Raw genomic sequence first — 243,793 nt, 5'->3', positions numbered from 1 at the left:
TGCTCCAGCCCTGGGGAACAGCACAGCAAGGACATGGAGCTGCTGGAGAGAGTCCAGAGCAGGAACCAAGAGGATCCCAGGGCTGGAGCAGCTCTGCTGGGAGGAAAGGCTGGGAGAGCTGGGATTGTTCAGCCTGGAGAGGAGAAGGCTCTGGGAAGACCTCAGAGCCCCTTCCAGTACCTAAAGGGAGCTACAAGAGAGCTGGAGAGGGACTTTGGACAAGGGAAAAGTAGTGACAGGACAAGGAGGAATGGCCTTAAGGTGAAGGAAGGCAAGGTTAGATTGGATATTGGGAATAAATTCTTGGCTGTGAGGGTGGTGAGGCCCTGGCCCAGGTTGCCCAGAGAAGCTGTGGCTGCCCCTGGATCCCTGAAGTGTCCAAGGCCAGGTTGGACGGGGCTTGGAGCAACGTGGGCTAGTGGAAGGTGTCCCTGCCCCTGGCAGGGGGTTGAACTGCATGAGCTTTAAGGTCCCTTCCAACCCAAACCATTCCGCCATTCCCTGAGGCGCCGGATCGCGGCGCTCGGGGCGAGAGTCCATCACTTGCTCCTCCCTCCTCCTCTTCCTCCTCCAGAGCACGGGGACAACTATCCCGGTGCAAACACAACGCCCCAAGCCACGTATAATGATTTTTGACGGCTTTTATTAATTTTACACGTCCTTCCACCACACAACCGCGCGCCGACGAGAAACGCTCCGAGGCGAAGTGCGGCACCGCCGCCTCACGACTGAGCGCCGGCGAGGGGGCGGGGCCACGGCACGAAAGGGGCGGGGCGCCCCGCGCGCCAGGCGCCGGCAGCCAATCAGAGCTCCGGCCCGAGCCCGCCCGGCTGACGCCCCGCTCTGCGATTGGCCGCGGCGCGGGGCGGGGCGGGGCGGGGGGGGGGCGCGCGCCCGCCATGCTGATCACGCTGTGCTACCTGTACCTGTGGGCGCGCCGGGGGCCGCGCGCGGCCGCGCTCGTCCGCGGCACCGTGCGGAGCCTGCACCGCTCCCGCTGCTCCTTCACCTTCTGCGCCCGGCAGCCGCACCCCGAGGAGCGCGTCTGCCTCAGGGTCGGCGGGAAGGTGTTCTTCACCGGCGAGGCGCAGGTAGAGCCGCGGGGAGGCGCGCCGAGGCGGGCGGGGGGTTGGGGGTGTGTGTCCGCCGTTACCGCGGTGACGGGGATGCGGCGTGTCCCCGCGTTGCCACGGCAACGGGGATGCGCATCCGCGCCCCCCGGGGAGCAGCGGGTGCGACGGCGGTGCCGTGGTTTTATCTTTAGGGGTTTGGGATTGCGGGGAATAACGCCCGGAGCGTCTCCCGTGCTGTCGCAGCCAAGGGGGTGGATGAAGGGAGAGCCAGGCGGTGCCGCCGCAGGGAGTGTTAGTGCAGGTGTAGTTACCTCTGCTCGCTGCTTGTTGAGCTGGGGCGTGGGCTGAGGGGTGCTGTATGTGCTGCACATGTATGTGTATATATATGTGTATATACATATAAAATATATACCATATATAAAAATGTGTATATATATATAATATGTATATGTGTGTATATATAAATATATGTATATATGTGTGTATATATATATGTGTGTATGTATATATGTCTATATATATATGTATATATATAAAAAAATATGTGTGTGTATGTATATATATATATGTATATGTGTCTATATATATGTATATATGTCTATATATATGTGTGTGTGTGTATTAGATGCAGCTTTGTAAGGACAGCTGTGGTTATAGAAGAGCTTGGCTGGCAGAGCTTGGTGGTATTTTAAAGAGTCACAGAATGGTTTGGGTTGGAAGGGACCTTAAATATCATCCCATTCCACCCTTGCCATGGGCAGGGACACCTTCCACCAGCCCAGGTTGCTCCAAGCCCTGTCCAGCCTGGCCTTGGACACTTCCAGGGATCTAGGGGCAGCCACAGCTTCTCTGGGAATTCTATCCCAGCCCCTCCCCACCCTCACAGGGAAAGATTGCTTCCTAATATCTAATCCAACCCCACTCTCTTTCACTTTAAGGCCATTTCTCCTTGTCCTGTCACTCCAGGCCCTTGTGAAAAGCCTCCTTCTGTATCACCAGTACGATTTGAGCACATACAAGGCTTTAGTCTAAAAATATAAACTGTGTTTGTGGTTCAAGATTTGTGTCAGAGGTTTAAAACGTCGCTGGATCTGTCGTGGCATCTGAACTGAGCCTTTGGTTACAGAGAACTTGCAGCTTCTCCCCAGACAAAACGTTGTTTCAAGTGAGGAAAATGAGATGAAAAATGAAAATCTTGTTTTCTGCAAATGGGCAGTGGGAGAGGAGGGTGGGGGGGGAGGCTGTGGCAGCCCAGGACAGTGGAAAAATCCAGTGCCTGAACTAGTTCCACTTGGAATTGCAGGAAGCAAAACTGAAACTAAGTTTGCTTGACTTTCAGGCTTAGAAGTGGAACTCCCCTGGCACTGCCCAGAATAGTCTGAATTATTTAAATGAACGTTGGATTTGTCTGCATTTGTCACTAAATACCAGAATTGTTGATCTCTGCTCTTTGCTGGTGTTTATGTGTGTGTTGGTGGGAATTATTTCACTTGGTACAGGCATTACTGAGAAGGATTTATGAACCGTGTCACTGGCTGAGTGTGGTTCTTTAAGAAGCAGAGAAGCTTTCCACAAGTTCAGTGGGTAAAGAGAATTTTTTCAGCGAGGGAAAACAAGATCAGAGATGCTGATGGAGCTTGTTCCATTTAAAACCAACCTGTCTGCTATTTAATGAGCAGATTGTTCCATCCTTAAAAGCGATGCTGGCAATCTCAGGATCCCTCACAGCAAAGTTAAATACCTAATTCGTATTTCAATAGAAACAAAACAAAACAAAGTTGACTATGTGTTTTGCCTCGCTTGCCCTGGATTATTATTGTTTTGTAGAAGGTATTTCAACTGATTTCTGCTGTTCTTTGCTCCACTTCTGCTCGTTTCTGAAGCAGCTTCTCCTCAGTCCTTGCACAGTAAGCACATTTTTTTCTGTGTGCAATGTTGTTCATGCAGACTGATTTTATAAGCTGCTCGGTTTATTGGGAGCTGAGAAGCCCTCTGGGGAGCTGTAGCTTGGCATGAAGTTTGGCATAAAGTCAGGGCTGTTATTCAATATGTTTTTGTCTCTTAAAAATAAATTCTTGGCAGTTCCCGCTCTGAGAATCCCTGGGGCAGGTGTGTGAGGGCTCTGACCTTGAGTTAAAGGCAGAGGCAGCATCACTGTGCAGCTCTTTGCATCATCTGTGAACAGATAGAAGGTTAACTTGGATGTTTTTTTTGGCTTCTGGGCAGCCAGCAAAGCTCCTTTGAGTAGATAGAACTGACTCTGGACTGTGAGCAGTGATTTGCTTGAGATACCAGCAAGTCATAAATCATAACCTGTAAAGGTTTTTTTTTGTTTGATCTTCAGCCAGATGGGGTGTTTAAGGTACTATAAAGCTTCCTGACTTCAGTTCCCTTTCCCTGGAAGATAATAGTGTTTGCCCTTGCAGCTTCTGTGCTCACTAAAGTCTGGTTGGAGCAGTGAACTCAACCAACAGACTTAATATTCTGGGGTTTCATCCGAGGAGTGGAGGATGAACGTGTTTTCAGTGTGCTGTGGGGAAATTCTCTTCTCTTTCTACATAAAATGACTGAAGGTGTGCCTTTCCAGCACGGTAGTAGAGCAAAATACATGTATTTCTAATGTTGGCCATTTTTAAAATATGTCAGAAAATTAAGCCCAGTGCAACATCTGCTTAGAAATCGATGTAATATTTTAAAAGAACAGATTACTGTGAAACTTTGAGATTTTTTTTTCCACTGTCATGAGCCACCCCCACCCTCCTTTTCCACTGCCCATTTGCAAAAAAACGTGGTTTTCATTTTTCATCTCGTTTTCCTCGCTTGAAACAACATTTGGTGTGGGGAGAACTCAAACCTGTTCGCTGGTCTACTGGTTCCAGCTTTTTTGAGCTTTATTTGCTCCTCGGTGAGGGACAAGAGAGAGAACCATTTTTAAAATACAATGAAGAAAATATTAGTCCAGTGGCCTGATAAGTGGATAGAATAACTCATGGACAAATTGGTTTTGAATGAGTTATTTATTTATATTTTATGAGTTACGTGGTGAAGGAGGGATTTTGATGCAAATGCAGGAGGATTTAATATGCAGTGGGAATGGGAGAGCAGGATCAGGTTGGATGAGGAATGTTGCCAGTGGCAAATGGCCCACAGGGGTCCCAGTGCCAAGGGCACAGTGGTTTTTGTGGCCCACCCTTTTCCACTCTTCCTGTAAAGCTGAAAGCTGGAGTGGGAATTGGCTTAAAAAACGTGGGTTGTCACTTTTAGTTTCATTTTTGATGTCTTCCTGGGTAATGGTTCAGTACTCCACCCCTTTTTTTTTCCCTCATGGGGAATGTGAAGTAGCCATGACCCTTCATGCAAGGCTGAAGGCTCACATTTGAATTTAGGCTGGGCTTAACTTAAAAATGAATTCTTAAATCAGCTGCTCTCTAAACAGACTTACTTTTCTGCTTCTTTCAGTTCCTGGATGACTTAAACAGGTGGAGTTTCCTCCTGATTTCTCCATTTATTTATCCTGAGAAGTTACTTAATGCAGAACATATAGCTTTTGTGACAGAAAGCATTTCTGCTCAGACAGAGAACTTGCAGGGAGCACCTGACTCTTCAAAAGAGGTGAGTGGTTCTTGCTGTTTCTTGCACAGAAAGCAGAACAGGTGGGTTGTGATGTTATTAGGAATAAAAAGGTAATCTCTTTGTTAAGATTTATCACTGTTAATGATTTAGTTCTATTTTAGGCTTCAAATAGACCCGCAGATATCTTGATAAGATTTTTTAGGAGCATGTTTCTCTGGCTGTGGGTGGGAACTGCACCTCTGCTCTGGAGCCAGGCTGGGAGAGCTGGGATTGTTCACTCTGGAGAAGAGAAGGCTCCAGGGAGACCTTTCCAGTGCCTAAAAGGGCTCCAAGAAAGCTGGAGAGGGACTTGGGACAAGGGATGGAGTGACAGGACAAGGGGGAATGGCTTCAAACTGCCAGAGGGCAGGGTTAGATGGGATTTTAGGAAGAAATTCTTGGCTGTGAGGGTGGGGATGCCCTGGCCCAGGTTGCCCAGAGAAGCTGTGGCTGCCCCTGGATCCCTGGAAGTGTCCAAGGCCAGGTTGGATGGGGCTTGGAGCAACCTGGGCTGGTGGAAGGTGTCCCTGTCCATGGCAGGGGGTGGAACTGGGTGATCTTTAAGGTCCCTTCCAACCTAAATCACCCTCTGATTCTATGAAATAAAAGTCTGTCTTGGAATCTTCCTTTCATTGTGATTTTATAAGTACCAGTTAAAGTTTTATGCGTTTGGATTATTTTGTCAGTCTGCAGAAGTGAAACCAAAATCCAGCTTTTAATCTCTTTGCTTTTCTCTGGAATGCAGCAGGAAAATGCTACTTGGTTGGAATTTTAAAAAGTTGTAGTTGCCTTTTAGTGCAAATGTAATTTATAAATGCAATACTTATAAGGTGTTTTGAGGCATCCAGAGATATAAATTCAGCTAGTACTAAAATATTTATGGCAAACATACTTACTAAATGTTCAAGTTCTAGATCCTTAGAAATCTGAGCAGTGCCTTCTCCACTACTATACTGAAAATTCAAGATGTGGATTTAGAAGATGGTGTTCTAACACTTGAATTACTGAATATATAATTGAATTGGCATCTGCATGTGGCCCTTGGGGACATGAATTAGGGGTGATTGTGGTGCTGCTGGGTGAGGGTGGGACTGGATGATCTTGAGGGTCTCTTCCAGCCTTGATGATTTTGGTGATATAGTATCTCTTAATTCAGTTTAGATGCAGGTCTGAAGGGGGAGAAAGGTTGTGACCCAGAGCAAAAAATAAACTTAACATGCAGGAAAAATCTTCCAAGCAGTCCAGGTTCTTCTTGTTCCTTCTCAAGGCTCTCCCGTGCTGTGTGTGCTCTGTGCTTTCCTTAGTGAAGAGAGTCACAGAATCACAGGATGGTTTGGGTTGGAAGGGACCTTAAAGATCATCTCATTCCAACTCCCTGCCATGGGCAGGGACACCTTCCACTGGCCCAGGTTGCTCCAAGCCCCATCCAGCGTGGCCTTGGACACTTCCAGGGATCCAGGGGCAGCCACAGCTTCTCTGGGCAACCTGTGCCAGGGCCTCCCCACCCTCACAGGGAAGAATTTCTTCCCAATATCCCATCTAACCCTGCCCTCTTTTAGCTTAAGGCCATTCCTCTTTTTCCTGTCACTCCAGGCCCTTGTGGAAAGTCCCTCTCCTGCTTCTTTTAAGTCCCCTTTAGGTGCTGGAGAGAACAGAATGGACCTCATTGCCTCCAGGAAAGAGCAGGAATGGGAAGATGTGCAAGCTGAGATATCTCTGGGTAGGCAGCAGTAAAACATCTGCTCTGTTTGCTGGGGTTCCAGAGCTCTTCCATGGAACAGGCTCTGCCACAAGCTGGGATCACCACCCAGGGCCATGGATCAGGTGTTGCCCCGAACTGCTCAGCACCCTGAAGGGCCCATCTGTCACCCTTGTTTCCTGGCATCAGGTTTCAGGCTCCTGCTTGGAGTTACAACCACACACACAGGTGCCTGTGGCCTGTCTGCTTCCCTGAGTGAGGATCACATGTTTTCCGGGTCACTTATTCCAGGAGATATTCCAGCAATCCTCTACTGGGGTGAACACTGAGAGCAGAGGGGTTGGTAAATAGACTTCTCTAACCTGAGGGCAGGAATAGGAGGGCAGGTTGGGAACAGTGCTGGGCCAATTCAGACACAATTTTTAAATTTTTTTGGGGTACTTTTTTATAGCAGAAAGATCCACAAAAACATCTGCATCGAAGCTCTAATTATTTCTTCTTTGGGGCTTTATTGTTCAGCAGAGTTTTTTTTTTAATCTTCTTGCTTTCGTTTGCGTTTTCTTTAGGGTGGAAAATTTTTGCATTCTTATGTGGCCATTAATAATTCATTTGATTTAGAAAGCTAAAAAGGGATAGTCCAGGCACAAGACCAAAACTGAAGAGGAAAAGGACTGCTGTTGTATTTTGTTTATTATTCTTCTGTGTCCATGTCACTTGTGGTGAAGTGCTCTTAATTCTGGTACCTCTGGCAGCCAGATGTCACCAGAGCCAGGGAATGCTGCTCCTGTGGCCTGGGAGAATTTTTAGCCAGAAAAGCCATTCCTTGTAGGGCTATCAGGGATCTGTGACTGGTTTTTATTGAAAATGAGGTGGAAGCAGAAAACATAAAAAGAAAAAAATAATTAAAAAAATATTCCCTGAGGATTTTTGTTCTGCTGTGAAGAAAATGGATCGTTGCCTTATCAAGGATTACAAGTCATATGTTTTGGTGTGCCGGGTCCTCACCACCCTCACAGTAAAGAATTTCTTCCTAATATCCCTTTAAGAAGGCTTTGCTTTGTGAGGCACTTTTGTGTGTTCACTTTATTTGCACCACACAGCAATAACTACATTTTAGATCTGATATTTCACTTGGTGCCACGAAAAAAAACCCAACAGCATCAATATATTTTCCTTATACTTTCCAGGTGACCTGTGGGTGTCACCTACTTGTGCCTGTTCTCTGGGTAAGAAAGGATATCTAAATATTATCTGAGTTTCTTACCCTCCACCACAGTAGCCCAGAGTCACATCCTGAGGAAAATGGAGAAGGAGGTTGGTGTCCTGCATCATAAATGTTTGTCACTTGTCATTGTGAATTCCCACATTAGCAGCAGGCCCTCAGAGTTTTCCACCTTGGGATTACAACTGGAGACTTCCTATCCCAGCTGTGGGTGTTGTACCAATAAATTAACCCCAGCTGGGAATCCTTTCCCTCTGGGAAGTGTTGTCCAGGTCATTACTCCAGGCAGTTGGTTGGGGCAGTTCTGGCTGACTTAGAATCATAGAATCACAGAATCAGCTGGGTTGGAAGGGACCTCTGAGATCATCAAGTCCAACCCTTGATCCAACCCCACTGTGGTTCCCAGCCCATGGCACTGAGGCCACATCCAGTCTCTTTTTAAAAATCTCCAGGGATGGAGAATCCACCACTTCCCTGGGCAGCCCATTCCAATGGCTGAGCACCCTCTCTGCAAAGAAATTCTTTCTAATATCCAACCTAAACCTCCCCTGGCACAGCTGAACACCCAGCCCTCTTGTCTTGCTGATGGTTGCCTGGGATCAGAGACCAACCCCCCCTGGCTCCCCCCTCCTGTCAGGGAGTTGCAGAGAGTGAGGAGGTCTCCCCTGAGCCTCCTCTTCTCCAGGCTGAACAGCCCCAGCTCCCTCAGCCTCTCCTCACAGCACTTGTGCTCCAGTCCCTTCCCCAGCCTCGTTGCTCTCCTCTGGACCTGCTCCAGCCCCTCCATGTCCTTCCTGAGCTGAGGGCCCAGAACTGGACACAGCACTCCAGGGGTGGCCTCACCAGGGCTGAGTCCAGGGCAAGAATCACTTCCTTGGACCTGTTGGCCACACTGTTCCTGATCCAGGCCAGGATCCATTGGCCTTCTTGGCCACCTGGGCACACTCTGGCTCCTGTTCAGCTCCCTGTCCATCCCCACTCCCAGCTCCCTTCCTGCCTGGCTGCTCTCCAGCCCCTCTGGCCCAGCCTGGAGCTGCCGGGGGTTGTTGTGGCCAAAGTACAGGACCCGGCCCTTGGCCTGGTTGAACCTCATCCATTGGAATCAGCCCATGGATCTGTTGCCCGTAACAAAAACACAAACCAACAGAGTGCCGGTTTATGGGTGCTTTATTTTAGGGCCCGGGAACCTGAGGACTAGCGTCCCAAGTCAGGATTCCGAAGACCCTCATTTTCAGTTCAGTTTTTATACCTTTACACAAACATGTCTACGTGCAGTTCTTACTTGTAAGCAGTTACACTTAGTTACAAGCACAAACTCATATTTCATACTGATAACAATTGGTAATCATCTACTTTTAATCATAAATCTGTTTAAGTTGTCCTACTCCATAGAAACCCCATAGAAACTGTTCAGCAGACCCTTACTGTATCTAAGGTAACAAATCGTTATATACATGCTTGGCTAAATCTTTTGATTATTGTTCCTACCTCTTCAGTACATTCCATTCTCACGAACAAGGCTGCTAACCTACTACTTTGGAGTGCTGCTCTCTAGGCCTACTCTCCTACTAAGCCTTAGCCATTCTACTACTAAATTTGAATCATTCTGCAACATGTGATCCAACCTGTCCAGGTCCCTCTGCAGAGCCCTCCTGCCTTCCAGCTGATCCACACTCCCCCCAGCTTGGTGTCATCTGCAAATTTGCTGATGATGGACTCAATCCCCTCATCTAAATCATCAATAAAGATATTAAACAGATTTGGTCACACACATCCCCAGTGACAGTGGGGTGAGGTCTGACTGGCCCTGACTCCAGGGATTCCAATGGATTGTGGTCTGGTGTAGCTGCTTTCCAGGAGGATGTTTTGTTCCAAAATATACCCTGTAACTCCAGGGCTGGCACTGCTTTGTGGTACAGTTGTGCTGATGAGCTTTCAGAAAGTCCTAAAGGTGGAAGCTCACTGTTGGAGTGAAGTGGGTGGTTGTTATTCCCAGGAGTTCAGGACCCATCTGCCATGGATTTGAGGGCTGGTTCTCACCAACTGTGTGTTCTGGCTTGAACTTGTGACTTGCTCTTGTGTCAAAGAGCTGAAGTTTGACCCAGAACTTAAAAACATGCAGGCTGGGCTTGTGATAAACACCCCCACACTGCTCTCCTTTTCCTTTTGAAAATGGGATTTTTTCACTAAGGGTCAGGATAAGTAATGTACCAGATGGTACCCAGCCAGTTTTCTTGTTAGATATCCAAAGGCCACCAATATGAGTATGGATTGAGATCCCCACCTACTGCCTCCAGCCCTGGGGAACAGCACAGCAAGGACATGGAGCTGCTGGAGAGAGGCCAGAGCAGGAACCAAGAGGATCCCAGGGCTGGAGCAGCTCTGCTGGGAGGAAAGGCTGGGAGAGCTGGGATTGTTCAGCTGGAGAAGAGAAGCTTTGGGGTGACCTGATTGTGGCCTTGCAGGGCCTGAAGGAGCTCCAGGAAAGATGGAGAGAGACTATTTCCAAGGGCTGGAGGGACAGGACAAGGGGAAATGGCTTCAAGCTGCCAGAGGGTAGGGTTAGATGGGATATTGGGAAGGAATTCCTGGCTGTGAAGGTGGTGAGGCCCTGGCCCAGGTTGCCCAGAGAAGCTGTGGCTGCCCCTGGATCCCTGAAAGTGTCCAAGGCCAGGTTGGACGGGACGTGGAGCAACCTGGAATAGTGGAAGGTGTCCCTGCCCATGGCAGTGGGTGGGACTGGATGATCTTCAAGGTCCCTTCCCACCTGAACCATTCCATGATTCCATCCACACTGAATGGTCTCACCTGGGTTATGCCAGTCAGAGACTGGCTTTGAGAATGACTTGGAAAGGAGACACAGCCATTTAGATTGGGTGAACTCTCTGTTCCTTCTTTCTTCTTGTTCCCTTGGAAATACTCCAAAGGCAAAAGTTGGAACTGGATTCTTTTGGATATTGTACAAACCACTTCACTGCAGTTGGTGAAAAGGTAAATTTAGCTGATAATCCCATATTGACAGGTAAAATACCCAAGAGCTCACCCTCATTTTGTGCATTCAAATTAAGTGTTTTTCCTCACCATCTTTAATCAGTGTATTACATCTTCTGTGTGGTGATAAAAAGGTGAACTTCATGGAAGTGGTTTGGAGTTGGCAGTGTCAAAGTTCTGGAGTTGCACTTTTGTCTCCCAGTAATTGGAATATATTATGTGGCAAAGGCTAATTTTTTTTAGGTCATGAAAACAGGTGGTGCTTCATTGTCTCTAAAAATACAGAACAACTGGTTTGTGTATCTGAGTGTGTATCCCAGTTGCATAATGTTTATTTCCTGGAGAAAGGGATTTTTGCTGTAGATAAGTGGCTTGAACCCTCAGGGTTTAGTTAATACTTCTAATAATCACTGTATTCTTTGATTAAACCCTCGCAGTTCACTTTTGTTCTTTTAATCAGCATTCTCCTTTAGAATTTGTGCTGAAGGAAAGAAATACAAATAGAATTTTTTTTTCATAGAATGTGATTAATGCTCTGCTGGAACTTTCTGTGTTACTCGAAACTTTCATAGCCTTGGGCTTGGGGAATGATTTATTTGTACTCCCAATTTGCTGTGAATACTTGGTGTGGATGCTGCTGTTGTTTTCTCCTGTCAGGGCTGCATCTTGTAGCAGGTTTTCCTGCATAAACGACCCTTCCTCAGCAGGTTCTTTGGGTTGTATTCGAATCTCGTGCAGTTCACCTTGAAAACTCATAATATTGCTGATATTTGGATGTTTTTCTGTAACCTTTTCAAACTGAAAAAGGTTCATGTGCTTTGTTCTAGGTCGTGAAGTGGTCAGACTATTGTTCACCGTTGGCCTATAAACCTGGTGAACCTTTTAAGTTAATTGCTGAAGCAAGTGTAGATAATTTCAGTAGCCTTGGAATAGCATTCTTGGAAGACAGGCTTCAAATGGATAATGGAATGGTGCCACACAAGATTGTTTGTAAGTATTTCATGATGGTTTTTAAAAGAACAGGTTTGTTTCGTGGTTGTTTTAGGATTTTGCATATAGTCTTTATACCTACTTATAAAAACTTGCATTTTATTTTGGCTCAGTGTTTTCTTGAGGCAGTTGATGACTCTGTAGCTCGACTGTGTTTTCACAGGATGGTTTGGGTTGGAAGGGACCTTAAAGATCATCTCATTCCAACCCCCTACCATGGGCAGGGACACCTTCCACCAGCCCAGGTTGCTCCAAGCCCCATCCAACCTGGCCTTGGACACTTCCAGGGATCCAGGGACAGCCACAGCTTCTCTGGGCAACCTGTACCAGGGCCTCACCACCCTCACAGGGAAGAATTGCCACCATTTTATACTGAATATTGTCAAATATAGAGATCCTTGTAAAACTGAACACCTTCCCTCTATACAGAATGTCTTACAAAAGCAATAACAGAAATAACAGGAAAGTGGATCTGAAGATTTTTGGAATAACCCCCTTTTTTATTATTTAAAGCCTCATAAGCTACTACCAATAATTAACCTCAGTATGATGAGATCTCCAAGTAGCCAAGGTGGTGTTTAACCGTTTGCAAATGCGTGATTGTGTGACTGTCACAAAGGAGAAGTTAAAAAATATTGTTTCTGTAAATCTTGGCTGTTACATTAACAAATGTGTTTGAAAAAAAAAAAAAAAACCACCCAAAAAACAAACCCAGAAGTTTTGAGACAAATGTTCTCTTCTTTTTCATATTTGAAATAGAAGTGTATTAAAAGCTAAACGTGGGTTGAGAGCAATTTGGTGTATTTTTTTTTTGCTTGCTTTTCTATTTTTTTTTGTTTTGGGTTTTTTTTGTTTGTTTGGGTTTTTGGGGGGGATTTTATTGTGGGTTTTTTTTTTTGTTTGGTTTGGTTTTGTTTTTTTTTTTTTTAAATGTAGATCCAGGAGAATGGGGCTGGTGGGGGCTGGTGATGGAATAACATGGGAGCTGGGAAATTCTCTTGGGATATCAAACAACCTTGCTTCAAGCTTCTGCTCCAAAGGGGGGATGTAGTTTCAAGGGAATGCAAGTGTTGTTAAGTGAAGAAAGGGATTGAACTTGCATCTGGTGTATTGTAACAAAACTTTGTCAAGTGAATTTCTCATCAAATTAAAAGCACAGTAAGTTTATTTGGTCTTGTATGAGTGGAAGAGGATTCAGTAAATCTTTTCAGACTAAAACTTGAAATATTTTCATGGCTCAGCAGCTGAAAAAAACCTCCCTTATGAAGAATATTTTTCTCTCCTCTTTCGTAATTAGTTTGCTCTGCAAGTTTCATGCTGACAATAATCACCTTTGCTCCTTTTTTCTTACTTGTGTTTGCTATAAATTGTTTATCTTTGCCATTCTGTTGTTTTCAGGGGGAGAAAAGGGAAGGTTTAACAATTCTTCGTATTTGCTTCTTATTTCCTTGGATTCTTAGCTCCCAGATCTTGCTGGTGGTTGGTTCTCTCCCCCTTTCTGCAGCCTGAAAGCAGTTCAGTTCTTTTTTCACTCCCTTTGCTTGTGCCAAACCTTTATCTGCAGCCTTCAGCAATGTTCAATATCTCAGTCTTGCCCAACATCATCACTTTATTAGCTTATTTCAAAATAGTTTATTTCAAAACAGTTTGTTTCAAAAGAGCAGCAAGTGATTTTCCACCCTGCTCTCCTTAAAAGATCAGTACTTTTCTCAAGGTGTTTCATTTGCTTCATTTTGTCCTTTGAAGCAAAGAGCCATTAGACTTGTGTTGTAAGTCAAAATTTATTTTCTTCTTGGGGGGGACATAGGATTTGGTGTCAAACAAGTGAAATTTATGGTGATTTGTGCTGAAATTCAATGAAGTCCTGCTCTGTTAGTAATATTTATAACAGCTCTTTTAATACCATTTTTCTAACCCCTGTTTTTGTCTCCTTTACCTTTCCCAGCTGTCCATTTACAGGAATCTGCTCTGAAGGAGTTGGCACAGGAGGCACCACCCGTGAAAGAGCAAAGCACACAAATGGATGAAGTAACTCCTGCTGGGACTGCTGTTAAATCAGGATTGGGAGGACAAAGTGAAGAGGAGAAATCCAAGCCAGAGGAGGAAGGTGATCACGAGGATGAGCCCAGCAATCTGTCTGGAGAACATCACCACTTGCATCTTTCCAGCTGCCACGAGTGCCTGCAACTGGAAAACAGCACCATTGAATCAGTTAAATTTGCCTCTGCAGAAAACATTCCAGAGCTTCCTGATGATTCCAGCAGCAAGCTGGAAGAGGAGAAGGATGACTGTCTAGAAAAAGGGATGAAGAGGCTGAACCTCGCCGGGAAGCCCCCGAATGTGTTGATTTACCTTGGCTCTGAAAGGGCCAAAGGGAAATTTGAGCAGGTCAGATCAATCCTCCGGGAATGCGTCGGTGCCGAGAGCTACACCATCTACCAGCTGCACCAGGAGCAAGTGCTGAGAGATCCCTGGATTGACAACTCCCTGCTGCTGGTCATTGCCACAGAGGAGCCTATTTCAGAGGGGAACCACAAGCAGTTCATGAAATTTTTATCTAAAGGCGGGAAGGTTCTCGGGCTTTCTTCGGCCTTCGCTTTCGGCGGCGTTCGGATAAAGCGGAAGAACAAGCTGAGGAGGACTGTCCACGAGCTGGTGGTCTCTAAAAAGGACAGCCCTGACATGAAGCTGGATCTCATGGTCAGTGGCTGTGTTTTTGAGGAAGGAAGGAAGGAAGACGCTGGCAAAGTGAAGACGTTGTGTCGGTTAAATAATGCTGAGAGAGACCCGGTTGTTGTTCATCTGACTCATGGAGACAGTGGAGGAGAAGCCATTCTTTGCCAGGTACTGTGCATGTGGAAGGATTAGTTTGCACATTGCTACATGGGAAAAGTTCACTTTTTCCCATTGCATGATCTTGAGGATTCCTGTCAAGGAGTGTGAAATGGTTTGGGTTGGGAGGGACTTTAAAGATCATCCAGTTCCAGCCCAAGCCATAGGAAGGGACACCTTCCACTAGACCAGGTTGCTCCAAGACACATCCAGCTTGGTGTTGGACACTTCCAGGGATCCAGGGGCAGCCACAGCTTCTCTGGGCAACCTGGGCCAGGGCCTCCCCACCCCCTGAGGTGCAGATGGATGTGTTGGTGGAGGTACAAGGACTCTGAATGCAGAATGGTTTTCTTTTGATCTTAAAGAATGCCACTGCTGTTCCACTTCCCTGTTTTCACCACAGAGCCAGGCAGGTGGACATCAGGAAAGATCAGAGGGTGGTGGAAGAAAGAGCAGGTTTGCATAGTGAGCAAGAGTCTTATCAATCCATGCAAATATCTCCAGGGTGCCAAGAAGATGGTGCCAGACTTTTTCCAGTGGTCAGAACAAGGAGCACTAAAACACAACAAGTTCCACCTCAGCATGAGGAAGAACTGCTTTCCTTGGGAGGTGGCAGAGCACTGGAACAGCTGCCCAAGGAGGGTGTGGAGTCTCTCTCCCTGGAGACATCCCAAACCCCCTGGATGTGTTCCTGTGTCACCTGCTCCAGGTGCCAATGCCTTGGCAGAGAGTTGGGCTGGGTGATCTCCAGAGGTCCTTTCCCACTCCAGCTATTCTGGGATCCTGTGATCCTCAAGAGCAGAGCTTTCCTTTTCTGCCTGCTGGAGGTTGTGCAGTGACAGAGCTGGGAATTCTGCAGATTTTGGGAGGCAGGAACAGGAAGAGTGAAATTGTAACAGACTTGGGGTGAAAGCTTATACTGGCAAAATAAAAAAGAGTCATTCTTACTAAAACATGAACTGTGATGAAGCAGAGAGTGTAAAATAAACCCTACTGGAAACTTGCTTTTATATTTCCCAAGTCTGTCTTCAGGCTTTAAAGTTTTGAATGTTTAACATTCTATTACTTATCAAATAGCTCAGAGCACCTGGGGGAGTGAATGAGCCAAAATCTTACTCATTTCACTTAGAAACAATATCCCAGCAAAGAGGTGCCTCTCCAGTGTTAGGGTGTTGTGATCTCTGGTAAAAAAGAAAACCCAACAACCAAACAAAACCCTCAAAAAATTAAACAACAGAGAAGTTCAAGTGTTCATAATGTTTTTTGTTAATGTTACTCTCTGTGGATAACGGGTGTGTTAAAGGTAAATGTTGGTCACTGATTATTTAAATATTCACAGCTTTAAGTTTTGAGTGATGGAAAGGCTGATAAGAAGTTACCACCAAGTTTAGAAAATAAGTGTGTGCCCTGGAAGTATGAATCTACCAAGCACATTGAGAAAAGCAGAGCAAGATTTATTTACCAGTGTTTAAGTAAATTAAATTAAGGAATATAATAGAGACACAGCTTTATGAAAGGTTATGTTTTTACCAATATTTTAAGTAGAGAACTTTCTCAGGAGCCCAGAGCACTCAAATTTCACTGCTCATGGATCAGGTATCAATACTTTTTTAGCAATTATGTAGTTCAGAAACATTCCTGGGCTTTCTTAGAAGTGTTTCCATCTCTTATCAGTTTATCAGGTTAAATCTGCTCGTTTTTTGGAAACTGTTAGACATAGTAGCATGTTTTTTTGGGAGGCAACTTTGCCACCCCTGTGCTGGATACTTGGACTAGAAAATCGATTAAAACTGTTTCTGCAAGCTCCAGGGTAAAACCTGCTCTGCTGCAGCCTTTGAACTGACCCTTCTGCTGTAGTAAAACTTAATACTGCAGAGGTTTCCCCCCCACAGAAACAGGGCATTACAGCACAGCTTCAAAAATCAGATTAAGAGGATTAGTGTGTCATTTTATAATCCTAAATGACTTCCAGTGTGGATTTGAAAAGCCTTATTGTTTTCTCTTCAGGGGAGAGGCAGTGACATCAGCCAGGAAATATTCTGTCACAGAAATGTTCCCCTTGGTTTTATACTCTTCTGGGGTGTGTGTCCTGCCCCCATTTCCATTTTTTTTATAGTCATGGAATGGTTTGGGTGGGAAGGGACCTTTAATATCACCCAGTGCCACCCCCCTGCCATGGGCAGGGACACCTTCCACCAGCCCAGGTTGCCCCAAGCCCTGTCCAACCTGGCCTTGGACACTTCCAGGGATCCAGGGGCATCCACTGTCATTCATTTCCCTGAATTTCGATAGAGCAGATCATATAGGAAACATGAAGAACATCATTAAACCGTGCAAAATTGAAGAAGTGAACACAGAATAGCTTGTGATTTTCATTAAATGAATCTGCATGTAGGAGAGTACAAGGTCTTCTAAATGTCTCGGGACAATTATTTAAAAAAAACAACCAACCAACCAATAAAAACCATCAAACACTAAAAGATAACCAGAAAAAAGGAGGTCTATAAAGGATTTCTTTTTTCTGTTTTATTTAATTTCTACTTTTAAGCATCTGCTGAAGCCCTGAGGAGTGATTCTCTACCAGGTGAGAAAGTCATTTTTTTAGACAGAAGCATTTCTTGATCTGCACTGATTTCAGCTTAATTCATGTGACACAGTAAGGACTTCTCTGAGTTCTTCAGATCTTCTACAACCTCTGGTAAAGCTCTTTCAATTTTAATGTTATTCTTCTCTGGTACAAGCCACAATATGACCCATCTTGCTGTTGGTTCTGGCAGACATGAAAAGCAGAAGGATAAACTTCATGAGTAAATACAGGTTTGAGCATCTCCTGCAGGAAAACCCCAGTTTATTAAGAAGAGATATTTTGGATAGATTTCACAGAAAATTGTAGTGGGCTGGCAGCTGTGATCCCTGAACTGCAAACTGATTTTTTTTTTTTAATTCCCTTTGCCCATATCCTGCCAGGCCCACTTGGAGCTGGACAGCAATTCCATGGATGTCCAGACTGAAGAGGATTTTAATTTGCTGAAGATGAGCAACACCAAGAGATACGAAGTTCTCAAGGAGATCCTGGTGTCACTTGGCCTGAGCTGTGAATTGAGTGAACTTCCCACCTTGACACCTCTTTACCTTCTCTCTCCTGATGAGGTGAGTTCTGCTTAGTTCAGTTGTCTGAGATTTACCCTACAAGACAAATTCAGTGTTCTCCTAAATCCACCTCGTGGTATTTTTGTTTGGAGAGGTTTGTGCAGGTGTTACAGGTAAGCAAAAAGTTTAATTTCTGCTTTATTTCATTACCTTTTGGTTGTAGTTCTGAATTTCACCGTGGGGGAATTAATTTTTCAGCTATATTTGCTATATTTCTATCTATTGCTGTATTTTTATTTGTTATATTTCAGTTAAGAACTTTTTAGTGCTTTTGCAATATAAAAACACAAGGCTTTTTTCTGAACTACTGAAAGAACTGATTTAAAAGGCAGAATTTGGTTTTCTTTTAAAACCAGGCAGAAACTTCTGTGTGGTCTGGCGACAAAAATCAAATGCAAGAGGTGGAGAAAAGTCTGGAGTGAATAAAGGTGTGTGATTACACAGCCAAGAGCTTTATTCCTGAGGAAAATTGGAATATTTCCTGGAAATGGGAGTAGCTTCCTATAATTCAGGTAGTCAGCTGAGCCCTCTGGGCTCCTCAGTTGGAGACACTGCTTGGAAGAATATGTAAAGCAGTGATTTTAACTTGTTTTCCTTTAAAACATGACTTTAAAGACGTTCATCTGAAGCACTCTGAGCAGGCCCTTTGTCCTTTGAATCCTGAAAACCTCCCAGGCTGGATGTTAATCCCGGTGTTTTTCCCTGCCTGTGAGCAGTAAATTCCCAAGGATTGATCATCTGTTTGTGTGGCAGATGTGGCAACAAAACTAAAACCCATCTAACCTTTTTTGACTAATATTAAATGTGCCCGAGGTTTGTAGTTTATTGAGCTCTTCCGTTTTTTATTCTCCTCTTCTCTTTCCTGATCGTTTCTTTCCTATGCCCTTGGAATTTTCAACCATGCCACGAGTTAAAATTTGGCTAAACTTTTATCCAAACTTGCCATCTAGTGGCACATCCCAGGGTTGCAGGCCATCTAATAAAGATGTTTTAACTGTATAGTTCAAGTTGATACCAAAATAAGGTTTTTTAAAATTTTGTTCACATTTTTCGATGTGAGAATGTGATTTTTATTGTGGATTTTTCTTCACATTTTTGATGGTAACTTTGATTAAAATAAATAAGGGATGTGTAATAGTGTAGCTTTCTCACAAATTATATATTTTTCTTCACACATCATGTTCTCCATTGATCTCCTTGCTTTCCTAGAGAGACAGGAGATACCAGAAAGGTACCTGAGAGGAGAATAATTTGTGGAAATACTTAATTTTTTTAAGAACAGAGACAGTCAGCAGTATTGGAAATACTATTTGTATGGAAAGCTTGTCCAGTACAGCTCACTGGTTTGGATATTATATAAATTATACCATATATTATATTGTATTGTATTGTCTCTAAGACTTGGCAGTTCATTAATAATTCCTCACCCCCAAACTGGAGTTTCCACCTGCACTATTATGTTTAAAAACTGCTGTTAGACCTCACCTTGTCAGATTTTTCTAATTGATTTTACACACTACAAGCCTTTTTTTTGCATATTGTAAGAAATAAAAATGGATTTTGCTCTGATTTTTTTTTATTCCATTAAGAAAAAATACTAATTATTGAGGAGGGGGTTTTTGTAATTTTTAAATTCTTTGAACTTAAGGTGCTTAGTTTGGTGAGTTTTTTCTTTTTTTGACTTTAAACTTCATTTTGCAGCAGAGCTCTGTGTGATTTCCTTGGTGGTTCTTTCCCTTCCCTGCCCTGTTTCCTCTTTTATCACTTCAGAATTTCCATCAGATCTACGTTGTGAACATCAAATACAACTTTCTCAACTGGATTTTATGGACAAAAAGCTTCTCCTGTCTTTTCCTCTGCCTAAAATTCCTGGAAAATCTGTGTCTTTTTGCATCATTGTGATGCTGTTATTGATCCCATCCAATCTTTGGATGCTGATTGATAAAAATCTGATTATTAAGAGTTTCAGATCTTCCTGTCTTGATGTCTTGGGTGGTGCCTTTTACAATATAATTTTTAGCTGCTTCTGAGGGGTGAATTGGAATTTTTTTTTTTCTCTTTTTCTCCTTAGGATGCACATTTTGAAGTTTTAATTTCCAGTTTCTAGGGTTATTTTGCTAGATATAGCAAAACCAATTATTAATTTCCAGGTTATATATGGTTTCACTCCCAGTTCATAGGTTAAAATCCCAATCCTGCTACGTGGATTAAAAAAACCCAACCAAATATGGGCAGAATTTGTATTATTATTATTATTATTATTATTATTATTATTATTATTATTATTATTATTATTATTATTGTTATTCTAGCTTTGAAGTCAAATAAAATTCTCTGAGTAAGGGATGGTCATGTCCATCTTTAGGAGGTTTATATCTTACCATTATGACACAACAACAAAGGGAGTGTTTGAATCAATATAAAGCAATATATAATTATATTTATATTATATAAGAAAGGCAGATACATAATATATATCTTATACATTTGGATATATATATAATTTTATATATATAAAGCAATATATATCAATATAAAGCAATATATAATATATAATTATATATTATATAAGAAAGGCAGTATATATAATATATATCTTATGTATTTGAATATATGTATATATGATTTAATATATATAAAGCAATATAAATCAATATAAAGCAATATATAGTATATAATTAGACATGTTATATAAGAAAGACAGTATATATAATATAAATCTTATGTATTTTGATATATATATAAAATGTAATATATATAATATATAATTTATCTCCAAATATATAATTATATATTATATAATTTTTATATATATATATATGTGTGTGTGTGTATATATATATATATATATATACATATATATATATAATATAAGAAAAGCAGGTCTCCAGGTGGTGGAAAGTTGAGTTAAATCTGCACAACTTGATGTTAAATGTAATTTTAGAGGCAAGTGTTGATATGGAAACACAGGTCCTTTTCTTCTTTCCTTGCTCTGGTGTAAAGCAGTTGAGCAATTATTAATTTCCAGTTTATAGGGTTTCATTTCCAGTTTGTGGGTTAAAAATCCCAGTCCTGCTGCGTGGATTTAAAAAAGCCAACCAAATATGGGCATAATAATAAAAATAAATTATTATTATTATTATTATTATTATTATTATTATTATTATTATTATTATTATTATTATTATTATTATTATTATTATTATTTGAATTCAAATAAAGTTATTTGAATAAGGGATGGTCATGTCCATCTCTGAGAGATTTAGATATTACTATACACCACAACAGAGGCAGTGTTTGAATCAATGTAAAGCAAAAAAAAAATATATATAAAAAAATATAGTTATATATATAAAATATAAGAAAGGTAGGTGTATATAATATGTATCATATATTTGTATATATATAATTATATATATCATATATATCATATATTATAATAAAATATATATAATGAAATATATTATATATATAATTATATATATACAAATATAGAATTACACATTATGTAATTATGTATATATTATGTAAGAAAGGCAGGTTACTTGCTGGTTAAAATTTTAATTAAATCCACACCACTTGATGTTAAATGTAATTTTAGAGGTGAGTACTGATGTGGAAACACAGCTCCTTTTTCTTTTCTTCTTCCCTTGCTCTGGTGTAAAGCAGTTGAGCAGATTTTGGACTTGCCCAGTGCTGTGGAAAGGAAATTCTGTGTCACTGTGGTGGAGGCTGAACCCGAGTGTTGAAACCAAAAGGGGATCACAAATCCTGTTGTCTGGCATCCACATGTTCTGTGGCAGCTTCAACCATAGAGATCTGATTTTTAATGCAGCTTTGCCTTTTAAACACTCAAATATTTGCTTCTCTCGGCCACCTTAAAGGATAATTTTTCAGACATAAACGCCAGGATTGGGTTTTATGGCCCTGAGTTTCAGCAGAACATCTTCTAGGTTTCAAAACCAGGATTTTGACTCCCTGAAGAACGAGAGGGGTTTGGCACAATTGTGATTATTTCCACACATTTTGCTCGTCTGAAGCATCTTAAAACTTGACTGTGAACTCCTGAGGCTCCAAATTCACTGGGGTTTTTTTGAGTATCTCAGTAGCTGCAGCCCAATCAGAGTTCAGTGGGAGCAGATTTACTTGTCTTGAGCTGCAGTTTGCTTCTGTTCTTAAATTCCAAGTCCATTGTGTCAGCCAAGAGAGTCCAAAGTTACTTTATCCTGAATAAATCTTCCTTTGAGGATGGGAAATCTGAACTCTCAGCCAGCACTGCAATGGGACCCACATCTCAGGGTGCATTTGGAGCCAATTGTTTCTGAAATATCTCCATGCATGTGTATTGTATTGGAATATATGATATTCCAATGTACAATAATACAATATACAATATTCCAATATATATAAATACTGTATTGGAATATTTCTATTCATGTGTATTGTAGAACTTGAGATTCAACTTGGGAAACTTTAAATTTTTTTTTAAAAAATTCCCCAATTAAGGGATAATTACATCAAAACTCCAAAGTCTTCTTTTTATTGCTAAGTTTTTTTTGTTTACAAGTGAACCAAAAATGTATAATCTAAAAAAAAAAATAGGAGATTTGCTTGTTTTCTCTTATACCATCCTCAAAGCACAAGCATCATCCCTGCTTTTTTTAGCCAGTAGGACAAAAAACAAGAGCCCTTTGGAATATTTGCCCCAGAAAGGAGATTTGCTCTTTGCTCTGGCTCAGAAGTAACTTAAGAGCTGAGAAAAACCTTGAATGAAAAAGAAATAGTTTGTGTCTTAAATTTTTTATTTTTTTTACTTTTGTTAATGTGTTCTGTTTGTTATTTGAAATGAACAGTGTCAGAAATCTTTATCTGTGCTTGAAAGCCTTTTTCCAGTTTGTCTCTTAGCTAGGAATGCAAATTATGTCAAAGTTGCTTCACAGGGGGAAAAAAAAAGTAGATACAGCAATGAAGGTGCAACTGTACCAGTAAAAATGGGTATTTGCTGAAGCACCTTGTCGTTTTTGGGAAGTGGATTTAATGTGTGACACGTGAAGAGCTCTTTTTTGGGTTAAAAGCTGTGTTTCTACCAAGCTGGTTGGGGATTTGGGAAGCCACTGTCACAGGTAGGATGATGCTTCTCTTAAGTGGCTTTCTGTAGAATTTACCTTTAACTGAAGCCAAGGATTGATAACAGTGCTATCAATTTAAAATATATGTGATTTAACTCCAGGGATTTAGGGGTTTTTCCTTGATAAATCTGGAGTTATTTGTTGGCTTGCAAGGCTTTGAGCTGCCTGTGTGTGAGCAGCGAGGGTGGGTTTGCATTGGCTTGTTTTGTGTTCCTCTCCCTCCCCTCCTCAACTTGACTTTTGTTTCTTTATAACAAAAATTTGCAAGCCCAGAAGAGTCACAGAAATCAGAAATTAAACTGATTTAAGTGTTACCATTCATGGAAAAGCTCTTTGTATCGAGGTCTGGATTCTAATAATTCTAATTATTCTAATAATAGACCCTACTGTTTGCTGGTGTTCTTTGTGATTCTGAAAGGAATTGTTGTCTGAGGGGATGGTTTTTGACAGTCTGTAGCCCCTAAAATAATGAAATTATGTAGGGATTGTCTCCTAATTGTAACAGTTCAGAACTCTCTTGACCTGGTTCTTGTATCTCAGTGATATTTCTTCTTGTACCTCAGTGAACAATTTTGTGACACTTGTCATACGGTCACATGTTGGTGAGATAAGTGCTGAATATTTTAGCTCATCTTCCTTTCTCCCCAGTCCTCTGTTACTCTGCACACCTTTGTTAGTGTTTTTTCCTGATAGAACTGCTGGTTCTTCAGTAGAATTTGTAAACTTTGGGGTTCCAACAACTTCGTAGAGGTAAAAGCTTAAAAGAAGCTGAGTTTGTACAGCAAATTTTGTGACACAGAGTCCAGAGCAGGATGATTTTCACAGATAGTTCTGTGCCAAGGCAGCCTGTCAGTATTCCCTGGCAATAAAGAATCAGAATCACAGGATCATGGAATCATCGGGGTTGGAAGAGACCTTCAAGATGATCCAGTCCCACCCCAGCACCACCACAATCACCCCTAATCCTTGTCCCCAAGGGTCACATCCAGACACCTCTGGAACACTCCCAGACACAGGGACTCCACCACCCCCCTGGGACACTTATTCCAAGGCCTGAACAGTCTGGCAGGGAAAAATTGTTTCTCATCTCTGATCTGAACTTCCCCTGGTGCAGTTTGAGGCCATTTCCTCTCGTCCTTTCCCTCGGGACATGGCAGCAGAGCCCGACCCCCCCTCCCTGCCCCCTCCTGTCAGGGAGTTGGGGAGAGCAATGAGGTCCCCCCTGAGCCTCCTCTTCTCCAGATAAACCCCCCCAGCTCCCTCAGCTGCTCCTCACAGGACATGTTCTCCAGACCCTTCCCCAGCTCTATTGTCCTTCTCTGGACGTGCTCCAGCACCACAAAGTCCTTCTTTAAATTATCCTTTTCTTGACTCTCTTCAGATACCAGGAGCTTGCTTGGATCAGTGAGGGTCATTAAATGGACACCTTGCCTTGACAAATTGGTTTGATTCTGAAAAAAAAAACTTCTAGCTGTGCTGCTGAGAAGCATTTAACTGGTCCAGTTGAGAAAGGAGAGAGAGAGAGAAGAGAAGATGTGGGAGATCACAGAATCACAGAATGGTTTGGGTTGGAAGGGACCTTAAAGATCATCCAGTTCCACCCCCTGCCATGGGCAGGGACATCTTCCTCTATCCCAGGTTGCTCCAAGCCCTGTCCAGTGTGGCCTTGGACACTTCCAGGGATCCAGGGGCAGCCACAGCTTCTCGGGCAACCTTTGTGGCATTATATTAAAATCGCTGGGAATCTCTGTTGCTCCCAAAATCTGGATGCAGCCGTGGCTTTTCCTGCAGCTCCTTTAGTGAGTGGAAGGTGTTTACCACCAGGGGACACTTCTGAGCTGGATTTCGAGAGAAAAACTGAGGAAGGGATGGAAAACATTTTATGCATAGTGTGTTGTATATAGATTTGCATTAAAATATCTTTGCATGTTTGCAGCAACTGCCCTGTCTAATATTTCCCTCAATTTTAAAATGGCCTTTGAAATTCCACAGGAATCGATGGCATGTAGTGTCAGGATACAGTAAAACATTTCCAGTTAAGAAATCTTGATCAGAGATGAAGGGACCTCCAAATGTGGAGCCAAGTAATTCCAGGTGGTTGCTAAAGATACCTTTTGCTTTTTTTGTTGTTTACATTCAGGGAATATTAACCATTTATTTGGGGGAGAGGGAAAGAGAAGTCTGGCAAATATTCCCTTTATTTTACACTTCTCTGCTTAAAACTGTGTTTTCCTTCTTTCATAATAGCAGCAAATGTGCTGTTTCTGTTAAACAACCATAAAGCACATTTGTAGGCACATAATAATGAATAGCATTCTTAGATTGCATTATGGTTTGTAAACAACTTTTTGGCTGTGTCTTGATTCAATAAATGTTTCTGAGGATCATTTGGAAAAAGCAGGAAGCTTTGAGGGCTGAAAGAAAATATCTTGTTTATAGCAATCTCCATAAAAAGGGTCTTTATGCTGCTGTGAGAACTCAAAGTTAATGCCTTTTGCACCGAGTAGCATTTAATCTTGGTGCAGAGCTGCCTCTGATATGAAATTATTATGTGCTGGCCTCTGCCCAAAGTGCCACTCATGGAATTGGATTCTCTCATGTTTCAAGGCTGGCTTCGAGTCAGCGTGCATGATACTTCACAACCACTTTCTTCACCAGGCATGTTCCTTCTGTGCTGTAGAGAATGGAAAATTTTATTATCCATCCAGAATGGCTTATGTAATATATATTTAAAACGTTTGTGATCTCGGCGTTCGCGTCTTCTGCTGACTTCTCACTCTCGAAATGACAGAAGAACAAGCATCGGGGCTGAGTATTTCTGGAGTGTAGGTTACTCAGCACAGCGTTGCTGGCCAGAGTGTGAGGCTGAGTTTTCTTAGTTTCAGTTTATCTTGGAGTTTGCAGTCGGGATCTCAATTTTAGAAAGTCAAACCCGCCGTGGCGGAGTAACCCCAAACTGCCGCTGGCTCCGTGTCACGCTCTGCCCCTGTGGGAAGGCCGTGATCGAGGTGGGTTTTGTTTCGGGGCTCCAGAGTTGTGACTCCTGAACCCTTTGGGCTCTGGGCTCCGTGGAGCAGATGGGTGATTTTAGGGAAGCAGGAATCCCTGAGCTGTGACAGGCGCTCCGGAGATCCCGCGGCCGTTTGGCTCCGGCCCCTTGGCGATGACCTCACCGGCAAAGATCTGACAAAAGTGGAGGATTTCCAAGCAGAAAAAAAAAAAACAAAACCCTCGAGGTTCCCTGACTGTCGGTGGGGCCTGCAGCTAATTTATGGAAGTGAGACTGGGAGAATGAGAGCAGGCTTGGCATCAGCTGGAGCCCTGCGAGATGCTATCGGGTTACCATTGCTCAGAAATGACGAGACGTTTCCACAATGGGAAATTGTTATGATGGTTTGTCTAACAATTTCATTAGGGCTTCTTTTTGTAGCCTTGCTTTTAGGCAAATGGTGGCCAGATGACTTGATTACATACTTTAATTAAAGGGAGAAGTTGAATAAAAGTATGTAACCAAAGAGGAAATAGAAGCGTCTTCTTATATTGCTCTTCAAAAACGATAAAACCGCCAACTTTAGCTGCTTTTGAAAAGTGCATTTGCAACACTGAGGGCTTCTAAATATGTATTTTTTAACTTTTGACAATTCAAGTATGCAATTCTGTTATCAGAAAAAGCAACACAAAGCTCATTATTTAAGTTTATCAAGCTGCATTTATTCTGGAAAATTAAGACGGGAGTTTTTATTGATTTGAAAGACATAATGGGGTTCTCAGAGTTTGTCACTGAAGAAGATAAAGATTTAAAAAAACAATTGTCAGGTGTGATTTGTATCAGCAGTTGATGGGGAAGGGACTGACTGAGAGATTCTGGTGTGTTTATCATTTGACAGTTCATTTTAAGAAATGATTTCTGACAAGTTGAGGAAATCAGGAAGTTCCAGGTGCAGTGGGAATGGAATCTGGCATGTGACTATCTGGCTGACATTATGCAGTTCTTGTAGTGAAAAGCTGATTAAAGAACAGCTGTTAGCTTAAATCAGAAAGTTTGCTGCAGTTTCTACTGAAACGTTTCTGTGAGAGCCCTTTTTCTTTGGGTGGCAGTCGGTGTTCACAACAAGCAGAGCATGTTCCAGTTTAATAAATCACTGAGCTCACTTGGCACTTGTGCTGGTGACATTAATGACAAAGGATTTACATGAATATCCAGGCAAGGTTTTCTCAGAGTCAAAAAAAAAAAAAAATCAGAATACATCTTGTTCTGTCTGTTTTCATGATATGTGTGTTTTTCTCCTGCCAGTAAAAGTATCCTCTGTAAAACTCCATCAGGGCAACCTGTGTTCTTAGTTAGATTGTACTGAGCTGTTCTTCACAGGATGACATGATTTAATTTTAAGAATTTCAGCTGATTTTCTCTCTGCCAGCATTTCCTACTGCAGACACTAGAGGATCCACAGCAGTGATGAAGTTTGGTACTACATCTCTATACTTACATAATTCTAGACACACATTTGTGTAAGTCTGTGTATATGTGTGTTAATATGTGTAATTTTTAAAATCTATATATCATTTTACTGTATTAGCCACACTGGCAACCTCAAGTTTCAGAAATCATCTTCTTTCTTTACCCCTTTCTTAACAAATGCACAAGGCAATAGAAATTATGCAAGTGCCCCAGGCCTGGAGGACACGACTGGCCCTGGAGAAGAACCCCCAGCCCTGAGAAAAGTTGGGATGAGAGTTTATCCATGGAGTGTGTAAATCAGAGCATGCTCCTTGACTGATGGGGATAAGAACTTTTTTTATTTTTTGGGGGGGGGGGGAGAGGAAAAATGCAGGAGGAAGAGCTGGTGGATCTGGTCTGATACCAGATGAAAAAGCAGACAAGAGACTGTGTGGGAGGAGGAGAGAGGGGAGTGGGGCAACAGCTGAAGAGGCAGAGGTAAGGAGCAAGGCTTGAACATGGAGAAAACAACTTTATTTTACTGCATTCTCTAGCATTCCCTGCAGCTTCTGGTTGTTGTAATACGTATCTAGTAATTTTAGCTGTAAAATCTGTGCTGCTTTGGGCTGCCTGTTTCACTGGGATGTAAGATATGAGGCAACACTGGATTTTTACAGCTTGTTTTATTGAGAATCATTTTCCTTATCTAGTGTGTATTGTTTCTCAAGTATGTCCTAAGTTGGGCTGTTGAACTTATTTAAGAAATATTTTAAGAACTACTTCAGAGAACATTTCAGAATATACTTTTTAATCTGTAAAAACAAATCAATATATAATTAAAACAATTGTTAAAGCCAAGCTTTAGCAGGCTCGGTATTAAGGAGATTAGTACAGTCTGTCCCTACTTGATTTAACATGGGTAAGAATCTCTACTGCAGTTTAAGAGCAGAATTATAATAAATTCATTATTTTTTGCACATGTTGAGAACGAGACTTTCAAGTTTAGATCATATAATAAATAACCAGAGTCTTTAGAAGTGGGTCCCTGCACTGAGTCTCAAAATATTCATTCAACAAACAACCCACATGTACATTTTTAACCTGCTTCTTACCCTTCAATGTAGACTTACTATAAAGTGAATTCCATGTCTGAACAGCTTCAGAGAGAGAATCTAAATAAAGATAAGGCCATTTTCATTTGCTAAGGGAAGGGAGACTATGGATATAAAGTGTATTACTGAACAGTTTACTTATGGCTCCTTTTTTTTTTTGTCGTAGAGTTTTTTGATGTTACACTTGCAACAAAGGAATTACTCATGATTTCTTTGTAACTTACTATTCAACTGATGAAGGCAGGTCATAAGTGGACAAATTTATATTATTCTCATAAAAATTATTTGAAAGGAAGAGCAACATTCAGAACTGGAGAAAGTGCATCACCGTGTGCTTTAAAGAACTGTGCCTGGATTCTTTCTGCCCGTTTTATAAACCCAAGTTTTAGGAGCTGAAGGATCCTCAGAGTTATATAAGCTGGAGAGAACTGTTTTGTGGGAACACGTCTCGGCATTTCCATGGAGCCAAAATGGATGCAAATGAATTCCAGGAGGTTTTTCCTGAGATTCTTTTGCGAGATAAGGAAAAAAATAATTGTGTTTCGATGCACGATTGTCAAGATTTGAATAAGAAATCACATATGGCATGTTTTGACTTTAGAACTCCTTACATGAAGCAGGCAATTACCCATGCATTTTTCTGGGCTGGAAGACATGCTTTGCTTCTTTCCAATATGGAATTGTTGGTGTTACAACCAGTGCATGTACCACAGCTACTTGACAGGAGCAGCAGCTGCAGAGAGAACTTTTATCTAGTTAGATTTCCATTTTTTTTTTGACTGTGTTTTACGTGTTGGTATCTTAGTACAATATATCAGGTGGTGGAAAAGAAAATACAGTAACTGAAAGCAAGTTCTTACTCTTATTTTTGTGCTCCCTACAGAGAGAGGAGCACTTTCCCAAAGTTACCATGAGCAGTATGAGCTGGAAATTATTATGAATATTTGAGTTGCTTATTTGAATTCTCGAGGTTTTGTTGCAAATCCCTGAAAACGTTTAAAGCCGAACTTTTTGTTTTTAGAATCCTTCTGTCGTTATTTTAAACGAGCCATTGTGAGTTGGTAGCGGGGACATTTTGCAACCATGGGAAGCTTTTCCTTCTGCCTCTTTCAGCCACAGACAACATCTGGGAAGGAAAAAAAGGTTGGATTTGGTGTTTCAGTCCAATGGTGTGTATGAATAGACAGAAAGGATAAGGATGTGCTTTTGTTATCTCTGCAGCAGTTTTCTTTTGCAGGTAGAAGGGAGCTTCTACTGTAAATATTTCCAAGCTTTTCCCTGTCCTACATGATCCACTTTTTCTAATTAGCAGTCCAGGAATAGCAGATTAGACATTTTTGAACTGCAGTAAACCTTAATATAATTATTACCACCCTTATTGCTCCACACAAAGCAATTTCTCCATCAGTTCAAGATGTTTCTTCCTCTTAGAAGCATTTGATAATTTGCTGGTAAAATGTTACTGTTGAATTCCTGATTTTTTTTTCACTAGTTTGACAAAGGGAAAGCACATATCAGACTTTAAATTCAAAATTAATTAATTAAATCAAAATTGATTACTTTGCTCTCAATTTTCTATTTCCCCAGCTATTATTTTCAAGAAACAGACCCAAATTGTTCTTATTTAACCAAGGATAAATTAATCACTAGATGTCACAGATTGATACAGATTTTATCTGTTTTGTAGTTTGTGTGGAACTATTCTCGAAATGCATTTTAAACTCTTTTTTTTTGCATTTTAGTACCGATTGAAATAATCCCTGACACTTTTTCCCTCAAGATAATTTGTTTTTAAAAGTTAACCCTTCAGTTTGGGGCTTAATTAAGGACCTTCAGCAAAGGTGTTTTATATCTAATCAGTTAAAAATTCATCTTTGGAGTGGCTGGGTGGTAGAACTGAAAATTTTGAACCCTGTTGTAACACTAAAAAGAAAAATAGCCAAGGTCTGGTCAACAGAATCTTAAAAAAATGAGGGCTGAATGACAACTATTCAGACTAGACTTCTTAAGAACCTGGCCAGAATGAAGCTTTGAAAGCTTTTGTTTCCTTGCCTGGATTAATACTAAATTTTGGTGGGAAAAGTCACCTTTTTCAAGTGTTCTATTCAGTTGGGTCTTTAAAAAAAAATGCAAAACCCAAGTTTCTGGGCATTGTGGTTAGATTTTGTTAAACGAGTGTTGTCTTGTTCTCCGTGAAGCGTCGCCATTTGTACGAACTTGCTGTTTGAAAGCAGGAGAGCACAAACGTCTCTGAGGACAGAAACAGGTGGTTGTCCTCAGGAACGAGTCAGGAGAATCCAAAGGCCTTGGGAATGAAGAACGTGCCATTGTCAGAAATGCCCCTGTTTGAGCCTGGTGACCAGTTCTCAGGCGCTGCCTCGGCCTCGGGTCGCGTTCGTTTGCATTTTCGAGCGCCTCGTTTCCCAAAATCCCCAAATTTTAGTCCTGAGCTTTGACTTCTGCCGTGCTTTCTGCAGCACTGTGAGCCCTGGGTGCCCAAACGTGGTCTTGTGGAGCAGAAACTCATAGTGGTTGTGACTTGAGTAAAGCCCCGGCGTCAAACCCCGGCGAGGGTTCGTCCCGATAAAGTTCCGCCTTATTCCTGTGAGGGTGAAACATGTTCTATATCCGCCTTGAAAGGTTGTAAATTAAATTAATTAATAATTTCTTCACGAACATAAATTAATAAATTAAATTCGGGGCATTTTTTTCCCCCCTCCTTTCTCCCTGACAATTGGACAAATGCTTTTGGGAGCTCCTTCTTGGAGCTGCCTGTGCCTCAGGACCCTTAGAACTACCCAAGGTGTGGTGTAACATTGCCTCATTATCCTCTTGGGTTTTTTTCCCCCCAGAGGAAAAATTTTTTCCTCTTTTGCTCTGAACGATTTTTTTCCATCCCAGCAGAAAAAAAATAAGTGTTAAATCTGAGAAGGCTGAAAAAGGGAGAGAAGACTTGCAACGGGTTAAAAACCACGCGGCTGGGATAACTGTAGGTGTAGTTTGTATCACCCCCGTGGGCTTTAATACTTTTCCCTATGTTTTGTAAGAAATATTTATAAATTTTCTGGTAAACTGAGTATTATTGAAGCTTCTTTCAGAGTTCTCTGTGTGATACCTAAGTTTTACTCTGCTGTGTGTGAAGTATTTTTGAAGCACGAAGCTTGACTTTTCTGATACTCTGCTAAATAAAAAGCAGTGGTTTGCTATTTTTTTTTTACTTTTTTTTTAAACAATCCCATGCTGTCAGGTTAATTTTTTTTTAGGATCTTTGATTAGCAAGGAGGTCTTGAGTGAAAGTTAGTAGGTGTTTAGCTTAATACTGGTTTTTGTCTTCAGAGTGGCTGTACTATAAATAACACACTAAGTATGTTCTTGCCATTGTAGCGTATAAATGAGTGTTCTCAAGAAATCCTGCCTTTCTAAGATGTTCCTTTCGGCATCTTTTTGTAATTTATAAACTATTATGTCAACCTGAGTGTGTTTCAGTAAAGGATTATAGAATTTATGGTACATGTTGAACATCAGCTGTGCAGCTTTGGGGACAGGGCTGTGTTGTAATCCCCGAGTCGTGGGACACGTGAAAACGTGTTGTGGTTTCACCTTAATATTTCACAGACGTTTCTTTAGCTCAGAAAACCCCTCCAGTTGTGACAGAGTTGGGAGTTCTTTCTCAGAAGAGGCAAAAAAACGAGGTACAGCTGAAAGCTTGGAGTTTAAAGCATGTTTTTTAGTGCTGAGAGGAGAATCTTTGGCTCCTGTTCTGCTGTTTCATATTCATGAACACTAAATTCATTCACATTTGATGTGTATGACCCTGTTGAGAGGCAAAACAAACCTGATGGAAAGCCTTCAGCTAAGAATTGTGTATTATCAGTGCTAAGAAAAAATATTTTTCTTAGGTTTTATTTACTTAACTCATTCTACTACTAATTCCAAGATTTTCAACGAACAATTTTATTCTCAGTTTAAGGGGGGAAAAAAAAAAGTTTGGTACCAAATAAAAATACTATTATGTGATAGCTGTTATACAGAGCCAGCTTTACCAACTGAATATATTGCATCTAATTTATTGCCCTATTAGCTGAGAACAAAATTCTTCTGTATTTTTTTCCTAGTCAATACAGAATACTTTTGAGAGTAATTTAATATATGTGTGTACAGCATTTAGGGTTAGATTTATATCTTAATTTATTCTTTCAAACATGACTTTGATTATATAATTTAAAAAAAAACAAAACACTTTAATATGCATAATGCCCAGATTTTAGTGCAGAAGTGGAATGTCTTTTCCTTTCTGCCTGGTTTCTCTAAGGCTTATTTTTAGCCCAGTTGCACAATTTGCTGTGCACTTTCCTTCAAAAAAATAACAACAGTTTTGTTACAAAGTAGGTGTCACGAAGAATTAAAGGCTTGAACTGTAATTTATCACACCTTTTTCTGGTAGGATAAATCAACACCTCCCAGCCCCTCTGATTTATCAGCCTTTTGGAGAAGTGTTACGTCGTGATGTTATGTCAAAGGTGGACCTTGTTCTTCTTGATCCTTTACCCTCCAAGTCAGATTTATAGTCCGGGGCAGCAAACGTGCCCCAATTACCGGGCTGGTGTGGGACCAGTTCACCTCTCCTAGGTGCTCATGTGCTGTTTAATTCCTGAGATTGAAGGCTACAGACTGTGGTAAATGAGATTTCGTCCTGTGATTTTTAGTGTCCTTTACTTCAACCGAAAAACTTTATTAGGGATTTGCTGATTCTCAGCCTAAACCTGCTTTTTCGACTCGTGTGACACGTCGAGGGTGCATTTGTAATGTGGGCGAATATGGATCTAACTTAGAGTTAATAAAATATTTAAGAACATTTTAATATAACTCTTCGGAGGTTTTGGGGTTTTTTTTAAACCATAAAACACGAGCTGAATTTTAAAGAACTTTCTGTTTTCCTTAGAAACCTCGAGCAGGTCTCAAAACTCAGCGCGAGCCACGAGGAATTAGTGCAACGTTATAAAATGCTGCTTCATCAAATTAGGGAGTTTTTGTTTAAGTAGAACTCCTGGCCTTTTGGGATGGAACATGGTTCCCTTTCCTATGCCATGGGGGTTTTTTTCCACAGCTATGGACGGCCCCGGGTTTTTTTCACAGATACGCTTTCAGCTCTGGATGACGTTTAGCCTTTGACCCAGGCACTTTCTTACAATAAACAGTTTGTTGATGAGAGCAGCTGCTGGGAAGATTGCTTCCAGACTGTTCTGCTGCAGCTGAGGAAGGGAAGGGAAGGAAAATTCGGGATGCACCTTACGGCGTCCTCCTCGTTCCTCCGCTCAGCTCCGCTTCACGTTGAGCGCCGAGCACAGGGGCCGTCAGCACCTATTCCTGCCCTCCTTGTGCCTCCTGGAAACCCAGTTCCCAAGTGGAACACTCTGCTAGAGCCAAGAGAGATATAGATATAAAAAAAATTACCATAGTTGATTTCTTTCTCTATTATTTTTAACCTGTTGACAGCATTATTTTCTCTACAGAAAGCAACGTCTTGACTTGTTTTTCGTCACTCGGTGGATTCCGACCTGGGCCCTGCAGCCTGTTCCTAGAATGGGCTGCTGCACGTTGGAGAAATTAATTTTCTGCCTCCCTACAGTGCTTTTTTAAAGCTAAATTTGATTTTGGATTCAGGTTTAGGCGTGGATTTGTGAGCGGTTGCTGGACGTGTAGTTTGGGAGTGGGTTGAAATCTAAGACGCTTCATGTCGAAAGAAATGTAACTGCAATGAAAAGGATAAGGACACTTTGCAGCACTTTGTTAAAGATATTTCCCTTTTTTTTAGATGAATTATTCCATGTGTCTGTTGGGAAAATGGATCCACTTCTGTCTGGGGCTGTTTCTACTCCCTGTAGTGCTGAGATGATGCGCTGTGTTTATGTAATGCAATACTTGTTTTTAAAAACACACTGAGGTGTGGAGACAAAAATAAGGCTCTTGAATAAGCCTCTGGAATGATCTTTCAGCTGTGATGAGCTTTTTCTGCCTCTCTTTAGAAAGTACCTCACAGACTAAAGTAACCACAGGGGACTCCTAAAAATCTGGTTGGTCTTGAATATAAAAAAAGTTACCAAACCCTCCCCTTCCGTGTTTTGCACTGTATCTCAGTGTAGGAAACATAAAAATATTATTAATAAACTGAAACAGATTTCCAAGCTGTGCAGTATCCTGAGAATGCACAGCAAGTATCAGCCAAGTAACTGCAGTTCCTGAGAACGTGAAATGGGAACGTGCCTCGGTTGTACGACAGAAAAATCTTTATGAAGTTCTTTGGGCGATGGGGAAAGGAGGGAGTGGAGAACTGGGGGTTTCTCTGCTTCCCAAGATTTTTTATACTGGGAACTAAAAACACCAGTCGTGAAAATAATGGCCCTCTGAACGGAGTAAGAGACTCACAGCTTCTCCCCCTGAGCTGCTTCTCAGCTAAAACGTCTTCCTTGTAACAAAATATGCAAACCAAGTGAAAATATTATAAATACTCTGAAGATGGATTAAAGTCAGCCAGTGGGACTGTGGAGGGAAACTCAGTTTTTATCCACTTCCTTGAACAAGGACTGAACTTTGAAGTTAATTGTAGGCAGTTAATATCAAAAGAGGTTTTTATATGTTTTCTGAGAATAAATTCGAGTCCTTCATGTGTTTCAAAGCAGATTTTGAGTGTGCTGTAAGTCAGTTTTCTGTTCAGAAGATCTGTTTATTCTAGTTGTTTCAGTTATTACAAAATCCATCTTCAAGCTTACACTTAAGTCTAGAAGAGGAATTATTCAGGGCTCAGGGTGTGAATGTGTAATTTGGGAATGTTATTACATATTAATGGCATCTGAACAGCATTGAAACGATTATGATATCAATAAAATCTGTAATTTTGTGATATTAGATCTCTAATAATATCTAGTAACTGTTCTTCATCCTCTTCCAGTTCCTCTGAGATGATTTTCTTTCCTCCTCTGATCTATCCAGTTTTTGTGGTTTTTTTCCTCATTCCTATAGTCTTTTCCTGAAGAGAAAGACACTGTACTGGGTCTCCCTTGCGTTTAAAACAAAATAATGCCTTTCAATGAATGATTGTAGTAAATTTAACACTTACAGAATGTTTTACAAAGCCTCAGTAAAGAGTAATATAGACATGTAGGGTTTGAAATTAATAAGGATTGTATAGAACATCACATTTTTCCTGCATGTCCTGTACATTTACAGGAAGGTTTTTTTGGTGATGTGAAATGTTTATTTACCTTTAGTGTTTTTCCATATTTCAATGTGGATTTAATTTTCCATGTGATTTAATCAGTCCATCAACTGATGGTATATGAACCAGTGCATCACCTGCAAACTTTTCTCAAGTACAGTGAAGCAAAACTGGAGGTAATTAATTGGAAATTATTACATTTTATGCAAAGGAAGGAGAAAAATTGTTCAGTTGTGTTCTAGATATGTACCTAGCAAGTGCATAGTTGGCCTCACTTACTCAACAAGCACAACTAAAGTGAAGTATTACCTTATAATCACAATATGGAGTCTTCAAGTAAAGCATGAGTAGTTAAAACTGTCTCCTTTTCCCTCCCAAGAAAGGGGAGAGCTGATGTCTAATGTTTGTTTTATGGCACTATATTTTTAGCTTTCATTTAGTTTTGCCTCCACGTTTTTAATGGAAACCAAATGAATTTAGGCTGTGCCTGAATTTTGTCTTAACAAAGAATTCCATTGATACAGAGTTTAAGACCCATCAGAGTTTGGTAGGAAAGAGCAGCTCCCAAACATGCCCAGTGAGAGAGATCTTTGCATTTATCTTTATGTGGATCTGAACATACAGATAAAAATAAGAAAATACGTCAAAATCCTATATATACAAGCAGATTGTAAGAATAAAGTCTTGGATCTGGGCTTATTTTCCACCATTATAACTGGAATTTTGTGTGCTTGGTGCATAAGTCTCATTGTTTGATAGAGCCCAGGTGCAAATAAAATCTTCTCCATGAGGAACTGTAATTTGGTGTTATTTTATACTACAACAGAGAAAGGTTCACAGGCAGCTGGGTTTTGTCTCCCACGTCTCCCTCTTTTCTCCTCCTTGTTCAATCTCAACCCTGAGTGAGGGAAAAGCGAAACTAATGATTATGAAATTAAAAAGAATTTTAAACGGCAAAAGAAAACTTCTGCTGCTCTGGAGCAGTTTCTTCACACACCTGACCAAGCTCTTAAAATCACAGCAAGCAGATGTTAAAATCATAAACAAAATACAGCTTTTACTCTTCCTTCTTTATGTTACAAGCACCACACTGACCAATGTGTGCTGGAGGAGCTGAGGGTGGGTAGTGGCTTAATTTTCTGTGTCTGTGAAGCTATTGAAACTGTATTGTGCTTGTATTGTTTAAAATAGGGGTAGAAACATTTTCTCATTGTAAATATTAAACTTCTGGTTGAATATTTTTTGCTGTGAAAAGCTGATCAACTCTCCTGTATCCAAGTTGTTTGGTTGACACGTCAAATTTCATTCTTGCTTTGAGGAAGAAGGGGAAAGTCTTTGCCTTTGGGAATGTACATGAAAAAAGTGTGGTTTGAAAAAAAACCCACAACTACAGTTTTATAGGAAATAATGGTCTTAACCTGAAGGAGGGCAGGGTAAATGGGATTTTGGGGAGAAATTCTTCCCTGTGAGGGTGGGGAGGCCCTGGCACAGGTTGCCCAGAGAAGCTGTGGCTGCCCCTGGATCCCTGGAAGTGTCCAAGGCCAGGTTGGATGGGGCTTGGAGCAACCTGGGCTGGTGGAAGGTGTCCCTGCCCATGGCAGGGGGTGGAATGGGATCATCTTTAATGCCCCTTCCAACCCAAACCATTCCATGATTCTGTTATTCTATGAAATTAAATTTGGCCTGACTTTAGTTCTCCCACCCCAAACTGATGAATAACAATTTCAGAAGGTATTTGTGCCACCCTAAAACAGGTGTAGTTATTATATTTACAAAGGGTGAAAGTGCTGGGATGGGTTACACAGGTTTTATAGGATTGTGTGTGTGAGTGGCTGCACTCACTGTCAGTATTTGAACACAAAAGAGCTGCAGCTTCTTGGATTCCAGAATCGTAAAGCTTGTACCTGCATCTTTCAGGGTTTAGATAATTCTGGATTTTCAGGGAAAGCAGTGGACAGGAATTTGGGTGTTTTCTTGCCTCAGGTTGGCTGCCTGGACACACCTGGGCTGGTCCCAGAAGGTTCCTGACCCAACACTTCTCGTTGGAGTGGCCACCAGAGGTTGCTGCAGAACGGCAGATGCCATTTGGAATAGGAGAGGTTTTGGAATTCCAGCTGAATCCTCAGTTTAACAAATCACACAGTTCAGGTTCTGACACGATTTTATTCCTTTGCAGTGGAGTTGAAGCAGAGGTTAACCCTGTTTCTTATATAAATTGATTTCATTGAGTAATAATGTACTTTTCTATGTGCCGCTATAATTGTGGGGACCACAACACATCCATGTGTGAAGGAAATTCTTCCAGTAAAAATTAATTTTTCTAGTGTGTATTTGGCCAGCACTTGAAACTTTGCTCTGTTGGAAATGTAAACTCCCTATTTTCTTAAGAATTTTTAAAAATCCCTGTCCTTGATTACGAATTCCTCGTGTTTGTATTTTTGCTCAGCTCAGAAAGCGCGTGGATGTTGTGGGGAAAAAATTAGCTTGATAGTTATACACATATAGCAATTCTTAAATGGTTCAGTATGTGTTAGAAGCAAGAAAATTAAATCAAGGAGTAAGCCTAAAAACTTTGAGGAAAAAATCACTTGAAAGTGATCACTTGAAAGAATTTAGTCAAGTATATATATATATATTAGTACAAATATACCACACAATTTCAACTACTTATGACTGCATATATTATATATGACCACTTATGACTGCATATATGTATATAATATATATACTAATGTAACATCACACATAAATAGATGCTCTTTTGTTCTTTTAAGAAATTATTTTGTGGCAAAAGAGCATCAGAATTTTTTTCCACCCAGCCTCAAGCACTTTGATTGTTTAGAATGTAGTCATACTTAGCACCTTTGTTTTGTAACTTTAATTTCTATATGACTGTAAACACCTCGTTGTATGAGTGAAAATTCTGGTTTTGTGTCTAGGACTTGCACACTCAATTCTGCTGAGAGAACTTCTGCATTTGAAAAACAGGCATTTTCTGATGAAGTAGTTTTTCCCTGACAAAAATGAAAGCTGTAATTTTTCTAAATATTGAATATTACAGCCAGTAAGTTACTGTGTGAAACAAGTAGGATAATGTGTGAAGAATTTGTCAGCAGTCTGTCAAAGCTCTGGTGTTCCACTGAGAGAAGGTACAAGTGCTTCAGGCAAATCAAGTCAAAGAAATCCTCACAAAACCTTTATTTATTATCACATCATCATTTATGATGTATATGCAAAAAATGGGGGGGGGGAGAAAATATTTAAAGCTTATTTTATTTAAAAAGTTAGAGTTCAGAGGGAGCTTTAGAAAACCAAGAAGTGAGAAGTAGTTTCTCTGTAATTACAATTCAGTTACTGAGTCACTCTGAGGTTGTCCTGGGGCTTAGAAGTGACGGGATTTGGGAAGAGAACCTTCCTTTCTTTGTGTCCTTCTCTGCTACTTGTGCTGCAAAGCAGCCCCTCTGCTGACACTCAGCACACAAAGAACGTCCCACAAGCAACAGTGTCCCTGTGAAATTTGAGAATATGCAGCTCCTGAGGGTGGAAAATCCGTAGAAAGGTGTTAAGAGCAGGACCACTTCTCTCATTCCTTCCTCAGGTGTAACAGTGGGATGTGGAAAATCGGAGTCATGCCTTGGATAGATAACTGTTTGTAGGAAGTTTGCTCTTAGTTTGTGGCTTGTGGGTTTGAAAGAGTTGGGCTGGAGCTCTGAGACATCTCGTTCAGGGGCAGGAGAGCTCAGTTCTGTCCTCAGCACTCACGGAGGGAACGCTCATATTCCAGTTCCCAGATACGACCCTAAATGGGAAGGAGGGGCATGTGTTTGCTTAGAACTTTTTTATTTAAAAATCACAAGTCTTTCCCCTTAAAAATTTTGAGGGCAGGAATCACTAGTGCATTATTTTCAGTGGAATTGAAACCATGGGGTTTTTTTTATGGTTTCATTTATCACCATAAAAGACGACTTTGACCCTCCGAAATTTAAGCTACGAGAAGTCCCAGCGTCTGTGTCTGTGGGCTCTTAAATTTACAGTTTCCAAAGGCAGGGTAAACATTTCACATCAGATTTATCAAAGTAGAACTATTTATCTCCAGGAAGAGTTCTGTGAATGTGTGACAGTTGTTTCTGGGGTGCCACTACACAGGTAATAATTGTAGTAAATCATCCATTAGCTGACGGTGTGAGCCATTTGAGCAGATGTTCTGCTGAGGAGCCAGTAAATGCTTTTCTTACCTGCTGCTTTATCCTTCAAATCCAGCATTGGTGGTGGATTGAGGGGCTTCTTCCAGCAAAGAATCTCATCATGTTGAAAAACCTGCATGATACAGATGAATGTGTGCACTCCAGGCTCCAGGAAAACCACTACGAACGCTCTTATAGGGAAAAATTAAGCTTAATTAACCTGCAAACGAACATGATCTCAAGCCTAGGAGGACAACACCAAGTAGTCAGGCCAGGCTGGACTAGAACAAGCAGCAGGACTTGATCTTTGAAGCTGAAATGGGGTTAATTTTCCTGTTTTGGAAGTAGGAAACGATTACTTGAATAAAAACGTTCTCGGAAAAACGTTTCTACGTCTCCACGTGGGGGGAATTCATATTTCTCACTTTATTTCCCTCCCCTGCAGGAAATCCACCTTGCTTTTCTGAAGTGGCTGGAGGGAAATGTAGATGCTGAAGGATTAAGGGCATCCAGCAAGGTGTCCCTTAAATTCATGTCATCCTGTGACTCCGAAGCGGAGGTGACTCCGTCTCTCATGCCGGTGGTCACGGAGATGGGAAGTTTCTCCTCGGAACATTTCAGCCTGAAGACGTATCAGCAGAACCTTCAAACCAAGAAGATGGGCAAGATTCTGCTTTTCACTGAGGTTACCACCAGCACAATGAACCTTCTGGACGGGTAAGAGAGAGATCTAGACCATCCCAAATGAGCTTTGCGATCAGGGATTCCCGGTTATGGAAACACACGACGTTCAGAAAGAAACTGGACGCAAAATGAAACCTTTGTGTTCACAGAATATTGATTTGTGATGTATAAAGTACTGAGCCATAAAGGGTGAGAAAATCCGAGCGTGACAACTTCATGTTTGGGAGTGGAGTTTAATCTTTACTCCTCTTGCAAAGCATGAACATCACTGGGAAAGTTCGAGGTGATAAATGTGCACGTTTGGAAGTTTAAATGCATTTCCCGGTACGAGTTATTTTTCTGGTACGAGTTATTTTCTGGTCCAAGTTATTGTCTAAGCTAACTATTTGGCAAAAGTAGTACCAGGGAGATTTTTGTCCTTAATTTTAACATCACTGTTTCCTCTCTTTTCTTTTGCTGAAAATGTCACTAAAACGCCCTTCAGTGGTTCGTCTGGGTTTTGAAAACGTGGATTAGGGGATATGGAAGAAGTCCTTTCGTCATCACACAGATGACCCTTGTGAACGAGTTGTGGGATACCTTTGAGAAGGTTGTTCTTTAGAGTTTAAATGGGATTAAGTGATATGAAAATCACAGCTACTAAATCTCAGGCTGGAGTCTGTGTACAAAGGCTGCACTGTTGTGTTTCATGGAAGTCTGATGGAAAAACCTGTCTTTGGGAAGTTGTTGCTCTTCAGGACAGATTATCCCATGAGTGTTTCTACCTGTAACTTCTCCTGGCAGTTGCTTTTGAGTATCAATACATTGGCAGAAATTGCAGATGAATTTTACTGGTGAAAAATAATAACCCCAGGGATTTTGGTTTGGATTTTTTTTTTTCTTTAATAGCATCATTGGTTAAATCACCTTGATTGTTATTTTAACTGATGAGTTAACCAGCAATAATGGCTTTAGTTCTCAGGCTGAGAACCTGAACTGTGAGGCTGATATAAGTTACAGAATATACCTTCTTGCAGGTAATAAAGGTGTTTTGTAATAGAGGCACACAACATCTGTGAAAGAGGATGTGTTATAAGAGTATTTAATTAAATTAATTTGTAGTCTTGCAGTTGATAGAAATTACAAATGATTATTTGTGCCAAAATACTGCAATTTAGAGGCACACATTAAATATTGTTGCTGTTAAATTTTGCCAGTCCCCTTCCCCTCATCTACATCCTCATCCTGCAGCTGGTTTTGGAGAGATACAGGCAGGGCAGTTTTAAATATCAGCAGCTAAATAGGGCCAGGTCTGACCAATTTATGTGCAATTAATTACCAAGGAAAGCAAGAGAAGTGGTCTTGGTTTTTCAGTGACTGCAGAACCTTTACTCTCACGTATTTAAAGGTTGCTTTTTCACATTAAGTTTTCCAAATATAACGAAGTGCTTACAGATGTAGGTCTTCAAGATTTTCCCCATCGTGGTGAGGCTTGAATAGTTGGTTTTCAGGTAAGTTGGAAACCAGAAGTCCTGGCTCTAAGGAGCTTATGCTGGGAGGATGATCCCAGGCAGATTATAATTGGAATTAGAATCATTAATTTATTAATAGTTTAAATTAAATTTATCTTACAGAAAGACCTTTGTTTTAATAAGTTAAGGTATTTGTCAAGTATTATGGTCGATGTTATTGTAAATACTTGGTTGTCATGAATAATAGACTAATGGGATCCATGTGATTTGCAGGTCAGTGAAGACCCTTGAGTCTTAGATGATAATATTTCATAAATATTTCATAAATATGAATATCTAAGATGATAACATTTCACTAGAAATCGATGCAGAGACCTATTGGATAATTTTTATTCAGAAAAAAAAGTTGTCAGGTTTTTAAGGTTCTTCGAGATAATTTTCATTAAAGCAAAAAGTTGTCAGGTTTTTAAGGTACTTCCAGATAATTTTTATTAAAGCAAAAAGTTGTCAGGTTTTTAAGGTACTTCCAGATAATTTTCATTAAAGCAAAAAGTGGTCAGGTTTTTGAGGTGCTTCCAAATGAACCCCTCTGAATTTGTTAGGATGTGTGCATGACACTTGTGTCTAATTGGCAGTTCTGAGCGAAAGGAAAACGTATCTCAGGGAAAAAAAGATGTTGTTTGCTTGAATAAAAACTAGTTACCCATCGATCCTTTGCAATTCCCCCCAAAAAATTGCAGCACTAATCATATGTTGCATGAGAGACTCTCAAATTTTGCCAAGTTTTGAGGGTTAAAAATATGATACAGAGGCACCTCAAGAACTTAATGAACGTGATTTGTCATAAATCTAGTTAGCAGATTGTTTAGTAGACGATAAAAAAATTCGGCATTAAACATGATAAAAAAAAATTCGGTGGATTTTCCTTCCACCCACCGGGTGCCAAACTTCTGCCTCCCACCAAAAACCTTCGTGCCCACCCCCCCCCCCCAAAAAAAAAAAAAAATAAAAATGAAGAGATGGAAGGAGAAAAGGGGGCTGGAACTAATTTTATGGCTGAGCAACCTCACAGTAGAGAAACAGCCGGAGCCTAATAGGGGTCTTTGTCTGCGTTTCCACCCTGGCTGGTAACGTGCCAGTCAAAAGTCAAGCAGGAGAAACAGGTGGGAACTATTAGACCTGTCATAAAGTTTGAAAAATTGATTCTGGAGGCCCGGGGAATAGATTGGACTTGACAGTGTTGTCCTAAAGATTCTAAGGGGAAAAAAATTCTGTCGTTTAATTTGGGAGCCCTTGATTGTTCATTAGCTCTCCAGATGGCAGGGTCGGGGTGGTTTGGAGTATTTAACTGTACTATCCCTGGCCTGGATTTGGGTGTCCTGAGGTAACAACAGGCTGGGAATTCACCTGGAGGTACCCCAAAAATTCGATGGCATCCATCCGCTTCGTTGGCAATTAAAAATTTGTTTAAATGTCATCTGGTTTTAAAGGCTCGATGTGGTGGTTTGAGACCCTCAGAAATCTAATTTCCAAGTTCAAGCCCCCTCTTCCCACAATTTTCCCCAGTGTGAGGAGGGTTTTCAGACAAAACACAACTACTCAGCATTGGGGGAAAGGGAAAATACAGGGTTTATTTACATGCATGTACATATAGGTAACAACTTAGCTATCACTTCTACAGTGAAATAATATATTTACATTTGATTAAATTTCTCTTTTTCCTTCAACAAGAGTCCAAGAAGAAAAAGAGAAAAGTCCTCTTGCCACTACATTAGATAAGTCTCTCCTTTTCTTCCACAAAGAGTCCAGGAGAAAAAGGAGAGGAAGCCTTTTTTCACTTTCAAGCTACAGTTCTTCTAAATTAAAAAAGATTAGAACCTTGGCTTTTTTTTTTTTTTTTTTCCTTTGCAAGGAAATTCTTTCTGCAAGTTTCAGAGCCCTTTTCTTCCCAGGTGTTTATCCTAATGCCACCTGAGCAGGTTGATCTTGCCTCTCTCTCTGTCTCCTCTCCTCAGGGCACCCCTGGGATTGGAGGTTTTGGGATGAAACCCTTGTTTTCGAGGCCGTGTCTGGTAAAGTGATACAAGAGTTCCATTGCACAGACATTCCACTCACAAGGCTGGAGATTAATAGAGAAACATTTCTATTTCCAATCTTTCTGCCCGCTCTAATTGGCTGGAATGGTTTCACAAGCATTTCATTAAAAAATAAATTCATTAGATATAAATTTCAGTTTTGTTCTGTCTCTTCTGTCCCCTTTCAATATTTTAGTTGGCAGAAAATTTGATTTATACATGATTAAGCCAGCATGTGATATATTCTCTATGAAATGCCATTGTGGATCCCTTTTCCCCAATATTTAAGAAGGACAAAGTGCTTGTTGTTAGGAAGAGTTTGACACAAAACCGGTGAATTTTAGTGGAAGTGAAATGTGGAATGAGGTTGCTTTCATAATTGCTGAATAGGATATTTAAATAAAATGTCAGCTTAGAATAAACAATTTCCAAACAGTTAAAATCTCTGAAAAAAAAAGAAAATCCTTTACATCATCAGTGCCCTTTTACTTTTCTGGCTTCATATTGTTGGACTTTGAAAAATTAAACTACGGCTCTAATTTTGGCAGGTGGGCATTAGGACACATTTTATTTTAAAACTCTTGTTTTATTGAAATACAGGTGGTGCTAATGCAGGTCTGGGTTAAGTAAAAATAGGGTTTAATTGAAGGAGATTGGAATGGCACTCCAGAGGCAGAAGCAAACAAGCTGAGATTGACAAACTCTGTTATGTGCTGGGTGATTTTTAATTTGTTTTTCAAATCCTTGTGATGTTTTATTCTGGGTAAACACTGGGCCCTGTGCTCAGTCATTCCGGGCACCTCGGTGATCTCCCTTATTTTCTGTTTAAACCCTATTTTTTAAAGAACAAATTAAAATCATTCCTGGCTCTGAGGGTGGGGAGGAATTGGCACAGGTTGCCCAGAGAAGTTTTGGATGCCCCTGGAAGTGTCCAAGGCCAGGTTGGAGCAAGCTGGGCTAGTGGAAGGTGTCCCTGCCCATGACAAGGGGTGGAAAATGACCTTTAATGTCCCTTCCAACCCGAACCATTCCATGATTCTCTGATAATATTTGTATTTTAGCATGGTCAGACCATCCAAGTACATTAATAGTCTGCTAAAATGAGTGTTTTAACTTTAACAGGTTGTATAAATTAACCCCTTACACCCTTCACCCTCAAGAATTCTGGTCAGGGAGCTGGACAATTCCAGGGTGTGCAGGAAGGATTCTTCCTTGATGGAAAGGTCCCTTTCTCTCAGGAAATAGGCACTGGATATTTAAAAAACAGGTGCTGACCAGTGGGTCAGTTGCATTTAAACACTCTACATATTTTATACTTAATCTCTTCTACAGCCACATAACCCAAAATATTTTGTCTGTTTGGATAAAGAGTGCGGAGAGCCCTCGAAATATTTATATTGCCTTTAAAAGTTTAGATCCCTTGATTTTGTTTGTATGTTAACCTTTGGGGTGGGAAGGAATGCTTTGCATGATGAATGTCTAACCAAAACCCCAAAGTTAGATACTGATGGCAGTAGACCTGCTCTTTAATCTTATTTTCCTTGATCTAAGATCATCTTCCTTCATTCTTTACATCATTTTTACTTTACATAATTTTAAACTTTCTATTTTTTTTTTAATTTATAGGCTTTTTATCCTCAAAAGAAGAAAGTTAGTGCATTACACACCTACTTAGGTGCTTTTTTTCCTTAAGGTTTTTTTTGTATATTTGATATTTTGGCCCTTCCTTGAGTGCTAAAAATCAGCTCAAGTAACAGAATGAATTTATTTCCCTTAAATCAAACCAAATTAATTTCAGCAGTGGCTTTTGCTACTTTAGTTTTAAATGTACAATATTTCACACTTCCCTCCTCCATTCACTTCTTGGTAGTGATTTGCATCCTCCAAGCCTTGGAGAAAGCCGATAACCAAAAGATCCCGCGGGAATTCTGAGAGTCTGTTCCCTTCCCCGCCCGTAGAAAGGGAGGAATCCGGGAAGTTTTTTGGCACTGCTTTGGTCCTGTGCCATTCCCAGCCCCTCCTCTGCCATCCCATTTTTCGTGACATTGCTCCCTGAAGGATTTCTCCGTTGGGATTTGTCGTCCCCTTTTGAGTCGATTTTCCGGGCCTTTCTTTCCACCTGTCGCCGGCGGTTCCTGAGGGCTCCGAACAATCCCGTCCCTATTTTCCTGTCACGCACCTTGTGTGTCGGATTTTCCATGGGATTGAAGGCAAAATGTGCCCCTCTTTCTCTTCTTGTTCTGTAAAAATCAGTGGATTTTCTTCCTCTCCATGAAAGTGGGCCCCCCACTTGCAGGGTTTCTGTCGGTGCAAGAGGGAGGTTTGGCATTCCCAGAGGGAATTGAGTCATAAAAAAAAAAAGAGATACTCGTTTTGCAGAGCAATTAACCCATGCTGAACTCGTAGTATATTGTATTTCCCTGCTGCTGGAAGTTCCTGAATCCATGTCATCCTAGGAAAACACACACACACAGCCTTGGAACTCTCCTCCTTGGTTAAATATGAGAGGAAACCCTGGAAGGCTGCACAGGGAAAACGAGAGTTGAAGGATGGAAGTGGCAGAGATTGGTTTGTTTTACACGGTGCTGTTTTCATGCCCATGTTTTAAAACAGATTTTTTTTGTATTAAAGTGAAAAAATTCAGCGCTGAAGTTACAAATCGTGGTTTTTTTCAACAAGAGGATTAACTTGGAGTATGGAATATATGTAATAGAATACAATATACCATAATGGATATAATATCTTATTATATGTAATATATTGCAGCATATATATATATATATATAATATATATATATGCAGCATTAATATATAAAATATTAATTGCAGCATATTATGTCTGTATTATTGCTGTTGGTTTGCTGACTCCATGGCTGTCAATTCTGCTTTTGAATTTTAATTTTATTTAGTAAAAAGAAGTGTTACCTTAAGCTTAAACGGCCCAGAAGGACTTAGGGATTAATATTTGCACCTCGTTGAGAAAGATATCCTTGTGTCCATCAAATAATCACCTTATTGTCCCCAACATGAGTTCAGATCACAAAATAGCCTTAAATAAAGTCATGTGCTTATAGTAATAAATTAAAAGCCTCAAAGATAGGCATAAATCAGTGTAGGACATGAGCCATGCCTTAAAAATGGGAGGGTACAACACAGAAAAACGAGTTTTGTTAATATTCATAGAATGGTTTGGGTTGGAAAGGACCTTAAAGATCATCCAGTCCCCCCTCCTGCCATGGGCAGGGACACCTTCCACTGGCCTAGGTTGCTCCAAGCCCTGTCCAACCTGGCCTTGGACACTTCCAGGGATCCAGGGGCAGCCACAGCTTCTCTGGGCAACCTGGGCCAGGGCCTCAGCACTGATAATGTGGTCAGATAAAACAACCTCCCCCCTCCACCCTGTCCCTAATTAACTTTATTGAGCGACTCAGGGCTTGGACAAGTCCTGGATCTGCATTTCTCCCCCAGCACCCTTGTGTTGTAATTGTTATAATCATCAGATTGGTAAAGGAATAAATTGAAGGTGTTGCATTCAGATAAAACAGAATAATAGTTTGGTATCCAAGTGGAGTCACTGTCACTGGAAGTTTCAGAGGTGTCTGGTTGTGGCCCTTGGGGACATGGATTAGGGGTGATTATGGTGCTGGGTGAAGGTGGGACTGGATGATCCTGAAGGGCTCTCCCAGCCTTGATGATCCTGGCCTGGAGTGACAGGACAAGGGGGAATGACCTTAAACTGAAGGAGGGCAGGGTTAGATGGGATATTGGGAAGAAGTTCTTCCTTGTGAGGGTGGTGAGGCCCTGGCCCAGGTTGCCCAGAGAAGCTGTGGCTGCCCCTGGATCCCTGGAAGTGTCCAAGGCCAGGTTGGACGGGGCTTGGAGTAACTTGGGCTAGTGGAAGGTGTCCCTGCCCATGGCAGGGGGTGGAATGGGATCATCTTTAATGTCCCTTCCAACCCAAACCATTCTGTGAAAGATCTGAACACTGAACCACAACTAAATGCAGTCACACAAAGTGTGAATGATTCCCTGGAGGTTTCAGTGTCTCGTTGTGACTAGGCAGGGAGAAGAGCATAATCAGATTTGTCAGAAGCTCAAAGTTTGCTTCCAGTTTCCATTTTGCACATCTCCATCTCTTTACCCTTGTTAGAAGAAAAAAAAAAAAAAAAGGAGGAGGTTGGATTTCCAAGAGTATGGAAGCCAAGTAGGAATTAGGAAACTTAAAGCATGGCTGCTTTGGGGAGTTTAGACAGCACCTGTTCTTGTGTTCTTAAGAATAAATACACTGATTTTTGCTTGTTTTTATGCTGCCAGTCAGAAGATAGTGGTTTAATTTCAGAATGATTCCCTGTGATTGTTTCCAGAGCCAAAAACTTTGCAGGCTTATGTCTTTTCTAACTCTAAGCAGTAAACCAAGAAAATCCCACCGAATCTGAATTCTTGACCTAAATCCCACCGGCCTAATTTATTTTCACTTATAGTCCCAGTTAAAATATTTTAAGAATCTGTTTGTATTCAAACTAGGGCTTGCATTTATCACACCTCGTATCATTTAGCCTCAAATGTCATGGCCTGGAGAATGGTGTGTATTAAAAAAAAAAAGTGAGGTTCCCCCACTGCAGGTTTGTGATCCCCAGGATTGCCATAAAATCCTGTACCTCCTGTTGCTCTCCAAAGAATTTGCTGGCATTGTTCTTGTTGCTTAACTGTTAAAAGTGGATGGACTTCCAAAGGTGTTTTTTTTTTTTTTGTAAACTTGAACTGACACTATTTTTACTGATGGTATGATCTTATATATATATAAAAAAAACCCCAAAACCCAGAAGTGTTTTAAAGGATTCTTTGCAAACACAAAGCTTTTATGGATGTTGCATTAAGGACTTGTGGGATCCAGCTATAAACTGTCCCCTGGATGTTTTTAGTTTGGTTTGTGTTCAAATGGATCATCAGGCTGTCCATCCACAGAGGAAGATGAAGAGGGATAATGAAGAGAAATCTGGAGGAGGAAAAAAAAGAGTAGGAAGGAGGAGGTGAGGAAAGAGGAAATAAAAACATGGCATTCGAGGGAAACAAATCTTTATTTAGCAAATACTCCAAGATTAAAGTAAATTAAGTGAGATGTAAGGAGATGGCAGTATTAATTGGGGAAAAATCTACACATTGTCAGAGTTCTGATCAAACCAATTAATGATCAGAAGCCCAAAACACCCTTGTTCAAATGGAAGATTGTCTATGAAAAATAATTTCTTTAGTGTTTGGGTTTGATTTTTCTGAAGTTATAAAGGCTGGTAAGGATTCCCCTTAAGCACATGGTGATTCCAGCTCTAATTTTTCTGTTTTGGTTGAAAATTAGGGAGTATGAGGAAAGGGGAGCACTTTATTTTGCTGACACTAAATAATAACTTTGCTTGTGGTCGCAGCTGAATTTGCAGCCGATGTATTCCCTCTCTGCTTGTTTATTTTTAGTCATCCTCTTTATATTTCCTACAGTCCTAATAATTTTTTGAACCCTTCATCTGAATCCCACGAGTTGCTTGTATTTCATGCTTTTTAAAAACGCAGTACATTGTACTTTTTGGATAATTCACTAAATTAAGTGACAATGGGAAAGCCTCAGAGTTCAGATGATCTTTAAGGTCCCTTCCAACCCAAACCATTCCACAAATCTCTGGTGGATTTTGCTAAATTTGTTAGCAAAAGATAACGTGTATATTTTATATGGATTATGGTACCAGATGTCAGAGATAAAAGAAATTGCTGGTGGCCACCTGCTTCAGTGCACATTTCAGATCTTGTGTGGTAGTTGATGTCATGTAGAATTCACGTGATGGGGAGTAATTTAAAGTTAGCAGACCATGGCAGGTTAGGACTCGTGGAATGTTTAATATTTTCCATCACAGTTTATCCATCTGTTTGAAAAAGGGAGAAGTGAAATAAATCACCTTTTTGCCGAGGTTTTTGAAAAGCAGCTGGGATTTTTGCTCAGGGGATATATTGTTGTAGGTATTTCACTGCATCTTGTGGTCCTGAGTTTTTTGGAAACCTCCTGATGAAGCAAGATGAGGAATTATTTTAAAAAAGCAAATGTGGCCTTCACAGCACCATAAATGATATTATAAAAAAGGCCTTAATTTGATCTGGTAATTTATCTAAGTACTTAAAGCTTTGGGTACATAAAACACCTTAAAATCTTCCAGGCAAATTTATTCTTTTCTTAATCTCTGTTATAGACGAGTTTTGCCAATTAATATTTATCTTTTGGGGACAATAAAAAGAAGATTTCTGCTTATATCATGTTAATTTCTCTTACCAGTATTTCCCCACACACATTCCCAGTGTTTTGCTGCTATTAGTAATTTTTATTTCCTTTTTTGTTTGGTTGTTTTCATGGTTGAGATGGATCAAGTGTAACTTAGTGTTGTTGCAGTTTAATTAATTAGTACCAATTATTAACACTAGAAATTGCAGAACTTATGTCTTTCTTTAAAAAAAATATAATTTCTTGTTAAAATAATTCTGATGGTTGCTGACTTATAAGAAAAAATTAGGAGAAATCGATCCTGTTTCATTTAGAAACTCAGATCTTGACCTGCTATATACTAGAAAAAACCCCTTTTTTTCAGCTGTGGGTTCCAGAAATATCAATTTATGGGGAGGTTTTTTTCCTAGTCTTTTATGCAGAAATAGGAGGAGATGAGAAGAGATGGACATAAATGTCTTTTTGGGACATCTGCAAGAATAGCTGTAACTATAGAATAGCTGTATACTTAATGTTAATTAAATCCCCAGAAAACTCAACCCGGAATTCTGTGGAAACCAGAGAGTAAAGGGAACAGAGAAACCTTTCACTGTGAAGATTTTTAGTGCAAGACAGACAGATTTTTGGGAGAAGGGTGGAAAGAAAAGGGAAATACATATAAACTGGGAGTAAAATTGGAGTTTCCTTCTTTGTGAAGGTCAATCCATAAGCAGGTGCTGTTCCATATTGGATGTGTTATCCAATAATTCAGTCTGGGAGAATGTCTGCAGGTCAGCAGTGGCTCCTTGCTGAAGGTGAGTTGCTGTTCCAGGCTTCTCTGGTTTTTATTCCAACGTGGTCTGGGCACAGAATGTGTGGTTGGAGCTTTTGGAAGTGATAATTGGAATATTGGGATCCTACCAGATATAACCTGGTTTTTATCTGATGTGCTCTTTGGAGGTTCCAGCACTCAGTGCTCATCAAAACAGATCAAATTCTTCCTTGATGGATTATTTTTCACCACTAATTGAGGAACAACTGGATAGAAACTGTAGCCCTTTACCTATGAGGAAAGAGGGAATATTCTCCAGTTGGCTGGAGCTGTAACACAGGGTGTTGATGACAACAGAATTATATTGGTTTAGGGGGAAAATGGTAATTTGCTGCGAGGCCTTGGCTTAACAAGCTGCTGTGCCAACAGGAGGGGTTAAGGAGGGTGAAAATGGTCTTATTTTGATGTTTTGCCAAGCTAAGCAGTGAAACACTGCGAGCATGAACCAAGTGCAATGGAATGCTTTCCACTTGGAGCTGAAACCCCCAATCCCAGGGAGTGAGTGACAATTCCTAAGTGGTGGAGCAGAGCAGGAGATAAGTACCTTCCTTCCTTCCTTCCCTACTTCCCCTCCCAGTGAGGAACAAAAAAAAAAACCACCAACCTGCTGAGCAAAAAGCTCCCAAGTGCTGAGGTGTTTATTTTAACACTGGGAAACGCTTCTGGCTTCCAATATTTGCCTGCTTATAGATCATATCTGTTATACCAGATGTGCCACATACAAATTAGACATGGCTCATAAAGTGTGGTAACCCTAGATTTTTCAGGAGTTTTGGATGTAAATTTTCCTTTTATTTAGCTGTTCTCTCGCTCACGTCGGGGAGGTTTTTTTCTAGCAGTGGAGCTTTTGAATTAAAACCCTCTGCAGAATTTTTCCCCCTGTATTTTAAACACACTTTATTCAGTTCTTTACAAAAATACCTCTAGGTGGTTTTAAAAAAAAAAAAAAGAAACGTAGAAATGGAAGTTGGATTTACTGGATCCAGAACCAGGTTCTCTTAATTTCTTGGCTGTATTTGCAGCTGCATTTATCTGATATCTACCAAAAGCTTTTTGGAAATAAGAAAATTTTGTTTGTTTTTTTTTTTTAACACTGATGGTAACTATACAAGGAAAGCCTAAGCTAAATTTAAATCACAAAGTATTAGCTCAGAGATGACTAAAATATATAAAAAAACAACACCATGAGTCCGACTGTGCTCTTAATTTCATCTTCATTTTCCCTTGTACCGTGAGATGATTCAGATGAGTTTTTTATGTGTGTTTTTATCTGTTCTCTGTATCTGGTGGATGCTGGCATGGGAGACTTCACGTATTCAGCTGGGTAATGAGAAAATTGGGAGGTTTTTTTTTACAGCAGTGCTCCAGGCACCCTGCTGTGGACTTCCCAGAGGAGGTGGCAGGCAGCTTTGTGGGCCATCCTGCTGGGAATGCTCGGCCATCCTGCTGGGAATGCTCGGCCATCCTGCTGGGAATGCTCAGCCATCCTGCTGGGAATGCTCGGCCATCCTGGCTGGATGTAGAGCCAGGGGGATGTCACAGCCAGCACCAGTGCTGGGTGACACAAATGAGCTGCTCCTCAGCAAACCAGGGTGGTTTATCCCTGTATTTAACCCAACCATTAAACACCAAATTCCAAAACCATCAAGTTGTGAATGTCTGTGCAACCACCAACCACGTAATTATTAAAAAAACTTGATTAAGGTTGCGTATCATGAACTGTCCTTTAAATTTTTCATTAAAAATCACCGACTAATGGTTTTGTTTTCAGTTTATCCTGTTGCTCCAGTGTTTCTGAAGGTCTTTTTTTATCCTGTGATATTAATGTCACCAAGGGAACACGCTGCAAGCCACAACTCTTTGCCTACTCTGTGTTTTCAGTTTTATGTGTGCTGGTAAATCTGAGGTGCTTCGTTCTGCTTTTCAGGTTTCAAACTGCATTAACCATCTCTCCATCCCAGGCAGTGGCTCACACCCACCTCGTTACAAGAAGGGCAGGAATCTGATCCCTAGATGTGGTTTTCCCTAAGTAGGTGATTATTGGTGTGTGTGCCATTTGTGCCTGGATTTCTGCACCATATTTCAGGAGGTATTTAGGTCTTCCTTGCATTACTTACATTTACATGTAGGGTTTTGTTGTTTGGTTTTTTTTCTTCCTGTGTGAAAAAAAAACATTCTGGAGGGTGGTTTTGATACACTGATATTCGTGTTACTGGCATGTTGTGGTGTCTGCATTATTTGCCAGTGACCTGAGCTGGGTTTGCTTTCAGAAAATGTGAGGTGGTTTTCTGTCCTCCCTGGTTTTACCTGTGGCTGTTTTCAAGCCCCAGCTGCGTGGCAGATGCTCACACCGAGGTTTTGTGTTTCAAGCAGAATCCAGAAATTCTCAGGGTACCTCCTTTGCTTCTGCTACAGATTTTTCTCCTCCAGATTCAGCCAATCCATAACTGTTGCAGTCTTTGGTCAAAATTCTCCTGACTAGAACCTGTTTCCCTCCTTAAATTAACCCTCTTCTCTGTACTGCTGCTCTTCTGCCAGACCACAGTTGGTGAGTACAGTGGGAAAGGAATTCTCTTCTGCTTCTTCATCTCTATCAGCTCCAAATTCTACCACTACCTGCAAGAAATTCTGGTGTGTTCGTGTTTTGTTTTGCTCTTCACTGTGTTTATTATTGTTATTATTATTACAATCCTTTATTATTCTGATTATTCAGCAGTCCAGGCTATGGTTTTTTGGTCTTCTAAAGCTTGTGTAAATAAATGGCACAAGTGATCTGGTCCTCTAAAAACAGCAGCCCTTGTCCTGTCCTTCTTGGCTTTGAATTTTTTTTGGTTTACTTCTGAAATTAGACCCTCCTTGCCTTACCCTCCCCTCTTCTTCCCCCCCCATCTCTCTGCATATCATAATTTAAAACCTTCTTTTTAAGGTGGTACCACATTTCTGCATGGAAATGGGCTCATAAATTAAGGCCAGAAATAGCACTGGCCATAAAGTCCTTGGTATAATATTTTCCCTGCAATATTCCTGCTGCTGCTTCAGGACTGATTTGCTGGTGTTTTCACTCGAATATTGAACCCCATAACTTTTTGTGGAGTCTCTGTGTGGTTTTAAGGATTCTTACAAAGTAGAACTGGGTGCAGGAGGGGGGGCTTTAAATTTACCTGTCATATTTATGCCATTTCCCAACTTTATTTCCTTCAGTGTGCAATTGTTTTCAGCAGGCTTTAAGTACACAAGTCAAAACTACAGGCTTTAACTGAAAGTATAATTTGACCTTCCCTAATGTGGGAATTTAACAATCCTGCTTGGGTTTTTCTGGAGCAATTTCATATTTTTTTTTGTCCACGTCATAATTTCACTTCCAGACTAAAAACCAACAGCCCTTTGAATGTATTTATTTTCATTTTCTAGATGTTGTATTTTTAACAGATACAACTGGCAGAAGAATTTTGGTTTAGGATATGCTCAGGTGCACTTGGATATGTGAAATGTATTTGTAGTTGAGAGATTTAAAAACTTAAGCATGTGAAGAGTTCTGAAAGGAAGCATCTACCTCTAGTCTTTTATAGGATAAAATTTAATCTTTGAGGTAGTTTTGTAATATTTTAAGGCATCTCTTTCACACATTTATAGGACTAAGTTGATAAAAAAGTTTGCAATCTGATTTCTTTAGTTTGAGATTTGAGATTTGAGCAGCTTTAGCCCTTTTCTTGGAAATGATCTCAAATACTTTTTAAAGGTCACCCTCAGCCCTTTTTAACATTCAACTATTATGCTGTGTGTTTTCAAGGACAAATTACAACTTTCCAGTAAAATTGCATTCTAACATATCTAAGAATAATCAAATGTACTTTGTTCCTCATCCTTTAGTTCCCATGACTCTGTGCATCACTGATTCATCCAGGGAGGCAAAAATTGAAATTTTGTTGTGGGAGCCCTCTCTTGTTGTATTGACAGAACATAATTCAAAGAATTACAAAATAACATTTTATTTCAACACTTAGGAGGACTTGAATTGTTAGGGGTTTGTTTCCAAAATTAGTTAAAATAGAACTAAAATGAATTTTGCTTCTTCTGTCAGATGAGCTGCCTTCTCTATGGGAAATTTTATGTTATATGTTATAGGGTGTTTAATGAAAGTTGCAAAATAAGCCCCAGCATAAATGTCTGTGGTTAAAAAAACATAATTTCTTGAATGGTCTCATGTCACAGAGAGAGGATGGAGGTGGAAAGGCAGAGGTACATCCTTTTACATTTGAATGCAGTGGTCAGGAAGCATCTTTAAGTTGTATTTATGTTGTGATGCTGCACATGTAGAAGAGGAATTCTGTGAGTAACAGACACGGTCCCTGTGGAAACAAGAAGTTTATGTGAATGTGAAGGGAATAACTCTACAGAAGATGGTGAAAATTGGGTTATATTGAGTTTTTCTTAGTAGGACACGGTGTGATCTGTACTTTGTAGACCTACAGTACTGTGGATTCAGGATTTAAAGCAGGTAATTTTTGATTTGTAATGTAGGAATTTTGATTAGTTGCCTTAAGTGGCTGCCAAAAGATCATGGCACTGTTGACAGAAATGGAATATTTGTGTTGAAAACCTTGAAAGCTCAGCCAGGAATACAAATCACACCCTTTGACCCACTCCCCTCCTAATTGAAGTGGGTTTTCTGGTAACAGTTTCTAATTTAATTCCACACCGTGTCACACAAAACTGCTGCTGCTGGGGCTGTTCCTGCAGTCCCTCTGCCTGCTTATGCATGCAGCAATAAAGCTTTCCTAAGGTATCCTGTATGTGTCTTTGGCCATTCCATGTATCTTTTTGAAATGTAGGACATGGGTGGGTCTGGTTTCATCAGCTTTAAAATTCTGGTCAGAAATTGTCCCCTAAATCCCTCATGAGTCAAGTCAGGCAAGACAACACCATGGACATTCTGGTGAGGGGAAGGGTGACAGGTCTTCCATTGTGAAATGGTGCCTGAAATGTTTCTGCTTTATTATAACACCCCCTGAAATGTGCCCAAATAGCAGCATTGCCTAGAATTAGGAATACAGTCAGCAGCTACTGTGCTTTCAGCTTTCAACTCCGCTTGGACACATCCCTGCACGTTGGAAAACCGCTGCGTGAAAGGGACGTCTCTGGAGGCCCGAATTTCGGAGCCCACAGTTTGGGAAGGGTTGCCATTCCTTGTGTTTGTGTTACAGCTTCTACCAAGTCCTCCTGACGGAATTGTGGAAGTATGAAGTGCTTAAACAGAGACCCTGGGAGGGAATTCCTCCGAGGAAGCAACGTTTCCTTGCTGTGGTTTGGTGACCGCTCGCGCCGCGGCTCACGTGGGTGGCTCGACGGTTTGTTTTGGTGGGGTTGCAATGTTTCCTTTTCAGGCAGTGCCACTCCTGATGGACAGTCTAAAAGTTGATGTGTGAGACTGTTTAAAGGTTGATGTGTGAGACAGTTTAAAGGTTGATGTGTGACAGCTCCTGCTTGTTTGCTGTGACGTGAACAGCACGCGTCCCTTTTTAGGAGGGAACGTCACAGGTGAGGGCCACCACTTTGAAGCACTTCCCAGTGGAAAAAATCCATGGATTGCCAAGGAAACCACCTGTCTGGTTCTCTGGGAAAACTCAGCTAACCAAACAGAAAACTCTTTTAAGTGTCAGACACAGCCAGTGTGCCTTTTTTGTGGGTGCATACGTAGAACTGACACTTCTGAAATGATGTCTGAGAGGAGCTAATCCTGAGAAATTCAGCTGCCCTGGGATAGGAGAAGGTCAGACATTTCTAGAGGCAAAATGAACAGCTGGTGTAAGGAGTTAAAACTCTGGTTTCGTGGTCTTAAATGAGATGTGCTTCTCAGGAGAAGCTGATTTCTGTTGGGGGAGATGTTGTGGCCACTTGCTGACCTTTCCCCCGTGGAGATTCGTGGGCTGTAATTTCAGTTCAGTTGTTTGAACAGCTCACCTTGATTGGCAAAGCTTGGATTCGGTGATCCTGGAGGTCTTTTCCAACCTTCATGGCTCTGTGGTTCTGTCTTTGCCTGAGCTTCTGAACACATCAGGATACCTGGCTGGGAGTCCAGCTGATCAGCTATGGGGACTTTCACCCCTTGGTTTCAGACTCAGCAGGAGTAACATTTTCAGCTGATGGGAAGGAACTTGATTGTCTTGTTCTCAGATGAGTTTGTCCAGGGAAATTTGAACCAGAACTTGAACAGACATTGAGTTAATGTGAGAGTGAAGGACTCTGTGTTCTGTAGGCTCAGGAGAATGAGGGACTGTATGTGTATGTTGTGTATTGTGGGGCAAAGCCTGATGATATTTCCCTTTTCTCCAGCAACCACAAATGTCTGTGGTTCTTCAAGCACCACAGTTTTAGCTGCCCTTTGCATCTCCCATGTTTGTGAGTTGGTGCAAAGGTTTGTATATTGGAGAAGAAAAGGTGGTGTGGACACCTCACAGCACCTTCCAGTACCTGCAGGGGCTGCAAGGGATCCAGAGAGGAACTTTCCGTCAGGAACTGTAGTGACAGGACAAGGGGGAATGGGTTCAAACTGAGAGTAGGGTTAGATTGGATATTAGGATGAAATTCTCCTCTATGAGGGTGGGGAGGCCCTGGCACAGGTTGCCCAGAGAAGCTGTGGCTGCCCCTGGATCCCTGGAAGTGTCCAAGGCCAGGTTGGACGGAGCTTGGAGCAACCTAGGCTAGTGGAAGATGTCTCTGCCCATGGCAGGGGGTGGGACTGGATGATCTTTAAGATCCCTTCCAACCCAAACCATTCTGTCACTCTATATGACAGTAGAAATTTGCCTTACATTAGTTCCAGATAACTCATGTTGTAAAGTTTTATTCAAGAAGCTGCCACTCTTGTAACCGTGTAATTATCAGAGGACCAGAGCTGTCGAGATGATTTCTTTTCCTTGGATTAGAGCCACGTTGTTTTAAAAATGGTAAAAAGAATATATGAGTCAATACCATTTTCATCACATATCTCAACAAACTGCATAAAACCTGGTAACTGTGAGGGTGACAGTACTGGAGAACTCAACAATTTAAAAATTCAGTCGTTTTATTTCAAAAATTTGAAACAGAGCAAACCTTTATTATGCCTTTATTGAGAACCCTCTATTTTAAAATCTGTCCATTTAGTTCATATTGAATGTGTGCTGATGCAAATGATGCCTTGCTGAGAGGAGAGAAGGGGGAAAAAACCCAAAAGAACTGGACATTTCAAACGTGTATAACAGCAAGAGAAGAGAAAATAAAAAGATGCCCACTCAAAAATGCCAACACGAGGAAATGCTTTATCTGCCTGGTCAGTTATGCCAAGGATATATTTTTTTAAATTATGAACAGATGCCTTTCTTTCTGTCTCATCTTGAAGCATAGTTTTCCTAAAGTGGAACCTCGCAGAACATCAATTATAACTATATAAATATAAATTTATAACTATGTAAATATAAATTTATAACTATATCAGTATAAATGTCCAAGTCAGCCTTTCTCATAACTGGGGGGTGAACGTGTGGGCTCCTGCAAAAATCTTCTTTCTGGTTGGATGTTCAGAGGAGAAGATGATCCCCCAGATTTCACTGGGGTTAGATTCTGTTTGAACTTTGCAAATCCCACTCAGGAATGCAGTTTCAGAACTGCAGGAGATAATGGTGGGATGGCCAAATCCAAAAGATGGAAGGTTTTAACTTCAGCAAGCAGTTGTGTGTCTGCAGGGCTGTATATACAACACTTGTGAAAACAAGAGGTTACGTAAATATTTGAGTTTTTAAAGATCTGTCGCGGTCCTTTTTTTAGAACCTCATGTTTTATTATCCAAATTTGTGTACAGTATCTCGTTTCAGGAGTGCTATTTTGTGTGTAAATGGCAGAACTGTGGGTTTGACACATAAGTAGTCATGGTTCTCTCTTATTTCTTCCTCGGTGAGTCCCAGCCCTGCCAGGGGACGAGGCCAGATTATTTCTGGGCTGTAGAGCTCGTTCCAAAACAAACCCTCTCTGTAGTTACATTATCCTTCAATGTAAGGAGCATGTTTGGCTTCCCCATTGCTGACATCTGCCAAATATTCCTTAACCAAGTGTTTAGTGTAATTTGCAGTGAGCTGGTGAACACTTAATGGGCTTTGTAGAACTTCATCTTTTATGTCCTCCCCAGCTAAAGCAAATCCTTTCATCGTCCCCATTACCTTTGTGCTGGTTTTTTGCTCGTTAGATCCTTGCATTTCCCACACCCAGTTTCTTTGGGATTTCTGGGATTTGATTTGGGAGGATATGCCTTTTTTTTTTTTTTTTTCAATTAAGTGGTACTGAGTAATATCCAGTGAATTTAAGTGGAATAATGAAGGGACACGTTTTTCATTTAGCTCCTAATAAAATGTAAGGACTTTACCTTCTCTGATTGAAGTTGCATAAGGGAAGTTGGATCAGTATGGAAATGGGAAATTTTAAAAGTGGGTGGAAGTGGTAATGATAGTTTTACTTCTAAGTCTTCATGTGTAGGTGCTCCTAGTTCTGTTTTCCTTATGAAATATTATTCCTTTCCCTCTCTTGTCTCTCACTTCCTCAGGCAAGAAAAATACCCCACTCAGTTCAGTAAAAGCAGGTTAGACCAATAAAATCAGTTTTGTGCCGTGAATGCAAACTTATTTTTTAAATGGTTTGAATTCAGAGGGGGAGGTTGGAGATGGGGTGATTTTTGTCACCAATCTGTCCCCTTTCTGTTGTGAAATGGAGCCTCTGGAATTGCCACGATGGAGTTGTAGGTTTTTAAAAACGAAGAATAATGTTCATTCTACTGCTTTACTCAGTGTCAAGTATATAATTAATGTATATAATTCTGCTCAGCTGAGTTTAACGTGAAGATAAAACCCCCAGGAATCAAAAAGCTGAGTTTGCAGATTACCCAGGGTGATCTCAGACTCCTCAGCCCTGCAAAATTAAGTTACCAGCTTCCTTTACGAGAAATAAAGAATTCCACAGTCCATTTAGACTCTTTTAATTGCCGGCTGAAGGAAAAAATCTCATAAGACATTGAAAATATCCTTTCTAGTAAGCCCCAGAGAAGATGGATTGGGTGATAAGTTTTTAAAGCAGGCAATATTGGGCCAAGCTGAGTAAAGACAAGTCTTTATTGATGGGAATGTTTTCTGAAAGCTCTGATGTTTGCCTTCAGATTTAGCTGTTGTTTGGACAAGGAGGACTCATATGACTTTTTCAGATCTATATGAACACAGATTCAAGGTTGCAGATATAAAGAACTTTTTTACAGATTTTACACTTTCATCTATATTATAACTTATTTTTAGTCATTTCAGCTGTGTACTACTAGTGATAGTAAAAGGTGCTGTTTAGTGTTTATTTCCCAATAATTTTGCTTTCAAATGTGCAGCAAACTGCTTACAGTAGAATCTTCTTCACATTTGGTGCAAGCCACAACATTCAGAAGCTTTTAGATGCTGTAAAATTGTCAGTTTTCCTGTAGTGAACTCTAACAGGTAGTGATAGAATTGTCTTTTTAAATTGCTTATAATTTATTTTGCAAAGTAATTCTGATTCTTAACAGATCAGCATTTGCCATCAAATGGATGAACTTCATTGTGAGGATGAAGAGTGTGATTTTAATACTGGGATTTTCCCTACATCACAGCATTTCTCCTTCTCTTTTCCATGAATGTCTTCCATGTGATAAAACCTTTAAGGCTTGTGTATTACGAAGAGCTTTTCCCATGTATAACCAGTGGAGTTCCAGGTGGAAAACAGGTTGTTGGGAATGGAACTGAATTGGTTCAGGAAGCCTCGGAGCTGCACGTTGTTACTCACGACTGGGCCCTTTGCTCTGTGTCCAACTCCTACAGATGTGGTTTGATGCAAAGTCACAGAATCATGGAATGGTTTGGGTTGGAAGATTATCCAGTTCCAAGCTCCTGCTTTGGGCAGGGAACTTTCCACTAGACCAGGTTGCTCAGATCCCTGGAAGTTTCCACAAGGCCAGGTTGGACTGGGCTTGGAGCAACCTGGGCCAGTGGAAGGTGCCCCTGCCCATGGCAGGAGCTTGGAACTGGATGATCTTTAAGGTCCCTTCCAACCCAAACTATTCCATGATTTCCAATGTTTTAGTCCCTCTGAACATCTGTGTTCTTGTTCTGACACTTAAAAGAACAATTTTGGTATCGTAGCCGTGCGCTGGAATCAAAACTCATTTGTCTTGGGTTCAACAACTGAAGATTTCCTAACAAGATTCATAATTGGTGTTTAAAAGTAAAATCAATCATTTCTCGATAATTGCCCAATTTACAGCCTTTCCTTTACCTTGTGCCTCCCCTCCTGGAACTGTGGCACTGTGCTGTAGGTAGGGTGGAAAAAGAGGAAGGAAAATGGGTTATTTGGTGAAGCACAGGGCAGGCGATTGTTGTTTGTTGTTGTATGAAATCACAATCAAAATTGACACAAGTTGCTATTAAACTCTATTTCCTGTGTTAAAAAAAGTCAGTATTAGCTAAAAAAGAAACCTGCAGCAGTAGATTTGCACATAGACCTTAATGAGCCCAATTGACCTTCTGTGCTGTATTTACAATTGCCTTAAAATTGTAAGCAGATGTTTGAAAAAACTTTTGTTAATAGGTCCCTAACATCTGTTTCACCAGTGATATTGCCCACCAAAGCAGCTGTAATTAGTGGAGCACCCAGTGCCTGCATCTTTTTCTTATTGGTGCAGATGATCGTGTTTCTCCCCCAGGTATTAAAGCAAAAAAAATCTTATTGGCACTTTTGTTTTCACAAATTCTACAACCTCTCTTTTGTGAGGAGGCGAGTTTTTTCCACCCGGTGCGGAGTAATGGAAGAGGTGTTGTTTTTTTTTTTCCCCCCTGTGAAGTCTTTAAAAAAAAAAAAAATGCCTTGCAGTGCCTGTACATCCAGTCACACCAGAGCAAATACAGCAGATGGGGGGGGGGAAAAAACAACCTACATGAAATACACTGCGTGCAGCTGAAACTTTTGGTGGGGTTCGTCCGTCGGTGCCGCTCGGATGCATGGCAGAATGTGTGTTTGGAGTGGGAAAAAAAAAAAGGGGGAAAATGAAAGGAAGAAAACCTTAAACTGCTGAATAAAAAAAAAAAGAAAAACCCAACCCAAAACCCGGTGTCGTTTGCCCGTTAAAGTCCTTTTATATGACATAGTTTCCATTTGTGTGAGAACACAAAAACCTGTCTGCTTGTTCAGTTTATATCAGGCTCCTTTCCGAGGAATTGTTGTGACAGTGGGCGAGGGGGAAAGGTTCAGCTTTAACCTCGTGGTGGTTGCCAGCCTTCAGGGTTGTTGGGGTTTTTTTTGTTGTTTTTTTTTTTGTTTAAATCAACTGCAATTTGAAGGTTATTCTTTAAGAAACTCCTACTTTGTAAAATGTAATGTGGAAAATGCAGCCGGGGGAGGGCCGTGCAAAGCTGCCAATAAAGTTTCCACTTGGGTCCTTTCCAGGCGGATTTCGCTGGGAGATAAAGTCACTGACGGAGGAATTGCCCCTTTCCCAAAGGGAAGGATCTTACTGGGAACGTTCTGTTTGCTCCCAGAAGAGCTGCTGGGCTTTACAAATCATCCCCCCGTGTCTTTTCAGACCTGGGAAGCGAAGACTGCGTTGTGTGAAATGCAACTTGAGGTGCAGGGACCTTGTTGGAGACGTGTCCCAGTGTCTTTTGCTTCCTTAAATATTGAATTAATGCTTAGATTGGCTTTATCAAACTCAGCAGGGCACTTGTCTGACTCATATGGCAGCTCTAGGACTAAAATGTAGGGTTTCAACCATGATTTTCTACAGTTATAAGGAGGAACAAGATGAATAGGAGAGATTTTTTTAGACAGATACAGGTAGGAAAAGGTTTGGGGCTCACAGTCCCACAGTCCATGGAGGGTTTCCAGAATGGTTTGGGTTGGAAGGGACCTTAAAGATCACCCAGTTCCAACCTCCTGCCATGGGCAGGGACGCCTTCCACTGTCCCAGGTTGCTCCAACCTGGCCTTGGACACTTCCAGGGATGGGGCAACTCCTTTGGGCAATATCCAGATGTAGGAGTCTGGGATCTGTTGCCTTTTCCATCCAAGGGATATCCAGGGCTGCCATAAATGATAACCCTTTACTGTTCCTGGATTGAAAAAAAAAGACTTAAAGGAACTTTTTACATCTTCCCTTCCCCGAAATCTTTGTCCACGTAACAAATGAGACGAGAGTCCAAGTCCCTGTTCCTCGTTTTCTGCTCCCAGCACCATTCCCAGGAATGTCCTGGAGTGTTGTTTTTCCCAAAAACTGATTTTCCACGAGCAGGTTTTCTGTGTTCAGTTGCTGTAATGACTGTGGAGAGGTACCATTGCTGTTTAATGCTACATTAAACCTGAATAATCAATCTCTCAGGTCCCGTTTTCCTTCCAAGGGCAAAATATAAACCAGCTTATTTCCTACTCTTTTTTTTGGTGGACCTGCAGCCATGTGGATGGTAATGAAACAGGTTTTCTCTCAAGAAGCCAAAAAGAAATATATTTGATTTATTGCAGGAGAGACATTTGTTCATTACTTATATAGACAAATGTAAAAATAGAGAACATTGTTATGAAAACCAGCTGATAGACAGAGGCACTTTTTTTACTACTGTATTTTCAGTGTCTCTCATTCTTAATTAAAATACCTCTTCAAAGTAAGCAGTTGAGTTACTATTCTCGAGGTGAAAAATGGGCAGTTCAGCTTTCCAAACAAATTTTTTTCATCATCTCATTGGAAAAAAAACCCTCACTTTTTCCTTGCTTGGTTTTGTCAGCCTTCTCTTTTCGACTGTGCTGATCTAAATCTAATCAAAATTGTCATGTGAAAACAGGCTCCTGCCTAAAATAAGACCAGAGATATTCCTATTGTGAAAACCACAAAGATTTTGGGGTTTTTTTTGGGCCAAATTTGAATTCAATGTGGTTTTTATACAGTGCTTTTAGATGGAGCCTTTGATGGGGGAGGACGTGCCCAGGGGATGTAGGAGGATAAATCCTCTATAAATTCAGACTCAAATCACAGGAATTCTTGGGGAAACTGTTTTGCAGTTGATATTTTGCATTTGTTTGAGTGCATTTGGCAGCTGTGACTTCACCATGAAAGTCATTCTAAATGTCAGTTTTCTGTAAAGATCATCAGGTTTTAAGACAGGGAACAACACACGGAAATATTCTTTAGAGTTCCACGAAGATTTATCAAATGTTTCCTTGCTTAGTTTGCACAAATGCCATTAATAAATGGAAACTTGTGCTGTGCTAATACCAAAGGAATTAATTCATGGAGTAAATTCCTCTCTTCTTTTATTTTTTTTTTTATTCTTTTTATTTTTCTTTTTATTCTTTTTATTTTCCTTTTTAAGGTAATATAATATCTCTGAGTGTTAAACTGATTTGATAAACACTGTCCATAAGTGATCACAGTCCATGTATTTACCAAATTTTAATTTCAAAAATTGCATTTTTTCTCTCGATGTGAACAAATACATAAAATGTATAATCTAAATAGAAAAGATATAAAAAATAAAAATATAAAATACATAATAAATATATCCTTTAGATCAGATATTCACCCATTCAACCCGTTTCTTCCATTTAACCTGAAGGAAAATCAGATTTTTTTTATATTTAAGCTTTATTTTTGTTAGATTGCTGATCAGCCATCTGAAATTATTGATGTTCTCAAACAGCTCTTTCTAGAACCTGAAAAAACAGTGAGAAATGGTGAGAACATCACTGTGAGCATTGTGTAGGATGCTAAAGATTCTACCAGGGTAATAGTGTATTTATTTTTTTTTATACATTTAGTAAGTAGATACATATATACTTATAAATTTTGTATATTTTTACTTATTTATATATACATATCTTTATATATTTTATATATTTTTATATAAAATATATTTATATATACTTTTTTTTCTTCACCTCTAATGAAGAGGAATTTACCATGTTCCTTATTTTTAAGGAAAAAACTATTAGATGCAGGTTCTAAAATGATTCAAAAATTACTCAAAATAATTATTAAAATCACTCAAAAATATTTTGAGTTAAGAAGTGTCAAATTATTTAAACATTCAAAAATTGAGTAATTACCAGAAAAATAACAAAGAGGAACCTGTTAAATTTGCAATAATATATGACACTGATAATTTTTGTTTTAGATAACACTTTTTATAGGTTTCCTTTATAGTAAGAGTGTTATTGATAATATTTATTTCCAGTACCAAATCATAACATTCAGCTCCCTTTGGGATAGAAAATTCCCTACATGGCCAATCTTGAATGATGCAAATCCAATTTGTGAATTCACTTGGGAATTTTGGTTATAAGGAGGAGCCAAAAAAACCCCCAACCCAACTGAACCAAACCAAACTAAATCAACCAAACCTCCAGAAAAAGGTTAGGCCAGATTTAAAGCTCTTCCTGGTTTTAGTTGTCTGATAAGTAAAATCTGGAGCTCTGGACACTTAGTTTTATTCTGAGATATTGAAGTCCCATCAGCTCACCTTTATAAATTTAAAATACATCAAATCAGGTGGCACCAACTAATAACCTGAACTTTCCCTCCAAAATCAAACATGAGGGAAAATACTGTTTTAAACAGTTGGGAGATGGTTAAATACATCAATAAACAACATATAGTTGAAAATACCTTTTAGTTTTTAAGGGATAATTTTTTTTTTTTTCTAATTTCTATGCTGCTTTTCTTAAAAAAAATATTAAAAAAAAAAAAAAAGAGGAAATGCTGTGAAAAGGGAATAACCAGCAATTTTGAGTGTACAGGGTAGAAAGTCTCAGTGACTATATAGAATTTCATGGGGGCTCTGTGGAAAACAGTAGCATTCATTATGCACCTCCACAAAATGTCTGTGATTGCAGTTGACTCACAAATTTCTCTAAAATTACACTTCTGTGAGAAAACAGCTCTTGCAACGTGTAAAAAAAAATTACCATTCATTGCTTTAGTTCTGACCTCTGTCCAGCTCAGTAACTCTTAGTTATTCTCACATGTTCTGGTTTTGCTGGGAGGAAAAAAAATGGGACTTAAAACCCAGTTTATTCGCTGCCAGAGATTTTGAGGGGGGATTGTCGAGGTAAAATTCAGTTCCAGTTTCTTGCACAAATCCTTGGGAAAGCTCTAAAACTCCATTCCTTGAACTGCATTTAAAGCTGGATATGCCAACCGTGAGCATATTTAAAAATTCACCCTGAATTTTGGGTTAAACTGTGTGAAAAATTTGGAGTTATTCACGTCAGAGGTTCTTTTCTCTGGGGCTGGACTAGAATAAAACTTCCCCACCTCTGACAGGGACTTCCCTTGCTACAGGTGGTGCTGGAAAATGCCTGATTTTTGGAGATTTCTTTTAGGGAGCCTTTAAACTGAGGGAAAGCTTATACAATAAATAAATAAATAAATATTTATTAATAAATAAATAAATAAATATTTATTAATAAATAAATAAATAAATATTTATCAGCCTGAATACTGTATTTATTTATGTCAGTTCTTGGTAAGTTTTGCTATCCTAACTGGTTTCTTTCCACGAAGCCAACGACAAAGGATCTTTTTTCCATGTATTCCCCATTTTTCACCGTGTGTGAGGATCTCAGATGTCACGACAAGGTGGTTTTTTGCTGGATTTTTGTGGTGTAGGATCTGTTGCATCTCAAAGCCTGTCAGTTCCATTATTTGGGGGTTTGCAGAAATGAAAAATCACTAGAGAAAAATCATTTATAGGGAAATCGAGTGTTTTCTCCCAGCTGGGGTTCAGAGAACAAAAGAATTGGAGTGATTTCTGTGCAAAGTACATTGAGTTATTCTAAATTTCCTTACATTAGTGGCATTCTCTGAGCTGCCTTCATTAAGGTTATTTTATTCCCTAAGTTTTGAAGTAGAACCATTTCAACTTTCGTCACAAAACTTAGAATTGCAGGTAAAAATGGAAGTTTGCATCCCTTTAACTTAGTGAAACCTTGTTCCCTACAGCTACAAAAAAAAAGGTCATTTTATTCTTAATTAAATCTCCTTTTTTTTTTGTTAAAATACCATATTTTCTAACTACCATTTAAATGCCATTTTTTTAAAATTTAATACCATCCTTCTCTCCCTGTCATTTCCATGCTTCAATTATTGTCAATTAGCAGCACTTACCAACACAGTTTCAGGTCTCACATTCAATGCTAAGGTTTGATCTAAACAGTGTTACACTATTTAAACCTGTCACTCAGGGGGATGGTTTATTTTTATTTTTTTTTTTAACCAGTGTAGATGTATTGATACAAATCCTAGAATAAATAGAGTTAAATAGGTCTGAGGATATATTTCCCCCAATTTTTCTTGTTTCCCTTTCCTGTCTGGCAGTACAACTTTGGCTATGGACAACATCTTAGGGAGGAAAAAAAAAACCCAAAATGCAAACCCAGAAGAGGTTATTGCCCTTTCCTGTATTTTTTATGTGTGTCAGTCCCATTTCTGGGGTATCAAAAGGGCATTTCTTGATTTGTTTATGAAAATCCTGTTTTTCCATTCCTGTCTAAACACTGATATGATAGTTTTGAACTTTTTTTTTTTTTTTAATTAAGAGCAGGGTTTTCATCTTCTTGTATTTGTAAATTATGCTTATGGAATACTTTAGTAAACAGGATTTACTCAATTAATCAAATTTACAGATTAGCTTATTGATCACAACTATTTCATGCTGGAGATCGATGCTAACGTGCTTCAAATCTTTAATTGTTAATCCATTTCTGAATTAACATTGATGCTTGTTGGTATAATCCCTGCTCATTTGATTTTTCTTCTTTTTTTTTTTTTTCTGGAGTGCTGAAAAATACTTTTTTATCCATTAAGGAAGAAAAGGACAAAACCAAACTGTTAATTTTCTGTATGTAATTGAAGACGCTCCCAGCTAAGGAATGTTTGACATCATAGTTGGAGTTATATTAGGATCTCAGGTATTATATTTTATACAGAGATATAATAGATATGGGAAAGGTAATACAATATTTAATGTTTAGGACTGAATTTATTCTTATTTTAATCAGGGAGATCACTGTAAGCCATTGCTGCAGTTCTATAATGTTCTGATGGGAATTACTCCCTCTGTCTGGATGTATTATATGGACTGCAGGGCAAAATTAATTATTATGGCAAAACTTATGGAAGAAACACAGAAGAGGAGAGGGTGAGTCAGAAAACTCACATAAACTAGAAATAGGTTGTGCAGGAGCTTTTAGCATGTTCTTTATCTGACAATTCATCTGCTGACACTATCTCATACTCCCAGTAATTTTTCTGAGGGTGGGAAAATGAATTTTGAGGGGATTCAGCCTTAGGCCAGCATCACCACTAAAGCTGCAGCAGGCTGTTAGGTCCACAATCTGTTCTAATTTCTTTTTTTTTTTTAATATATAAATAAACTTTCTTAGCAATCATTTACATATAAACTTTTAAATCTTCAGCTCTAAAAGGGGATTATTTAGACGGTGGAGTCAAGCCCTTGGGTTAATAGATCCCACATATGCCATTTATTGCATACTTGTGTTTATTGCTTAAGGCACTAATTCCCTTAAGCGAAACACAGTATTTTTTTAGAATTAAATAAAATAAATTATTTCTTTGCCCACTTTTAATGTGTTAAACAGAAAATCTCTCTAGCAGATGAACGCTCGAGACGCAGCAAAAGCTCCACTGTAGTCGGGGGTATTGTTATTGCTAAAAAACTCTGCCATGATTTAGCAAACAGGGAGCAAAACATCTCTCTAAGTCGTGCCAAGGCAGGTTCAGATGAGATATTAGAAACAATTTTTCCCTGCAAAAATGGTCAGGATTTGGAATAAGTGTCCCGGGGAGGTGGTGGAGACACTGTCTCTGGGATTGTTCCAGAGGTGTCTGGATGTGGCCCTTGGGGACATGGATTAGGGGTGATTGTGGTGATGATGGGTGAGGGTGGCACTGGAAGAGCTTGAAGGTCTCTGCCAGCCTTGGTGATTCTGGGATTTTAGTTGTTGTTGGCCTGTTGGGATGAATCCAGAGGAGGAGGCCACTAAGTGACTTCAGCCCCTCTGCTCTGGAGCCAGGCTGGGAGAGCTGGGGGTGTTGAGCCTGGAGAAGGGAAGGGTCTGGGGACACCTTAAAGCCCCTTCCAGTGCCTAAAGGGGCTCCAGGAGAGCTGGAGAGGGACTTTTCTCAAGGGCATGGAGTGACAAGATGAGGGGGAATGGCCTGAAGCTGGAGGAGGCAGGGCCAGATTAGATATTAGTTAGAAACCATCCCCTGTGAGGGTGGTGATGCCCTGGCCCAGGTTGCCCAGAGAAGCTGTGGCTGCCCCTGGATCCCTGGAAGTGTCCAAGGCCAGGTTGGACAGGGCTTGGAGCACCCCGGGCTAGTGGAAGGTGTCCCTGCCCACGCTGGGGGGTTGGAACTGGATGATCTTTAAGTTCCCTTCCAACCCAAACCATTCTGTAACACAGCAAAGGTGTGTTAGAATGCACAGAAGTGAATTCCTGCACCTCAGTGAATGAATTTTACAAGATTCCATCACCTGAGCCACTCACACCCTAAAAAGATGCACACACTCGAGTATTTCAATGTACAGGAACACTTGCAACATGATTTTATTATTATATAGCCAAGTGAATCTCATAATTCATTCTTTTTCGTCTTCTTCAGGTCAAATCTAATACCAAAATGCTAAATGTCTAAATGCTTATTTCAAAATCTGCAGCAAACACAACATGGGAGGACCTGTTTAGACTTTTATTCCAAGTCATTTCAAGACAGACAGATGTTCAACAAGATCCAGAAAATGCTGCTTGATGGCTTGAAAAGCATTTCTCTAAGTGGATTAAAAGACTACAAGAGTCAAGATGTTTCTATTTGTGCTTCACACAATTATTCTCTTTAGAGGGACTGTGTTAAAACTGTTACCATGGTGTCTATATTCTAAGGTTACATGTTGACAAGTATGTCATTAAAAACCAGCAGACACTTCAGGGAGAATCTGCTCCTGATCACCAGAGTTAAGCTGTTCTGGAGGGATTGTTCTGACCATGTGTTTGGCACATTCAATTCTTATCTACTTTAAACAACACTCATAAAAGGCTTTTTTCATCCAGTAACATAAACCATATCAAAATGGTATCACATTTTTATTACTTGGCCATGTTGCTTTTTAATAACTGAGCACCAACCAGCTGCTTTATCTGGCAGCATTTATCCAATTCATCAGGAGTCTGACACTTCCACTGAATTAAATCCATCCTCCAACTCCAGCTCTTACAAGGGAGCAAAAACCTGCTTGATTTAGCACCCAATCCTTCAAGATAGCAAATATTTACAAGGGGATGAAAATGAGTTTGTATATAAAGGTGTTGAATACCTGTCTGGGCAGATTTGGGGCAGCGAAGGAGCGGGATCTTTGTGGCACAGTGTGAAGGCACATGTGGCTGTGGGCTGGCACAGCTCAGGATTGGGGGATGTTTTGCACAGATCCTGCCTTTCTGTTCGGTGTCAGAGTCCCATGGCCACGTGGGGATCCTTGGGAATATGCAATCCATTGGCCTGAACTGCTTGTCAGGCTTATAGGGGAACAGGCTCTTGTCTGCAGCTCGGAAATGCAACAGAGATTTGAGAAGAGGCCCAGGAGAACCTCAGGAAGTTCAACCACTCCCAGAGCTGGGGCTGCCCCTGGGTCGGGGCAATCCCAGCCCTGAGCATGGACTGGGAGAGGAATTCCCTGAGAGCAACCCTGGGGAGAAGGACTTGGGGATTCTTGTGTATGAAAAGCTGGACATGAGCCAGAAGTGTGTGTTGGCAGCTCTGAAATCCAACAGCATCCTGGGCTGCGTCCAGAGAGGAGTGGGCAGCAGGTCTGGAGAGGGGATTGTGCCCCTCTGCCCCCTCGGGTGAGAACCCCCTGCAGAGCTGCTCCAGCCCTGGGGAACAGCACAGCAAGGACATGGAGCTGCTGGAGAGAGTCCAGAGGAGGAACCAAGAGGATCCCAGGGCTGGAGCAGCTCTGCTGGGAGGAAAGGCTGGGAGAGCTGGGATTGTTCAGCCTGCAGAAGAGAAGCTTTGGGGTGACCTTAGAGCCACTTCCAGGTCCTAAAGGGGCTTATAAAAAGGAGAGAGAGGGACTTTTTATACAGGCAGAGAGTGACAGAACAAAGGGCAATAGTTTTAAACTGCCAGAGGGCAGATTCACATTAGATATTGGGAAAAAGTTGTTCCCTGTGAGGGTGGGGAGGCCCTGGCCCAGGTTGCCCAGAGAAGCTGTGGCTGCCCCTGGATCCCTGAAAGTGTCCAAGGCCAGGTTGGACGGGGCTTGGAGCAACCTGGGCTGGTGGAAGGTGTCCCTGCCCATGGCAGGAGGTTGGAAAAAGATGATCTTTAAGGTCCCTTCCAACCCAGTCATTCCACGATTGTGTGAAATCAGGAGCATTTTTGCTGGGCATGGCATCAACAAAGTGCCTTGATTCACTCATCTGAAACCTCCTGTAATTGGGAGCAGCTTTTACCAAATGCAGCTCAATAAGTTACCCTTTGTGGGATGTGCTGACCCTCTTCTCCCTGGTGAAAGGAGCAGTTTATTTCCTGTAACTGGCTTATCTTCATAACCTGATAATAATTGATATTCTGGCATGGGAAAGTTAAGTGCAAAATGGCAGGCAATGCCAAAAGATGAGTCTGGAAAATGATGATATCATTATCATCTACAGACTTTTTAAAGGAGAGACTTACATTTCCCTGAAATAGTAGAAAGGTGAAAAAAATGAAATTATGTTGCTTTTCTACATCTATGTATATATATCTTTTTGACAATAAGATTGCCTGAAAAGCATTTTCCATTAAATATCAGAGTCATTCTGTATATCCATGACTTTTTCCTATGGTGGATTATTCTTGGCAGTATCTTCTAGACAAACTCTATATTGTTGGTCAGTGTAGTTTTTACTTACCAAGTAGCAGCAGAACCTTTTCATTCCTGGTTCCATTCAGTCCCAACAGTTAGGACATTAAAATGCATTGTTAGTTTAGCAACTGGAAGCACTCTCAGCTTCCCAGCAGCGGGAAAATTCCCTTAAAAATCTGATTTTCAGTCCACTGATTTTTCTGCACGACAACCTTATTTTATAACTTAATAATATATTTTATAAGTGCAGGAATATTTTCACCTTTTGTGCGTGGCTTTTAGGCTGTGAGGAAACAAGGCATCTCCCACGAGCTCCCTTTCCAAGGACATGGTGTAGTTTTGGTGGAAGATCAGGCTTATCTCAAGTGCACAGTGTAATTCCCACCTTATTTAAATGTCTGATTCAAAATGCTGCTCCCCTTCCTACTTCTGTGCCTCTCACTTAAAAAATCAAGTTCAGAAAAAACAGCATTTTTCAAAAAGCACGTTTTCTGCTCCTTTTTCTTCCTCTTTCCTTCAAACTTTAGACTGAAAGGCTCCTCATTTTCAATTATTATCTTCTCACCGAAGCTTTGTTTCGTTTTGGGAGTTTTCCATCTTTTCTTCTGGCCGATTTTTTCGGGTTTTCTCACTTTCACAATTACATCCCATAGAAGCCTTAGTTTCCAGCTCGGGTGTCTTTTATGGAAAGAAATTGATATAAAAGATTTTGCGGAGCCAAATTCTTACCAGCTTCCTTTTTTTAGGAGTATTTTAAGTAAAAGCAGTTCATGTTTGCTCCACTGTCCAAATTTATTGGTTCCATTTGCTTTTGGTCAGTAATATCTTTTTTTTTTTTTTTAATTCTTCTGACCAAGTGTTGAGGATGGAATCTGGAAATTCTGGAAGACTGAGACACATAAATATGTGGATAAATATGAATAGATCTATATGAATATAAATACTACCACAAAACCACCTACAGCACAAGGAGTGGTGAGTTGGGCTTGCAGTATTATTTTTATTGCCTTCACTAAATTGTCTTTAGGATTCTGGAATAAATTGTTAAAAATGCCCAGAATTCTGTCACTTTTACAGCTTTTTAAAGTTCTGCTGCTCTGAATAATATGGAAAAGCCTTTGCCTTGTTTTCTGGGTGGAAGGGTGTGTTAAGAGCTATTCAGCCACAGGATTTTCAGTGGAAAGCTGTAGGATTTTCAGTGCAAAACCAGTCCTTACTTTTTAATTGCAACACTGAATCCTAAATTAACTTTTCATTTAATTTGCACTTTTTGCTTAGTTGTTCTTAAGGGCCTTTTTTTTGTAGCTGTTCCTCCTGATTCAGTTATTTCTGGGAGCACAGGCTTTATCCCATTAAACTCAGGTGAACTTAGGCCAGTCCATTGCCTTGTGGAAATTCTGAGTTTGGTTCATTTCCTGTGATTTTAGAGCATGAGACATTTTAATGTCAACATTGCAATCTCTCTCTAGCCCTCCAGTTCCCTTTTTGAAAGGACTGAATGGCCATCACTTTTGTTGAAGGGGGGAAAAAATGCATTAAAACCCTTTCTTTTTTTTTTTTTTTCATCTTTTAAGTAGGTCGGTTTGCGGTAGCGAGAAAACAGCGGAAAATATCAGTTTGGATTTTCCATCTTCTCTTAAAGTGTCTCCAGGATGGTGCTTGTGTGCTGATTGCAGGATTATATCACAAAAGCAGACCCAGTTGTGTGAGGGCTTAGCAAAATGTGGTGGCACAAATCCCTTCTCCCGCCTCGGGCGGGAATCGCTCGCGGGTCGCGTTCGGAGTTTGTTGACACGGAGACGCCGACGAGGCTTTTCGGTGGATAATGTTGACTGAAAACCAGCTCCGTCGAGTATGATCTCAGCCCTAAAGTTCTTTTTGCCAGAGTCTTTTTGGCCTAAAAACGTGAATTCCATTCCTTTGCTGAGTCCAGGGCGGTGGAACTCCAGCAAAATCGGAATCGCGGATGCGTCCAATGAGGGATCCCGGGCCGGTTTGTGGGAAGGACACTCAGCTCCACTGGTTTTTCTTCATTTATCCCCTGTCAGGTTTTAGCAGGTTGTAAATGAAACAGGACCTTTCACACCATAGGATTCAACCTGGGGTCTGATAATCAAGAAATGTAATTCACTTTTAGCAGTAGATTTTATGACGTGGGTCCTTTACTCCAGAGTGAGGGGCATGAATTTCGCTTCCCAAGCTTTGAGGAGCAGAAAACCAATAGAAAAATGTATGTTTTTGACACATTTCTTTAAAAATTTCCGTGCACAGCGTGATTTCCTCAAGGTTCCTGCTTAATCCTTAAATTTTGGTGCACACTTTAACCTGCTTTTATTATATTTTACAAGCTGAAAAACACCAAAAGGTTCTGGAATCGAAACCAGGCAAAGGGTTTGGTTTTTGGTTCTCCCCAGTCTCACTTCCACCTCCTGGCAGCAGACAAGTCTGTGTTGCCTTTTCATGTCCCCTTCATCTTGAAATGGATAGTTTTGTTTCATAAAAATTAATATCATCTATATTCTGATAATTTTGCCTCGTGGTGTGAACTATATCTCTTTTCTCTTGCTCCCCATTTTCTTTTATTCTCTGTCTTTACTGCTGAATAAGGATTCTGATTTTGACCTTTGAGATTCTAATGTTGCTGCCTGCAGAGCAGAAGGTACCCAGATGATATTTAACCTGTTCAGAGGCTTCCTTGCTTTAGTTCTTAAAATTTATTTCTTAAATTGCCGACTTACATACAGGATTCAGTTAAAAAATCTGAAAATTTAATATCTGTGTCATGACACACAGACTGAATGTGGATTTGACAACGTAATTAAAATTTTTAAAACTCGACATTGGTGTATTAGAAGTGCCACATTCTGAGGTAATAACCCGAGGCTTTATTTATAATATTTTAGAAAAGAAAAAAAACCACAAACTTTTATTTCTTTTTTATTTAAGATGATTTTAGAAAATGTTATATATTTCTCTATATAATACATACATATATTCATATATATTGTATAAAGTATAAATATGCACTATATACTTATATATAATATATTATAGGTATATTTATATAATATATATTATATAGTTACATATTATATATAATTATATATAATACATAATTATATATATATTTATATGTATATAGTATATATCATATATAATTACATTTTATATATATTTATATTATGTATATAATTATATCATATATACACAATTATAAACATTTATCTATTATACACCCACATATTTATATATAATATAGATGATTATATATTTATATAGTGTATATTATATATTTATATTATGTATAACATAAAATATAAAATTATAATAGAAATTATTTATAATCATTTATTTTAATAAAATTATTTCTTTTTGCTGTACAAGCAAACACACTTAAAAATATTTGCATCTCTCGTGTCACTGTAACAGGTACCAAGTAAGTCTTGCATGTAAATATTTGCTTCAGGGAGGCTCAACATCCTCTTTTATAGTGGATTTGCAATGTCATGGGCACTGTGACAGTTTCTGTTTACAGTGGCAGCGTTACTATAAGTTTATTTTTATTTATTTGGGGTTTTTTTGCCGTTTTTAGGAGGTGGTGCCATTCGCAGGTGCACCAGAAAAGGGGCCATCGGGCGTTTTTCCCCCCCAACAAAAGTCGGGTGCTTTGAGACCTTGCAGTTCTAATGAACCACCTCATTGTGAGCCCCCAGAATGTCCCCTTTCGGTGCCTTTTGGTGACGTGGCCGAGAATTTTAATGCGTTTTCGTCCTCCTCCTCCTCCTCCTCCTCCGGCGCGGCCTCCGCGCTCCTCGCGGGAGGGCCTTTGGAAATGGGATTAACTTCCAGAGGAATGCATTAGCCATGCCACAGGGGCAGGGAAAGCTCTAACCAGCCTGATAGATTGCTCCACGCTCCAAATCCTCCTAACCACCCCCCCCCCCCTCTTTTTATTGACAGCTCCCCATTGAAGCTTTAGCGTGTTTAGGAGGTGGGTGTTTTGTAGGATCCCAGGGCCCGAGCTCATATTCGCTTTTCTGAAATTAATGCGACGCTGCTTTACATGTTAATCCGCCCGGGATTGATTCGGGGAAGGTCAGAGCGGTGCAGCCTCAGAAAAATGGAAGAAAAGCTCCACTTAAAACGGCTCATTTCGGTTCCCAGCAACGAGCAGAGCTGCCTTTTCTTTGTGGCACTCGGCCAGCTGGAGGGGGCTCGGCAGAATGCATCAAATGGGGGGCGTTTGATGGGATCTGCAAGGAAGTGGAGCTAATTAAATTTAGCTTCGTTAACCAATTGCAGCTTGCAGTTGCAGCATAACCAAAAAAAAAAAAAAAATTCCAGGATCGCAGAATTTTTATTTCTTTTTTCTCTCTTTTTTTTTTTTTTTACGTGTTTTTAGAATTTTCGGCGTTGCTAAACCAAAATAAATACACATGGAGTAACCCCTCCGGTGTGGGATGTGCTGATCTGGGACCTTTATGGATAAATAATATTTTATTGTCACTTTCTTATTTATTTATAGTAAATTTATTTATTATTCATTTATTCTATTATTTTTATTATTATTTTGTTATATTATTTTGTTATTTTCACTTTGGATCTCCGAAAAAGAGCAAGGGGGCTTAAACAGTAAAATATTGTAACAAGAGCAGGATAGGGACATTTAGTAAAGGAAAATATTACAAGTATTGAGAAAGAGTGAGTCTGGCAGCTGCAAGTTGCTGAAATGATTCTTTTAATTTGAAAACAAATGGCTCTGATAGTTTGGTAATAGCTTTTGGAATTTAACAACGTACTGTGGAAGATTTCGGAGTCAAAGCACAAAAATGGATTGTACTTTACTGTGTGGATTAGATTAAAATATATACTCTCTATATTAAAATATAGAGGAGTTTTAATTGTAGTCCAGTTTTGACTTGCAGATTCATTAAACCATCCCAATTAAAACCACCAGGAAATTAAATATTTTACAGTTTTTCACAATTTAACCAACTTTCATGAGTGCAGTATCCACATAACGACTTCACAAGAATAAAAAATTTGGATTCATGTTTGAGTTGCAAGAGTTCAAACTGTTTCAGGTAAAATTTGTCCCCCAAAGCCTATAAATATCTTAAATTTGAGTGCATTGCTCCCTGAAAGAGTAGGGAAGTCTTTTATGGAGTTCAGATGTGCTCCAATTTTGGAGGTTTTCCTTTCTGAAAACTTGCCTGGTGTGCATAGAACCTTGTGATTCCAACTATATACATGTATAATTTGAATATATGGTTTGAATGTAGGTGTTTGAGCTGCCAGGACAAGAGGAAGTGCCCTCCAGCTGTGCCAGGGGAGGCTCAGGTTGGACAGGAGGAGGAATTTCCTGCTGGAAAGGGTGTTCAGGCCTTGGCAGGGGCTGCCCAGGGAGGTTTGGAGTGCCCAGCCCTGGAGGTGTCCCAGGAAGGCCTGGCCGTGGCACTCAGTGCTCTGGGCTGGGGGACAAGGTGGGGATGGGGCACAGGTTGGACTCCATGGGCTGGGAGGGCTTTTCCAGCCTCAGTAATTCTGGGATTCTGTGATGTAGCCTGATGAAAACCAAGGTGTTTTGAAGATAACTTTAGTATAGAAAAATAATGTGTAATAGTGTTCCAGTACTGAGCTGTGGTGGCCACATACTTTAGTTAGGCATGAAAAGAAAGGTAGAATCTCATGTTAGACCATCTATTCTTGAACTTCTTCCTGCATCCATCCCTTTTCCTGGGGGATGGCCACCAGCACTCTGCAATTTTAGGGTAGGAACTGTCTGTTGTTTTGGCTGTTGGGCAGCTTTTTCTCAGCTCTTGATTCATTGTCTTTATCTCTCTTTTTCTTTTGCAACTTAAAGTCTCTTTGAAAAAACATAATTGAATAAAACAATTCGACTATTTATAATAATGGCAAATTATCATAAGGCCCTGGCCCAGGTTACCCAGAGAAGCTGTGGCTGCCCCTGGATCCCTGGAAGTGTCCAAGGCCAGGTTGGACACGTGGAGCAACCTGGGCTAGTGGAAGGTGTCCCTGCCCATGGCAGGGGGGGTTGAAACAAGATGATCTTTAATGTCCTTTCCAACCCAAACCATTCTGTGACTCTGTGACTGTTGGTGTGTGAAAGAAACCAGCTTCAAACAAGAAATGGAAGATTTGTAATGAGCATTGTGTGAATATAAAATATACCTTTTCCAGCGACAGAGCGCGTAAAGATGTAAAAGTCACTCCTTAAATGCAATAAAATCGCTGCACAGATGAGTTCACTGGAAAGAAATCCATCAAGGGTTGTTATATGGAAAGACACTGCCTTTGATGTAGGAATTAAAATGTCTCCCTTTCCCCAGTCAGGACAGAGCCTGGTCCTTTAACTACCTTGTTACCGCCGGGCAACAAGATTCTGTAGGAAAATTTCCCCTCGGGGTTTCTTTTATTTTTATTTTTCTTTTTTCACAATGAATTATTGAAGAAAAAGAAAAGTCTCTCTGAATTTTGGAGAGATACTTCTGGAAGTTCATTTGCAGGTATCCACGCTGGCTTTGCCCACTGGCAGTTAAGAGCTGTTGGTTTTGCCTTGGTTTTGTCAGACAGCCCTCCTGGTAGAAAATTCACTGATGAACTGTAGCTGAAATTATTATTTAACGTGGCATTTTGACTCTGGAAGGTGTCTGCCAAGTACAGGATGATGCTCCAACAGGTGGCATGAGTTGGAGTGCCATAGTTTCATCTGGAATGCTCTTTGGAATCAGAGGCATTTTTCAATCTCCTCTTTGAACCCTGAGCCGTCCTTGCAGTGTCTGCCACTCCAGCCAGAGCCTGAATTTTTCCTTCCACCATTCCCTTCCTTTTATGTTTGTTCAGAAATCCTGCTTGAAGTCTGTTCTGTCTTTTTAACACTTCCAGGTTGTGGGATGTACCTTCTTTTAGCCTGGATCCAGCTGTTTCCCATCCCAAAAAGAATTACTGGCTGTATGGGGAGACTTGATTTGCCCTCTTGCCCAAACAGCAGGTGGCTTGAAGATACCTTTAATTGAGGTTTTGAGCACTTCCCAATTAGTGATTTTGGAAAAAGGGCGTGTCTGAGGAGATCTGAAACCCACTACAACACATAATTATCCTCCAGATGACCTGAGATTCAAGGGGCAGCTTTTTACCCTCATCCAGAAAAGGTGGAGAGATCATTCAACAGAACGGGAGTCCTGAGGAATAGGAACCGTTTCCTAAAGCTGAGTTGGGAAGTGGAAAGGGTATGAATGGAAGTTACTTGTTAAAAGGTGATTTATGTGCAACCTTAAACTACAGTTACTCAGAACTTCAGTAGTGATCATGGCATCCCATAAGCTGAAGAGGTTTATGGGGAAACTGAGGTAAAAATATTCCATGTTGGGAGTTGGGATATAAATGTGATAGAGAGCAGCTACTTAATCCAGTGGAAAACCTTGTACTGAAAGATGAATATTGTGATTTATCTGGATACTCTCAGTATGCTGAACACAGAGGGAGATATCCTTAATCTTAATTTAGGTTGAATATTTTAGTTACTTTTCTGAAGTAGAAATCATCTTGGAAGGAAAAAAAATCAAATAATAATGAAGTGAGGATGTATATTATGAACTTTTCAGTCCCATAAAACATGTGCAGCTTACATTTCATGTGCCCAAGTATTTGTTTCTGGTGGTATTTGTCATGCCAGTGAACCATGTGTAAAGATGTCTTTCCTCAAGCACTTTATGAAAACATTTCCTTACTGTTCTTACGATATTCTCACCTCTTTTTAAAGTAAACAAATATGTTTTTGCCCTCTCTCAGATTTTTCTAACGCAGCTACCTCGAAATTAAGGCTTCATCCAAGATGTAACCAATGGTGGGGGTGGAGGGGAAGAGAAATACAAGGACTGAATTGTCTGAAAATGCATTTTTTAACCGAGGGAAATGATTGTTTCCATTCATCACAGGTTTTTCACATTCTTTTGTCATATCTGATTGATAGTGTCTGGCACCAGAGGGTGCAGTCAAGCACTTTGCATAGGTAATTGTTTCTGTGTGTAATTATTTCCAATTGCTGCTTAATTGGAAATTAAGGAATAAGGAAGTGATTGGCAGGACGAGGGAAGTGGTTGTTCCTCTGTGCTCAGCACCTTGAGTGATGTGTCCAGTTTTGGGACTCCAGCAAGGACATGGAGGGGCTGGAGCGTGTGCAGGGAAGGGAACGGAGCTGGGAAGGGGCTGGAGCAGCAGGAGGGGCTGAGGGAGCTGGGGGGGCTCAGCCTGGAGAAAAGGAGGCTCAGGGGGGACCTTCTGGCTCTGCAACCCCCTGACAGGAGGGGGGAGCCGGGGGGGGATCGGGCTCTGCTGCCAGGGAACAAGGGACAGGAGGAGAGGGAACGGCCTCCAGCTGTGCCAGGGGAGGCTCAGGTTGGACAGGAGGAGGAATTTCTCCCTGGAAAGGGTGGTGAGGCCTTGGCAGGGGCTGCCCAGGGAGGTTTGGAGTGCCCATCCCTGGAGGTGCCCAAGGAAGGCCTGGCTGTGGCACTCAGTGCTCTGGGCTGGGGGACAAGGTGGGCATCAGGCACAGCGGGGACTCGATGACCTTGGAGCTCTTTTCCAACTTAATTCTGTGATTCTATAACAGGCCATACTGATGTGGATATTTTAAAACATTAGTAATTATTCTGTGATTCTCCATATGCTTCAGTTCTTAACATCCAGGTTAAGGCTGACAGATGCTGCCGTTGCTCCTCTGATGGGCTTCATACCAGGTCTTCAGGGAGCACCTCTTCAGGTGGGCAAAGTCATGGTCACCTGCAGAAATGGCAGCAGAGGTGTCAGGAATTTGTCAGGCAGCACCGAATGCTGCAATATTCCCATTGAATGGGGAGCAGGTCGTGTTTCAGTTGTATATTTTATAAGGTAACCTGTGCTCTCATTTGCCTTTTATAAGGTAACCTGTGCTACTTCCACCTGCGTGGAACATTAATTTTGAACATTACGAAGCCGCGCTCCTGAACACGTCCTAAAGATTCACCGACAAAACATCAAATCACTTTTAATAACCTGCTTTTTTCACTTTTAATAACCTGCTGTTCCCGCCCTCCCCCTTTGGCCGTGAAACTCTCTGAACAACCGAGTGACGTTTATTGATTTTCGAACCAAACCGCGGGGTTTTTTTTTTAAGCCTGGCCTAATAAAATATTTCTCGCGGAATTATCCGCCGATCATAATTTTGATTTTTCAGTCCTCTCCCCGGTGGTTTTCGGTTCTCCTTGCATTATCCAGCGCCGGCGTGGAAAATTAAGTCGATGCCAAAGTATACTCTGCTTTTTAAAAAGAGGTCACGAATAACCTTTCGCCACCAGTGTTCCTATTATGCTTCATTTGCGCGGTTGGGGGATTTGGGAGGACCAGCTGGGCCCCCTGTCTGCTCTCATCAAGAGTTAATTTCTGCAGGAGGTGCTGCTGGCATGAACAAGTGCACGAGGTTCTCTGGTGGTCCTGCCAAACAACGAGAGCTCTTAATTAGCAGCAATGTTCAATCAGCCTCCTTAACGTGCCGCGGAGCCGGGCAGGTCATGTTCCTTCCTGATGCGCTGCAAAGCACCCAAGAACCGACCCTAAATCTTGTTTTTTTTTTTAAAAAACATCCTTGGTTTCTAGAGGCAAGACATAATCTGCACTTGGGAGCTGTCGGTAGGGTAAAATTTAATTGTTTATTTTTTTTTGAAGGGGAATAGGTGTGTTTCCACTCCGTGGTTTTTTTTTTTTGAGGCAAAAATATTTCTCGTCGTGGCACTGAAGGATATGAAAATTCCTAGGCTTTCTGTGGCTTGAGTCGGATGTGGGAAAGGTTGTCCCAGTCGTTTTGTAGAAGATTTGCTCGTCTACAAAACTAAAAAGAGAAGCCAGTGATGCTTCGCGGTGCATTCTTTGTGCTCATCGTTGAGATATTTGAATATTTAACTGCTAATGCACATCCCCAGGTTGTTGGAGGGGAACTTTGGAGGCCAGGAGCTGTAACCCAGAGCTCAGGATGTAGAGTGCAAGCCGAGGGATTCCTTGAGAAGTTGCTAATTGTTACATTTAAATTATAAATATTCAATGGCTCCGTATGTAGTGAAGTGTTTTGTAGACAGAGGATAAATATCACATGCACAAGGAGCCCAGGATAAATAGCTGGTTGCTCAGACCAGCTCTGAGGGGTCCATCAAATAGACCAGATTTTTGAAATAAGACACAGCAAATGCCAGAATGTCTGTGAAAATAAATGTTATTAATGATGAAGCTCAAGAAAACTTGAAGTTCAAGACCACTTGAACTGCTGAAACTGCTTGTTTGCCATTTCAGTGGCAATCAGGAGCTGAAATGAAAATAAATAAAACAAACAAACAAAGTTGTGCTTGAGCCAGATCCCAAAGATCCACATATTTTGATTTATATTGAATATTTATATTTATATTTGGGTTAACTTAGTTGCATCTACAAGAGTCTTACAGTAATGGTGTTCATTTTGTTTTCTCTCTTTTCCTGTCATTGTAGGCTAGGACAATGTAATTAGGATAATAACCCTTCATGAAATACAGGATTTCAGATGTCAAGCCCAAAAACTGAAGTCTAGATTCAGTAGAAGGTGGCAAGAAAAAAGAGTTTATCATTTCCTGAGGGAGCGTAGTTTTCTTAATTATGTTCAATGTTCTGTGGGTTAACTAATCTACCAAAAAAAAGAAAAAAAAGGAAGGAGTAAGAAAAAAAAGTATTTTTAAAGTGCATCTTGTGATTTAAGATAAAAAATATTATATAAATTTGCGTGTAATATTTTGGGTGTTGTGACTGGACACGATGTTGAGTTTTGACACTTTTTCCTCTCCGTCTCTTGGAAAGTCTCTTCTGGCTTCGTTCCCCATTGGAAAATCTTTTCCAAATTCCTTGCTGTAAAGAGCAAGGTAATGCTGTGTTTTCCTGACAAAAAGCTGCTGTAGTTTGTTGCTGAGGTGATTTCATATAATCAGCAGAATTATGAAACTTTGTTTCCTAGTTTTGAATTCCGGTGCTTGCGCGGTTTTAAATCCACACCCTAAAATGGACTTTTGAAAATTAAGGTGCTGAATGTGCAGATTTCTCAATTTATTCCCTTAAAAAAAGTGAAATGCCTACATTTCTAAAATGAGTGAGGGTATTCCTTAAAGAGAAGCAGAGCCAGGGAAAGGTTCAGGATGGAACATGCCCATTACCATCATTAAATGCCATTTTTAGATAGGCAGAAAGTAATTGCACACTTGGCATTTAGCCAGGAACTTGGTATAACTGTCCTGTAATTCCATAATTCAATTATTTCATAGAATAAAAATAGAATAATCTGTATATTTCAATGCAGTTTAACACTAATTGCTTACAAATAGTATTTTCACTCTGTCATGCCGACGATTCACAAGCTAATTAAAACTTCGAGACCTGAATGTATCTTATAGCTCTGCACAGAGATATAAACCTCTGTTCAGTCGTGTCTGTCATTTCCCAGACTGGAGGGAGATTTAAGCATATTTTTGGGGGGGGGTTTTTTTGCACATGTTTTTTTCATCAGGATGTTGGGACTGGGTCGTGTGTCTTGGAATGCGCTTGGAATATCTGGGGTGGTTGCAGATGTGCTCGGTCTCATTTGCGTCACTGCGAGCAGAAGAAGTCAAAATAATCCTTCTGAAGCTGATTTGATGAGCATCAAGTTTTAAAAAGGAAAAGCTGTCTTGGAAGTTCACTGTTTTGGTCTTTCAGCCCGAAGGAAATGTTTGATACGTTTGTTCAGCAACCAGCTCCCAAATGCATTTAAAGGTGGGAAGGCACAACAGAGTCAATCATTTCTTTTGGGCTTGTAGGTCATTTACTGTCTATTTTAGCTTAAGTTGGTTTGCTGTGATCAGTCTTGGGTGTCTAATACAAGGATGTGAGATCTGGGTGTTGCAGAGGCATCACCTGCAGGTGAGAACCTTCCAAAATTCCCCGTGTACCTTGCTTTGGATTATGGGACATAATGCCCTCATTTCATGCCACTGTTGCACGACCAGTGAAACATTAATTGACACCCAGTAGATGGGCAGAAAATGAAAGCCCAGGTGGCAGAGGCGTAGAACAAGAGGTTGTAATTTGTGAGCACCCTGAAGTTGTTCCAACAGCGCTTCCAACGGGGAGCAGGAGATGAGTTTGTGGTTGGAGCCACTGTCAGACACTGTTTGTGCTCCAAGGCAAAGGCACGGCCTGTTCGGCTGCAGGGTCGGGTTTCTGGCACTTGATGCCTGTGGTTGGGGGGGAATGAGAGGTTTGACATAAAACCTCTTCCTATAATAATTTTGCAGCCATTTGCACATCTGCTGTTGGATTTGTTTCTCTGGCACCCTCGTGCTTTCACCCCCAGCCCTGGGGTGGGGGATAAATGTGGTTGTTACAACTCAGACCATTGTGATGTTTTCTCTGATTTTAGCAATATATGGTACTGAGCTGTGTCACTCATGGGATTAGAAATAATAATAATAATAATAATAATAATAATAATAATTCTAGTACCTAAAGGGGCTCCAAAAAGCTGGAGAGACTATTTACAAGGGCCTGGAATGACAGGACAAGGGGGAATGGCTTCAAACTGCCAGAGAGCAGGGTTAGATGGGATATTAGGAAGTAATTGTTCCCTGTGAGGGTGCTGAGGGGCTGGGATAGAATTCCCAGAGAAGCTGTGACTGCTCCTGGAAGTGTCCAAGGCCAGATTGGAGAGGGCTTGGAGCAACCTGGTCCAGTGGAAGGTGTCCCTGCCCATGGCAGGGGGTGGCACTGGATGATCTTTAATGTCCCTTCCAACCCAAACCATCCTGTGATTCTATGATTTTTTTGTGCTTTTATAGCGTCATCCCTCTGTGGATTTGGAAGTATTTTGCCAATAGTTACCATTTATCTTTCCAAAATATCTTATAAACACTGTAGAGAAATAGTGATGAGAAGTAGTTTCCTCCTACAGACATGGGGAAGCAGAACAACCAAAGTGATGATTTTTGCCTTGGATCACATAAAGGCACACGTGAAAAATCTTGTGTGGGAGGATCCCATTCTGTCAAAGGGTTGGATAGCAAGAAGTGACTGTCTAAACAAATCAAATTGAGTTTATCTAATATTGGTAGACTAAACCCAGTTTTAACCATTCCTTGCATGCAGGCTTGAATCCCAGAATCCCAGAATGGTTTGGTTTGGAAGGGGCCTTATAGATCATCTTATTTCAACCCCCTGCCACGCACAGAGAACCTTCCACTAGCCCAGGTTGCTCCAAGCCCCGTCCAACCTGCCCTTGGACACTTCCAGGGATGGGGCAGATTCCAAACTACTAGAAAAGGGGGACTTCAATCAAAATTTCAGTGGTGTTCCCCCCAAATTTGAGTGATATGAAGTTTTTCTTATCGAAATGCAGGCTGATAACTGATAGTTTATCCTATTCAGGTTCCTGCTTCTTTTCTGTGATTAAAATAATAATGAAAAAGCATTTCATTATTTTCTCTGCTTGTGTAAGTGATGTCTGAACCTGGTGTTTACCCCACGCCATCCTCGTAGGGTATCCCAATCCCCAGCCCTAACCCTGGGATCCAGGAATGCTCCTCAGGACTGCAGAGCTTGTGCAGCAGCAGAAATTTAATCCCAGTTTGTCTGGGAAAGGGGCAGCCATGGGAACAGCTGCGTTCCATGAGGCCTCGTGGCAAAGTGCCTTGCAGGGAGTGTTTGCCCTGAGCTGCAAGACAACCAAACCCATTAAAATATAGATTAAAATATAGTGCAGAGATGTTAGCCAGCCATCAGAGAGCTCTGTGTTTCTATGGGAAGGCACACTGTAATAGTGTTACTTCTTCCAAGTCCTTCACTTTCCAGTATTACACTGGATTATCACTTTTTTTTTTTTTTTCCCCTAGAAAAGGCTTGTGGGGTTTTATTGCACTGGCAGCAAAAGGGGGGGCTAAGGGAGTAATTTAATTTTGACTGTAAATATTTCTTTCAGTGGGTAGAATGAGTTAATTTTTGTGTGTTTAATATTACAAGCACCGTTTGGATTTGGACACACCTCACAGTGCCTGTTCTACCTGGAAGGAACTGCTGAAGTTATAGTGAATTTTGCTTAATGGGCAAAGAAATAAAGCATTTTTCTGCTGTCACATTTTATATTTTCTGATCTCCTTTCTCGAATTCGGTCATGTTTTCTTTTTGGAAGTATCCTAAAAGCTAATGAATACAAGGAAATTCAATTATAGGAACTCTTCAATAACAAAAAGAATTGTTCCTGTCAGAGGGAGAGATTGAGTTTGATAAAGAAACCAAGATGTATTTTATGTTAACTTCCGAGAAATTTTCTTGACAGTAGGGTTTAAAAATAGCATTTAAAATTGAGAACTTGACGATGCATTTCATGGTTTTGGAAACCACTTTGCTTTGTCTGATATTGCAATATAATAAGTTGGAATACTATATGTAAGTGAGAATAATAATAAGTTGGAATAATAATGATGTTATATAGAAGTTGGAATATTATATTGGAATTTAAGTTTTATAATAAAATGGGGGAAGAATTCTTTTTGCTGTTAGAAAGATTCTACTGTAGCTTTTCAAAATGGACAGTCAAATACGTAATTTATTTCAAAATAAAACCACACTAATAAGCAATAAGCAAATGCAACTCGACAGCATCCAACCATTCAGCTGCTCCATTGGGTGCAAAGGTTTTGGCTGATTAAAAAAATTACCTTTTCATCTTTTCTTGTTGCTAAACCACTGAGAATTCCCAGGTAGTGTCACCCTGTGAATATGTGCCAGTGCTGTGCTCCTTTCGTTGCCCTTGGCTTGTGTCACTTTGTGTCTCGGTTTTCAGGATCTGTGGAAGGAAAAACCCCACTGGAGAACTGGGTCCCACCCTGAGTATTGACAGAGGTCTAATTGATCGTGTCTGTGTTTGATTTTGGAGTGAATTTGCCATTTCTTGCTGCACAAGGGTGGAAAGTGCCCTGAGTTAAGCCCTCAGCAGATCTCTTGCCTGTTAGTAAAGCTGAGCTCTGCTTATGCTCTGATGTAGAGCCGTGGAATTAATGTAACACTCCTGCAACTCAATCCCTGACACAGAGCAGTCCCCAGACGTGGGAAATGCCGCCAGAATTCCCGAAAACCTGTGTGTTTGGGATCTGAACATGTTCGTGATAAGAATAACCTGTGTATTATCTGATAGTAAATTAATTTCCTGGTCTCTAAAGTCAGTTCTTGATGGGGAGAGAAGGCAGTGGAGGTGGGGAAGGGTCTGGAGAACATGTCCTGTGAGGAGCAGCTGAGGAAGCTGGGGGGGTTTATCTGGAGAAGAGGAGGCTCAGGGGGGACCTCATTGCTCTCCCCAACTCCCTGACAGGAGGGGGCAGGGAGGGGGGTCAGGCTCTGCTGCCATGTCCCGAGGGAAAGGACGAGAGGAAATGGCCTCAAACTGCACCAGGGCAGGTTCAGGTTGGAGATCAGAAACAATTTTTCCCTGCAGGAGTGGTCAGGCCTTGGAATAAGTGTCCCAGGGAGATGGTGGAGTCCCTGTGTCTGGGAGTGTCTGGATGTGTCCCTTGGGGCCATGGATTGGGGGTGACTGTGGTGGTGCTGGGCGAGGGTGGGACTGGATGATCCTGAAGGGCTCTTTCAACCTTGATGATTCTGTGATTCTGTCACTACTGGTGGGAATTTTGTGTGCAGGAGAATCATTTCCCTGTGGTGGATGTACTGAAGGAATAGAAGATGTGCCACTGCTGTCTGAAGTTTGTGTTTTCCCTGTGCTTGGCCTTGTCAAGCTAAACTCCAGCATCACTTGAATTTCTCTTCTTGAATCATTTGAGCCACCCCAGTGATGGTTCAGAGGCCAAAAGTTATAGAGACACAAACTGACCCAGAGTTTGCACACTGTGAGTGAGAAAAAGGCCTCCAGGGATAGGATGGCCATGGATGTGAAGAGGGTCTCAAAGGTGAACACAAGGAGCTTAGATTTGCTGCAGTGGAGAAGTTATCCCATAAAGGGAAACAAGGATGATAGGAAAATGAATTTTACAGCTAATAGAGTGCTCTTTTGTGGTAGTCTAATGTCCATGGTTGAAGAGTCAAAATTATTTATGGAGTGCTTGTTGAAAAAGACCTGAAAGGAAAAGTATTTCCTCACCTTACTCATTCCCAGTTATATTCAGTGCTAAATATATTGTGCAAGGTGGAGCAGAGAGACAGCTGCAAATACTTGACATTTACAACTTCAACTTTATTCATTCTGTGAAGACTTTCTTGTTAAAATTCTCTCAGTGGAGAAAATGGAAGGCGATCATTCTTTCTTAAGTGATCTTTCTCCTTTTAGATGTTTTAACTCTTCATGCCACAGCTGAAGTGCTTAAATGCCATCCTTAAATCTAAGATCCATGTGGAGTGAGCATTGCCAGAGATCTTCCAGCTCTTAAAGCGGGTTGTGACCTATTGGATCTGGTTTTATCCAAAATCCATGATTATTTACAGAATACAGTTGCCTGTTGGATTAGAACTTGGTAAATAAGTCTGACTTTTCCAAGTCAGACATTTCCAAATTCCAAGTGCTTTGCCTTGGAATGGTGTGTTTCCCACAGCTCTCAGAGAGTGTGAAAAGTAGTTCCCTAAAATCAGTTTATTCAGACTGCTGAAGCTTCGTATCTTCCACACCTTCAGCACAACTCAGTCATTTCCATTCATAATTTAGATCAGAGTATTGAGGGTTTCCTTATCAAAAACTACACACTGTAGGGAGAAATGATAAGTTTGTAAGAAGGTAGGTTTAAAACTTCATGAATCAAAGTGTGACCTTAAATAATCAGGATGCAGCTCTTCATGGGTAAGTGTGACACAGAGTAATAATCAGCTGTAAATCACTAAATGAAGTGGTTGGATATAATTTTTCGAGAGGTTCTGGAACTTTGAGTGAGAAATGGAATGCAGGTTAAAAATAAATTACTTTTGTAACAAAGGGAGTGAGGATTGAGACTGAAATTCATACAGAAGTGCTTAAAAATGTGCTGCATGTGAAATGTGCAGGGTAATCCTTCCAGTTCTACTCAACACTGGGAGGGCTTAACTGGAGTTATTGGTCCAGTTTTCAGCACCAGGCTTCAAAAGGTGTGGATTTGCTGGGCACGGGACAAAGCAGGGAAAAGGGAATAACTCAGGGTGTAGGAAACATGACTCCTTCGATGGGGAGAGTGGGATAGAAAAGAATTACGTTGCTTTCGTCGAAAGAAGACAAAAATGGTGTAAAGAAACCTGTGCTCTAGTCTGTGGTATGGGAAGAGAAGGAAGAACATTTCTCCATTTTCAGTGGGTATGGGACAATGTTTTAATGCAGAAATGCAGATACAGTAATTTTTTCCTGAAGGAAAATTTACCTGAAGGAGCCAACAGGAAAGATGGAGAGAGACTATTTCCAAGGGCCTGGAGTGACAGGACAAGGGGGAATGGATTCAGACTGACAAGAGAGCAGGGTTAGATGGGATATTGGGGAGGAATTCTTGGCTGTGAGGGTGGGGAGGCCCTGGCCCAGGTTGCCCAGAGAAGCTGTGACTGCCCCTGGATCCCTGGAAGTGTCCAAGGCCAGGTTGGACAGGGCTTGGAGCAACCTGGGCTAGTGGAAGGTGTCCCTGCCCATGGCAGGGGGTGGCATTGGATGATCTCTAATGCCCCTTCTGACCCAAACCATTCCATGACTCCATGGTTACCTATCCACCCACCTCTCATGGTGTGACCTATTTGTTCATATTTTATTGTTTTAAACTGGGCATTTTTCAGCTTTTCAGGAGTAGGAAGTTCCTGCTTTTCTTGCCCACGAAGAATTAGCAATAACAAGGTTACATCTGGGTTTTCTCCTGCTCTCCCCCGACAAAGAAAATCCAGTATTTGGGGGGTTGAGTATCAGCTACTTTTTGAGTTGAGTCTGGTAGTTCAAATCTACATTTTGATGACTGTTCTGGAGTTTACAGAGGATGCTGTGGCCAGCAGAAAGTCACTTCCTTATTTTGAAATCCATTCTTAATCACCCATGAAATGAACTATTGGAGTCTGCCTTCAAGTTGGCACGGCCAAGGGTTTTAAAAATATTTAGCAACATATTTGGAAACAGAACTTTTCTGTTCTTTATTTATGTGTGTTTGAATGTTGGCTCTTGCAGGAGAAAAGTGCTGTGGGCTTTAATACTGGATTTAGAAATCTTGTGGTTGCTGTTGGCACTGGGAGGGAGGGAGAGGGCTCTTGGTACTTGATGAGAGCATTTTTTGTGTTTTAATTATTGGGCACACGAATGTGGAGCCAGCTGAGTTCAGCTATTGTGTTTATTGCCTTTTTTAATCTGCCATAAAAAAAGCCATCATTTTTCTGGATTGCTATCTCTTAACATGATCTGCAACTTGAAATCAGAAAGTATCATCTTTCTTCACTCAGGGAGCAAGAAGTCACAGGGAAATTCTATTTAGGGATGTTGAAGTGTAACGTGCAGTTAAGTGTTTGAATGGAAAAATGACATTGTTTCAGATAAATTCATTCCTCCACTTAGAGAACAGTGAATTTCTGAATCTGTATTTTCTTTGAAAAATTACATATATGGTAAACATCTGATAATGCCTTTAAAAAATAATATTCTAAACTTGCTGAACAAAATATTTCAAATGATAACTGCCATTTTAGAGCTCAGTTATCATTTCCTAAGAAGTTATTTTAAAACTGGCTCTCGCTGAAACACTTTGAAACAAAAAAATACCTTTTTTGCCTCCATTTGCATTGAATTTATCCTTATGTATTAATCTCTTACGTTATACTTTACATTTACATGATTTACATGGCACACTAAGGAATTTCTCAGTGTTGCACACCTAATTTTTAAAAGAGAAGGAGAAAAAAAAAAATTGGTATTTTGTCTGTGGGAGTTTTTAAATTAAATTCCGGGCTTGTTGACAAGGAATGGGGCGTTTTGATTGCTTTTGCACAGCAAAACGTTAATAAATACTTTTTTTTCCCAAAGATTTCATGTATCCCGGTGCTTAATGGAAAAAAAGCCACGCAAGTGAAATAATTGTGCTTTACCTGCCACTTTATGGAGTCGGTTTATAATGGTTGTAACACCTGGGCAAAATTGGGAAGATTTGATTTAATGCCAAGTAACGTGTTAAATTCCCACCTTCGTGGTGATGTTTGTAACACACAGCGTAGCCCGTGGCGTAGAAATCAAGAGTATGAACAAATATTTGGAACTTACAGGAAGTTCTGTGTGTATTTTAAAATTCTATGGTGGGAGATGAAGATTTTAAAATTGGGACTCGCCCAAGGCAAACAGCGGAAATGAAGAAATTTGCCTGAAATTTTAGTCAAAACGTTTGAGTGTGTCTTCTGAAGGAGGAGAAAAATTAAAACTAAGAACTTAATTAAAAGTTTTTAAAATTAAAACTTGTTTTTCAGGTAGGATTAGATTAGAAAGGCTGGGTACTTATTGCATCCTTGGGTTTATAGCAACAGCCACATTGCCGTTGTCATAAACCACCGAGGCCTAAATTTGTTGCAGGCATAAAATAAAAGAAAATAAAGCAAATCGTAGAAGAAAATGCAAAGCCTTTTAGAGGATTTTCGTAACTATAAATTATTTCTGTGATTTTAAGTCTTGATGAAACTTTCAATGGTAATAGGATAAAGGAAAAAATTGTCAATGTGAGGAAAATAAATGTTATTGCTCATTTTTTAGGTCTTCTACGGTTGCTTATCAAGGAATGGATTTTTTTTTTTGTTGAAATGCTTTGATTTTTCCCATTTTGCAATGGAAAACTCTGTGAAGGATGTGGAAAGGGCACCTAATTCTGCTCACATGGAATTCTTTTTCGTGCTCCCTTTGATTTCCACGATAAGTCCCGTGTCTTTTGTCCGACATTAACCCTGTCTGAGTGGCTATTTGGGAATAACTCCATCACTTCTGTGGTGAAACACAGCAACTTTTTAACACCCTCTATGATTTAAGACAGGAAATGAAGTGATGTCTTAGTAAATTGCAGAGAAATTTTCATAAGGGAATGTAATTACCCAGAGTAGAAGTTGGCCCAAATATCCCGTTAAAATCGCTCTGTGTGTTAAAAGCTCTCGGTTTGCTTTTTCATCTGAGAGGGGACTGTAGGTAATATTGTATAAATTCACAATGACAATGGATTACTTTTGAGATCCTGATGTTTGTGGTGCCTCCATGTCCATGGGCAGGGACATCAACTAGACCAGGCTGCTCAGAGCCCCATCCAACCTGACCTTCAATGCTTCCAGGGATGGGGCATGTATGACATAGAATCATAGCTTGGATTGGAAGGGACCTTAAAGTTCATCCAGTTCCACCCCCTGCCGTGGCAGGGATACCTTCCACTATTCCAGGTTGCTCCAAGCTCCGTCCAACCTGGCCTTGGACACTTCCAGGGATCCAGGGGCAGCCACAGCTTCTCTGGGCAACCTGTGCCAGGGCCTCCCCACCCTCATCGTAAGAAATGTCTTCTTTATATCCAGTCTAAGTCTACCCTCTGTCAGTTTGAAGCCATTCCCCCTTGTCCTGTCACTCCAGGCCCTTGGAAATAGTCTCTCTCCATGTTTCTTACTGTCTCCTTCGGGTCCTGGAAGGCCACAATCAGCTCACCCCAAAGCTTCTCTTCTCCAGGCTGAACAATCCCAGCTCTCCCAGCCTTTCCTCCCAGCAGAGCTGCTCCAGCCCTGGGATCCTCTTGGTTCCTGCTCTGGCCTCTCTCCAGCAGCTCCATGTCCTTGCTGGGCTGTTCCCCAGGGCTGGAGCAGCTCTGCAGGGGGGTCTCCCCTGAGGGGCAGAGGGGCACAATCCCCCCCAGGGCACAGGGGGGTCTGGGCTGGGCCATGTCCAGCCTCTCCCCCACCAGCACCCCCAGGCTCTTCTCCCAAGGCTGTTCCATCTGCTCATCCCCAGCCTGGATTGATCCCAGGGTCAGGACCTTGCTCTTGGCCCAGTCCTGGGCTTGTGGCTCCAGTGAAGTGTGATGAGATCTCTGCTAAAAGTGGCACCACCACGACCTGCACCGATGGGCATGTTTGAAATCCTTCATAGCATCCTTACCGTGTTTCACTTTGGACAAGTGGGGTTAGATCTGCTTTTGATCAATATGTTTATAAATCTTAATTCCAGTCTGAAGATTCTGCTCTTACCGTGTTATGATAAATACGTTTCTCTGCATTCCCCGTAACTATTCTATTTCTTAAATCTTGGCTCTGGAGTCCTATTTCTTATCTCTTTCATTTCCATTTATCCCGTGTTAATTTTGGGGATGCTTCAGGTAGCTTTTTCAAGTAAAGAAAGGTCATGAATTGGAAGATTGCTTATCATAGGGGAAAAGATAAAATAAACTGTTCAAAACAGCACAAGTTTTTGCTTTTCAAAATACAAATTGAAACAACTTAAACTCCTAAACTCTCTTCACATCTTCCTTTGGAAACTCCCTTCTTTACTGTAACTTTGTGGTCTTGATGATATTCACAGAGAAGCTGATTTACTGAATAAAGAAGTTCTTTAAGTTTGCAGTTTTGGAACATTACCAGTGTGTCTGAACCCAGGTTTCAAATTTTACTGGCATTTTGTTGGCAAACTAATTTTTTGGAGTCCTTTCTTATTTGGATATGTTTCCTGACACCTTTGGCTGTATGGTACTGTGTTTTAAAATTCTCTTTTTTTCTTCCTTTTTTTTTAAAGAGGAAAAGCCTATAAACATACACAAAGGACTAATTATAAAATGTCTGGTATAAAAATAGAGAGACAAGAAAATTACCAGCTGAAAAATGCAGTGAGCAGAAAAAATGAGGGTTTAATGGTAGAGTTCTACTCTCCTGCCTGTGCAGGAGGCCTGATTGTCAAAGCAATTCCACAAGCAAAGCATGGACCAAATTCCAAGGCCAAAATATTGTGATTTAAGTCAAGCAGAAGTACGTGGGTGGGAAGAAAGAGGTGGTTTAGTCTTCCCTTCCATCCACTGGCATCTTTTAGTGTTGTTTCCCTTTTGCCAGCAGCAGAGTTCATTTATGGTAAGCCAGATCAGAGCATTGGTCCAGCTGAAAAATAACTCCCACGACTTTGCCCTCCTCACAGGCTTCCTACATCCTGCACTTTCCTTGGAACTGTGTTCTTATTACTGCAGTGCTCCCAGAGATTCAACCACCTAGAAGTTGCTCATCTGTAATTCCTTGCTGAGAATGTCGTGTCTAGTACAGGACAATCTTCTTTTTGTAGGATTTCTTGAAGGGAAAGTACAAGAAACCAGGTGTCCAAGGTTCCACTCCTTATTTTTATTTTTTTTTTAATTTTTTACTTTTCCCCACGGCTGGGACATTGTAATCCCTTAATGCTTTTTTCTCACTGATGCAGGACTTCGGCGTATCCAAGGAGTTCAAGGAGAATTTGACACTAAATGGCCCTTTCTGTACTAACATTGCTATAGGGGACCCCTCTAGAAAGTGTAAGGAAGCTCAGAATTTTTGCAATGGAACAGAAGAGTGCATTCATGGAACAGTGTGTTCTGGCATATATTTTTCCTGCTGGATATAGGCACGGTTTTAAGTGTGGAATGGGGAGACTCCTATCATTGAAATAAACCTCAGCAGGATTAACAGTTTAGGTGTTCTACTTGTCTCACCTGGGGGGGTCAATCTTCTGGGAGCCTTCAGGTTGCACCTGGGCGTGTATAAAACGCTTCATGGAAAGTGGAAGATGAATAAATTTAAATATTTAGACTAGTGAGAGAGTGTGAAAATGACTTCAGGATCCTGCCTGGGATATGGGATTCCAGTGAACAGCCTTGGGGCTAAATTGCTATTTTAGTAATTAGTAGTTAGTGGCTGGTTCTGGCTGGTTTCAACCAAACCTAAATGACTACTGGAAACACCAGAGATACCAAATTTCTGTACATTGTCTGGAACTAAAGGATCACTTGGATTGGAAAGGATCCCTGAAGGTCTCTAGACCAACCTCCTTCTTTTTAAGCAGGGTCAACAATTAATTCAAACCAACTTGCTCAGGGCTTTTTCCAGTCAGATCTTTAGAACCTCCACAGCCTCTCTGGGCATCCTCTTCCAGTGTCTAGTTATCCTCATAGTTCAGTGTTATTCACAAATTTGATTGAAGTTCATGCCATTTCCTCCTATATTTCCTCATTTCCTTTTGTCCTCATTTCCTTTTTATCCTAATCAAGACAAGCCTTAGGGTAAACCCCTGAGGAACTGCAGTTGTCTCCAGCCTAGAGGTGGAGCACAGGCCATTGCTTTTCAATCCCAGAATCCAAACACTCTTTGCCCATCTGGTGGTTCATCCATCTGGACCACAATGCCTGGACTGGGATACAAGCGTGCTCTGAAAGAACATCTTGAAGATGTTGCCCCTTCTCTGTTCATGTGGGACTTCCCCTGATGTCCATGACCCTGGTGATGGAAGAGCTTGATGTGCCCTCAGCCAGCACTCCCAGATCCATCCCATCTGCTCTCATGGACTTGAATGAGCCAAGATTTCCCTTGAAAGGAGATTTATGGGATCGGTCCTTTCCTGCTGTTGGTGTTTCCTCTTCTCCCTGAACCCTGTCTGTGCGTGGAAAGGCCTGGAAGACCTTGTTGATGAAGACCAGGGCAAAGAAAGCCTTGAGTAACTCAACCTGTGATTTGACTAAATATTGAAAGGATTTTTGTGTGTGTGTGTGTGTGTGTGTTGCTTTTATAATATTCTATAAACAAGGTATTTGAGAGTGAGATTTTCAGACAAGGAACTTGAAGGGGAGGGAGAAATCTGGTCATAACTCCCCCCTCTGGTGCCCAGGTATTTGAGCATCTGGAATGCAATGCTGCCTGTTGGAATACCTCTGCAATCCTGTAACACAGCAGGATGCATTAATGAGAGTTTCAATCTTAAACCCACAACATCAATGAAATTTATGCTTGTCAGGCCGTTAACATTATTCAAACATAGGTTTTTGTGGTTTCAATTCCCACTTTACGTTCTTGTAGGATGAAAGTTCATTGTGTTGACTGGCCAGGAGTCCTCCTTACACTTGAAATGTGTATAAAACAATTAACTATTGTTTATTGCTCTTGACAGCATTCTCAGTGTGCACTACAGGGTGGGGAGGAGGGTATTTGTTTGAAAAATTAGAATCTCTCTCTTAATATTTCAGCTGGTTTAATATCCTTGAATACCGAAAGTGCCTTGCTCACATTTTGGAAAATACCACAAAAATGTTCAAAGCAGAAAAGAAGAATTTTCATAAAATTCCAGTATCATCTTCAACCATCATATAAGTGCCATCTGATATTCTTCCTGATGGGTAAATCCGCCTTCAGATATTTCATGTTTCCCTACTCTTGTGTCTCAGTGTGGTCTTTTGACTTAATATGTAGAGCAAGATAATGAGCACAAAAAAAAACAAACAAGAAAAAAAAAAATCAGAGAGTTTCTCGAAGGGAAAAGTTTTTGGGGAGAAAATGTGGTGAGCACTGTGATTAAGTCACTGCAGAAAAACTAAATTGTTAAAGCTGCAACTGATTAAGTTGAAAGAGAAGAAGGGAAGTCAATATGTAAAAAAGTGCACGTACAGTTAATCTTTCTGGTAAGGGAAATCTAAGTTGTTTCTCCCCCCAAAAAAAAACTAACAAGCACACACACAGTTTCCAAAGCTCTGAAGTTTGGGGGGAGCAGAGGGTGGTCGTGTGGAGATTTTTATTATCAGAGGCTTCACAGTAATTCCAGCACAATCTCAGGAAGTAGTAAAACTAAATCTATCTGTCTCTTGCTGTATCACTCTGGGTATTAACAACTTCCCCATGTTGTGTCCTTCAAAGAATTTCTTCGTGGCCCTTGAAAGTACAACCTTGGTCTCTCCATTTAATATGTTGTTACCTGCTGCCAAGCCTTTAATAGCTGCATTCATGTGTTCTGTTAATCATATCTCTTTGGTGTAGAGCCTGTGTTTTGGATTCCTAATTAACTTTTTTCCTGCTCTGTTTGTTTTCCTCCCATCGTGGCAGCACATGGCTTTTTCTTTTTTTTTCCCTCCTATTTAAAGACAGATATGTGAATGGAAAAGTAACAGACATCAGTATGTTTCAACAAAGCCTGTAATCTCTTCCTAACTGGGCTTCCAAATTTAAATCAGATTTTCATGTTGCAAAACCATGAACTTGGTGTTGTGACTGAAATCAGGCTGTTCCCAGAAGACAGGGATGAAGCCTCCTGAGCTTTGGGGGATTTTCTCCTTGAGGTGCTGGAGCATGTCCAGGGAAAGGCAACGGAGCTGGGGAAGGTTTTGGAGAACATGTCCTGTGAGGAGCAGCTGAGGGAGCTGGGGGGGTTTATCTGGAGAAGAGGAGGCTCAGGGGGGACCTCATTGCTCTCCCCAACTCCCTGACAGGAGGGGGCAGGGAGGGGAGTCGGGCTCTGCTGCCATGTCCCGAGGGAAAGGAGGAGAGGAAATGGCCTCAAACTGCACCAGGGCAGGTTCAGATCAGGGATTAGAAACAATTTTTGCCTGCAGGAGTGTTCAGGCCTTGGAATAAGTGTCCCAGGGAGGTGGTGGAGTCCCTGTGTCTGGGAGTGTCCCAGAGGTGTCTGGATGTGTCCCTTGGGGCCATGGATTGGGGGTGATTGTGGTGGTGCTGGGTGAGGGTGGCACTGGATGATCCTGAAGGGCTCTTTCAACCTTGATGATTCTGTGATTCTTTCACTACTGGTGGGAATTTTGTGTGCAGGAGAATCATTTCCCTGTGGTGAATGTACTGAAGGAATAGAAGATGTGCCACTGCTGTCTGAAGTTTGTGTTTTACCTGTGCTTGGCCTTGTCAAGCTGAACTCCAGCGTCGTTTGAATTTCTCTTCTTGAGTCATTTGAGCCACCCCAGTGATGGTTCAGAGGCCAAAAGTTATAGAGACACAACATTGTAGAGCCTGTCACAGCTTCTGTTGGTTTGTGTGTCCCTGCCCACGGCAGGGTGTGGCAACGAGATGATCTTTAAGGTCCCTTCCAACCCAAACCATCCCACGGTTCTGTGATTTGTGATTAGCAAAGGCATTTGTGGTCCAGGCTTTGCTTGGGCCCTCCAATAACTGCTTTGATCATCGTGCAGACAAGTCAGTCCTTTGAAAGATATTCTGAAACCTTGGGGTTTCTTGTGTTTTGGCACCTCCACGAGTTGCTGATGCCCCATTTTAGAACGTGGGGAGCAGGAGGAGTGGATGGATCCTCAACTTGTCACCTGCACATGTCTGTGGGCAGTGGGGGGACACTTCTGCTCACAGCAGGTCCCTGCTTGATTCCAGACCCTAAAACACCTCTCATACGGATCAGAAATTAAGAGGGAATATGTTGAATACGCTTTATCTGTTAAATAACCCTTCCTGAAAATGTGAAATGGAGGAGGATCGTGGGTGCAGTTCAGATGTGGTTTAAAGTGGCTTGAATGAAGTTCTCACAGTAGGGTTTTTTCTTCTTTTCTTTTTTTTTCAAGTCTAGCATTGACTCATTTGGTGGTGTTAAAGTGCACTTTCTGCTTATCCCCAGAGGAAAGTTAGTATTCTTTTAAGTGAAACTATTTTAAAAGCAGAACACAAGCCTAAAATAAGCCAGTGTTCTCTAGAGTTCTCAGAAGGTGTAGATTTATTTACTGTAGTTAAATCATAATTAGTTCTCAGGGGATAGTGTATCTTTTAAACTGCTTTATTGCCACCATATTGGTTTTCTAAATAATCAGAAACTGCTGCTCTTATATTTTGTAGTATGAACAAAAATTTGCTGTAAGTAGAAACAAATGTCTGGAATTGCTGGTTGTCACTTCCTGAAGATACGACAGAAAAAAAAAAAAGAGCGCTCCAGGAAAATGTGAAGAAATACAAAACGTGTGTTATCAGAAGGCACCTTAAGTGAACTATGGCTCTGAAGTGTGATGCTTTACATTATCATTTTTCAGTTAATCAATTTTTAATATTCTAATGGGTTTTGGTCGAGAGTAGACGTTAACCGAAAGCGGATAAATGGTGGAGCAATGTTAACATAAAATGTTACCTGATATTTAAACCTAAGATTTTCATGACTGTAGCTTAGTGTTGCAGCTGATAAGCACATGGGTGTGTTTTTTTTTTCCTAATTGGCAGGTTAATGTTGGACTTGCCTGAGGAGATGGGTTTAATAGCAGTTGCTGTTCGACAAACACAAGGGAAAGGTAAGTTCCTTTCTACTGCTAAAAAATGTATATTAAAAAGATGAAATAGGGAATCTTAATGTCATCTAACTGCCTCAAAGATTATTTTTGATAATGTAATCTACAGAATAATCGTGTCTTCTTCTCCTCCTGCTTGAACTGAGGATTCAAACTCAAAACCTAAGTACACAGAGACCAAAATAAACATTTTCAGGATGCTTGGTGGCTTCTGCAGAGATGATTTAGTGGTCTCCTAGTTGCTGCCAAAAAGTCTCCCCAGTCATGGAAACTGCCATCAGTGTATTTAGTGTAATCCAAGTCAGAGTTCCATAGCAGAACTCCTTTTTGACTTAACTGGAACAAGACTTGGTCTTGACTTGCTCTGAGAGGTTTCTTGAGTCTGCAGGACCTACCTGAACAGTCTTTTGCAGATAAATGTGAGCAAGTCCTGTTTCTTGCCCAGAAAGCTTCTAGCATTTCTTTAAAAGCCGCGTTTATTTTATCAGAAGACCACAGTTTCTGGCCTGATAAGCTTTTCTGAGCACAGATCCATGTCAAGATGTTCACCTGACTCTCAGGGCGGGTCTGGCTCGTGTCGAGTTCATTCCCAGTGTGGGTGGGTTTCTAGGGGCCCTCAGAGCTGCTTCACAAATGCTTCTTCACTTCCACAAGGCAAGATTTTATTAAAGGTGTGTGGCACCAGAGACCAAGGAAACCCTGGAAGCAAGTAATTTAGGACATACTGGGAAATGGAGCAGCAACTTGTACATTAGAATCATAGGAGAGAACCCTGGAATGGCCTGAGTTGGAACAGGCCTTAAAGATCATCTTGTTCCACCCCTGCCATGGGCAGGGGACACCTTCCACTAGCCCAGGTTGCTCAGAACTCCGTCCAAGCTGGCCTTGGACACTTCCAAGGATGAGAACATTAAACAAACTGCTGGGTTTTTGAAGAAAAAGCTTTGCACTTTAACCCTTCTTTCAAAATTAGTTTGTAAACTCATTGCAGGACTTATGGGAGATTCTTGGGTGGATACTGTTGAATCCTTCCCTACATTCACAGAGTGATGGGTCTTTTTAAAATACTCTTTTCTTGAGTTGAAGTTCCCTTTTTCTCTCTCCCTCCTCAGGTCGTGGTGGGAATGTTTGGCTCAGTCCCGTGGGCTGTGCTCTGTCCACTCTGCATATCACCATTCCCCTGCATTCCAACCTAGGCCAGAGAATTCCTTTTATTCAGCACCTGGTGTCTCTGGCAGTGGTGGAGTCAGTTAGATCAATACCAGGATATGAGGTATGTCATTCTAATTTATCCCAAAATTCCTGTTTCCACTGAATTCAGGTTTTAACTGTGTCTTCTATGTGTAGAATAGATTGAATGCAGAGTATAGTTCTTCAGCACTAATATAGTGATAAACTTAACCTTGATAACATTTGATTTTTTATGTTTTCAGAAATCTAGTGTACATATGTCTTTTGCTGAGCTGATTAAGTGCACTCCACTCATTTCACTCATAATCTTATGAAACTTAAGCCTCAGTCCTTAACAATAAAGAAAAAAATCCATTTTGTTTGCCCAACAATTTCGAGTTAATTTGGTTTGATTTTGAAGGGGTTGGGGAAGAAGGAGGAGGGAAAAATGAATAAAACTGACAAATCCTTTGCTGCCTTTTTTTGTTTGTGCTGTTTCAGTGGTCACTTTATCCCTTTTAAAGGATTTTTCCAACCCTTGTTTAAGGTTGAAAACTGATTTCTAAGGCAAGAACTTAGGAGTATTGCCCTCGAGAGGGAATCAAGTGTCCTGTCATCAGTATTAAAATGAAGAACCAGTCTTCTTCATCACCTCATATATCTCCTTTTTAATGTTACCATTTCCTAATATTTGCTAACTATAAAACTTTGGTATTTTACAGAAGTAGTTAACTAAAGCATATGTTTCCTATATTACAGAAAATCAATGACTTATACACATTTACACATGAACTTTATTATAGTGGCACCCAGTAGCTTTGCTGTAGTTTAGGGTCTGTCAGCCTTTCTATTAAAACCTTCTAACTTCAGTGCTTCATAACCTGACCATAAAAACAAAATGCTTCAGGCTAAAATTTGCAATATAAAATATTTGCTTAGAGTGAACACTTTAGCCATTTAAAATAGGAGGGACAAGAGTTAGTTTTATAAAGCATGAGGCTGGCTGGGGAAGGAGCTAATTTATGAATGGAGGTGGTTTTGCTTCTGTGTGCCTACCCTGGTATGCTGTGGCATTTTTAACTTTGTTCCATTCAAGAGGAGAAAGGTGACTGAAGTACTAAATATGGATGTAAAAATAGTATGTGGCAGTAATGCATGTGTTGAACCTACAATGTGGGCACAGCAAGAGCCGTGACCAGGAGAGAAGTACTGAACTTGAAAGGACATCAGCAATGGGTGAAACTAATGTTAAGGGACAGGACTCAAATTAATGCAAGGAAATTCAAAAATTTATCAGGATCTCAATGCTTAAATTCCCTCTTTGGGTGTAGGTTGGACAGGGCTTTTCTTTGTGCCCATGTCGTGCCAACTGCAGTCGCTGCAAAAAATGAGCTGATCCACAGAGTTGTGGAATCATAGAGTGGTTTGGGTTGGAAAGGACCTTAAAGATCATCCAGTTCCATCCCCTTCCACTAGACCAGGTTGCTCAGAGTTCCAGCCAGCCAGACACTTTTGAGGATCCAGGGGCAGCCACAGCTTCTCTGGGCAACCTGGGCCAGGGCCTCACCACCCTCACAGCCAAGAATTCCTTCCCAATATCCCATCTAACCCTACTCTCTGTCAGTGTAAAGCCATTCCCCCTCATCCTGTCACTCCAGGCCTTTGGAAATAGTCTCTCTCCATCTTTCCTGTAGCTCCTTCAGACCCTGCAAGGTCACAATCAGGTCACCCCAAAGCCTTCTCTTCTGCAGGCTGAACAATCCCAGCTCCCCCAGCCTTTCTTCCCAGCAGAGCTGCTCCAGCCCTCTGATCATCCTGATGCCTCCTCTGAACTCTCTCCAACATCTCCACGTCCATCCTGTGCTGAGGACCCCAGAGGCTTCATTCTCTCCTCCAAATTTCCACCCCTCTGCGGGAGTATGTCAGAGTCTTAATAACACATTAACACACTTCAATGTCCTTCGCTCTCCTCAAAGTCCATTTGAGGATTTCCATTCAAAAACCCGAGTTACCACATCTCAGTTTATCAACCAGGCATCATTTTTAGGATTGCCAGGATTATTGACTCTGCTAAGGAAGCAGCACCTGAGGCCTTTGTTCTGTGTCCTCACAGAGCATTTCTGATGGCTCGGTTGGAAGTTTCACTGTGGGATGTTGATGCTGCAGGTCCAAATGGGCCTTATATCAACTTTGCTTTCCCATTCTGAGGACAGCAGACATCTCTCTAGTAAGTGAAGATAAGAACATGCTCCGTTTCCAGCGTATTTTGTGACATCCATCATTTCTTTACCACCTTGTGAATCCATTCTGGGGTGAAGTCTCTGCTGTGTGACGGACACCCTGAGAACACCCGCCTGACTTGGCTCTTCTTCCTGCTTGTTGTCACTTCAGTCACAGAGCTACTGCCTGGCGTCTTACAGGTGTTATGTTTTCCTCGAGTCAGATCTACTGGGTAGCTCTGCAGAAGACCTTTTATCACTGATAATACCATTTAACTGTGTCATACTTCACGTGTCTCAGGAGTCTTCTATAAACCTTTTCCCAGGGCGAGGAGTCAAGTCGTTTTCCACAGTGAACCTGAGACTGCTTTGATAGCAAAATCAGGTAGTATTTCCTGTCAATGAACGTGTAATGGACTCCTCTCTGGCCTTTAAATCTGTCAGGAAAGTAGACATGGACCCAGGTGCAGTTTTCACACATCCTGTAAAGGGATTTCATAATCTACAATAGGAGGGAACGCGACTCTTGTAGTCCTGGAGCACCTCCCATAATTTGCCCCTGGGGACACAGTCATGTGCAGTTTTTCAAGCTGCAGGAAGCACATTTGCTTTCTTTCTGTGTTTAAGTAGCCAGTGCAAAGTTCAGCTCAGTTTCTGTGGTTTCAACAAAACCTTCTCTATTGGGCTGGAACGGTGTCACACAGCACGGTTTGTGTTTCCAGCTCGAGCATCGCTGCCGAAAGCCTGAATATACTTAGGACATTAGTGGAGTTATTTATCCGGTTGTGAACTGGAATTTCTCCTGTCTGCTAAATTTCCTTTCGGAAATTCAGGATGTCATTGTCTCTTTGGAGTCTGGAAGGGTCCTCAAGGAGAGTGGGGATGTTATGTGGGGCTTCCCCTGGTTGTTTGTCAGCACTGAGCCTCAGTTTGCATCTTTCTTGAGTAAATCTTTTAAATCTTTAATAAGCTCTCATGAATGAAGGAAATTATTCTATAAAACCTCACCATTTTGAGACTGACAGCCTTTAGTATCTTTAGTCCCCCTTTTGGTCACTCTTAGTGTTTTTTTATCTTATATATATTTTTTTTTTATTTTTTTAATAAAACTTTTCCCTGACAGCTGCCGTCCTCCTTTGTCACCATGTTACTATGATGTTTTCAGTAACATTTGTGGAGCACTTAAATAGATTCTCATTGTGAAGAGCAGTTCACAGTATCACATTTGGTGTGGCAAAGAGGTAGAGAAAATTCTGCCCCTCTGCCCCCTCAGGTGAGACTCCCCTGCAGAGCTGCTCCAGCCCTGGGGGACAGCACAGCAAGGACATGGAGCTGCTGGAGAGAGTCCAGAGGAGGCACTCAGAGGATCCCAGGGCTGGAGCAGCTCTGCTGGGAAGAAAGGCTGGGAGAGCTGGGATTGTTCAGCTGGAGAAGAGAAGCTTTGGGGTGACCTGATTGTGACCTTGCAGGACCTGAAGGAGCTCCAGGAAAGATGGAGAGAGACTATTTCCAAGGGATGGAGTGACAGGACAAGGGGCAATGGCTTCAAACTGAAAGCCAGTAGGGTTAGATGGGATATTGGGAAGGAATTGTTGGCTGTGAGGGTGGGGAGGCCTTGGCCCAGGTTGCCCAGAGAAGCTGTGGTTGCCCCTGGATCCCTGGAAGTGTCCAAGGCCAACTTGGATGGGGCTTGGAGCAACGTGGGCTAGTGGAAGGTGTCCCTGCCCATGGCAGGGGGTGGGACTGGATGATCTTCAAGGTCCCTCCCAACCCAAACCATTCTGTGATTCCATATAAACTATGGAATGATGAATGAGCCGTGTCCTTATGATGAGTATTGAAGAGCAAAATGTTTCTAAATGTATGTTTTTGGTTTTTTAGGATATTGAGCTGCGAGTAAAATGGCCAAATGATATTTACTACAGTGACCTTATGAAGCTTGGTGGAGTTCTGGTAAACTCAACACTTATTGAAACAACATTTCATATACTGATTGGTAAATGTCTATTTTCAAGCTTTTCAAGCTTTTCTGTTCTGCTTTTTTTTCTGAAGAAATTTGTTATTAATGTCTGTATAAGGTCACATGGTAACGACAAGAACAAATAATGACAGCAGGCATTAGGAAATAAAGCACAATATTAAATCAAAAGGAAGCAGAAAAAGTAAATGTTTTCATTCTTCTTAATAATTCCATATGCTTGACAAGGAAAACATAAATACAAGCATTTGAGCTGATGTAGTAGAGTTCAAAGAAAGAGCATTACAGGACAGAGGGAAATTGTCCTTGATTTATTGCAAAACTAGTAGAATATGCTAAAAACTGTATCCTTTTTTTTTCTATTTGCTTTTTTTTATAACATGACAGATAGTTAAATAAAGAACATGCCTTTTAAATCAGGAGAGAAAGAGCTATGTACACATAGTAATGTTTTCATTTTTTTAACCATTGAGATGTTTTTGTCATCTCAAGTCTGATAATCATCCTGCTGTTTGCCAAGGAAGTTTTCCCCCTCACCAGCAGCATCACAGATCTGTCAGACGTGCTTAGAAACCTGCCAGCAGAGCTCCAGGTCCTGGTTCCAAAAATAATTGTCTCTGCTATGTCTGAAAAATTCCTTAGCAAGTCTAAAAGGTTAAAGAATATGGTAACATTTGGGTTGTATTTGAATGTAACATAAGGAAAATGTCTTGGAAAGGGAGTGTGGTCATGATATCTGTGGTTTTTATCAAGCTGCTGTAATTTTAGAGGTGCAAACAAGCAAAACAGTTGAAGTGATCACCTCCTTCTGTGAAACATGCCCAGGCATTATATTTTCTATTCAATTATATCCTCATTTTGTAAATAATCCACATGAACAGAATGAAAGTTACACCAAGACACTTAAGAAGTCTCTCTGTGCCCTGTTAATCATTTATTGCTTCCATGTTTTTCTAGAGCCTGTTCTGGTTAACAGAGGAAAAGCAGAAATGGATCAAAAAATATTTCATTATATCGAATATCTCTTATGCAAATATTTGGTTTGGACCTTTTATTTCTTACCCTAAACACCAAACCATTAAATTAAAATTAAAACCTTCTGCATCTGTTCTCTCCCATATCCATAGGAGTTATCTTGGGGGTTATAGACAAAAGATGTACCTGTTCATCACTTTACTTTCACCTAGAAGCTTCTAAAATTAAAACTTAGTTGCTACATATGAATCCAAGGAGCTTTTCCATCATTTCAGTGATGTGTCATTGAGAGCAGCTGGGGAGATTCATGGCATCTAAGTTCTTATGTTAGTAGTGGTGGTAGATCCAACTTCCACAACAGGAACAAACCAGATGCATCATCCCTTTTCTACAGTCATGCAGATTCCTTACCTAGACAGAATCACTGAATCATTGAGGCTGGAAAAGATCTCCAAGACTATCAAGTCCAACCTTGTGCCCGATCCCCACCTTGTCACCCAGCACAGAGACTCACCGAGTGAGTCGTTGAACTCACTCTTTCCATGGCATTCATGTAGAATATCCCACACGTGTGAGGATCATGACAAAAATCAAAGCTCTTCAAATCTTCACTTGTCTGAGAATTACCTCAGAAGAGCAAGGCCAAAGACAAACCTGCCTTCACAGCTGTACCGGCACTCAAGGCCTCGCAGAGGACGCGCTTCACGTTCGTACTTTTAAACCTGGTTTAAAAAAAAAGAAAAAGCCAAAAAATTGAACCAAACCAAACCATTTTTTTTTTTTTAAATTGGAAATTTAAAAATTAAGAACTTTAAGGGTGGCAGGACTTTTCAGGAGGAGAGTTGTGCAGAACAATATACTCCATGAATGCGAGGGCCAGACTGGGAGCAGGCGCAGGCAGCCAAGCACAAGTGGAATGCAAGGGGCGGCCAACGTGCGTGGCCTGCAGACACTCCTCTGTCTGCCTCTGCCTCAGCTAAGGCATGTCCAAACAGTGCACAGATGCTGATGGTTCGAGCACTGGAAGATATATCAGCCACATCAGCACACTGCTGGGTGGTGCTGAATGGTTATTTTTCCCTCTTCTCGCTTGAACACTGCAGAGACGCCCCTAAGGGCCCTGAACGCCTCATATGCCTCAAATTATCTGACTGTGTTTTGCCACCATGTTTTGCCACCAGGTGCTTGTGCCTCAGCTGAGCTTGTCACCTCAAGGTGTCTCTTGTGTCTCAGTTTTTGAGTTGCTGAGCGGTGGTTGAAGCCTGACCTGCTGACGGACCCCAAAACCCCGTGATGCCCCCTCACCACACCAATCACAGCCAAAGGACCACGGGCACTCTCTTCCCTCGTGCTGTAGTTGAGTGGAAACAGCTGAGTTGGGATTTGCTGCCATGGCACAAAGTATTTTCGAGTTCATTTTCCTTTATCTCTTTCCAATAATACATTTCAGCTCATTTCCACGGGATCAGTGTGTTGGTGCTGGTATCACTGGGCCCTGTTTGTGTGCATTCTCTGAACTAGTTAAAAATCAAAAACTCCTTTTAACTGAAGAGATCCTTCTCCTCACAGTGAACACAAATTACTTCCATATATGAGTGGTCTCATTTATAGCAAATTTACAAAACAAGGCCGTCTGCACCTTCTTGCAGATGGAGGAGCATCGTGTCTAAAACTGATTGACAGACAGTGGGTTTTATCCCAAATGTCTGAGGAGAGAAAAAAAACCCAAATTATTAGGAGAAAAAAATAAACAGGTAATACAATATATTTCTCTACATCCCTCGAAGCCTGTTCCAGCAGGCAGCAGAAAAGGCCCCAAGAGCCATATTTAAACAAGAAAGGCGTTCTGCCAACATTATTCCAGCTGGAGAAATCTCAGCGAGACACTTGAGGCTTCTAAAGGATATGCTGTGGTGAGATAGATTAAGCAAACTGGAGTCTTACAATGTTAAAGTTAAATCTTTTGGGCTTCCCAGAGCAAGCCAAACAAGGCTTATCAGCTGAGTGAAAAAGGTTTGGTTTTCAGAAAATGCAGTCAACCAACTGTAGTAAACACAGAGGTCTCTGAATTATGTTTTAGGCTGAAAGATGAAACTCCATCTCAGAGTATGATCAGGAGTTCACTGTGAGTTGGCTGATGACATGAAAGAATTTCTCACTTTGATGTTACTGTAACCAAGGTGCCAGTTACCATCTTCCCACCCCTCACTGATAGGATGGTGTGGTGTTGAAAGACTGTGCTGGATTCGCTTTGTAATTCTAAAGAGCATTTTGAGGGCAAGGAACAAGTAAAATCTGAACTGAGAATTGGAACTACAAGAGTAAGAAGACTTAAAGGTGTAAGAGACTGAAAAAAGCCCCAGCTACTGGAAACATCCCTAGGGATAATTGTATTGAGTAGCTGAATAAAGTAGTGACTCTGGTGGTAACAAAGGGTTCATCCCTTTGATCCTTCTCGTTTGTCTTCTTCAGGCTTTGGATTTAATGTGAATAACAGCAACCCCACCATATGCATCAATGATCTCATCACAAAATTTAATAAGGAAGAGGGGACAAAGCTGAAGCCTTTAACTGCAGACTGTCTCATTGCAAGGACTGTCACTGTGCTGGAGAGGCTCATAGATATTTTTCAGGAGAAGGGGCCCAATGGAATTCTTCCCCGTTACTACAAGTACTGGGTACACAGGTAAGAATTATGTTCTTCTCAGACTTTCTTTTAAGCAAGTTGGTAGAAGAACTCCTGGATATTTTGTCTTTTTCTGCTTTTTCTACTAAATTTCCTTTAATACAAGTAAATTAATTAAAGTATACTCCCAAGCAGGATGTACATTTTTAAGGGCAAATAAAAGTAGCACCCCAAAAATCAATGGACTAGCATGAGTTAAAGAATGCTCCCAGGTATTTTACTTGTATCATCTCCAAACAAAGGGAGTTGAAAATTATTTGTTTTAAGATTGATGAAGCTGCTGTGCTTATATAAAAAAAATAGACTGTTTGGATTAACTCCAACTCTGTTCATTCCACAAAAGGAAATTAAAGCAGATAGAAAATGCTGCTGAAAATCATTTTCTGTAAAGAACCAGTGAAGTGGGAAATAAAAATAATCTGTTGGAGGGTGAAGCCTTCTCTGTGAGGGTGGGGAGGCCCTGGCACAGGTTGCCCAGAGAAACTGTGGCTACCCCTGGATCCCTGGAAGCGTCCATGGCCAGACTGGATGGAGCTCTGAGCAACCTGGTGTGGTGGAAGGTGTCCCTGCAGGGGCAGGGGTTTGGAATGGGATGATCTCTAAGATCCCAACCCATTCTGTGATTCATTGTATGATTAGTCCTCTGAGGTGTTTTGAATTGTGCAGTGCCCACCATCCATCACTGACAGCCTGGTTCTCCCTGTTCCCAGCGGGAAGCAGGTCCGTCTGCACAGCGAGGACGGGCCGACCGCCTGGATCGTCGGGATAGACGACTATGGATACCTACAAGTCCACCAAGAAGGCAAAGGGATCGATTCTGTGCACCCAGATGGCAACTCCTTTGACATGCTGAGAAACCTGATAGTCCCAAAGCATTAACTGTCCCCCGAGCTCACAGCACCAGGGGAGACTCTTTAGTGTTTGGCACCGTCAACTAGACTCGCTCAGAGGTGGGAAGGGAAGTTGGCAGCTTGATTTTTTTTTTTCCCTTCTGATTTTCTGCTGTCTTTGGTTTTTGAAGTGGATGACTTCAACAGTTCAAAAAGAGGTGGTGATCTCATAGCTGAAGGCCTTTATTCTTTTGTATTAACTTTAAAACACACCGACGTTGCCATTCTTTGTAAGTGTCTATTCTTTGTGAGGAGTCTGGTTGCAAAGGAACCCTTTGCAATGAACAGAACTTTCTCTTCACTTAGACACTGTATTGGAGAAACTGAAGTGGCTGAATAGTTCCTTTTTGTGTCTCTCTGTTTTTATTGTACTTTAGCAAAGTGCAGGACAACGTTTACTTTTTTTTTTTTACTCTGTTTTTTTAAACTACATTTTGGTTTATGTGTTGTCTGCACTAAAAACAGCTGGAACATCATATATTTCTGACTTACTGGGATTATCACTGTGCTTAACTTCAGGTCTAAGTGGAGATCCTTGCTGATTTGGTTCTTCTCCATGTGGGCCTGTGCAACAATTTACCAGCCTGTGCTTTGGTCTCAGGTCTACAACTCTAGTGGCTGCCTTGAGTTTTTTGGAGAGTATTCCATCAGCACTTAAGAACTGGGGTTGGTTATCCAACTTCCTGGCACTCTGCTCTTCTTAGGTAATTGGATCTGAGTAAATCATCTGATGTGTCCTTTGAATCATGGTTTTCCAAGAGGATTTAGCCCCTGTGAGAAAAACCCACTGGAGTAGTGTCTCACCAAGGTTATTGTGGAATCCCAGTCAGGAGAGGGAACCTCTGATTAGTTTAAAATTTGAGAGTAGTTATATTGTGAAGTGAATAAATAAGAGATTCCCTGCTGTAAACAACTACTCCAGTGAGAAAGAGAAAACACACCATCCACCCGTGTCCGAATTCTCTTCCACAGCTTCTGTGGTCACCCCCTTTCCCAAAGCAGAGCGTCTGGGTTTGCTGCTAACCATTAAAAGCAGGAGCTGACCTGAAAGTAGCTCGTTTTGGGGGCTGCTTGCCCAGTTCCAGGTGGGATGCAACACCTTGCTCATGACTGGGAAGCATCCTGGAGCATCCCTGTGGGAGTTTCCGTGCGACGGCGGCGGCTCGGCGGGTTTTTCTCCCGGGCCTTCACACCAAGACTTGGCCACCGCAGCTCTTCAGACAACTCTGTGCAAAATAAGTTTGTCTCCTAGGTGTGATGTTTCCTCAAGCCTCATTTCCTCAAGTAGGCAGCGCTGCTCGTTCCATTCCCTCGTCCCTGCTGGAGGTGGATCAGCCAAATTGGTTTCCACAAAGGAAATTGCGGCCTACACGCCAGAAACGGAGGTTTGGGGTTAAAGTTCACCTCATAAACAACCTGAACATGTTAGGAGATTGTTTCAGTTACAAAGCCAAGAAGTCTTAAAATCAGGAAACTGGTCTGTAATGGTAGTTTTGACCAATCCTCACATATTAGGGTTTCGGTGGTTTGGCAGCAAGTGCAAGAAATTAAGTTGTCCCTGTTACATTTAGGATTTTACGCTCCACATCACAGTAGATTTGTCCTGTGTCCCTGCTGGTTTGTTTTCCCCCATGATCCAGATCATGTGAGGCTGCACACCAGTATTGCCTGGAACTGTCCAGTGGAGTGTAGACAGCTGTTAATTGGCATAACTAAAATGATACACACCAACACCAGGTTTTGCTTTTTCCCCACCAGAGGCTTTCAAAACTGCTTTGGGCTGGGAATTTTCTGGCAATTACCTTTATTTCAGAATTAAATATTGATGAATGTCGTAATCAGCTGAAACTCGAGTCTGACTTAATACAGTTTAAATAAAAAAGAAGAAACAACATATATGCACATACGTAAAAAGTGTGTGTGTTCACATACACACTCACATCCTGTGCATCTTCACTAATTTTCTGCCTTTTCCTTCAAGCAGCTTGTGAGCAATGTCATCTGGGGAAAGCAGAGCTTTGGTACTGGTTTTCCAACCACACAGGTTTACAAAACTTTACCTTAATCTGATATTTGTAGCTAAAACACTGTCTCTGCTTTGGCTCTGGCACTGCAGGATGTGCCTGTGGGAAGCACCTTGGATTTTGCTCGTGTTCCAGGGAGACTGAGAAGTGCCTGTAGAGGCACAGGTCGTGCTTGCATGGCTTCCTTAAAACATGTTCTCCCTTCACAAGGGGCAAAGAATGATGGGGGAAAAGGATAAAACATGTTCCTGCGTGGAGGGAAGAATGGGCTTGCAAACCTTCAGTGGCTGAGGGACTTTTTAAGAGCAAAATGCTGCAGCATTTCCTGGTTGCTGTTGTTCCTTTTTGGATTCCTTTCTGGCTGCCTTAATGGTGAGCTGGTTCTATTCTCACTTTGAGTTTTAAGGTTATTCCAAAAATTTTTGCCTTGGGAAGACACTTAGCATTGAACTTCCTTTCCACAAGCAAGATCTTTTGAGTCTGGATGTGCCAGAGCACAGGTTGGGTGCTCTGGGAATATCACTTGGCCTCTTTAGTGGCCTGTTCTGGTGTCTAAAACTTACCCGTGGTTCTTGAGGAAACTGCCTGGACTTTGGATGAAGGATTTGGTTGCTTCCCCTTCAGAAGAACCACAGACAGGGAGAATTCCTGGAGTAAGGTCCTTGTGAGGAGCTGTGGAGAAGCCCAGGAGCCTCTGTCAGGTAGATGGGAAGCCCAGCCGGGAGTCTGACTCCTCCTGTGCCAAACTTGGCACACCCAGAAAGCCACAGCATTTTTGTAGGAAAATGGTTGTTATTCTTGTTCTCAGACAAATGTGGTGCAGAGTGTCTCTGGACATCGGTATGGAGAGAATCAGACAACTCCAGACCCAGGAGTAATGCACTGAAAATGTTTCATTTCGTTCAACTGTCTGGATTAGTAAAACACCTCTTCCATTGTGGGGCTGATGTCATATCTTAAACTATTTTCTTGATGAAGTGCTTTCAAAAAAACCCCATTTATTACGACGTCCATATTTCTGTGACTTCATTTTTTTTTTTTCTCCCTCCTGGACTCTGTTATAACATTTCTCATTGTGAAAACATTTGTGGAGGTTGTTTATTGATAGGAAAACTTCTGCTGGGCGTGTTGGCACGTGTGTGTGTTCAGAGGGAGGCGAGCAGGTTGTGCCCAGTCAGCAACAAAGCTGCTTCCAAAGGTTTGAAAAAGCAATAATGTGCTTAACATTTAAGAGCTCAAGCAGCACATCTCGCTTCTAGTAAAAGGTTTATAAGACTTCAGAGCTTTTTTATTTTTTAAATATATCCAACAAATCAAGGGGCTATTACCTGAAAATAATATTAAAGCATTTAATCCTTTATGCTGCTGCTTCATTGTACAAAAATTTATTTCTTTGTTTTTTCCTGATTCAGCTGCATCTGCAGTTTAAAAAATTACTCTGTGCAACTCCTTTGGAACATGCAGGAGCTTTATATGTATAAAAAATGTCTGTCATTGTGCTGCAAAGAGCTGATTCCTGGGGGCAACTGGTTTAATAAAAGCATTTGCATGTGTAAGTGGCAGCAGTGATGCACTGCCCTGATCAGACACCAAAGAAATTAAATCTGGGCTGAGGAAGGACCAGAGGTCAAAAAATGATGGAGAAAAGAGAACTGCAGGGAAGAATTGCAAACTGATGTCGTGCTTGAGTAGCTCATTAGTGATTCTGTGTTATTTGCAGTCCCCCAAGTGTCTTCCTTTGAAACACAACGTGGCTAAAATACAATAAATTTAAATTAAAAAAAAATCCTTGTATTTTATAGTACGTTAATTGTCAAATATAAACCACGATGGGAATAAATTTTCAAATATGCACCATTATTTGTGAAACCCTGTGTTTTGTGGTTAAAAAGAAAAAGAGGACTCCAACTTGATTTTCCTTTGGCTACAGGATTTTTATTAACATTTTAACGGTTTTGTTTTACATAATAAATAAGCAAAAATGCTTTACATTTTTTTAGGGAATACATATATAATTCTGAGCATTAATAGGTTGTTTGGTTTGCGTGCTTCTTCACCTACACTTGCCAAATAGCTTTTTACCTGCATCATATAAAAAAAAAAAAAAAAAAAAAAGCAAAATCTAAAGTTCAGGAAAAGAAATGGAATAATAACATTTTCTCTGTGTTGTTTCTGAAGCGTGACTGAAGTGTTGAGAAAACCATTTGTGTCCTGTTTTGAGATTTTTACAGAAATTCTGGCAGATTTCCCATTCGTTTGCACTTTCAGCGATATATTCTCCAATTTTACATCCACTGTGCTTAATTCCCTTAAATTACTTTTATGCCCTTTTTCAAATCACAGGGCTGCAGAGACCTGGAGATGAGTCTGTTCCCTTATCACCTTATTTACATTGCACTCTTTCAATTAAGAGGGTAAAAACTTCACATGGGATTGACTTTTCCGACTTTACACTGGTCTGGTGGAAGGTTCCCTGTCCATGGGGGTTGGAAGTGGATGATCTTTAAATTCCCTTCCAACCCAAACCGTTCTATGATTCCTTGATTTTGATGGAATATTCCCTCTCTCACTCTCCATATCATTTTCTTGCCAGATCTGAACCCCCCCCCAAAGGGTTAAAATCCTGTGAAGCCTCACAACAAAGGCGTCTGCAGTGGCTCAAAGGGAGAAATGAGGTGGTTTTTCATAATATATTCCAATTCACACTCCACTTCAGTGTCATAATTTTTTCCCATTATTAAAACCACTGCCACTGTGGTGGCTGTGCCCTGTTCTGCACCTTGAGTGTGCTGAGAACATCTGTAGTTTAACTGATTAAAAGTCGTGGTTTTCTCTCAATATAATTGACTCCCGTCCCAACTGTGAACACAAAAACGCTGTTTCCTGGTTTTGGAATGGCAGGAAAAAAACATTCCACACGTTTGCTTTTGTAATCACGGGTCTTTCCTAAAAACCTTCCCCCCCTGTTATCATCTGTGAATGTGTAATTGGTTCGTTATTGCCTAATAGGGGAAAGTTCCGGTGCCAGAGTGTCGCGTCCCATAAAACATCTGGAGGAGAATGATGGAACACCTCCTCTGCTCAGGCTCCCTGAATAAAGCCTGGAAGTGTGAATGACAGGGTAGAGGCTGGAGAAATATTTTGTGGTGTTTTGCTGAGAAACATCAATGGTGTTTTTTAACCAAAGCCTAATTTGTACGTTCCCAAAACCGTGTTTTTATAGTGAGAAGGACTCGGAAGAACGGCAAAAACGCAGCAGATTTTGGGTGCAGCAATGCCATTAATGAGGTATGAAGTGCAGTGTGAGAGTTGTGCATCAGGTTTCTTTTTAATGATGCAAACAATGCCAGTTCCTCCTTTCCAGGGCATGGGTTTATTTTAACAAAACTAACGTTTGCATAATTGAGTCTTTTAAGGAGTTGGGGTCATTTATCAGCACCACTGGCTAGGAAGGCTCTTAACCACAGCCACTGTAAAACCAACTTGTGTCTCATCCCTTTGATTTATAAAATCAGTGATAATAATCTACATTTTTACAGCTTTTCTGGAGACTTGCAACTTCTCCAGCATTAAACAAACCGAGGAGCACAGTTACACTGATTTATGCTGGTTTGGTTCTGCTTTTGGTTGTGGGGTTTTTTTAAGTCACTGTTCTGGAAATCACTGATTAGGTATTTTTTGTTATATTTAACACGAAGTATAATTTTCATGCAACTGAAAACATCAGACAACTGAGAGCTCCCAAGTGAACATCACTTTATAATAAAACCTCCTCTGACAACCTTTTAATTTTCAAGCAATGCAAATACTAAAAATTGTTTTCAAACCTGTGATTTAAAAATATTTTTTGTGTACTCGTGGCAATAAGTATTCATACCTAGAAGGAAGTGACTTTATTGTTGTATCTGGTGGAAGGTTCACTGTCTGTGGCAGGGGGTTGGAACAGGATGATCTTTAAGGTCCCTTCCAACCCAAACCCTTCTGAGATCCTTTGAGAAAATGCTTACTTGGCTGGTGCAATATGGAAAAAACTCTTGCTCATGGCTTGCACCTTGTCAGATAAAACCATAAGGGAATAAACACTTTAAAAAATTACGTGTTCTCCATCCTTTATGTGCAGCAATAGAATCACAGAATGGTTTGGGTTGGAGGGGACCTTAAAGATCACCCAGTTCCACCCCCTGCCATGGGCAGGGCCACCTTCCACTAGACCAGGTTGTTTCCTTCAGTGAAGGTCTCTTTAGAGAGATAAGAGAGAGACTTTGAAAAGTCTGAATTAGCCTTGAATTGGGCTAAAAAGCAGAGCTGACTCAGATCTGCAGCAACATTTGTTGTTATTTTTTACGGCTCTTGTTTAGGGAGTCGTTCGTTGTTTTATCAAGAGAAGAATTGAGGAAGTTTGGGGAAGTGGTTCAAAACCACAGTGGACTGACTGTTGTCAATTAAACACACACAAACCCACGTCTCCTCGTTTGTAAACTACAGAAAGAAGTAAAAATAAAGAGGGTGAAAATCTCTTCCTAACTGGCTGGACAAAATGGGAACGTTTGTGCAATTTGGGATTTGTGAAGTGCACGAGTCAGTCAGACCCCGGTCCTACCTTTGTGCTGACAACAAGATTTATCCTTAAGGAAGTTCAGTGTGTTGAAAGCTGAACTGTTTCAAAGTTCACAATTCTGGCAAGTTTAAAATAAAGCATAAACGTTCTTTATTCTCTTGACTATAAAGAAAACATTTCTGGTGCTGCTTTTGAGATGCATTTTTGAGTAGCTGGGGTTAAAATCTGCACAGTTCTCCCGGAATTCCCAGTGAAACACAAGATTGAGAAGTTTCTTTTTCTTATTACAACACTTTATGGGGAATAGTTGTTAGTTCCTGCTACATAATTTGTCCCAATTTGCCATGACAAGACCTGTAACCCTGTAATACGTATTAATTTGTTGTATTGTCCCTTGTCAAGATGAATGGTGGTGGTAACAATCTCAGAACAGTGAAATCTAGGTTAAATAAATCAAATTTAGGTTTGATTTATTTAGTTTAAAACATTTTGGATAATTAATAAATAAGCTTTTTTTTTTTTTTCCCAAACACAGGTTCTGTTTGGTTAGTACAGCTGTATTGTGGCCACTAAAAATCACCAATCTCTCAACAAAGTTCATTTGTCAGGGTGTGGGATGGACAGCTGATGTAAAGTTTTCACACAATTTGTCCAAAAAAACCCCTAAACTAGAGTGTATAGTTAATGATTAAAAAAAAAAAAAAAAAAATCTTGAATGTATTTTGAGAAGGAGGGGGTTAAGGAAAAAAAAAAAAATGTTCTTCATATAAATCTCTGCATATAACACCTATCATTTCTTTTTGTTGCACACTATAAAATAACAAAAATAAGATCTGTAACGTGTCTTCCCACTGGCACCAGAGCTCAGTCTGGGACAACAAAGCACGGGAAGCTGGATGGAGGGGGTTTTTCCTGACCACTGTCACACGAGCCTGTCCCTCACCGACCCTCAGCTGCTCTCAGTAAATGTAACCGTGTTTTCTCATGCTTTTTTTTTTTTTTTTTTGGCAAATCATTACAGTTTGGCTTCTTAATTAAACGTAAATACTCCTCTGTTACCGTCACCTCCCGTTGGCAATTATTACAGAAGTTCCGATATAATGGGGTAGTGCAGATTCCTTGTGGGTTTCTGGAGAAGAAGCCGAGGAGGGGCTTTGGTTTTTGTAAATAAACGTGTTTACTTCCTCGGAATTGTATCCATAGCTTTCCCCTACGTGGCCCGTGGCCGTGCAGGACGAGGTTTGGAACGCGCCGTGTTTGGCCAGAACGTGGTGGTAATTCAGGAGCACAAAGGGGACTTGTCCCGAGGGTCTCACATCCATCACGCGCTCGCTCTCGGAGTCGTGGTCGAGCTTTACAGTCATTCTCTCCTCGCCGTCCAGTTCCTCCAGGTTTGCAGGGTGGTGACCAATGTGCCCATACTTGGGTTCTTTCACACAAATCCTTCTTGTTTGCTCGTACACCGAGGGCATTGGCAGGAGGTGACTTAGTTGTCCTATAGCTTTGGACTGGAAACATTCCGATTTTGGCAGCAGGGAGCTGGCAATGGAGTTTGAAAAAGAGCTGTCGTTAATGCTCATTTTTTCTTGGAGGTCTCTGTTGAAGGCCAACTTGTTCTCCTCTTTAATGAGGTGGGGAGGTGGCTGGATCCTGGGTTCTATTTTGTTGTGTTTCATGATGGTGGAATCATAAATCTCTTCTTTGTACCTGCTGCCTGCCATGGGCGCGGTGCAGCTCGTGAAGTTGTCGGGGAGAGCATCTTGGCTGTATCTCCTGTTGGATATGGGGACTTGCAGGAAAGAGAAAACACATTAGTTACTGACCACAACCCCTGTAAGAGTCAGACTCAACACTTTATGCCTGAACTTTAATACCCATTTGGTTTGGGCCAGATCCAGGTCCCAGTGAAGACATTAGAGACCTTTCCATTTGCCTCAGTGGCTTTGGATAAATCTCTTTAAGACAGTGCTGGAAAGTTAAAAAAAACAAACCACCCAACCTCTTCAGAAGAGTTGAACCATCCTGAAAAGCTTTTCCATGTGAAATGCCCATTTATTTGCTTGACTGAATAATTGTATCATTGACAGTATTAATATAGTTAAATCTGGGAAATTAAACCAGAGAAACACTTTGGAAATGTGACCTGTCAAAAATCTTGACCTTAAGGAAGTTCTTTGCAGAGATTAATCAAAGGATTTACCAAAGGCTGGGTGACATTATTACAGATCAATGATCCCATGGTTAAACAGAATTTATTCTTCCTGTCGCTGTGGGAGCGTACTGGACACTTGTCCTTGTGAGGAGAACATCTAATTCATGATATCTATTCGTGGTATATGTAATATCTAGGTAGATATTAGAAGGTGATGTGTCAGTGTCTAATTTGTGATACCTCTTTGTGGTATATGTGATATCTGGATTGTGTCACGTTAAAGACTTTGCTCTTTCTCTTTGAAAAACTAATATCAGGTATTAAAAACATCTATAGAAAAGCAACCTAAATGCCCCTTGAGTAATGCTGTATTTCTGCTTTTAAGATACTATCATGTAACAATATTTATATTAATATTATATCTATAATATATAATTATATATAACCACATATATATTATATAATATATAATTATATATAAGCATATATAATTATATATTATATATTATATCTTTTTATATATTATTATTTTATATATATTATTATATAACATTATAAATGAAGGTTACAACATTGTCATTTAAACTACTCCTCCAAGGCATATTTGGAAGTTTTATGTTAAAGGAAAAACAAGACCCTGAGCAAATTTCTCAAGTTAAACCTAAACTCTATTTTGTGTTACCTTCACTGAAAGCCCTGGACACTTAAGTGCCTTTTGTAAAAGGGATTTGCTGTTTTTCTAAGAATTTTATTCAACATCCTAAAGGTTTTTGGAGTTCCCCTGTAGTGGTTGGTGATGTAACTGTAGCCTCTAATAATTAAATATTCCCTGTGCTGTAGTAGACTGGCAAAGCCTTCATGTATAACAGAGGAAGCAGAAACAGCTCAATTGTCCCCCTTTTTTTTTTATATGCAGAACTCTATTAATTTCAGAGGGAGTTGCACCACATAATTAACACCAGAATTTAAACAGAAATCTGGTTCCAATTTCTTCTTGATCAACACACCACCCTCCTAGAAACAATAACCTTTCAAGTTATTCTTTTTCGTTTCCATGGATATATTTTTTACCAAGAAGTACATGCTGAACTAAACTGAAATACTCAGCAGCTGTTGAAAAATGGCCTTTTTAGATCACAAATCAAACCAAGATTCAGCCACGTGCTTGAGTATAACTTGGAAATTTCACCTGCGTAGCGACACTGATTTTAACTCCACATTTGGTATCTTTACTGTGAATAAATGTAGATGCTGAGAACTACTGACATGTAATTAATCTGGTGTAACTAATCCAATATTCCGGTTTTGGCTTCCCCAGGAGCGATGGGTTTGTCTCCTTACTACAGTGTGGAGTATTCTCACTTTATGGCTCTCCTCTAATCTCTGAACAAAATGTTGTCCTTTTCCATTTTTACAGCCCAAGAGAACTTGGAAGAAGCTGGAGCAACACAGCAACCAGTTGGCCCCTGTCTTGTTATCTTCCTTTCTGTAATCTCAGGTTCTGCTGGGCTCGTGGCCGCCTTTTTGGCTCCAATAAGTAGTTTACATACTTGGGAGATGTGCAGGATACAATCCATTCTGTTCTATCCTGTCTCCCAAATGTGGTTTTCATCTCTTTTCTTGAGGAAGAAGGTAAAAGTCTGATTAATTGTTTGCAGGCTTCCACTGAAGTTGTCAGCACATTTGTGGAGTCAGAGCAGAGAGAGAGGAGCGAGTCAGGCCCCGACCTCTGCTTGGTGTGAGCAGGGACAGGAGCCAGGGAAGGGCTGGAGCTGGGACAGGGCAGGCTCAGGGTGGATCTCAGCACAAGGTTCTTCCCCCACAGGGTGGTGGGCACTGCCCAGGCTCCCCAGGGCAGTGGGCACGGCCCCAAGGCTGCCAGAGCTCCAGGAGGGTTTGGGCAATGCTCTGAGGGACAGGGGGGAGTGTTGGGGTGTCCTGGGCAGGGCCAGGGCTTGGACTGGATGATCCTTGGGGGTCCTTCCAGCTCAGGATATTCTGTGATTCTGTTACATGATTTTAAGTCGTGTCTGCAGTGCAAGACAACGGGCCTTTTTGTCTGCTCACGTTCAGAAGGGTTACTGGACTTAAATCTGCTTTTGCCTTCCTTTGCAGGCAAAATCCTGAGGATGCCCTGGGACATCCTGGGACTCCTCCTGGGCAGCTTTTCGTACAGAGGTTCACAGAAAGCTGAGCAGCTGCTTTGTGTTGCTGTGGAAGGGCAGCACCCCTGGGGTCACTTCCACGTGAGCAGTTGCCGGAGAACCTGCCCTGGCAGGTGCACAGGGATCCCTCACACCCTGCACATCTCTGGGATTGTTCCAGATGTGACTTCGTGTAGCCTTTGGGGCCATGGATTAGGGGTGATTGTGGTGCTGGTGTTGGATGAGGATGGCACTGGATGATCCTGAAGGTTTCTTCCAACCTTGGTGATTCTGTGATTCTATGGGTATAAACACTTTATGGTCACTGAAGTCAGTGCATGACTTCAGGATGCTTTTCAGACCACTCTTGTGCCAGAGCAACTCAGCTGTGTCAGGTGAGGTGGATACACTCCACACCTAAGGTTCTATATCATAGAATCATGGAAAGATTTGGGTTGGAAGGGACCCTAAAGATCAACCAGTACCACCCCCTGCCATGGGCAGGGACACCTTCCACCAACCCAGGTTGCTCCAAGCCCTGTCCAGCCTGGCCTTGGACACTTCCAGTGATCCAGAGGCAGCCACAGCTTCTCTGGGCAACCTGGGCCAGGGCCTCCCCACCCTCACAGGGAAGGATTTCTTCTCAGTATCTAATCCAAGCCTACCCTCTCTCAGTTTAAAACCATTTCCCCTTGTTCTGTCATTATCTGCCCCTATAAAAAGTCCCTCTCCCTCTTTTTTATCCCTCTGTGTCAAACAAAGCAAAGATACAACAGATCTTAATACTGTCTATGCCCATGAAGAAGACACATTTTAGATTAACTCAATATCTGTGCTGTGTCTAAATCCTACTTGCAAGTCATCCAAGACATGGGTTGATGTTCTCTGTTACTCTCCCTCCAAAACCAAAGATAAGACAACATGGTCTTCCAGACCTCTTTGTCTCTAGTGAAGTACACTTTGCAAAAATATCATTTATTTCTCTCAGGAGAAAGATCAACCCGAGCTTTTTCATGGGTTTTCTCAGTGTTCTTCCTATTTCCCTGAGTTTGGACATGATTAATAGCACTGAGCCTCCCACAGAGAGCACAGGCTGGCCAACAGCACAAACTGAAGGAGAAGTGGGTCCTGTGGTATCCACAGTAGCAATTTATCTATTTGAGTGTGCAAAGGAAACTTCCCTCACTAAGAATATGGTTGCCTTCACTGAAATGAGCTTCTTTTCTGATGACTAGGCCAGCTGGGGGAAAAAAAAAAAAGAAAAAAAAAGTGGAAGAAGCTTCAAAACCAGATTCTGAGGCAGAAACATCTGATTTGCAGGCACTTGTATCTGCTACGTGCCTTTTCAGAGCTTTGATGGCTTGGCATGATCGTCTTCCAATCTCTGATCTCTCCCAAAGAAGCTATTTTCCATGGAGAAAAATGTCTTTGGCCCACGGCGCTCTTGGCAGGCGCTCCCGTGGATGTGATGTGGAATAGCCCTCGCATCCAACCCGGTTGCCAGATGTCATATTTGGCATTGCCTTTGGATGGATGGGAGACAATGATGCTGAGCAGATCCTCCCTTGCTTTGAAGCTCCCTGGCTGTCAGCTTTTCAGGGAGCCACTGGAAAAAGCGGCAGCTGACAGGGTAAGGGAGATCAGACGCCCCCTTTTACAGCAAAAAAAAAAGTGGCTCCCAAAGGTTCGGATTTCGCTTCTGCCACCAGCCTCAAAAGTGCAGCAGCACTGACTCAACTTCAGGAGGAAACAAGGCTGGAACAATTAGATATAAATCCTGTCTGCAGTGGAGCCTCTGTTTTTCTTTTGCTTCTTACAACACTATGTGTCAAGCCATGATCTCAGACCAGGCCCATGTTGGACCATATTCTTCTTTTTTCCCCTCCTAAACAGCACAACTGTCAGTGCTTCTGCAGGGAATTAATTGTACCAAGTCAGTTTTCATCAAATGGCTAACAAATATCTGCTAAAATACATCTGTGCTCAAAAAAGAACCCACACATTCCAACTTAAGCAAGGAAACCTTAAGTAGAAATGGAACCAGAAATGAGAGCCACTGGTAGAGCAGCTCCATTTTCCTCATCACGAGGAAAATGTGTTTCCTCATCTTGAGAAAAATGTTTCCTCATCATGAGAAAAATGTGTTTCCTCATCATGAGGCAAGTGTGATGAGGCTGACAAATACCAGGAGTTGCTCGCAGGTTTTTTGAGGGGGATTTTTTTTTTTTTTTTAACAGTATTCCTGTGGAATCCTTCTGATGGAATATATTTACTAGGAGCTACCTGCCCACACCAATTGCTCGTCTCCTGCTCTGCTTGCTGGGCTTTGCTGACAATGTTATGGCCAGTTTTAGAGTCTGTTCTCTGAACAAGCTCTTCTTTCCATATCCTTTCTCAGTGTTGGCCTGGGAGCAGAGAAGAAGAACTGGGCTGATTTCTCTACACCTAAAGTAGCTCTATTCTATCCTTACTGCAGGATTCACTTTGATCTTTACCCTTATCCTCAAAAACTGTAACTTTTTCTTTTTCTTTTCTTTTTTTTTTTTTTTTTTAAACACAAAGCCATTTCTTATTTTGGTCTAAAATCCCTCCTTTTCCCACACAGTCCACGACAGCAACCAAAGGAAACCAGCAAATTAGAGGAGCATGAGCTCAGGAAAGGCATTTAACCTGCTCTTGGCTGTAAGAAGAGCTTCAGCCTTGCTCATTTTCAACCTAAACACAGAAGAGTGAAGTGAAATACCACGGTCAGTGAGGTGAGGTCCATCAGCTGGGTGAGGTCAAACAGTCCTGTGAAGGACAAAGCCTTGGGGAGAAGTTATTTACTCCTCTGTGGGGGACACATTCAATGTCTGATACTGTCTGATGAGGAAGCTCAGCCCTTAAACATCTGCTGATATTCAAGACCTTGGCTATCTGATGTCGTGTCCCTGAGTGAATAAATTCTTGTTTCTGGTACTCAAAAAACTGTCTTGAGCCTACCTTTTCTAATTTTTTTTATATTAAATTTTTACTACTTCTTTCATTCCAATCTCACCATGCAGGAAGAAAAGAGTGTTTCCACCCAACTTCATAACAGATGTCCACCAGTCCATCCTCATCAGTGATTTTAAACTGATCAAAATAGGTGCAGGTGAGATCCAAGGGTTGGCTCTGGATTGGGAAGGGATAAACCAGAGTGCTGCTTAAAGGAATTCTTCTAAATTCAGCAGGTTTCCAGCCCTGTGCATTCTGTTACAGAGCTGATCTGAATTCCGCACTTGCTGATGTTCTCTGACAGTTTCAGATACATCTTAACTCATGAAAAGTAGTTAATGTGACTGTCCAAACTAGTATGTGATGGGATTTTATATTTAATTTTACTTTGCATCTTTCTGTAACAGGTTTTTGTGCAAATCACAGTTACTGAAAGTAAAGTCTGGGGGGGGGGAAATCTAGGCCAACTAAGGCTATTTTTGCTAGAATGAGCAGCAACCTGAAATCTCAGCAGAACTTGGCTTTGAGGCTCATTCATGAAAGCAATTATTTCATCAAAGCAATTATATTCAGAGTTGTGTGAGAGGAAGGTGAATGAGGGGAGTATTTAATGCTGTTACTTGAGCTGAAGACACTCTTGACACCATCCTGAACAGTCTAATTTACCAGGGTCTGGTTTGTCCTACTATTTTTGTTTCTTTAGTTGATTAACATTGTTCCTTGCCTACACTGGAGAAGAAAACATCACAGCTTGACTCAGCTTTCATTTTCCAGTTGGCCCAGCTGTGAACCCAGGAGTGTTTATAATGAGAGATCAAGCTCTGCCAAAACCACTGCAACAAACCCTATTATTGTTGAATACAGGGAAAAAAATTAATGGCTTGGACTAGATGATCTCCAGAGGTCCCTTCTGTGATTCTGTGATTAGAGTGTGTTTTGAGCTGCTTTACATTTGGTTACTTCATAACTTTTCAAGGTTATTTTTACAGGTTGCCACCTCAAAGAAGTCAATGTCTTCAGTGCTTCCTTCAAAGCATTTGAGCTGGCCGTCTGTACAGGGAGATAGATAGTGGGGAGGAGCACTAAAGACATTTTCAAGTTCAGAATTATTATCAAATAAAGCAGAATTATTGCCCTGTAGTAACTGTAAGGTGAAGACATTCCTAATGGCTTTTTGCTCAGAAAGGACAAGCTTCAATTTTTATGGAAATAGATTGTGTTTATTTTAATTGCTATATGTGAGCTGAAGTACATTTTGGTTCAATCTGACTTCAGCAATGACTTACCTGAGCAATTCCCCTAAAGAACTCTGAGAGTGCAAAACATGAGGGTGAACTGTGCCAGTATTGAAGGAGGTGATGTCTCTGTGCTTTTCTAAAAGCGATCCTGGTGAATCCATTCCACCAGGTGAATTGGTGAATATTGATAATATTCCCAATCAAGTGCTGATGGTAATGGGAAGAAGGATCAACATGTGAACGCTGTAAACACAGTGGTTGTTACCTTTCACTGTCTCTGATTTTCTCTGTTCCCTAAACCCCTGCTTTCAAGACACGAATCATTCCCAGACACCCCCACAGCCTTTTATCTTTCCTCGAAGCGACACCCACCTTCATAACTCTGTGCAAGGTTATGCCTGATGATGTTCACTGGCTGCTCAGGAAGGTTTTTGGACGGTGACTGGCTGCTGGGTACCAGGGGGTTGGTGTAGTGCCACTGACACTCCCCGTTGGTCTGCAGCGTGCTCAGGAAGAGCCGCGCCACTTCACAAGGTGCTCCTTGAGCCTGCCCGAACTTTGCAGGCAGCATTTGTTTTTTGCCACTGAAGACGTGGGAATCCACAGGGAAGTGTCCATAATGGTAGGAGAAGGGCAGGCTGTACGGTGGGGCGTATAAAAGTTCGCTGTTTTCTGAATGGAAGTTTTGTTCCTGAATGGCGGCGGCGTTCACGGCGGGGCTGGATCGCCAGCTTCCCACCTGGCTGCATTCCAGTTTGTCTGTTTGGAACGAGCTGTATTGCTGGGGGAAAGAGAAAGAGAAAAAAAAAAGGGGGGGAGGAGGGGAAGAGAGTTAAATTTTTATATGGAACTGTAGAATGTATCATACAGGCAGCCGGGGCTGGGCCTCCTTCGCCTGCGATCTCAGGGGCTACAGGGACTGACTCACCAGGGAGGGTAAAGTTCCTTGTCTTCATGATGACTTTGCTTTCACTTAACGTGGGGACAAAAAAACTGCTTTGTCCTCCTGATGTTAAGTGTTTACTTGACAATTTTGGCTTCACAGAATCCCAGAATCATTGAGGTTGAAAAAAAGCTCCAGGATCATCAAGTCCACCCTGTGCCCAATGCCCACCCAGAGCACTGAGTACCACAGCCAGGCCTTCCTTGGACACCTCCAGGGATGGGCACTCCAAACCTCCCTGGGCAGCCCCTACCAAGGCCTCACCACCCTTTCCAGCAACAAATTCCTCCTCCTGTCCAACCTGAGCCTCCCCTGGCACAGCTGGAGGCCGTTCCCTCGCCTCCTGTCCCTTGTTCCCTGGCAGCAGAGCCTGACCCTCCCCTGGCTCCCCCCTCCTGTCAGGGGGTTGCAGAGCCAGAAGGTCCCCCCTGAGCCTCCTTTTCTCCAGGTTGAGCCCCCCCAGCTCCCTCAGCCCCTCCTGCTGCTCCAGCCCCTTCCCAGCTCCGTTCCCTTCCCTGCACACACTCCAGCCCCTCCATGTCTCTCTCCCATGAGGTTCCAGACCTGGACACAGCCAAACTGAGCGTAGGCATTTGTAAGTACCAGAGGGCAGAAGTTTGTTCTAAAGTACTGGCAGTAGTAGACCATGAAAAAGGTTTAGCATGTCAAGCTTTAGAATGGTGGAAAGACCAAATCTGTCCTTTGCATCAGCTTCTTTCACAATATTTTTCTCTTCCCACTCTCTCCCTCATCTTTCTCTCCAGCCTCCTAATGCTTTTTGGGATCTCACTGTTGGGAATGAAGTAATATCTATGTGACATCAAAGACTCCATGTGGCAGCAGGGAACGAGACTCATTCTACACCAGCACAGATTTTCACAACACAGCTATTCTTAGTAGGGTTTTTTCCTCTTTTTGCCAAGAAAAGACATTGGGTTTTTTTCAGTACTTTACAGATGTCACATCTAAAAGCTTTTGCATCACTTGCCAGAGTTGGTTTGTACTACCCGTGCTGTCCACCCCAAGAACAAAAGGATCTAATTGTAATCTGATTTATGAGGGATTTCATGAGGCAGAACATGGCAGTGTCATAGTAAATTCAGTCCTGGATGATCTTTATCCTGCCCCAAGCACTCTTTGACAAAAACTGGTCAATAAATGTTGCTGGAAAAATTACCTGTTGTGGGTAAGGTGTTGTTCTGAGTTTTGCCTTCATTTTATTACTTTTGGGTTTGACTATTTTCCTTGTTTCCTGCGAGGTAGGTACTGAGTTTCTGCATGAAAACTGTGACTTGGAAATGGTAACCTGGTCCAGTGACAGCTGAAGTTCCTTATACTCAATATCTCTGCAAAAGAACAGTCCAAGGAATTACATCCTCAAACAGGCCACACGAAACCAAAAGAGCTCATGTGAAAACACATATTAGATTTCACAGTATTTTAATTTTCATTCTTCCAAGCTTTTTCCTGAGTCTGGGAATGTCAGCAGGCAGGGAATCTTATGGTCTGACCTCATCCCCACGCCAGTCTGTCACAAACATTCTGACAAAATCTAAACACTGAGAACCACGTTAACACCTTTGTTTCTGAACCCAAGCTGTGCCAACTTCTCTCAGCCCCCCGTGGGCACCCTGAGGTTTGGAATCAGCAGATAGGAAGACACAGATCAATTAATTTGTCTCCTGCTCAATCAGGAATTGGTCTCTGCCCTGGCTCTCACAATCAGTCCCGAGGAAGGGAAAACGAGCAACGTTCCTCTCCTGTCAGTGTCGTGGTCTTGTGACTACACCACGTGAGGTGCAATGTTTTTTACCTTCTGATCACAGAATCACAGGATCATCAAGGCTGCAAAAGACTTTCAGGATCATCCAGCCCCACCCTCACCCAGCACCACCACCAGAATCACCCCCAATCCATGTCCCCAGGGGACACATCCAGACACCTCTGGAACACTCCCACAGACAGGGACTCCACCACCTCCCTGAGACACTTATTCCAAGGTCTGACTATTCTTTCAGAGAAAAAAAATAATTCTAATCTCCAATCTGAACCTAACCTGGTGCAATTTGAGGCCATTTCCTCTCCTCCTTTCCCTCGGGACATGGCAGCAGAGCCCGACCCCCCTCCCTGCCCCCTCCTGTCAGGGAGTTGGGGAGAGCAATGAGGTCCCCCCTGAGCCTCCTCTTCTCCAGATAAACCCCCCCAGCTCCCTCATAAGACATGATTTCTAGACCCATCCCCAGCTCCACTGCCCCTCCCCGCACACGATGAGGATTTATACAGCAGTGAGGAACATTAACTCCTTTTAGCTGATTGCACCTAAAAAGGGGGGATGTGAACAGAGAAAGGGGCTGCAACAGGCAAGCACAGAAAGATACAAAGAAAACCACAAGTATTTAACCAGTAATGAATCGATTACTGACGACATGGAATGGTACAAAGTATTTTGACTTACGTAAGGACATAATTGACACTCACTATGCAGTGAGGCCGTGACGAACGGCTGTTGTGCACAATGGTGGCATAGCTCTGCACCCACACCCAGCCTCCGTGCTTGGACAGCAGCCTGTAGTACTTGGTTGTGACTTGGCCTTTCACCAACACTGTAAATACAATAATAACAACAACAACAAAAAAAATTAAAACAAAAAAATTCCCGTTTCTTGGACTCGCGAGCGCTTCCTGGAAAGACTTATTTGCAAGGCAAGGGCTTTTTTTTCCTCCTTTGCTTCCCTGAAAACTCCTTCTCCTCCCACCAAACCCCCTGCAAATGGATCTGTGCAGCTCCTTTATGGAGATTCATAACATCACGTTATTATTTCCATACAATATGTTGAAAACTCCTCCTTCTCTTCTGGCAAAAGAAAAGCTCAAGGCAGCAAAAGTATTTCGAAGGGGACACGGCAAGTTTGGAAGGAGGAGAGGAAATGGGCTTAAGTTAAGGTTCAAATGAGATATTAGGGAAAAAAATTTCTCCTTCAAGAACGGTCAGGACTTGGAATAAGTGTCCCAGGGAAGTGGTGGAGTCCCTGTGCCTGGGAGTGTTCCAGAGGTATCTGGATGTGGCCCTTGGGGGCAGGGATTTGGAGAGATTCTGCTGCTGCTAGGAGAAGGTGGGACTGGATGATCCTGAAGGTCTCTTCCAGCCTTGATGATCCTGTGATTCTGTGATTTTTTTCCAGTGTATTTGGAAGCACTTCTGTCATTCATAGCTTGATAGGTTATGGTGTATTTTACAATGTATTTTATGCTATGATTGTTTTTTTTTTTCCTCTGTAAGCTCTACATCTTCAAGGGTGATTTAAAAGGCTAAAATTAAAATGTTAATTGGTTGTGAAGCATCCAAATAAAGACAAAGACAGAGAGGTGAATCAGTTATCTGATATCTTTCACTACACATGTAATCCTCTCTAAACTATTTTGGATCCTCCGTGGACAAGGATGTTTTGACATGAGGCTGTGCTATAACAGGAGTTGTGCAACATCTCTAAACATTTGATCCAGCCACAAATATTTCTGGTTCAGTGCCAGGTATTTATCTAATGATTCACTAGAAGATGATGCCCAGCCTTCTAAGGTGGTTTCTTTTCTTGTGTGGCTCTGCATCATTCCTTCAGGAAACTCCCCCTTCTTACTCTTCCATACAATCACTTATTTATTGTAAATTAGGAAACCACGGGCTGTTCAAAAAAAGTGACCAATAGCAGCAATTCCTTTATACAATAAATGATTAAGAAATGGAATTACTGCTTGCAAATGCAGGGCTCGGACTTGACTGAACACAATAGCAAAGCTCAGTGTCATTTTGTGCTCTCCTTGCACATGTTTGGTGCAGGAGCAGATAAATGATAAGGAAGCTGAGAAGCAGCTTTGTCTTTCAGACAGCTCTAGGAGAGCAAATCCCTGATAGAAAGGAAAATACTTGGCCTTACAATTTGTATTCATCGAGGATTTTTCTGTCAAGCAGAGCATTTAATATTAAATTGGGAACTAAAGAGTTAATAAGAGTTAAAGAGATAGTATTTGGGGAGTTGATTGCTGTTTGGTAATTAATTAGGCTGCTATCAGTAATTGCTGGGGTTGGCTTTTTCGGTTCAGTTGTTACATGAGGGAGTAGGGGGTTGTAATTTCAGTACCAAACAGGGACCACATTAATGTGAATAATGTGAATATTCTGATGTAAGACTGACAGAAATAGAAGAGCAAGGGGTTCTTGTTCTGGCTAATATGTCCTCTAAGTCCATTATAGTTCATAGATGGTTTGGGTTGGAAGGGACCTCAAAGATCACCCAGTTCCTACCCCCTGCCATGGACAGTGATGGAATCCCATCCAACCTGGCCTTGGATACTCCCAGGGATCCAGGGGCAGCCACAGTTTCTCTGGACAACCTGTGTCAGGGCCTCACCACCCTCACAGGGAAGGATTTCTTCTCAATATCTAATCCAAACCTACCCTCTCTCAGTTTAAATCACTGCCTCTTATTCTGTCATTGTCTGCCCAGACAAAAAGTCCCTCTCCCTCCTTTTTATAAGCCCCCTTAAGGTACTGGAAAGCCTCCGTGAGGTCTCCCCAAAGCCTGGAGTGTATAAACCATCTCTTCGGACTTCTGACTCGCCCATCCATCCTCACAAGTGACAACATATAGAAACTTTCTTCCAAATCCGGATAATCTCCCTTAGAAAATCGGGCTCTTAGAAAATGCCTGTAGACAGGTCTTTCTGGAAAGTGTCATTTCAGGATAAGGTATCCATTTGTTCAGGAAGCAACAAGATGAACAACAACATCTACAATTTCCTCCCGAGGGGCAGCTCCGACCTCTGGGAGCAGGGACAGGACCCAGGGAAGGGCTGGAGCTGGGACAGGGCAGGCTCAGGGTGGATCTCAGCACAAGGTTCTTCCCCCACAGGGTGGTGGGCACTGCCCAGGCTCCCCAGGGCAGTGGGCACGGCCCCAAGGCTGCCAGAGCTCCAGGAGGGTTTGGACAACGCTCTGAGGGACAGGGGGGAGTGTTGGAGTGTCCTGGGCAGGGCCAGGGCTTGGACTGGATGATCCTTTTGGGTTCCTCCCAGCTCAGGATACTCCATGATTCTGTGATCTTGCAGGATATTCAAAACCCCACCCTCACTGGTATCAGGCCACTGTTATTTATGGTTTGAAGTCTCTCTCAGCTTTTTGCCTCATCCTTGACAGTGTCCTTCCTCACTCCTGCATTTCTGCATAGAATGCTCTGTAGGGTAGAGGTGTGCAGATGTGAGACATTTAAGACAATCATGAGGACTGCATGTGTAAGTGTGAAAACACACCCACAAAATATAAAGACTTGTAATCTTTAAGTGTAATTTTTCGCCCCAAGGTAAAGGTCCTGTAGCTGCTGCTCAAAGATTCAGTCTAACAGTGCCAAGTAAGTCTGTTCTAAAAAATATATGTTAATAATCAGCTGTATGCCATGGGTTCACTATTTCTTGTTTTTCTATTAATTGTGGATGATGTTCTATAGTTGTCCCATCCCTGGAAGTGTCCAAGGCCAGGTTGGAGCAACCTGAGACAGTAGAAGTTGTCCCTGCCCATGGCAGGAGGGTTGGAACAGGATGATCTCTAAGGTCCCTCCCAACCCAAGCCATTCTGTGATTCTATGATTTTGTGATTCATTCTATAATCCAGATGGTCCCATTCCAGGAAATGATGCTTACACATTATCCCAGATCATCTAACAGATAGTTTTTGGCGTGTGGTCGAGGCTTTTCAGAACTAAGTCTTTGTGCTAGTTTAATGGGCACGTTTTCCTTGAGTTCAAAATGCCTTGCTACTCAGTCTGCTGAAAGAGAAATTAATGCTGTCACGGATCACTAGTTATAACAAAGTTCTTTCCTGTGCTTTGGGACTAGTTTTGGCTTCCTTTCTCTCTCACTGATACTTTTTTCTAAATCCCTGTTTTAGCTCTGCAGTTAAGACAGTATTTTAAAAGATGTGAAAACCACTGAGGACAACAGTGTTCAGCTTTCCTTCGTAATTATATGGATAAACCAATATTTCTCCTGGGATGGGGGGAGGACTCCATGCCTCCTGCATTTTTAGCAATCTGGGGAAAGTCTGACCTTGGCTGGGGGACAGTAGCTGTGGTTCTGAGACAGTAAATGAGGTCATCTTCCATCTGGCTCTGTGTTAAATTGCCCTGTTTGATGCTGAATGGGAAACCTCAGAAATGGGAGCGAGGTCAATCCACTACTAAGACAATCTGTGCAGGCTCAGACTCCTTGGTGGCCTCCGCTGCAACCCAACAGGGAGGATTCCGTGGCTTCAGCCCTGGCTCTGGGATGTGCCATTTGGAACTGGGTGTTCCACTGTTGTGGCTCCCTCCTGGTTTAGCAGAGGAGCTGAAAAAGGCACTGGGCTGGTCCTTCTGGCCTGTCAGAGACGACTATTTTAAAAGGTTCCATCGGGCTCCCGGGTGTGTGGCTGGGAGTTCCCAGCCTGCCCTTCACGATGCCACCAAGAGAAATGGGTTGCTTGGTTCCACGCTGGGAGCAGGTCCTGTTTTGTCTTCCCCTGGGCAGCGTGGGCAGGGGATGGTGCCCAGCAGACTCTGCAGTCCTTCGGACCTCTTAAAACCCAGTGCTGCTCTGCCAGGAGGTTTGGTTGCTGAGGGAGCAGAGACAGTGAAACTGTGCTCTGCTGCAACATAAGTTCTATAAATACAAAGTTTGACTTCCAGGAGGCAGGAGAATTGTTTGGTGACGACATCAGCTGGGGCAGATGCCCTGCCAAGGGACAGAGATGTGAATCCTCTTAAAGTTTACGTGGGAAGAGCAATGATGTCACAACACGGGGGATGCACAGAATCCCCCTCACAGGCACAAGTGAAGGGATTTCTCTGAGGGCACAAAGATATTTTGTCTGGGCTGGAACAGCCTCTCCATCCCATGTTTTAGGAAGCAAGATCCTCGTTATTTGTGTGGCCACACTTCCCTGGTTGCAGGGAACACTGTGGGTATTAATGGGGCTACAGAAATAAATAACACCAGTTCAAAGGCCACGAGTGTTTTCATGTAGCTGGAAGCCAATCAAGAGTTTAAAACAGGAAACCCTGTTTGCTGCCAGCACACCTTAGGCAAATATCCACATCTCCACTTCCCTCTCAGCTTGATGTTCTTGTTACATCCCTTCTAACTTGTTCTCCTCACTGTTCCCTTTGTTTTATTCTCTGTGCTGCCTGACTTGGAGTTCAGTTTCTTTAAGTCTGCAGTTTGGGATATTTTTTTTTTTCCTCTCTGAAAAAGCAAATGATCACCCCAGCTTAGGGTTACTTTTTCTTTTCTTAATACCCTTATTAGGTGTAAGATGTTTCTCTCTGGCTTTCTTCATCAGATGACACTTCATCATCAGATTGCTTTAGAGAATGGTACCTCAAACCTGCCAACCTTCTGCTGTTCATGTTCCTAAGACATTTACTGATGGATTGTGGGGGAGCTCTAACCATGCTCCCCAGGGGGAGTTTGTACACTTTACATCTGTTTTAATAATTCCCATTACTTGGTATTCTAACAATGATCCTGTACTGTTGCCCAAGAATTTGTCATTGTTTTTTGCTTCTTGGGATTCATTTGCTTCGAAACTTTCATAAATTCCTGCGCATGTCTCACATTTTTCTTCTGGTTTTAAACTTTACAATAACTTATCTTCAATCTACAGAACTGCTCTTGGTATTCTGTTTGTCTGAGGTTTGGGTTGGTTTTTTTTTCCTTGTGGAGGATGTGGTGGGTAATTCAGTAATGATTTGTCTCTTCATTTCAAACTCCAGGCATACACAGATCAAACTGGCAGCCAAAGTACAAATCTACCACGCACACAGAATTATCCATCACTCTGCTCTGAGGGGGAAAACTGTTTTTTAGAGGTGATTGTGGCTACTGTGGTGTCATCTCCACACTGGTTGATAAAAGTATTTCAAACTGTCTCATGGAAATAAGGAGGGATGTTTTGTGCAGGTCAACAGTCACCTCCAGATGGTAACTCTGCAAAGAAGATGATGCCCTGACAGGACTTTTCCACGTACCCTGGTCATTCTAGTTTTTAACTTTCAATGGCCCAGAGTATTCAATAGTGTTTTGGTAAATATGACCTTGCTGTAAAGATCAGCTGGAGCTTTCCCTGCCACCAACAGAACTCAGCACTTGGAATTTCAGTGCTGACTTGCCAAGCACCCTTACAACATCCTTCATATTCCAGATCCTCATGAATAGCAGATATTAATGGGAAGAATTGACTAGTTTCTCCTTCAGGAAGCCTAAAAGAAGGGTTTGACTCTGGCTGCTTCCAGCCTACAGGAGCAATCTGGAAAAAAATTCACTGCCATTGGTTTTTGGATGTCATCTTTGCATCGTATGGGTTGTAGCAGACTGAGCCAAATCCAGAGTTCAGCTATTCCCTCAATTTGCTTTTCAAATTAATGTGCTACTGAATGAACTAATTCCCAGATCCAGATGTTTGAAGATATGAGTGCTGTCTCTGTTGGAAGATGGGAAAATTATTAAATGCAATTTTTTTTTTTCCTGACAATCCATTCCCCAAACCTCATCCACATGCTAATAATGAATGTTCCTCTAAGGACTTTTTTGGGTTTGCATTCACTTCAAACATGGGATGATTATTAATAACATATTTCAGAGGAACGGGGAGCTGTTGCAGAGTTTTTATTTTAACAACAGAAGCTAGTAAAGTTCAGATTCTGCCCTCTCACTCACTCACTTGCTCTTTTGGTTTTTTTTTTTCCTTCAGCCATGCAGAACCAAGTGCAAATTTTCAAAAGAGCCCAGACCTCCTAAGTACAAAGATAAAACTGGCCAGATAAGTATTTTTTTCAGAAGCAGGGCAGAATGAGTATTGAGCTTATTTGCAGAATTAATGGTTTCCTTAAGTGATAGCCAAGTACTTTTGAAAATCTGTCTCCAATCAAGACTTGGAAAGTTTTTTTCTTCTTTCCATCACAGTGTTTCTTGTCTGCAGAATTTCTCACTCTACTCCATGTATTTCATAGAAATGTGGAATCACAGAATGGTCTGGGTTGGAAGGGGCCTTGGAGATCATCTCATTCCACCCTCTGCCATGGGCAGGGACACCTTCCACCAGCCCAGGTTGCTCCAAGCCCCGTCCAACCTGGCCTTGGACACTTCCAGGGATCCAGGGGCAGCCACAGTTTCTCTGGGCAACCTGGGCCAGGGCCTCACCACTCTCACAACCAAGAATTTCTTCCCAATATCCCATCTAACCCTGCTCTCTTGTCAGTCTGAATCTGTTCCCCCTTGTCCTGTCCCTCCAGCCCTTGGAAATAGTCTCTTTCCATCTTTCCTGTAGTCCCTTCAGGTCCTTCAAGGCCACAATCAGGTCACCCCAAAGCTTCTCTTTTCCAGGCTGAACAATCCCAGCTCCCCCAGCCTTTCCTCCCAGCAGAGCTGCTCCAGCACCGGGATTCTCTTGGTGCCTCCTCTGGACTCTCTCCAACAGGTCTAAGTCCTTCCTGTGCTTCCAGCCCCCATTCCCTGTACTTACACAGGTGATGAGCGTATCGGAGGTGGAACACGTCACAGCCATGGACATGGTGGTAGAGGGTTTTTTCTATCAGATCTTGGGGTTCATATCCGGTTAATTCAGTGACCCTGGAAAAGGAACAACCCACAATAAACAAAAAACTCCAGGAATATTCCATTTCATTAACCTAACATTCGATTGTGCCAACAAATCAGGTGCCTAAAAGCTGCGGGACAAAAATGTTAGTTTTGGAAACAGAATCCTCACCTTTATAAGAAAATAAACCCTCTCAACCCTGCCAAAGCAAGGTGCAGCTGTTCCCTGGTACACACAAGCAGGAAAAAGAGCTCTTTTACTTATTTCCACCTCGAGATTTTGCCATTGCCATGCAAGACCCTTTACACAAAGTCCTGGTCGAGGAGCTGTTCATGAAACAATAAAACCACTCTGGTGGGCTGCTGAGACATTTCCATTTGCCTTTGCAAACATGCAAGTGTAACACGTGTGTTAGTCCACAGGAGCTGTGACCATGGTCTGTGAATTAATTCAGACTGGTGCCCAACAGGAGGAGGAAGCAGGAGCTTATTCCAGCTGAGAACGTGGAAACACAAGGAGGTGTGAAGACCACAAGGTAAAGGAAAGGAAGGCTGAAGCTTGACTTCAGAAAAACACCCTCACGTGATGAGAAGTAGAAAAAAAGGGAAGGAATTTGAAACAGCAGCGTCTCTGCAGATGTTAAAGAACCAAGTGCACAGGTCAGACATTGGGTCAGGCCTGAAGAGTCAAACTTCGTGTTTCAGAGAGTAAAACTGTTATTGATGAGGATCTGCTGCACCAGCAGATGCAACTGCACGTTTAATTTCAGGACTTTTACTTAGGACTAGCTCTAGTCTAGGCCTGTGGACTGAAAGCTTCGTAACAGCTGGAGTGCCCTGGGCTTGCCCTTGGAGGTTGTCCTCCAGTTTGGACTGAAGGAATCCAGTTTAAATGCCTAAGGCCTCTTCGTGGTGTGAACTGCAGTGTTCTTTGGCTTCAGAAGGATGTCTCTGGTCTGAACTCAAGCACTGATGAGGATGCACTGCAGCAAAGTAACACGGTAACACCCACAGAAATGAATACAGGCTCTCAAGCACTATTTGTCAATGGGGGATTGCAGGTAATGCAAATTTTTATAAGTTTTTTTTTTCTTTTGTAACTATTATGCACCTTCTCTACTCATATTCTGCCTCTAACCAGCCCTGTGGACCCCACAGAGACTGGGCACTTGACATTCTGCTTGGGAAAGTGTTGGGTGTTCGGGTTCTTCTGAAGGAAATCAGAAAAACGACAACATAAAAATGCCTTTGAGTACTGATTTATTATAAATAGGGTACAAATACATCCATACCTCCCTAGCTATGCCTTCCTCTGGGAAACTCCTGCATGCCTTTGCCTCAGCCAGGGGCTGCCAACGAGCAGTGAGCACGTGTGGTGTCTTTCTGCAGGACGATATGGGAATTTTTGCCTGTGTTTCTCCTCTGCGGTGTGTTCTGGTCCCAAATTCTCACTTAACCCTACCAGCACCATGAAGTGCTGGTGAAAGATCCTGCTCAGGTCCTCAGTGCTCCTTCTGACTCCAGTGCAGTTGAAACGAGGGTGGCTTGGTGAGCTCAGAAGCAGCTCAACCAAACCCAAACAAGACACCACCAACCTAAGCCAGGTGTTCGTTTTTCCAAAGGGCCCTGTCTCACTTTGAAGTTTTAAAAAGTTTGGGTCTGGATACAAACTCATCTGTTTTATTTCCTCGACATGAAATCCACCCCTCAACAGGGCACCGTAGGGAGCCTGGGCTCTCCAGGTTGTTCTCTGCACGTGACAGAGCACAAAGAGGGAAGGAGGGTTCGCCACAAGGATCAGTTTTGGCCTCTAGAATTCTTTAAAGCCTTGTTAACCACACAGCAGTGATCCTCTCAGGCACATGGTGTGACTCCTGGGGATGGTCCTGTGCAGGGTTAAGAGTTGGACTCCATGATCCTTGTGGGTCCCTTCCAACTTGGCATATTCTGGGATTCTGTGAATGCATGAGTTGCACCACGAAAATCAGAAGGAGCAGCTCACTTTGGAGGGAAATGACTGTCTCCTTTTTCCAGTGCCCTCAATGAATGGACTCTTGGGTGTTTCAGGTTATATCAGTGCCTACAAAAGGTTACTGAGCTGCTCCTTCCCATGGCTTTCACACTCTCTGCTGTGACTGTTACCTCTGAAGATCCAGCAACACTTTCCCTCGCGTTGATACCACCAGAACCAAGCCTGAAAACAGTTTAGTCTTGTTCCAGATATGTCCCTGCTCTGAGCAAACAGAGCTTGGTTTGCTCAGCTGGGAGAGTAGGAGGTTTTGGCAATGCTTAATACCCCCGATTGCCCCGTGTGTGGATGACACCCATCTGCTCTTTGGCAAACACAGCTCGGGGTCTCTCCTTGCTCCTGTCAACACCTCTGGTTGTTCTGTCTCCTTTGAAGACACTTATGTCTCCAGGCAGTTCCTCTCAGGCACATCATTTCCTTTTTTTCTTTTTTCCACATGCAAAGACATGTTGCTAAACCCCCTCGCGCTTCTTCGTAGCTGTTACGTTAACTAACATGCGCCAAAAAAATAGGAATTATCCCAGAAACAAGAAGTTCTTTGTATTTTAGCAGCTGATGGCCCACTGTCCCATGGACTTGGCACAGAGAAGGAGCATGTTCCTGCATGGTTGGCCTGCCATGCCAGACTTCCCCACTGTCTTAGATACAGATTCTTTGTCACTGCTGCACATGAATATAATTTCTGCTTCTTGCAAATCCAGCATGCCAGGGAAATATGGGACACACGCTCCACAGGCAGGGATTTTTGAAGGATAATCATCTTGTCAATATTGTGTGTATTGGGCTTTTCCCCTCAGGTATCTTGAACTGCACTGTACAAAGTACCATTGTGTGTTACGAATTACTCTGCTTCAAAGCCAGAGAAATCAATCATTTTAGTTCTGGTTCTGGGCTCTTCTCCTACCAGCTGAGAGTGAAGGCAGGGTTATCTTTCCTCAGCAATAGCTGTTTTCCCCAAATTTTGTTTGAGAAGGCCGTGTTTCCATGCAGTAGAAAATGGAATTAATTGTCATGCCCACAACCCCATCAAGAGCACTGGTTTCATGATTAAGGCACAGTAAAGTGCAAAAAACTCTCTTTTCTTACTACTCTGTCAAAAACTTTCTGAGTGACCCCAGCAGCCATTTGATCTCAGTGTTCCAGTCGTGGGGTGGTTTTTCTGGTACATCCTCATTCCCTCTGCCACCTTTGTATGTTAAAATCTGTGTCATTTAAGGTAAAAATGTGTCACTGCTCATGTGATGAAAACCTGCTGCAAGAAGGCTTCAGACTCTCTGCAACCGTAGGTAACCCCAGGTTAAATTGTCCAGGCTCCTATTTCTTGGCATTCAAGACAAAGAATGGTCTATCCAGCTGCCTGAAAGGCTTTGAAGACTCACATGGCCTTTGAGTTCCAGATCTATTTTGGCCTGCTTTATTTTTTCATGGATGTTTTGACGTGTTTGGAAACCACCGTGGCCCGCGTTAACGCTCGACCTTGAAAAGGTTTTGATGCTCGAAACGGAAGAGCTGCTTACCTGGAATCCAGGAATATCAACTTTAAGTCCAAGCTTGCTCTGAACATAAACATGTTGCTGTGAAGTTTGATCTCGGTGATTGCACTGGGAGGTAAAGACTGACCCACAGCCACCAGCCCAACGATTTGGTAGCAGGAGTCGTACAGAGACATATCGAGCATGTACTGGCGGATCTTCAAGTAGCCACTGCAGTGGATCACCTGGAAGGGGAAGAAATCGCAGTTTCTGATGGCAAGGCAGCCAACAACTCATTTTTAATGATTTCATAAAGCCACACACCCTTAAAACATTAAATTCTGATTAGTCTGTTAAAGCTTCGGGGTTGCGGTGGGTTCGTAAATGGAGATCCAAACATAGCAAACACAAAATCTGTGCTTACTGCCCACATGATTAATCCAGTGCTAAAGCACATGCTTTTGGGGGACTATCTAACTGATTTCTAGTTAATGTTTTCTTGTAGATACAGACAGAACTCGTGTTCATTGATAAAAAATCTGGAAGCTGCTTTTTTGCAACGACCATCTCTCACACACACATAAAAACATTTACATTCTGAGGAGTTATTCTCGTGAAAACCAGACACTTTAAAAATCCAGTGGATACTAATGCATCCCATTTATGAGGTTTGACTGCTGTATGTGTAAATGCACAAGAAATGAGTTTTAAGTTCTGTGGTCAAGTTCAGATGATATTCTCCTGACACACGCCCAAGCCCTGAGATCAGATTTCGGAATCCCTGTATACAATTCCTAATCACAGAGGTGATAATGGCAGTGTTAGGCTGTAAAAATGCACGATGCCAGCTAAAGAGGAGGGGAAAATGTAACCTGGGGACTCTTCCAGAACATAAGATGGAGTTAATGTAGTGCTGGTGTTTGGAAATCATTGGTGCTCCTGGAAATTTTCTACTGCAAGCATCAGGCATACACACACATCCTTTAGCTTAATTTATCTGTTTGTTAGGCTTTTAACTGTGTCTAATAGAAAGAAATTAATTTTCACTGTATTTACTATTCCTGAACAACCCATTAAACCTGTAAATAGGCTCCTCCTCTATAACCTGCCTTTCTCCTTTCCAATCACTAAGTGATTAATATATTTAGCAAAAGTACAATAACAAGAAGAGCTTCTTTAAGATCTCTCAACAGATCTGAATTCCCAGATCACTTAGTCCATGAGTTTTTCCTGTGCTTTACCTAATAAAGTAATTTTTTTAAAAAATTAAGTCCTGACTCTAAGTACAGTCAAAGGGAATAAATTTAGACCAACAACTCTCTAGATTAAATGAATCCTTTAATGTTTCACTGTGCAAACTTTTAATAGAGAGCAAAAGAAGGTGATGTCTCTGACTAGAAGAGGTAAATGGGAAATAAAATACAGAGATACCACCACTACAAGCTCTACTCTTTTACCTGATTTCACATTCAGCTCTGGGACAGGATCATTTTTGCTGGGAAGCAGCTGAGCAAACAGGGTTCATGTAATGAAGAATTATCAGTCCAACCAGGTAGGTAAATAAACAGACATATGGCTGCACTTTGAACACATTCCTTTAAGGAGCTCTGCTTCTCTTGCAAGCTTTTCTTTTTGGTTTGGAATAACTCAAACAAAAAGAATGCTCGCCAGGCTGCACGTGAATTACCCTCCCTGATGGAGATAGAATTGTTCTGTGTGGCTCCAAGAGCAGCAAATACACACTGCAAAGCTGAGGATAAAAACTACCTGCGAAGCTGAAAATAAAAACTACCTGAGGGGCAGCTGCTCTCCCAAAACCTCAGCATTCGCTGTGGCCTCTGATTTCATGTCATAAAGAGAATAAATAATACAAACAGCCAGATTTCCAAACAGACTTAGTGGTTTAGTACAATTCAGCCCTGGGGTGGTTGTTTGGAATAACATTCATGTGGAGGCCAACGAGGTGACTTGTGCAACTGGGTGGCGGCTCAGCCAGAGGCTGAGGGATGTGGAAAGGCTCCAAATTCCTGTGTCTGGGTTCCTGCCTCACCTGCCTGCAGTTCCACAGGGGAATAAGACCTAGCTGTGTGCTCTCCTTGCAGCTCCGTGGCGGGGCTCCAGCTAATTCCCCAGCCTGGAAGAGCAGGGATCAAGACGTGGGAATGTGCCACAGAGCAAACTCCAGCTCGCTGTGAGAGAGTTTAGACTCGCATTACTAAAGGGATCTGCAATCAGGAGTGGGATTTTTTGGATCTTTACTGGCTCTTTTCATCACAGACTTTGCTCTCAGCTACACATGTGTAAAAAAAAACCCCATCTAAATAAATAAACTCGTCAGTTGTTGAACAATTGAAGGCTGGAACAAAAATATATACAATACCTTGTATCCACTGCATGTCAATCCTGCATTCCTCTTGGCTAGGACACACTTCATCCTCAGGAAAAATGATCTCTCAATTTCATATTCTGAAAGGATAAACCACACTGCTTATTTGTTACTGGAGATTTCCAAACTGCCCATAACATTCCCCTCGATGAGTTCACTGAGGTGTTTATGTCTCAGCCTCAGCCCTTCTGCTTCCCCACTCCATCTCTGCCCTCAGGATTTATTTCACCTTTGTGTTAGAATTCCCTGGGAAAGTTGGAAAAGTCAACACGATAACGTCCCCAAAATTCTGGTTTTGCCACCCTTCACAAGGCAATCACCTTGTTTTTGAACAGCTAATACCAGTCCCTGTTGGTAAAGGGAAGGAGGAGTGTCCTTTGGAGTGCAGATAAATGAAGATACTCTCCAAAATAATAACAGAGTGGGAAACAAGACAATTCAGTGGATCTGGAATAAATTGAGTGTACGTAGCTGGTCATGCCCAGACCTTCTGGCCTCCATATGCAACGTTATTACCTGTTTCACTGACTTCCAAAACCATCTAGGTAAGTTATTTTTAAACTTATATCTTAATGGATAACCTCCAGAAATGTTTTAGTATTTTTTATAGCTCAGCTACACACATATTTTCTGGTAGGAATGTGTTACTATTATCTTTAATGTTAAAGATGTTATTCCCCTTAATAGTTCAGACACCATAAATAGTTCTGACTTTTTTTTTTTACTGAAAATGCAGTTTGGCAGAGCACAACTATATAAAGACAAGAAAGAGAACTCATCTGGTACATCTGTGAGTAGGAAAATCCGGGAAGCAGAAGAGTTCCCAGCTTTGTTGCAGTGTGTGTTTCCTCCTAACTCCCCATAAAGTTTCCACTGTCATCAGCTGGAGCCTTGCTGTGATTTAACTGCTCAGTTGTATTCCTGATTTTTGTGCATCCATCACCCAGTGAACCCCTCTTGGCCACACACCTGCACTGGTTTGAGCCTCACACCACTACTTGGAAACCAGCTCCCTCTCTATAACAAGTTCTGAGTTTAAAGGTCTGAAGATACAACCACAGAAAATGGATTTAGAGAGGAGGAAAAAGAAACACTTCCTGAGTATTTGAATTTTCCATTTATCTCCCTAATTCAAATTAGATCCTTATGGGGAAAAACAGGCACTTGAATGAACTGACACACCTGATGTAGAGTTTTAAATATAAACTTAGACTGTTTGATGGGAGGAAGGCATAGAGTACAGATTGCTATTGCTGACACCTGATCTCATGAGGAAAGAGTGGATCTGGACATTGGGAACACCAGTGAAGTTCATGGCTTCAATAGGGATGACCTCACATCAGGACAGGAGGGATAGGAGCTCCTGGAGCGGGTCCAGTGGAGGCTGCGGAGATGCTGAAGGGATGGAGCATCTCTGGGAGCAGGAAAGGCTGAGGGAGCTGGGGCTGTTCAGCCTCCAGAGCAGACACTGAGAGGGGACCTCCCCCAGGTCTGTAGGGTCTGCAGGGAGGGGCAGAGGATGGACCAGGCTCTGCTCGGGGGGGCCCAGCAATGGCACAGGAGGAACGGGCAGGAACTGATGCCCAGGAAGTTCCAGCTGGACAGGAGGAAGAACTTCTTTGCTGGGCAGTGACCCAGCACTGAACAGAGACCAGAGAGGGTGTGGAGTCTCCTCCCTGGGGATATTCCAGAACCATCTGGACACAATCCTGTGCCATGTGCTCTGGGATGATCCTGCTGGAGCAGGGAGGTTGGACCAGGTGGGACACTGTGGGCCCTTCCAACCCTCCCCATTCTGTGATTCTGTGTCAAGGAGCCCAGTGAATAATGGGCAGGTGCTCCATGGAACCTGACATCTGGTTTGCAGGATTGGAGCTGGAGAACACAAAAGCCACCACAGTGAGATCCTTGTGAGTGTGTTTGTGTGAGGGCATAAAATCTACGGCCAAACTTTGAGACTGACTCGCTGGCAAGGGAAAGCAGAATCCCAAAATCATTTGGGTTGAAAAAGCCCTCCCAGCCCATGGATCCACTCTGTGCCCCATCCCCACCTTGTCCCCCAGCCCAGAGCACTGAGTGCCATGTCCAGTCCTTCTTTGGACACCTCCAGGGCTGGGCACTCCAAACCTCCCTGGGCAGCCCCTGCCAAGGCCTCACCACCCTTTCCATGAGGAAATTCCTCCTGATGTCCAACCTGACCCTACCCTGGCACAACTTGAGGCCATTTCCTGGAAGAAGAGGCTGACCCCCAGCTGGCTACAAGCAGGATCAGGACATGGATGCTGTCCCTGGTGATCTGAGAGCTGTCAGTGTGTTTGTGGTGGCTGTCAAAGCTCTGCTGTCCGTGGTGATCTGTCCCTGGTGGGCTCTGTGTACCTGTGTGTGCCTACTGGGAATAAAACCATCTCCAGGATTGATGGAGAGGTTGCAAAATATGAAGGAGCAATAAGACCAAACCCCTCACATAAAAAATTGGATGTGCAAGACTGTGAACGGTGTGAATTAGTGTTCATATCAAATTAGTCTTCATATTAACTGGTACCATCACCAGTGTGACTCCTTCAGTACTCTCAAAAGTAAAAGGAGTGGGCAGCAAAGTAAAAAAGAACCAAATTAAATTTGCAGTTGTAAAGCTGAGAAATAAAAGCCCTGGTATCCTGCTGGATGATAACACAGCCACCAGCATAATGCAGAACTTCAAATATCACATCCAGGCTGTACCTGATGTAATTAAGATCATCTGCTCTGATGAAGAGGATGTGGAAAGAAAATGAGGTACTTAAAGGTTTGGCCAGCAAAGAGGGAGACACTGAATATTCAAACAGGAGAAATCAGATGAGTTCTGAGCAGAGTGATTACTGAGGCAGCTGTCCTGCTGCAGAGGTTAATCACGAAATTGTGAGGAATGGGAGACATGGAAACTCAGGATAAAGCAGGGGAAAGAAAGCCTGTGGCCCAAATAGTGAGCACCTGCTTAAACACAGAACAGAGATGTCATGGGATGGAGCAAAATTCTCAAATTCAGGAAGACACAAAACTGGCAAATATAAAATAAGCACTTCAGGCTTAAATAAGAGGTGAATGTAATCAATTATTCTGAAAAGTTGTGAGTTTGTCAATCGGAATGAAGTTTTGAAAAAATTGGGAAAAAACAACAGCATAAAGCATCTTTGCCTAGTAATGTAATTATTGATATCACTGGTGTTTTTTCAAGCAAAGGTGTGAGCACAGAGAGAATCCTTGGGCTATCAAGAAGGTTTGAAACAGAAAAGATACCAGTGAAGTGCTGCCAGTTCTTAAGTAATTAAAGATCAAGGGATCTGTGGTTTAAGCACATAGATATGAAACTTAAGAGAGAGAATAATGACTAGGAAAATGTTATGATTAATAAAATGTCATGACTGAGACAGAATATAAATAATACTGAAGGAAAATAACCTTCTTAACTAGTAGAGAATGTTCATACCATATAATAACTGAAGTTTAACCACTGCATTTAATTATTTGTACATATTAACCATGTAAATGTGTTAGTGTAAGGGATATGAACACCTTATCTTTAAGTGTTAAGAAGATGTTCAAAAATCAATGTCTAAACTATTTCTGTTCATCACAGAGAAAAGGTGAGACCAACAGGTTGCAGACACCCTTAAGGTCCTTTCCAACCCAACTGTTCTATGATTCCTTGATTCTGTGGAGTCAGAATCCATACCCATGTCCAAGATGTCCAATTCAAATCCACAACTGTTGATTTTTTTTACCAAACTCCACGTTTCCCACATCAGGTTCATAGGAGTATTTCTATTCTACTAATTATTCCTATATTTCCTGGCCAGCTCACAGAGCTCCCTCCCTCAAGCTCTGTTACGATGGAGTTTAGTAGATCCAATAAAAGCCATAAATGAGGCAGAAAATAAATGGCTTCATTCAAATCCCAGCCCAAATTTGTCCCTACATCCCCACAGAGCTGAAACACAGCAAACCATGAATGAGAACATAGAAAAACCCTGCTAGCTGTGGACAAACAGAAGATGTATTTCTTTCTCAGGGCACAAAGTCCCATTTCTACAAAGTGTGTCCTCTCCAATAATTGCTTTTTTTTTTTTCTTAGCTCGTCCATCTTACAACACAGTTTGACTTCAAGCACTGGGCAAGAATAAAACAGTCTGTTTATATTCTACAGATTTGTATTTTCACGCTCTCATAAACAGAATAAATGTCGTTGTAAAGGAAATGAGCCTTTGCTATTTTGGATGAAGAATCCGTGCATTTGTTCACTCCTATTGCACCACTGCCAAGCAGGATTCTCCAAGCCTCTCTGTGAAATTATGGTTAGCTTTATGGAAGCCAGAACTGTCCATCCCTAGAGGAGCAACTATGAAATTCATCTTTGCTTTCAACTCCATCTTTCATCTATTTTGAAAGAAAGCAGTCACAGAATTCTGTGGTTGCACAGTGGACTGAGAAAACAGTTCCTCCTGACTTTTTCCCACAGTTTCACCTCTCGTGCCTTTATTTTCCCTAAGGTAAAAGCTGCTATTTTACACCCCCGTTTCCAAAGCTCCCAAGTTTTGACATTAGCAAAACATGACATTGTTTTGTTGCAGAAGCACTCTGTAAATGAATATGAACGGGGATGCAAAGTGCACAGTGCTGCACCAAGAGCTGTTTTGGGAATGTGCATCTCATCTGTCACTCCAAAAAAAACCCATGAAGCAGCATTAAAATTGGGAACTCCAAACACAACTGATGGGTCAGATTTCAGCTCCAGTGCAGGAGGTGGAAACTGTTCTCAAGGGGTACTTTTAGAGCAGGTCACCTGATTCTACCTTCCCTCATGTCCACCTCATGTGGAGACACACACCTGCATCCTCTGGAGACAAGGCACAGGTGGGATAAGCTCCATCCATGCCCCTTCTGGACTGTTCTACAGGTGGAAACACAGATACCACAAGTTCATGCGTGGATGACACTTTTCTGCCCATCCTCCAAGCACTCTGCATATTTTTTTTCCCTTTTGGTTGTTATTCAGTGGTTATTTCCATCTTACCTCCTCTGTTCTCTAAAGTCACACGTGTTCTACTCTTATTCTTGTGTGGTCTGCAAGGCATCTGGGTCCCACACAGCACAGTGCTGACAAAAGAGGATGTGAGGATCTTGGCTTGACCCTTGTGAGCACAACAAGGCTCTAGATTTGTGTGAGACACAGAATCACAGAATGGTTTGGGTTGGAAGGGACCTCAAAGATCATCCAGTGCCATGGGCAGGGACACCTTCCACCAGCCCAGGTTGCTCCAAGGCCCGTCCAATCTGGCCTTGGACACTTCCAGGGATCCAGGGGCAGCCACAGCTTCTCTGGGCAACCTGTGCCAGAGCCTCCCCACCCTCACAGGGAAGGATTTCTTCCCAATATCCCATCCAACCCTGCCCTCCTTCAACTTAAAACCATTCCCCCTTGTCCTTTCCCTTGTCCAAAGCCCCTCTCCAGCTTTCCTGGAGCCCCTTTAGGTACTGGAAGAGGCTCTAAGATCTCCCTGGAGCCTTCTCTTCTCCAGGCTGAACAGGAGACAGAATGCCACAACCTGTATCCCTTAATCCTGGATGAGGGTGACACCAACTTCTAAACCAAAAAAGAGGTGAAAACACTGTGGGCACCCAGAGAAAAGATGCTTCCATAGCAGCACACACAGTTTTAAGACAGTCCTCAAGCTGGGAATCCGGGATTGGCCAACAGAAGGGGGTTGGTTTTCCCTGATTTTCCCTTGGTTTTCCCTGGTAATGCTCCAGCTGTGGTAGGAAAGGGATCAGTTCTGCTGTTGGCCTGTCCTAGAGTTCCAAACTTGCACGAACTACCCAGATCTCCTCCCCTTTTAGACAGTTTGTTCTGTGTCCTGATTATATTCAGAAGCCTGGCAGTGCTGCAGAGGGTAAATTGTCTCTGTTACCATTCCTGCCATCCTAACTCAGCCCTTTACTTGCATTTACCCAAATTTTCCCTTTTTCCTGTAAGCGATGCTTCCAAACTTTCCTTGGAGAAAAATCTCAACAGAGCACTAGGCAGAAAGGAAAACAACAGGATTTACAGTGAGACACTCTGCTCTTTTTGGTATATTTTACTCTTTTTATATTAAAATGATGTTTTAGTGCCTTGTCAGCAACCTTCTTTTCCACTTGTGTCCATCAAAAATTCTATTTTCTATGTTCCTCAAGTTTAAAGTAACCCTAACAAACAGTGGCAATAGGATCATGTTAAACCATTATCATTCAGTAATGGTTCTCCCCTAAAATATTTTTAAATTAATGGAAACTAAAATTCCCTGCCAGTGTTTGTCTTTTGCATACGTGCTGCTAGAAAAAAAGAAATTCTTTAAAACTCAGTGTAAAAGAGATGCCAAATTTTCTATTCCTGTCTTTTGATGTCAAACTTTATGTGTGGAGGGAAGAAGCTCTTCCCTGAGAGGAAAAGTGTGGGATTTGCTTCTGGGCTGAGTGAAATGGTGCCCTTAAAGCATCAGCTGGGGTGGAGAAAGCCTGACCTAATGTGTTCCACATTCCTTGTAGAACTCACAGTAGGCTTCTAACTAATCATACAGGAATTATCCAGTTGTTAGCAGACAACTAGAATGTCTGCAGCAACTACCACATTTCTTTTTCCCTTTCCCTGCTCTGGGGAATGTTAATAAACAGCTTTTTAAACACCGTGCCTTGGTGTGAGTCAGCAAAACTTGGGGAGATATAGATGTTTCAGAGGTTTAAAATCTCAGAAAAAGCAATTGAAACCAATAAGAGACACAAAATGCCTGGCTGGAAACACACACTGAAGAGCAGCACAAAATGCTGAAACCTTCTCAGCACTGATTAATTCCTTAAATCCCTCTCAGCATTGTTTAATTCCCTGTCTTGGTAAAGCTGCAAATATCTTTTATTTTACTTGTTTTCTTGCTTGTGTCAGCTGCAATCTCAAGAGATGGATGGTTTGGTGTTACTGCCCTGCTACAGGCCCTCCACTCTGTGCTGTGAACTGTGAGAGAAAATTTCCTGCAGACACAGTGAGTAGAGACAGTTCAGCAGCAAAAATATTTTAAAAGTAACGTCATTTGGGGGCATAAGGTCCTGATTGCACCTCAGCTTGTGTTGGCACATTGTTCCCTCCAAAGGTTGTGCTGGTGGGAGCTGGCTGTGGTCAATAACCCTGGAGGAATCCTCAGCAATCAGTCCCTGATATCCAGCCACTGTTTTGAACACGTTATCGCCTCTGGAGAGGGCACCTGGTAACATCACCTCCAAATCTCTGCCAGCACTGTCCCCTCATCCTGCCAGTACCAAAATGCTGTGCTGCTGAGCTGTGACTACTTAGATTTACTGGCCAGGTGGACATTTAGTTTTAAGCTCCAAGTGAGGTGAGGAAAGGGGTAAACTCCTCCCCTGCCTGCGGGAAGTTCTGGAGCTGCTGTTCTGCTCTGGGCTGGGGTGGCCTCACCTCAAGCCTGGGGGCAGTTTTGGGTGCCACAGTGTAAGATCTAAAGCTCTTAGAGAGTGTCCAAAGGATGGACACAAAGATGGTGAAGGGTTTAGAGGGACTGCAGGAGCAGAGGAGCCCCAGGGCAGAGCTCAGCGGGGGCTGCGGCTCCTCCCGAGGGGCAGCTCCGACCTCTGGGAGCAGGGACAGGACCCAGGGAAGGGCTGGAGCTGGGACAGGGCAGGCTCAGGGTGGATCTCAGCACAAGGTTCTTCCCCCACAGGGTGGTGAGCACTGCCCAGGCTCCCCAGGGCAGTGGGCATGGCCCCAAGGCTGCCAGAGCTCCAGGAGGGTTTGGACAACGCTCTGAGGGACAGGGGGGAGTGTTGGGGTGTCCTGGGCAGGGCCAGGGCTTGGACTGGAGGATCCTGGTGGGTCTCTTCTAACTCAGGATATTCTGGGATTCGATGACTAGGCAGAATTTGGCCTGGCACCACAACCACCACCTAATAGTTCTCCTGCACTCAGGAGGGGAGATCTGCAACATGCACCAAGTCTCTACAGTCAGTCTGAAACATAACTTTGCACTTATCCAGGACTCAAAAACTACTATTGCCCTGTCATATCCTGGGAGAGAGGCCCAGGAATCTTGATACCAGCCTTTACAACAAATACAGGTGCCACAGGGAGTGCAAAACTGAGGTGCAAGCCTTCACAGGTACAAAACCAAGCCAAAGCTCACTACGGTGCTGCAGACCAGCAACACAGTCAGCAATATCTGCAGAGGTGTGAAGAGCCAGAGGAGTCATCTGAGATCTGAGCACAGCCAGGACACATAATTTGGAATTGATATCAAACTATTTTTTCCTCTTTTATTTCTTTCTTTCTCTTTCTGCTAACCCACCCCAGTCAGATATAATGGATTTATTTCGTTACAGCTGGCCTGAAGACTCGCACGTGAGGCGATTCACTGAGCCATATTCTGCTTTTGACACGTATGTGAGGGAGATTATTCCTTTTCTCCCACCCCAGCCACCCTCAGAAAGAGAGTCCAGCTGTTGGCTTCTCTCATAGCAAAGTTCATATTGCTTTACATTTTCGCCCCTGGCCACGCAAGCAAAAAGGCAGCTCAAAGACTTTGTTAAGTCAGAGCTGAAATTCTCCAAAGCCCCCCCAGATCATGGGGCTTATGGCTTTCATTGAGTCATGGCTTGTAGACTTAAAGAAAGGAGCATGAGCTCTTAGTTGTGACCTGGGCAGTACAGGTCATTAAAATTCAGCCTCTTACCCCCGTGCTGAGCTTCTTTTTGCCTGAACTCTGCCTTCTCTAACACACAGCCTTGAGCTGAAGGCATCAAAACTGGAAGAAATCACTGCTTCCCTCAGTGTTTTCTTCTTGTGGTTAATCAGACTCCCAGTTATGAATGAATGCATTATTCCAACTCGAGTTTTTGTGGTTTCAGTGCACGGACATTGCTCCTCGATACGTTTTTACTTCTAAACCAGCCCTTTATTTCCCAGTATTTTTTTTCCCTCGGAAATATGTACACACAGTAATCAAGTCACCTCCCAGTTTTCTTTCTGATAAACCAAACAGATCATGGAATAATTGAATGGTTCGGGTTGGAAGGGACCTTAAAGATCATCCAGTTCCAACCCCCTGCCATGGGCAGGGACACCTTCCACCAGCCCAGGTTGCTCCAAGCCCTGTTCAACCTGGCCTTGGGCACTTCCAGGGATCCAGGAGCAGCCACAGCTTCTCTGGGAAACCTATTCCAGGCCCTCACCATCCTCACAGTTCACCAGCATCCATATTTCCAGAACTTATTACCTTTAATCTTGCTATGAAGTCCCAGCTTCTGGAAGTATGTGATTATTCAAGTCTTTTAGAAAAACAAAATTATGTACCTGCTATATTTGGGGTGTGCCTTGTTCTACCTGAAACATGAGGAAGCCCAGGGCGAACTTAAAATGTAATAATTTAAGAAGGTTTACGCCTTTTAAACTACTATATAATTTTTTCTTACACCAGGCTGAGTTATCTGAAGAAAAACAATGTGACAGGGTTATATAAAGAACTTCCTACTACCTTTGATTTTATGCAGTAATTTGAATTTCCCTGTAAAATAAATAGAGGTCAAATCCAAATTTACAAAGACCATAAAACTGGAGGTCAAAAATTATCTGTACTTGGGGTTATTTAACACCAGTAACAGAATACCACAAAGTGTAGATATGTCTGTTGACATTTGTGATTTTATTCCTCTCAGACAAGATCTTATCCAGCTACAACTGCTGAAATAACACCTGAACTAAACATGTATCTAAATACTCAGGCACTTTATGTGAGCCAAGCTGTAAATTTCTGATATAAAAATCCGTGCCTGCAGTGGAATATTGATTTTACACCTAAGCAATGCCCCAGATTGGAGCAATCTATAATGTAATAAAGTTATAAAAGGAATGTTTTTATTTGACTCGATGATTCAGTCGTGTTTTAGAAGATTAAAAGATACAAAAAGAAACTGAAATGACAAAAAATTCTCTTTAAAAAGTCTGTTTTCCTCCTTTTTTTTTTTTTTAAGAAAATAAAGCCATTTCCACTCAACTGCCCTCTGTCCTAAGTTGTTGGTGGAACTCCATGTTTTACCTAAATATTGAAAATATCTACTCAGATACAGATGGAAGTTACTTCATTCCTACCATTTATTAAATAGGTTTCAGGCCTTCAGTGGATTAAAATAGGAAACCTGATTTGATTTTTGTAGTTTAAAAATTATAGTAGCATTTTGTAGTTTAAAATTATATCTTAAAGATATAATTAAGATTTAAGCTTATATCTCAAGATATATATGTATAAAACACTGCAGAAAAGGGAATTACTGGCACAGGGGAGGTAAAAAAATATAAATATTTGTTCACTTTGTCAATTTTAGAAAGATTTAACTGTAGATTCTGGTTTTTTTTAATACACCCACTCCATGCATTTTATAGGGAAGAGATTTCCATAAAAAATTCCATATTTCCATAAAATAATCCCTGTACAAACCAGGACACAGTTGAATTTCCTTATTTATCTTCTCCAGGTCTAAGAATCCAAATAAGATCCTGTTGTTTGGAGGCTTTTATCAACCTCCTCTGCTACACAAAATTTTATAGCAAATATACCCAAAAGGGATCACAATTCCAAGGGAATTTTTCCTTTAACTTTGCACTAATGAGAAACCAGAGCCTGATTTTGATAACTAACAGCATCTATACAGGGGGAGGAAAAGAAAGGTACAGAGAATTAAGGATATATTTGGAAAGAACAGGAAGAGCTGTGGGATTATTTGCTTTTGGCGTGGAAATTCATTCCAATCAGGCCCTTGTGACTTTAAATCTGTAAAAAATCTCCAATAATAAATTAATATATATGTGTGTATTTTAAGAAAAACAGGTGGTTATCAGCATTGGCAAGACAGTAGGTATAAGAATATCCTACCAGCAATTTTGGATACCAGAAAAACTGCATGAAAATCATGGATTTCACAGGATCAGCAAGGTTGGGAGAGACCTTCAAGATCATCCAGTTCCACCACCAACCCAACACCACCAAAATCACCCCTAAACCATTTATATCAGGGGGTATCTCCGCTGCTTATCAGTAAGGTAGGAAAAAAGGGGAAAAAATCTTATTTTAAAAAATGCCAACATTAAAAAATATCCTGAGCAAACTATGAAATAGTCAAGTAACTATGAAATAGTCAAGCTAGAAGAGGCCCAGAAAAATAAGAGTTTGTTTTCCAAGACCCCCCAAGGGAGTTTGTTTTTCTGGGGTTTTTCTGTTTGTTTGTCTGGGGAGGAAGAAAAGAGGAGGAGGCTGAGGTAATTCTTCCATTAGCACCACTCAGAGCAGTAGATGTGCTTCCAGGCACACCAGCCTTCCCTGAATCCAGAGGGAACGTGGCTCTGCCCTGATGGAATCACAGGAGTCAGAACCAAGCACAGAAAATGCAGAGGCACCAGAACTGTGGGGAAAAAAAATGCCTGATCCTGAATAGAATTGAGGGTGTGAACCCAAAATTCCTCGTGTTTTTAGACTGGGATAAACCATCAGGGTGGGGAGCTCTAAGTGATTCAGCAATTATGAAATACATGGGAAAGCACATTGGTTGGAGCCAGATTATGGTTGATATTTTAAAATTCAAAGAATTTCTCCCAGTGAAACAAAAGCTACTGAAGAAGGTGGTGCAAAGATGAGAATGACTTATTATTATAGTTCTATAGCAGTTAGATATAGTAGTTATTGCACTGAAGTAACAGCACAAAAAGGGTTGTGTCCATATTTATGAGCACAGCCAGGGTGACAGCAAGGCAAGAGAACTTCATTCTCCTGGAGAAAACTCTTTTTAAAATGAGTTTCTAAATCCAAATCTTTTACAAAACCCAGTTCTGCCCTCCCCACGGTGGGGAGCATTATGTCTGGCTTTTTGTCCAAGCTTCAAATTTAACAGTTGTTTCAAAAATATTAAAAACATCCTCCTATTACTGGGGGTTTTTTCCACTAAGACCATGTAGCTTCAGCTGTGCCCAGTTAGGCCAACAGCATTTCTGCAACCTCAGCAGTGATGACAAAACAACAGAGACGAAACGGCCACTGGGCAAAATCTAAAAAGCTGTTTAAAACTGCATGGGCTGCATGGCATGAGAGGCATTATTTAATCTGGGGCAGCTGATTCCTTTCAGTGCAGCAACCCAAAATCCTGCATCGTGGTTTCAGGCTCGTGTTCCTCCTCCTCCTCCCTTTGTGGACATCTTCAAACAGGATAAACACGAACTTAGGGAATCATAGAATGCTTTGGGTTGGAATCAGCAACCTTTTTTTTTTTTTTTTTTTTTTTTACATTTTTCACTTGTGGTTTGATCACAGGTACCTTGCAAGAGGTGAGGATGGAGAGGCTGGTGAGCAGTAAGGACAGCTGTCATCTCATCGTGATCAGAGGGGTGGATGTACTCGTAAATGCTGTTTCCAGTGAGCTCCACCTGTGAGGGGACACGTAACACAAGCAGCTGGTTCATGTTTTTTTTTGTCCTTAAGCAACCCAAGCCCTGCAGCTGGGTGACCACACACCGCTTTTAGAGCAGGAGGTTGATGTATCAAACCCATCTTCCAAATTACACCCGTTAAACTCAATTCATCCCTTCTTCAGCACTAGTTAATATTATTGTGGGAGTTCCTGGTGGTGCTTCAGAGACAGAAGAGCTGCTGTTGGAGAGAGCTGGGAATGAAGTGATAAACTGGAGCAGCTGTAGAAGTGTTTGATCGCCACGAAACGGGGTAAAAACCTCCCGGGACGGCCTTAATGTCCCTCGAGGGGGCAGATGTTTAAAAAATAACGTTTCTCCAGGTTCCCAGAAACCCTCACCTGCGCTCAGCTGGCAGCTGAGCTCTCTGAGCCAAAACCACCCCACTCACACAATCCCTTTGTGCCTTTTCAAAGCCCATCCGCCGCGCTCCATCCGCGGCCGCAGAACGGCAGCCAGGGAATTCTAAAGGCAGACTTCCACGGATTTTCACTGCTCTAAGCAAACATGAGGGGTAAAGACTAGATCTGCCCGAAATATTCCCTCTTCTCCCTCGAACTTTGCTGGGGCAGGGATGGATTTCTGCCTTTCCCACCTAAGAGCTGTCGCACACTCGATCAAACGAGCGGCGGGCGCGTCCTCTCCGCCGACTCCTGTTTGCCACGTCTAAAACCCACCCACAAAAGTCTCCAGATAGATGCAGTAATTGATTTAAGGAGCCAACCAATACTTTGAGCCTGTGTTTTAAATTAGTGTCAGGCTGCCCAATTGTTCTGAGTGGCCTGATGTGCCTTGGGCCCCCAAGATCAGAGACAGCTGAGAGGTGAAGTAATTTAACCCATTATTCTGAGCCAATCCTGCTGCTTTGCTGAGATGTGTGAGTTGCCTTTTCTTCGGAATAAATGAAGTTGTCTGCCCCACAAAGCAATCTTTTTCTGAAAATGTTTCTCATCCTTCCATTTTCTGCATTATTCATGGAATGTCTCTTCCCAGGACTATGCAAACTAACTTTTTTTTATTCCCCACTGCTCCTTTCCAACAGCTCCTCCCTGCAAAAACAAAAACATCAACTCTGATTTGATGTTCTAACCAGACTAAAGCTTCACTGAGCAAGGGGGAAAAAAAAGGGGAAAGGAAAGAGAAAGGAAAGAGAAAAAGAAAGAGAAAAGAAAGATAAAAGAAGAAAGAAAGAGAAAAGAGAAAAGGAAAGAGAGAAAAAGGAAGAGAAAAAGAAAAGGGAGAAAGAAAAGAAAGAAAGAGAGAAAGTAGAAAGAAGAAAGGAAAGAAAGAAAGGGGAAAAAAAAGACCAGCAAGAGGGAAGAGAGAGAGAAGAATAAAGAAAGAAAAAGAAAGAAGAAGGAGGATAAAAGCCAAGAACGAAAGGAAAACCCCAAAGAAGGAAAGAAGGAAAGAAAGAAGAAAGAAAGAAGAAAGAAGAAAGAAAGAAAGAAAGAAAGAAAGAAAGAAAGAGGAAGGAGGGAGAGGGGAAGGGGAAAGAAAAGAGGGAAAAGGATATTATCTATGTGCTCCATTTATAATTTTCTCTAAAAGTTCTCCTTAAAAAGCCTGGCTGCCCTTTTCAGGACAGAAACATGTGGGGGACTTGTTACAGTGACAACCCATATCGAGTTTTAGTGACAGGGGAGGAAGGAGAACACACACATCTCACTGTGAATCATTCTTGGCAATGCTTCTCTTTCTTTATAATTACAAGGGGGAAAATATACTGCAAAAGGCCATTCTTTAACCTACAGACACGTTAAAAAATTCGAATAATTCTTAGGGTGATGGACACTTCACTGGTCAAAGCATGAAAAAAAATACCATTAAAAAAATGCACAGCTGAGGTTGGTGTTTAAACCAAAGGGAGCATCACTTACGACCCTGCTCTTATCATTTTATCTTCGGCTGATAGTGATTTTTCTTCTGAATGTTTTACCCTTGAAATTAAAACCCTTCTGTCGAAGAGAATTTACCTTCCAAAAAGCAAAAATTCGTGGGTGGCTCTGTCTAAACAATCTCTCCCTTCAATATAAAGACTTTTTTTACCCGAAAAACCACCAATCAACCTGACCAGACGCATCAACCGCAGCCAACCCAAAAGATCCTGTTGCATCTCTGCTGTTACCAACTATAATCACGACCACACCAACTCTTAGAAACTGTAACTCACGGGCATCTCTTGCTTTCCCCCAAAATCATCACCTAATTTGAAAAGGAATCCTCACGGGATTCGAAGGTCGCGGTTTTATCCGAAAGCGTAATTTATATCCCGGGATAATTTCATATTCAAAATTCGAACCCGGAACGTTTCGTCGGAGTAAACGACCGTTTTTTCCTCGTTGCACACACAGAGGAATATTTTTGGCTCGAGGGGAGTGTTTGGAACCCCCGGGAGGGGGGGGGGAAACCAGCGGGAGGCGAAACGTTCGACGCCCGAAACCCAAAATTGACCGTAAAAAAATCGCGAGTGGAAACACAAAAAGCCACCAGCGAGGAGATGGGGGGGGGGTGGGCGGGGAGGAGGGGGACCGTGTGAGAGTCGAATAACCCAAATATGGATCCATAATTTGGAAACTCACCACAGGCTCCCGCTCTGCAAGAGCACGTTTCAGGCCGTTTTAAAGCCTGCGGTGAAACGCTGAGAACTTTACCAAAAAAAAAAAAATATAAATACACAAATTATATGGTTCGATTCATAAACCTTCTCAAAACCCATGCCTTGGGCTTATTAAACCTTGATGCAGCTTTTTAATGTCTGTAAATACCTGCTTACTACCAAATATCACCATTTCCTACTAAGAGGGTTTTTATGTGTAACTCAGCTGCACTTCTTTTTTTTTCCTGCCCAGGAATGATCCATAATAAACAGAGAGGACTAAGTGGGTGGATTCTAGAGCAAATAATTACATGTTTTGCCTTTCATATAGTGATTTGATGGAGGTAAAACAAACCCCTGGAAAAGTTCAGATGTTTGTGGTTAAATATTTCGAGATTTATCAAAAAGGCAAAGATAAGCTTGGCTCCCTCATGGGTCCAGAAAATGGGTGGAATAAACTCCAGACCTTCAAAATAAAATAAAATAAAAATACATCGTTCACCATCGTTTCCTAAGAGGATTTTCCTCTCCATTTTGTGTCTTTGGACTCTAAGGGGAAAAAATATTTGGGGAATTTGAGTCCTAGTTGTTATCCATGGAAAAAAAGAGGCAAGGAATTGGCTGCCTCAACCATCACAAAGTCAGTTCATCACTGGTCTGAGGCCAACTGGAATTAGATGGAGGAGGGGGGGTCCTAATCATCAGTATTTACGATATTTACTGTTACACTCGAGGGCAAATCAAAATCCAAAGCCACAAGCTAAGTGGCAGGCCCCCCAAAATGAAGACGTAGGTTTTTCAGAAATCCTGTTTCTGATCATCTGCAGGCAGAAAACTGAGCAAGGTCCTGCTGTGAAACAATCCTCAGTGTTGTTTTGAAAGGTATAACCAGTTTCACCACACCAGCCAGCGAAGCTCTAGTTTTTCAGAAACTCTTAATTTCTCTCCCCTGGAGAAAAAAAATTCAAGATCAACCAGAAGATAAAGGCGGCTGTCACAGGCCTCCAAAAATATCCTGCAAAAATATTTTGAAATGGCCTCTTTTATTTGTTTTGAATATACATATATTTTAAACGAATTGCAATTTAACTGGAAATCAGATGTGTGGACTAGTTAATTGTCAAATTATTCAATAAAAAGGCCTCTCTGTGCCCACTCTAAAAGATTTTCTACAATCACCATCACTCTGCTCTCAGCTTGTATTGGCTGGAGCTCTGTAAGAGCACTTGTTGAAAATACAGTGTGGGATTATAACTCGCAGAATTTACTTCTCCCTGACCAATCTCATTCTTGTTGATGTCAGTGGCAAAATTCCCAGTGATTTCCAGAGGAGCAGGAACAAGAACTCATTTAGAGCCCTGGGAAGCTTGCAGGAATATCCCAGTGTTAATGTATTCATATCCTAGTGAGTTAATATTAATGTTAATGCTACTTAGAGCAAAATTATCCCCTCAAAAATAGAATATTGACACACAGCAAGAACAGATTAGATGATAAATCAGTATGAGGAAAGAGGAGGGAGGGGGAATCACTGCCTTTTTTAGCTGAGGGGGTCCTATTTATATAAATAAAATCCTGTGCCCTGTGAAATTTTGTGTTTTGAGAGTCTAAAACATGCCCTTAAATTTCACATCCCTCAATCCTTCCAAGGATGCAGCTCATTTATTTACAAATGCCAAACTTTCAAGGATGCAGCTCGTTTGTTTATAAGTGTCTACTAAAGGGAAAGGTTTGGGATTTTGCTCGTTAAACTGGAACTTCCAAGAGCAACGTGACCGAATCCTCCAGTTTTCCTCTTGGAACTGAGGGGTTACGGATATTTCCATGCCCGTGGAATCCAGTCAGTGCAGATGGCCAGGAGGGATAAACAGGACCAAAGCCTGTGTGATGCTCTCAGTCCTCCCTCCTTGAGTGTGGCAAAGTCTCTTTAGTGTCCCACTGACCCCATAGTTCTTTAATTTCACTGGATCACGGGATAATTCTGAGCCCCACGAGATCTGATGACTTGATATTCCCCCGAAGGAAAGAACTGAGGAAGTTTCCTCCTCACATTTTTAAAGCTGGCATGAAAAAAAAAAAAAAGCACCTACACTGACTATTTATTTTCAAAACTACTTTTTCTGAAGATGTTAGAGAAAAGGGAACTCAGAAGTGGTGTTTATGAGTTTATATATTTGCTTTTTCTCGCTCTTCAGAGTTCTATTTTCTCTCCCGGCTACTAATTCAAATATCACGGTTGTAAACACGCATTCAAAGAGCTCCACATTTTTTCAATTAAAAATATTAGTTACTACCAAGGTTAAGCACACATATAATCCCCACCAGTCAAGCCCCCTCCCTGTTTATTGAAATAACCACAGGGCATATTCCCCAGGTATCTTCAGAACATCCTGCTCTCCCTCACCTTCATCTCCTCATTCTTCTTCCCTCTTCTATTTAGTCTTTATTTCACCCTGCTTAACTCTGATGAGTGTTTGACACACTGAATTTGTGATGAAACACTTCTGTTTCTTGCAAGTCTCATGCAGGGCCGGGTGAAATTAATTGGGGATTTTTCTGTTGGCTTTCAGCAAGCTTTGGGTCAGGTGCTACCAAGGAATTTCTGTAATACATTTACAGACAAAGGTATGGAAACTTGCCTTCTGCAATAAATTCGGGCTCTTTGCCCTTGTGCCTATCCCAAGAAGGCCAAAAAAAAAAAAAAAAAGAAAAAAATTAGAAATGTCCATCTAAGAAAAAAAAAAACAATAAAAAACCCCTTATGCTCCTTGTGCAGAACAGTAGTAAACCAAGTTTTATGAGTTCTATCACGACCATATAAAACGCTTTACTGAAAAGACCACTGAGCTGGAAAAACTCAGGCAAAACTACCCTGAATTCCATGTGAACACTCATAAATCTGCCCCCCTTTTTCTTTCCTTTTTTTTTTTTTTATTTTTTTTTCTTTTTCCTAAAGCACATTTACCATAAAACTCGTGTTCCACATCAGATTTCCTCTCCATTTCATAGCGAGCCTCGATATCTTACACAATCTAAAACTCACAGACTCGAGTTCTGAGCTTTATTTCAGAGTGATTGAGTTACCACGCAGGCAGGAGGCTTGGGTTTCAAGCCCTGTATAGATCTGCAATTTGCAATATCATATTATTTATTGCCCTCCTTAAAAGGTAATGAGGAGTAAAATACAATGAACAAGAGAAGATATAAAGACAGTCATGATGTGGCTGTGAGGAAAGGGAGCTTGGATATTTTACTAAGGGCACTTTCAGAGGAAAAAAGTCAAACCTTGAAATACCCCTAAAAAAAAATGATATTATATAATGGCAAGATACCAGTGCTAGGTTCAAAATTTTTATTTAACATCTGATTTAACACATCACTCGTACCTGAGACAAGCCAAGATGCACAGATGCTGTTTCAGAGATGTACATTATTTTGCCATCTGATGCTACCACGAAAACAAAGCCATCCAAAGTCTGAAATAAAGGGAAAGGTGGAGGGTAAGAGACAAGCACTCTGGTTAAAGCATTTCCAGCAAAAATAAAAGAAAACAAAAGGAAGATTTCCATCAGGAGCAGCAAAATGAAAGGAATGGAAACGTTTCTCTGATGCTGCTCCTTCAAACATTGGTTGTGAAACCCAACTCATTCCCCCGCAGCCGCAGCTTTACTGCTGCACTTTCAGTGAACATTCTCCTGTTGATTCAGGCTATTTTAGTGCTTAGCCCAAATCCTGAGCTATGTGGTGCTTAGGGGGAAGTCTAACACTACGTGGGCCATTTTTTATGGCATAATTGGCAGACACAGCCCGCTGCTGTTTGCAGTATATTTCGTGGTGCTGCAAGCAAAGCTTTAAGTCTGACCGTATTTTCCAAAGTGTGTTTCTGAACAAGAGCTGTCTGCTCTCTGACTGTGTGAACTTCCAAAAAGGAAGCAGAGTAAATCAGCTTTCAAAACTTTATCACACTTGAAGAGAGGCATTTGTGCTGATGAAGTTACACCCTTGCAGTCTGGGCAACCTTGACCAATGGAATACTCAATTAATCCAATCCAATCCTACAAATTCTTATTGACAGGATATTGGCTGGAAAGTAAATATTACTTGTGTGAGTAAAAAGTGAAGTTTAATTTAGCCATGTATCATTCATATAAGAGAAAGAAAAGTGATGGCAAGTGGTGCAGCTCATCCAAAATGACCATGATTTGGACACATTAACTCTCAGTTTGGGGAGACTTTGATTTTTTTAGTGCCCAATTTGAGACATTTTTTCAAAAGTATCTGATATTCTCAGTCGAACAGTCTCCATTAGTGTAGAAAGTTTTGATCAGCACATACATATGAACATCACAGGAAAATACATTTGGAAGAGAAAAATCATTTTTACAACACACAGATAAGAGAACAAGCTATTTTAATTCATTTGAAGTTACTGAACCAGAAGAGAAAGCAATAAAACCCTGTATGCTTCATGCTCTTATAATGCCACCCCAATAAGAAAATATCCCAAATTATTCCCTGGCCTACTAACGATTCTGCAGCATGTAATTGAAACCAGATTACTCTTTGCCTTTATTTTCCCTCCCCCTTTTTTTTTTTTTTAACATAAATTGAATTTTGTTGAAGCATCATAATGGGAAACAAATCATTGCACCCTTAGCCCTAACTTTGTTTTTAAACACTGTCATCCTGCAATGGCACAACTAAACCAGTGTCAGTGCTGCTGTCACTGCACCGTGTGGTGCAGCAGGTCCCAAAATTTCCTGAGCAGAAAAGCACATTGAAGCTGAAACTTCACGTGGAAGGTTTCATTCTAAGAACGAAATGAAAAAGTTATGAAATAAAATAAAAAGGCTTACGGTAAATGTGGGTTTATTAAAACGTGAAGAATACGTCATCCAGCAATAACTGAACTGTAAAATGAGTATCGCAAGTGAACAGTACATAACTAATTATAAGTTCATTAAATGCCAGGCAAAACGTGGAATAGCCAGCAGGGAGGAGGAGCAAGTGTAACAATGGTTTGTATGACTAGGTATGTATTTTAACCTATATGTTATATTATGCATATATAATACTATACATAACTAGATATATATTTCCTAGGTGGACTGGTGATGCTGGAACACCTGGGAGGGCATCACCTGCTTAGAACAAAATTTCCAAGGCTAGAAATGCCTCCCCAGGAGATCATTCTGAGCTCTGTCCATCCCCATTCCCTGTACGTGGTCAGCACCTCACCCTTCCAATCAGCCTCCCCCAAACGCTCTCCCTCTTCCCCGCAGGAGAGATGTTTTGCAGGGGCTGGGGTAGCAAATAAATAACCCTGCACGTCATTTCCAAGGTCGGGGGACCTGGCGCAGCATTCCCAGCTCTCCCACCCTGGGGACAAGGACACAACGGGGTGGGCAAACCCCGCCGGCGGCACCGCGGGGGGAAGCGGCCGAACAGAGCCCGAACAGAGTTTTTTCTGTTGAGGTTTTTTTTATCCCCCAGCCGAGCGAAAAGTTAAAACAGCTCCAGCACTGCGACCAGGAATTAACCTCCCGCAATAAAACCGGCCGTTAAATGATTACGGTTTGCCGGCTCTTTAAAATCGGGGCAGGAAAAAAAACAAAAAACAAAAAACAAAAAAAAACAAAAAACCCACGCTGCATTAAGTTCACATATATTAAAAAAAAATAGTAAAAAAAAATAATTAAAAAAAAATAAAAAATAAAAAATATGGAGCTAAACGCAATTTATTTTTTTTTTCCTCCTCCCTCCTGCTGGAACGCTCGCCCCAGCTACGACTTCCTAAACTCTCCTGGAGTTCAGAGGAATTCTAGAGCGGATCACCGGGATTGTGAACAACGGTATTTTCAGGTGCTAACGTCCACGGGAGATCCGATCCAGGTGTTTCCCTCCCTCGGGAGCCCTGCGCTCCCTTCCAGGTTTCCCCTCCCGAAATTCCCGGTGTCCGGCGCCTCTCCAGACAAACCCCGTCGGCGCTGGCCGGGACCCGCCTGGGGACATTCCCAGCAGATTTGAGGTGCCTGATTAACGCTTTTAGGGCTGGGAGACACTTTGCTTTCACAGAGGCGTGGGTTCTGCTAACATCAAAAGTAGTAGTAGTAGTAGTAGTAGTAGTATAGTAGTAGTAGTAGTAGTAGTAGTAGTAATAATAATAATAATAATAATAATAATATTAATATAAGTGGACGGTTTTCGTCTCCCCCCAGCCTAGCGAAGCTCGGGAATAAGATGGAGGCTTCACCCAGGCTCCTGTGGCGGTGCGGGGGTGAGGAATAAGCGGAGGAGGAGGAGGAGGAGGGGCGGGAGGCAGACCCCACCACCACACCAGATTCCCGGTGCGCGGCGCGTACGGGAGGAGGAGGCGTCCACTACCTGAAGCAAGTGGGATCCGAGCTCCATGGCCACGTTATCCAAGGGCCCTATCCTGCTCGGCTGTCCCCAGGCGTCGCCCAGACCTGCAAGGGAAGCAAGGAGCTGGTTAGAGCAGGGAACCTGTCCCTCAGCCCCGCTGCCCCCAATCCGCCAGCTCCCCCCGTTCCCCCGCCGTCCAGGCCGCGACGGGGGGATTAAGAAGGTTGGTAGGGCTGAATCTCTTCTACACACACGCGTGGGAAGGGAATTGCTCCTTTTCCGGGCAAGGGAACCCCTTCGGACTCCCTTTCTCCCTCCCCGGAGAGCCCTCGGTCCCCAGGGAGGCGACGGCCCCCATCGCTTCCCATCGTCCTTCCAGCAGCACCGTACCCGTCCCTCCTCCCCGCGGCGTTATGACCGGCGACCCCCACGCTGGCCAAGGCGAGTCCCGGCTGGGGAAGGGGCTGAGGAGATCAAAGGGGTCGGAGAGAAACTGCCCCGACGGGCCCTTCACCTGCGCACAGACGGGACCGACCCATCGGCACAACTTCGCCCCCACGGCCCCGTCGAGCCCCGGCCCCTCTGACCCCACAGCCCGACCCCATTAGGGGGAGCCCGGGCGCCCGACATTGCTTCGGTGACAGCGAAAAGTCACTGATGGAGCTGGTTTGGGAGCGCTTGGGGCGAGGAGAGGGGCTGGGACGGGGTTGGGGTTTTTTTGTTGGTTGGCCGGGTTTTGTTTGTTTTTCATTTCCTCCGTGCAAAGAAGGCTTACACCAGCTCCCCGCTGGAGCTGAGACCACCACCCAGCCAAATGAATTAAGTAGTTTAGGAGGTTCGCAGAGTGCCAGTCGAAGCGCTGGGCACTCACGTTGGCACCTGATGGCAGATGGAGGGGAAGGGAGGGACGCGACCGCATCCTTTCAATGCCTCCTTTTTGGGGAGAAAGAACAGCGCGGCTGCTGCGAGGCCACGGAGCCCTCACGGCGCTGCGGAATAGGGTGAGAGAGAGAGATTCGGCGCTGCCAGCCCGGCGGGACCGTGAATTCCACGATCTCCCGGGGGGTCCCGTCTGGAGCGCACACGCGTGCGGTGGATGCGCAGCCCTGCGCCCCTCAGCCCTGCGCCCCTCAGCCTTCAGGGTCGCTTCAAACCCATCTGTCGCCGCGAAACGGAGCGCCGTGTTTTCCTCCGGTGCCCTCTCACCGCCCGGGGGCTTCCAAAGAAGCCTCCCCTCCGACGTTGGAGGGGGCAAAGGCGGCTATGGCGGGATCCCAGCAGAATTTGGCACCCGGGCAGAAATCCCTGCGTGATTCTGAACGCGCCTCCTGAAGCCCTCGCGTGTGCTTTGGTCACTTAGACCTGGTCTAGAAATGATGGGAGGCTTTCTCTCCGCTCTCGGGGCGTCCCTTGGGATGGACAGGATCTCCCGCTGGAGGAGCATGGGGAGGATGCGCCGCAAAGCTGTGCTTCCCCCCGAGCTTTACCTCCCAGCCCCGTGTCCCACTCCCTCCGGGCAAGCACAAAGGAGCCTCTGAAGCCACGCAGGGAACCCCAGGGGACCTTGGCCGGCCCTGACACCTCCACTCCGCCGTCTCAAGGCAGTAGCAGCACCCAGGGTCATTCCCAAGAAGTGGCGTCTGCATCCCTATCCCGTGTCGCCGGATCTCTCCAAACCCCCGGAGTTCTCAGTGTGTGGCTGCGCTTCCCTGTGGGCAGGGGAAGGACACCTTCCCTCCGCACTGGGAAATTTGCTTGGAAGAGCCAAACGAAAACTCGCGCTTTTCTACGGCGCTTCCCAATCCTCCTTCAGGAGAAGGCTCCTGAATTTCCAGAGACGCGTCAAAACGTTCTTTGTGCTGAAAAGCTGCTTCCTCTGGGGAGGAAAGTTTGGGGATCGCAGAGTCATCCTGCGGTTTCTTTCCCGAGAAAGAGACTGTAACAAATACAAACGAGAGAGCCTGTCCAGGTGCCCTTATTTCGATTTACTAATTACCAATCACAAAGCACGGGGTTGCAATACTGAAAAGGGGGTCACACCTGGTGGAGTAAAACTGGCCGGAGACGAGCTCTCCCTTTCCGATGGACGAAGCAGATTTATTCCTTTGGCCACTCACGAAGCTCATCAAGAACGAGCCGTGTTTCTGCCTCACACGTGCGTGGCAATTCCCTGCGTCCTGTCCGTCACGGGTAGGACAGGTACCATTTCACAGCATCCCCCCAGACCTGCACTAGTTTTGAAGTTCTTTCCTAGCCCGGACTAAAAACCAAAAAAAAAAAAAGAGTCGCTTCGGCGATTTGTTCCCTTGAAATTTTAAATTGGAGTTGCAATTGCGAACTCGCATCAAACGTAAACACGTTGGTGGATCAGCCCGGCATTCGTCTAAGCTCGTTTAGAGCCGACGATTTTATCATTTAATCCCACCCAGCGGATCGCTTTAAAGGTGGAAACGAAACGAATAAAACCTGACGCCCACTGACTCGTCTTCCGAGAGATTTGCAAACGCGCCGCGTTGCGTCCTGTAAACATATGGATGCGATAGACTCCTGCCCAGCCAGTAAATAACGCACATTTTCACTCACTGGCCTGGAGCGAGGCCAAAATTGCTGCCGATACACAGCGAGCCTTTCCCACATCGCTCCGTCTCGGGGGGACTTTGCTGGGCTGGCCCCGGCCGGGAGGGGACCCCCGTCGGGGCGGGCTGCCGGGGTTCCACACGGCTTTACAACCCGCGCCGCGCATTCGTTTCGAAGGAAATGTTTAAAAATGCCCCAGCGCAGCACGAATTAAGGGCTGCCCCGGCCCAGAAAGCGATTCATCTGCAAGCGAGTGGCTGGAGCATCCTTCCTGCGAATGCTGGGAACACGCGTGGGGGTGGCTTGGCCCCAGGGTGCGACGGCTTTGCGGTGCTGGAGGGTGAGGGATCGCCTAAACCCAGCGGTTTGGGGTGATTCCGGGTGCTGCCGGTAGAGAAAAGCCCGGAAAGCCCAAGCCGGGCTCAGCTGCAGAGCCCGCGCCGGCCGGCGGGGCTGGCACGGCCAGGGGACGGGCACTCGCCAGTCCCAGTCTCAGCCTTCTCTCTCCTGGCATCCCGCCGGCGGCAAACATGGATGAGAGGAGCCTCTCTCCCTGTCTCCCCTGCTTTTACTGGTGTCTGTACTGGTGTCTGGGACCAGGGCCGTGCTGGGAGGGCAGGACGGGCACAGTGGGATGCCTGGCAGGGGAAATAACCGGCCCTAAACGCAATTGTGCCCGTCAGCCCCTTCCAGGCGGCAGGTTCGGCTCCGACAACGCCGTCCCGGACACAGAGAGGGGGTTTTGCCCCAACACCCCAAAGTTCGTGCTGCTTTTGCCGTTGAAAGACGGGGGTTCTCACACGAACGCGCCCCCTCCCTTTGGCAAACCCGGGCGCGATCCCCCCTCACCCCCTCCGTCTTTTGCCACCTCTGGCTCTTTTTCAAAATACCTCAACATTCACTTTGTACCATTTCCCAGTTTCCAGGGAAGGAGGAGCGTGAGTTTAACTGTATAAGAGCTAGAAATGCTTGGGAACAACTCCCACCTTTGCTCTCCGCATACATAAATCCGTGCGCGCACACATTTTGAAAGCCCGGTAGCTTTCCTGCTCGGGATTCTGCTAAAAGAATTACTTCGCGATGTATTATGTTAAGTATCGGGTTGCCCTGTAGCTTGGAGTATTTCCTTTGTGTCTGCTGGGCTGTTCCCCGGCTCCCCCGGAGCGCACGGTCCCCCCGCCTTATTCAATCGCCGTCCTTCACAGGGAGCCTTGGGTCAACTACAAACTCCAAGGAGTTCGCCGCCTCTCCTGGGTTTTGGGGTTTATTTTTTCCCCAGCGCGGTGTGCCTCACTGGGCCGGGAAAGAAAAATCCCGCGGGGGCGGCCCCTAGTTTATGTCGAGCTTTATCTCCCTCTTTTAGTCGAGGTCCAAGGTTGATTGGGCTCTCGTGTCATCCCGTGGTGTGGGGACGCAGATGACACTTTGCTTTAAGCAGCGGGCGGGAGGTATCTCAGCCCCGACGGCACTGAGGGTCGCACCGCTGGACCCGAGCGGCCGGGACGGCTCTGGAGCCGACAGGAATCGGCTGGAATTCCGGCGGGAATAAGCTCTGCTCGCAGAGGGGAAGCTCCCAGGTCGGGGTGGCTTTGGGAAGGAGCAGGGCTGTTTTAAGTCTAAGCTCGGCAGGGATGTGCCGGGCGCTCTGCGGGCGTCAGCGTCACCGGCTGGGAAGGCGCCCGAGGGTTGGGACGGTGGGAACGGTGGAGTCAAGATCAGGACTTTAATTTTTTCTTTTTTTTTTAAGGAAAAAAAAAAAGTCAAGTCCAAGGGGAAAAATAAAAAAAAAAAAAAAGAAAGGAGAAAACCAAAAAAATACCCCAAACACAACAAACTATTCTCCAGGACGCCCGGACAATCCCAAACCCGGCTCTTCCCACCGAGCAGAAAACACCAGATCGTGATAACAGGCCCCAAAGCGGGGGTACTACAGACAGCGACGTCCCCGGCGGACCCGCAGGTCCCACGGCAGTGACCCCCGCCCTCCCTGCTTCCCTCCCTCCTGTCCTCCCTCCTTCCCTCCCTCTTGTCCTCCCTCCTTCCCTCCCCGCCGGGAGGGAGAGGCCGGACCGACCCACTGCCCGTCCTGCCGCCCGGGAACGACCGCGCAGCTCCTGGGAAACCCTAAAAAAGTACTTTGTTTCAGTAAGACCTTTAATGTCAATATTAACCGTTAGTGCAATGGACGCTCACTTTCGAAAAGGGATTGCTCACTCCTCGGGCTTTATTTATTTATTTAATTCATTAACGACCTCTTCATAGCGGGTATGAAAATCAGACGAAACAGCTGCGATTCGCCTCGATTTCTAAAAATATACATTCACGAGTTAAATGAGAACAGAAAACTCTGTATGTTCCTAATAGTTTCTATTGTCTGCGTCTCGGAATAAGAAAGGTCTAAAATCTACCGCTCAGTCGCTTTATTCAGATTATTTTGTATAGCGCAAATTATCTTTTGGGTCACATATTAATTAGCTCTCTCTCGTCCGGTTTAACAACCATAATGTCCGATTTTATAATCAGTTTGGATACTGTGTCGGGGGTGGGGGAGGGAGAGGGTGCCGATTTAACCAGTCTGCCATAACCGGAGGGCAGAGAATCGCGGATTTTAAACACGAGTTTTTCTCGCCTCTTTCTTTCATTAACTCATTTTCAGAGAGGGGGAAAAAAATAAAAAAATGCTGACAGTCGAGACAGAAGAAATTCCGCGATGTGTTTTTGTTCTACAGCGACAAATGCCTTAGCAAAAAAAATAGAAAAAAAACCCAAACCCGAGAGGAAGACGGTGTCGCAGAGCGGGAGCGCGGGGGAGCTGTAGGTTGTGTCTCCTGACTTTAACCTCCTCAATCTCAAGGTCGGAGCGATACCGCCGGGCACAAACTGTGATATCAGAGCACGAAACTGTGCCTTTCAAGTCTCGCACTCTGAAGGAGCTGGGGTAGAAATCCCCTTTCTCTCTGGCTCCTTGGAGTCCGACCGGGCGCCTCTGCGGAGGATCTGAGAGCTCAGCCCATAATGTGCATCTTCGGGAAAAGCCTGGCCGGGGTGAGCAGGAGACCTGCCTGAGCATTTTTACAAGCCCTTTCGAAGCTCTGGCCCCTCGCTGAGGGGCTCAAACTTTTCCAAAATTATGTTTCAGCTAGCTCTGGAAATAAGGGGGGAAGCCATCGAGGTTTTTAAAAGCACAGCCCTCTCTCTCTCTCTCTCTCTTTCCCTCCAGTCTAGACAGAGCTGGAAACCGGTTTGTAGCTGGACAACGTTTCTGATGGCTCTGATCTCAGCTAATCCGGGCCTAGCACACAAGCTGGTGGCCTCTCAGGCCTGTCCCCCCCACCCTGACACCCCCTTAAGCCTGACAAGGGTGATGTCACGGTGAGGGCCGGGGTGCCCCCACTCTTGGGGGCAATTCCTGTGGGAGCGCGGGCACCGCGGCTCCACTGCCCCGGGAGCGGAGGCCCAGAGGGAGCCTGTTACGTGCCCACCTTTATTTCAAGCCCCAGAACCTCGGTGCCCCCCACCCATGGGGTCCAGCGCTCTCAAAGGAGCTCTTTCCCCAGGTCTCGATGCCCCAGGATTTTAAGACGTTGAACCGAGAAGCCTTTCTGGGCTGTCGGACTCCCCGTTCCACCTCCCAGTAAAGCCAACTGGAAATCAGTAACCGAGTATGAGGAGGGGAGGGACGACGGACAGACAGACGAATGGTGACCCCCCTCCCCTCCTTCCACAGGCAAATCCCGAGGGAGAGGGAAGTTGGGGTGACGCGGGACTCTGCCATCGAGCAGTTCCCACAAAAAAGCGCCCTATTCCAGCCCTTGGGGTGCGGGCACTGCCCGCAGCCGCCTTTCCCCGCCTCCCCCTTCTCCCCTCCACCCTCCCAGGCACTAAACGCTCGGCTCGGGGACCGGAGGCACTTATTCCCCCGGCCTGTCATCCCTGGATGGAAAGCTTTGGTTTTAAATGTATTTCCACCCGTAGTTAAGACGATGAAAGATCAGGAATTCGCTGTATGCATTTAAACGTTGCCCTTAATAAGCAGAGTGTGCGGAAGCGCACGCCCGGCCTGTTTAAGGAAGACAGACACATAAAACACACCCGAGCCGTGGGTATAAACCTGCTCTCGGGGTCGTCTCGTTGCTCTTGAGGATCAGTAGGGCTGGAAAAGCCGGGACACATCCAGCAGCGTCTCGAAACGTGCCACTTTTCTTCCCTCTTAAATCAAAGGCATTCGGGGGCACGTTCCCCGGGGCAGGGCCGGCGAGCGACCCCCCGAAATTTACGACGCTCTGTTTCTCATCGGGCAATTTCCCGATGGGGGATAATGGCTGGAAATGCAGCGGAGCAGCGCCTCGCTTCCCTTTGCTCCGCTAGCTCGGCGTGCCTCGGGAGCGCACGCTGAAGGAGCCCTGGCTTTCCCTAGCACGGCTAGTCCTTGCTCCCGAAATTTCTGAATTAGATGGCCATAACGGTAAGCTTTGCTCGGGTTGGGAGGGGGGTTTTATTCCGCCCCCCGCTCCCTTCCCCCCCTTTTTCTTTTTTTCCCCCCCCTCAACCTTTTAATAAAGCTCCTTCCAAACCGCGACGGAGAGCAGACCTTCCACTCCGGAATTCGCTAATTCCTTCACCCTCCTCCTAGTCCGGAGAGGCACAAACAAATGACAAAGGCGGGGAGCCGGGCTTTATTTAGCCACCCGCAGCCACTTAACCGGCCTTTCATTTCACGTCTCCATCAGCTCGGCGGAGGCACGGACAGGACGGGCGGCCGACGGCTCCCCACGGGTGCCGGCCCGCTGCCTCCCTCGCCCAAAGGCGGCCCCAAAGGCGCTCGGGGGGACGATGCGAGGCTGTTTTTCGCCAAACCCCCGGGGAAGGAGAAGCCGTGCCAGGTCTCGCTGCGGGTATCTCCGAGAAGAGCCACCGGAGCCACGGGCTCACGGCCGGGGAGCAGCGGGGGTCCCGGCCCCGCTCGGGACCAGGCTGGGCTCGGACCCTCCTTCCCTTCTCTCCTCGGCCCCGGCAGAGGCGGAGGGCCTCGCTGAGAGGCCACCTCTCCTTATTTCCCAGCCTGCTTCCCTACCTCCAGAAAACTCCAACCAAACCAAAATAATAATAACAACCACGCTAGTTTTGTTTTCCCCCGAGCCGAGGGGCCATCCCGGGGCCGCCCGGGCTCCTCCCGGGCTGCAGGCACCGGTAGAGCCGAGCCGAGCCCGCTCCCTCGGGACGGTCCCCCCGAGCAAACGGAGCTGAACCGGCAGCAAAAGAGGAGGGGGAGAAAGGGGGGGGATTAACCGGCGGGTCTGGCCCCCACCACAGCCGATTTTTGGGCAGCGCAGCTTCTGCCTCCTCTCCCAGGCAGGCTGGGCTCCTTTCCACCCAGGGCGGCTTTTCCCTCGATCACCCCTCGCTTGCCACCCGGTTCTGGGACACCCTGCAGCATCTCCCCCTCCTCCCAGGACGCTGGAGGCGATGCGGGCTCGTCTCGGGGTGTGTGCCCACCCCACCACCCCCTCCCCACTCTTTTTTCGGTCCTCGGTGTCCCCCGTCCCTCCCGTGAGAGCCCGGCGGGGTTTTACCTTCGGGGAAGACGGCTCGCATTTTCAGGTAGCTGGTGGTGAGGCGGATGATGGACGCCTTGTCCAGCTGGGAGGTGAGGCCGAGGGCAAGGGCAGGAGTTTGGCCAGTTCGTAGAATTCTCCATTTCTTTTTCCCGTCTAGTCTTGCCGCGTTCTTGGATTTTTCCTTCATCGCGACTACTGCAAGGCGAGGATGTCAACTGGCATATTAGACCCGATTCCTCCGAGTTGCGGGGGCATGGATTCGGCGTCAGAGTTAGTGTTTTCGTTTGAGGAAGGAGAGAGCTCAACCAAATCAAATCAAATCAAATAATTATAATAACAGTAATAATAATAAAGGGAGAGGGGGAATAAAAAGACAAAAAGGGGAGGGGAAAAAAAAAAAGCCAAACCAACCAGACAAAAAACAACACCAACAGAAATGGTGCGAGGAGGGGGGAGGCGATCTCTGAGCCACAACCAGGATGGGAAAGCCGCTCGGAGAAGGCATTTCTGCTCTGGCCCTGCAATAGCGAGAGCTTCGAAACCCAGACTGAAAGACCCACGCGAATCTCCGTCCTCTGCCTGCAGCTGGGAATCGGATCTTCTCCTCAACGGGGAGCAAATCACTGGGGTTCCCTTCTTCACCGAAGGATTTCTTCAACTCAATCCTTCCCCGTCCAAAAATAATAATTAAAAATATTATATATATTAAAAGTAGAGCGTCCATGCAAGAAATCATTGAGCTAAGCAGGCTGAACTATTTTGGACATTTTGTCTCTCAAAAAAAAAAAAAAAAAAAAGAAAGAAAGAAAGAAAGAAAACGGAACGACCGCGCTGCTCGTTGAACGAAGTGCAAAATGATCTGGTCCCGGAGCCCGAGATGCCGAGGAGACGACGAGCCCCTCGCTAAGCGAAAGTCAGAGGCGGTGCGGAGGGAGCTGATGGCTGGAGCGCTCCGAAATCACGAGCTCGCATTTCCCTCGGACGCTTCCCTCTCGGCGGGCTGGTCCTGCGGCCGAAGGGCTCTTCCCCCGGGCCCGAGGGGCTCCTCCAGCGCCGGGGCGCGGGGGGCTCCGAGCCCCGCGGGCGGCGGGGCCGGGCGGACGGCGGGGCTGCGGGCACGGGGGGCTGCGGGGCTGCTCCTGCCGCTCCGGCCGCTGCGCCCAGCTCCAAATGTGGTTCTCATGCGGAGTCAAATTAAAGGATCCGTTTTCCTCGGGACCAGTGCCACTTCAGCGTTGTCTCTTTCCAAACAAGTCCGAGCGCTGGCAAAGGCGCGGGATTGATTTTGTTGCTTTTATTTATTGTTGCCTTTTCTTTTTTTCTTTTCCTCCTTTTCCCTCCTTTTAAAGAAAGAGAATTTGCAAAATCAGGAATAGTTTCTCTTTCTTTTTTTTTTTTTTCCTCCCCTTTTATTTTTTTAATTGTCACTTATTTAAAGAGCAAAGCGGTGGCTCTTTGGCATAGACATGCCTTTCAAAGGCAAGGGGAGGGTTTGCTACGTTCACCTCCCGCAAGGAGCAGCGATCCTCACCATACGGCAAGGATCGAAGGTAAAATTCCCCTCCTCTCGGAAATCACAGCCGCCACGCTCCTCGCCTGAAAGCACCGATATCTCCGTTGTTTTTTTTTTTTTCCTCTTTTCTTTCTTTCCCTTTTTTTTATTTATTTTTTTTTTCCAGGGGCAGAAGGAGCTCTGAAGTGGACCTCTCGGTTAATTCTTTAGCAAAGGCTGCGGAAAGCCAGGAGAGCCTCAAGAGGGGAGGGGATAATGTATCCGTGACGTGTCCTCCCGCGCAGCGCCCTCCGAGGGACCCAAATACAGAGGAGCCAGAAAAGAGCCGCAATTAGCACTTGCGATGGGATGGGGGGCCGGGCCGGGGGGAGCCGGGGGCGGAGGCCCTTTGCTGTGGCAGCCCGAGCCCGCTCCCCTCGACCTCCCTGAGCGGCCGGCGGAGCCCCAGGACCCCCTTGCCCCGCACCCTGCCCTCGCTCGGTGCACTGGCCGTGACCCCGCGGCCCCGAGGGGGCCCCTCGAACCCTCCCCGGGTGGTGGGCACAGGGGATGTGTGTGTGGGACCCCCTTCCCAGACCCACGGCAGCGCCATGAAGTCACCCCAAGCCCTTTCCCCCGTTCTTTGGCTGTGGTTAAAACGTACCTGCGCACCCACAGGTATGCGTGGCTCGTCTGTTCACATACACATGTATCCCCGCTCGCATTTATACTGTATATGCACATTTTGCGTATACATTACACGCGTGCGTAAGTATGGATATATATAAATATATAAAAATATGTGCACAGGAGAACATGCACAGGCGCGCATTCACACGCATATATACTTAAACACACGCACATACATTTGCACATACACATATACATTTACGCACACACATATTTTTTTATTTATATATTTACACGTGGCCCCTCGGCCATGCGGTGGAAGGGGGGTCGAGCTCCGGGGGAGGCGGTGGGTGCAGTCCCGTGCCCTCCCCGCCGACAGCCGCTGCTCCTCGGCCCCCGACGTGACTCCGCTCTGCCCGGCGGGCCGCCGGTGACCGGGGCTTAACCCCGGAGCTGCCGAAACAGCTCTCGGGGGGACGGTGAAGCAAATCCCGGAGAGCACAGGCTTTGCCGGGGCCCCCCGAGCCCCCTCCGTCCAGGCGGTCCCGCGGAGCTCCCGGGGCTGGAACCGCAGGGTTCGGGGCCACCTTGGCAGGGGTTGTCACAGAGCGATGCCCGGTGTCCCCTCGCCTCCAGAGTCATGTCCTGAGCGGCGGAATTAACCCCAGGTTGGGCAGGACTGAGCCGGGCTTTGATACGGTCCCGACCCGATGGGAGCCCTTCGCGCTCCGGGAGCACCTCGGCGCTGCTGAGGGGGACACACACCCGCACTTGCGTGTCCCTGTCCCACTCCACGGGGCACAAACACTCATCCCAGGGGGAACAGACCCTGCCCACGCCCCTCGCAACACCCTGGGACACGCGTGGCTCCAGCACCCACCGTGCGGGGGGAGCAGGGATGAGGCCGGGGATTAAAGCAGGGAGGAAAGGAGAGAAGGAGGGACCAGCAGAGCGCCGGGCGAGACGCGGCTCCACAACCTCGGGCACAGGGAGGGCGCCCAGGGGGATGGGATCGCCCGTTCGCAAAACACAATGCACCGGTCCTTAATATTAATCCCCGGGAGAGGCCTGGCCGGCGGGCGAGTGTGTTTGCTTAAGCTCGCCCGCCCCTCCGTAATTATCCTATTACACCAGAAAGAGCCCGGCCCGGCGGTGCCGAGGGAAAGGCCACGCTCTTTAACCTCCCCGCCGCCGGCACCCCTGCCCCGGCTCTCCCCGTCTGGGCCACCGCTCCCCGGGGGATGGCGAGTAGGGAGATTCGGTCACCTTCTGCCTTCCCTGCTTGAAATGCGGGACAAGGAAAGGGTGAGCGGCTCCCCGACGGGCCCTGCCCGTCCGGCCTCTTGTCCCGTCCCAAACCCGTCCCCTCCTGGCTCAGGTACCCGGTCCCGTCCCTCGGCTGACGCGGCTTTTGTAGGGGAGGACCGCGGGCATCGGGAACGGGCTCCCTGCCCCGCCGTCCCGGCTGGGATTTAGGCTCGAGCTGGTTCCAGGTCAAGGAAACCTGAGCGAAACCCTTGCACCGGCGAGCACGGGGCGATGTGACCCGTTCTGCCCTCCTGCACTGCCCTTTTTCCCCGCAAAATAGGAGTAGCCCCCTAACCCTCTCTCGGGGGTAACCTCTCTCCTGGGCACTCCTGGAGCAGGTTTGGCGACGGCAGATGCAGCCGGCGATTAAACCCGCCGCTGTATTTTTCTTTTTACGGAAGCGTGTTCCGGCTGAGACTTTTCGCCGAGTAAAACAAACCTAAATTAATCTAGGGGGAAAAAACTCCCCCAAAACCAAAAACAAAACACCCGTCGAAAAGAAATTTCAGCCTTACGGGGAAATTCTCAAAATTCAGTGCAACCTCCGCCCACCGCCGAAACTGGACGCATTAACAGAGGTAAAAAAATATATATACGGGGAAAAAATATTATATATATATTATATATATATGTGTGTGTGTGTGTAAAATTAGCTGTATATCAAGGCAGGTCCTAAGGGGTCCGATACAACGAGCTCTGCGATCGCTGACCCGAGAAGGAAACTACTTGGGACATTTCTGCGTCCTGTAAACAAAATATAGGAAGGAGCGACTGGGGTGACAAAGGAAAGCGTGAGGGAGCATGTTCCGTTTCTAACACATTACGGTGGTTTGGAGAAAGGGCAGGTTTGCGAATGTTTTCAACATAAACCCGCAGAAAAAGAAAAAAATCACGTTGCTGCAAGGGTGGCCCGAACCTACCGAGGTGGATTCGCGGTGTGGAACTCGGTGAGTGAGAGGTGGTTGCAGGGACCTTCCGGCAAGGGTTTCCCCCCGACCGTTTGAATAAAAAACTCCACACCAGGGACCAAAATAAATAAGGATAATAAATAAAAACAATACATTATTTTAATATTCGGACCATGTTTTCACTGATGCGTTATTGTTGAACGATAAATCGGACGCGAGCAAACCCCGCTGTCATTTAACAGCATTTCCCCTGCGTTGGAGGGGAAACTTCGCCGGGTGGGAGATAAGGGAAAGCGTTTCTGTCCCAGGTGAGCTGCGTTGCGGGGGAATATTTCTCCTTTCTTTCGCTTCCCAGGGAGGGAAATAGAGAGGAAAACGAGGCGTGAGAATAACTCCCCAGCACCCCCAAAACAAACTACCTGAGCACGCCCGGCACCCCACGCTGGGCACAACAAGCCCAAGGGGCTTATTTTGCGCCGGTGCGCGGAGGGGAATTCCCTAAGGAAAGGCTCAAAGAGAGGGGGTACAACGCCTTGGGTTTTTTGGCAATGCTGCCAACAGCACCTTGCAGGACGCGGGGCAGCGGGGTGGACAGCCCCTCCAGCGCTCCCCTCCCTTCTCCTGCCCTGCCGGGAACCGGGAGGAATTCCAGGGGCGCTCCCGCCGAGCTTTTTGCAGGACTCGTTTCGGTGGAGAGGAAGGGCCCAGGCAGGCGCAGGCGGCAGGACGGGGGTTGCCGTCCACTCGTGTCCGTGGAGGTTGTCCCGGAGTGCCGCACTTCCAGCTCTTGGCACGGACACCTTTGCAGGGCCGTGGCTTTGGCGTTCCCGGAGTTTTCCTGCTTTTCTCGCTCTGCTGCTCTCGCACATAAAACACCCGCGGTGGTGGGTGGGTCGAGGCTCGGGGAATCGGGGCTGCGGGGCCAAGCGCAGCGCCGCTCTTAACTTTAGTCTGATGTGCTCAGCTGAAGTATTAACTGTGAGAAATACCACCGCGAGCTCCACAGGAAAGAAAACATCATCAGATATTTTAGCATTCGCAGCCTGCAACATCAGCAGCGCTGCTACGAGCTCAAGAGCCAGCGGTGCTTATCGTCCCCGGAGGAATCCCCTGTATTTTGTTTTCCCCTGTAACTACTGTTCCCAAGTGTGGATGTACACACGCCCCCGCTCACACACACAAATCCTATAAACGCTAATAAAACAGATTCCTCGGGATTTGTTTAACTTTCCCTGGCACCACCGTCTCATGTTGATATTCGGTGGGGTTACTGGTGTGCACGAGGATTACTGGGGAAGTGTGTAGGACCACGGGATCAACCTTCTAGGGTGCCACTCGGACATGTCCCTCCAAATGAGCAAGGTAGGAAACCGTAAGCGCTGGCAACACGATTAATTCGCACTGAACACTTGAAAGGAGAAAAAAAGGAAGTTAAATCTTGGTGCTCGAATTATTGAACTATGCAGAATCGAGGCCTCCGGTTGCAGGGGATCGTTTTCAGCTCTTTACTGGGAGCTGTATCGCTGCTATTGTCCAAACCTTTGCTGCCCACATGGGACCGCGCTTGGCAATAGGACAGAAAATTATTTCTACTGGGCATGAACTGGAAATATCCAGCTGGGGCATGGATCCCATTTCTAATCAGAGTGGAGGGGAGGAAATCTCAATGCTCTTGCTTATTACTCAGGGAGTTTGTCAAAGGCGCCCTGAGTTAACTATCCAGAAAAAATACGGCTGTTTAAAAGCGAAATAAAGGTTGTTTGGGTGATTTTTTTCCCCCCTCTTAGAACTTGTAAATTGGTTTGTTTGTTGTTTTTCTGTACGTGGTGTAGAATACGGTACATGATGTGAGCAATGTGCATAATGTAAAGTGATAATATAGGCGTGCAACGCTGCAGGAGCTGTCAGAGTTGATGGACTGATCCAAATGGGTGATATTTGCAAAAAATATGTCTAAGTTAAATACTCTGAGTGCTCATGTTCGGGTCAGGTTTTCAATTTCAGTTTTCTAAGGAGAATAAAGTTGTTTTGTTAAGGTCAACTTCGGGTTTCCCCCCACCCCACCCACCCAACTGGACATGGAATTTGATGAATTTTCTGAAAGTATTTTCGTAAAAATCAGATAATTGGTATTAATTATGATACCCAAACTTTCATGTCCAAACATTTGCTTCTGCTAATACAAGCTGCAAACCATATTTCTTTCAGCTACAGTAGTTTAAAAGGCAAAAGCTGTCCTTGGGAATAGGAGAGGGAGTGTATCAGTCAGAGAGAGGAAGCTTCCAGGCTGTAGAAATTGGAAAAATCTAATAGGAAAAGCACACAGTGGATCATTTTTACTCTATCTGTTTGAAATCCTTTGAACGTTATGAAAGTCAGCGTAAGTATTTTTATTTACTTTTTTTAAAGTTATGTTCAGTGACTTGTTTTCTCAGTGGTCCTTGGCTTGTATGAATAGCGTGACTAATCGAGTGGAGATGAATAATGGATCTGTGAGGAATAGAGGAATTCTGATTCAAAACCATCTCTCTCCTTTTTTTTTTTTTTTTTGGTGGTATTTTATGCTTCTTGGCATTCAATATATTATATAATGGCTGTCAGAAGAACTTTGGTAGTGAAGTTTATAAATACTTTAGTCATGATTTAGAGATGATGAATGGAAAACGCTATTTATACATAATTATGTGATGTTTTACTATGTTCTAAGCACATTCATAAGCAAATGTATGTGCCCTCATTATCCACTGTGCCTTTGATTTCTAAATAGGTATTTTGCCGTGTACAGACAGAGAAATTTAAGTGAAGAATGATGTGTTCACATGGGGCTGGAGTAGGAGGGGCAGTGGAGGGACAGCTCTGATTTTGGCTTGGTGTGAGCAGGGACAGGAGCCAGGGAAGGGCTGGAGCTGGGACAGGGCAGGCTCAGGGTGGATCTCAGCACAAGGTTCTTCCCCCAGAGGGTGGTGGGCACTGCCCAGGCTCCCCAGGGCAGTGGGCACGGCCCCAAGGCTGCCAGAGCTCCAGGAGGGTTTGGACAACGCTCTGAGGGACAGGGGGGAGTGTTGGGGTGTCCTGGGCAGGGCCAGGGGTTGGAATACCCACAGCCATGGAGCTGCAGCAAGGCATGGAAAAACACAAAGTGGGAAGGGAGGGTCTGTCTCCTTGCTGGTGTCATCAGGCTGATTGGGAAGGATTGGCATGGACATGAGAAAAACGAGGATTCACCAGCTCAGCTCTTGGGGACCTGTTGGTGTGGATTCAATGGATTCAATGATCCCTTTTGGTTTATAGAATCACAGAATTGTTTGGGTTGGAAGGGACCTTAAAGATCATCCAGTTCCACCCCCCTTCCATGGGCAGGGACACCTTCCACTGTCCCAGGTTGCTCCAAGCCCTGTCCAGCCTTGTTCCAAAGGCAGCTCAGAGAACAGCCTCACTCCATGCACGGTGTCTTGTTTGAAATGGGTTGCAGGTCTCCCAACCTTCACCTTTGCAAAGTCAAGGCCATGGGAATGTGTAAGGAGCCCCCACGAGCCGACCTCACCCAAGGCAGAAAGCAAGAGGAGTTCCTCACCTTCATTATTATTTCCAGTTTTGCCTGTAACTTTGCATGCCTTCTTCCTCTCCTCAGGGTTCATAATATCTGGGTTTTCAGGATTTATTGTGGGAACTTGGGATGTGCCCGATCTTAACTGAACAAGGATGACCTAAGTTCAGTCTTAGGAAAGACACCCAGTAAATACTGCCCTCTAAAATGATCTCTTTGACCCTTGGACATTGATCCTTGGGGAAATTTGATCCCCAAGACCCACCAATACTAAAGAACTAGATGGTTCAGCCACTGGATGCCACTTGAATGTGCTCCCAGTTTCGGAGCTCAAGGCCAGATCCAGAAAGGGACTCGGGAAGAGTGCAGATGCTGAAGTCTAAAATGGGAATGCTGTGCACTTCCACTTATTTACAGATAATTATGGATATATCTAAAGCCCAATTTTCACCATTTCAGCTCCTCAAATACCCCCTCAGTCACATTTCAGCCCCTCCCTTCTTCCTGGGCTCGACTCTGCTCTTAATTTTCTCTTCCTCCTTCCTTCCAGTGGTGCAGGGGGATGGGAATGGGGGCTGTGGTCAGTCCATCCCACATTGCTTCTGCTGTTCCTTCCTCCTCAGAGGGAGGACTTCTCACCCTCTTCCCATGCTCCAGTGTGGTGTCCCTCCCACGGGGGAGACAATCCTCCAGGAACTTTTCCAGCATGAGCTCTTCCCATGGGCTGCACTTCTTCAGGAACTGCTCCAGCTTGGGGACCTTCCATGGGGTCAGTCCTTCAGGAACTGCTCTAATGTGGGTCCTTCCATGGGGTAAGTCCTTCAGGAACTGCTCCAGCTTAGGTCCCTTCCACAGGGTCAGTCCTTCAGGAACAGGGTGCTCCATGGAGTCACAAGTCCTGCCACCAAACCTGCTCCAGCCTGGGCTCCTCTCCCCACGGATCCACAGCTCCTGCCAGGCCCCTGCTCCAGGATGGGCTTCCCAGAGGGTCACAGCCTCCTTTGGACATCCCCCTGCTCCAGGGGGCTCCTCTGGGGGCTGCAGGTGGGTCTCTGCTCCCCGTGACCCTCCAGGGGCTGCAGGGACACGGCTGCCCCACCACGGGCTGCCCACGGGCTGCAGGGGAAGCTCAGCCCCGGTGCCTGGAGCCCCTCCTGCCCCTCCTTCTGCCCTGCCCTGGGCTCTGCAGGGCTCTTCCTCTCCCCTGCTCTCACTCCTCACTTCTGGGAGCGCAATTCCATCTTTGCCAGAACTTTGTTTTCCCCTCTCCAGTCCCTTCTCCCGGAGGCGTCGCTGCCGTCTCTGCTGGGCTCGGCCTTGCTCCGTCCTGGACCCGGCTGGCACTGCCCTGCTGGGCCTGGGGGAACCTTCCAGCAGCTGCTCACAGAACCCACCCCTGCAACCCCCCCACTCTTTCCACACAAACCCAAATCACTTCCCTATGAAGACTCTGTTCAAGGTATCCCATCACTGTCCATCCCACTGTGTGTGAGGGGGGTCCTTTCCTGCTGAATTGACTTTATTGTGCACGGAAAAATCGAGTTTTGTGGGGAAGGGACAAAGCTTTGATGTCTTTTCTAAGTTTTTTTGGTGTGTGTTTTTTTTTAAATGTGTATTTTTTGGGAACAGCCATTGCACACAAGTGCATTAAAAGGCTTTGGAATAGGATGAGGTGCAGGACTCTCTTCTGCCATCCAAGCAGGCCAAGATCCCATTCTTTTTCCTTTCCTTTCCTTTAGTTTTTCTAGGCAGAGCAGCCCAGTTTGAACAAGAAGGACTGCAAGTCTCAGCCCTGTTTGTATCCTTTTCTTGTTGAAAAGGTGGAGATTAAAGGTTGAACTTCCTCAAAGGCAATTGAACTTTCCCCTTATTTCATCAGTTCAGGACCACTCTGTGGAATGGCAGGAAGATGAGGAAAAATGGTGTTTTACCTCCAGATTTTGGGCTTAAACAGGGTTTTCTTTTGCTTTTTCTCTTAAAATCCAAAATCTAACCAAAGAAAGGGAAAAAAACCCCCTAAAACCCAAACCTCAACAGAGGCAAAATGGAAAGGTTAGAAGAAAATTCCAGTCAGGGAACTGCTTACCTGTTTTACTGCTCAGCTTCTTTATGCATTCTCCTTGGAAAAACCCAATCCCAGAGCAGTTTATGAGATTGGAAATGATGTTATTATTTGGATTATTTATGAGGAACTGTGAAACCTTGCTTTATGTCTCAAAAATAATTTTTTTATATTTTCCTATCTTAAAAAAAAAAACAACCCAAAACCAAAAATCAACAAAATCCCCCAAACAAATAAACAAACAAACCAACCCTCCAAAAACCCAACCCAAAAGAAGGAAGGAAGGAAGGAAGGAAGGAAGGAGGGAAGGGAGAAAGAGAGAAAGAGAGAAAAAGAAAGAAAGAGAAAGAGAAAGAGAAAGAAAGAAAGAAAAGGAAAGAAAGAAAGAAAGAAAGAAAGAAAGAAAGAAAGAAAGAAAGAAAGAAAGAAAGAAAGAAAGAAAGAAAGAAAGAAAGAAAGAAAGAAAGAAAGAAAGAAAAAGAAAGAAAGAAGGAAAGAAAAAGAAAACTTCCATGTTGCTATGGAGAAATATATGTAATTATAAGGAGTTTCTGAACATTCCTGAAATCATTTGTTCTCATATAGAGAACATACAACCAGCTTCAGTCAAACAAAATCCTTGGCTTTAAGTCTCCCAAAAGGTGGCTACCAGGCAGCAATGGAAAAAAAAAACCCAGACACCCACCCTCCACCTCTTCTTCCCCTCAAACCTGTGTAGAATTTTCTTGCATTTCCAGCCATGCACTTATTTTCTGAGAGAAGAAAACAGCATTAACAAAAACTGGTGAGTATTGTTGTCTCCAAACCCTCCTTTTGTCACTTGAGTGGTTTCAGAAAAGCTTTTATTTCTTCATCTCCTGGTAAAAGACAAATTCCAAATGTGCTTTTCTCCTCTTTCCTTCCTTTTGAACTCAGAGCCTTCTCTGCATTTATTTCCTCCCCCCCCCCCCCAAGATTTCTCTGCTCTGGGGTTTTTCCAGCACTATTAGCATATCTTGGGAAAGCTTCCTGCAGTGGGGATTGGCAGACAAGTGTTTACCCTGAATAGATTGCAAGTGTAGGGCAGTGCAAACACCCACAGTGGGATTGATTACACCAATGCCTCTGACCCTCTGGATGTGCAGAATGGACCAGATAGTCCAAAAAAAATCAGAGAGTGTCTTAAAATGAGCTGAATTTGTGCAATTAATATTAATTAATTATTGTCTCTGTTGCCTAGCTGGTGTTTTAGTGCCTATTACAGAGCCATTGCTGAGGAAGTTTGTGCTTTCAGTCCATAAACATGTGGGATTTCAGGCAGGTAAAAGGAATGGACTTTAAACTGAGACACATAAAAGCAAAGTGAGGGGAAATAGGGGCACAAAGAACACAGAGAATATTATTTATCATGAGTGCCCGGGAGAATCAGCCAGAGAGCTGAAATGAATTTAGGGGGAGATAAATCTGACGGATAAATCTTAGTCAAATCCGAGATGAGGGAGCAGCACGACTGGGGGAATAAAATGGATGTGGTGGTGATAGCTGCTGGAGGAGGAGTGAAGCTCTGCAAGAATTCAAACCCATTTTCAATAAGAAGCTTTGTCTCCAGGGATCACTCAGCCAGAAACTACAGCTCCTCTGGGGTTTGTCTCAACACCAGTGAGAACGCACAGGTCTGGTACCGCAAACGGGGTTTCTGTGAAGAGGCCAAACTCCTCGTGGATCACCATCATGGTCTTCAGGATCTACATGGATTTCAGTCACAGGAGGTTTTTTCAGATGATGTCATGTTTGTAAGTCCATATCCCACCCCAGGGAGGACAGAGATGTTGTGGGCTCAGGCTGTGCTGGAGCAATCACAGACTTGTGGAACGGTTTGGGTTGGAAGGGAACTCAAAGATCATCCAGTTCTGACTCTTCTGCCACAGACAGGGACACTTTCCACTCGACCAGGTTGTTCAGATCCTCATCAGTCTTTGATTCCCTTTGAGCTTTTGGTTAAATGGGTTAATAATTTCCCAGGTTCAGCACTTAGGACACATGGATTGTCTCAGGAGCCTGATGTTTAGTGAAATCAGACCTGATGCTGAAATAATGAAGAGGAGAACTTCAACCTCTCTACTGGGCCACCACAGATTTACACTCAGTTTTGAGGTCCTCTGTGTTTATAAATTAACTTAAGAGAATATCCAGACTGTTTGTGTATGAACATTTATTTATAGAGAATATTCAGACTGTTTGTGTAGGCCCATCTATTTATGCATATACTTAATGCAGGACTTCTGATAACTTGATTTTGACAATGAAGCAAGTAACTGAAGGAATCTCAGCTCTCAGCTCTAAATTTCCAGGGTTTTGACAGATTAAATCAAATCCTTAAGGCCATTTTGCTGTCGTTTTTTTTTATTCCCCTGCGAGCGCGTGATTTATGCCCCCTTTTTATTGCACCAGCCCTTTGTCTCGGTACCGTTTGATTCGGCCTACTAATGGCTCTCAGCTGATTTTATTTTAGTAGCTGCAAATTTTTTTGCCCACAAATGCAGGGCAGGGGGAAATTAAAAGGCAGAATTCGGCAAAAAATCAAGTTGCTGGGAGAGCAGGATTTGAAGCGTTGATGCAAAGCAGCGCCGCACGTAAACAATGGCTCCTTGGTGTTTACTGTATTTTTATCTGCCTAAAGACAAGAATTACTGTTTCCTCCGGTGCAGCAACTGGCTGGAGGTTCTCACTGGTAGCTGTTATTAGTAGCAATGACATATTAATTGAACTTCACTGCTTCCAGGTGTGTGGCACACTCCGGGGTCACCCCCGAGCGCCGCAGCTTCACGTGGATTCAATTACTGCAGCGTTATGAAGGAATGCAACATGTCATGCATTAAAAGTGTCAGTCCCCGCTTTTTACGGCACAGAGGGGAAAATAAACCCATCAGATTTTTTATTTTTCCCCTCCCAGCATCGGTTTTTCTCTGCTTGGGTGCTGCAAGAAGCGTGGCTGGCTTTGTGTCCCACCTCATCCGTGTAACGGGAAGAGACAGAGGAACAGGTTATTAAATGACCTGTGCATGAACAAGTGGCTTGGCTGGATCACTGGGTGGTGTTATTAGTGGCACATCATGGAATCATGGAATAGCTTGGGTTGGAAATGACCTTTGAAGGTCACTGCAATGAGCAAGGACATCTTCAACCAGACCAGGTTGCTCAGAGCCCCATCCAACCCGACCTGAGTGTTTCCAGGGATGGGGCATCCTGTTAGGAATGGTCTGTCTCAGTGGTTTGGTCCGAGATACTCAAGGTCATGGGCACAACATCTCAAATGTTTTCAAGGACACAAAGCACTTGACACCCTGCCCTCTGTCCAAGACATCGACGTCTTTCCCAGGATGGATCCAGTTGTGTTCCACAGGCTTTTCCAGGAATCTTTACAGGGTAAATCCTAACCCCATAGACACTGGGAAATGTCCCCCTCCAAAGAGAAATGCCTGCTTTCGTAAAGGATTTTATTCTCCCTAAGTAGGTTTCTTTCCCCTACCCCTTTAAACATGTTATTGTTGTTGGAAATCCCTGAAAACCCAACCTTTTGGATTAGAGGGAAAGGGGAAACTTTCGAGGTAAATTAAAGCTAAAGAAGATGGAACAATAAAAAAAAGATTCCTTGCAATACTTTTGTCACGGAATATTTTCACTTCTCTAATTATGTTCCGTGAAATTCCAGCACTCCTGGTCTTCACTGGTAAACTGTTTTTAAATTCTCTTCTAGAATTATTTGTTGGCTGTGAAGTTGAGTTTGAGGAGTGAATGATTGCCAAGCCACATGGGCCATGCCATGGTCAGCTGAATATTTATCAGCAGCATTTTTGTTGCTTGTGTGGTTGCTCAAGCCTTTTGTGAGTAAGATTCATATATAGATCCTCAGGAGGATCAAGATAAGTAAATTACTAAATGAAAATAGAGGTTGATTTTAAAATTTAAACTGAGGAGCTTCTTTAATTCTGTTTTCATGGGCATTCCTGACCTTGGAAGTTGGCAAGGGTAGAAATTTCTGCAGTGGTGGTGAGGACACTGGAGCAACCTCCTACATCAACAATATCCTGAAGAAACACTGTCACTGCTTCTAACCAGATATTCCAAAAGCTGTTTTAAACTGTGGATTAAGACACTGGAAAGACAGTGATTAAAACTGTGAATTAAGACAGTGAACCTTTTATATGAAAGCCTGGGAAGAATGGAAAATAACCTGGCCTGAAGTAGTCCCTGCATTCATGCCTATATATTTACATATAAACTTTGTATATGAACTTTGTATATTTAATTTAACTATTTTGCACTCCAGTAAATTAGAATTAAATATGTTTCCTACAGCTGCAGGAGATGTCACCTTTGATTTCGAAAATCCTTGTGAAAAAAAGAATCCATCAGGCTGGGATCACAAACATGCAGCAGATCCAAGACTTGGAATAACAACTGAATTCCCAGAGCCTTTTAATTTCCCCAGTTCCCTGCTGGAAATGGGCTGTGAGAAAGTGTCATCCCAGGGAGGCTCCTTGTCTGTCATACTGAAGGAACATATCCATGTTCAATCTGGGAATAAGACAACTTTTCCTAAGGAATATGATAATTTTCCATTTACTTTAAAGTGAACTTGGATGTGTAGATCCATAGCACAGGGATCCAAAAGCTCCAAGGTGTGTTTGTTATATCTTATATGTTTATTCTTTTTATAAATATTATTTACTTGTAAGATTTATTCATTCTTATTTCCACGTACAATACCTTGTTGCCTCGGAGAAGAATGTATATACATAGGGTAATTAAACATATATGGGATGATTAAATACATCTTACCAATTTTAAGCAGTAAAAAAAATTTAAAAATACCCCAAAACACATTAACAGTTCTGGAAGTCCCCGAGTGCCAGAGAAAAATTTATTTTAATGATTTCCTCAGAAGATGCCTGAAGAATGGTGCAAATATTTCCTGTTGTGAGCAAGCTTTTAAAGACTGAAGGATAAACACACATTCACAACGTATAAAAATATCTCTGCACGTGCATATATTGAAATACACACAGGAATGGTCATGCAGAACACCCGAGTTGCACATCATTACTCTAGAAACAGCATAAATGGCTCTTTCTGATCCCTGTGTTTGGGAAAAAACCCAAACCCCATCAAATTCTAGATCACGCAGCGCTTAAAAATGAAAGTGCAAAATATGGACTGTGACCGTGTCTTATTTATAAATATGTGCTTCAAAAAGCCAGAATGTGCACTTTATTTTTAAATTCAAGGCACAAGGGGACATTGTTTTAAGCAGACACCCAAAGTAGCTCTCTTGAAAGATTAACTCTTAAAAGGAAGAATAATACAGATAATTTGAATAGCACCAGTGAGAGGGAGGCACCTCTGGAGGGGACTTCGGCTTTGCACAGTGGTGGGGGATTCTTTGATAAAATTATTTATTGCTGACACAGATGAGTGATACGACACAGGACATCGCCCTGGGGGTGGCAGGAGACAAATAAACCTCTCTGGAAAACATTTGTGGCCTCTTTTTTTAGGTGTTTAGCTCAGACGGTTAATGCTGGTACCCAGCGTGTGCCATCCAGGGCACATCGTGACTCCTCAGAGCACCTCCACGAGGGATTTTGCTTGAGCTTCTGTCCCAGTCCTTTCCCAGGGATAAAACCCTTTCTCTCCTCGCTTCTCTTCAGCAGAGGAGTTTTCTTGCTCCATAAAATATCTATTCTGTCACTGTGTTTTGGGAGAAGACCATCCATCCATTAAGGGCTGGGCACAGGCAGTTGGGACGAGAAATGCTAATGTATTTTGTAGTCTGTTGACTGAGGTCTCTGTGCAGGCAGAACACTCCTAATTTTAAGTGGTCTCCCCTGCTGCTGGGGCTGCTGACATGATTAAAATTAAGCACAGGTTTCAGTCCCTTCCTGAATCAAAGTTTAAATGAGATTCGAAATGGTTGCTTGACTTTACATCACATTAACATTAGCAATTTCCTGGCTATTGTTTTTCTTTCCCCACAGTGGTGACTTTTCCAAAATAGATCCCTCATCTGACTGTAAAGGTAAATGAAAATCAGGCCCATTAAATTAAACTGTCTGTAAAGCACTAATGCCTAACAAACAGTATCTTTACATTTAGATGGCATTTTTATCCTGAGGAATCTCAAATCACTCTATAAACCCTGACCTTGATCCTAAAGTCACTTACATATATGAGCAACTTTATATTGCATATCCAACAGGATTACACATAAATGTGTGGTTACCCATAGGCATATTAAAGATCTTAATCTGCAAGTGTCACTCTGGACAAATATTATTAAGTCTGGACTTTATACACAAACAATTAACAAGCTAAATTAAGGATTCAACCTGCTTTCATGCCATTTATCATATACCAAATAATATTTCTCGTCTGCATCCTCACAGCTGTTGCCTCCATCCTTTCTAAAGGAATGCAAGTAATTCCAGGATTTACTGGCAACTGTCACAAGGGAAGTGTTAATGAAAATCAGAACTGCAAGTCACATAAACTAGGCATCATTTGGGGTTTTTCACATTTTATTCTCGAATACTGTAAGTGCCAGATTAAAATCCACTAAGCATGTGATGACATCTGGCTGCTTTGCCAGATTTCATAGTCCTATTATGTTGACTAATCTGCTGAAAAGGTGAGTTGACCAAGTCCATAACAATATCACTCATAACTATAACTCCTATAAATTCTCCCTGGCTGCAGACTCGACTCAATATCCAGACAAGGTATCCTGATTTAGGAAACAGGGCACCCTAAAATTATTATTATTATTTAAAGTTTTACAGCATTCATCACCCTTCTGGCTGCTGCCCTTAATTTATACATAAACTACTAAATAACCCACCCTTTTTTCCCTAATTCTAAGCTACAAGAGCACAGGATTTAAAAGCACCTCTTGCATAAGAAGGCTGAGCCTTTTTTGTTGCAGACCTTTGCATTTTGGAGTCTTTGCACAGCCTGACCACAGTGCAGTGTAAATGCAGCCAGGTAAGTTTTTATCCCATTTCAATGCCCAAATCCTTTAGCCAGGTACAAGGTGACAGTGTTATTTACAAAGGAAACAGTGATTTTTACATGCCAGGCTCGGGGGGAATTGCCTTGTAGGCAGATATTTCAATAAATCTTTAAGGCACAGATTTTTATGTGCTGTGTCCTTTTGAATTAGCAAAGTCTCCCAGAACTGTACCCATCAAAAAACTCCTGATCACGCCGTGAAATACTCGCTGATGTTCTCCAGAGGAGTGCCCTGACTGAGGTCGACTTCATAATTTTAAAGCAAGATATAAAAGACAGATTCTTCTCTCTTATTTCTTTCATTCATCTTGACACTTGACAATCCTGCCTCTGCTGGGGTCAGCATGGGATTTGCTGTTTTACTCTTGTTGGACAACATTGCTCCTTGGTGGGAAAGATTCTGAGATCAGCAGCTGCCTTTGGAAAACAAATACCTTTCCCTCCCTCTCCTTCACGGGGTCTGTCAGTCTTTTGTTCAGTTCCACAAATAACCCAAACAATGTTGACAATGGCAGAAAACATTCTGTATCAAATGTTTGCCTCCTGGAAATTCAGCTGAACAGAGTTTTGTCATTATTTAACTTGCATAACCGAAGATGTATCAAACAACAGGGTCACTCACGCTTTTATTTTACTAAGCTGCTTAAAAAAATAAATCTATTTTCTCCCAAGAGAAAATATTTGATGTGGCTGTATCCCCTCTATTTGCTTCAGCAGAAGAAATTATTTGTCAAAATCACCCAGATAAAGTGTCATCTTCATTTTCCTTATATTACATAGAATTTCACACAAAAAATCCACTCATATATCTGGAGGGCTCTGTCTGTATTCAGCACTGGTACATGTACTAGATAGATGCTGATTATTCTGCTCAAGCACTTCTCATTATTCTATTTAAGCACTGATCACTCAGCATGGCCTGGAGATAAGATAAAAATCAGCTTTATTTCTTATTCTGAGAAAAGCTGACATCAGGATCAATAAATCCTGACAGAAGCTATTAACATTTTAATGAGTTACTCAATAATATTCTAAAGATGTGCTGGCAAGTCAAGCCTCCTTTGATTAAGGACAAATTTCTTAGACTACTGTAAATATATATTTCAAGGTCCACAATGCAAAGCTGTCACCTATCAATCAAGAAAAAAGGGCAAAAGTCATGACTAAAGAAACTGAGGAAGGGCCTATCCACATGATTATAATGATTACTGTACAGGATGGAACTTTTCAAGATGCCATTCATCTTAACCAAACAGAGCCAAATATTAGTTGTGGGGTCGTGTGTTTGGCTGTCACACAACTGAAGGGGTGTCTTCCTTCCACAACGTACAGAAACCCCACAATTTTTGGGAGCAGCTGGACATGCTTGAATGGAAAAGCAAACACAGGCAGAAAATCGGGTGAATTGGATGGAAAGTGTCTGTGCAAACTGTGCTGAGCCTCAAGAAAGAGGAACAAGGGGCCAAAAAGGTAAAATATTCTTGTCCAAGGGTGAATTTTGCCCTTTAATTGCACCAAAATCAGGATTTGACCTAAAGGAGAGATGCTGACATGGCGTTAAACGTTGCAATAAATCTGTTGTCAGGATCGTGCTATTGAGCATAATGCCAATAGGTTACAGGAAAATCCTGGCTGGGTTTTCCATGCTTACAGAATATTGACTGGAGAGCAGCATTTTAATAAACAAATGGGAGTCTTTGAGCACAAAGTCAGGCATGACTTTTCCAAGGGAGGCATTCCAAGAGAATCCAGAGCGCTGCACAGCAAAAGGGCTGGAGGGGCTCTCCATCAGGAATTGGGGAAAGCTGGGCAGGTCACATAAAATCACATTAGCAAGTCTTCCCTGTAAGTATGAACATATGGAAACATGAATCATGGAACAGCTCCTCCATGGGCCTGCCTGGCTCACAATGAAGGCATTCATTGACTCCAGTGGGAGGTGTTGCTCCAAACAGGACATGAAACTCTCATCAAACACAAAGGAAAAAGGGCTGAAAGCACAGAAGTGGCAGCAGAATGCCCTCAGATATTTTGTGTCATGGATGGCAAGCTCCTTGAAGATGGCTCGTGGTGTTCTAACACCTGAATTACAGTCATAATGTAGGAAATATTCAGTCATGATCAAGAACTGACTGCAAAAAAAATCCAAGACGCTCTTTCTGCACCTGCAGAGGATGCCCAAAATATGGAACTGAAGCTCTGGGGTTCCATGACCAGAATACTGACAGTTCCTAAAACACAAATTTAAATGAAGGCACAGAACTGCCTCAGCCACTGTGGAGCACTCTGGGGCTTTATAATGAAGACTTCCTGTGAAATGAAACAAAGAAAAGGAAGGAAAATGTTTAAAAAAGAAGAAAAAAATCTGAATAATTTACAGAAGGTTCTCTCTTTTGCAATTGCCCACATTTAAGGGTTTAAAATGCCGCCACGTGAAAATGCTCCAGTCAATCATCTCTTGGTGACTTCTCCCAGGCATCCTGCTGGGAAATGAGGAGCACGAGGGCTTCACAAGCAGCAGGTCCTGCAGCTGTTGAGTGAATTGAACTCCACCACACTGCAGAGGGAAATATCCCAGCTTTCTCCTCTTGGTGCTTTCCCTGTATATTACATATATGACGTGTGTGCATGTGCACAAACAAAACAGAAGAGATGCCAGGATTTCGGGAGCAAAATGAATAACTTTGGTATTCATAAATAATTCAACAACTGGGGCTTTGTTGCCATCGAGTTGCTGTTGGCACTCACTAATAGACATGACATTTATTTACCTCTCTGACAGCCTCGGTGCCTCATGACATAAACCAGCATTTATGGGACTAAGCCCTGAAAACAAAACCCTCAGGAGAGTTCCTGAATGCCACTTCAGCACGTTGGGCAGGTGGGAAAGGGGTGGATGGCACCCAAACCCGTTCATACAATCTTATTTTTTTCTTTATTTTTTGAAAGATTGGTCGGGCACTCGTTGCTCATAAATAAGAACAGTCAGGAATAAGTTCATAAACAGATGTATTTCTTGTAATTACTGTTTTGATTGGAAGGATTGTCTTGCAGTCTATCCATGGGCAATGCTGGAGGTTTGCTTGGTGAAGCAGAGAATGTGTTTTGGAGACTGTGGACATTGCTTGCTCCTTTTTTCTGTAGAAGTTCTTGCACTGAACAGGATCACCCATGTCATCCAAAGGTGAGGAACAAGCTCATGTAGAGACTGGATAATATCAGGTTCTTCTTCACATCAATTTTTAGGCACGTGAAGTTTTTCAGGCCCTTAAATCCTTTCAGGCCCTTCATCTGCAAACGGCCCAGAGTGGCTCCAAACCCCCCCCTCCTCAGAGCTGTGCAGGTCCAGACCCTTCCTGGGAGCCACTGAATAATCTTCTCCACTGCAGACATCATGTATAATGGATGAGCAAAGCCTAAGGGTCGGCCTCAGTCCCTGTCCCTGCCTTCCTGCTCCAGGAGCACCTGATTAGAACATCACTGTCCTTCTGCACACAATGACCCTCGAGGGCTCTTTGTGTGTGTGTGACCCAGTAAACAGAGCAGTGCCCAGCCCCACCAGCAGCCCTGTCACCAGGGCACTGTCTCTTGAGAGCCTCGAACAACCTGTGTCCTGAGAAGTGCTTCAGCTGCTGAACTGGGGTACAAAAGGTCATTGTGGCCACCGAAACCTCTTGCTCTTTTTTTGAGCCCGGGTGATAAAGGAGGGGAGTGACCTCTTGAAAGGAACAATGGGCTGGGTTAAGAGCCTAAACCTCCAGAAGGAGACAAATGCAAGGCAGGCTGCTCCCTAAAGCGTTTTTCACTCCCACTCAGCAGGTCCCAGACGGTGAACAGGGGAGCCAAGTGTCAGCCTGAGCCCCAAGGCAGGACACACAAGAGCATTTCCACCCCTCTGTGCACCCAAAGGCCCAGCTCAGGTGTTGTTTGATACCCGGGTTAGGCTCAGTTTTGGTGCAAACGCATTCTGGTGACTTCACTGTAGAAGGACAGACAGGAATAAGATCTCATGTCCCCTCACAGCTTTGTGGGTTCTTGTGAAAGGCATGTTTTTCAAAAACAACTCATTCTCTTTCAAGGAACTTCCAAAGGAGATGAATCGAAGTCTTCCTCTCAATTTTTTTTTAAAGCTCCCTCAATCAGATAGATCAAATGCAGCTGCTACAAGTTTAAAAAACAAAATTAATTGGAAATAAACTCCCAATTCCTATTAGTGTTAACAGGCCTGGCATAAAGGACTTAAAACCCTGGAATATTTAACAGACTATTCTGTTTATTTCTATTTCCCATCCTAGATTTTATTTCCAGGCTTTATTCTCCCATTCATTCAAATTTTTCTTCACACACCATGTATTCTGTGTGTTTGGTTATTGACATTCTTTATTTTTTTCTGAATTCCCTCCAGTTGACTCCAATTGACACCTCCAGGCTCTGCTCCTGCCCAACCCCTGGATGTCATTCAACCTTGGCAGAGTGGACTGTGGCTCATCTAATGACCTACCATGAGAAGGAGGTCTCTTCTTACAGAGTTACCATCTCTCAGATTGTTCCTTGTCCTGTGTCTATGAAATTCCCTACACAGCAATTTGCCCTCATTCTGACTGAAAATAAAATGTAAGAAAAATTGCACGTATGTAAATATTGATTTTATAGCATATAAATAAATCCAGCTGTGTCCTGGGCTGATCCCCCAGCATGGGCAGCAGGGCAGGGGGAGATTGTGCCCCTCTGCCCCTCAGGGGAGACCCCCCTGCAGAGCTGCTCCAGCCCTGGGGAACAGCACAGCAAGGACATGGAGCTGCTGGAGAGAGTCCAGAGCAGGAACCAAGAGGATCCCAGGGCTGGAGCAGCTCTGCTGGGAGGAAAGGCTGGGAGAGCTGGGATTGTTCAGCCTGGAGAGGAGAAGCTTTGGGGTGACCTGATTGTGGCCTTGCAGGGCCTGAAGGAGCTCCAGGAAAGATGGAGAGAGACTAACTCCAAGGGCTGGAGGGACAGGACAAGGAGAATGGCTTCAAACTGAAAGCCAATAGGGTTAGATGGGATATTGGGAAGAAATTGTTGGCTGTGAAGGTGGTGAGGCCCTGGCCCAGGTTGTCCAGAGAAGCTGTGGCTGTCCCTGGATCCCTGGAAGTGTCCAAGGCCAGGTTGGACGGGGCTTGGAGCAACCTGGGCTAGTGGAAGGTGTCCCTGCCATGGCAGGGGGTGGCACTGGATGATCTTTAAAGACCCTTCCACCCCAAACCATTCTGTGCTTCTATGACTACAAAATGCTGTTTCTCAGTTCTGTAGCCACACTGTAGAATTAAATTGAATTCTTTCACTATTTATGTGTTTTCCCAAACTGGAGTCATCTGCAAACATGATCAGCCCGTTGCTTATTCAAGTCAGTAATGAAAATATTGACCAGTAGCAGATCCAGGACAGACTGCTGCAAAAACCTGCTCACCAGAGCATCCCATGCCATTACTGACCACTGACAACTACTGCCCAGGGGCAGTGCCCCAAACACCTTTATTTTTTCCTTTTCCAGTCTTCTGGGACACGAGTGGTCTTCCCCAAAGTCTTCTGTCAAAAGCTTTCCCATTATGTTCCATGATCTTCTGTTTGCTACTCAAGCAGCACCTTTGCTGCCTCCCACTCCCTGCTCCCACCCTCACTGCCAGTTTTGGGCGGGAAGAGATGAGGCCTCCCAGGACCATCTCTCCTCTGCTCTCAACACGAGGCATTTTTGGATGATGTTCTGGGAGTTCTGAGGCGTTTTGTGCTCTGGCAGGGCCCTGGGGCAGAGGCAGCATGTTTGATCCTCTTCTGCCCTCTTCCTGTGGCACTGAGAGGTTTTGGCAAGAGGATCTAAGTGGTTTTACAGAGTTTTGGCTGTAATTTAATGTCTTAAGGTTGGTGCAGCAAATCCATACTCCACGTGCTCTTTCAGACTGGACATCTGCCTCAGGACAGGGATCCAAGTGATCCTTCCCTGCCTGTGTTTTTCTGCATCCAATATTCTTGCTGTCCCATGTAAACTGCCTTCATTTCATGCCTTGGAATCTCTGACTTCCTCACTGTATAGTCATGCTGTGCTTTTGTGCTCATCTGGGAGTACCTGATTTAGTTTCTGACTTCTGTACACTCTCTCCTTGTGTTTCAGACCCATGAAAAGAACTCACAGTTTAGCCTTGTGGGTCTCCTCTATGCCATTTTTCCATTCCCTTGGTTTATAATAGCATTTTCTTAATGAACCTTCCCACTGCCTTGATCCAATTTTCTGGGAGATTGGTCCTGTAAAGCCTCTGACCACTGAAATCACAGAATCACAGAATGGTTTGGGTAGGGAGGGACCTTAAAGATCATCCAGTTCCACCTCCTGCCATGGGCAGGGACACCTTCCACTAGCCCAAGTTGCTCCAAGCTCTGTCCAATGTGGCCTTGGACACTTCCAGGGATGAGGGAGCCACAGCTTCTCTGAGCAACTTGTGCTGTGCCTTCCAGCCCAAACCATTCTATGATTCTATGATTTTTTCTTTTCCACTGCCCTGTCCCCTAACAGGTTCATCTGCTATTGGAACAGAAGAATAACCTCCACATCCAGGGGACACTCACCTCCAATCCTTGAGGTTGACTAATTCATATTAATTATACAATTATATAATACACACATAAATTCTGTTATGAAATTACTGTTTTTTGTTGATGCCACTGAAGATATCACTCACTTCCTTTGGGATACAAACTTCCTACACTGTGCTGTTAATGCTCTCATGTTGTAATTAACACTCATCCTGCTCCTTCCTCCTGCTGCTCTCTAATTTGCCTCCAGTGACATTCCCCTAGTAAGCATCCCCTGTGCCAGGTGTCATTCCCAGCCTGCATTCCCTCCTCGCTGCAGTGAATTTGGAAATTCCCAGCCCACCATCTGGGTCCTGACTCTGCCTCTCAGAGATGCAGGAGAACAAGACTTCCAGAATATAGTTCTCTCCTTAGTCTGAAGGGATTAAAGACATCATTTGTAAGGGAGCCAAACAACGTGTGATCACTAAAGCAATGTCTACAGAGGGGTCCAGTAGTTTTTGTGAAGATTGGACATCAGGAGGAATTTCTCCCTGGAAAGGGTGGTCAGGCCTTGGCAGGGGCTGCCCAGGGAGGTTTGGAGTGCCCAGCCCTGGAGGTGTCCCAGGAAGGCCTGGCCGTGGCACTCAGTGCTCTGGGCTGGGGGACAAGGTGGGGATCAGGCACAGCTTGGACTCCATGGTCTGGGAGGTGTTTTCCAGCCTCAGTGATTCTGGGATTCTGTGATTTGGGCAAGATACTGTGAATAAGTTCATTAAAGCCACCAGGACTTCATAGCTGCCTTGACTGATGAGATGATCTCTGGGAAACCACTGAATTTTAGCACATAATAAACAATAAATAAATGATCTGCACCCAGAGGCTTTGCCACCACAGCCCCAAGGATTAACAACAGCTCACAAAACACCTGAACCTTCTGCTGTCTCCATTATGAGGCAAAGCTTCAGTGGGCTGTAATTACACTTCTCCTACTCTGGCCACTGCTCTCCGAGTCTCCCTCCTCTCCACCCTCCCGAAGGGCTCTTTGCTGCTTTTTAATGGAACAGCCTGAACAAACATCAAGCTTCCAGTGCAGCAATGCAACGCTGGTTACTAAGCAGCCTTTGTAAAGATCGTGCACTGCTCAAACCCCCTCCCCCTTTTGGCACTTGGATGCCATCAGCACAACAGGCCCCCGTCCGTAGGGAAGTGCTGACACCATCACACGAGTTTTCTGCTCCCATATTATGCTTTTAACACGCTGCTTATGCTGAGGCAGCTGGACAAAACCATGGTGATGACTCTCAGCTAAAAATACCCGGTGTGTACTATCCAAGGAATCTAACAAAAACATTAAATAACGTCCCAGGAAATCAAATTTATAGCGCAGGAAGGGTTTAGTGACTTCGTTGCTCGGATTACAGGCTGGATATCGGTTTCATCATCAGCAACCTCCAATTTCCTGTTTTGCTTATCCTAAAATTACTGTTTTCTTTTTTTAATGTTTGCACGGCCCGCATGGCAACAGCCAGGCTGAGATTAGATACAGGGGTTTTCTAGGATGGATTAAATGCCCTGTTTGTCCTGTGATGTTTTAAGAAATAATAATGAAAAAAATCAGGAGTTGAACGTATATAAAACACAAATGGTGATTATATGGCTTTTTTACTATTGGAAAAAGTCTGATTCATGGCTATGTGTGCATTATGACCCTGCTTTGGAACTGTTCCTTCTCACTGACTAATAAATGCCACCAGACCTCTGGCAGTTCATAATAATGTTATATATTTCTAGTCTTTACAACAACTTGTTTGCCTCTTCTGTCCTTACCTGTATGAATCACACACTGTGTCATCTCTTTGTGCTTAAAAACTCCCCTGTTAATCTTAAAAGTTGCCTGGTCTTGCAAAAGCCTGACCCAAGCCCATTGTCTCACCCACCTGTGGACCTCCCTGATTGCAGAGTGATTTTTTGTTTTCGAGGATAAATGTATTTCTTTGTCATTCCCAAGCATTCTGGGAAGCTGGATCTTTTTCCTCTAGTGCAGAGCTTCAAACCCCACTGATAAGTCTTAAAACTCCTCTCAAGCTGTGACATTTCAGTGGCCTCACCCGAGGAGATTCCTGTAGAAGGTTTGGTGCTGCCTGGAGATTGTCCAGTCGGACTCACAAGGGTTGGAATCATGGAATTCTAGAATTATTTGGGTTAGAAGGGACCTTAAAGATAATTTCCAACCCCCTGCAATGGGCAGGGACACCTCCCATTATTCCAGGTTGCTCCAAGCCCCTTCCAACCTGACCTAAATGCTAAAAATGCTGTATTTTCCATTTGGGAAAAAGACCCACTGTAAGATATGCTGAGATGCAAACTCAATATTAATGTATAAAATAAATTCAGCTCCACGACCACATTAAGAGTTATAAAAATGCAGGTTATTTATATATGTAGGACCCCACAGCAAATTTCTCTTGTCCTCTTGCAAGCAGCCAAATCTCCTGGTTGAAAAGCAAATATTAGCTAACAGACATTCAAACTAAACCAATAATTACCCACGCAAGTAATTGTTTCCTATTTGCAAGATCTGACTTGCTGTCTGCTGAAGCAGTTACAATATAGTTTTGGGGCTATTTCCTTCTTCTTTTCCTTGAAGAACAATGCAACAGCATTCAGAAAATTTTCCCCTCTGGTGTGGGTGGTGTTGGCTTGAAATGGGTTTGGACCAGGCAAGGTAGAACTTCTGACACAGCACTTGTGGGATCAGCCTGGCTGACACCAACAATTGCTGCATTTGTAATGTCACTGTGACTCTACTGATGCTTTATTTATCTAAGTGAAGTAGGGCTTAATTTATGGAACAAAATATTTTAAATACATGGTAAATGTGTATTGTAAATATGGACCTAAATATGAGGATGTAAACAGCAAGTTGCTTTGAGTTACAGATGGTGTCTCTATCATCAGCTCTTAAAAAGTTTTTCCATAAAGAAATTGTAAAATTGTGGGACAAAGAACTGTTGTCAAGATTTGGCTTTTCTAGATGGTTGTCTGATTTTAGAAACTAAGATAATATTGTTGTTATTATTATTATTATTATTATTATTATCAGTAGCAGCAGCCATTAAGATAATAATCATAGTAATTAAGATAATAACAAAGAGAAATGAAATGGCATGGCAGTCTTAAATCTCTGACACTCTACACAAAAAATATTGCCCACGAATCACATTTTAGTCAGTATTTTTTGCCTCTGCTCTCTGCCCTACTGAGCAAGATCCATGGGCTGTGTGTGGTTTTCCAGCCTCAGTCTTCCTTCAAAGAGGAAGATTAACACTAAGAAGTAAAAACTTGTATCACAACTTGGTGTTCACTTCTTTTTCCTTCTGCTTTAGCCTCTTACTAAGTGGTACCTGTTTAATACCAGATAATCTGTTTTCCTGAAGCTTTTGGTGAGTTTATGTGTTAATGCACAACCAATGGGGGAAGAAGAGAAGGTGGCTCTGGTGCAAAACAAGAGTCTTCAATGATGAGAGAGCCATGAAAGTCACGTTCAGTGCAAATCACTGATGGGACAATCTTCTTTTTAAGCAGTGCTGAATCACCCTCACAAATCTGCCCTCTACCTGTTGGACAAAGAATAAAATCATTGATCCTTCTACTCAGGTTTTTCATGGGCTCTGCAAATTTTCCAGCCATGAGTGGAAGAGGAGATGCCAAAATGACCACGTTGAGGTTTCCATCAGGTTTCCAAATACCTCACAAAAAGTCTTGCTTGCCTGCTCAAATAATTTGAAACTCGATCAAGGCGACAAAACCCTGCCTTGTAGTACACAGCAGTCCACACATTTATCCAGCAGCGTTTGGATAATCCAGGTTCTGTCACAGAATCACTGAGGCTGGAAAAGACCTTCAAGATCATCAACCTGTGCCCCATCCCCATCTCATCCCCCAGCCCAGAGCACTGAGTGCTACATTCAGTCCTTCCTTGAACACCTCCAGGGGTGGGGACTCCAAACCTCCCTGGGCAGCCCCTGCCAAGGCCTGACCACCTTTTCCAGGGAGAAATTCCTCCTCCTGTCCAACCTGCACCTCCTCTGGAGCAGCTTGGGGGGCTTTATCCTCTCGTCCTGAAGAGAATCAATGTCTTGCCTTGGACTCTTTGCTCCCCCAACCCTGGTGGGGACCCAGCTGCTCCCCCCGGATTGCGTGGAAATCAAACAACTCCCGTTTTCCTTCACGCGGTATGTGGTCTTACCTCCCTATCTCTACCAAGGTTTGCCACTGCAGCACGGTCTCCCTTGCTCTTTAACTGTATTTTATTTCAACAGGTGCCTTTCCAGCAGAGCAGCAACTCAGCCAGCACTCACCTCCCGTCATGGCACACGTCTGCAGACCTGCAGCTGCTTATGCCAAGCCACATTTGTCCCGCTCACCGTGCAGCCAGATTGCATTTCTGGTAGGACTTACTACCGAAGGAACGGGTCAGGCAGGCAGGAATTTTTTTTTTTTTTTTTTTTTTGACAAAGGCTTCTTTAAAAGGGCCCCTATCAATCTATTGTGTACTGTATTTCACTCACACTTTATGAAACAGGGCCGGGGAAAACGTTCATCGGCGAGGAATTCCCCGAAGAGAGGCGCGTCGGGGTCTTTCCGTATTGTTATGAATGAAACTCGGGGTTTCAGGTATCAGCCCTCAGAAAAGAAATCACTTGGGCATTTCCACCCATTTCCACCCCCTCTCAATTTTAAAATAACTGCTTTAAAAGTGTGTGTTTATATGTTAAGGCATAATACACACACACACACACAGAGAACAGCGACTGCTGCTCCTGATGCACCGAATGACCGAAAAATTGGCCACGGTTCAGAGAATACTCCTTGTTTTGGAGACTGTCATGACAGGCAGGGATTAGATTTTACATGAGTGGTGATGAGGATACTTCTGCTGACATGTGGGGGCTGTATGTTTTCTTGCCAACGGGGCTGAGCCACGTAATTCATCTTCCTCCCCGAGAAAAGAGCACACGGGATACAGAGACTCCCTGTTTAGACAGGGAGGGCTGCAGGGTGCACAGATTCAATATCTTGGATCCAAGATGAGGGATTATTAATGCTCTTTTTCTCCCTGGTGATCATTTAGAATTTCTTACTTTGGGCAGCCCAGGTTGGCATTGCTACAGAGCAACTGTGCTAGGTTGTCACTTAAGCAAAAACAGCAGAAAATCATCCCCTGCAGATGTAGAAATGCACTGATTTGGGACATTTTAAATCCATATTTTGTTTCAAAAGTCCTCATCGCTTCTAATTTACTCTTTACTGCTGGATTATAAGAAGGGCATGTTTCCTCAGTTTTTCTACAATCACTCCACAATATATGAATTTTTTTTAAACTTCTACTTTTCATACCTTAAGAATGTATTCTTGTGGGGGATAGAGCACCCAGATAAATATGGGAGGAGCTGCAGCATCAAACATCCCAACAGAAGCTGGTTATCACCAGTCAGTAAATACAGATTTATGGTGAATAGCTACTTTTAGATCCCTCATTTACAGAACAGCAAAAACATAAAAGCAAAATGTTTATGTTCTGTATTATATTTGATATATCATATGAACATTCATATTTTAAAAGAATTTATTTAAGGAAGTTACTGGCAATATTTTGTTGTTGAAGAGCGTAAACTGAGAGGACTGGACATCATTTTATTCTAAATCAGTGCAATTTTTTAACTGATCAGCATTTACCATGTTTTCTAATTACACATGTAATGCCTAATGAAGCTGGCAAGCAGTTAAAACCCCCTGGTAAGTGTGTTTCAACTTTTGCCAGAGTCACAGTACAGGGTGGGTTTATATTTTGGAATCTTCTCCCATGATGGGACTTCTGGTCTGGAGCAATTTCCATGCTCCCCTCTTTTTTTTTTTTTTCTTTTAACTAACTTTAATGAAATAAAAATGAACCTAGAAACTTATGCCAAACAATAAAACTTGAGATTAGCAAGCTTTAAAAATGTTGTCTGCCATTTCAGCCCAGAAGTTTGGGATTTCTGGGTTTGAGAAAGGTCACGAGTGATAAAACAGGTACAGTAAAAGAGACTGTTTTCATGGTATTTCCAGTAAATCATGCTGGGCAATGAGATTTCCAGTTTACCTCTAGTGGCTTGAGGTCTGAATAAAGAGAATTAATTTATTAAGATTCACTCATCACTTGGGCTGAGCCTGACCCAGGGCTTGTGTTGCAAATGCAGGTGTGGCTTCCAAACCACCTTGCAATCTTCAGTTTTGAGTCTGAAGTTCAAATGAAAGCACAACTCGAAAACCAGGAGCTCAGCTATGACCTTGTTTTGTTCCAGTTCCTACCTCAGGTAGCGATTTAACTCATGCTTGCCTGAATCTTAGCTTTTGCTTGCCAAAAATTTGCCAAACCGAGCTCAAACTTGGGTTCAGCAGCGGTGTTGTGGTGGCAACGAGGGTCAGGAGCAGGGTGTGAAGCACCATGAACTGAACAATTCCTATTTGAAAAAGTAAAAAATACCTCCTAAGCTTCTTTTATTACGATGACACACAGTTACAACAGGAGGAGGAGTGAATTCTGTTTGCCAGGGGAGGTTTATGTGGGACATCAGGAGGAATTTCTCCCTGGAAAGGGTGGTGAGGCCTTGGCAGGGGCTGCCCTGGGAGGTTTGGAGTCCTCAGACCTGGAGGTGTCCCAGGAAGGCCTGGCCGTGGCACTCAGTGCTCTGGGCTGGGGGACAAGGTGGGGATGGATCACATGTTGGACTCGATGACCTTGGAGGGCTTTTCAAACCTGTGATTATGTGATATTTTCTAAGACAATGGGAGCATGTTTTGGAAACACGTGCGGAACGCTTTCCTCCAGATCTGGCATCCAGATTTTGGAAGGAGTCAGATCTATTTAAATATGCTCTGTGAAAGCATCAAAAAGGAAAGGCTTGTAACAGTGAGGGCATTTCTGCACTGGGACGTGGAGAGTTGATGCATTAAAGGATCTCCAGCAGCTGCTGTGCAGGCACTGCAGTGACAGGCCAAGTATTCCCACATTCCTTATGGGAATAGTACTTCTTGCTCTAGGTCTTTGAGATTCCCAACAGAGAAAGGGGCATTTCTCCACAGTGCAGCAAAATCTGGTCCCCAGGCAGGGTTTTTGGGAGGATACCACTATCCTTAGAAGGCTGGACTGAAACAGGTCTGCTGTTTCTTCGTGAATCCCATTTAGCTTTTGCTGTGATGTCCTTGGGAGCATTTTATCGGACACTCAGGCAGAAGAAAGGCGGGAAAGGTACTTTGAGGGGCTGCAGATTTCTGCTGGAATTTAAGATTGGAAGCCTGAGTTCTGAGTTGGAGGCCAATAAACCTCTACCTGTTAGAGCAGCTGTTCCAAAAGGAGGCAATCCAGGGGAAAAAGGGACCTGGGTATGTAAGGTGTCAGGAAATAGCACCCTAAGAACTTCTGTGGTTGACTCAGGACCCAAGACACTGCAAACATAGAGCTTGATTCGTGTGCAATCCAAAATCAAAGATTGTCTAGTCTGGGGCCAGGAGCTGGACTTGTATGATCCTTGTGGGTCTCTTCCAACTCAGGATATTCTGTGATTCCACGAGATTAGCAGCCACCAGACCTATCTGAGGCCAAGCCCTGCTTGCCACAGTAGAAAAGGTCAGAAGGAGATGTTCATTCTCTTCCAAGGGGAGCCACCAAAGTAGACAAAAGACACCAGAAAAAAAACAAGAAAAAAAACCAAAATGTTCCTCATGTCTCCACTTTCTGACAGGAAAATTGAGGCAGAGGAGGGTTAGTTCAATCCATATCTTCTACAGAATCTGCTGCAGGCTTGAAAACTGTGTCTGGTATCTGAAATCCAGGTCCAGATCCTTTAATATAATCCCACTTCCTTGTTTCCTCCTCCACTGAAACTTCTTGGTGGAAGCCTGAGGTCCCACTGCCAAAACGGCTGCCTCAACATGTATTTTTTTTTTTATTTATTCATATTTCAGCCCTGATTTTCAGTAGAAACCACAGCTTCTCCAGCCTGGCTCTTCCTTTTGACGCTGCAACAACAAACCACGTTTTGCTCATCCCTTTCTCCCAACGGGAGTATCGTGCACTGTGCTTGGAAACACTCCGTGCTGGAAACACTCTGCTCAAGATCCAGCACTCAGAGCTCTAACACCCATTTCTTATCTGTGTCAAACAAAAGTTTATGGGGAAAAAGATGCAATCTTTGTTTTTATAGCTTTATTTTTATTTCATCTTCTCCGCCTCCAGATCCCCTGTTCTCAGTGTCTGTGTAGCAGCAGCAGGAAAAGGAGAAAGAGGGAGGCTTAGGATGAACTGTTGTGCTAAAAATGAGGTGTCTTCAAAAGAAACCCCCTTTCACCTCAAAACAGTTGCTGATTTTACCCACCAAATGCACTGATGCCAATGAGAAAAATGCCAAGATGCATCAGGACAGCCACAGCCACCGGGCAAAACCAACTGGGAGCAAGGATCCCTCGTTGAGCTCAACGAGTCTTTTGTGATTTCCAATGCACTACGAAAAAAATGCCTTCAAATTACCCAAGAAGTATGTTAATAGCTGACTAATGCACAAGCTGGCAGGAATCATTGCTGCCTGAGCACGGCTCATTAATCTTGGCGTTCGTTAAAAAAAAAAAGAAATCCCAAACTTTTTAATAAACAATTTTTATTTAAGAAGTAAAGAGAACGGCCCAGGCAAGGGGAGCTCCCGTCTGAAAATAAAACAGTTATTTGCCTTTTTTTTTTTTTTTTGGCCTGTAAAGCCATCTTTCTTCCATCCCCAGCTTTGGAAATGCACCGAGTGCTTTCCACTCCTGTAAACGCTCAGGGCTAATTTTTTACTCTTTCTTTTCACCTTTGCAAACCTGAAAACCCCTTGCTGTCCTGCAGACATTTCTGCACGAGGTGGGCAGCGTTTTTCTCTCTGGGGAAGAGCTGGGGGGGATCCTGGGGAGCAGAAATGAGAGGAGAGAATTTCTTGCTGACAGCTGGACAAGGCTTTGGGTGCTGGCCCACAGCACTTCACAGCAGTTCAGACCCATTTGTGGTTGTGTCTCCACACAAGAAGAGACCTCAGGGTTTCCCTGCCCTCCCAGGAAATGCTGCACTTCGTGAAATAGAACCCTGAGATAATTTTTTATGGCCTTCCTGTTGCCTCCCACTTGTGACTGTGGTCTGAAGTGTTGGAATGGAAGACATAATTCTGTCCAGCCCTGTTCTTTGGGATTCCTTTGTTGGTACATCATGACTAGTTCAATGCAGTAGTGAAAATGAAGGATAAACTGCATTATTATTTCAAATATTATATTATATATAACAGATCACTTACAGTTATACATTGTATATAACTGCACTGTTATTAAACTGCATAGTAATGATGATATATTATATTATATATAATTATTATATCAAACATGAATGGGTTTGGTGATGTTCTGTCAGTAACCACAGGGGCAGAGCAACTTAACATGAGATGTGAAGTCCTGATTGTACAGAGCAGAGGGAGAAAAAACCATCTGATCAGTGTTATCCCTGATATTCTGCTTTCACACACATCTCACACACACACACACGCTAACTTTCCTAAGTAAATGCTCTTCCAGGTTTCTACAATATTTTTATTTGCCTTTCAAAACAAACCAGGCTTCAGGATTTATTAATGCAGCAATTAGTATGCTGATCATGCCCAGCATGCTTAAATCTTTATTGGCTGTATGCAGCACCGAAAGTTTTAGTTTTATTAAACCTGAGCCTCCTACATACTGCTGTTTAGTGTGTGTTACAGAACTAAGATCAGCTCTGAGTGTAATGTAACCCACATGTTGGATTGCTCGCTCCAGTGACTTACAGAAATATTTCAGGTAGCAAGTATTTTCTTAGTACTCTGTTATAAAAATATGTCAGGCACACAATGTTTGCATTATATGCTCCTTTTTTTTTTTTTTTTTCTGTTGCAGAAAGAGAATTCTGCACCGAACCCCTGTGATCCATCCTGAGCTCTGTGTGTGTGTGTGTGCACCGTGTTTCAAACCATGCTGTGAATCATCCTGTTTCAGTGGTTTTGTGGTGTGGTAGACAGTGGGTTAAATTAAAGTACAGTTGCCTCCATCAGACAGACGGATAAATAAATAAACAGATCACACACTGTATCCATAAAACAAAAACTAGGCACGGGCTGTATGTTTGATCCTCATGAAGGAAGGGGGAAGCATAGCTGTGATTTTATTTTTCCCCAGCAAGTGCCAGGGGCTGCAGGAAGTCTGCCAGGAGTGATGCAAGGAATACTGATCTTTGCAGAATTGTCTTTCTTTCATATTCTGGTGACCAAAATGTCAGTGTGTGATGGAGAAGCCTCCTGAGAAGCCCTTGCCTGAGCCCCTCAAGGCAGCTCAGTTCTCCTTCTTACTTACAAGGATCAACTGGATTCTTCCTACAAGTTCAATCCTTCCCCCTCCACAGGATCCAGCTGCAATACCAGTGTTTCCACCATCCATAGGAAAGAGGAGAGCCAGGGCTGATATAATTCTGCAAAAATAATTGTAACAGGTGATGCAGAGGCTTGGCCAGGTGGTTAAAGAGGTTTATTCCCTTACACCACAAAAACCTACCTTGCCGAGTTTTTTTTCAGATTCAATCTGCAGCAATTTAAACAACTCCTCTGACTAACACAAATAGTCTAAAGAGACCTTCAACAACATATGAGCTGCCCCCTGTAATATTCAGTTTAGTTCTGGTTCCAACAGATGAACTTTCAGACTTTAGCTCCGGGTGACGTCCCCAGCCGTCCATCCCCATTTCATAGAATCAGAGGATCACAGAATTCCATCCCAGCTAATCATGTTCTGCAAAAGGGGAGGAGGGAAATGGCTTTGCTGTTTTGCTTACACTGACCTGACACCACATGTGGACACCCTGCTTGATATCTTCATTTTCTGTGGCAGGATTTGCCCAAGCCTCCCTGTCCCAGCTCCCCCGAGTGTAGGATTTAGGAGTGAGGGTGGATGGAGAGCTCTGCATCTGCAAAGCAAGAACAGTTCAGGACTCACCAAATTACACTGGGAAAAGGAACCTGAAGGCCAGCAGTGGAACTCCAAGGCCCCACCACTCTGTAGCCAAAATTCCATGTTTAAACATATTGCACTTTGTTATTCCAAGATAACTGGCAAAGCTGTTCTCCAGAGGGGGTGGAATTAGTAGATAGCCCTTGAAGCCAGCCCACAAATTTCTGCTCCATCAGCTGAATACATTTGAAAGTCAACACACTCGGGCTTTGTTGGAGCTAATTCCAGCACTTAGGATTTAAAGTGTGAATCCCCCTCCCTCGCCCATAAACACACACATTTAAATGTGTTCAGTTTGAGTGTTTCAAGTCATCTCAAATTCCATGGCATCCACTGAAAAAAAAAAAAAGCCAGTCTAAAGTCAACAAAACCCACAATGATGTTGTAAGGAGAGGGGCTATTGGGAATTCATTTCTGTTTTCTATGTTATAACCACCACTGTTTGCACAATTTCTAGGCCTGAAGACACGGCCTTGAAGTTAAATTGGGTTTATCTTCTTTGTTAATCGTCGTAAGTAGAAATACAGTTTTTTAGATTTAGTAGAGCTCTAGTCAGATTATAAAAAACCCTGAAAGAGTTAAATTTGATGTAAAACAAGTGTTTTGGGGATTTAAGCATGCGTTTTTCTCAAAATTCATAATTACATAAATCCAGATAGTGGCTGCAGACAATGCAAACTCGGAGCTGCTAAAACCAGTGGGAATTTGGCTACAACTGGAGCAGGATTTTAAATGCTGTATCTGCTTCTGCTTCAATATCTTCCCCTCAGCCTACCAGATTTATTTCACTTTATATCCACGTTGAGCCTGGGCCAGTTAACCCACCTCTTTTTCTTATATAAAGCACATGAATAACCTTTGCTACCAAAGAATGGGTCATTCATAGATCAGGGCTGCTTTCCCAACCTCCTTCACTTGGAGAGACAGGGCTCCCAATGGCTTGGGGACCTTCCAAAAGCTGCAGAGGGTGACTCAATGGGCAAGAAGGTAAAACTAAGCTCCTCTAAAATACATGGTAGTGCCTGAAAACCCTGTCCTGATGATCCAGTTCTCCATGGTGGTTGCACAGTGAGTAAATTCCTCAAATCACGTAGGGATGATACCTGGACCTGAGCTGGGTGACTCGGAGCTGCAGGAGCCAGGGATGGGGGAATGTTGCAGAGCCCAGCCTTGGAGCAGCATCCCTGAGGAGGAGAGTGAAGTATCCCTGAGGAGGAGAGCGAAGTAAAGCAGTGAATCCAACACAGGTGAGCAAGAGGAGGAGCAGAGCTGGATGTGACTGAATCCAAAACATGAAGCTCCATAATTGCAGTGATGTTACTCAAAGTAATCGCTATGGGAGGACCAAAGGACCCCCCAAAATAGACAGTGTCCCTCCTAAGGGGACACTGGCTGCTGCTGTCCCTATAGAAAAGGTTGTGGGATTCTTCAGGTTTGGTGTTTTGAGACTGTGACAACCACTTGTGCTTATTTATGTGGAAAACAACCCTCTTCACCTCGTCCCCCTGTATATTTGAACAGCCCACTCGTCACCAAACACTCCAACAGCTTCCTCTCTACCTGCACTTTCCTTCCTTCTCCATCTCCTCCCCTCAAATTCAAGACAATCCAGCTCCACCTGTGTACACAGCTGTATAATTTTTTCTCAGGCCAATATCCCAGTTTTACATCTGCTCCTGGCATTTCCAATGCTGGCACTGGCAGAGAGAACACTGGGATGGCTGATGATCATTCCCTCAGAATTTTATTAGATCCTTTTGAGTGTCACACTGAGATGATACTTTGAGGCCCAGTACTCTGCTGCTTTTATTAGCTTGCTTCCTATGGTTCAAACAAGTTTAGTATTAAAACAAAATAATAATAACATAAAGAGGTGTAGAGGTGTTGCCACAAAACCATCTGTTCAAACATCAGCAAGAGGGGAAATCCTGCATTAAAAATAATACTTTCTACAGCCCAGCATTACCTAACAGCCAGGCTGGCCTGCTGAAGCAGGTAGGGCTATTGTTAGGGAGTTTTCTTTAAATAAATAAAGATTTCTTGGCAGTTTGTGTGAATGAGCTGAGTCATATTTAGTGGCTTATCCGGTTTATGCCTGAGCTCTTTCAGGACTTAGGTAGAGGCCAAAAGAGAAACTGAGTTATGCCACACTCTGATTTTGTTCAATGTGGCTTTTGTGTAAGAAAAAACAATTCTCCACCCTTCTCAGCAAGCACTGAAATTTTAAAGTGTTGTCTTTACGTCTCTCATCGAACTTTCATGGTTTATTTGTATGAAAGCTGAGCTGAGAGAGCACTTCTTCAAAGAGATGCAACCGAGGGTCCAAGGTTGTCTGCAGTTTGCTGTAAAGCCAGAGACTGTTTCATTTTCAATTACCATACAAAAAAGGGCTCCCCTTTTTTTATCATCAGAGCTGAAGGTAAAATAGGAGGGGAAAATTCGTTGGCATCTATAGGATATCCAAAATGCTTGACTGTTCCTGCAGGAGGGGGAGCTTAAGTCCTGCTTAATAACAATAAAGCAAGTTCCTTGTTAGTGCCTCCCCACCCTAAAAAAATTCTCTCTATCATAGACATCAATCCTCTTTAATTTTCTTTTAAGGAAAATTGAAGTGTTGTTATCTAATACATGGAATATTTTTTCCCTCTTACTGCAGAGGACTAGGATTTGAAATCACAAAAATACTCCAAGCTTTAAATACTACAGGGGATTTATTTCACACTCAAATGTGTTAATGGATGAGTTTAAGTATGTGCTAAAGCATGTGGCTGAATTAAACCAGCATATTTCCATTTTATTTTTATGAAATTTCTTTGGATACCCATGCAAGTGACTGGATGAAACTTGAGTTTGCTGGACAAATATTCACTGGAAATAATTTCGTAATTAAAATCTGAAACCATAATTTTTCTTCTACAGATGATGTGCAAGATTTTTGTGCATGATCTTAAATCTTAGAATCACAGAATGGTTTGGGTTGGAAGGGACCTCAAAGCTCATCTCATTCCAAACCCTGCCATGGGCAGGGACACCTTCCATTATCCCAGGTTGCTCCAAGCCCCATCCAACCTGGCCTTGGACACTTCCAGGGATCCAGGGGCAGCCACAGCTTCTCTGGGCAACCTGGGCCAGGGTCTCAACAATCCCACAGGGAAGAATTTCTTCCCAATATCCCATCTAACCCTATTGGCTTTCAGTTTGAAGCCATCCCCCCTTGTCCTGTCACTCCAGCCCTTGGAAATAGTCTCTCTCCATCTTTCCTGGAGCCCCTTCAGGTCCTGCAAGGCCACAATCAGGTCACCCCAAAGCTTCTCTTCTCCAGGCTGAACAATCCCAGCTCTCCCAGCCTTTCCTCCCAGCAGAGCTGCTCCAGCCCTGGGATGCTCTTGGTGCCTCCTCTGGACTCTCTCCAGCAGCTCCATGTCCTTGCTGTGCTGTTCCCCAGGGCTGGAGCAGCTCTGCAGGGGGGTCTCCCCTGAGGGGCAGAGGGGCACAATCCCCCCCTGCCCTGCTGCCCACGCTGGGGGATCAGCCCAGGGTACAGGGGGGTCGGTGCTGGGCCATGTCCAACCTCTCCCCCACCAGCACCCCCTGGGCCTTCTCCCAGGGCTGCTCCATCTGCTCATCCCAGCCTGGACTGATCCCAGGGATGCCCCAACCCAAGTGCAGCACCAACACTTGGCTTGGTTAAACCTCATGAGACTCCCAAGGGCCACTCCCGGAGCTTGCCCAGGTCCCTCTGGATGGCCCTGCCCTGCAGGAGTGTCACTGCACCCCCAGCTTGGTGTCACCTGCAAATGTGCTGAGGGTGCACTCAATCCCTTCATCTGTGCCATTAGTGAAGACTTTACACAGCACTGGTCCCAACACAGATCCTGGAGGGAAATTTTCAGGGGGTGAAGTTGCAAATGCCAGCACCAAACAGGACAGATTCTGTCCTGGGGCAGCGATCCCACCCGGCACCCTGCTTTTAGGACCAGCACCTCTGAGCTCTGAGGGTCCTTCTTCCTGCAAGGCCAGAGCTGTGCCCACCCCACGGGAGGATGTGAGAGGATTAACTCCCTGTAAAAACAGATTTCTCCTGCGTGGATCACAATTTATTCCATGTGAGAGGCCTCGCCCAGGGCTGGGTGTTCCCATGCAAACACGGGCTGACAGACGGGCTGCGACAAAGGACTCGTGGCCCCAAAGTGTTGGGACAGGTGATGGAGACAAAACATTTGGATGGGAGAGGGAGAGCAGGAAGGTGATGGATGGAAACACAAAAGTAGCAGGATATCTTTGAGCTCAATAGCTGCCAAGTGCTCCACTGGGGCTACTCGGTGGAAATAAAAAGCAGGTGAGCTCTGCAAAAAAATAAAGGCAAAATACTGTCATTGCAATGGAAGAAGATAGAGAGATGCTTCTTATAAAAGAAAATAGCATTTAAAGCTATTTTGAAGCTTTAAGTTGTTTTTAAATAACATTTATACCTCCCAATTTAAAGAGACTTTGGAGGGAAAAAAACAACAAAATCCATGTGGATTTCAGTACATCCTGGGATTTGCCCTCTAATCATAGAATCATAGAATATCCTGACTTGGAAGGGACCCAGAAGGACCATCAAGTGTCCTGACAAGTGTCTTCTTTGGCCAAGTGAGGCCAAAGTAGGAACTGGTCTCTCTGTGTGGCACCATGGCCCAGGAGCAGCACAGTGTAGGATTTTTCCAGCAGAAAATACCAACAGGATCAGCACAGAATTTCCAACACCCCACAGCCTTTGGGGAAGCCAAGGATATTGTGATTTTTAAAGGGAGCTCACAGCAAGAAGGAAAATAGGGTTCTGGAAAAGCAGCCTTACAGAAAACACCCTCTGAGGAATGGATTTGAGGGCTGTGGGGTTTGGGATGGATTTCCCTGTGGATCCTTGTGCTCCACGTGGCTGCAGGGACAGATCCAAGCCGAGTGTTGAACGTGGCAAAAGTCTCTTAAAATGTTCCTTGTGAGAATCAGCAGCGAGACCAAGCAGCTGAGGAATGTCTTGCAGTCAAAATAATACAATTATTCCTTTTCTTCTTTCATTCTACCGTTTATTAATCTTCTCTTTCTCCAGTCCCACAGGCTGGTTCTCCTCTTGTGTAGGAAATGAAAGTTAAAAAGGCTGCCACTGAATTCAGTAATTTGTCTGGGCTCCATGCACTAAATGCTGCATTTGATAATTGCCCTTTCAATGAATTTCTGTGCAGGAGAACGTATTAATCCCTTTCATCTTTTGAAGAAGTATTTGAATTAATCATTCATTTATCTTAATTGCTTAGTGTTTTGTTGTTTTTTTTTTTAAATCTTTCCAGAAAAGAATTTACTTACAAAAATATTTCTTTTACCTGTGATCATTGCTTCCATTTATTGCAGCAGCTAATCCCCCATGCCTGATAATTTATATTCAGTCAAGTTGCCTTTACAGCCATAAGAAAGATTTCTATTGAGTCCAGTGAGAAAAAAGCATCTACTGGCAGAGACCCTGGCCAAAAACGCTGCTCCCTCTGCAAAGACCAGAAACAGAGTGAAGATGGAATATTTTAAAATATCAGGTACTTAAAACAAGTCAAAGACCACATAAAACTGCTACTCATAAGCATTTTCATTCCCTGAGTGAATCTCACTGTGCAGAGACATTAAAACAATTTCCTCTTTTGCCTTGTGCAAAGAAGAATATTGGGTGGGATTGCAGTTGGAAGTCAAACTGGATTTTTTTTCCACAATTGGGAAATGGGAGGAAGGAAGAAGAGATGCAATAAATAGGGAAAATGAAATAATTAAAGAAGTCAGAATCATTGACCTTGTATTAAACTACTCAAGTAGTTTAGAGGTGAACAATTTTAGAGGTGGACCTGGGTGGTCTTGCTTCCAAAAACACAGTGAGATTTTGCTGTAATAATGTTGGGGAAATGGATTATACCTGGAAGTGGGAAGTTGTTTTGCTTGCAGCCACATCCACTGGACTTTAGGAATACTCAAGACCAGCACTTGGGAGTTTTGGGTCTTAAACTGTGCCCGGGCAAAGTCTCCATAAAAGCAAATTCCTTGGGATGGGGGAACCACGTGAGCTTGGGTGTTGGGTGTCTTTTACAGGAAGTTTGGGTTGCACATCTTGCACATAATTGAAGAAAAAACAGATTCTAACAACTTCTGCTGCCTGAGGCCTGTTGAGGTGCAAAACTGGAACACGGAAAACTCCCGGGGGAACTTGCACACTAATCTGTGGGCCCCACTCATATCACAAGTGCTGCTGTTTTCCTTCTCACCAGAGACCTGCTTTTGAAATGAAAACCAGCATGAAAAAGAAAGCAAACCTCACTCTCTCAGGTGCTGAGCTTTGCATATGGAAACCTCACATTTTGGGAGCAACTCTGCTGCTAAAAACACTCACACACACAGTGTTTTGATGGAAAATAAGAATATTTAAGACTCTCTTCACTTATTAGAAATGCAAATAGTTATGTCTGTAGTACACTTAATTCCAGATATGCAAAACAGTTGCTTTTTTAAGAAGCAGGACGGGCCACAGCCTTGTTGTAACAGATTTATCCCAGGGTTATGGGCACATCACCTCCTCTTCACCCACTTACACTCCAGGTCTCCGAGTTCGAGTGAACTAACATTTTAGAACAAGAAACAGTTACATGACCTTTTCCAGTGGGATATTACCCTTCCCAAGAATGGGAAGAACAAGTGTTGGTCAGTTTGGAAAAGCCAATGGATTTTACATCCAGTGCTGCCTGGGCCAGAAGTTGGTTCATCAATCAGTAAGTTTGTTTCTCCAACACGCTAAGGAAAAACAAGTGATGGTAAATCAAAAGTGGTTGACATTACTAGAAAGTTTATGGTATATTTTGCACTGAAAACCTGTGGTGATTTTGGTTCAGTGGGTTTTTACGTCTTGCAAGTGCCTCAGACACCAAAAATGCTCCGTTAGCTGAGCTCTATAAAGTAGAAAAACAAAAATTTCTCTTCTCTTACATGTACTTGAGCAACAGGGAAGGTCAGACTGCAAACAACAGCAGCGTGTGGGAACAGCTCTGTGCTCTCCCAAGTCTTGCACAAAGAAAAGGAGTATTATTTGACCCCATGGAAGTCCATTAAAATGGAAGCCAAAAGCTGTTGGTCTTCACTAAACCACACCTTTGGGTTATGTGTTAGTATGAAGATGCTGTTCCTTTTTGCAAGACCCTCTTCCTCACCTTCTCCTACTGTTACTTGGATGTTTCTTTCCCCAGACTTTGGTCATCCCACTCCAGTCTGTTGCTACTCCTTTTCTTGGAGTACAGGGAAGCACTGGCCGGGGTGAGAGGGATGAGTGCTGTGCTTCCCAGACCAAGGGTGGTCTGCAAGATCCTAAATGTGTCAGACATCCTAAACGTGTCAGACAGCATCAGACCCTCTCTCCTACCACAGCAGAGCTTTCTCACACTGGCAAGAAATAGGACCAAGACAGAAACACTGGAAAAGGTGTCCCTGTGACGTATTTTCCAGCCTTGTGCTTGCCCAGCTGACCAAAATAATCGTTCAAAAGCTGGAAGTTATTGAAATATCACCCACAGAGGTCAGGATATGCTTAAACCCACCACTTGTTTCCTCGGCAGGATGAAGGGAATGCGTGTTTGATGTCACAGCTCCTGCTCTGAAGGAAAGGGAGAGGAAGAGGAGGGGTTTTTTTGCCAGCACAGAGGCTCGACATCAAACTCCCAGCTCGCTCAGACTTCCAGCGCTGCACTGCCTCTTCATGGTGAAATTTTCCCTTTTCCCATTTCACCCAGGGCACCTTTTGTCCCCAGAGCTAATTTCCTTTGTCCAAAATGCCCAGGAAGCCCCCCAGCCCAGCGTTTTTCACAGGGTTCCCTCCAAAAGTTTTCACTTTGGTCTTAAGAAGATTTCACCTACAAGTGCTTTCCTTTTCTGATGGATCCAAACAAGGCTCCCCACTTTCTAGGCAGATTAATTTAGATTTTCTATTGCTGTGGCACCCACCCCCCAGCCACGTGATGCCCCTGCTTTTCAGCACTAGGTAAAGCCTGTAAAGAGGCAGCTGTGTTTCAAGCTCTTTGAACAGTGTCTCTTATAGAAGAGGAGAATAGATAAGCCCTCCTGCAAACACTGTTAGTAGAGACCAGTAATCAGTGTCAGAGAAGTCTGGGAATGAATGTATCAATTTGCCTCAGGCTGTGCACTTCAGAGCTGGGCTTTGCCCTAGATTGGGTCTGTTTTAAGCTGGGGCTGTAACTAAAATTAAACCACTTTGTTATGACAGGGGTTTGTTTCTAAACTGCAGATTTTCCCCCTTTGTGTGGAAAGGGGATGATGCTCTAAACCTGCCTCTTTGGGGGGTTTCCATCATGAATATAGATATATGTGTGTATACATAGCACCCACTGCTGATGTGCACATGGAAACGAATCTGTTGATAAATGAATAAATGAAACAAAGTGCAATTCAAACCTCCCCTTCTCCCCATGCACATAAAACAGTCATTAAAAGTCGCATATTGTGCAATACATAGAGCTTGCACATGTTTCCTATCAGCACTGAGGATACCTGGGAGCTGTAAAGCATCTTTATTTGTGTTCCATCAATATTTCCATCTTTTGGGGGTTTTACTCCAGTCCTTTCCAGGCTAAACCATCGACTCTGTTATATATAAAGCTAAAAGCCTTGACTCTGTTATATAAAAAGCTAAAACCAGAAGATTTAAAAGTGCTCTGCACTAATCTAACCCCGGGCAGGCTGAGGTGAGATGAGCACTCTGAGAAAACCAGCTAAAAAAAATTAAATTGCTGTGATTCCTGCAGAATCAGTGCTTCAAGAAGTAGTTAGGAACAAAAATCAAGATGTCTGTAGTTTAATTCCATTAAAAAAAAAAAAGGAGATAAGCACATCCAGTTCTGAAATGGGGTGGTGAGACACCGAGATGTGGAAACAATTCCATGTTCTTCTTGTTCCATAAGGAAGAAAAGCTGAAATATGGGATAGAAACCCTCAGGAAAATAATGGAGATCTTGGCTACTTAAAGGACCAATTATTCAAAGTGGCTGATCTGAGAGTATTCAGTGAAGGCACTTCAGCTGGAGACTTCTGGAACTTCAGGATGGAGGAGGCTTTAAATTTCTTTAAAGCAAAGGTACAAAAAAAAGTGGCCCAAGGCTATCCTAGTGAAAGAGAAAATTTTCTTAAGGAAGATCTTCAGACCAAATGGATAAATAAATAAATTTATTTACAAAGTCAGAATAGATGGAAATGGATGTAAGGATGCGAAGAGCAGGGGGAAAAAAAGGTTGGGAATTGTGTTCTGAGTAGGAAAGTGTAAGTATAAAGTGAGATTTTTCCAGGAGTTAAGCTGAGGAAAAAATCTGGGGGGAAAAAAACCCCAAACAAGTAGCAACGGATTCATCCAGAATATCCATAAAAGAAAAAAAACCCCACAGCCAGTGGGAATAAGTCAAGCTTTAAAGATCATTCATTTGAGATTCAAATGAACTTTAATATCTTTCCTCATCTTCTGAGAAAGATGCTGTTGTTGATAATGAGAGGCCAGATGGGAAGGTGACTATAAAAATGAAAATGGCCATGGCCTTGAAAATTAAATTGAAATTTCAGTGAAGAAATTTTATCAAATTGAACAAATGAAGGAGTGGGACCACAAAACCATGGGGTTGTATCAAGTGGCATCTGTATTTTATAAGAGATGGCAGAGCAGGGGCATCTTTGAGTCCAGTGGCCTCATCTCAATAAGTACAACAGGACATAAAAATATGTGAAAAGGGTTTATTTTATAGATTGTGACTTTTAAACTCTGATAACTGATTTTTTGGGTAAAGCAAGTCTATTATATCTGCTCTGGCTGGCCTTTGAAAGGTAAAAAACACCCTGATAAATGGGTGACCTTTAGGAAGTAGAAAAGAGGGGGATGAATTCAACTGTGGAAAGGAAGTAAAGAATTATCTGCCAGAGAGACAAAACCACATTGCAATGAAAACAAGCATCAAGCCAGAAGGAAACTACCAGGATAATTCTTTAAAGAATTCTTTATTCATACAAGGCAGGGCTGGAAACACAAGAGATCCTCTTCTATTCCATGTAGAGTTATAGAATGCTTTAGGTTGGAACCTTAAAGATCATCCAGTGCCACCCCCTGTCATGGACAGGGACACCTTCCACCAGCCCAGTTTGCTCCAAGCCCCGTCCAACCTGGCCTTGGACACTTCCAGGGATCCAGGGGCAGCCACAGCTTCTCTGGATAACCTAAACCAGGGCCTCACCACCCTCACAGGGAAAAATTTCTTCCCAATATCCCATCTAAACCTATTCTCTTTCAGTTTGAAGCCATTTCCAGGAGAGAAGACAGATCTCTGATCTAAGTGATCTCTGTTTTTCAGACATGCAGAAGATGCTCTGCTTTCCAACACAAACACTTCAGTGATATAGCCCAGTGTGAAATACTTCAGAAATTAAAAACACACACTGTAATGATATTTTTAGGGAGTCTGAAACACTCTTTGCTCTTAGAAGTTTCCACAGGCCAAAGAAATCCCTAATTGCAATGAAAGAGAAGACCTGTGTGCAAATCTGACAGTGGAATATGGGGAAGATCATCAGGTTGTCTCAGAATTAGGTTTACTGCTGGTATGAAGAGTTCAGACTATTGCCTTGCTTCTGAGAAATCTAACTTTGTGTGTTAGACCTGAATGCAATGTCTTATTCCAGACTGGGAAAGAATTCCATGGCACAGAGCCCACATTTCTCCTGGGAGAGTCCTACCAATGCACGGGGGGTGTTCCAGCTACTCCAGTTAGTGTATTAATTACGTGCCTTGATAGGGACGACTTGGATTCATGCCAGAGCAATTACTCTTGTGCATAAACCTCAGAGTGATTAAAAGATTACACATTTATTTTAAATGATTGTTTGAGAGCGCTCTTTGTAATGGTTACAACCCAGCACAAGGATCATTTGAGTTTATGTGGCTGAAAATGGGACCTTAAAAGGGCCAGCACTTCATTTAAACACCTCATTACAATAACAGCAGTAATGAAGCCTCTAAACTGCTCTTTCTCTCTCTCTTTCATCCCTCCCATCACAAAATAAAATCGACTAGGAGGATAAATAAGCTGACCTGGCATACAGGGTCTAACAGAAAATATACCACAAATGAGGTTGCAGCACTGGCCCTGAAGAAGACAATGTCACTGCTTTTTCCAGAAATATCCCCCTGCCACATCCACATTAAGCCCTCAGCTTTCCATGCCTGACCTGGAATGGTTCAAACACACACACACACATTAAAAAAAAAAAAAAAAGAGATGCAGTTTACTGAAACGTAACGAAATTGTAAAAGTGAATGATGCATAGATTTAGTGCAAGACAAGAAATACTGGAAACATTTGGCAAGGCTTGCAGTTCAACTGAGAAGGGAGGTGTTTCTGATGAACCTGACATTTACCCCTTTCACTTTGCATCCCTTCAGGCAGAGCTCCAAAATAGCTGAAAACAGAGATTTTTTTTTTTTTTTGTTCCAGAAGTCAGGTAAGTGAAATAAATGAAAATACAGGGTACTAGCAACCAAAAATAATTAATAAGTGTTTCGGAAATATGTTGATAAGAAATGTTTGTAGTGAAATAAAGGAGGTGAGAACAGGACAGACATAGCTGGTGAAAGTATTTGCAAATGACATCCTACTGATGGAGACCATTTTCATCCCCTCAAAGGTCTTTTGCAATCTTCCAAATGCCTGGAAGGGTTTTGGAATTACAGACTATATACTTTCAAGACCTTCCTGTACTTCAAATCACTTTTAAATCACAGTGGTGACTGTGCACAGCTTCAAAATCCAAGGCTTTTACAAGTTATTTTGATATTTAATTTGCTTATTGTTCACCAGGTGTTGTTGCTGAAGAGTAATCAAATAGGGAAAGTGAAGCATATTTCAGATTGCTGCTCATTCCTACCAGAATTGGCTTTATGAATTATATCTTTTGGTATTTAATATTATTTTTTATGCTATCTGGAACTGCCACAGGAGCATTATGTCATTAGAATCATAAAATCATAGAATCATAGAAGTAAAGAATCACAGAATGGTTTGGGTTGGAAGGACCTTAAGGATCATCTAATCCAACCCTCTGCTATGGGCAGGGACACTTTCCACTATTCCAGGTTGCTCCAAGCCTTGTCCAACCTGGCCTTGGACACTTGCAGGGATGGGACATCCACAATTTCTCTGGGCAATTTAGCCCATTATACTGAAAATTAGAAAGATGCCCTGGTTAAAGCTAAAAATTAAGGCTTAAATCAGACTTGGTAGGAAGAAAAAAAGGTATCAAATTTTCAGGGAGATCTAACTCACCAAATAGTGTCATGTTATTTCAAATTGACCTGTAGAACATGTGCAGGGGTGTGTATTTGCACTGTGTACATATAAAGTTAATTAGTTTATATGTGTGAATGACAAGAGAATAATTCAAAGTATGGATTAAAATTTGCCTCTGCTCTTATTTGGGAGTTACTATTAGATGAGGGATTCATAGCACCTGAAAATACATTAATTGGCATTCCTATATTTTGAAGCTTTTTATTTAATTTTTTTTTAAGTACCCTCTGATCTGCCACTGGTGACTCTCAAAACAAGTACATAAAACCCATCATAGAGGATTCTACATCTCATAAAAACTGTTTTTCCGGAGGAATTATCGTTAAAAGCTGATTTAGGAGAAGAAAGCTTCCTCTTTTCCTTCGGAACAAAGATTCCAAATCCTGCTGCAGCGCGGACGAGCGTGAATGCAAATCAAAACATTTGTATTCCACACTTAGCACAGAAGCAGAGCCATTCCCAGGGTTTCGTGGAGAGCAAATACTTGGGGCTGTCTCCCTCGTTCCCGTGGCGTTTTCCATGAGCTCCTCGAAGATGAGGTATTACCTTTGACAAAACCCAGGACTCCGGATCAATACACCGCGGAATCAAGAGATGCTCTGGAAAATGTAGTTCCCTGCGTCTTTAATATTCTCCATTTCCTTTTATCCTGACCTTCCCGCTCCCAGGAGCTTCATAGCTCTCAGTCAGCTTGGTGGGTTCCAGTGCCCTTCTCCTTCCGCGCCGGAATGCCGAGGGACAATCTAATTTGCAATCCTAAATCTTCCCAAAAGGCCTGCAGAGGCCAGGGCCACACAGGGGCTTTTCCAAACGGATTCTGGAAGCAAAACAACCCATGCATCAGGCTGGTAACCTTATCTAGGTTTCAGAGGTTTGGTTGCATGAAAGCGAGAATGTAAAAACACTTTTTCCATGTAGCAGAAGACCGCCGGACACATTTGGAAAGGATCAAGTCAGGGCTACCTAAATCATTCAATAAAATCTGCTGCATAAAACATCTAATAAATTGTAATGGCAGGGACTTGTGCAGAGAGGTTGAAATTCCAGCTATGCACCGAAAATAAAAGTTTGGTCGCACAGTGCCTCCCTTTTTTTTGTTTCCCCCCCTCCCTTTGCTGACTTTGCTGGCCACTGGGCTGGGAGTGTCCAGTTTCACTGGAACACCACGGAAAATGCTTGGCACCGGTCTCAAAGGAGAAATGATTTGGTATGCTGTGATTTGCTTTATGATTTGGGGGATGCTTTATTAATCCCTGAAGTTTCAAATCTCTTAAGGCCACGGTTAAATAAAAAAAACCAAAAACAACCCAACCTCAAACTTCCTTGGTGCAAAGGCGACTCCTATCATCAAGAAAAACGATCATAAAGCTCCTGTGGCCAAAGCAATAAGGATTTCCTAGCAAATTACAGGGTAAAACAATGATAGAATCTCACATGAGAATAAAACTCCCTAATTCAGTTAAGCACTCTGTAAGTAAAGCTGGAATGCTGCTAATACAATAAGATTTTTGTGATCATGTTAGGAAGAATGATAGCCTTATGTTCCATATCCTGTTCCTCAAGTTCAGCACCTTCAAGATGCAGTGCAAGAAAAAAAAAAAATCCCCCAGAATGCATATGAGGAAGCTGGAAGCATCTGTTTCTGTGGCTCTTTGTTCCAGCCAATAGGTATGATGTCCATTTAATTGCATTTATCTGCATTTTTGCTGCCGAACTTGCCTTAAAGACATAACAACCAAGCCTAGGAAGCCATTCAACATAGGTGACAGCACAGCTTAGGTATTGTCTAAACCAAGCTCTCTTAGAAACAGGATATAAGATATTTGGGATTAGTATCTACTTGTCATGACTCAGGAATTACATTCAGTTTGGGTGGATTTTAGAAAACTGGAAAGATTTTCACATAGTCTTTTTTTTTTTCAAAAAGTAACACAGGACAATATATTCTCCTCATTTTACACGTGGCTTGTGATGTCCCCTGTAATTTTGAGCACTAATTTAAACCAGTTTTAATGAATACTCCAGAGGTCAGCACGAAGGGACTTGAAGAAATCTTTGACGTAACAGAGCAGGAGCAGAGGTTCCTTCAGGAACAGCTTCCTCTTCATTGCCTTCCAGACTATTTCTGCCCACATGTTTTAATTTCAATGTTGATGATGGCCTAGTGCAGCACTTGGACTCATTAATTTTTTTCTTTATTAATGGCTAATGAACTCAGTCAGGTAACAAGTTGCATCGTCCACGCAAAACGTGGCCCATGTCCCACTCAGGTGCCGTGAGCAGGTGAGCTCTGCCCGGACTTGGTGCCAACCATTGCTTTTCCCTGCAGCTTCCCTCCCTCGAGGCCAGGACAGTGGCTTGGTTTAAAAATAGGGGTCACAGAATCAGGTTGGACCTGGTTTCCAAGACCATTGAGCCCACTCTGTGCCCCATCCCCACCTTGTCCCCCAGCCCAGAGCACTGAGTGCCACGGCCAGGCCTTCCTGGGACACCTCCAGGGATGGGCACTCCAAACCTCCCTGGGCAGCCCCTGCCAAGGCCTCACCACCCTTTCCAGCAACAAATTCCTCCTCCTGTCCAACCTGAGCCTCCCCTGGCACAGCTGGAGGCCGTTCCCTCTCCTCCTGTCCCTTGTTCCCTGGCAGCAGAGCCCGATCCCCCCCCGGCTCCCCCCTCCTGTCAGGGGGTTGCAGAGCCAGAAGGTCCCCCCTGAGCCTCCTTTTCTCCAGGGACAGATTCCAGATGAACAGTGGGAGCAACTACCCAGTGGAAAAGGACTACCCACCAGGTCTCCAGCTTGCTGCCTTCCCTGCTCCTCCAAGTAGGATGAGAGGAGTATGAAGGTGTGACCACAAGTCGGTGAAGTTTCAAGTAAAACCAGCTGCTCAATATAGAGGGAAACATAAAACACACATTTAAAAAACCCCATAACCAAACAGGTGCCCTGACCATCTCAGCACAAAGCACCAAGGAGCTGAAAGCTGCAAACCCCTTCTTTTCTGGGTTGTTCTTGCACAGACTGTGACTTCCATGAGCCAATATTTGACACAGTTCTTAGCTCACTAATGTCTGCCTTGCTCTCGGTTGGGGCTCAATTCCAACCACTCTGATATTGCTGAAAATACTTCTGTAGGCTGTGATGGGAATTTGATTGGAACCAGAGGTAATAGACAGCAAATAGAGGTTTGGAGAGCCCTTAATGGAGCAGGAGGACCTGAGCAGAGGGGAGAAAACAGCAAAAACAGGGACAGTAAATTACCATGGGGTCAGAATACCAATCTAATGACACTTGTTCGAAGGAGACAGCAACAAAGTCTATGTTATAATAGACAAAGCCTTGCCTTGAGTTTTAAAAGATGCATTTGATGTAGAGAATTATAGGGAAAAAAAAAATCTTTATCACAGGTAATAAAAGTTGAGTCGTAATTACTCGGAAACCACTGCACGTGCAAGTCCCACATATTTCCCACACACAGATGATCTTCTGCATATTATTCAAAATATTCTTTGCAGCTGTGATAGTGAAGTGTGTCCCAAGATCATCCCACCCTCCTGGACTAGAAATGGCAGCATCAATTAGGAACAGCACAGAATGGGAAGGGTGCAACCTAAGAAGTACCAGTAATTTAAATTTTTTCGTTCATTGAAAAAGGACAGAAAAAAGCATCATCCCAGGTCCCAGTGACCAAGAAATGTGGCTGTCCAAGAGGATCAGTTCTCTCCTTCCATCCCTGGTGTCAATACAACCAACTGTCAGGAAGAAAGAACAAAGACTTGATGGAACAAAGTCTGGGTGGGAGTCTGACATTCCTGAAAGAGCAACAGTGAGGGGAAGGAAGGGGGAAAAAAAGGTGTAACAGAGCGGGAAAGGGATGAGTGATGTCCAATGTGTGGGGTAACAAACCTTTTTAAAAAGCCAGGACGCACCAGACATGAGTCACAGAGAGGAAAGAGGAGGAAGAAAAATACGATTAACTTGAAGACCACCATTTGTGGAGACTCTTGCAATAAACCCCGACTGACAATTCCCTCTCCCAGGACAATCCTTCAGGTTCTGGCACCTCATTCTCATGATAAATATTCCAGCAAAAGCAGGAAGAGACACAACCTGAGCACGGTTTAATAGCAACTCATAGACAATAAAATAGGAAATGGTGCATACATGAGACATTTTTATTATGGTCTCAATTTTTATAACTTTGCAGTCTTCTCATTACTAATCAAAACCTATTCCCGTGCTTCTGTCCTGTTATAATTATAATTGTTGCTGCTATTACTACTACAGCAGCAACAACAGGAATGTATTTTTCTCAGCACATGTTTCAGAAGTACCTTCTAGTTTTCCTACATTTGGCACAGTACAAGAAGTTGCTTACAAGGAACCTCATGACTCCCAGCCAAGTTTTGAAATATATAATCAGTTGCAAATGTTTTGGGGTGGTTGACTGATGAATGCAGTAACTTTATAATTTATCTTATTTTTTGCCATTAGCGAATCTTGGATATTTTCAGGACAGCAGCACTTTCCCTTTTTTTTATGATTTTAAAAAAAATCAGAAACTTTTGAAAATTATCAAAATAGCTGTTTAACACATGGCTTGGCTTGCTGCTCATAACAAATACAGTAGTGGTGTTGCAGTGATGACCTTTCCTAACATAATAGGATAATTTCTGCTGGAAGAAAACACAGTGTCAAAATAGAGTTACTGCCGTTCTTTACACTTCATAAACCCCATTTTCTTTCCTGCATTCTCAGTTCAGTCTCTTCCCCTCATAATGATACACTTCATCCTTTCAGGAAAAAAACCAGTGGCTCATAAAACAGTTCCTACACAACCCTGGTTCATTCATCCACCTTCTTTTCACTTCTAAACTTGCTCATCATTTAGAGTTGTTCACTTTTTAGTTTTTTTTTCTCCATCCAGCATGTCACCTGTGATTTACATGAGCAATAAAACCAGCCAGAGGTGCATTGGTGAGGGCTTGTGCATTTTGGAAGGTGTCTAAAGCCTTGTACATCAGGGAACTAAGCCAAGGCCTGAGTAATCAGGAGCTGTTTTTGCACCAACAGCTTGAGCTGGAATATTTTGCAACTCCTCCATCGTGGCCACTCTCAGGGTGAGCATGGACACTGCTCTGCTCTGCCACAAAAATTCCACAGGAGATTATTCAGGTGGTTACAATTTATTTAGGGGTGTGTTCAAGAATTTCTTCCTCAGTTTGCCAACGAGGAGCAAAAACCAAAATGTCCCTGAAGAACAAATACATGTTGTTGCATCAATGGTTTGGCAAGTGTGTTGTCAGACTGCTTCCACCTCGGGGAAAGGAATCCCCGGCAGAACACCTGCAGGAACCATTTATTTGGGATCTACCCCTCCAGTTGGTAAAGTTATCCCGCCTTATTTTGAGGATTGGAAGTCAGAGATTTTTCTCTTCCATTTGTATTCAAACACCAAATACATCTTTCTCATTTTGCAGCGTTTAAAATACAATTCTACCACTGCAGGATCTCGACGTGTTCGGGATGCATTAACTGGTATTTTCAGAATTATTGAGCACTGCAGCAATGAAGTAAAACAAAACCATCCTTCAGGTAAAGGATTTCGGTTCTCTGCTCCCTCATGTCCCCAGATAACGTCATTTTAATGACAGGAAGGATCTAAAATACAATTACCTGAGTATTTTTGCATCTGTATCCCAGTGGGCAGTTCAGCCTCAGTCACAGCATGACACTGAGGGCTCCAGCAGCCTAAAGACCAGGTTCCACTTCGGTGTTGATGTTGATCTGCTGGAAAAAAGGGGGGGAAATTGCTGTGCCTCACTGTGTCTCTGAGTCTTTCTTGTCTTTTGTCTTATATTTAAACTGCAGACACTTTGAGGCAAAGGATGTCTCTTTGAGAAGTTCCAGATACAGGGTAGGAACAGGTACCTGTTTGGGCTGGAATTATGGAATGGTTTGGGTTGGAAGGGACCTTAAAGATCACCCAGTTTCACCCCCTGACATGAGCAGGGACACCTTCCACCAGCCCAGGTTGCTCCAAGCCCCGTCCAACCTGGCCTTGGACACTTCCAGGGATCCAGGGGCAGCCACAGCTTCTCTGGGAATTCTATCCCAAGCCCTCCTCACCCTCACAGGGAAGAATTTCTTCCCAATATCCCATCTAGCCCTTCCCTCTGTCAGTGTGAACCCATTCTCCCTTGTCCTGTCACTCCAGCCCTTGGAAATAGTCTCTCTCCATTTTTCTTGTCACTCTCCCTTTAAGTCCTGCAAGGCCACAATCAGGTCATCCCAAAGCTTCTCCTCTCCAGGCTGAACAATCCCAGCTCTCCCAGCCTTTCTTCCCAGCAGAGCTGTGCTCCAGCCCTGGGATCCTCTTGGGGCCTGCTCTGGACTCTCTCCAGCAGCTCCATGTCCTTGTTGTGCTGTTCCCCAGGGCTGGAGCAGCTCTGCAGGGGGGTCTCCCCTGAGGGTGCAGAGGGGCAGAACCCCCTGCCCTGACCTGCTGGCTGTGGGTTTTTTGGGGCACTACCACAATTTAAAAATAAAACTCATCTATTTCTGTGCCCAGACAAACTTTGCAACAAGTTGCTGTAAAGATATTCCCTCGTCTTCCTCGCTGCTGCTCTTTGGCATTCCCAGATTTTATACCTCAAAACAGGAGCTCAGACGCAGCTATTTCTGTCAAAACTTTATTTATTTTGCTGGCAACACAACAGTTCAAAACAGCTGAAAATCTGCTTTGCACATTCGAGCTTCCACTCCATAGATGATGTTCCATAACTTGCTTAGCCAAGATACTCCTATCACACTCTCCCTGCAAATATGCTGAAAATCCATGTTTTCAGACAAGTCTTACAGTGACCCTTGTAACTAAACCTCTAAAAGGTATAGAACAAAATAGTTTGTGCTTGTAATCTTTAAATCTAGATCAGCACGTGCCTCTCTCAGGGTTTTTTTGCTACTTATTCTTAAAGAAAACTCAAAAAAAGTCTTGGGAGAAACCTTCAGAGGCTTCAAGTTCTTCATTCCACCACACCAAGCTGAAAAAGCTGCACTTGTTTAGTGGTGTAATAGAGAATATACATTTATGTAGGTGCTAAGTCGCAGCTTAGACTTCAGATTTTGAGTGTGAAGCACTGGAAGTTTACATCAAACTCTTCAAGAAACACTTCAAGAGGAAGACTGCAAGAAAGACTAAAATATAAGAACAAGGTAGTGTTAAGTAATTACAAATTGCTAAGAGGTGTTCAGGAACCAGGAAAGCTGATAAACTCAGTACATTTTCCCTCATTTTATTTGGTTTATTTCTAATAAAGAACTAAGAAATCAGTCCTCCTGTTAAGCACAGCACTGCATTAAAAATCTTTTACCACCTATGTTAGGTTGGAAATATTTAAGAACGAAAAAAGGGGTTTCAGCAGCAAATAAATGCAATATAGTGGCGGTGGCAGTGGAGGAAGGGCTGAGTAAAAGCCCATCCCAGAGTCCCCTGCAAGACAATGGCAAATGAGCACATCACCCTCATCTCTGGGTATTATAAAGACTGTGGAGAAAATATTTCCTGGTGTGCATAAAGTCAGTGCTAGAGGTTACAGTAATAAGACAAATACGAGAACGCTTTTTTGGGTAAGAGCCACCATTCCAGGGTTTCACTGGCATCCCAGAGAGGGTCTGTTGGGCTGTGTGATCTCGTCTCCACTCCTTCAGATGCTCTTCCTGCTGCTGCATGATTTTGGAGATGTTCCCTCTTCCTCTTCCTCCGGCCTTCGCTGCCTCGCTCGGCTCTTCCTTCCTCCCCGTTTCCGTCGCCTCACACGGTGCTCGGTAGCTGCTCCCGGAGCTTTTCCTTCCCTCCTGGAGCTTTTCCTTCCCTCCCTCGTGTACAGCTCAGATCTCCACGGGGGAGCAGCCGGAATGACCGTCCACTCCTGCAGAATCCCTGCCCGCCATCTGGGAATCCAAACCCTCCCATCTGCTCCCTCACACGGAGAAGACGCTTTGTAGTGGAGATGGTCGGATTTTCTTCGACCGACAAAAAAAAAAAAAAAAAAAAAAAAGACAAAAAGCCAAGCCCTAAACATTTTTATTAAAAGCAGAAGCGTGTGTTCAGGTCCTGGTATTTCACCAAGGCACAAAACATATTTCGACAGGAAATTAATATTTTTTCAAAGTTTCCAGCACGCCCCTCCCTTAAATCAGCCCTCGACTCCCTTTAGCAGCCACATGAACTCTCTGATAACCTCAGTGTGGAAAAGGCAGATGGAAAATATTCTGACCAGCACAAAGAGGAGAGGATGCCTCTCTAAAATTCGCTGTCTGCTGAATTCCTCCTGGAAAGCCTCCTCCCTGCTCACCACAGAGACACCACAGAGGCTCCACGGCCGGCCCGCTTTGCCTGGAGCCGAGGTGCAGAGCGAGGCACTGTATGTGTCCAAACCGGGGCTGTGCAGCCCTTGGAATTTTCTCAAGTCAAAATAAATATTTACCAACACTCAGGGGGTGCAACGGGCTCTTTGCTGAAGTTTTTACAAGCATGGGGAGGAGGTTGGGCTGGCGAAGAAAGTCCCAGTCAGGAGGGTTACGGGTGGTTCTCTGTCTCTTTCTGCAGAAAGAGCTGGAAACACTTTGAGCCCTCACCAAGCTCAGCCCTTTGCCATTTTCTGCCATCTCTCCAGTTCCATTGCCCAGTTTTGCCCCCCAGTTCTCCTGCAAAAGCTGGTAGGGATAACACAGCACCAGGCTCCACCTCTCACCTACAGTTTATCCTGTCATGTTTGAAACTGCAGTGGCTTTTAAAAGGCTATTTTTTTTTTTTTAATTTTTTTTCATGGCTTAGATCATTATAACTAATGTTCATAACTTGTATTTGGAAAGTTAGGCTGGGGCTTTGATCTTCTTTAAGCATATAACTTAGACAAAGTTGTTCTATTGAATTGAAAGGGACTTACATTCCTGAAGTCAGGCATATGCACAAGCGTTTTAAGAATTATGGCTTCAGCCTAAGTCAATCCTAAACCTTACATGAATTTTGGATATTAAAAAGAAAAATGTTTTAAAACCCCAAGTCTCTAAGGAAAGAAATAAATACTTATATATGTCCACTATATTATGAAAACTACTGTATTTGAATGAGACAGTCATGAATGTTTTTTAGATTTAAGAAAATAATTTTGAAATAAAATATATCCATACATGCATGATTAATGTGGCTTCTCTGTTCTCTTCTGCTTGCATTATTTATATTCCTAGTGAGAGGGGAAAAATTCTTTCCAGCTAAAGAAGCAGCCTCTTTTATGAATAAAAATGAGTTTTTCTTTTTTTTTTTTTCTTTCAGAAAAGTGGAAAAAGGGTCTTTCAGTTTGATTTTCTGACATCAAAATAATATGGTGCAACTCCGAATATGATCTTCTCCTCTCTTTGATTTTTACCATGTCAAACTTTCATAACAGACTTCAGCAACACTTAGAGACTCCAGTGAGGCATTTGGGAAAGTACACACAATAAGTAGGTAGTCATGGCCCCAAAATTGCCTAAGAGGACAAGACAGGGATGGAAATAAAACAGACCAACCCAATAAAGTAGCACAATTCAAATAATCAGCAGCATTCACCCCACACCCATTTCTTTGCCATCAGAACAGAATGATTTCCCAGCATATACATTCATCAGAAAGACTCCTACGGGCAGTTGCATTCAGAAAGACCCCCAAGATTCCAGTCAAGAAGATTTTAAGAGGTCAGACAGCTCCTGAGCAAAGAAAGAAAACTGGAGAGAAGTGTAATCCACGTGTCGAGCAGCAAAGTGGACATTAACCAGGGAAGAAATGCTGGAACAAAGGGGTTTTGTACAACCAGGTCACTAAAAAGTGGAGAGCTTTTAAGGCACCCCAACAAGTCTGGGCAAGCTCCAGAAAGTGAGGAAGTCTTCCTCCTGTTCCCTCCTTTTCCAGCTCAATACATGGTCCACTTCTTCAAATTATGGAATTCTTTCTCTTAGGGCAGTGTCTTAAGTCAATTCTCTTCTTGGGACACACTGTAAGAGCTGAAGCTGCTCCAGGTCTTGAAGTTAAGGATACCTCTTTTAAGGATACCTCAAAAAAACTATGAAGTTTTTTAAGGCATCCTGAGAAATATTTTGGGGGTTGAGTAATTTTTTTCATTTGGCCTTCCAGGCAAAGTACCTGTTTCATGCTTGTTCCTACAAGTAGGAGATTGGGCTCTATGATCCCAGGGGTCTCCTCAGAGCTGCTACCAACAGACCAAAGGCTGCAGGTTCCTGCAAAAACATTTTTCTTCACTCTGACAGGGGATGGAGATCAAATAGGGAGGACAAGAGTCTGCAAACCTGGAGTGGTATAGAACAAACAGGGGTATGGGAGCCTCCAACCAAAGTGAACAGCCCAGAGGGGGGAAAACAAGGTCAAACTGGAAATGGTATTGAGACAGAATCATAGAATTATGGAATGGTTTGGGTTGGAAGGGACCTTAAAGATCATCTGTTCCAACCCCCTGCCACGAGCAGGGACACCTTCTACTATCCCAGGTTGCTCCAAGCCCCATCCAACCTGGCCTTGGACACTTCCAGGGATCCAGGGGCAGCCACAGCTTCTCTGGGAATTCTATTCCAGAGCCTCACCACCCTCACAGGGAAGAATTTCTTCCCAATATCCCATCTAGCCCTACCCTCTGTCAGTGTGAAGCCATTCCCCCTTGTTCTATCACTCCAGTCCTTGGAAATAGTTTCTCTCCATCTTTCTTGTCACTTCCTTTAGGTCCTGGAAGGTCACAGTTAGGTCACCCTAAATCTTCTCTTCTCCAGGCTGAACAATCCCAATTCTCCCATATCAGAGCTGCTCCATCCCTCTGATCATCTTGGTGCCTTCTCTGGACTTGCTCCAACAGGATGATGCCCTTCCAAAATGGAAGAATTTAGAGGAGTGTTGCTTCAAAGGAGAACAACAAGGATAGCAGGAGCAGAGGACAGTCCTGTTTGTCTTCAGATCCAGCTCCAGGTGTGCAACCTCTGAACAGCACCCAGGCAGGATTATGGTTTGAAACAGCAGTTTTCTGAATATCTTCTTACAAGTGGCCAATTCCTGCTTCCCGATCCACGCTGAAGACCTTCGGTGACAAACAAAATGCCGACAGTTCATCAGACACAAGGATGCTGCCTATATCAAAAAAAAAAAAAAAAAAAAGGAAACTCTCCAGTAAAATAAACTGTTAAAACCCCCTACCTAAACATTGGCCAATGAAGACAAAAATTTGGGTTATGCATTGCCCTCAGTTCCCCACTGACGAAAAACACTAAGAGACAACCTCTGTTCCTGGCTGTCTCCCAGGAGCGGTTTCAAATCATAGTGGATTCTTCATGAATTTTTAAAAAATTACTCTCAGGGTAGGTGCCCAACCTCCTTATTTGCCAAACCATGCCAGGAAAAGCCTTAGAAACCCCAGTTTGTTCTTAAATCTTTAAAAAGAGAGCGGTTTCTTTGCTCCAGTGTTGTAGACATCAGTACTGATCCCACCCCAGGTAACAGCAGACTCCCCTTCAATTTAATCTCCCTGGGACACTTGGACATGATTTTTTGGGGCAGGGACATAAGTGAGCCAGTCAAAAGTTACACTGAGCAGCAAATGGAATTGCACCATTTTCCATTGGTAATAGCCGGGAAATGGGAAATGTCATTACGGGGCTGGGGAAGCATCTGGGAAAAGCTCCTGTATGAACAGTGCAGATGAACTACATGGAAATATTAAGGAAACACCAACTGAAGCTATTTAACCCCTCCAGAGACCTATAGTTCACGCATGGTGGGCAGGTAATAATGTCCAATTATTCTGGAAACAACTGAACAAGTCACTGTACAATTATCTCATTTGCACCAGATCCAGCATTAAGTGTTTTTTAAAATATTCATCATTCATTCCAGGTAACGAAACAAAACAACTAATCAACCTCCGAGGAGCTGCCCATAAATCATAAAGCCATACTGAGAAACTGGCAATTTTTCATTATTCCAGGAGTAATATTTTAAAGCTGACAAGCCGACGGGGTGGTCCAGGTCTGTGACATTATCACATCTGTGATGAACAGCCAAGCTTTGCACAATTACAGTAGTAATTGCTGGAGTTACTTTAACAAGAACTTGTACAAAAACAAAGGCCCTTTTTTCATTTTTTTTTTTCTTTTTAAATCTGAACTGAATTTACTGTGCAGACAAGTGGTTGAAATTTAGCGTTTGCCAAATTGAAGACGACTTGTTACTGTTAAACAGAGGAAAAAATTTCATTGTGCAGCCCCTTGTGGTGATTCCCCACAGCCTTTCACAAAAGACCCATCTGAAGGAAAAGGTACATTTGGGCTTTATGTATTTCAGAGCAAGTTGACATGAAAAGGTTAAAAACTGTCCAGTGAACGGCAAATCAGGTGGTAAATCCGAGGATTGTTGGGGTGTCCTGGGGCAGGGCCAGGGCTTGGACTGGATGATCCTGGTGGGTTCCTTCCAACTCAGATATTCCATGATTCTACAATTCTCAAGCCACTCCTTAATGTAACTAAGCCATATCTCAAGGTACAAGTGAGCAAATCCTGGAATTCCTTTAGACATATTTTTCTATTAAACTCAGAACAAATACCAGCTGCACATACAGATGGTTTGGGAATGGCTTCTGTTTTGGATAGTTCAATTCAGGAGAAAGCTTCATCCAGGTTTGTGTTGGATGTACCTTGCTGTTTAGAGACTCATATACAGAAGAGTGAGGAACTGCAGAAAGGCTTTGAACGTGGACCCTGAGCATGTAGGAGCATCCCACTAGGCAAGCCAGCTCCCAGGGGGCAGTTGGCATTTCCAAAGAGCATCTAATAACCAGAGTAATGTGTTTAGGAAACACCCTTTGCACTTCCCTGGCAAATAATTTGACTGTGGCTAAATATGGGATGGGGAGAACACAAAAGTTTTGGGTGATATGAAGTGAAAGACTCAGTGTCTGAACTACCCACTGTTTTACTGAGCTTGCTTCATTCATAAACCAGGGAATGGGACACATACAAGAGCTCAAGATGATGTTTAGTCACACAGGCAGAAAGATTTGACTGACTGATTTGTCTGAAAGCTTCTGTACCTGGTGCCATGCTTAGACTTGACTCTTAACTCCCTCAAATGTTTGCCAACAAAAACAGGGGACAGGGCGAGGGGTGTTACTGCTGTTTGCTCTCAAATACACAAAAAAGCAGCAAAGTGTTGTTTTTACCTCTGGTCTTTATTTGCCCAGAGAAGATGTGGCTGCCCCATGCTTGGAAGTGTTCCAGGCCAGGTTGGATGGAGCTCTGAGCAACCTGGACTAGTGGAGGGTGGGCTAGAGCAACCTGGCCCATGGCAGGGGATTGGAACTGGGTGATCTTTAAGGTCCCTTAAAACCCAAGCCATTCAATGATTCTATTTTGTCCCTGTTCTTTTCATTCACCCAAGTGCTTACTTCCCTCACTTCTGCCCACTTTCTTCCCCTGCTCCTCTCCCCTACTTGTCTTTCCCCACCCATTAAAACAAAAAAGATTTGGACATTTTGAAAAATCATCTCTTTCCTTTACAATTTTGATGCTTCAAGAACACCAGAAGTTTTAGAAATCCAATTGCTGCACGCTCAGATGCGACCACTTGCACCACACAGCCTCTATTTTTGGACATTTATCCTTTTCTACCCAAGCCTTTAAGCTTTGTTTACATCCTCAAATCCCGCTGTGCTTCCCAGGCGCCAGTGGCAGAGCAGGAATCGTTAGATGCTAATTCGTTATCAATTGTCAAGAGGAGACAACTTGCAAATTCACACACTCGGACTTCAGACCTGCTTCCTTCAGCCTTTGGCAAGTTCCAACAACAAACACCACCGCATGAGTGTTTTAAAAGGCAGCTTTTAAACCCAAAAGGTTCGCGCGGGGGGACGGTTCCACGGCCAAGAGCTTCGTCCCCTGGAGTCTGAGGACCTCTCAGGAATATTCTCCGAGTGACTTTTGTTAAACAAAGTGCAAATCCAAGGCTACATCTACATCAGGCCGATAAGGGTGGATTTATGGAGTGAAAAAACCGGCGCTGAGTATCTGATGTGCAGATGACACATGTTCAAGGGAGTCGACTTCAGGCGGGTTTTAGTCTGGGCCCGTGGACTGAATACGTAGAAATAATTGGAGAGCATTAAGAGCAACACTGGGGCACATTGTCTGGTTTCGTTTAGTCCAAAAGGAAACCAGTTTGTGTACTCAGGGGCTGCTCTGTGCTCTGAGCCAAAGCGTGGTAAAAGTGGCAATGATCAGGAGATCACAAAAGTAGCTGCGCCCTAATTGAGTGTCAGCCTGATCCACCGGGAAGGTTCGAATTCGTGTTTCCTAATTTATTAGCAAATTTAATTGAAGTAGTTGTATTTGTGGGGCTGAGAAGATCTCGGCGATAATGGAGCTTGTCTCTGAGTTGCCAAAACTTTCCCGTCCCGTTCTATGGGTGCTTTGATCAAAAATAAATTGGAAATTCCAGTGCGTCCTTGCAAAAATTCCTGTATATATCAAACCTAACGACTGAGGACGAGGAAGAGAATTTGAGCCAAGTCATGGTTCATAACTTGATTTTGAGCCTGTTCCAGTAACACCACCCTGCCTCACGCCAGTTTGATTTAGAGATAGGCTTTGTGCCCAGCATCTGATTTTGTATATAATTACAGATTTTATGTTTGTAATAGGGCCTTTGTAAAGGAGGAACCCTCTGAGGAACCTTCAAACTGCACCAACAGTCTGAATAGCTGCTTAGGTTGAGACTCAAGCTGTAAAGCACAAAAAGAAAAAGACAGAAAAAATGAAGATAATAGGTTAAAACAGCTGAAACAAGCTCACAGTGTGTCTGCTGCAGTCCTGGCCCTTGGTTGGACTCTGCAGACAGGGTTTGGATGTGGAAGCAGAGGACTGAGATTAGGATCACAATAAACCAGCCTCAGTTTCAGCATGTAATGTGAGGATTATTGGCTATACCTCTGAGAGAGGTTTTCTTTTTGTGACTTCTCCTCCACTGGCACGTGGATTGCTGAAAAGCAGGAGTGAGGCCCTGCCAGTCAGAGGAGCTGATTCTGTAGCTACTTTTGCTCCCTTTCTTCCTTCATCCTCAGCAGTTTTTAGCCAGACTGCACAGGCCTGTCCTCAACAACAAACTGGCAAGTTTCTGTACAAGATCCTCAGAAAATGGACACGTTGGACAGGGCTTGGAGAAACCTGCTCCAGTGGAATGTTCCCTGTCCATGGCAGGGGGTTGGAACTAGATGATTCTTAAGGTCCCTTCCAACCCGAACCGTTCTATGATTCCATGAATTTTAGGCTCTGGGCTGCAATCATTACATTCATTACCCTCACATGTGCCTATATCCCTTTGTGGAGCATTGGTCTGATGTTAAAGCTGGGACTACACTTCAAAATTATCCAATAACCTTTAAGAATAACCCGAACAAGAACCGAATTTTTGGCTCAGAAATTGCTTTACTGAGGAGACTTCTACATAACCCTGATCCCAAAGTGTAACCAGGCTGGTGCCAGTTAAGACAATACAGAAGATCATAAATGCTGCAGTTCTTAGAACTGAAATTGGGGCCGAGACCAGTTCTATTCTCTCATGTTTCTGGGTGATAGAGCTTGACCAAATGTGTATTTAACAGGCACTACCAACCTTAACAGGCATATTGACTTCTGGGACTGGTGATATAACAAACCTTATTGACCGGGTACCATTCAGAAAGTGAATCAGAAACTCTTGGTTTCACTTCTCAAATAACCTGCAAGGAGATTAAATTATTTAAAAAATATATATATAAGATCTTCACCTACAGATTTCTTCATAGGTTTAATACCCTGAGACAACTCTTAGTGATATAAAAGCTGTTTTACTAAGAGTTGGCTAATAGTCAATAGTCAGGGGAAATCTGTGTCTTAGTTACCACATGACTAAATATGGACTATAATCTGTAAACCCCCATTGGATCCCAGAACTTGGAACTGTCATTATTAGCATCTCTGCTGGGTTTGGCTGGGATAGGGTTGATTTTCTTCCCAGTGGCTGGTATGGGGCTGAGTTTTGTATTTGTGCTGAGCACAGGGTTGATAATACAGAGATATTTTTGTTGTTGCTGAGCAGGGTTCAGACAAAACCAAGGCCTTTTCTGCTTTTCCTACTGCCACGTTGGTGAGGGAGTTGGGGGGGTGTGGGAGGCTGGGAGGGGACACAGCCAGGACAGGTGACACAAACTGACCAAAGGGATATTCCAGCTCAGCTGCTTGCCCGTGACAAGGCAGCATGGCCAAGGCCAGACATGGTCACAAGCCACTAATGGCACGTCTTAAAAATCCACTTTTTGCAACAAAATATATCTGGTAACAAAGTGTGCAGAGCTTATCAGGTAAATGTGGACTACAAGGGGCGTAAGCAACACCCCAAAGGAGTTCTGTGAGGGATTAAGTGAGGAAGACCAGCAGGATATTTGTGGGGAAGATGAGCAAGTCTGCAAGAAAGCAAGGATGTGAAAGGACAAACAAAGGTCACACACAGGAGGTGGTATCATAGACTAAAATGGTTTCATTCACCCAGTTAGCAGAATGTCATTTTTAACTTCTGCTTACCCTATCACAAGACCCTTTTCTTTTACCTAACTAAAAGTAGCTGTGTATTAATAACTTGATCAAATGAGGGCAAGAGGTGACATTAAGAACTTGTTTGCAAGTAGTGCTTGTAGAAAAACCACAAAGATTTGGAAAAGAGTCGACCATGAGGCATCTGTGAAGTTTGTTTGGCTGTTCTAAGGCAAGAGAGACACCTCAGAGTGAATACAGCCATTTCCACTCCTCCTTTCATTACCTGAAGATTCAAACTTCTGTGCTACAAACCCCTCTGAGCTTGCCTGCTTTGTCACTGAATACAGCATTAAAAAAAAAAAAACAACCAACAAACAAAACACACACACACTTCCTCCATTTTTGTCTGCACATGTGTGAGAATTCAGGGCTCTTCACCTGGGATTCATGTCAGCAAGGATTTTTCAAACCTTCTTGAATTACCTGCAGTGGTGGTTGGCAGGAGCAGATTAAAACAAGGCTTGTCAAACTTGCCCTTTCTAAGTTTCTTGGTGGGCAGATCCCAAGTTTTTTGCTAGTTCCAAGAAGCATTTCAGGGAAAACATAGGGGGAGGTCAGTCCTGATGCCCCAGCTGCCCATTTTAAAGTAAAATGACTCCAAACTGGAAGGTGGAAAAGCCTGGGGGAAATTAAAACCTCTTAGCTCCTTGCAGGGAGTTAAATCCTGGATGGATCCCGAGGACATGAGTAGAACATGCCTTTTGTATGGGTGAGGTCTGCTCCATTTCTCTCTTCTTCCCTGCTGATGTCATTCAGCATGTTGTATGTCTTTCAGATAAATGGTTAGTTCAGAGATTTTTAGGGGCAGCTGTTCCCACGTGCCCTCTCTCCCTTCCCAAATTCCACAGGTGCAGACAACACTCAACTGGAGCTCCTTGGCTAAGGCACAAGCCTTCAAGGTGAGGATGAACAGCTGTCTCCCAGCCATTGTCCTCAGGCAAACCACTTGGTTTCAGCTGATTTCCACTCTCCTGAGCTATAATTAAAATTTAAACCAGATAAACTGCATGTACCACTTGAAAGTCCTGCTCTGATGCAACATCCAAGCTCCTCCAGGAGAACATTTCCTCCAGTCAGAGGTGCAGGCCAAAGAGTCTCAAAGAAAGTTTCTTCAGGCCCAGAATCCACATATTCGTGCTTGAGCCTCTCGAGAAGCCTCTGCCCTCCAGCAGCCCCATCGTTTTCCTGAGCAGCATTTTCCTGAGCAGCCCCATCCCTGGCTGACTGACACTGCGGGGCTGCAAAATTCCTCCCTTCTCCATTTTAACCTTCACTCTTGGAATTTGTTTTCAGAAGCAGAACATTTTGTTTTGGCAGCTACTCGAGGGCAATTAATGAGCAGTCAGCTGAGCTATGACCAAGGTTTAGGGAGCCAGAGCAGACAATTTGCCTTAGGTCACAAAAGCTTTAGTCCTTCCACATAATGAAAATACTGCTGTGATTTCCCCTGCTTGACTTTGTCCACTCTTGACCTTACTCACAAGTCTGATTTTCTAATTAAAATTATAATTATTCCTAAGTATTTCAATATCTGCTGTAAGTCAGCACCTGTAGGCTCTACAGCTCACAGGATTCCCCTGCAGGAAAATCCCACCCTCAAAGGAAAATCCTGTCACAGCAACACCAGGAATAAGAACTATTACTGTGTTGTAGTAATTGTACAGCAATATAACTGCAATTTCTGTGGGTAGCCACCACCCCTGGAGGTGCCCAAGGAAGACCTGGCCGTGGCACTCAGTGCTCTGGGCTGGGGGACAAGGTGGGCATCAGGTACAGGGTGGACTCGATGGTCTTGGAGCTCTTTTCCAACCTCTGTGATTCTGGAAAAGGGTTTCAGGGTTCAAAGAAATGAACATATCCATCTTCTGGTGGACAGAAGAAGGTTTCTGTGCCTTGTGGAAGGACCAGGTTTTAATGAGATACGTTAAATAATTATTATTTTCTAATGTCCCTCACACTTCAAAGTACAATCATTGTACCATTCTAGAAATGGTTGCTCACATACTTATCTGCTGTTTGCTGAAACAGAAAGATTTTCAATCTAAATTTAGATTGAAAAAAAAAAAGACTATTAGAACATTTGGTTCATCCTCTGCCAACCCAGATCTGTCCCCCAAATTTGCTGGTGGTTTGGCAGGCAGTGGGACCTGCTGCATCATCATCACCCTGGGGAGACCCTTGCACAGTTCAGCAAGACTGGCCAGCTAAGGAATTTTTCCTAATAATGTTTGATGTAATGATGAGATCAATAGGGTGGATATCTGGCTTGCCATAATAGAGGCTGTTGCTGGGTCCCCTGATGCAATGCCTTTCAGTTTTAATTTACATCCTCCAATCCCCTTTACATTGAACAGCACTACTCTTCCCTTAGAGAAAAGCTGAGGGGAAAGCCCTGTACATCCATCACAGAATAAATAAAACAGAAAAATGCTCAAATACCTGACCTGCTTGTTCAGGCTTTGTGAAGGCTCTGCCAGACTTCCAGTTCAGATGTGCATCAAACATCTGAGGGGGAGATTCTCTCTTGCCTCATCACCTGCAAGGGCTTGTTCCACATTTTTCTGGTTAAATACTAAACCTCAGGAATATTAATATTATTTGAGAGACAGTCCCTTGAAACAGTATAACAAGTAGATTTTTATAGATCTGCCAGGACTTGATGATATAGTGGCAGCAGGATTTTTTTTATTTAAAAAAAAAATAAAAAAAATCAGTCAAGAGTGAAATGTGTGTGATTGAGACAGGCCCAGAAGACGAGGGATGAGGAAACCTCCAACACGTGTGAGCACGGACAGAGGGGTTGGGTGACTCTGAAACCACATCTGGATTCAATGTTGGGCCAGTTCTTCTCTTTGGAATGATTGGCACCAAAGGCATCAGGCCGAAACATCCATGACCTTTCCAGAGAGGCAAGGGAAGAGGGAGCTTAAAGGCTGATGAAAAGATCTGCCTTTTGCAGGCTTGGCACTTCCTAAAGGACCTTTGCCAGTGACAGCACTCACAAAACTGAGTGAAAATTTAGCGCTTCTCGTTCAATAAAAATATCGGGTAAGTCATTTAATAAATGCCTGTTGTTGATGCAGCCTGGTGGTAAACAAACCAGTTTCTAATTCAGATATTGATGTATGCAAGGTCCCCAAGGCAATCTAACAATTCAACCCTGTTTTTCTAGGAAGGGGTGGGCATCTACAAGACTCAGCCTGCCAAAGGCATCCCCAAATCTGTCCTCATTCATCCAACTGCCCCGAGTGCCCATTCCCACTGTGCTCGACGCTGCACCTCTAATCCTGTGTCCAGTTTTGGGCCCTTGGCTTCCAAAAGGACATTGAGGGGCTGAAGGATCTGGAGAACATGTCCTGTGAGGAGCAGCTGAGGGAGCTGGGGGGGTTTATCTGGAGAAGAGGAGGCTCAGGGGGGACCTCATTGCTCCCCCCAACTCCCTGACAGGAGGGGGCAGGGAGGGGGGGTCGGGCTCTGCTACCACGTCCCGAGGGAAAGGAGGAGAGGAAATGGCCTCAAACTGCACCAGGGCAGGTTCAGATTAGAGATTAGAAACACGTTTCTCCCTGCAGGAGTGGTCAGGCCTTGGAATAAGTGTCCCAGGGAGGTGGTGGAGTCCTTGTCTCTGAAGTGTCCCAGAGGTGTCTGGATGTGTCCCTTGGGGCCATGGATTCGGGGTGATTGTGGTGGTGCTGGGTGAGGGTGGCACTGGATGATCCTGAAGGGCTCTTCCAACCCCGGTAGTTCCGTGATTCCCGAAGGCAATAACGCAACAGCCGGCCAGGTTTCTTTCCCGGGAAACTGGAGAGGTTCGGCAGCGGGAGAGCTCAGCCCTGGGGCATCTCCCCGCGGTCCGGCCCCAGCCGCAGTCCCGATTCCGGGGGTGCTCATGGGCCGGGCGGGATGCGGGATGTGGGATGCGGGCGGCGGGATCGGGGGCACGGGAAGCGGCAGAGCACACTGACATCTAGTGGGATTTTGGGAAAGTACTTAGTTGTCCCCCGTGCTTGCCACAATCCCCCCGCAAAAAAAAATGACACAGAAGCGCTTTGCAGCTCGCTGGTTTTCAGCCGTCAGGGAGAGCTCTGAACACGTGTCTGCCCCATCCCTGGAATTGTCCAAGGCCAGGTTGGACAGGGCTTGGAGCAACCTGGGCTGGTGGAAGGTGTCCCTGCCCATGGCAGGGTGTTGGAATTGGATATCTTTAAGGTCTTTTCCAAACCATTCTATCATTCAATGAAAAGGGCTCCTGAGGGCTCTGCTGAGGCACTTGGCTTTCCTGCTCCCACTCTGGGATGCTTGACAAGAGGGCATCCACCCCTAACCTCACATGTGTTTGAGTGCAGATAAAATCCCCATAGCACATTCCTCCCCACCGGTTTGCCTTTCAATTCCCAACAAATAAAAGCTGCAAAGTATTCCCTATGGGAAAGGGAAGTGTGATTCTCTGATTTCCTGATGAAATGGTGTCTGCAAGGAACTACAGCTCCTCGGAGCCCTCCAAGGCTTTCTGGGCTGGGAGCTGATGTGTTCTCCAAAGTTCAACCCTACAACACGGGTGATTTTGTCTTCTTTCATTTAAAGCACATATTTAAGGATTGGGAGTTAGAAGAAAAGAAAACCAAGGACACTCATCACTAGCATAGAATCCATGGAATGGTTTGGGTTGGAAGGGGCCTAAAAGATCATCCAGTTCCAACCACCTTGCACTAGCCCAGGTTGCTCCAAACCCCATCCAACCTGGCCTTGGACACTTCCAGGGATCCAGGGGCAGCCACAGCTTCTCTGGGCAACCTGTGCCAGGGCCTCCCCACCATCACAGGGAAGGATTTCTCCCTAATATCCCATCTAACCCTATTCTCTGCCAGCTTAAAGCTGTTCCTATACCCATATTTTTTCCTAAGTGCCAATGGAGTTCACTTTCACCACAGTTTCCCACAGAAGCAGCTCCCAAAGAGAGGAATTTTGCCCTGTGCCTCCTTTTGCAGCCTTTCTCCTCCTCCCTCTCCATCCCACATCCAGCTCTCAAGGAGATGAATATTTAAACTTCCCAAAGCTGGACTGTTTCTCCAACAGCTCTGGCATTAACAGAAGGAAAGATGAGCCTCTTCCTTGTCCCATCTCTATTTTGGCCACAGTTCCCACCTACTTTTCAGGTACAGGCAACTAATACCCTTTTAGGGTAACTCCAAAGGTTATAGCCATCCCAACATATCTTCCTGCAAAAGGAACTGACTCCCTGGAGAGGAATGTAGCAAGAGAAAGGGACAAGGAAAAACGGAGGCAAAATACTTTCAGATACATACTTATAATATGACTTTCTTCCATAGTTCAGCTACATCCCTCCAAGTTCATGTTACAAAAAAACCAGGGGCTCTGGTGTTGGGTTTGAGGGGGAGTGGGATAGGAAAACTAATTACTCATCCTGGCCTGACCCTGCAGGCTGAGGTCTCTGTGTAAAGCATGATGCTGGAGATAAAAAGGGAGCTGATGATGTGTGTTGGACTGAAAGGACCCCATTTTAGCCAGTCATGCCCAGCTGCACTGTTGTCTCCATTTCGCTGACCATCGCTCCAAAACTCCCAGGCTCCTCGTCTCCAGGAGACTGTAAATAGTCAGCTGAACCTGATGCTCCATTTTCCATCCCTGCATCCTCCACCAAACCCTCAGGCACGCTCTGCTTTCCGACACCTCCCCTGCCATGACAAATTGAGGCAGCTCGGGTCGTGTCCCACCAGCTGGTCGCTGACACAAGACTCCTCCTCAGCAAAGGATCTGCCCGGAGCATTCAGAGGTGGGAAGATGCATTTCTAATTCCTGCTTTCAAGGTCTCCTTGACCGTTGCCCTCTGGGAGCTGCTGGGTTTGTCCTCTGGGAGCTGCTGGGTTTGTCCTCTGGGAGCTGCTGGGCTTGTCTTCCATGGCATCAACTACTGATCTGTGTCGTCTCCCAGGGATCCATGTCATCTCCTAGGGATCCGTGTCATCTCCTAGGGATCCGTGTCACATGCTGGGAGAGTCCTGTAGGAAACCAGCTGATGCAGAGAGTGGATCTGCTCTTCCCCTATCATGCAGCAGGACAGTCCTATGCTGGGGGTGAGCAAGTCATTCCCCGCCCGTGGCTCCGCAGCCGCGGATTTTCCGTCTCCCTTGGCGACACGGGAAGTCTCAGCTCTAACCAGGCTCGTGGTGGTGTCACTCCTTAGCTCTCGTAACCCAGCAGGGATTGCCACCACGAGCTGCTGTGCTGATGCTTCTGAAGCACCAGAGGCAAGGTCAGGGATCCCAGAGGGCTGCACAGAGAGAGTAAGTGGAGAACAGGCGCTTCTTGTCTTTCCCATGAAACGTGCGGGTGGGAGAGAACGGATAACAAACGGAGAATGGATTTTTAAAAAGCCTTCTTGTCGTGTTTTCCTGAGCGAGGCACATAAAGTTGATTCTTTGCAGAATGAAATATGAAAGCTCGACTTTTTTTTAATCTACCAGGGGTTTAAAAAAATCCCACCTCCCGCACCGGTTTGAGTTTGCGAGAGTGGGATGTTTATTTAGTGCTGCTTCAAACGGAGGTTCCTCTCCTCCCAGTAACTGGGGGAAAAAAGAGTTGGGGCAACACCGTGTTTTTAGAAGGCATGAAACTTCAGGGAAGGAGGGAGGGGAGCGATTTTAAGATGTTTTATTTTCACCTGAGGCAAACCAGCGTCTATTCAAGCCTGCTGTGAACACAGAGGGCTGTTTTAGCTGTTTGGCCCTGTTCCTGTTGTTTGTAACTAAATAGCACCAGCCAAAGACATTTTTTGGTACCTTGCTGATTGCTTCTAAACAGCTTCTCTTCCACGGCTGCACAAGTCAACATCAGAAGTTTACACTGAGTTTTAGTTCCAGCTGTGAAAGGCTCAGGTTTTTTAAAGAATAACAATAATAAAAATAGCACAGCGTCCTCCACATCTAAACGAAAAATCAGGCCAAAGATGCCCAGATGTGCAAAGTTTCATTTTACAGTAATTGCCACACAGCATTTACCTTATTCCTGCTCAGACTTCGGGGTTTTTGGAGAGCGTTTTCTTGTTCTGTTCACATCACATGTTGCCAAAGTTTCTTGGAGCCTTCCTAGCTTTTGGGCGAGTGCAGACAGTTCTGACCAGCAGAAACTGCTTGAAAGGATCCAGAAAGCTGGTTCACACACTCCTGAGTACATATTGAACACATCTCTGCCAAGCACTAACCTAAACAGAGCCAGCCTGTAATAAAGCCCAAGAAGTTATTAATTCACAGAGAGCAGGAGCAGGTGCTGTGAGTCTGCTCCTTCTGCAGGTTTGGGTTGTGCTGCCCTCGTGAGAGTTATTCCCCCTCTCATTTAAGTGTTGGGGTAAAACCCACCTTTACAATACAGTGATGAAGTGAGCTGTAATTAGCAAGGCAACTCAAGAGCTGAGGGTATTAAGTTCACACTCTCCAGCCACAAAAAACTGCAAAAACCCTCTCTCCAGCTATTACAGCAGCCAGTGAAAGGGAACATCCACCTTATAAAGATCCAGTGGCTTACATTTCTGCTGGAGGGAAGTGCTGGTGCAGTAACCTGAACCCCACTGCATTATTTTCCGAGCTCTCTGCCAGTGCAGACTATTCAATTTATTCAAATTTAACACCTTGGTGGTGCTCAGCTCCCTGCCCTCCTGCAGCAGTGCCCACTCAGAGCCGTGGTGGCACAGCCAGGCAAGCACAAACCCTCCTCCAGGAGGAGAAAGTTTCCACTTTTCCTGCCCAGATGAAATTCCACTCGCAGGTGTGGGGTGTTTATTTGTGAGGGAGAGCTAGAGAGGAGTAATGTATACTCCATGAAAGGTCAGGCAGAAAAAGTCTGCTCTAAGAAGCGAGCAGGATGGGGGAGGATTTAGGTACAGGATGAAAACTGTAAAACTGGCTTTAATATTGCTGTTAGACTTCCATGGGAGGGAGAGAATATGTCAGCAATTTTATAATAGAGGCAAACCCAATACAAAAGTAAGCCTCTGAGAGATCACCATGCCTTTCTTCTCTGCTCAGGCTGTATTTCTCTTTTTCTAAGTAATAACCAAACTTCCTTCACAAGTCCTCAGTACTTACAGAAAATCAGGACACAAGGGCATCTCAGTTCCTGAGTCGTATACATAATTATATGATTGAAATAGCAAATGTCATCAATAAAGCTGCATTTGTCTCTGGGAAGCATTGCCTGTTAGATCATTGCTCAGGATAAACCCATGACCTGGATGTTGCTTCTCCCCCAGACCAGAGCAGAGCAGTTGGGACTGTGTTTGAAAATGAAGGTTAATTTCTGGTTTGAAAATGAAGGTTAATTCTGAAGGTTAACACTGAAGGTTAATTCTGGACTCATCAGCCAACTTCAGCCTCACTTGAGGGAGCAGAAACTTCTGAGATATGATGTTTCTAAGCATTTTATGAAAATAAGCAGCCAGGCAGAGAGAAAACTGCCCCTGGAATGCTTCCAGCATAAGAAAGGCAGCAGCAGGACTGCGTTTACTACATGGAGTCACCACAGGGATGATCTGCAGGAAACAAGATTTTTAAGTACACTTCTCAGTAAAATGCGTTTGCTTAAAATCCCATAATCAGTGAGGTTGGAAAAGCCCTCCCAGCCCATGGATCCCCCCTGTGCCCCATCCCCACCTTGTCCCCCAGCCCAGAGCACTGAGTGCCACGGCCAGGCCTTCCTGGGACACCTCCAGGGATGAGGACTCCAAACCTCCCTGGGCAGCCCCTGCCAAGGCCTCACCACCCTTTCCAGCAAGGAATTCCTCCTCCTGTCCAACCTGAGCCTCCCCTGGCACAGCTTAGGGCTGTGTCCCCTTATCCTGTCAAACTGGCATCTCATCCTATACACCAATTGTTCAAAACCCCCTCAGCTTCCTAAGGAAAAAAAAAAAATACCACAGGTTACTACTTACAACCCCCTTTCCCCAAATTTCCTTGGCCTAGGTTGCTTCGTTGTCCCAAAAGAGATGAGTAGAGAAAAAAAATCCCTTCTGTTTCAGGTTCTGGGAAGAACAGAAAGCAAACATTAAAAACTGCATAAAGGGACCTGAGAACCACACCCATACTCACATGAGCTTTCATTGCAGCTACAAAGCAGCTTGGCTTGGCTCAGTTAAGGCTGGAAGACTGGGGAACTTTAAAACTCCTGTGTTGAGCAGAGCCCTTACAAGGAGAGGTAAGTTAATGATATAATTTTTTATACATGCTGACCCTCCTTCCCCCAAGTACAGAAAGACTAAGCCTCAACCTGCTTCTCCCCACTCTCTTCTGCATTTAAATTCCCAATTTAAATTCCCAGAGCTGAGGACTCTCCAGCCTAGCAACCCAAACAGGTCAGGCACCTCTCTTTCCGTCCCTGTAGCCTTGATCCTAAACCTTAAAGGGTAAAAGGTCTGTAACAAACCTAATAACACCTGAATTTCATTTCTGATGCCTCCCATGCTGCACCCAATCTTCCTGAAGTATTGAACTGCCCAAATCTTTGGTGTGGGCTAAAAACACCTGCTGCAAAACTCGATGTTTTCTGTTTGGTGTCAAATTTTCAAGGTTGAGCTAAATTTTGAGGAAGCTGGACACTTGTTCTTCCAGTGTTCTTGTGCACACACCTGAAATGAATGTGTGTGGTAGGAAATGTATGTGGTTATTGTTGTCCACAAAGATATTGCTGATTTAACTGCCTGTCACTACATACCTGGATAAAGGGTGCAAGAGGAAAAGGACTTGAACCAGGCACAGTTTAATACCTTTCACTGCAGCAGAAAATAAGAGGAATTAAAACCAAACCCCCCCAAAATGTAACACATCATGGGTCTGAGTGAGAGCTGTTGTTCCTCACCCCTCC

General features: G+C 43.3%; 2 protein-coding genes and 1 long non-coding RNA gene across 5 annotated transcripts; 2 read left to right on the top strand and 1 right to left on the bottom strand.

Moving 5' to 3' along the window:
• The first annotated feature begins 873 nt into the window (after positions 1-873).
• HLCS (holocarboxylase synthetase) lies at positions 874-112,991 on the top strand. Of its 3 annotated transcripts, none has more exons than XM_032680536.1 (11): positions 874-1,091; positions 4,533-4,685; positions 11,425-11,587; positions 13,533-14,431; positions 17,387-17,569; positions 40,094-40,365; positions 99,077-99,144; positions 100,254-100,414; positions 104,412-104,526; positions 107,956-108,169; positions 108,880-112,991. In XM_032680536.1, the coding sequence occupies exons 1-11, from the start codon at positions 900-902 to the stop codon at positions 109,046-109,048; spliced, it is 2,589 nt and encodes an 862-aa protein (XP_032536427.1). In that variant the 5' UTR covers positions 874-899; the 3' UTR covers positions 109,049-112,991. The 3 variants fall into 3 exon arrangements, with proteins under 3 accessions (XP_032536427.1, XP_032536429.1, XP_032536428.1); XM_032680538.1 differs by lacking the exon at positions 874-1,091 and adding an exon at positions 1,303-1,364; XM_032680537.1 differs by lacking the exon at positions 874-1,091 and adding an exon at positions 1,314-1,376.
• On the top strand, positions 40,374-42,773 carry LOC116783202. The gene is made up of 2 exons (XR_004355560.1): positions 40,374-42,196; positions 42,295-42,773. It is a non-coding gene; the product is annotated as an uncharacterized LOC116783202 (long non-coding RNA).
• A 336-nt stretch (positions 112,992-113,327) lies between the features above and the next one.
• Positions 113,328-170,607, bottom strand: SIM2 (SIM bHLH transcription factor 2). The gene is given in 13 exon segments (XM_032680540.1): positions 113,328-117,430; positions 124,524-124,932; positions 126,272-126,440; positions 127,550-127,697; positions 134,642-134,748; positions 138,262-138,461; positions 140,597-140,682; positions 152,978-153,086; positions 159,114-159,203; positions 162,112-162,194; positions 170,241-170,318; positions 170,321-170,379; positions 170,381-170,607. Coding segments are annotated over 13 exon segments (2,298 nt in total). The 5' UTR covers positions 170,413-170,607; the 3' UTR covers positions 113,328-116,702.
• Positions 170,608-243,793: the final 73,186 nt, after the last annotated feature.

Source organism: Chiroxiphia lanceolata, chromosome 2, assembly GCF_009829145.1.
Source record: "Chiroxiphia lanceolata isolate bChiLan1 chromosome 2, bChiLan1.pri, whole genome shotgun sequence".
Lineage (NCBI taxonomy): Eukaryota > Metazoa > Chordata > Aves > Passeriformes > Pipridae > Chiroxiphia > Chiroxiphia lanceolata.
Note: the sequence above shows the minus strand (reverse complement) of the source record. Positions and strands in the feature narration are given on the sequence as shown.

Bases quoted from the DNA above. Each gene is read 5' to 3' on its own strand.
- HLCS (XM_032680536.1), top strand. From the start codon at position 900: ATGCTGATCACGCTGTGCTACCTGTACCTGTGGGCGCGCCGGGGGCCG. The intron at 100,415-104,411 runs GTATGTCATTCT...TTGGTTTTTTAG, and splicing joins GATCAATACCAGGATATGAG to GATATTGAGCTGCGAGTAAA. The intron at 108,170-108,879 runs GTAAGAATTATG...CCCTGTTCCCAG, and splicing joins TACAAGTACTGGGTACACAG to CGGGAAGCAGGTCCGTCTGC.